The sequence below is a fragment of the Candoia aspera genome, chromosome 12 (genome assembly GCF_035149785.1).
Source record: "Candoia aspera isolate rCanAsp1 chromosome 12, rCanAsp1.hap2, whole genome shotgun sequence".
In the NCBI taxonomy this organism is placed as follows: domain Eukaryota; kingdom Metazoa; phylum Chordata; class Lepidosauria; order Squamata; family Boidae; genus Candoia; species Candoia aspera.
This window is the reverse complement of record NC_086164.1, coordinates 18,677,444-18,915,386: the sequence shown is the minus strand read 5'-3', so window position 1 is coordinate 18,915,386 and position 237,943 is coordinate 18,677,444. Positions and strand designations below refer to the sequence as shown.

Genomic DNA, 237,943 nt, shown 5'->3' with positions numbered 1-237,943 from the left:
CACGTCAGCTGTCTTTCGCAAAAACTGAAGCCTTTGAATAAGATTTGCTGCTCTAGAATTTGGAATGCCTTTTGCTTTTGGGGCAACGATTGTGGGAGTGATGAGGGTAGAGATATGATAGCTGCAGAAGTAGAATCTCTAGGGTTCTTTGGTTGGGAAGCAGAACAGGTCAATGTGCCCTTCAGGTTGCATCTTAGGGCTGCTGGGATCAAATCATTAGATCGGTGTTTCTCAACCGTGGCCATTTTAAGATGCGTGGACTTCAACTCCCAGAATTCCCCAGCCAGCACAGCTGGCTGGGGAATTCTGGGAGTTGAAGTCCACGCATCTTAAAATGGCCACGGTTGAGAAACACTGCATTAGATAGCAACTAAATGCTTTCCGACAAGACCAAGAAACTTCGCTAGAGGGGATTAGCTCCTGCCTCTGCGTCACTGGGACAGCAGTGTTCACGTGGGAATAAAACCATTGACAGAGGTGCCAGAAAGCAATTCTGGCAGTTGGAAGTAGCATTGGCTGCAGTGCAGTTTTCCTTTGATGTATTTAATTGTGCCTCATTGACTCGGCAGGCCAGAAGTCTCAGTCAAATTGCTGCATGTAAAAACTGGAACTTGCAACAATTAGAGAACTTTTCTGCAGTATGAGAAACTGGATCATGTGGCACGACGGTGGGAATGGCTTCAAGGAGACCAAGATACGTGTTGAAAAATGTCTATTTTGCACATATTGTTAGTTGCGTTTCTGGGGGCTTCAGCTGGGCTGATTATTAAGCAATGTGAGAAGTAGCCAGAACTTAATTAAAAAAATAAATAAATAAGGAAGTGTAGAACAATAGAAAAATGCTGTTGAAGCCCGAGAAAATGTTAAAAGAATATTAGAAGGCTGAATTCTGAAGTGTCTTTGAAATAGTTTTGTTGTTGTTTATTCGTTCAGTCGCTTCCGACTCTTCGTGACTTCATGGACCAGCCCACGCCAGAGCTTCCTGTCGGTCGTCAACACCCCCAGCTCCCCCAGGGACGAGTCCGTCACCTCTAGAATCTCATCCATCCACCTTGCCCTTGTAGAACTGTGGAAATAAACACCACAGATTTCCCTTTCTGGTGACTTCCAGATGTGTTGGACTACACCTGTCATCATTCTCAGCCAAGACAGGAATAATGAGAATTGTATCCAGGACCTCTGAAGGCTGCATTACATGCTGTGATTGGAACTGAAGCTCAGGATTTTGAAGGTTGGCAGAGTTGTGCACAATACATATTGCTTCTTTTCCAGATTCTGCAAGGTAGTGAGCCATTTTGGGAACTTAACCTTAGCAAGACTAGATAGCTATGGGTGTTTGGACTCTAGTTGTCTGGAGAGGTGGCATCTTTGACTCTGAACAGGATAACAGAGTTGGTGCGAAATGTGGAGCTGCACTTGGACTTGAAGCTCCTGTTTGAGGTTGGCAGAGGCAGCCAGGGCCAGGGGGGCCTTTGCACAGATTCATCTTGTGTGCCAATTGTGCCCATTCTTGACCAGAAAGCCTTGCTCATAGTCATTCACACCTTGGTTATTCCTTGATTGGATTAATGCAACACACTTTACATGGGACTGCCCTTGAAGACTATCTGGAAGCTGCAGCTGGCCCAGTTTTGCAGTTTGCCCATGTTATACCATTGTTGCATGAGCTACACTGGCTTTCAGTTGCTTTCTGGGTGCAATTTAAGGGGCTGGTTATCACCTTTAAAGCCCTACGTGGCACAGGGCCAGGTTATTTGTGGGACTGGCTCTCTCTGAGGGTATCTGCCTGTCCCACCAGATTGGACATACTATAAATACCTTCCCTCAAATCCTGTCATCTGCTGAAATCTCAGAAGTGTGTCTTCTCTGTAGCTGCCCCAACTCTTTAAAATAGCCTCCCACCTAAGATACAAGGGCCCCTACTCTTTTAGCCTTCCAGAAGGCCATGAAGACCTGGGTCTTCCCCCAGGCATGGAGCTATAGGATGGGATTGAGTCAGTGAGTATGGAGTAGGGGTTATCATAATGCTGTGGTTGGAAGGATATTAAGTGTTTTTATGTTGTGGTTTTACTGGTTTTGTTGTGAGCCACCTAGGATTATTGTATAAGATAGGCATCCATATACAATGAGGGGAAGGAAAGGAAGGAAGTCCTCTGTTGTCCCTGGTATCCCATTTCTCCTCATGTGTCAAAACACAGAAGGAAAGGTACAGGGCTCAGGAGAAGCAACACCAGAATCCTAGCAGTTAAATTCCTTCCTACTTTCTACATTCTTGAAAAGCCATCTTCCAAGGAAGAAACTGGTGGTGTTGGATTTCTAGCTATCAGAACACCTCACATTTATACAGTTATTCTGTACCTTTTGGGGGGGGGAATCTCTTTTCCAATGGGTAGAACAGTGGTGCTAAGGGCATCTAAACTTGTGAATGATACCTGACTCTGCTTTTCAAAGAAGGTAGACTTTTCGAGGAAAAGGGAAAAAACGCATGTGGTCTTGAGAATATAGGACAGTCTTACAAATGGAGGATACTCTACCTAGTAAACTAAACTGTGTTCTGTTTGTTCTCTGTCCTCCTTTTTGTTGATTGTCTTCCAAAACAGAGGAAAGGAAGACCATCTGGTGATTTGAATTCCAGTTGTGTGTGTGCCAGTGTGATGTGCAAATGTATGTTGGTGACATGATTCTTTCCTGATTAGTTTATTGCTTCTTCCAGAACGGGGGTGGGTGGGCAGTCTGCAGGTGACCTCCCCTGTGCAGTCCTTAGTGATGGGCATTTGGGCTTGTTTGCTAGAAACATTCATCACTTTGTGTTTTCAGATTGTGTATTTTTCCCTTTCACAATTCCCAGGATGAGATGATGGGCTTCTTTCTCCTGTCGTGCCCTTCCATCATCCAGGAGCAGCCTCTGATTACTCCACAGCACAAATGCACCATCTGTGGCCCAAGACGCACACATAGACATCAACCCACAATTTGGGTACAGCCCCAAAAATCCCTTCCAGAGTTGCCACTGCACTGCATTGTTTACTATGGTTGAAGGGAGAATCAATAAAATCTATGGAACATAAACACATGAATCTTTTTTTAAGTTACTGTCGTGTAAATAAATTAATTCAAATGAATGTGTTGATTTAGTGCTGCCACTTTTAACTATGCAATTCCCCAGGATGCTGTCTAAAGCCCTAATGTGGCCTTTGGCCCAAACCAGGGTGCATCTCAGTCCTAAAGAACTTCCTGTTTCCCAACAGTACCAGAGAAAGAAACTTAATAAGACAGAGAAATTTAGGACTTGGGACAAGACTAAAAGTTAAAATTGAGAGGCAATGCATCCTGAAAGAACTTCCTTACAAAAAATTTGCATTTATTTCTGAACATGTTACCCACTAAAATGATAAATATATAGGAATATGATAGTGCAAGGCATGACACACACCAACAGCAGCCTGCTGAAATGATATTTTATGATCATAATTACTTTGACAAAAATAAATCCCTTCCTTCTTGCTGCAGTTATATTGAATATGTATGTAATCTATACTGTACATAAAAGCTGTCCAAAATGGCTGTGTGCTTTACTTAAGAATAAAAACAGCTGAATATGACATTTCCAAAAATCTGCAATCTGGAAGAGGCTTTAGTACAATGGGACCCCATCTCTTAGGGCCCCATTTGCCGCCGCCCCCCCCATCTTTTGAGCAATGTTAAGTCCTCTTGCCATCCCAGATCACACTGGGAATTCACAGTGTGGTTATCAAAGTGCCTGCATACCTTTCTTCGAGCATCCATCCTCCCTGCTTGACTTTATTTTTCCCAACAGTCTGTCAATTAAAAAGAAACAATATGGGAGAATCACCTCTGGGCCCCACATGGATTCTATGGATGTGCTAAAAAAATAAACAAGATGGGCAATGCCATCCTGTACTTTGCTTGGAAACCTGACCAGTAAAAGAGACCAAGGGTGAGTTGGGGTACTAACAGGAAAAATGGGGTGGTAAAGGACAACCTCACAGGTTTGTCTTCTACTAAATGTATGTTTTGTGAGTGGCAGACATTTTGTGAGTGTGCCCACGACATGCTCTCAGAACTCCAAATGTGCTACTGACCCACAAAGTCCGTATTTCCAAGAGATGCTTTGCTCAGTAACCAATCCAGGACTAGGTTTGGTGCTGGCATCATTTTATCTGTTGCCACTCTCTGAAGCAAAGTCTCCGTGTCATCAGTTTTTAGGTAGTGATTCATAGCAGGCGGAATCCCAGATAGTCAAGTACACTGGAGAGATTTCCAGTCGTTCTGCAGACCTGTGAAAAGGCACAGACCGTCGCCCTCTGGCAGGAATGAAGCCTTTCCAGCAGCAGCAAGAGACCCATCCAGTCTCAGTCAGTAGCCATGATCTGCAGGATTTCAAGAGGCTGCAATCCGCTAACTGGATGTGTGGCTGAGAATACAGAGGCAGGGAGTTCCGTGGGGCCAGCAGAACTCGACTCGCTTTGTGCAGAGCCTCCGCTTCCATCGAACTGAGAGATTTTCTTCTTGAACAACTTCCTCTCCTTAGCACGGCGATTCTGGAACCAAATCTTGATCTGAAAGGTTGAAAGTGAACTTGATGGAGAGACGTCCTGAGAGAGCGCATATCAGCCTTCCCCAAACTGGCACCCCCCAACCCAAGATTTCCAGCCCTTGGGTCTGCCCAGTTGTGCCCCCTTTCCTCATCTGCAGGATAGGGCTCCACTGGCTAGGAATTTGGGATGTTGCAGCCCCAGCCCATCTGGAGGGTGCCAAGTTAGGAAGGATGCAGTGTGCCAAATCTAGTCTTTGCACATAAAAACAAATGGAAGCATGTGTTCACTTATGTTTGTTTGTTTGTTTGTTTACTTATCGTATTTCTTCACCGCCCATCTCGTGACCCAGAGAGGCATTCTCTCATTGTCCTCCATTTCTCATCCCTTAGTAGGTAATGTGAAAGAAGGATATTAGTATTTCAGTTTCAGAAATATAACAGGACCAGGGATGTGCCTTGTCCAGACAGAAGTGCTTTTTGCCCAGAGATTTTTTTGCTTTTCTAATGCCACCATGGCACTGGAAGCAAAGTGTTAAACATCTTTAGACTGGCAAACTTCCTTGCTTGATTGCCTAGAATTGATTGCACAGCAGTGAGCCACAGGCCAGTTAATATCCTACAAGGCACGCTTTGGCCCCAAGGATTTCTCTCTCTTCACTGGATCAATTTGCTATCTTGCCCCAAACTGTGGCCCCCCTGCCACCAAGGGTGGTGAAAGGGTGAGTGGACCAAACAGACACTGGTCCTTCACCAGAAATAAAACTTGTTATCATAAAGGTAGTGGGCTCCCAAGCTTTTCCGGATTTGAGGGTTTATTTTGTTTTGTCTTTGGGAAGCAAAATATTTGGGTATTGACTCCTGAACTTCCTGACACTGGCATCTGATGAAATGCATTGCAGCTCACAAAAGCTTCTGCCTTTTTTTGTGTCTCAGAAAAGGTGCCACCAGGCTCCTGTTTTGTTGCCCTCTTGGACTAACCCAGCTCTCCTCCTACAAATACTTTCTCAGGTAACCCTTTCTAGTTTTAAACAAAACTAGAAAGTATCCAAAAATATTAAGTCAGGGCAAACCTGATTACTATCTGGAGGGGAGACCATGAGGAAGTCCCAAGGCCATAGGTTAGCTCAGTGTTCCTCAACCTCGGCCACTTGAAGATGTGTGGACTTCAACTCCCAGAATTCCCCAGCCAGCAATTCCCCACCCACCTTAAAGCATGCTGGCTGGGGAATTCTGGGAGTTGAAGTCCACACATCTTCAAGTGACCGAGGTTGAGGAACACTGGCTTAAAGTAATGTATGAACCCTGCTAAAGACTTAAATCAGTAACTCATAACATTTGAAAGTCAGTGGTTTTTTAAAAAATCAGTGAGAAAGTCATTTTTACTAAATTGCATCTCTTCCAGTGTCAGCTGACATGCAGGTTCATAACTGCACTAAGTCATGGATTAGTTGAAGTATGCTGTGTTGTAGCTTCACGCATCGTGTTAGACAACCAGGGTTCGCACCTCATGCTAAGGCAGCACCCCCAAAATGCACGATGGCTTTGGGCAATGCTTAATCCCACCCCAGGAGATGATGCTCTAATCCGATATTAAAGGAAGTACCTGTCTCTCGGATAGTCCCAGGTAAGCTGCAAGTTCAGACTTCCTTCTCAACGTTACGTATCTGTTGCAGTGAAATTCTTTTTCTAGTTCTAGTCTCTGCTGATCGGTGTAAACCACCCGGTACTTTTCTTTCGTTCTTGTTTTTCCTAGGAGGCAAAACACGCATGGAACATGTCTCAAGCTGTTTCCAAGAGCCCTTACCTAGTACCAGCACCTACACCCTGGCTTTTGGGTGAAGACTTCAGCCTCCTTGTCTCTTGATCCTGTTCTCTTGCCAGGCCTAAGCTAGGCTTGACCCAGAAAGACTTTCTTGCATTTGTTCTTACTGGGACACTTACCCAGAGTGCCGATCGAACTTGGTGCCAGATGTACAAATAGAATGATGCATGGGGGAAATCTTGCTCTCAAATTAAGATTAAATAGAAATCTGTTTTCTAAGATTACCTGCGAAGTAGAAGTCATCATTTAAAAGAACCTCTGATCAGTTGCTAAACAAGTTAGCCACAAACCTTTGATTGTTGGGCTAGAGAATCTACCTTCCAACATCTTAAGCAAGACAAGATCCTTATGCTGTTCCTGATAGGTTCATATTCTCCTTTAGCACCACCACCTCCAATCTACTGGCTCCCAGGCTGGCAAGCCAGGTGGACTGTTTCTGTTCATGATAAATACCTCAAATCAAAATGTCTTTAGAATTAGATACTACAGTTAGGCTAGAGTTTAAACATTGTAGGAAAAAAGCTGTGTTAATCAGTGGTAGCCAAAAATCAGAAGGAGCTTGATAGCATTTTTTCTAACCAATTTTATTAATAGCCATAAGCTTTCAACTTCAATTTGGTACTCAGAAAATGTGCTACCAGACGCCTTCTGATGTTTGGCTAAATGTTAAGTGTGGTGGCAACAAACGCACATGTAGATTGACTTGCCTCACACATCATGCTAAGCCATGTTTCAATTAGCTGTAGTTGATTGAATAAGCCACAATTGGCTGGGCTCTCACTATATCCTTAGGCCTTAAACCTTGGTTCATGGCTACTGGGTTCACAGAATACACTAAAGCAAAGCCATACCAACCACATTATGGCTTAATATGATGAACACTACAGCAACCACGTTTCACTTCAGTTGGCCGTAGATATTCTGTCTGGATTGCCTGATCCCTGTGGATGTTTTCCTCCAGTGGATGAGTACCCATCTCCATCCCGCCTCCTTTCAGCCTCTCTAAGCAGGATGACAAGGGCCATCTCTCTGGGCATCATCGCTTTGGATGGAGGCAATGGAAAACTCTTCCTTAGGAGAGAGGATTGCGGGCGATCAATGATTAACCCTTCTTTGGGCATCAGGAGGGCGCTCCTTGTCTAACGTCATTGTTGCTTTATCACTTCCCAGCCTTCATTTGGGGTTTCAAATAAGCCTTCTGATCTTCCCAGGCTGTTTTTGATGTGAAGGCTTTGGAACAAACTGCAAGACAAAGACTCTTTTAAAGTGGCTCCCTAAACTCCAGGGAGGTGTTAAGAATGAAGCACCCTCTCACAAAGGGGCAGCAGGCTGATCTTATCAAAGCTTCCTTTCACATTCAGATACACAAGCCAACTGGTTTGGAATTTACAAGCCCTAAACAAATGTCAGCCCCTCTTTCATCTCCCGAAGAACAAGGGGGCAGCCGTATTTGGAACGCCCCTCCTGTTTCCTTCTCTGGATGAGGAAGCTCTGCTCCAATGGAGGAAAAGGAATCTTTCCACAGGGCCACACTTCAGTGTTAACCCTTCAGCTGAGTTTATGCTTCTCTTACTGCGATTTATTTATTCGATTTGCAGACCATCTGCATGGTTCAGCAGGCTGGTAGTGCCTTTTCCAACTGACACATTTCATTAAAAGGCAGAAGCTTTCCTGAGCATCTGCTCATTTCATCAGATGTATCACAGACTCACCCAGCCCTCTTCCTGCAACTGCATGGATGCTTACTTTCCAATGCTCAGTGGAAGCTCAGAGATTTAACCATTGTACAAAGCCATGATTTGTTTTAGCTATGTTTCATTGTCCTAGGTGGTAAACCATGGTTTCCAGCCCCAGAAGTTTGGGTTCCTTAAGCCACTTTTTGGCTTAGCAGGTAGTATAACCTCAGTGATCCTACATGATTTACTTGGGAGGAGAATGTATAGAGCAGGGTTCCTCAACCTTGGCAGCTCTAAGCTGTGCAGACTTCAACTCCCAGAATTCCCCAGCCAGCTTTGCTTTTATCCTGCCAAGCTGGGTTGTGGTTTGTTATGCTCTGATGTAATATGTGATGGGAATCCAGCCATTGTGATAGGACTTAGCCTGATTTGGGAACTCAGAGACCTATGCTGGAAGTATCTTATTGAAAAGAACTCACAAGAGGTAACAGTAATTCCCTGGCCCATACATGGGGTGGGGTGGCATCCATGGGCATCCTGTGCAAGCCACAGTGATGTCAAGGGCATCATGAAGTCACTGCACAAATGTCTTGAAATAAATCATTGGAGACATTTGCATGACATCGTGATGTGTCCCCTTCCCCTCTCCACTAAGGAGGTCCATATTAGCATCCCAAATATGGTTTGGTATTTCAGATGATGAAGTAGATGGGTATTTTTCATTCAAGGCAGAAAAAAAACCATCTAAATATAAATCCAAGAGATAACTCAGTATTCTGAGGCTCCATATTCCTCTTTCCTGGGCCACTCACTTTACCACTTTGGAAAAAAACAAATATAGGTTGCAGAGAGAAGAAATAAAGATTTCAAATGAATCTTCGGTCCCCTCCTGTCTCAAAATCTTAAAAGTGCCTCAGCAAGAAAATGAAGCAAGTTAACATAGTGCATGAAATCAACCAGTTAGCAATAGTATTGCCATAATACATTTGCAGGGAAGGAAGCTTTGTAAATCTTACTGCCATTTTACACACGGAGTTGTCATTCATTAGTTAAAATCCTATATGCAGTTCATATGCATTGCATACGACTTGACATGTGCATGACATAGGACCTACATTTTTTAAATTATGCCACATTTTTGGTGAATGCTTGTTGTATTTCTCATTCTAGAGCCGGCGGGCATCACTTTGCAACATACTCTAGTTGAGCAAGTAAGTGTAATTGGGTTGGAAACTGGGGGTGGGGGCTGGGAACCCTCTATAGGATTCCCCTGGGCCATAAAATTCACTGAACTTTTCTTCTGAAGACAATAAAGCAGAGGAAAGCTTCTTTCTTAAAAATTGTTTGCTGTGAAAATCGACACCCTTTCCGGCCATATAACTTGCTGAAGAAAAGAGAAGGAAAGGACAGTTCTGCATATCAAAGCTGAAGAAGTGTCAAAAGAGATTGTGTTGGGCTTCATGGCAGATATCTCAAAACCAACGGAACATAGGGATGGCATTCCTGTTGGCAAAGGGAAACCCGCCATGGTCAGGGACTTGTTTCTGGGGGCAGGAATCCCAACTCCCAGGCTGGGTTCATAGAACACCCTAAAGCCATAATACACCTTGTCTGGTTTTGGTGTTACGCTATGTTATGTGAACAACACCAGGTTTTGCTTCAGGTTGGGTATTAAATCTAACCTATAATTAGGGTAATTCATTATGTTTAGATAATGCCCAAATTAAGCCATTGGCTTGGTTAATTCTAAACCATAGCATGGGCTGGGTTTTATGTAGGGCGGTGTGTGAACCAACGTATTACGGCTAATTCAACAAGCCATAAACATCCTGGTTTAGCATGATTTGCAAATCCAGCCAATGTGTAAAGCTAAATAATGGCCCAAAAGGCAACTGTTCTGGTAGATTTCTCCCATGGTCTAAAATATATGTTATGATGGGTTGGGGGCAGCAGGAAAAGAGTCCCCTCTTTAAATGTCCGTGCTGAGAGCTCCTGCCTTGGATACAGACATGTGTGCTGAAACGGTCTTAGTGAAAAGAATGGCTTGACGTAGGATCCCAGGTGGGGAATGAGATCCTTTGCTCAGATGGTGGAATGTTCTTTGATCAAAATGGTGCTGTAAGTGGCAGAGCAGCCTTCCCCAGCTGGGGATAATGGAGCTTGTAGTCCAACACATCTGGGGGAACACCAGTTTCAGGAAGGCTGCAGCCAATAAAATGTAGTACTTCATCTTGTGTATCCTGCATAAAAATTTGGGTGCCCCAATGTTATGTCTGGTGGTTGGGGAAATCTTGGCAGCCTTCAGACAGAAGGGAAGTGGCAAGGAGGCAGACCGCTGAAAGCCACCAGGTGAGTTCTGAAGATCAAGAGGATGCCCATCAAATGCAAGCAGGAAAGGAGTGTTTGGGCTTACGAGAAAAAAATGGGGCACAGGGAACTTCAAGTCTCTGCCCCCATCTTGACTACTGCAATGTGCCTCATATGGTCTGCCTTTGAAAAATGTCCAGAAATTGCAATTGCTGCAAAATTGGCTGTACAATCTCCCCTTATTTATTCGACCTATATGCTGAATATGTATTGAGGGAAACTGGGTTGGAAGAAGAGGAGCTTGGGTTTAAAATTGGAGGAAGAAACATCAATAACCTTTGCTATGCTGATTTCACTACCCTGACAGCTGAGAATGCAAAGGAGTACTAGTACTGAAGCCCTAGTACTAAAAGTCAAGGAGCAGAGCGAAAAAATGGCACTAAAATTAATTATAAGAAGACCAAACTGATGACAACAGGTACAACAATCAGCCTCAGAATTAACAGTGAAGATACTGACGTGGTAGATAGCTTCTGCTTTTAGGATCAACCATCAGCAGTAAAAGAACAAGCAGTCAAGGAATATGCCACAGACCAGCACTTGGTGGAGCAGCCATGAAGGCCTTGGAAAAGACATTCAGATGTTGTGATGTGTCTATACCTACAAAAAGCAGAATAGTACAGGCAATTATGTTCCCTGTGACAGTCCCTGGAAGCTAAATTTGGACTCAGAAGCTGGATAGAAAGAGTATTGATGCTTTTGAACACTGCTGTTGGAGAAGACACTCAAGAATACCATGGACAACCAAGAAAGCAAACCAATGGATCATCGAACAAATCAAGCCAGAGTTCTCACTCAAGGCACAAAGGACCAGGCTCAAATTATCCTACTTTGGACACATTACAGTTTGTGGAGAGCTAGCTCTGTAGAGAAGACTCTAATGCTGGGAAAGGTGGAAGGAAGGAGAGAGGAAGACCAGCAGAAAGGTGGATGGACAGTGGCAATGAGTGCACCATTGAAAGACTTAAAATCCAGGTTAGGGACAGATGAGAATGGACAAAATCTATCTATGTGGTTGCTAATAGTTGACACTCACTTGATGGCATATAATTAATCAAAAATCTACTCTGGCTGTCAGTTGCCTACTATGCATTACTCAGTGTGTTGGTACAGACCTTTGAGGTCCTAAATGGCTTAGGGCCTGATCAGATGTGAGACTAGTCCTCCCTCTGTGAAGTGGTCCGTTGACTATGGTCAGCAGGAAAATCCTCTCTGAAGGTGCCCTGGTGCCAGAAAACGGATTACCCTGTACGCAGGAAAGGATCTTCTGCTGTGGGACTCCCAGGACATGGAATGCACTCAATCAGAGGTGTCTCTGCCTGGCCACTATTCTGTAGGAAGTTGACAAAAATTAGTCTCTTCCTTGAAGTGTTTAACATTTGCTTAATCTGGACTGTAGGGGTTAAGGTTAGGGTTAATTCAGTTTTAGTTTATATGTTGCATTTTATTTACTGCTGTATCCTGCCTTGATTGTCAAATAGATGGCAAGGAAGGGTAAACGCCCAATAATAAATGAAAAAAAATAAAACAAAATAAAATTCTCAAGGAAGCAGTGACTGAAATGAAATTTCAGTTCTTTCTTCATTTTGTAAGTGGCTACCCAGGCCTGGACTATACATTTCCAAAGCAACAAAATAATGCTATGATAGCTATTTAAAAAGGTGGGAAACACACCATCTAGTCAAGGTTATGGAATGTACTTCCCAAGGAGATGCATTTGGGCTCCCATTTTCCCAGTATTCAGGAAAATGACAAAACTGATCTCACTGACTTTCTAATTGTTCATTATGCCAATAAATGATTTAATGTAGGTGTTTATTTTGATTGCATTCATTTTATTACATTTTATTCTCCAGATGTTTTAAATTGTTTAAATGGCTTAGAATATTGGAAAGGCAGGCTATAAAGTCAATATGATTGCAAGGAGATTGGAAGGTTTTGCTTCTGTTTTAGATTAATCTCAATTTAGGATTTTGTCCAAACCCTCAACTTTGCTTAACATCAATGGTCATTTGCTGAAAGCTAATTCCTGCAGATAGCCTGTTTTAACGAAGTATAATTAAGATCAATTGGAATGTGCTCTGTTTCCTGTTGCCCTCCCAGTCTACAATGACAGCAAAGTCTCTTGAATGCTTTGGGGGGAATTTGGCAGAGCATCTAAGCTAAAGTTCAAGGCAGTTCATAGTTATGTCAGCAGTTATATCTTCCCTCCAGCAATGCAGAGGCAAGACATTAAGGTGGGCTAAAGAGAAAGCTCTACAGCAGCGTTTCTCAACTTTTTGACCCTGGAGGAACCCCTGAAATATTTTTCAGGGCTTGGGGAACCCCTGCACAGTCAGGCTCAGGCCAGAAGTTACAAAATGATTATATTTGTTTCATGGGTAGGCCTGTATATATGCATTAACAGTGTTCTTAAACTGAAAATAAAGAATGAAGCCTACCTCTTTAATGTGAAGTTGCCCAAATTTGAAATAATTTTTAAAATAAATCATGATCTCCCAGGGAACCCCTGGTGACCTTTCGCGGAACCCGCAGGTGCCACGGAACCCTGGTGGAGAAACCCTGCTCTGCAGTGTGGTGGGCAGGTGACACTGAATACATAGTGTGCTGGTGCGGAAGGTCTCCTGTTTATCTTCTGCCAATTAATGCCTAAAAGAGGCCTGGGAAGAATGTCAATTTTCATGAGAGAACTGATTCAAAGAAGCTCTCCCAGATGCAAGACCAATCACCGTCACGTATTATTTTTCTTTTATTTTTCAGCCATGTTAATTCACCTTTGAAGGAAGGGAGCCTTTGGAAGCAGACTTGTTTTACAAGCTTAAATTGATGGGTTTAACATCTTCTAAGAGCACCCTACTATTCTCATAGCTACGTGTCCCAAACTTCAAACACCAACTGAAACTGAGCACCTTAGAAGTCTAAGTGGTTGTAAAAGAACAGGAGACATTTAAGCATGTGCTGAGCTCTTCCACTGAACTTGTGTGTTTGCATGTAAACTAAGATGCAATTTGCCACAAAAACTCAGAGCCATATTTCAGAAAAAATTTTTCTATTTTTTTTTCTGAAACAGGTGAAAAATATCTCGTGTAAAACGTGAAAATGTTCATTTTCCTACAGCACTTTAGTTTGGGAAAATATTACATAATCATGTAAATTATTTTTATAATGCACATGGTCTGTGTGTATGCGTGTGTGCATTATTACGTTCATTAATGGGAGGCAAAAACCTGATAATTAGAACATTAGAAAACATCTAAAAATGTTGGGACAGCAAAACGTTCCCCTTGCATATTAATACATAATTTATTATGGGGAAAAAACTTGAGTGATTTATAATTAGGGAGAGATGAAGTTGTAATCTAACATTGTTAGGTATTTAATTTAGATGTTTAAGAATGAACACAGAATGGTGTTTCTTTGAAAGAATATTTTCCGTATCACGGGAAAGGTCAGCAGATTCAAACTGTCTAACGGAATGGAATCTGGACATAGATTCATTTTCAACCAGCAGTGCTACCAGGGTCAACTCAGCTCAAAATGCTGAGATGGTTTAATTTAACCAACTTGAGCATCATATCTCTGGACAGATAGGGGACAAAGCCATGCAGTCAAGACATTTTAGAAGTCCCATTTATTTCAGTAGGAACTTAAGCATGGTTTCTTTCCTTAAGGACAAATGACTTCCTTTCCCATACTTAGAATCCCTAATAAAATCAGTGGGATTTAGAGATCCACCTAACTTAAGTTTGCACAGTTCTTAAAATCTCCTCTAGGAGAAGTCAAAAGGAGGGAAGCCCTTGAGGGTGGGAATATACCTGCGTTGCTTGATGACATGTTCTTCCTCATCCATTCATAGGAGCCCGGCCGTTGACTGAGGGGACGAGAGCTCACCTCTGAATTCATTGTGTCTAGAGAAGGTAAAGCCACAGGACCAGCAGGATGGAAAGTGTTGTAATTGGCAGAAGTGAAGGAGATCTTTCCAGGAGAAGACCTGTTGATCTGGGTGAGGGTCCCCGTGCTGGAGGGTCCTGGGCCACCAGCATTCCAGTCTTCCCCATGAAGGCCATAGTAACTCTCCCAGCCTCTGAAAGATTGGTTTTCCATACTTGTTAACTGTTGAGAATGGTAACTCATGTAATCTGGGCAAGGTGCTGAGGAGTCAAGGTTCTGAGCTGCTGGCTGGTTCCTGCCTAGCCTTTTCAGTCCTGGATACATGCTGGCTTCTTTTTCCAAAATGTGGTTCACATACATCTCCACTTGGACAGGCAAAACCTCTTTGCCATCTTCCCTTGGTTTTCCCCTCTGCTTCTTTAAAGGGAATGGCCATTTAAGCCAAGTCTTACAGATTCTTCCCAGTCTCCCACATCATTTTCAGCTTATCAGCCCCTGTGCTATCAAACCATCATGGTTTTGCCCAAGCCAGGTCTGCCCTCTGCCTCTATTGCTTGCTTTCGAACTGAATTTGCATTCAGAGGATGGTTCCACAGCCGAGCCTCCCTATCTTGGCACCGCTTCCTTTTTTCGCATTCTTTAAAACCCAAGATCCAAGACAGCCGCCCTGAGCTGTTTTGTCAAAGAATGCATTCACAAAAGAGGTGTGAAGCACTGCAAGGGCCCTCCCTATTCAGAGATGGGGATGGGGAGGTCCTTCCACGCTTTTTACACTGACACCATCCCAACTAACACTTCCCTACTAATTCCAGGAAAGGAAGAGGCCATAGGATCAGGGGACAGTGGGTGGGTGGGAAGAAAGTTTCTTGAGGACAGCCTTTCCATCTGGGTGCCCCACAGCTTCCATCATTCCCAGCTAACCAAGGCTCCCTTGGCTGGGTGTGATGGGAACAGGAGCCTAACGTGGTTGATGAGGGGCATCCCAACATATCATGAGGGCACCACGTTGGAGAAGGTTGCAATGAGGAGCAGAAAAACCAAGGATCCCCAACTTATTTATTATTTGAAATATTTCTCACCTACCCACTATCCTATGACTCTCGGGGAATTTATGATCCCTAAAACATGTAAGATGAGACAATACAAGGGGTACTTTAAAATAAAATATACTTTAAAAATGGTGTTGGCTTTGAGTTGGGCAGCCTTCTACATTGAAATGATAAATAAATAAATAGCCATCTGACAGCCTGGTTGGGATTACTGGATCCTGAACTTCAGTGGGAAAAAAGGCAGATTTTCCCCAGGCGCAGAAAAGCAGATCATCATTTTTTATTTATAATTCAAAAGTCGCCTTTGAAAACAGTGTGGGTGCCAGCTTGAGTTCCAGGGCAAGGGCGCTCCAAAGGCGGGGTGCCCTAAAGAGAAGTTGCCCATTTCCACAAAACAAATTTCTCTTTAAGCGAGAGGCCCCTCCCTGGCAGATCTTAATGGGAATGTTCCTCTTTCTTTTTCTTTTTCATTTTTTGGTATTTTAGGAAGGTTTTCATAACCTCGAGCTGCTCGATAGATTATTGACTTACTAGATTTTTATCCCTTGATTTAGTGCCACTCAAGACGGCATACATATTTTCTTATTTTCCCTATTACAACATGGGGCTAAGATGGAAGGACTGGCCTGAAGCCCCCCAGCCAGTGTTCATGCTTAAGAGAAGACCAGAATTCACTGTCTCCTAACTTCTAGTCCAGTGCCTTAATCGGTACCCCCACATTGGCTCTCAGATTCTCTCAAAAATGGAGACCAAAGCTGTGGGCCCAGAAAGAATAAGAGAATGGCACGTAATCCATTCAGAGAAATAAATAAATATGTGTTGCCACAAGGGCTGAGCTAGAAATCTCAGTCAGGTCTGGACCGGCTTGTCCTTGGATGGGGGAACCCCCTGGGAACCCCAGGCCTGTAGTCGAGCCTGGGGAATCAAACAACTACAACAGCAACAACCCATCCCAGAAGTTGGACATGCCAAACCATTTCTGTATTATTGCCCGGAAAAATACACCAATGAACTTGTCAATGTAAGTCACCTGGAGATCAGTTTAGTCCAAAGGCAATTGTGTTTATTTATTTTTTTCCTGGACAGTCAACCTCCTGGTGGATTGGGCCACCTGAACTAGTGGGAAGGGTTATTCATTAATACTAAGGAGGTGGACAGCTCTAAAAATGTTGATCACAGACTTGCTGGGGTTGGATCCTGCCTTAGTCAGGCCAGGATGGAAGAGAGAACCTCGTCCCACCAACTAAGGGCGAAGGGACTAGAAGAGAGGGCTTCCATTTCGCCCTGGTGTTTGTGTGTTTCTATACTGTTTATTTTTGTTGGCAGAAGGAAAAAGCCTGGTCACACACTCTCGCACCGCTTGTGCCTGGGCCAAGGGTGTGAATCTCCTGCATTTTTTCCTGCTTTCTGCAAAGTGTGGAGAGAAAAACAGCTGACTTGGTTTTCTTTTCACCCTCAGCCTTTCTGGGAGACCGCAAGAGAAGGTTGGTGATTGGTGAGGAGGGGAGCTGGGGATCCCTGCTGATGAGGCTTCTGTCAGCTCTCTGAGAAACTACAGCTGCAAAATGAACCAATTAAGGCCCATTTACAAAAAGCCGACAGGTAGGTTGACTTCTGCCCTCCTCCAAGGGGCAGGTGCATGTTCTGCCTCACAGAAGGACGACAGATGCAACATGGCCCCAGATGCTGGGTGGTGGTGGTAGGGAGCTCCCTGACAATGGCGCATTTAGGGCTGGACCCACAAGGCATGGTCTTGTGAAAGCAAGATGGCTCTAGCCTGCCCCCCATCCCGCTTTTTAAAAAAGCGTCTCACAAAGGAAGCAATGTGGCTGCAGCGGAAAGCTCTGGGGAGCTGTAGAGTCACCTCCTTCATTTGCTAAACTGCAACAGGATGCGGAAGGAAGGCAGGAACGCAGGAAGGCAGGAGAGAGGGAGGGAGGGAAGGAAGGAAGGAAGGAAGGAAGGAAGGAAGGAAGGGAGGGAGGGAGGGAGGGAGGGACGAAGGAAGGAAGGAAGGAAGGAGAGAGAAGGAAGGAAGGAAAGAAAGAAGGGGAGGGAAGGAAGGAAGGAGAGAGAAGGAAGGAAGGAAAGAAGGGGAGGGAAGGAAGGAAGGAGAGAGAAGGAAGGAAAGGAAAGAAGGAAGGAAGGGGGGAGGGAAGGAGGGAAGGAAGGAAAGAAGGGAGGGAAGGAAGGAAAGAAACAAAGAGTGAGGGAGAGGGAAAGGGAAAAGACATGAATAAATTAGAACAGAAGAGAACCATTCTATTCGGGCAGATGCTGGGGCTGAACCCTCCTGTGTTGTGGTTACTTTAATTTGGATTCCTTTACTGAGCAGATTGACAGCCCTGAAGTCTGCTTCCAACTTCTTGATTCAAGGATTCTTTTGTTCATTAATTATGTAATATATGGACATGGGGAAAAGAGATCTCTTTTTACTATCTTTATAATAAAAATATTTATTATATTTATCTTTTATTATCTTTTACCCCTCTCTAGCACTTCAGTAAGAAATATCAGGCAATGCCTTGCCAGAATCAAACCTGCTTGGTTAGGGTCTTTGTATTTCTCTTTTTCTGTTTGATATGCAAACTGATCATTGACCACAATAAATAATATTACGATCAATAATAAAATGAAAAGGAAACAGCATGTTAGGCAATGCATCCTTGGAAATAACTAAGGTAAAATCTCCAGCAAAAATACAAAACCATAGATGCAAAGCAGACTTAACCCTTTATGTAAAACAAATTAACATCTTGCACACAACTGTCCTGGACCTCTGTGGCTGCTGAAACTCCAGCCTGCAACTTGGGCAGATGCAGAACTCCATTTTAGCCAAAAGACAGGCTCTCTCATCCTCCTGAAAAAGGAGAAATCTTGTGAATGCATCTTGGTCCATGTTGATTCTTCTTGCTTTCCCAGGCTAACTTGAAGGATGCAAAGGGTGCAAATCAACAGAACACCACCAAATGCATAATATTAAAGTTGAAGCCATGTTACCTGAACACAGCTGGGCTTTGCAAGGTTTGACCATCTGCATAAGCCACACAGAGCTAGCTTGCACTTAGAAATGGTTTTTATAGTCTGTGTGAGCTGTTGAGAGTCTTTGGATTGCAGTGGGACAGAAATGTGAAAAACAAGCAAGCAAGCAACTAAGGCTGGGGGAAGTCCAGAAGGGAGCCTATGCATAGAAGGATTTCTTGTCTACCAAAGATGCCATTAGATCAACTCCAGGCTAGCCTATCTGTGATTAACTTCGATCCTGGTCTTTTGCTGGATCTCTCCACAACCTCTGTTAGAACCCAAAGTCAGATAGCATATGTTTATCACTTCTGCTTTGTTGTTTTATCTGTGAAACAGGAGATAAAGCTCTTTTCCTGAGCTGCCTGTACCTTGAAGAGATTGCATTCTCTGGGCAGCAGCTGGAAGGGCAGATGTGAGGAGGACTCTCAGACAGAGCCTTAGATAAGGCATTTGGTTTAAGGCAAGAGTACAGAAGATTTCCTTACATTCATAAGGTTGGGATGAGATGAAGATAATCGAAAATCAGAAGAGCTGCATATCAGGGCTTGATGCATGCTTTTTTCCATGTTCTCTAAGGATTAAGAAGGTCTTGATGGGAAGGTGTGAAAATAAATACCCTAACTTCTTGCTCTTTCTAATTCAACAGATGCAAAAGCAATACAGCAAAGAGAAGGCATTCTCCTCCCCCTCCCCCTTCTCTTTCTTGCATTTATTTCCCTCCAAATTGAACTGATGCAAAAGCAATGCAGCTAAGAAAATGCATTTATTATGGCATAAGCCATCCTCTGCCAATCTAGTGCCTTCCATAGGTATTGTGCTGCAAAGCGTGGCTAATGGACATATGGTTCAGAATGATGGGAACGGTAGCTTAGCACACCTGGAAAGTTCCAGGGGGAGGAAAGTTGGCATCAGTCCACTTTGCCAGAAGTAAAGAGATCCTAGAGATCCACCAAGAGGTCACACCATAATAACAAGTATTTGAAGCATTACAGACTGTGTGCTGCTCAAGGAGGTGGCAGCATGTACCAGACCTTTGTTGATCTCAGAAAGCCTGGCTAGTATTTGAATGCCAGGGTGTCAGCAGGGCATGGCAAAAAAAAGTCAAAATGGCAGCTGCAATGGTGGGATCAAAGCTTTGCCTATGCAGGGACTTCCAGGGGAGATACGGTGCACTGAAGAAGTCTCTGCGAAAACTTACATTACTTACGAGGTCTCCTCACCTCACAGAGGGACTATCAGTAAAAGACCCCCCAGATCCCCACCTTTGCACCCTGTGAGATAAATTGGATTCTGAAGGGAAAGCAGTGTAAGTTGCTGAGATTTCTGCAACCTTTTCCTACCCCCTTTAAATAAATCTTGTTAAAATAGACCCTGGGAAACTGTTCCTTTTAGTTGAAGTGAGTGGCCAAGAATTTGACACCAATATGGCCCAGTTATAGGAGAACAAGTAAAGACAAGGGAGAAGATGACTCTGTATAATCTAGAGTCTAGACTGGTGTTTCTCAGCCATGCTGGCCAGGGGATTCTGGGAGTTGAAGTCTATACAGCTTAAAGTTGCCAAGGTTGAGAAACCCTGGTCTAGAAGAAGCATTCCTCATGGGAAGGGGTTCTTGGCTTTCTTTGGGATGGAGTTTATGCTTAAAGGTGCTTTACCTTGCAGTCTGCTAGCTTCTCATTTTTGACCATTTTTGTACACTCTTAGAGCTATCAAGGAGGACAGGAGCCTAAGGGTTTAATTAAGAGCAATAATTAAATTCTGGGTTTCTTCATTGGTTTCTTTGAATGCCACATTGGGGGTTCATCATATGGAATGTACACTATGGAATATGTTGCTCTAGGATGGCCACATCTTAGATGGTTTTCTAAGAGGACTAGTCAAATTCATGGAGGAGAAGGCTATTTTTATGTTGCACGGAAAAAAAGTGCGGAGCTTCAATTGCATCACGGTGGCTGCCATCTTAACGCTTTTGACCAAACCCTGTGATTTTCTCTGAATTTACAGACTTCCACGGTGGAGGAAAATTATTTATTTATTTATTTTGCACATTTTATTACCGCCCGTCTCCCACAAAAGAGGGACACTGGGCGGCATTAGATATTAGATATTTAGCGCTTTGCATTTCAGCACATACATAACCTTTCTTCGGGGGACAATCTAATTCACTATTCTGAAACCCAGAATTTAATTATTTCACTTCAAATACATGCTTAGATTTTCCTCTTCTCTTCTCTTCTCTTCTCTTCTCTTCTCTTCTCTTCTCTTCTCTTCTCTTCTCTTCTCTTCTCTTCTCTTCTCTTCCATGCTGAGCTTTCACTCACAATTTCTTCCTCCGTACTCAGGTTGCAAAACTACTTAACCTCAGCTCCTGTTTGTGCTGAGAAATGCCTTAGAGTTTGGAGGCTGGGAAGCTGAATCTTCTTTAGCTCAGTGGGGCTTCTTTCCAAACAGACCCAATCAGGATGGCAATTTCCTGCCATACAGATGTGACCTTTGGATGGACATCCTTTCTTTGTAGTACCGTGAACCACTCAAGGCAGTTATCTCCATCCTGATGGTCTCCAAATGTACTGGTCTACAATTCCTATCATTCCCAACCAGTATAGCCATACTTGTCACCATTCCTGAGATGGTTTGAACCTAGATAATATTGTAAGGAGACCATGATACAGCATAAGAAGCTTTGGGAATTGCAAGATCAATAGCTGAGCTTAGCTGCTGTTGGGTTCCTTGATTTTTTCATACTCACACCAAAAGATTTGTACTGATTGTCAGCTGCTGAAGACGTATAAGATGTTTTTAACTTTCAAAGCACTGAACAATTTGGGCCCAGGCTATCTAATCTTGTCTTGAATCTGCCCTGATTATTTTCTTTACATCTACAAGAAAACAGTTCAGTGACAAATCTGGAGTTAAAGTTACAAAGAGAATGCCTTCGTTCCTGAGTTTCTGTAGCCAACAGATGGATTGATCAGGAATACTGATGGGTGTGCCCTTTTGTGTTTTGCAATAAAAGTTGTGAATTTAGGTATCTTTTCTAATTCCCCAAGAATTGTTCCTTCATTCTTTAAGGGAGGAAAAGCTTTCAAACACTGATTTACTTTAAAACATGTATTTCAGTATCCTTTCTGGTTCTTTGTTTTGTGTCTGTTTTTTTGAGGAGGAATGTGAAAGTGAGTAGGTCAAATTCCATGTATTGTCAGGGGATAGTGGGGTAAAATTAGCGTTGTTTCCTCCAGATGACCAGCCATAAATAATTATTAGCAGCAGACTTCTGGCTCTGTATTATTGTAATGGTCTGAACAGATCCTGAGGAACAAATCACATTTTGGGATGAGGGCATGGGGTGACTCAAGGAATACAATGAGGCTGATTGACATAAACACCCATAAATAGACTATTTTCTGGAAATACATTAACTTTTTTGCATTCAAGGTCTGGAAATCTGCCTAGGAAAAATCCATCACCCCTGATGTTAGAACTTGAGGTAATCTACTGAAACTGAATATGAAGACAGTTCAGGACCAATTAAAAAAAACAGCTTCTTTTCACAGTACAGAGTCAACAGAGGTGTCTGCAGCCACCAGGGGTGGTGATGACCACACATTTAGATGGTTTTCAAAAGGGACTGGATAAATCTATAGAAGAGAAGGTTATTAATGGATGGTTTTTTGCTACTTTTGGAATCAGGGGTGGTACCTCTTAGGGCTAGCTCCCTAGAGTGGCCCTGTTTTACTTGCAGGTTTATAGAGAACTTTTAGCCATTGGGTTCCCACCATATTTATATTTTATTATGTATTATATTTATTCTATAGTTTTATATAGCATGTTTAATTGTGTTTTATTGTAAACTGCCCAGAGTCCCTCCTCGGGGGGAGATGGGCGGTGATAAATGTGATTAATAAATAAATAAATAAATAAATAAATACCAGCTTTTGAGAGAAACCATGGAGAAAGGCTATTACACATTCTGCTGTGCATAGTTAAACTGTGGAATCTGCTTCCATCAGAGGTAGTGATAGCCACCAATTTAGGTGGTTTAAAAAGGATTGGACAACTTCATAGAGGATTGGACTATCACTGCTCCTGGTCCCAAAAGCTATTTACTGACTCTGGAATTACAGATAATAAACCCTGAATACCAGCTAGAAGGGAGCAACAGTGAAGGGGACAATTATCTCCCTGTCCATATCTGAGCTTCCTAAATGTATCTGGTTGGTCATGATGTGTCAGAGAATGCTAAACTAGGTAAGCCACTGGCTTCTCCAACAGGGATATTCTTATTTAGATTTCTCAGAAGACAGAAGCAACTCAACAATTCCATAATAACAAAGAAATTGGCCCTGTATCAGAGGATTGGCAGGAGAAGAACGCATGCTAAAGCCAACCTTATTCAAAGGACTGTGTGCTCTTGAGATGTTTTCACTTTTGACTGACGTTACTTACAACTGAATACCATATTCCAGTACTTCAGGTTCTTCATCTCTTCTATGAAGGATGTCATCCCACCCAAGAACATTTTTTTTTTTAAATTTGGAAGGTTGATATTCTTTGCTACTTGTTATTATGATATGTGAGTTCATTCTTTCATTATGCTGTTGTCTTTTTTCCCTAGTGATAAGGTTATAAAATGTATGGTTATTCCAAGGGAAGTTTTGGGCGATGGTAGAACATTCTTGTTATCTTCCAGATCACAAGATGCTTCACAAAGGCAAATCAAAGAATGGTTATAATGTGGCTCTTGGGAAAGAAGAAGAGAATGGTGCCTGAAACACTAGCAGAAGTAAACTTTACGAGTAATACTGTCCCCAGACACAGACTGGAAAAAAAATGCGCACCTTTGATTTAATGATCTGGAAATATCATGTCTCCTGTGCTTACTCTCCCAAATCCATCCCGTTTCCCAGGAAGAAAAGGAAAAAGTCTACTGTCCATTTTTACTGAACATATTTCTCCTTATGTATACTATGATTTGATCCTATTTTATTGCAGTTAATAAGAATTAGTTTGTCTATAATGGGAAACAATTTGGGTCAAAAATGAGAGCAGACACATCCATACTGTAAGAGACATGGGAAGATAAAAGGGAAAAAAATTCATGCAGTCTTCTGAATCTGGTCATTGTGGCTACAGAGTGACACTGCAGGAATTGACCTTCTCAACCATCTTGTGATGCCACCAGGAATGACCTACCACCATCTGCTCTCTGGACAGAAGAGGTGCAGATGTGCAGCTTCCTACTATACATGGCTCTCTAGCTCAGCCTTCCTCAACCTTTTGACCCTGGAGGAACCCTTGAAATATGGTTCAGGCCTCAGGGAACCCCTGCACATTCAGGCTCGAATATAGGCCAGAAGTTACCAAATTACTATATTCATTTCATGGCTAGGCCTGTATCTATGAATTAACAGTGTTCTTAAACTAAAAATAAAGAATGAAACTTATGTCTTTAATGTGAAGTTGCCCAAATTGGAAATAATTTTTAAAATAAATTGTGATCTCCCAGGGAAGCCCTAGTGACCTCTCGCAGAACCTTAGAATTCCATGGAAACCTGGTTGAGAAACCCTGGTCTAGTTCTTGGGCCTGTTATGTGAAACTTAGAAACCATTTTATTAAAATGATAATTTAAAACCCATATCTCAAATAGTACCCCTTTTCTATGAAAAACCTGCAACCCTGATGTATGAATTTTATTGAGAAGATCAAGAAATACTGTAAATCCATATGTTTCTTTCCAAATATAACTCTTTGGAATGTTGTTCTTTACCCAGAATAATTAACTGTAAAATTTCCCGAGAGAAAGTTTGACATGGTGTAACATCAGCAGTGATATCCACGGTATATGGTAAAATCACACCATTGTGGCTGCCATTTTGACTTTTTTTATTATACCCTGAAGACATCCTGAATATTAGTAACTTGGAATCACAAAATGGGTAAGGTGTATTTTCAAAGACCATATTAGTACAAAATTCACACAACTGAACTTCCAAGATGCTCCTTTGAATTAGATCTGAAGTCCAACTATAGAAGATGGAAGCCTTGTTTGTGTTCTGCCAATGAGGCTTAATCTTTTATTGCATTGGCCAATAACTACCAATCATTAAACAGCCCCTGACTTCAAACAAAATCAAAATAGTAGTCCTCACATTTACCCAATCTTCCTGATGTGGGAAGAAGCTAAAAAGGACTTGGCAGGAATTTGGGTATCTTTAGAAAACCTGAAGGAAGAATTGGGGGGTGATGCTGTCCCTTTCTGAACAAAGTCTTTCGGAGAGATTCCTTGCGTAATCTTAAACTCTCTAATTTCTGTTACTTTATACTTCTGACATAGACCAGAAAACTGCTCACCATCTTGGCCAGAGGTGTACAACCTCTGGCCTGTCAGCCCCATGTGGTCTCCCCGAAAGATTTGTTTAGCTCTTGGGATGGCCCTGAAACTCGGCCCATTTGCTGTTAAAATTGGGCAATGTTTGAAAAACATACTACTCTTAGAGTCAAGGGTGAATCAGTCTCTGGAAAACATCTGGGGGAAGACATTTTGGATTAGGAATCTCAAATTAACAATGTGATTTTCAAGAAGCCATAGAATAATAACTCAGCAAATTTGTTTAATGGTGTCAGATGTGTGTGTACTGAGCGCTAAAATTCAGCATTCGGATGAGCCAGCCACACCAAGACAAACTGAATAACACGATTGATAAAAATAGTGCAAATTGGCCACATTTGCATCAGGTTCTTAATTTGTATAGTTTATATGGTTTTGTTAGTCATGGTGAAAGCAAGATGCTCTAAAGGGTGCCAGAACTTCATCTCCGCCTCCTCAATGCCTAGAAACCTGGATTAAGATTTTTTAAAAACAAACATCACTCCTTCCAAACATATTTCTTTGCGATACAGACTGAAATCTTAGAGTTTTTTAAAAAAAAAAAATAGGAAAGCTATGATTCACAACAAGTTGTACTTTGTGCCTTCTTCCACATCTAGCACTTTTTCTCTTACGTCTGCAAAACGGGAGTCGTAGGCCCAGCCCTGACAGTAAGTTATACTAGTGTGGTATTTCTTCTGACGTCATGTCTTCACCCTGTGAACCAGGAAAAATACAAAACTTATGGTTGAAGTTGCCGTGTATGGAATCTTCCGGTCTCCAGTCAAACAAAGTGCAGGACCACCGGTGCAGAAGCAGGATGATTGTTCTGCTCCAGCCATTCCCACTGCCTCCAACCAGCACAACTTTGCAACCGAGCGCTCACGGTTTACCCCCCAGGTATCACGGGACCTCTTGTCCAAAACTGTTGTGTGGCCACCAAGCCTTGATCTTTGGTGGAAAGTCCTCTGTCCTTTGCAAACTGCCATGGGGATGCCAGGTGTGGGAACTGTATTGCCAACAGCTCTGTTGGCTCTGCTGTGCTGCAAAGACCTTGTGTTGTTGTGTTCTTGGCAGAAAGCCTTCACTGAGATGCCACAACTTGTGGAAGGGTTGTGCTGTGCTGGAGGCCATTCATGGAAAGAGGCGGCGGGGGAGGGGGTGGTGGTGGAAACAAAGTGCCAGCCATTTCTGAGTGAGTCTGTGGGTCACGAATTGGGATAGGACTCATGGAACCAGAGTCACTCTGGATGGAGCCCAGGCTGCTGCCATCAAAACTGGTCATTTTCTTCTTCATTAATTTCCTTTCTTTGGCTCTGCGATTTTGGAACCAGATTTTCACCTGCAGGAGCAAAGTGGGGCGGGGGGGGGGCAAAGAGAGATTCCATTACTTAGCATTGGGAGCCTTAGAGATGAGGGAAGCCCACAGGAATCATTTCTTCTTGACCCAACAGCCCTTAATTAAACTAGCCTTCAGGAAGTAAGTCAAGGGCTGTGTTATGGAGCCAACGGTAAAGATCACCCAAAGAGATCCCTGCAGAGAGAGGTACTTGACTGAGGCACCTTGCTTTGGGCTGCCCTGGATGAAGTCCACCATTCATCCTGTGCTGATGGATCCTTCCAGAGAAAGGAAACTCATTGCTCCCTCTAGGAAGGCCTTGCAAAAGTATTGCACCTTTTCTTACCTAGCCTTTTGAATGAATGAATGAATGAATGAACGAACGAACCCATAGTGAAACACAGGAACGTTATGAAAGAAAAGAGAGTTAAGATCTACTCTATAATTCCATGAACCTTGACTGAATGCCTGCAGATGACATCTTCCACAGTTGGACTGTTTTGACGAGCAACACTGATGCTATTGTCATTGTTAGTGAGATTTCATTGGCACTTAATTTTAGGCAAGGGCTCAGAGAGCTGAGTGATTTCTCTGCTGTGGTGCAGAAGCACATAATGGTTCCAGTGGTGTCTGCAGGCTTATTGCACCAGGAAAAAACCTTCAGTCTAAATGCTTAGATTCGTCTGTATCTTAGTCTGGAGAGTGGCAAGGATGTCTGACTTCCATAACAAATAGAACAGCAAGCGTTCTCATTTGTAAAATATGAAAATTGTCTGCCCAATAAGAGGAGGGATTGCTTTGAATAATTCTGTAAAGGCCCTCTGGAATATTCTCTCCTTGTTTTCCCACCCACTCGCGTGGTTCTCTGCTCTGAACTAGACCGGAACCCTGCCACACGCAGGTAGCTGATGCTCTACCTGTCTCTCAGAAAGTCTCAGGTTTGCAGCAAGTTCAGACTTCCTTCGAATGGTGATATATCTGTTGTAATGAAACTCCTTCTCCAGTTCTAATCGCTGATGATCTGTGTAAACCACACGGTACTTCTCTCTTGTTCTTGTTTTACCTGTTGGAAAAAGAAAGAAATAAAAGAATTAGAAGTTTGCATTTGCTTCTGAAATCTTGGGCCTGCCTAATCTGGGCTTTGGCCAAGCCAAATAAAGAAGGTGCACATATGCTGAAAAATACTAACACACCTGCTTTTGCTTAGTCTCTTTACTAAATAATCGTATAAATAATACGATTTGCATAGCATTCTTATGCTTCAAAAGTGATTTGGAAGAAGTACTTCAGACTTCGTGTGAACCCAGCACCTTGTTGCTCTTCATTAAAGCAGTCCTTCTGTTTTAGGCTTCTGTGCAAGCTAGCAAAAACATGGTGTTGCTTCAAAAGTGACATTTATTGAATGAGTTGATTCCTTAAAACAGTGGCAGCTACTTTCCAGGCCCATGTGGAATTCTGAGAAAAGTTAGGCGGCTTTAAGATATAGCAGAGAGATACTACAGTTGCAAGAGAATCAAAAGTTTTCATCAATCATTTTCAAAGCGCGCACATGCTCACATTGGCTGGATCAGGGTTGAGAAGGCATATTCAAGCATACTTTGGCTTGTTCTTCCTTACCCAAAACTTCCAAAACTGTTAAAAGCTTGCAAAAACATTTGCTAGATCAGCTGCACTTTGGGTTGGATACCAGTTGTGGTGGGCTTCTGCAGACAAGGAAGTAATAGGGTGTGGCCAACAGCAATTTTCACAAGGGCAGCAGAATTTGGGTGGGCAGTCATTTTGGGCTGGAAATATGCGGTGTAACTAGCTATGGATGGATCTGTTCCTTGCATCCTGGCTTGCAAACGTGTTGTATTCTACTCTAATGGTACCTCTGCCTCTTGACTTAACAGTAGTCTTTCTCACACTGATAATCTTCAGATGTGTTAGAGCCCATCTCCAACACATCAGCCAGTATGGTGTCTGGGAATGATGGAGATAGTCCAAAACACCTGAAGGGTCCACCCAAAAATGTGTAATGCGACAAAGCACAACAGGCCAGCTGACCAAAGCCCATTTGGGCACTCATTGAACTTGCCAGACACACTGAATCTTCGTAGGAATTATGCTTGTGTTTCTGAGATTTCCCTTGAATTGCTTGCAGATGGTCCTTGTTGAGTTCAAATTCCATACACACACACAGAGTATATATTTTAAAAGGGCAAGTTGCTGTCCAGTTGAGCTTGTCTCTGATGACTTGATGGAAATACCAATGTCTTTTTCTTGGCAATAATAGGGATGTGACTTTTTATTGTCTTCTTCCAGATTTTTTTTAACTTCTCCATTAGGTTATAGACCCAGGATTTTCTAGTGATCTCTCATCCAAGTCTGAGCCTGCTTAGCTTTTTGAGATCAAAGAGTATGGCCGGGTGCTGGAACCTTGGGACTGAGAATGGAATTCTTCTCCTTAGAATGGTGTTTCTCAACCTCAGTAACTTTCCAGATTCTGGGAGTTGAAGTCCACACATCTTAAGGTTGCTAAGGTTGAGAAACACTGCCTTAGGATAATTGCTGTAACTTGCTACCATGTAACTACTGGACTTACTTTTCATGCTTGCTGCAGTTGTACATTGGAGGAGTGATCTAAACAAATAGGGACCAAGAGATAAATATTGTAAGAGGAGAGAAGATACGTCATTAGTTGGGGTCTCTTGCTTGAAGAACTTGGCAAAATTTCATACCTTTTGAAAGTGACAATAGATGTGAACCTCAGTCTGAAGGACTGCATTAAAGGAATTCCTCGTGGTTCCTATGTCAAAATTACAGGTATCTTTGAGGAAGAGAAACATACTTTGGGAAAAATGGCTGAACCAATAACATCTTAAGGACTTGATTTTGATGTCAGTAATCTTCACAAAGTAGACACAAATATTTTGCCGCTCAGATAGCCTTCTTCTGTTTGGTGTTCTACAGACATAGGCAACTGGTAGAAGCCATGATGATATCATGTATATCATGCCAACATTGCACAAATGACATGATTATGTCTCTTACCCTGAACCAGGGACATTCAGACCTCCAGATCTGGTAGAACTTCAGCTTTTAAAGTCCCAACTGGCTGGAAATTTGCAGAAAATGCCAAGTTGAGGAATGCCCTATTTTGAATCCTAGGATCTATGTTCTCTATACTCGGCACATTTCAGAGAACTTGGTTGGAATTCCACCAAAAAGATATAATTTAAGGAACTGAGGTTTTACTCTGGAAAAAGTAAAGGGCTTACAGTTCTCACTGAAGAATTATGAGTTTCCCAAAAGTCTATATTGCAATTGTTTGCATATTTTTTAGAAAGTCTTATGTTTTGAAAAAAGAGTGTTTTTTCTAAAATCTTCCATCATCTGTGCCATTACTGTATAATAACTCACCACATGTTAAAATTTTGCTGCTGTTTAGAACAGTTATGATCAGGGACGTAGCAATCAGGCGTGTGACTGCTTTACAGTTTGCAAAGGATCAAGTCAGATTTGAAAGGGTTTGACTTGCTGCTTGTCAAAGTACACACAATTACATTCCCGAACACTTCACCCATGAAGTGGATCAGCATCTCTGGTTTTTCTCCTTTCCTCTCTTAAAGTTCTTCATTTTAAAAGCAGATGAACCAGACAGCCATGGAAATAGAGGCTGTGAAATAGGATCTGAGGGTATATTAATGCTAAAAAAAAAACGTTTTTAAAAATGAGATGTTAGAGGTAAGTAGGCAAAGAGAGGGGGCGCCCTGTGCTGGAATGTATAATTGGGATGTGCCAAAGGAGTGGTGGAAGTTCCATTTAAAGAAGTACTTTGTAATCTGTGAGAATCAGGTTGTTGACTCTGAACAAAACAACTCACCAGGTGTTTTAAAACCAGGACCTGTTTTAGGGACACTCAAGTCATTCTAGCTTCACTCTGCTCTTGGGGGAGGGGTGGGGGGATGAGAGCAGGTTTCCCCTTGGCCATAAAATTCACAGAGCATTTTTTTGGAACACAATAAAAGCCAAGTGAGGGGCCTCTTTATTTGCTGTGAAAATCATCAGTCTTTCCGGCAATATAACTGCTAAAGAAACGGAGCAGAAGCCAGGATGCATATCAAAGCCCCCACCCCCCCCAAAGTGTTAAAAGAAGGCCTGTTGCTTGATATGGCAAATCAGCCTCTGGACTCAAGACAATGGAATCAAGGGACAAGGCGGAGCAGGATGAGGGCCCTGGACCTCACAACTAGTTTATAAAGAAAATAAATTAGCATCCAAATTGCCCCTGGTTTTCCCTGTCTTCTCTGCTTGAGCCTAGCTCCTGTTTTACATCAGCCAACATCTTCCTGATCACAGGAATTTGTGAATTTGTCCATGTCTGCAAATCCAGCAGGACAATAAAGAAAGCCGGGTTGTCTTCCCATTTGGGAATTCAACTCTGTTCCAGTTGTGCCCAGGCCAAGGAGCTTCAAAGGATCTTAGGAGAGGCTCACCAACAGCCTTCCCGGTCTGGTGGGCTCCACCAGGATGAGGGAGTAGATTTATATCTCCACCTCTCTGGAGAACCCTAAGTGGAAAGATGAAGCCAAATGGGACAAGGTCTTGAAGGCTGGGGGTGGGGGCATTGTGATCCTAACATCTGGAGGGTGCTAAGTTGGGGAAGGCTAAGCTAAAGGTAGACAAGATTTTGAAAGGAACTGAGAATAATTTTCCTATACCTCCAGAAGGTACAAGTTTTAAGAAGGCTGTTTGGGCATCTTGTATCCATCTCTTTGTCAACATTAATAAAATGATTACGCTGGAAACATTCAAATCTAGCTATGCTTCCTTTTAACCTCCTACTCCAAATGTGATTTAGGCTTCATGTCTTTATTCTCCTGAAACAAAGCTTACTTACATGGGACTCAGCATTTTTGCTTCATAGCTAGATCTCCTTAATCCTTCCCTCAGCTGATTATTCTCAACATTTTTGATGGGTCTCCATCCTGAAAGTGCAGCGTTGTTTTGCTTGTGCCATTTCTTAAAGCATCATATGCATTTGTGATGTTAAATAGTAAACTGGATGTTTTCTCTCTTATTCCTGAGTTGAAGTAACATACTCATGGGGCGCCAACTCCATTCCAATCCATAGAAGCCATGCAAGAGGAGGTGTCCTGAAGAATTGTGTCCTTGATGTGGTATCTTGGTTTTAAAAGGACAGTCCATGAACATTACTATTGTCTCATCTAGCAGCTATTATGCGTTGACTAGTACAGCAAAGCGGAAATGTCTTGCCTGTTGAGCAAGGCCACTGGTTGTCTACCTGTTGCTAAAAGCAACCAGGAAGGCAGTGTGGAGTAGCAGTGAAGACGCTGGGCCCGGTCTGGGTGGAGACTTCCACCCTCAACGGTGAAAACTTACTGGGTGACTTTTGAGCAAGTCAGCCCAAAATGCCTCTCAGAATTGTTGTTATGGGGATAGAAATGAAGGGAAATTCCCCTGTAGGCTACCTTGAGTCACTGGAGGAAAAGCAGAGTAGAAATATAAGAAATGGATGAAGAAATGGATGAAGGATCCTTGGTGCTCTCTGAGCTCGGTGCTCTGCTTGGAGACGTTTCATTACCCAACTAGGGAACAACATCAGTGCTCTGATGATGCATGATGATGATGATGATGATGGATGCACTGATGATGTTCCTTAGTTGGGTAATGAAACATCTCCAAGCAGAGCACCGAGCTCAGAGAGCACCTAGGACTCCACAGTTCAACCCTGAGCTACAGAGATTCTCTTCTGTTGGAAGGGATGAAGACTTGTATGGCATGGAGGTTTCTCAAGGGTGGCCTATTTTTTCTCCTGTCTGAAACTGGACATCTTCAAAGCAGCTTCAGAAGCAAGATAGGTAGAGACTGGATTAAGGGCCTTTGCAGCAGGAGCAACTAAAAAAAAATCAGGATAGCAGCTAAAACTGCACAATCATAGCCCAACCCCTTTTTTACGCAGTCTGTAAAAGGGGCAGGGCTTCTATAGTGAGGCCACAGCAACCATCTTGACCTTTAAAACTTCCCACTCCCCTTCAGATGCCCCTGCTTTTCAGTTATGGCTCTTTTGCTCTGGAATTTGCTTGGCAGAGACATTTAACTGGTTGAGTCATATCTTTTAATTACCAGACACTTTTTAATGCAGCTTTTAATTGCTGCCCTTTAGATGCCTTTTAATGTTTTTGTACACCTGACTGCAGATGATGGTTCTTAGTTTGCGCTGATTTCCTTGGTAATTGTGATTATTTTTATTGTGTTTTATGAATAGTATGATGTCTTGGAAATTTTATCTTAAACTGAAGAATATTTTAAAGTATTTAAAATAAACCAGTCAAAATTAACTTAGATGGGTATTTCCTTCTCTCTCTTGTTTTTATTTCTCAGTCTTAGATAATTCGTAATATTATATTCATATAATTTTAGTATTAATATTTTATCCATGACTTTTTAAACTGAGTGTGGTGGCTAAGATTGCATGGCATTCAAAAAGTGTCAGGCATTTTGGTGCTTGTTGTTTTAGATACATTATCTCAAGATCTGACAACAACCCTATAAGGTAGGGCAGTGCTGAATTTTAAACCCCATTTTGCATGGGTTTTATTCATTTAGAGAATTCTAGAAGCAACTAGAGTAAGACCTGAAAGTGGATTTTTTAGAGCATACTGTTCATTTTTATTTTTTCATCTTTTATCCCACCTTCTGCCTAGTGGGTACATAAGATGACTAACCCCCCCAAATTAAAAAGTGTCACAAACTTTCAGATATATATTTCCCAGGATTATGTCAGATGAAATACAGACACAAGCATTATTGGCTAAGATTATGAACTCCAAAGTGTAAATAATGAGTTTGGCATTTATTTTTTACACATAAATATCTCCATCAACAAGTCATGCAGATATAAGCAATGTATACTGAAGCATTAATGTGTGACTGTTATGGGTATTTTTAGAGAGATCATGGACTGCAATAAAGTCTGTTCTACTCTCTTCTCCTCTCTCATTTTGAGTCATGACTGGGTTTACACATCATGAGGTTTGCTTGGCTTTGGCTTAGTGTGTTGTGTGATTCCAGTTTTGGTGGGTTGAAGGTTCTTAAACAAACCAGCAGCTCAGGTTTATTTAAGAAATCACAATGAGACAAGTCATGTCTGTCAAATCATATCTATTCTATCACACATGCTAAATCTAGAAGCTCTCTTTTAATGCTATGACTTACTCTTTGGCAGGAAAAGGTTCCTGTTGAACTAGAATCAGGCAGGCATCTTTGGCTTGTTCCTTTGCTACACACACGAGAAAAACTTCCTACTCAAAAGATTTACTAGTTGGTATTGTTCACCTGGCCAGTTCCAGAGCTCTTGAGTGAATTATGATGAACAGAAATCAAATCACCATCTGGGCTGGAGGACTGACCCATATGTAGGATCCCAGGCCAGAGAAGATGGGTTTAATTTGTGAAGGTGCTGTTGCTAAAAGCTGGCTACCCATCTTTCTCTTCTAATGTCTTTAAATACTTTTTGTGCATTACAGTCTGCTTTGTGAAGAGGTAATTTGCACTGGACTGGCAGAGAAACTTCCAAAACGGTGGATCCACAATGTTGGATTTGGTGATGGTGTAGGAAAAATTTCAGCAGGCTCACAGAGGTTCCCCAGCCTAGTGTCTTCCAAGAGTCGGACTATAATGCTCAGAATTCACAGAACTGCAATGCTGACTGAGACTGCTGGGAGTTGTAGTCCAACACACCTGGAAGATACCAGTTCAGAGAAGTCTGGTTTAATACTCCAGTGTGGTATAATGGTTCAGGTGTTGGGCCAGGGCTCAAGTTATGGGAACTCACTGGGTGATGCTGAGGCAGCCTCTCTCAGTTGAATCTACCTCACAGGGCTATTTTTACAGAGGTAAAATGGAGATTCCCATTAAGCTGTCTTGAGCTCTTGGTGAAAATATACAAATGGATCATAGAACCATGTCTGAGCTGTAGCCAACCATTAAGCTTATTGGTTTTACCCTCCCAGGGCAATTCAATCCCTAATTCACATTTCTCCAGTTAGACAGGAAACCTTGTCCACCTTCAGCCAACCATCTTCTCAATCCATAATGTGTCAGTGAAATGAATGAATCTCTTTATTCTGGTCTATGATTTGTATGAGTCTCCGTTTCCTCAATTACTATTTCATACTCCTCCATAACTGTGCAAACAGATATCCCACGAATATTAATATTAGTGGGTGATTTACCTGCAAGTACAGAACATTGCTGTTGGCCAACATCATCTCCTACGCCTGCAAATAAACAAATGAGCTACTTCTTGGCCTAGAAATTCCATGCCTGATTCAAGATGGATTTGGGATGAGCTCTGCACCAAAACATATAGTTCAGAGAATGTCTTGGTTTTACCAATCCAGATTCATCTACTCAGGAGCAAGCCTTTAGCCATCTTTCTGCAGCATTGGACGCACCTGGCTCTATTGAGAAAAGACAACCAAGGTGAAAACAGAGCTCAGTGGGAACAATCCAAAGGCAAATCAGAACAAGATGTAGTGGCATCATGAAGTTGTTGTGGGGTTTTTTTATTTAAATGTGTATGCCTCCTGATGAATTTGAGAGCGGGGGAGAGCAAGCAAAGGATTTGAGGAAACGCTTGGCTTTATTGCTCAAGTCCTCTGCCTATACCTAACCCTAACTCTAACCCTACACTTACCCCAGGTTAACAGTGAGCAAAACCTTCTCATCCTATGCCACTGCCTTGTCATTCTTGCTACCTGTCTTTTGTTACCCCACCTCACCCCCCCAATGTGAGTTCTAGAGTTGTGATCCCACCATAGCGGTACCAGTGACAATATGTTAAATTCTCCAGTCTAGCATGGATAAGAAACCAATAGTCTTTACAGATATTCTCCAGATGTGTGGGATTCTCAGTATCCTTAGTTAGCACATCTGAAACACACCAGATTAGGGGAGGTAGAATAAATGAAGTAAGTCCTGGGTTCCAGACAATTTTCTTGGAAGGTGACCAGGAGTGCTTCTCTTCAGTTAGAAATTAGGAATGCCAGGGAGCTTTATGAAGAGACAGCTGGTCCATCCTTAAAAGTTCTCCTGAAATCCACAGCCACTAGGAAAGCTGAGGATGTATTTTCAATCCCTGTCTAGCAGTATTCCCCAGCCTAGTTCCTGACAGAGGAGTTGGGCTGCAAAGTGGCTTTGCAGGGATTTGTAATTCAACATCTGTGGATTGTACCAGGCAACGGAAGACTGACATAGTGCAGTGGTGAAGCCTGAAGAGCATTATTCAGTGGATCATTTGAGCTGATAAAGTTCTCTAGAAGATCCTCCTATGCCACATTCCAGATACGCAGAAACATCTAGGCAGGTGAAACAACAATATATTTACATTTGTTCTGGGAACTCAAGAACTTTACATGAGGAAACGTATACCTATCCTTTTACACTCTCATAATGACCCTGTGAGCTGGCTTGACCTAAGGGTGGAGGAGCAGTTGGCCCACAGTCACTCTGTGAGCTTCATAGTGATAGGGAAACCTGGGTCATAGTTATAGGGAGAGTTGGGTTCTCCCAAGTCCAAATCCAACACCTTAATTCCTGTCACTACTTTGTGGATAAGGCTTCCCTGAAGGAAAAAAAATGGAAAACTTCCAGAAATAATAATTGCATCTCTACTTTCTTTTTAAAAATTGTGATGCAGCCAGCTGGGAATTTGGGAAGTTGTAGTGCCAACATATGTAGAAGCCAACCAGCCAACGGATAAGGCTTCCAGGCTGATGAAGAAAGTGTGAAGGAGCAACTTCTCTGTATGTACATTGGAAGAGTTTGCCTTTCTTTTCTCTTGCTCATAGAAATCATTCCAGATAAGATCTCCAGAAGATCCCGTCTAAGTTTCCCCTGTTGGCATTGGCTTGTCTTTCTGGCAGGTGGGAAAGAGCTTTCTCCTGTGTTGCAGCCTGGCTGAGGAATGCTGTTCCACAGGAATTGGTTTCTCCCCTCTCCCTTCTCTTGCACCCCTAACCAACCTTGGATGATCTTGGAGGAAGCTAAGCATGGCTGGACTGGTTAGTTCTTGGGATCACCAGGAACCAGGCCTTGGCTGGGGAGGCAAAAGCAGAAGGAATGGAAATTGCAGTCCCCCCAGCCCCATGGTTATGTGCTGCAGGAGAAATGCCACAGAAAGGTGGTACATGAACACTTTTGAAGAGAAGCTATCCATTTGAATCCCATCCTTCTCCTCATAGCATCCTGTATCCATATCTTCTTGGTCCACAATAGCCAAAACTCATGATAACCGATTCATTTTACTGCCTTGAATGACAAATACTGTCCATCTAATCATTTGAAATATGGAAGTGGGTCTTGGATGGGACCCTCCTTTTGGGGGGCTGGGAGCAATTGGTTCTCACTGTTCCCACTGAAGTGGCCCTGGCAAAATATGATGGCAAAAGGAAGAGAAAAAAATACTACTAAGCTAATATTTGTGATGGCACTTCACTGTTTCTTAGCTGTTTCTCTGCAGAAATATTTTTTTGTTTCAAGAAAAGTCTGTGGAGTAGGTCAACAGTGTTTGGTAATGGTCACCCTGCCTCAGTAGTCCTGGAAGTCAGTCTGAAACTCTTGAGTCTAACATCTGTCCTCTCACAGTGGAGCAGCTGGCACTGTGGGTGCTAAAAAACCTTCAGAAGCAACTAAGTGACTCAACAAAGCTTGGCCATCTGCCACGTAAGCAACAGGTACTTTAACACACGTCTCCAAACAAGTTATTTTCAAGAAGGTGTTTTGTCATCTTTGAAAAGTCTGCATTTACATCAAAACAATACCTTATGAATGTCCTTGTAGGTCATCATGAGAACTGCCATAATCAACTGCACATTTTTATCATGGCTTGTTGAATAAACCACAGCTCTTTAGCAACACACAATTCACTCTATGCACAGCCCAAACCAAGCAAATCGTATTCTTGCTTAGTGGGTGCATGAATGTTATGCCAAAATGTGCATCCTTCCTCTCTCCAGAAAGATGTGGCACACTTAGAGAAGCGCAGTGGAATGATCCCAGATAATGAATCAGCCCCTCTTCTCCAAAAAGGTGGCTGAGCACTTTTTCTTTTTTAGTTTAGAAAAAAAAGACCCCAAGCCCAGGCTATGACAGAGGTCCATAAAAAGTTGTCTTGCTCCTCCCCATATTAAGACTGGGACGAATTGTCAAAGCAATTTATTGGCAGCTGGGATGAGGACCTGCACAAGAAAGCCCATGTCCCCAGCCTTTGGACCTCATTCCCACCCTACCTCATTTAGGAAGGCTTTGGAAAGAACATTCTGTGTATTCATGGAGGGTAGATAGGTGAGTGGGTCTGAAGAATGGTAAAGCAAGCAGAGCATCCGCAGTTGGAAATGGCAGAGTTCAGATTACTAGGGGAAAGAAGCAGACCATGTTCTAGCTGAGAATCCACCAGCCCTGGCTGAAGAAAGGCAGAGCTTGAAGAGAAAGCATCTAGTCCAAGCAGGTTAGATGCTAAGAGCTTCACTAGAAGTAGCTCTGAGGCCAAAACATGACTACTAATTCCCTGGATTTCCTATTATGAAACAGGGCCCTGTTGTGCATTTATCTGGGTCTGTCCTGAGGAAATTTTCCAGTATTCCAGAGATGAATGGAGGAACAACTCCCTCTCTGGGCTTGTAACCTTCTTATTCAAAGCTCTTTTCTGTCTGCTACAGCACAAAGGTTGGGTCTGGTCAGATGCACAAGGAAATAACCAAATTCTTGTTTATTTGGTTAGATCTACTAGAACAGCCTTCTTCCATCCAGGGCCTTTCAGAGGTCTGGCCCACCAACCTCACCAGCCAGCAATGGGAGCTGTAGTCTCACACTTCTAGAATGCACGAGAGGGAGGAGGCTCTATAAGTCAAACCCTTCTTTTGATGCATCCACACCATGCTAAATGCCGGTTAACAAAACACGACTGCCCTCTTCACATCGTGTGGGCCCAGCCAAACAAACCATCCTTTCCCTTCAAGGAAACGGACTGATGCAAACAAGATGCCAACACAAGGGCCGAACTCCCACAACATAGTGAACCACAAACGATCCAACCCCATTTGAGATTAGCCTAGCATCGTGTGAATCCAGATGTTCTATTGCAGCCTCCTCTGGATGCAATTCCCAGAAACACAAAACCCATACTAGCTGGGAATTCTTGGAGCTGCAGTCTCAAAGAGGCCAGGGAATGCCAAGTCAAGGAAAGGAATTCAGTTATATGGGCAGGCTATGGACTAGACACTGCGCCCTCTCTCTCTCCATCCATCCACCCACCCACCCTTGAGACTATCAATATGGAAAGAGGGCTAAATATATTAGGGATTTCTATATGCCTTTTTTGATAACTTAATTTAAACCAGAGGTTTACTCCTCCTTATCTGCAGATCTCACCATCTTATCCTGTTTGATTAATACAATAGGCTGCAGAGCCACTCTTAAGCACAGGGTGTTCTCTGAAGTAAGACTTGTTTTTCTATTCAGAAGCTCGAGGGGTATGTTTAAATATTCATTTATAAAAGGTTAGGTAAAAACTAAATTGCCTTGAAAATGAGGTCTACCAGTTTTGGTTCATAATCCTGACATAATTGATTGCTTTACAGCTGTGTTTTTCAAATTTGGCCACTTTAAGATGTGTGGACTTCAACTCCCAGTATTCCGCAGCCCCACCAAGTCCACCCATCTTAAAGTTTCCAAGTTTGAAAAATATTGCTTTACAGCAAGGTGACCAGATTGGAAGCTTTGTGGATCTTTTTAAGAACAAAATGAGAAGCTAGGAATGAGAGAAAGATCCAGGTAAAACAGCCTTTGCTAACCTCTTTCTCCCACTCAAATTCCTTCAAATTTCTCTAGAATACCTGCAGATCACTGTGGCCAGAGTTTCCAAACAGGGTAGCTGTGAATTTTGGATATTGTAGTCCAATGCATCTGGAAGGCATCAGTTTGGGAATACCTTTTCAATTGTCAGCCCAGGAATTTGTTTTGAGTACCAGATCTGATCAGAAGTCATTTCCTCTCTCATACCCATACAACCCATTATTTTTAAGCCCAAGCTTTTGATTTCAGCAAAATAATTGAGGGCTGAACGGAAAACTTAAAAAATATATTTTAATAACAGTGACATTTTTGTTATGCAACTGTTAAACAGTTGGGAGCTGAAAAGACTTGAATGTTTTCTAATAATCATGCTGAGGTTCTAATAATCATCCTGAGAGGTCTAGATAAAACAATGGAAACTGGCTCCACCATCTCTTAAGAAGAATAATAGGAAAGTCTTTTTAGCATTCCTAGTCAACATCTGGGAATTCACAAAGCATACTTTGTGCTGAATCAACAGCTATGATTAAATCTTACCTAGTATAGCATGTTATATGAAGACTTGCTGCTAGATGTGTAGAGAGTAATGGAGACATATTAACTTATTTAAATATACTAATATGAAGATATTTAACACCAGATGATGTTACCTACCTTAGCTGGGTCATGAAATGTCTGCAAGAAAACAACCGGGCTCAGAGAGCACCAAGAACTCCACAGCTCATCCCTGAGCTACAGATATTCTCTTCTACTAGTATTTAATGTGTTAATACCAGTATTAATGCAACAGTAACTAATTTTCTCATACCTCTGTTCTAGTTTAGCATCGAGCAAGGTAATTTGCCAGAATGTCTGAGATGCATTTTGTAAAGTCATGTGCAATCTCTTTTTCCTGTCATCTTCGTTAAATCAACTTGTTATTAACGTTCCAGAGGACACTCTGCCAAGAGATCAAAAGTATTTTCTGTGACTCGCATTCTCAGAGGGCGTCTAGCATTCTAAGCCACAGCCCCTTTTATCCCCAGCACCTATTTGAAATGTTAATGGAGGTTGCCCTGAAAGTGAACCTAGGTGATCAGAATCCGCACTGCCCCTGTCCCTCTCCAGATGGGAATCTTTCAACGCATACATTGCCCCTTAAATGCTAGTTTGGTTCTGCTGTCATGCAAATAAATAAAAAAAAAGTGTAAAGTTCACCATTCTGGGGTGATTTCAAGTGCAATGGGCTGATACAGATTCACGGGTATTTAGAGGAAGCAGCATTGAAATAAATGGGATTTCAATGAGGATTTCAGTGTGCCTGTGAGGTAGGAAGAAATAGCGCAAAATCAGACTCCGGAAGCCCCTTTTACGAGTAACAGATTTTATCAAAAAGCATACGCTTTTGAGAGCCACAGCGCACTTCATCAGATGCCTGCTGTAAGTATTATTTAGCTGGTTTGCATTCAAGTCTCAAGCCAACCCAACATTAATAATCAGCATGTCCAAGGCCCTAACTATGCCAACTCTTTCAGGAGTAGACCCCACTCAGTTTGATGGGAATTCTATCCCTTATATTATAAGAGGAGCTGAGGCTGTTTTTTAAATCAACGTCTTCCTCTTTCAGCCCATTTCTCCTTACTTGCCCTTCTTTTTAAATAGAAATATATCATGTGATCATTCGCCAGAAGGACCAGATTGATGTCAGCTGGGACGATAAATCAACGTTGTGGTTCGAAAGCCTGATCAGAAGATGAGAAAAACCCTTTCCAGTTTGGGATAATGTATCCCATTGTTTTCAGAAAGTGGTCAATGTGGGAAAAGGTTACTTGTAACCAGTCACAGATTTCTTGGAGGGGGAGGGAATTTAGGTTGCCAACGTACCTGTTGAAGTAGATTGGACTGTTTTCCTCATCCATTCATAGGAGCCATGCCGCTGACTGAGGGGAGGAGAGCTTGGCTCTGAATTAATTGTGTCTAGAGAGGGTAAAGCCATGGAACCAGCAGGATTCAGGGAACTGTAATCAGCAGAAGTGAAGGAGACCTGTCCAGGAGAAGACCTGTTGATTTGGGTGGAGGTTGCAGTGCTGGAAGGTCCTGGGCCGTAAGCACTCCAGTCCTCCCTTGGCAGCCCGTAATGTGTTCCCCAAGTCCCTGAAGGCTGTCCACGATTATCCATACTTTGGACATGATGGTATCCTATGTAATCTGCGTAGGGTGTGGCAGAAGGAAAATTTTGTGCTGGTAGGTTGCTGCTGCTGCTGCTGCATCGTACAGAACCTGGATACATCCTTGCTTCGTTTTCCAAAATATAACTCACGTAGATGAAGTTCATCCCCTAGCTTTCTCCTGGCCAGGCATCCTGCTCCTTGGGGAGGGGGAGATTTCACACGTCCTCTTCTTTCTCACAATCTCTTTTTCCAGCCCAAGCTTAGACTGGATTTGCAGATGACTCAGGAGGTCTCTTTACAACACATCCTTGACAATAGGATCCCAGGTGCTGGGGTAGCAGTTGACTAAGGTTCTGCCTAATGTCAAAGATAACTGGCTACTCGGAAACGGAAACGACATTTGCATTCAAATGAAGGGTTGGCCATCCTGCAACTCCACCTTACTGTTGGCTCGCAGATTTCTAACAGACCCTTCCCATCCTGGGCCAGGCACGCATTCAGTCTGTTTGTTTTGTGAGTCTTGGAAAAGCCAAAGTACAACTACACACTAAGTCATCATTTCCTTGATTTGGGATTAGCACTGTGTATGAATCCAGCCAATGTGGTTTAATAACCATCGTTTATGGCTTACATTGTAGGAGAGCATCTTCTTTTAAACTTATTCAATAAACCATTATTCATCTCATGGGTGAAGCCAACATTAGTTCCAGTGTATGATAGATATTTACATTAACAAAGAGTAAGGATATTTAATTTTGGATGGATGATGCCCGATGGGGGTTCCTAAGTTGAACTACAATTAATGGAACAGCTAAGCAGTTGAATGAATCCTTTTATGGAAGGCATTTATCTCCAATTTCATGAAAAGATCTCATAAAATTATTTTTTAATGAATGAAATAGGGGAGAATTTAATGTACATGTGGTCGACAAAACATGCGATTAACAAAAACAGAACGAAGTTTTAACATAAAACATTTCATTCTTCAGCTGTTCTGATGTGAATGAATGAATGAATGGCTATAGTAGCTGATTTGTATTTCTCCATGTAGATGAAGAAAAAAATTGCTGGGGTGTAAACTGTTTTGACACTGTTTCTTGATGAGCAACCAAAACATAGTAAGGAGAGATGGAAAAAAATAATAACATCCCTTAAGGATGTGCTATTTAATCAACCTTTGTGAATGACCTGACACTTTTGAGGGAACTCTCTCTTAAAGAGGTGAAAAGTGTTTGAAGATTGCTTTTCTTTAAGCGCCACTCTCAAAGAGCATGTTTGTCTTCTGAATTTAGAGGCACCTCCTTAACTGTGTGGAGGGAATGGATTTGCTGTCTTTTTTTTTTTTTTTTTTAAGAATTCTTACATCAGCTGGTGAAAGCATTTGAATGATTTTAAAGCTGTAGTTTCTAGAATAACCTCCCTGTGTGCAGAATTAATTTGTAGTCTGTACAGGCAGGTCCATTTAAAGTCTCCAAGAAACCAGAAATAAAATGTTTATTCTTCATTCATGTGTGTTATTCCCCCTCTGTCCTTTTTAGTCCATTGAAGTCCAGTAATTGTGAAACCTAAGCTATGGTTTTGCTGTGCTGAATGCAAGACAATGATCCATCTGATCATTTCAAATAACAAATTATACTTTGGGCATTTGTGGGATTTAGTACATCCCCCCTAAAATGTCTCTGTGTGCAGAATAAAGGAATAACTTTCTGGATAGAGTTTCATATTTTGCAGTATAAGCTGTGCTCTTTCATACTGATGTCCTGATCATTTAGATAGAGCATTTTCCTGTCTTTACCAGAAGCTGCCACTGATGTGGATGAGGGATAGGAAAAGTACTTGCTGGATTCACACATTGTATTTAGCTATGGTTTGTTCAATAAGCCACAAAGGAGCTAGGTTCATAAAGCTAAGCCATAAATCCTGATATGTCAGTCACAATGAGTTTGCACAAAATTAAAACTAAACAAACCACATTTTGCCTTACTACAAGGGTGCTGTGTAAATCTAGCCAGTACGTATCAGGACACAAATTACTACACAGTGGAAATGCCAGCTTGGAAGTAGAAATTGAACTGGGAGCTTAATCTGTTTTGTTTAATGTACTTCTCCATCTCTAACCTTGAGTTAACACAAAGTGGATCACCATTTCAGTGCTAGCTTACTCAACTAGGTTGAAATGAGATTTAATAGTTTGTGGCTGGATATGTTGTGGGAACTGTTTAACAGCAGATGGCAATACTTAGCCAAGCAAAGCCATCTTGGTGAGCTGGAGAAATGTGTTGGAAGTTAGCAGTTAGGAAACCAAAATCAGATGGACAGGAATAGAAGGGGGGATGCTTGGTTTGGTAATGGTACTTCTGAAAAAGAGGTTAGAAATGTAGATGTAGTAGTACAAACAGTATCAGTTAGCAGTAATGATGCGGCTGCAAAAAATGGTACGGTAAATGTAATTTGAGGGGACGCGGTGGCGCTGCGGGTTAAACCGCTGAGCTGCTGAACTTGCTGATCGGAAGGTTGGAAAGTCGGCGGTTCGAATCCGCGTGACGGGGTGAGCTCCCGTTGCTAGTCCCAGCTCCTGCCAACGTAGCAGTTCGAAAACATGCACTTGTGAGTCAATTAATAGGTACCGCTTTGGTGGGCAGGTAACGGCATTCCGTTCAGTCATGCTGGCCACATGACCACGGAAGTGTCTACGGACAAACGCCGGCTCTTCGGCTTTGAAACGGAGATGAGCACTGCCCCCTAGAGCCGGACACGACTGGACTTAATGTCAAGGGAAACCTTTACCTTTACCTTAAATGTAATTTGAGACTCTATCAGATGGAGGAGATGCTGATGCTGGTTAGAGTGGAAAGCAAAAGGAAGAGGGGCCGACCAAGGGCAAGGTGGATGGATGACCTTCTACAGCTGACGGACTCGTCCCTGGGGGAGCTGGGGGTGTTGACGGCCGACAGGAAGCTCTGGCGTGGGCTGGTCCATGAAGTCACGAAGAGTCGGAAGCGACTGAACGAATAAACAACAAAATCAACAGAAGTGTAATTTCCAATTTACAGGGATTTCTTATTCCATGTTGTTTTGCCTTGGCCCACACCATCTTGGGTACGCTGTCCATTTCCAGGACCACATTTTAAGAATTCAGAGAATTTGGAACAGGTTTGGAGAAGAGCCATGAGAATGAGAAGGGACTAGAAACTAAGTCCTGCGATGTGAGGTTGGAAGATCAGGGCATGCTTAGCCCTGAGCAAAGATGGCTGAGGGGTCCTTCTCATTGAACATGTGCACAATGGCCACTGTGTAATGGTAACCCTGCTTAAGCCTTCTTGATTTTTGCAAGTCTTGGGGTGGGCAGGGAGAGGGAAAAGGTGTCCTCAGAACTGCATGGGACTGGTGGGCATCCCTTGCTTAAGCATATAGGTTGAACCCTTTATGACAAAATCATGGCGGGGCTTGCTTCATAGAAACTCTACAAACTCTCCACTTTTTTAGTGAAAGAGCTCCGTAGCTTCCTTGTTTGCTGTCATAAATCCACCCAGGTTTCCTTTTCTTTCACAGCCTCTTTGGTAACTAATTTGCTTTGGAAAAAATCCTTGAGAACAACACAATGACCTCTCTCCCTTCCCCCAGGCAGATGTGCCCATAAATCAGCAAAGGAAGAAAGCTGATTTTTTTTTCTTTTACCAGAGCATCAGTTCTGGCCTTCAAGGAACTGCTAGTTTCTAGGATGCTTGTTCAACTTGGGATTCTTTCTTGAACCTTTTCCTACCCCCCTCATTATTTAGACAGAACGAATCTAAAATTCTGTAGCATTGTGGCTTACCGGCTGCTTTTTGGGGTGGGGAGGTGAGAATGCAGCTGATTTGAAATGAATTTCAGCAGTATTTTGTTTCATCCATGGCACAGTCTGTGACCTTTAGGGCTTGGGTGAGGAGAGATTCAAGAAGGTCGCTCTGTGTGGTCATTACATTGTGCAACCAACATACACAACTTGAGTAGAACAGCTTTGGAATCAAACCATCCAGAACTCAAGGGAGATGAGTAGGTTCACCCACTGGCTAAGTCCTGGGTCCCCGTTGTGGCACCTGGGAGTGAAAAGTCTGCCAATGTTGGTTGATCACCACCAGGGTCCATGTCCACCTATTTTTATTTGTTTAAAGATTCTACTAATGAAAACATGAATGGGAAGACAGCAGGCTACCAAATAAAGCATTAGCCTCAACTTAGGCGTGAAAGCCGGCTGGGTGACTTTGGGCCAGTCCCTCTCTCTCAGCCCAACTCACCTCACAGGGTTGTTGTTGTGGGAAAAATAGGAGGAGGAAGAAGCATTAGGTATATTCGCCACCTTAAGTTATTTATAAAAAATAAAAAATAAAGGTGGGATAGAAAATAAAATAAATATTCCAACCATGGCTCTGGACCCCTCAAGTAGACCCCAGAATATAAGAGTTTGAAGGAAAATGCTTTGCTTGGAAACAGGGATAATTCAAGAAGGTAGAAAAACGTTCTGTTAGCTACCCAGAGTCATTGGTTTGAGATGGGTGGCTATATAAATTGAATAAATAAATAAATCCTAGCAGAAGATGGAGAGTAATTAACTGGGTTCCCTTCTGAGAAACACATATTTTGTAACTGGCTACATCCAATGTTGAAACCATTTTGTGAGACTGCCTAAAACATGCTCCCAATATTTCTAATGGACCAAAAAGTTTGAAGAACCTTAGATAAAGCCATATTTGAATTAAACCAGTTTTTGCAATTAAGCCATTTTTGTTGCAATGCTGATACTTCTGGCTAAGCCATACTTTTTAAATCCATGATTTCACAATTGGCTGGGTTCATGGAGGCTTTTCTTTTCTTTTTTCTTTTTCTTTTTGGTGCCTTCAGATCAGTGTTGACTCCTGGTGACTGCCTGGACAGGTCCTTGCAGTTTTCTTGGCAAGATTTCAGAAGTGGTTTGCCATTGCCTCCTTCCCAGGGCTGAGAGAGAGTGACTGGCCCAAGGTCATCCAGCTGCTTTGTGCCTCAGGTGGGACTAGAACTCACAGTCTCCCGGTTTCTAGCCTGATGCCTTAACCACTACCCCAAACTGGCTCTCATGGAGTATGCTAAGACAAAAAAAGAATCCATATTATGGCTTAATGAAATGTATGAATTCTGCCGAAGTGGCCCCAAAGAGAACAGGATATGTGCATAAGAGAAAGAGATAAATCGTGGCCTACAAGCCAGATCACCACTATTCTCAGATTGCATTAAGCACAGTCCTAATAAAATGACCCAATGGCGTGTGATTCCAGCCACTGAAATCAAAATATATTCAAAGGAAGCTTTCCTTGTTTGGGGTTAGACGTTTAAGAGATCTGCAGGAATCTGATTGCCGTTTATGTAACAAAAGCATCCCATTAGAAGCTTCACCCCTAATTTAGTCTGCATAAAGAAAAGCGGAAAAGAGAGGTGGGTAACCAGATAGAGATGTTTGTGTCTAAGGGCCGGGACGCCACAGCTGGGGCTAAACCAACAAAACCAGCAGTCTATCCACAGCTCCTTTAACCTCTGCAGTTGTTTGATCTTACAAATATTATGCATGGAGAACAATACGGTTGTCATAAATTCATGAGCTTATAATGCGGAAAGCGTTCTTCTGCTAGGAAACTTCACAAATCTCAGCAATTGTCGGCTGACCTTCTTTAATTGGCAAAAGCCAGAATGGTGGGTTCGAGAGAGAAGCTTCCTCTCCATTTCTTTCTCATCAGCTGCTCGAGTTAAGTTGTTTAAACAAGGCAACCCTTTAGTCAGTTGGCAACAAAAAATTCTTCAGAGAAACTTGTGGCAGCTTAAAGATAAACCAATTTCTTATCATGAAAGTTCTCCAGCGCCAGAATCCTCAAATGAAGCAAAACCCTGACGTATAACTGCTGATAGGATCCCAGACTTGTTAATCTTTACGTTACCCACACAAAATGCTTTGCTGTTTCTAGTTAAATAGCCATCATTTCTCTGCTCTAGACTGCTGTTTCTCAACCTTTTTTCACCAGTGGCCCCCTTCCAACCTCGTTTTTCTCCTGTGCCCCCCCTCCAGGTCCCATTACTGAATACAGACATGAGACAGTAACTGGTGCCTTTTCTGCTGTCAACAAGACAGTATTTTCAGTATAATACATTTTGCTCCTCTGTGGCCCCTTCAGCATCTGCTGTGGCCCCTCGTTACATGTCTGTGACCTGTGGCCCCCAGCTGGGAACTGCTGCTCTAGAGCAGCCTCTTTCAACTTTTTGACCCCAGAGGAGCCCGTGAAATATTTTCCAGGCCTCGGGGAACCCCAGCACATTCAGGCTCAAATAGAGGCCAGAAGTTACCAAATTATTGTATTTGTTTCATTGGTAGGCCTGTCTAGATGCATTCACAGTAAACTGAACTTAAAGAATGAAACTTACTTCTTCAATGTGAAATTGCTCGAATTTTAAATGACTTTTTAAAATAAATCTTGATCTCTCAGGGAACCCTCTCGCGGTACCCTAATGTTCCATGGAGCCCTGGTTGGGAATCCCTGGTCTAGTTGCTGTGGAAAACAAACAGATAAATATCAAGAATAAACGCACAGCACTGGACAAACAGGTCTGGCAATTGACAGGAGTGAAGTAGTCTTGCTAGGTGGGTTGGCCCACGACTGTGTAAACTTGTCATGTTAAGGCTGTAATGTGGTTGCTTCCGTTTGACTTGGTGGCACCATTTTTGGAAGTGGTCTTAAAACCACTCTTGATCTAGTCATTTTAGAGTTTTTAGAATTGTTTAGGCTACTGTTGGCATAATTTTAATGGTTGTGTTTGTATATAAGTATGTACATATTTTTTCTTTTGCTGTTTCTTTGCTGTAGTTAGTTGGACGATAACTTCAAGATCCCAACAAATCCTAGAAGGCCTTCAGCAAGTCTTAGACTCAATGACAGGTTAGCACAGCTTTACATTCCCATAGTGTTTTACAAATCCTATTATTTATGTCTTTTTATAGCATTCAGTGGACGTGGTGGCGCTGCAGGTTAAACCGCTGAGCTGCTGGGCTTGCCGATCGGAAAGTTGGCAGTTCGAATCCACGTGACGGGGTGAGCTTCCGTTGCTAGTCCCAGCTCCTGCCAACCTAGCAGTTCGAAAACATGCAAATGTGAGTCGATTAATAGGTACCGCTTCGGCGGGCAGGTAACGGCATTCCGTTCAGTCATGCTGGCCACATGACCACGGAGGAAGTGTCTACGGACATATGCCAGCTCTTTGGCTTTGAAACGGAGATGAGCACCGCCCCAGAGTCGGACACGACTGGACTTAATGTCAAGGGAAACCTTTACCTTTTATAGCATTCAGACTATATTGTAATTTTATAGGTCTCTCCTGGGTTTTAATCCCTGTACATTGTAATTTTATGTTAATAATTTTATTTTTACTTTATTTTATACTGTCAATTTGATTTTTTATTTTACTTCTGTTTTAGAGTGGCTTATGTCATTAGTTTTATGCTGGTCTATGACTAAAATAAACAAACAGAATATAAATATGTATTAGGGGTATGCAATTATCTGAGTTTGAGTCCAAAAATGTGTTAAGAAGCATCCTGGGAAAATCAGGACTGAATAGAAGCCATCTATGGCCATTCTGGAGTACATACATACATATATACATACATGTGTGTGTATGTAAATACGCTAGGTAGAAAATAAAAAATAAATATATTTTAAATTCCTTTGTCTATGAAGCCTCTTTTTTTTTAGGCGTCGAATTCTTATTATTCAGTGTGCAATACTCAGCACAACTGCCTTTTGTGTCCAATTCTCACAGGATTCTTTTTGTATTTTCCATCAGATAGTCTTATTTCATACTTATGCATAGATGGTACTAATTATTTTTTAGTACTGTAGTCTGGTATTCAACACTATAATTTTGCACCATTTGCACCTGCTGTTAGATGTGCGATGAGTAAAATCAGTTGTACCTTTCAGACCCCCCCACCCTTCTCCACCTGATTGCAATTGCTCCTTCCCAAAACATTCGCCCATGGAGTGGCCCTAAATAACTTTAATGGCCAGAGGAAGAGAAGAAATTGAATCCCTAGAGAGGTTTCCTAGGCTTTAGAGGTCTTCTACTTCCTTTGTGGCATCTGGCAACAGTTACTGATGGAGGCAGGGATGCAGTAGATGAGACCATTATGTGATTCAAGGAACAGGTCCACGTTAATAAGGCCACTTTCTTCAACGTGCCGCCCTGCAGGTGGGTTGGACCTTCCTGCCTCTCCCATCACCCCAGCCAGTCCAGCTCAATTGGAGAGGGCCAAGTTGGAGAAGACCAGATTAAGGTGACTCTACCCACTTGTCTTGGTTCTCCACTTGAGTTTCTTTCTTATGCCTGTTAGTTCTTTATTTTGCTAGGTCTCCTCAGGACAGGATGGTCCAGATAGGGAGTTTCAGCTGGAACGAACAACAGAAAGAGAGCCATTTTTAACCTCCCCCTGCAGTGCAGACCCTTTCTCCTGCAGCTTGGACTATGTCCAACTGACTCTGGGGTCAAACTGCGTTAATGTAAGTCATCGGTGCACAACTTATATTTTGAGGCTTCAGATGTCCCTTCCCAGATTTGAGTGCATTGAATTCAGTGGCAGCTGAGGGGTAATTTTAGCATGGGGCAAATGGGAAAATTTGGAAATATAAGGAGAAGAATAGCTCACTTTTTTGTCTTGGCCATCCCATTGTTTTAATCTTGCATACTATTCAAGGCCCAAATATAGTTCTTGGCCTAAAAAGGGTTATATACCTTGATGTAGAAGATATCGCTCGATTGATTGATTGATTGATTATGAAGTCGTTGTTGACTCCTAAACACATAGATAGATTTTCTCCATGATGATCTGTCCTTGACCTGGTCTTTCAGCTCTTCCAATGGTGCCCCCGTCACCACTGTATCTGACTCCATCCATCTTGCTGCTGGTTCTCCTATTCTCTTTCCTTCCACCTTTCCCAGCATCAGAGCCTCCTCCAGAGAGCTAGATCTTCACACGTGTCCAAAGTAGGATAATATGAGCCTGACATAGCCCCATTACATATATTGTAATAATATATAGCCTGATTATGCTATATTATTATATTAGGCCTTTTTCAATTCCCAATAGTTCTTCTTTGATTAGCTACAGCCATCCAGAGTCTCAGGCAGAGGTTTCTCCCCACCATCTCCAACCCAGGCACTGAAATGCCACCAGCAGAATACATTCATTTACAAACTGCATTAAATCATAGCTTCTTTAACCATGGTTTCCTGAATCACAATTCCCTAGGTTCATATCACACGCAAGGCTGTAACCCACTGCTTATAAACCCCCGTGGCTAGGCTCACACAATAAGCTAAACCAAGAACACCAGATGGTGTGATGTAGACACCAGACCTCTGTGCATCCCTGGTGAATGGGAGATAGAAACAATCAGGATGGTTCACAGATGCTAATACAGGCTTGGTTTGAGGATACTGTAGTGTGGATCTGTTTTTGAGACCACTCAGAAGCTTCGCTTGGTCCAGAAGACAGTGGCCTGGGGGTTGCTTGGTGCACATCACCATAAGCACACATCAAACGTGTGCCATGGCCCCTTCATTGGCTTCCTCTTGGCTTGCATTTTACAGGGATGCAGTGGCGCTGCGGGTTAAACCGCTGAGCTGCTGAGCTTGCCGATCGGAAGGTCGGCGGTTCGAATCCGCATGACGGGGTGAGCTCCCGTGTCTAGTCCCAGCTCCTGCCAACCTAGCGGTTCAAAAACATGCAAATGTGAGTTGATTAATAGGCACCGCTTCGGCGGGCAGGTAACGGCGTTCTGTGTAGTCATGCCGGCCACATGACCACGGAAGTGTCTTCGGACAAACGCCGGCTCTTCGGCTTTGAAACAGAGTTGAGCACCGCCCCCTAGAGTCGGACACGGCTGGACTTCATGTCAAGGGAAATCTTTACCTTTAACCTATAAAGCCATATATGGCTTGCATCAAGATATCTGCAGCACTACCTTCTCCTGCGGGAATTGACCAGCCCGATTCATGCGTCTTGGGAGGAGCCTTTCAGGGTCCCTCGCTCTTCCAAAGCGACAGGGCCTCAGGCTGTTTCCCAGTGGCCTCTCTAGGCTGGGGGACCCCGTGGAATTAATCCCTTATCCTGCATTGTGAAGCTTTCAAAAGTTGCTGAAGACTGAATTGTTTTGGAGGGCTTATGGCACTTAGGTTGACACCAGGGAATGCTGGCTTGATTAATGACGGTCATGGGTTTGGTTTTAGAATTCATCTAATGTGCTTTAAAAAAAAAGAACTGTGGACAGTTTATTACATGGGTTATATGCCTCTGTAAAGCGTCAAGAGTCTGGTTGATTGTGACAGGAATAAATGGGATAACTAAATAACAAACACGAACCCACTCAAAAACCCCAACTTACAGACTAGTGTCATGTGGGAATGGAATACTACGGCTTGTACAACCAACAGAGGTAAAACAAATGAAAGTTCAACACAACGTATAACAAATTCTGCGGAAGGCATGACCATTTCCATTTCTGAGCAGTCCTCTGCAAGCAGCAGCAATGTTACAGCTTTCAAGTATTTTACTTTTGATGAAGAAGGTTTTGCAGAAGAAGAAAAATACGGGTATCGTTCACCATCTTGAAAGAACCAGCGGGCATCGAAGTCCAAGCCTTTTTCCTGTAAACCCCTGATTTTTCCATGCTTTGCTTGGGTTCATCTTTCATGTTTGTGAAGCAATGGGGGCACCTAGTGGCCCCCCTGAGCATTGCAGGAGCCACACCCATGTATGTCTTAATCCTACTCAGCTTTGGGATCTGCGCTTGGCATTTCCAGCAGTTCGGACACAGTTCCTGGGATTTCCAACCAGTTGTGTGATGCACCTGGAAGGCACCAGATCGACTTCTTGAGGAATTTTATCTCTGTGAAACTTTCCAGTACAAGCTGACCTGCATCTTCTGCCCGCTTCTGCCTTTTAATAAAACTGTTTAGTTGGAAAAGGTGCTGCCGGACGCCTCCTAATTTTTTTCCCACCATAGACTAACACAGCTCCCCTCCTACAGTGCCACCGTAATGATTTAACACATCCACCAAAATGTATGTGCGTGTGTATGAAAACACTTTAAAATGTTTTTGTGCATTTTTACAATAACTTTATTAAATTTTAAACAAGAAAGGTTATCATGTCTATGCTGTAAACAGTACATTGTAATTTACCAATACAGTAAGATAGAAAATCAAGCACATGCATTTGGGTGTGCCTTTCATGCTTTGTCCCACATGAAAATGTTTTATCTTTGGGGAGGGAGGAACCACTGTGGAGAGTCATGGGCTGAGAAACCAGGCTGTGATTTCAAGCCCTAAGAGGAAGGACCAGTGAATCTGATGGTAGAAGAAGCAATCTTAGAAGTGCCAAAAGCTTCCATTCAACGTAGACTTGGGCACAAATGGCCTTTTCAAATTCTTCTCTAAATTTGTGGGCAGAGCAATGGCTGGGCAGAGTGGATGGTTTTGCAGACTTTATCCAGAGGAAGGAGACATTCTCCAGCAACTCTTTAATGATGACAGAAGCTCCACTACTATTGAAAACCTCTTCTAAGATCTTCCCTTGGGATATCATGGAAGTAGGGGAAGAAAAAGAATTTGTAGACCCTGGAGAGATGCTTGCAGAACAAAAAGCAGGGCGTTCATACCATCTGGTCAACTGGTGATGAAATAAATGGAGGGAACCATGCTATTGTCTGAATACCACACTCTGTTGTCAATAATGCAGGAGAAGTTATTGGCCTATCATTGCCATCGTCATCATCGCCATCATCATATTCAATAAATTTTATTAAAAGTCCCAGTTGCTTACAACAACACAGATTACAATAAAATATCTGAAGTCAAATAAAAACTACACTTAACCCGCAAAACAACAAAATATAATGCAATTTCATTAAAAAGAACAGCAATTACCATATATAGTAATATGTAACTATTTAGCAAAGCTCGTTCCAGATGGTGCACGATCACCCTTCATAGGTTGTGTAGAGTCTCACTGCCTTCTGGAAAGCCATCACCAACAGGGCCAGACTAGCTTCTAGTGGGAGGCCAAAGTACATGAAATAGTGGATCTCAAGACAGTGTTTCTATGTGTGGAAGGTGGAATGGAAAGTTCAGGATAGTAAGGGATCTTGCAGCACCAGACACAACCTCAGGAACCTCCACCCAAATATGGACTTTTCCAGACTAGATTGCTACGTTGCTCTGCTAACAGTGCTAAACTGCAAAACTCCCAGGTGTATGCAAGTTTCTTTCTTGGTTTTGTTTGCTGGCTGGTTCTAAATAGAAGTCTGACTTGTCCTGTTCTGTCCATTCCTCCCTCTTCCAGAGGGAGTCACGGATTACACGATCTGGTTCACTGCTGTGTTCACACAGGAGTGAGTTGCACACAGTGGTCATAAGCAAGAATGTGCAGTGTTTTGGAAGTATTTGGAAGTTTAGTATCTTGTCTTCTGTACTTTTTCCCACTAGATGGCACTTTTGGAACATGGGAGAAATCTATTTTGTCTCCTGATTACATCAGCAAATTACTGGACTTTGCCAGTAAATAATCAAAATAGGCTTCAATTTACTGGCCTCCTGCAGCTTCATCTTTTGTAAACTTAAACATGAATGATAGTTAATGGGTAAGCTATGTTTACTCCACTGAAATGAAAGTAGACAAAGAATCCTTTTGAAGAGAGTGAGTCCTTTCTTTCAAATAAAAAGTAATTTCTTCCTTACTTTTCCAGTACAGCCATCAGCAGACTGTCTGTGCAGACCATTGTATTTCCTGCTGTTATCAACACAACCAGCTGTTGTGAAACAGCACACTGGTAGAGCAAAAAGCAATACAATATCCATAAATACTGTATTGCATTTTTGTTGTAAACCACCCAGCGTCCCCCCTTTGGGGGGAAATGGGCGGTGGCTCAATCAATCAATCAAACAAACAAACAAACAAATAAAAGTTTCTGTGCAATTTACTTAAGTTGTTCAACTTACCCCAATATTGAAGAATATTATTTCTTAGATTGTCCCACTTCTGCATCCTAGCTCTGATCTTTCTGTGGCTTCTATCTTATCTTTGGGGGAGGATTCATCCATGGACTGGTGGAGTGACATTAAAAGGTAAAGGTTTCCCTTGACGTAAAGTCCAGTCGAATCCGACTCTAGGGGGTGGTGCTCATCTCCGTTTCTAAGCCTTGGAGCCGGCGTTGTCATAGACACTTCCGGGTCATGTGGCCAGCATGACGACTCGGAACGCCGTTACCTTCCCGCCGAAGCGGTACCTATTGATCTACTCACATTTGCATGTTTTCGAACTGCTAGGTGAGCAGGAGCTGGGATTAACAACGGGAGCTCACCCCACCGCGCGGTTTCGAACCGCCAACCTTCCGATCGACAGCTCAGCGGTTTAACCCGCAGCGCCACCGTGTCCCTATGGAGTGACATTACATCAGACTAAAAACGACATAAAGTAGATTGATCAGCTATCCCCCATTTTTTTTCTTCATCACAAGCAAATTCCACCCCCACTTCCTGAATGTGATCTCAGTTCTCAGAAAAGGCACTTACTGTCCTTATTGCCATTAAACAGACCACTAGAGGGCAACATCGCAACAAATAAGCTTTTGACTGCCTAGAACATGATCCATTCTCTTGCCGAATACAGGTAGTCCCCATTTAATGATCACAATAGGGACCGGGAAATTGGTTATTAAGTGGTGCAGTCATTAAGTGAGTTACCATGTGACTGGATCTGATTTTATGACCATTTTTATGATGGCCGTTAAGTGAATCACAGGTTGTTAAGCAAATCACAGCTGTTAAGCAAATCCAGCTTCCCCAATGGACATTTTTTGCTGGAAACCAGCAAAAAAGGTCACAAATTGTGATCAGGATGCCACAACTGGTCGTAAATGTGAGTCAGCTGCTAAGTGCCTGAATTGCGATCAAGTGACCATGGGGGTGGTGCGACAGTTTGCAATGGCCATAAGTGCGAGTACAGGTTGTAAAGCACTTTTTACGAGGCTGTCATAACTCTGGACCATTGTTAAACGAATGGTCATTAAGCAAGGACTACCTGTTAGATTTGAGGTCTGTGGGGGAGGGAATCATATTTTTATAATGTATTGTTGACAAATCTAGACTGGGGAGTGGCCACCTTGGCCCTGAGCGGGGGAAATCATTTGCTAAACTTCCACGGGTGTCAATCCCACTATACCTAAGATTAAGTTCACCTGACTTCTTGAGCCATAAACTAGCCACACACATCTGAACTTTGCATGTTTGTAAACCAAGCCGATATGGTTCATGTAGAGTAGTACAAACCCAGTTGGATTAAGTGTATAAACTGAATAAACACACATCATCCTTAGACACTGTTCCTGCGTTTCTTGATTTTTTTTGTGGTTGTGACTGTTATATTAATGTTTGGAAATTGCAGGGACTATGCAATTAAATGAACACTTCATTCGTATGTTTTTGTCTCAAAGAAGATGGGCGTTCAACTTTTCAGGGAATAAAAGTGATTGTAACTGTATCTGCCTTCCTACACCTTCAGTTTTAAAGTCTTTTCTATACCAATGTTTGTGCCAGGAAAATGTCATTCAGAATGAAGTATTTACCACTTGAATGGTAAATAACAACTCTTAACTTCATGGCATGAAGTTAAATTGAAAAAGTTTCATAATATAAACTCCTGATGAGTTGTCAGAGATGTACAAAGGGGTATCAAACATCTGCTGGAAATGCTCCCAAGGTGAAGGAACTTCTTACCATCTTTGGTGGGCTTGTGGGAAGGCTAAAAAATTCTGGGAGCAAATAAGTATTATCCTTAACGTGAATATACAATTGAAACCAGAACTGTTTCTTTTGGGCTTGATGGACCAACAACTGGAAACAAAACATGAGCCTTTGATCTTGTATATGATACCAGCAGCAAGACTTCTGTACGCACAAAGGAGGAAGGATGCACAAATCCCCACAGTGGAAGAACGGATGGTGAAGGTAATGGAATTGGCGCAGATGGCAAAACTGACAGCACTGATAAAAGGAAAAACTGTGACTGGGTTTGTTTCTACTTGGAAACCAATTCTGGACTATTTGTAACTGAAAATAAAATGTTTTGATTTTGGGCTTTGACGATTAAATTGTTAATGTTCTATAGAAATAATGTTAGTTAAGGTTTAACTAAGAACAAGAAATTAAGTTAGTAAATAAGCATTTAATATCTGTGTTGGAGAAGGTCAGAAGTCATTTTCTTTTTACTTTTTCTTGCTATTCTTGCCCTTTTTAGTTTTCCTTTTTTTCTTTTAGCTCTGTATTCAAGCTTTTCTATACTTTGTATTTTAACTGTACTTTGAAATTCTAATAAAGTTCTTATAAAAAAAGAAGAAAGAAGTTGCATAACACAGAACACACTGCAAGCTAGGGATAAATGAATGCCTGCCTAACGAAATCCCATTTTTAATATTCATCATCGTATTTCCTATTCGCTTCCTTTTCCTATTTCTTTGTAGGCTGCTTGTTTGAAACCCCTGTTCCTCTTAGCCCAGCTCACAGCTCGTCACTGCACCCCAGGCCTGTTCTCTGCTATCCCTGTTCCCAGTTTCAGGACCTGTATGATCCCTTGTATGTTTTAGTGAGCCACTTTTTAGTCACGAATCCATTTCTGGCAATCCAGTAACAATAAGTCACTGTAATAAGAAAGAACAAAACAAACAAAAAAACAGGAAAACTGAAAGCTGTGCAAACAGCAGCTGGCTTGCCACTTACAGAAAAGCAGACAAGGTGACAATAGGAATGATACTGCAATCTTCTAACTCCAGCCTGTTAGTGAGACTGTCTCAGAAGCTCCAGTATACCACCAGCAAAATATCTGATTGAGGGAGAGAGAGAGCCAGGTTGATGGAAATGGAGGGCCTAGACCACATCCAACGAACGATGGGTGGTGAATGAATGAATCAATTAATTTGTTTATATGATTTATACAGCCACCCATCTCACACAAGTGACTCTAGGCAGCTTACAAGATTAAAACAAAGAAACCCACGCTAGACACCCAAGCCCGGCACCCAAGGATAAACAGTTGATTTGACTCACCATCAATAGTAGCAGAGCTCATTGACCCAAATGCTTGGGGAAACAGACATGCCTTCAATGTCTTCTGAAAGGCTAACGGGGTTGGGAATGCAGGAAGGAAGGGGCAGAGGCAGTGAATATGCTCAAGTCTGGACAACTGTCAGCCCTTCAAGGTAGACCAGACTAGAAACCAAAGTTAGAGATGCTAATACTACTTTTATTATAAGGTTATAGTAACAGAATCTTGCAATACGCTTCCCTCCTTTCTCCATTTATCTTCGTGATGATGATGAGGGTCATATCTGAGATGCTTTCTCAGATTACCTTTCTGCCCTGGACTCAGATTTCTTTTATCTGACTGTTGTCTTAATTGTGGCTCTTCCTCCTGTTCCTCAAGAATACTCATTCATTTTTCCCATTATACCAACTGACTGATCGTGAAAGCTGTGGTCACCTTCACAGACTGTTGATGAATCACAGTGAGATTCACCAGCCTATTCTCTTGATGACCCTCTGTTTCCATTTTCCCAATAATTAAATGTGGGCTATCTCTATTTGGACCTTTTCTCATAGTTGCATTTTATAAACTAGTCTAAGCTAGGGCTACTGGATCTGGGCTGCAGAAATCCAGATGGCCACTAGATGGCTGGGTTAAAGTTTGTTATATCTCTTTGCTGCCCTCCAGTGGTCATTGAGATTTTAGCAGTTAGTTACAGCTGTTTATAATATGTGGAAGCAGGCCATCTTTATACATGGTATTTTACAAAGAACACAAGGCCAGGGTTTTGCTTCAAGGATCTTACCGTCTTCAGGTTTGACACAGGATAACCAACAGCCAGAGAGGAAGGAGTGGCAACTGAGGAAACATTATATAATTTCTGCCTCCCCCAGTCTAAAAAGATAAAATCTTCCTCAAATTGAGCTCAACTCCTAATGGCCCCACAGTCACTTCCATGCAGTTTTCTTGGCAATAATATGGAAGTGATTTGTTATTGTCTTCTTTTGAGTTGTTCGGCTTTGTACATCTCTGGATTTTCTGATAATCGCTCATCCAGGAACTCACCAAATCCCATCCAGCTCAGCTTTTTCAAGATTAGCCAAAGTCAGCTAGAAGCTACCAACTCAGCAAGAGAGCTAGAAAGTGGACGACTAATCCGAAAGTTTAGCACAAAGACAGGTTAAAACAAATCTCAGTTTGACGTGGGTCCCTGCACGACCTGACTCTTTGTGTACAGCTAAAATTAACAGACCGGAAGGGGAAAAGGGTTGGGAAACTCATGCATTATTTAAAGATCTTTGGCCGTGTGCCAGGTTATTGCTTGGACTGCAGCACAAGCTGACCCTGGCATGTCTCCTGGGGGAGATCAGCCCCAAATCCTGCCCCAACCCTTTCTAGTAAGTCATGACATAGAAGAAAAAGAAGTCTGCAAGCGGAGTCTGGGTAGCTTCTAGATCTGGTCTGAGGGTAGTCAGGAAAGGTCTTCTCTGGGCTGATTGTCAAATGTGCACAGCTGCCATTCTAGGCACGCGGCTTCTGTAGAATGTTTAAAGATAGAACAGGGTGGGTAGGGAAGGGGGAAAAAAAGTAACAACTACAATAACAACAAGACTTCTGCCTAAGCCACAAACCAGTCAGCCTGTGATTTTTGCCCCCCGCCTCCCCCCCAGTAGTTGGATTTCAGCAAGGCAAGATTTGCAAGGTGATAATCTTCAAAGATAACACAACAAGGTTGACACATTCTGCCAAATGTCTTAATCAGGTGGTGGTGGTGGTGGTGGTGGTGAAGACATACTTAACTGTTTTATTATTTGTGTTGTTTATCTTATTTCTCTCCTTCCAGGATATGAAGGGCTCCAAGGCGGCTAAACATACAGAAGTAAAACCACAGGGACGGATACTTTTCAAAATGCATCCATGCATGTGAATCCATCCCACAGAGCAGTCTTGGGTAGAAAGTGGCATCTAAGGCAAACCTCACTGACTGTCCTCCCAGGGAGGTGGGGGGTGCAAAAAGGTCAAGATGGTGGCTGCAACTCTGCACTCAAACCCCCACCCCTTTTGTAAGTAAGTTATGACTACATTGCGCATGGAAACAGGAACAGGGTTTGATCACGCAGTCATGGCTACCATCTTGATTATGTTTTACACACCTCATCCTCCAGTTATGCCCCTCCTTCATTTCCCTGCTGTAATGGGCAGAAGGACTAACCTTGAGGAACAGGAGGAAGAGCCACCACCAAGACAAGGGTCAGATAAAAGAAATCTGAGTCTGGGCCAGAACTGTAACCTGAGAAAGCATCTCTGGCTAGACCCTCCCTTGTTCTCGGGAAGATAAAGGGAGGGAGGGAGGAAGCGCATTCAGACTTGCAAGATTCTGTTACTGTAAACTTATAATGAGAGCCAGCTTGGTGTAGTGGTTGAGGCACCAGGCTAGAAACTGGGAGACCGGGAGTTCTAGTCCTGCCTTAGGCACAAAGCCAGCTGGGTGACTCTGGGCCAGTCCCTCACTCTCAACCCTAGGAAGGAGGCAATGGCAAACCCCTTCTGAAAAACCTTGCCAAGAAAACTGCAGGGACTTGTCCAGGCAGTCTCCGAGAATTGGGCACGATTGAATGGATGAAAAGTCGGCTTGCCCTTGCTGCAGAAGCTGCAGCTGGTGTAGAGTGCAGCAGACACAGTGAGACCATCCCTGAAAATGGAAGCAGAATCACCACAGCTCAGTTCCCCCAAGAACATGATACCAGAAAATAACAGACTTGATGGTCTCAAAAGCTACTGAAAGATCAATGGAACTTCATACACTGCACAAATCCAGGGGCAAGGTTTTCAATATGATGTAAAGAAGAAGGGTGGAGGGGAGAAGAAAACCAGCAGCAAGGAGAACATGAGAAGATCAAAATAAAGGGGATGAGATGTAAATGGAGTCATCAGCATAGCCTGTGTACACTGAGAAGATCTGTTTTCGGAAACGTGTACTCCTCAGTCCCAGGGAAGATGCCCATCCTACAGCTTGGATTAGAGAGACTGAAATGTCACGTCACCCTTGATTTACACTGAGCGTTCCCAGCTTCACTTGCCTCTTGGATCATGTGCAAGAAGAAAAGCCTTAGACGGATCTGCATACATTAGAAACCCTCTTTTTCATCTGGACCCGGCACAGGCAAGAGGAGATTGGCAGCTTTGGAAGAGGCTGCTTAGTTTCTCTCTGAAAGGCTTTGGCAGAGTTTAGAAGCTAGTCCAGGCTGCATCAAAGTCCTCAGCACTATGTTGGCCCTGTTCATACTCCATACCAGACTCCAGCTGTCTGTAATAAAGACTTGACTTGACTTGACTTGACTTGACTTGACTTGACTTGACTTGACTTGACTTGACTTGACTTGACTTGACTTGATTTAGGTGTCAGCCCTTCAAGGCAGACCTGACTAGGAAACCTAAGTTATGAATGCTAATACTACTTTTATTATAATGGTGCTGTTTTTGTGTATATGTGTACGCATGTGTGCCTTCTAGTCAGTGTTGACTCCTGGTGACTGCCTGAACGAATCCCTGCAGTTTTCTTGGCAAGATTTCAGAAGTGGTTTGCCATTGCCTCCTTCCTAGGGCTGAGAGAGAGTGACTGGCCCAGGCTTCGGTCCTAAGGTGGGACTAGAATTCCCGGTCTCCCGGTTTCTAGCCTGGAGCCTTAATCACTGCACCAAACTTGCTCTCCATAGAGCACATCAAAGTAATCTAAATAAGAAGTTATCAGTTGATAAACAATGTAAGTCATGCTGTCTTATTCAGGAAAGGGTAGAGTTGGTATATCAACCAATGCTGGTAATAGGCCTGCCTGGCCTAGAGTTACGTGGGGTCTCCAGTGACAATTATGGAGCTGGGAACACTCCCAAACTACAGAACTGCTCTTTCTGAGAACAGGTAAACTTCCAGTTGCAATAGTCTCTTTCCTGTTGGAAACCACAAAGACTGACCAACTGGCAATCCTTCAAATTTGTCTGTGTGTCCTAATCAATGTGATTAAAAATGGTTCAGAGGGTTCTTGCATTGCTATCCCAACTCTCAAAATTCCCCCAGAATACAATATGGGATAGTGTGGGATAGTTCTAATGCATCCGGAAGCCTCTAGCTTAGGGAAAGTAGATGCTGTGGATGATGGTCAGAGCTGTGAGCTTGGAACTCTCAAATTCCAAGAATCTCTCAGCGATCTATTTGTTGATCTCAGCACTGCACACTTAAATCTGTGGGTTATAAATGTATTTATATTTTACCGCCTCTCTCTCTCAGGTTACATCATAATTTCCTTTTTCCAAAAGCTACCCTTTCTAATCTTCAAACTCATAAATCACAAGTTCACTTTTCTCTTTTTTCAGCAAGAAGTCCATAAGGGGTTTCCAGTCACTGATAAATGTAGTTGTTGAGCTTTCTCTAATCAAACAAGTCAATTTTGCCATCTCTGCTAATTCTGTCATCTTTACCAACCATTCCTCCATTCTGGGCATTTCAGAGTCTTTCCATTTTGGGGCATATAATATAGTCGGGAAGAAATTCACGACAACTCTTAATACTATTGCATTTAACGTTAACTGACAAATGTACTGTATTTAACATTCATTAGTTTTATTTCTTAATATTAATTGTATATTAATTATACAATTGTATTTATTAATTATCTAATAAATAATAAATAAATAAATTGACTAGTTTATTACATTTAAATGAAATGAAAATAAATTTGTTTTTATCCTGGCTCTATCCGCTTCACAGACCTGACTTTGGATGGATTTTTGGAGGGTAGCCTGGCCACTTACTTAAAGCTTAAAAAACAAATAAAGAAAGTTTACCATTCCTGGTTTAAACTGAGAGATTAGCCCAGAGATGTGAGCTAAAAATGTGTCCAGTGTCCTCCCCAATGGTTTGGCTTTCTAGAGATTCTGGGGTTGTAGCTAACTGGAGGATTGTCGTGCGTAGTATTTGCACAGTAGTATGTTTATGCAGTGAACAGAAATGTTGATAACCCATGTTATCAAAAATAAGGTGATTGGCATTTGACATGGTTACTGATCAGCATTTATTATACAACTATATCAAGGTTGTCTGCTCCCTACTTAAGTGGGCAGAACCTTGCATTCTGTCTGTAGCACTGTTCGAATAAATGTGGCTCAAACAGATTTGTGGTCTCCACTCATAAACAGGGTCATGGGGAATGCTCCCCTTCAGTGTCGGGGTTTAGCTCTGAGACTTAGCTAACATGGTTAAATGGTCCAGGAATATGGAAGAAGATTTCAAGCAAAGTGTTTGCTGATTGACAAACAGCAAAGGAATTTGCGGCCAGTCGTGATTGCCGCAACAGAAAATATAGTGGGTAAATGGAATCCTTAGTCTAAGTTGAGGGCCAAGTCAAGTAAGTGTTCATTTCAACCCAGGAATAAACAGGAACGTGCAGCATCAGACACTGAAATCAGCAGGAAGTTCCAGGCTTCTGGGTTGGCCACTCTACTGCTACCTCATCAGAGTACCAGGATCTTTTGCTTGCTAGGCTGTATTGAAATTGGCTGAAGTGTGTATGCACATGCATACCTCCAAACACCCACTCTGCACATCTGGTTCCACACGCAGTTCCTACTCAGTTCCAGCAACATTGCTGGATTGTGAAGTCACTGTCTACCGCCTCATCTTTATGGCGTTCAGTGCAGTAGGTCAACCATGTAGGCAGAACAGCTCACGAACTTTTCTAATTCGGTATTTCTCGGAACAATAGCTTTTGGGCCGAGAGGGAGGAGGAGAAAAAGGTGGATTCCCTTAATTGCTGGCATGGGTTTATTGCTTTTTATCTGTCTAAAAATAAATAACCCTCTATGTGTGGGATAATGGGAGAACCCACTGAAGGACCAGATTTTGAAAAGAAGGGGGAGGGTTGTAACTCGTGAGCCGAATGCATAGTTGGGATCAGTTTTCTTCTTTTAAAACAAGGAGGGAAGAAAGGGGGCAGAGATATTCCCTGCACAGTTTCCTAAAGGAAGAATCAGTAGGATTTGCTCAGGTCTTGGAGCACGATAAAAATATATCTGTACCCATCTTAACAATCCTTCACTTTGTCAGGTCATGTCCTTGTTTTACAGGCATCACACACACTGCAATCAGCAGGCAGGCGGAACACACAAATACTTCTGAAGGACGTGCGGCATGGTGTAGATGTCCCTGCAGTGTGTGTACTTGTCCCTTTCATCTCATGGCCATGGAAGAGATGGGGGGCAGGCAGGAAAGAGAATGAAGGGAATATTGACATCCTGTCTTGTATGTGAACTTCACAGGGGCTGTCTTCTGTTGGAAACAACCACCTTTGGTCTAATCTGGCAAGATTCCCCCTCTGTTCTATGGTGTGTTTACCAATGGAGCTAAGCTTAGCTGGTCCTCCCGGCTCACACAGCTGACTGCCACTGGTTTTAAATCTGCCTTCCCAAACCTGGAGCCCTCCAGATGTGCTGGGACTGCTGTTCTCAGAATTTCCATCCCACATGCCTTGGACAAGAGTCCACACTGAGCCCACACTGGCAGCGGATAATGGATGGTGCTGTTTGCATTAAATAAATTGAGTTATCACCTTGGCATGGCAGGTTGAACCTGGACCATAAAAGAACGAAGTATTTAGTTGTTGCCTTCTTCTCCAAAGGCTGGAAGACATCCACAGGTGTAAGACTGCAAATCTTCAGGAATCCTCAGGAAGTCTCAGTAACCATTGAAGAAATCCTCAGGAATTCTTGAAATTCTTAGACATCCTCAGAAATCATTGAAGATATCAGTTGTACTAATTCCTGCTCTAGTGGTTATTCTCTGAGGGCTTCCTACCTTGTTGTTTCTACTTCCCATTAGAATTACCAATCTGTGAGAAATACATTGAACAGAGGTGGGTTGTCTCTTTCGGGTCCTCCATAATTTTTAAAAGTGGGAGGGGGTCTTGAGAGCAACAACTTTAAGAAACACTGGTCTAAGTTGTATAAACATCAGAGTGTTAATAATCTCTAGTCAACACTGTATAAATACCGTTGTACTGAAACAATATAATATATTATGTATGTCTTATAACAATACAATAAAATAAATTAATTAAAAAAATTATATAGCCATCCATCTCCATACAAGACTCCGGGCAGCTCACAACAATTAAAAAGCAATATAAAAGCAACAAACAGTACAACAATAAAAGACATAAAAATTCATAGCCGAGGTAATCATATCCATCCATAATAGTCAGTACAGCCACTGCACCAGTTCTACCATACTCCTGGGTCTCCCTGCCTGGGATTAATTGATTAAATAATTGAATGATCCCAAGATTTGGGGGACATACAGCATTTGTTTCTTCCTCCTCCTCCTCCTCCTCCTCCTCCTCCTCTCCTCCTCCTCCTCCTCCTCCTCCTCCTTCTTCTTCTTCTTCTTCTTCTTCTTCTTCTTCCTATGGCATAGCAGTTCGGTGCTGGGAAATCCTTGTGAGGTCCAGCAGCCAGATGTGTAGATTATTTAGCTGTGACAAGTCATGTTGCCCGGGGTGCACCATGTGGAGGCTAGTCTACATTGCACCAAGTTGGGCTGAGAGAGAGTGACTGGCTCAAGGTCACCCAGCTGGCTTTCGTGCCCAAGGCGGGACTAGAACTCACAGACTCCTGGTTTCTAGCCCAGAACCTTAGCCACTAGACCAAACTGGCTTTCTTTGTTTCTTGTCATCAGAAGTTCATGTGTGTTAGAATCTGTGTGCTTGTTACGTCAGCCCCCTTGAGCCTTTGGAGAAAAATATGGGATGTAATTCTATAGGCTTAAATCTTTTTTTCTTCCATCTGACCTCTAGAAGGAGCTCCTGTTGCATCCTTGCAGGGCATCTTCCCTTCCAAGGTGAGATGATTCATTCTCAAGTGAATCCTTTGTCCCTTGGGGAACTTCAGGTAAAGAAGAACTCTGGACTTTGGGGCTGTCTGATTTATCAACTTGGCCAACAACTTTTCTGACAGGGTTGTCCCTAGGGTCAAAGAAGTCAAGGTGATGACCACAGTGTTATGATTGAAGCTCTGCCCATTATTTGCATTGCATGTATGATACACATAAAAAATGGGCACAGCGTTGATGCCACCATCTAACTTGCCATCTTCCCTTTTTTGGCCATACCCAGAGGACACCCTGCTTTCTAATATCTGGTTCTTTTCAGATATTTAGTGAAGCATCCATGATGCCATGGATAAAATATGATAGATGGAAGAAAACCTACAGGAATTTTCCATCGTTTTCTGCTTTCTGAGTGGAGTAACCTAGCTGCTGTTAGGCTGGTACCCTCCAATTTTTTTGGAGTACAACTCCTATAATCTAAACCAGAGTTTCTCAACCTTGACAACTTTAAAATGTGTGGGCTTCAACTCCCAGAATTCGCCAGCCTACATGTGTGGACTTCAACTCCAGAATTCTGGGAGTTGAAGTCAACACATCTTAACATTGTCAAGGTTGAGCAACATTGATCTACATCAACAGTCATGCCTGCTACAGATGGATGGCAGTTGTGGGGAAAATAGGAGGAGGAAGGAGTATTTGGTATGTTCACCGCCTTGAGTTATTTATAAAAATAATAAAGGTGGGATAGAAAACAAACAAACAAACAAACAAACAAACAAACTTCTGGAAACCAGTCATGCTGGATTAGGCTGGATTAGCCATTTAGACTGAGATGGATGCAAAAAATTGGAAGTACATCACACTAACCTGACCAGAAATAACATTTCCAACACTCCTCCGGGCTGTTGGTTTTTGTAATTTTTTTCGTCATTCACGGTCATGATAGAAAAGTTCCTTGGACAGCGAGATGTAATTGGTTTTGATACTTGTGCAGGTAACAAGGTTGTTTGGTGCCTAGAGGGGCAGCACAACAAGAAAATGGAAGGATTTCAACCCTTCAGTAGATTTAGGTCTGTGTTTTGCTTCCAGCAGGAAGCGAGGCAGGTTTGCGACTCCACATGAAGCATGGTAGCGGGGGAACAGCCCGTGTGTTAGGAAATGCCATGTTTATTTTGTTTAGTTATTTCTCCTGAGAACTAATACTCATTGAAGGGTCTGTGAAGGGGCAGGCTAGCAAAATCTGCAAGATGGTGGGCATAGCATTGTAAGTGATGCCCCACTCCTTATAGATGGGCACGTGCACTGCACAAAAGAGATTGCAACATTGTGCCCACCACTTTACAGATTTTAACCCCTGTCTGTGGCTGTCCCTGCCTCACACACATGTAAAAAGGTGGGTGTGTGTCTTCAATCATCCAGCTGTGCCCCCCATTTCGATATCACTGATTCCCTTAGGGACACCCCTGAGCACTACCATCTCTGCCAAGTGGGGTCCTGCTCTACCACCCCTGGAAAAGGTGTCATTCATTCCCTCAAATGTCTCTGTCTGGAGCTTGGCTGGAAAGTTTTGTAAAGCTGTTTGTACTCCAGCTTTTGTCATGGACCAGTGTTTCTCAACCTTGGCAACTTGAAGATGTGTGGACTTCAACTCCCAGAATTCCCCAGCCAGCCAATTCTGGGAGTTGAAGTCCACACATCTTCAAGTTGCCAAGGTTGAGAAACATTGCCCCAGACGCTACCTTGCTCACAAACTCATTGTGAGTCTGATGTGGCCAAATGCTTTTTTTGTGATCCTTAAGAATAGGGTATCTGGAAAGCAAAATGTCCTGGCTAAGCAAAGACCATGCCAAGATGAGAAGAAAGTCTCTAGTGTTTTATTACTGCTATTGTAGACAGAAAATCCTACCAAACTGAAGAAGCGTGGGAAAACCCAGACAGATAAACCCCAAAAGTCAAGGTGGGTCTGTTCTGGGCTTCTTTGAATGACAGCTCAAAGTCTCTAAACTGCGCATGCGTTTTCCCTCCTGGATAGGGGCCTCCTCCTGCTCACCATCAGTGCTCCTGACAGAAACTTGGAATTTAATAGAGTGTTAATTTTCTTTGGTGCTTTATTATCTCAGAATTGCTACATTAGATTTTACTGACTACTTTCTCCAGCTTTGTATTGCTTCTCTGCTGTTAGACGAAATATGAGCTTTCCATGCTTCCCCTTCCACTCTTTCACTAATAAAACATCATCAAAAACTATCTCTGGGAAATATGGTGGCTAATTTTTTTTTACAGTTTTTATTGTTTTGTGAGTTACCCAAGATGGCGGTTCAAAATACGGGTGACTATGTAAGTCCATTACAAATAATGAACTAACTAAATACAATTTTGATTCCATCTTTTCAAAGTGAAAATATTATTTCCTCAGCTGCCACTTAGCCGCAGTCAGCCACAGCTGCTTTTTGAGATGTTCGTGGTGGAATAAATTCTGAATTCTAATAAATTCTTAAAAGTCCCCCTTCAAATAGTTAATTCTAAGGGGAAGGAAAGACGGTCTCTTGCCCACTCGGTGGCTTCTCATTGCCTTCATGCTAATTCAAGAAGTGGGACAACAGAGAAAGTTTGCAAGCCCTAGCTGAGTCATCTGCCACCTTTCAGAGAGGTGATACTAGTTGGAGTTCACTGCTTCCTCATCTCCACCTTTGAAAAGAAATAAAGAAAATGAATGAGGTTGGTGTCCCCTGATCTGACCCTTTTTAGTTTGCATCTGAGACCAAATGTCTCTATCCAGGGACATCTTCAGGGCGTGTCAAAAAGTCAAAATGGGCCTGTAACCATGTGATTAACCCCCTGCTCATTTTTTATGGGCACTTCAATCATGCAACTGCTGTCACCATGTTGACTTTTGCTTCCCCTCTGCGGATGCCCCTGTCTCTGAGTGTGGAATGAAATGATGCTGTTTTGAATAATGCTAGATGTGGGTCTGTGCAATCAGCAGGAGTTGACTTGAGGCCACGTTTGCTCATCAAAGTCAGCAAGCACCAAAGAGACCGTGATTTAATTTGTACATTTAAAAAAACCCCAACCCACTGGAATTCAATACATTATAATGTCCTGTTCTTTTAGAGGCAGACTTCTGGTGTGCTAGATTCCTGATTAGACTCTAGGCTTGATGTCTGAATTATCACACAGCATTTCCCGGAATGTTCCTCTTTAATGTGCTGTTGGCATCGTCTAATTTCCTACAGCCTTCAAGTGAACAGTGGGATAGCCAAAGCAGAGGCCTGCAACAAATACCACTAGGGCAGTGTTTCTCAACCTTGGCAACTTTGAGCATGGCTGCCCGGGAGATTCCGGGAGTTGAAGTCCACACATCTTAAAGTTGCCAAGGTTGAGAAACACTGCACTAGGACATAAGCTTTTATCCAGAGAGCAAGTCCTTGCTTTCTCCCACTCTGCCATTTAGTCCCCTTTCCTCACTCCATGCTTTAATGTTGGTTGCACTATTGTGAAGATGATTTGTGACACCCTTGCCTGGGGCATCAACAGCGCGGAGCAAAGTTGGCCAACAGATTTGAGAAAAAGGTCAAAATTCTTTTCAGGGTGGTGGGGTGGAAACCAGGGGACAATTTAGAAGTGTGTGTTTTATGAAGAGGCAAATTAACCTTCGGGGACTCAAGAAATTTATTCTGACGAAAGTTTTGCTTCAGCACAGACGCTGCAGCCTTTAGAATAGGATGGGAGAAGGCAGTTTTCCTGGGCCCCGCTTGCCCCGGAACATCAGAGGCGGTGACTTTATTTTGCAGAAGAGAGGCTGCCCGAGGTTGCTTTGTGGGTCTCAGAGAACTCAAAGTCAGCTCCAATGTCCAAGGCAAAAGGTAGAACCTTGTGTGTGTGTGTGTGTGTGTGAGAGAGAGAGAGAGAGAGAGAGAGAAATCTGTTTTATCTGACCATGAAAGCTTTCCCTTGTGGTCTTATGAAAGAGAGAGGAATTAATGCATGCACCTGATGTATCACAGAATGGCAGCTGTGTTTCTAAAAATACCTGGACAGACAGCACTGAACCTGTCTTCAATGGTGGACAATTTGCAACATTCCTATTATTGCTGCTGTGCCATGGCTACAACTTCATTTAAGGCCAGCCCTGGTGTTAGACAGAGCGAGAGGAGTGCCTCAGGTGGCCTCCTGCTTGTTCATGATGACCTCTCCAGTTCTTCCCTTTTTCGAAGGACAGCTCTCTATGCAAAGCCACTTGCTGAACCCTCTCAAGATACTTGCTTCCTTAGGTATGATGGAGATTTCTCATAGTTTATGAAAAAGCATAATGCATAACCATGGTTGGGGCAGGAAAGATGGAATTGGCAATCCAGTCAGCCCATGATACATCTGGGAAGGGACACCATGATATTAGGCAGTCTCTGGCAGCCTATTTCATTGGCTTTCAATATATTTTGTCTTGTTTTTGCTACACCTATTTTTAAGAATGAACACATACCACATGTTATATTAGGTCTGAAGTAGCATGGATCAATTATTTGAGGAATTGCCTACTCCCATAAAGACCTACCTGGCTCTTGCATTTTGAAGAGTATCTGCTACTGGCTGAACTACAGGCTGTCAATATACATTTAATGATGACTGTAATGGGAATCCATCATGCTAGAAGAAATTCCTCCCAAGCCTGTTGGATCTCTCGCTGTGGATGGTTTTGCCTGAAGTCAAAAATGTATTTGCTTGCCCCAACAGATAGATAAAGTGCATATTTTTTCACATAAATCCTTGACATTTCTACAGTGTTACTAAGAAGTTATGAATTAATCAGTCAACCAACCAACCAACCAACCAATCGGTCAACCAATCAAATATAAATAGTAGCCATCTGTGAGTTGTTGTTAGATTTGTAATACCGTCCGTGTTTTCCATCCAGGAAGTCAGAAGTTGAAAAAGAGCAAGAGAAAGGATGGGGCAAAGTGGAGGAATTACATTGTTGAACGTAGTGGCGCACCCAGCTTTGCAGTAAACCAGTACAGAAACAAGCGATATTTCAGAGTTCGACCTTGGGAGACATTTCTTCCTTCCTTTCCTTTCCTTTCCTTCCTTCCTTCCTTCCTTCCTTCCTTCCTTCCTTCCTTCCTTCCTTCCTTCCTTCCTTCCTTTCCTTCTTTCTTTCTTTCCTTCCTTCCTTCTTTCCTTCCTTCCTTCCTTCCTTCCTTCCTTCCTTTCCTTCCTTCTTTCTTCCTTTCTTTCTTTCTTTCTTCCTTTCTTTCTTTCTTCCTTTCCTTCCTTCTTTCTTTCTTTCTTTCTTTCTTTCTTTCTTTCTTTCTTTCTTTCTTTCTTTCTTTCTTTCTTTCTTTCTTTCTCAAATTTCTAACACCGCCCATCTCTGCCCAAAAGTGGGACACGCTGGACTTAGGGGCAGAAATGTGGCTCAGAACATCTGCCTGCCCAGGTGGAGGCCCTTAGCCTGTTTTGAAGGGGGTAAATGACCAAGGATGGAGTTTGGGGCTGTTCCTCCCATGTATGGTGAAATATTGAATGCTTAAATTGTCAGGTGACATCTCATTCCATAAAGCAGCACAATCCTATAGCCAAGGAGGCAATCTGGGCAGTGAATGCTATCTGCTGACTATGAATTAATCCTTCCTTTGCTTTAAAAAACAAAGTCATTTTATTTTATTTTATTTTATTATTTTATTTTATTTTATTGATGTGATGTGATGTGATTTATTTGATTTTATTATTTGATTTGATCTGATTTATTTTATTTATCTTATCACCTTATTTTATTTTTTATTCTTTATTATGTCCACCTATTTGTGTGTATGTTCCCATTTACTGTAGCCCTGTGCTATTGGAAGATTCTTTACTAAGGATGCATCCGATATTCACACTGTTCCCCTCATTAAGGAGTCGCTCTGGGGTTTTGTTTTGTTTTTTGCAAAATCTTTCTTCCCCAGCATGTTTTCTGGTGCTGTATCAGCCCAATCAATTCCCCCCACCTTGGTTGATGTGACTGATCGGATCTTCGTCCCAGAAACAACGTATGACGTTCTCAGCAGAAGCTCCATCTGAAGCGTTTCCTTAGTTTTTGAACACAGTTTTGCTGCTTTCCCCTCACCCTTCTTCCTTCCTTCTGTGGACTTTCCGCTGACACCAATCAACAGCAGTGCAAAGCTGTGTCATGGCATCTATTCTGGCCAGCTTTCTCCTCCACCCAGCTTTAATGCTTGAGCTAAATTTGGGGATTGTGCCAGGGTTAGGGTTCAGTTCAAAATATTTGTTAAGCCTCCTGCACAAATGATTTTGGATTCTCTGTCCCAGGAAGTGACCTTAAACCAGGAGAGAAGGTTTGCCCACCTAAATCAGGGTGACCTCCTTGGCTTATGTTCCTGTGCAAAAAATCCAAGATCCTGTGACTCTTCAAAGCTTTTGGATGTAGTCTCCTAATGCTCTAGAAAAGTTGCCTCCCAACTGCAATTTTTAATAAGGGAGAAGAGGAAAAATACGAAATTTATGGGGATTAATTGTATTAGGGTGATTGATTTTGATGACATGGAAGTAGATGCTAGTTTTCCCTCAGATATTGTCAACTGATTTTTTCTCTCCACGCACTTTTTGGAATAAGTCCTGTGATGCCACTCAAAAATCAAAGGCAGCTCTCCAATGGGCCTCAATACAGGGCCACAATACTGGGGCTGCAGCAATTCAGATGACCACTAGATGGCAACAAACGGTTGGATTTATGTATTGCTTTGGTGCCATCTAGTGGTCATCTAGTTTTTGCAGGCCAGATCTTCAAGCTTTAGTCCAAAGCAAAGCACGTTCCCTGCAACTGCGCCGTCCTCCACCACTTTCTACCAGACCCTCTTAACAGGAAAGGGTAGGGATAGAAGTTGGGATCTTTGCTTTGAAAAGAGTCTGCTATCCCACATTACTCAGTCCATCCTGGAGTGAGGGTGATTTTGGATCTCCTCATGATTCAGAATCCTCATTCAGCAAGATTTCCAGTCAGGGCATTGCCTGGGAGTGTTTTCAGCTTAACATGCTCACAAAGCCTTCTAAATCTTAGATCTCTTGTACATGCTAACCCTGAGATCCCAAACTGGTTCAGGCTAGTGGGCGCATTCAGAATTTGGAGAACCTGTTGTGAGCACTTTCTCAAAATGTCAAATAGGAGGGCTTTTCCATTTGTCCAATGGCTACCCATTCCAAATCATTAGTCAACTAGATGGTTCCCTGCCATCTGCTGTAGCTCATTGATATGAAGAATGCTTCCTATGCTTCTTGCTTATATTTTGCTCCTTCTCTAGGTTCATTTCCAAAGAGCATGTTTATTTTCTAAGAAAGTTTATGAGACCCATCAGATATCCAGAGGACCTCTCCAAAGTAAAACCAGCCCTGCAGAAGATTGCATGCTTGCATGACCTTGCAGCGTACATACCTGCTTACTTGCATCTACATACATGTCTACAAATGCATACACATATGTAAAAAGCAGGTGGAGTAAAAGTTATAGGTGGGTGTCAACAAAGATGTTGCAGGGCATGTTCATGTCTCATGGGCCCTGTGATGCAATGGGAGGGTGACCTTGGAAGAGATGCCGCCTGGGAAATGATCGGATAAAAGAGAAAGGAGGCCACAACAGAGTAACGGCTAGAGAAAGAAACTCACAAAGGACCCGCCCTAACTACTCAGGTGGTAAATATGCACTTAGAGACTTGCAAGATTGATGTCAGCTCTCCCAGGTAAACCAGACAGGAAACACGATGAGATGGGCTAATTCTACTTTATTGTAAGGCTACGTTAACCGAATCTTGCAAGTCTGAAAGGACAAGTACAGTCTGATAAGCTAGGGTGGATCCTTCCTAAGTTTCTTTTTCTGTCCGTTATGTAGCTGAGGGCTCCTTCCCCTTTTATCTGACCGTTCCCTAGGCGGCATCTCTTCCCCCGTCCGCCAAAGTCACCCTCACATTCCGTCACAGCTCCTTACTGAGGATCCCAGCGCTAAAAGGTGTGGCATGCCTTCTCTGCCATGGCTCCTGCCTTATGGAACATTCTCCCCCCACCCCTGAACTGAGGTCATCTCCATCCCTCCTTATTTTCTGGAAGTCCCTCAAGACCTGGCTATGTCATCAGGCCTGGGGTTCTCAGGGGACTGGTGAGATCTTGAGATGGTCCCCCTGCAGATCGAATCTCTTGTGTGTTATGCTTTTAAAACGTTTTAATATGACTGTTTTTTGACATGTTTATTGTTTTATATTTTTGCTGTACGCTGCTCAGAGTCGATCCTTGAGAGGTGGGCGGCCATATAAATTTGATAAATAATAAATAAATGCTCACTGTTACCAAGGACAGAATGTTGATGTTTTGCCTTAACCCTCCTCCTTTTCATCTTCATTTGTGCAGACTGAACACTTCTGAAAGCTTGGACATGGTGGAGCTTTGCTCCAGGAAGGAGAGTTTGATGGAGATAAGCAGTTCCAGAAGAGCACAGGATGGACCGGCAAGGATGCAGCAAGATGGCAATCAAATAGTAGTGCCTAATATCTATTCTCATGGAAATGTTTGAGAAAACGAAAGTGACTGATTTTTTAATGAACTGGGAAAGGGCTCCTTAGTTACAATGGATTTGTTTAAAGAAGGAGGGAGGGAGGGAGGGAGGGAGGGAGGAAGGAAGGAAGGAAGGAAGGAAGGTTAAAGTTAACCTTTACTTCCAGCTAGTGATAGCAAGCAGGCAAGCTAGGCCAGCTTGATTGATAACGTCTAATCCACTTGTATGTTTTCAAGCATAAATTAAGGTAGTGACCACGTTCACATGGCACACTAAGATGTAGTATGGATTGTTTGGCTATGAAGTCATTGTGGTGTGGTGTGTAAGCCAGGAATAATGGTTTAGCATCTTGGGTCAACCCAGCTATTGTGGCTTAGCCAGTCAACCCTAACTAAACATGCAGGCAAACTTGGGTGCTCATTGGGGCATTTCTAAAGATTGTCTCCCGTTTGAACCTACCCTGCAGTTTAGATCGTGCCAAAGTCTAGCCGTTCAGTGTCACTGTCCATTTCTTGCCTTTGACACTTTGCCCAAGAGTAGCCCAGAGGGTCCCTCCTCCCCCACCCAAGAACCTCCTAGTCCTAAGAGCGTTCCCCAGAAAAAGTTGGGAAGGCCTGAATATGGATGGATGTCTTTTGTTGTCTGCTGCCTCATATCTGAAAGCTAGGTTTGTACAAAATGTGAATCTAAACTAAAAAAGGGAAGGGGAATGCAGGTAATGTTTGATTCAGCATTTTCTGGGAAGTTCAGCTGTGGTCTTAGCAGCTCATGACAAAGTTGGCTATAAGCTAAAGACACGCTGTGATTTAAAGTCCAGCGTGGCTCAGGACCTGCATAGTTCTTTCTTCCAAGTTGAATCTACCCATCCAGTGCGATGTGGTAGAAAAGCCTTGGAGAAGATCCCTCTGCCAAGTGAATGTCCTCTTAAGGAACACCAGGCTCAGTCCCTTTCAGTGACAGATGCCATTTGGAACAGCTTAGCCCCAGCTATCCAGACCATCCCCTCATTACATTTTCAGACGGTTGTAAAAATATTGCTCTCCAGAAAGGCAACTGGGGATGAGTAAGATCCTGCTGAGATCCAGTCTGGTGTAGGCACCAGGCTGGAAAACAGGAGATCATGAGTTCTAGTCCTGCTTTACACACAAAACCAACTGGATGACTTTGGGCCAGTCATTCTCTCTCATTCCTAGGATGGGGCAAGGGCAAACCACTTCCAAAAAATGTTGCCAAGAAAATTGCAGGGACTTGTCTATGGAGTCATCAGGAGTCAAGACAGACTCAAAGGCATAAAAAAATGAAAGTTTCCCTGAATGGTGGCACATCAGATTGATTATTAATCAATTATTAATCAATTTTTACTTTTCATTGTCTTATATTAATACTGTGAACCACTCAAGTGTCTTCAGAAATGGAGGACCATAGAAATACCAGTAATAAATAATGAACTTGGGAAAACAGCACTTGCATTTCATTATAAATCCCAGCCTTAATGGGATTTATTGAGGTGCCCCGTGGGTCTCCAAAGTAAAAAATGCTTTGAACCTGCAGAAAAGGGAGTCCCAAGTCAGAGTTGCAGAAATCCACACAGGACATTCTATTCCAACCCTTGAATTGCAAGCCGAAACAGAACAGAGAACACAAAGGAGACTTAGGCTATATAAATATAGAGTCCTTTTAATTTATATTTGGTTAATAATTACAATACATTTTTGACTACATGAAGAGAGCAGGTTCTTTTCAGTGCATACATTCTTCAGAAAGACAGGGACTGGTTTCAGCAGATGCTCCATAGAATTGAAAGCAGAATGGGGTTCTTGCCTAGTTCATTTTTTTTTTCTGGAAGCCTTGAACTTACGGGCTTTGGCTGGTGATCCTGATTGCTGCAGTTCCCAAAATGCCCAACTGGCTTTCAGGGGCATCTGGGGTGGGGTGGGGAGGGGAGGCCAGAAAGGTAAATATAATGGCTATAACTGTGCATACAAGCTGACTTGTACCGGCTTGCGAGAGCCGATTGCTAATTTTTTTGCAATTTTGCGAGCTGGTTGGGAGCAGAGTTGAGCCCTGATGCCTAGTGCACCAACCAGCGGTTCAGTGGTTACTGGCACTGCAGCAGCAATAGCTGTTTGTTAAACATTTACCAGCATACCACTGGCCCTACCTCTTTCTGACGTGCAATGTGTGTCTGATGGGTGTAAAAAAGGGGCAGGGTTTCAGCTACACAGGCATGGCTGCCATCTTTATACCCACCCCTTGCGGGCACCCCTGCCAGTATGGACAATTCTGGGACTTGTAGTTCAACCATATTTGAAGGGCGCCAGCCTGGGGAAAGCTGGTATGTAAGGAAACAAAAGAATATGGATAGAACGGAGTTTCCTTGAATAATAATGCAGGATTAATTAATTATGCAAGGTAGTGTGTGTGGTGGGGAGTAAGAGTGCTTTGAAACAAATATAGGGCTGCTTGATCCATTCTGAATATATTTAAACAAGTTTCTAAAGGCCAGCAGCTGAGTGCCTTCTGAAGTCATAAAGAAATCCCTGAGTTGCATTTAATAACATCAAAATATACCTCTCTGGGCACCTGGTTCTTTTAGACCAGCAGTGACCATTCTCCAGTAAAATATAACCACAGATGCATCTTTTGTCCTTCAATCTGATTCCCAACCCAATATTCATGTGGCTCTTTTCACTGTTTTCAGAAAGTGCAGTAGCATTCAGACAGACCGAATTTCGACCACAAAAATTAAAACGTCCAAAGGCTTAGGGATAGGGAGGAGGGTGGGGGTGGCAGAAGTCCTTTTCATATAACACCCATCTGGGTGATACTTGTGAACTGGAGCCCGTCCTTCAAGCAGAGGTGACAGGTTCAGTAAAAGAGACCCTGGGATCAGAATTTCCTGCTCTTTTTTAGTTAAAAAAGGGATAAACATAGTTAAATAAATGCATATTTATACTAAATCGCTTCTACTGAATAAACCCTATGAACATATGTTAAAATCCAGCCAAAATTGAGTTTAGCAATCTTTTGTGGGAAGGGGTTGCAGAAATATTCATCTGTTCCAGTGGAAACCAAAGGACTTGCCCAGTGCTTACTCGGAAGTAAGCTCCAATGAGCTCAAAGGAATTGGCTTCCTTTAAAATTTGCAGAGGATTGCAGTCCAAAGGGCTTGATTTTGGCTGGATTTTATTATATCTAGAGATATTTCAACATTATTAGAAAAACACTGTAATTAAATTAAGGGGGGGGGAAGAAGGGGAGGAAGAAAGGGGAGGATAAAAAAGAAAATTAGTAAATAAAATAAGAGGAATACAGGTCCAATTCTGATGATTAAAAACAAAACAAAATTAGACTTATCCATGCTACTGAAAGAAAAACCACATCCTTGCAGAGATGCTTGGCAGTGAGTCTCTGAATGGGCCTTTGGCCCTCGGAGGAGGCACAGGGCGTCATTTTTCCCCCCCAAAGTCCAGTTCACTCAATAGAAAAAGCCTATTGAGTTATCTCTGAGCTTTAGATTCAGTGCTTGGAAGTCATCAAACGCCACCTGCCAACAAAGAGATTTTGTTACAGCCCAAGGACATATTTGGTATGGATTATGGAGTGCAATGAGCAAAGGGGCATGTTGGGAAGGGAGGAAATGCAGCATGTTGCATTCATACATTGTGGAGGACAGTGTCTTGTTGCCGGTGTTGAAGAAAGATTCAACTATCCCTTGGGTTCATGTTTGTGATGGCTAGAAGTGTCATTTATCTTCACTGAGAAATCACGCCAGACAAGAATAGGGATGCAAAAGTGCAGCCCAGGCTCTTCAACAGCCCATTGGCATCCATTTTGCATCAGGAGGGGTTAAGAAACCCTCCTTACTCCTCAAGATGCTTAGGACCCCATCCCTAGGAGACCTGACTCTGGTCCTATCCACTTCGGAAATGTGATCCTTGACATGATGGTTGAAACCTGATTTGGCTCTCAAGCTGATACAAGGAACAGACCCCTGGAGGAGATGATGCTCTAGTGGCAGGGTTTATGCAATTTCCTAAACCATAATGTGCTTTGGTTTTGCCTACATGTCATTTGTGAATCCGGCTAATAGATCACAAGTCACCTGTGTGTGGCTGGGATGCCAATGATCTTCCCAGGAATATGGAGATGACCACAAATGGCTTTCTTTTTCCAGACCAGAAAAACGTATCAGCAGCTGCACAACCATTTGGGGTCCTCCTGTTTCTTTAAGAGATCTGATCTTCTGAAATCTCTTCTTCAAGAGATCTGATCTTTTCAAAGCATGGAGCTAATCTTCTAGCTGCCATCTATCAGTTACTAACGCTGGAGTCCAACCACTAACGTAGTTTATTTCTAGAGAGACCAAGTCAAAAATAGACAACCATTCCTCTGTTTCTTTTCCTGTAGACCCTCTGAATTGTTTAGCTATGTATAAAAAACAAGGCACTTGACAAATTTGGGTGGTAGCAGTATTTCCCCTTCTGTTGGGTTATATGGATATAGCTTTCTACAATCAAAGTTTTTAAGGCACACTCCATCTACATTTTTTTTTTGTCCTAAGGACGTAGCATATATGAGCAAAGTTTTCCCATACTTACATTCCTGCGTTAGAGAATAAGGCACAGAATCAAGGGCATGGGTACGTGTGTGTGGTCAAAAATGTCAAGAAGATGGCCATGACTCCATGATCAAAGCCTCACTGTCCTGGCTTTTTTGAACACCCCCCCTGACATCCCTGCACAGGATCCAAATTAATTTGCACCCAGGTCAGCTTGGAACCCTGCAGCAGATGTGGGTTATACTTCCTTTTCCACTGATCCTATGACTAAATTATTGGCAAATTAAGTGCTTTCAGAGTAAGCCTGCTTTTACTCTAACTACATTGCTTATTATAACGGAGATTGGGAAACAGGCATCTTTCTCCATGCTTAACTGATGCTCACTGGACTTTAGGATTCCCCTTGCTGTGCATTAAGCAGAAATGATTCCCAGCTTTATCATAGCAGCTTTAGGGTCTAAAGAACAAGCAGTTCTTACACCTCCTTTAAAAAGCTTATCTGTTCACAGTTTCATGGGGTCTGACTTTCCTTGCTCACTAAGAACACCTGAGGCCTTTCCTTCTCCATACTATATATATATTTTCACTATTATTGCACCTAGCTAGTGCCTTTACACTGTTGCCAAATGAGCAAAATTATCCACACAGAATCCTTCTCAGCCTCCTTTTGCAAGTTGGTTGTGGCTACGTATCAATTGCAATTTGAGGGTGTGTCTCTGTGTGTCTCTCTGCACGTGTGTTCTGGCAGATTCCTTTGGGTTCAGCGATAAATCTGATTTTCAGAGCCCAGGCTAAGTTGTAAGCTATATACCTAAAATATTGAGGATCATTATCCTTGGACAACAAGCCTTGGTATTTAGAGCTACATTTTCATAGCAACTGCTTATAAGTGAGAAAAAAGGGAAAAAATGGTAGGCAGCCCAGAGCTTTAAGAGAGCAAACCGCAATGAATAAAAGATGGTCTGAACAACCGTGGCATGAAAAAAAAACAAAACCCTGTGGGGAAGGTTAGGAAATAAAAGCCAGAGAGGTTGAGAGTCAGCCTTCAGAACTGCTCCTGAGAGAATTCCCACATGCACTGTGCACAGTGGGGTCGATGTGCGTTTGACTCTAAGGGCAAATCAGCCATGGTCTGGCTTCTCTGCTTGGGACAGGAGTTCTGTTAAGCAAGAAGAAAACCAGGAAGCTGGCTTAGAATACTGCATGGTCAGAGATGCAAAACATGGTGGTCACTCCAGGGCTGGCTGGCTACACTGGAGGAGCTGAGTACTGGATCACAGAGTTATAATCAGGAGGTGGGCTATGGCATTCCAGGCTGGCATCCATTGGCAGGAGAATGGAGTCTTCCATTAGGTCATCATCCATTGGAACAGTTGGGCGGTACTTCACAGATTCACGCTCGTTCTCGTTGAACACGGATTCTTTACTTTTGTTGATTGCTTTTCTCCTGCAAGAAGATCCAGAACAAAATACCTAAAGGCTGGGTCCAAACCCCACAGTAAGTCACAATGTGGTTTGCTTGAGGTTAGCTGTGTGTCATATGAATCTGATCACTGTGGTACATAAATCATGGTTTATAGCTTAATGTTGCGTGAATTCAGTCCACGCTGAATCATTCAATCAACTAGAGCTTAGTGCAAAATGCAAACCCAGGAACAACAAGCAGCTTTTAGCTGCTTATAGCCTTGGGTGACCACAAGGTTACACGCCTTTCCTTAGCGAGAGCTCTCCAGAAGTGTTCAGATACAGTGTCTATCATCACCATGCAGGCTGAGGACAATAGATACTGCTGTCTAACATATCTGCAGGCTGACAGCTTGGAGAAGGCTTGGTTGACCATGCTGTTGGGAATTAATCCAATTCATATGGAAGATGAAGAGGGAAATTTCCCATTCTGTGGAAAAGTCACTTTAGCTCTTCTACCCCACCTCAAGGGACTGATTCTTGTCAATGGACTTGAAGCTCTGTGGGCTGTTTAATTTATGGGGTGTTACACTGGTCAACGGAGAAAGGGAAATGCATGAAAATATCTGTGTAATTTGGCCATCAGGATGTGAAAAGTTTGCCGTGCCAAATAAAAGAACTGTTATTAAAGTCTAGTCTGGCCTTGCGGCGAGACCTCTATATCATGTAGCTTCTTCATAGGTCTAAAGAGGCTCGCCTATATTTATGCCATCTTCAGCTACCACCTTGCATCTGGGCATGACAGCATCTGTCAGTTCATGTTTAAAGAGAGCCTTTTAAACAAAGGCATTTAATATTTACTCTCCAGTCAAAGGGATGACAAGTTTGATCAAAAGCAAGTCCTGTGATTAACTAACTCTGGCAGACATGAAATGCAACTAGTTCCTATAAAATATTCTTTTCTCCAAAGATGCATCCTCTGAAATTAAAACCATCCAGAAACCTTTGGTTTCCTAGCCTTCTAACATTCTGTATTTACTGACATTTCATTAGATTCTCGCCTTGCTTAGCAGATGACCCCAACATTGAATTCCTCAATGTTTTTTCCATGGCATCAAGCATTTTCCTCTGGAGTTCTCACTCTTCTGATTGAGAATTGCATTTACAGACATGCCTTAAATGTTATGACCGAAGAAGTGACTGATTTCAGTGAGGCCTAAAAGAAATTCTGCAAGAATCCTGAGCATCGTCATTCCAACACATCTGGAAGAGACTAGATTAGGGAAAGCTGCCAATTGTTTTATTTTAGTAATTGACCTCAGTTAGTTTTTTGTTTCCTAACGTTGGTGAAGAATAAAGGAGTAGAGGGGTGGGGGAATCCTTCAGCCTCCTCAATTTTCAGCTGCACTGTATATACCTGATTTCACTGTGCTCTTTTCTCACATTTCTGTAAGCAACAGGTAAGTGGATGAATTGCTCCTGAATAGTTCTTAAGATCAATCCCTTACTCATATGACACAAGAGGAAGATAAGGACATATGTACAGTAGGTAGCATCCCTTGGATTTCATGTATGAATGAGTGAAGAATATTCTCTTCATTATATTTGACTGACTGGGTAGTTTGCTGCTATAACATGCAAACCTATGGCGGAAGTTTTATAGTTGGTTAACTCAGTCTCCTTCCAAGTTTTAGAGCAGGCCATTTGCAAAATGAGTTCTCAGAGTTTAGATAAGCTGATAGATAAAGGATAGTGTAGCGAGGTTGAACTTTCACTCCTATCAGCAATTCTTTCCATTTTCATGGTTGGCATTGCCATCCTACCAGCATTGCAAACCACAGCTGGTTTTATCTCTCCAAGAGTGGGTTCCCCATGTGTAGATAAAAAGAGTGCATCTATAAATGCACACCATTCTATGAACACCCTTGCAGGAAATTACTTAATTTGATTGACTGAGTAACCGCCCAATCATTACAGGGAGCCCCGTGCAGACAAAACCGAACCCCGGGTTGCTGTGAACGTATGAAATTACCGTTCAAGGAAAGAAAAACTCCAAAACTTTTAGCTGCTTCATACACCTTGAATGTACAGTAGATTGAATGTAAGTTCAGTCTGCCTCTCTACTCCTCAATGGTCCACAGGAGAAAGAGCTAAATTGGAAATCTGCCTGCAAAGGTGACAGCCAAGGGTATCCTTAAAGTTTGGTCAAAAAAAGTCAACATAAAAATGAGGCGCACATAAAAAAACAGGCAGAGCTTTGATTGCCCCATTGTGGCTGCCATCTTGACCACAGCCTGCAGATACCCCTGGTGGCAGCCGAACAGACAAGGTTTACATCAACTTGCAAATCTCCGTCTCTAATAATTGCTCAGTTTGTAATGCAAAGAAGGCAGATGTGTTAATTAGGGGGCTGCAATATTTTAACCTCAAATTAAATGTGGCAGAGGGTGCTACTATTCCAGAATACAAAGACAGCTCAATCTTGTATGTGCGTTCTTAAGAGTAAGGTCCATCTTGTTCGGGGAAACTTGCTCCAAAAGGAGGGTGTATTTAATAGATTTCTTCAACCTTAAGAAATCCCATAGAAAAGGAACCATAATTTTTGCAAGAAGCCAGATGGATCCATTTGTTCTTTGCAGCAGAAGTTATACCTTGTACTGGAATTAGTGTAATAATAATTGCAATAATTGAGCTGTTGAGGCTTATAAAGCTTATTACAGGTGTTTAACGAGGATTTTGGGGGAGTTTTCTTTGCGAGATAAAAGGGTTTAAAGCCATTGATCATGCTAATAGCAGTTATGAGTCTGAACTGGAATTTGCAAAAGTGAATGGGGCTGTTGAAGTCACTGCCGCCCCCACCGTCATCTGCATCTTGGAACAAAGAATAGGATAAAGGGCTGGGATGACTTCCTAGCTTCTACATGTTTCTAAAAGTAGTGTGATTACGTAAAACGATCAGGATGTTGTATGGTAGTTGGCTAAGTTTTTATCTGCTAATTTCAGCTTTCTTCCAGGTTGAGATTATGTGATTAAAGCTGAGCATTCATTAAGTACATTGTTTGGAGGTAGGCAACTGGGTTCCTATCAGAATCTTCCTGGGTTCCCACCAGATTTCCACCTGACATAATATTTAAAGTCTTCTTTTAATTAAAAATGGATAGATAGGAAGTCAGCTTAGAAGTCCTTGATCTGGGCTGCAGATCATTTGGGGGCAGCAAATCAGAGGATGTCCTCTGATGGCTGCCTCTTGGATTGTAGCTCAGACATGGCAGCCCAGTGTTGTCTTCATGCTGCAATGAAAACAATCTGCCTTCAGGATCTGTTCCACCCAGAGCCCATAACTGCTCTTAGGGGAAAAGTGATTGATGACTGTTGCCCACAGGGCTTTTTCCCCCCAGCGATCTGAGTGGAGATAAAGCTAAAATGAAGTATTATTAAGCATCCTGGGAGGTGAGACAGTTGGCTGATCAGGGTGCTTCTAGAAATGGATTGCTTTTTGACTGTCCAAGCCAAGGAACGTGCAAAGCCCCACTCTCACAAAATGCAGCTCAGCGGTGTCCGCAGGGCGTGGTCGAAACTGTCAAGATGGTGGCTGCAACGGTGCCACCAAAGCATTGATCTTGGCTGTTTTGACCACGCCCTGTGAATATCCCTGATGCAGCTACTCAAACAATTTAATTAACTTGCTCTGCGGAATCAAGGGACTATACGGATGATGGCTGAGAGCCCCAGCCTAAGCAGTTAGCGGTGACAATTGGAATCCCTAGGATTTTAACCAGGAATGGGGAAGTCTGCCTATCTTGCACGTGAGTGGATTTTAATAGAAGAAATTGCTGGCTAAATGGAGTGGTTTCCTGGACGTAGCTAAACGGTGTTTAAAGGTTACAAGTTCAGTCCTCAGCACTTCCAGGTAGAAACTCTTCCCTGAATTTTGATTTCCTGCTACTTAGCATGATAATACTGGGCCAAAGGGACTGGCAATCCCTTTCTGGTAAAAGCACCATTCTGTGTTCTTATATTTTTAGCTCTAATTATTTCTGAGCTTAGAGCAATACCTTTTCTAGACAGCACAAAAGCCAAGTGGCACTTCCATGCTACCCCGCACAACCCAAGGCTAATCTCCAAAGCTCTGTCTCGTCTCTTACTACGAATGTATGGCCTTGCATTCACAGTGCCCTTGTTCATTCAGTGGAAAACTTCATCTGCCACAGACAAAGATTCAGCTTGCCTCCCCATGGGTTTAGCAACCGAGAGGAGGGAAGACCTGAGCAGGGTCCCTTGTCCTCCTAAATCCAGCATGCTTGCTCCAAACCTGTCCAGCCACACTTCGCTCTTGGTCTTCCTAATCTCTGACATGATTCCCAGCATCAGAGTTTTCTGCCTATCTTCCTTGAACCCTTGATGTGAGCAGTCTACACTTGTGCATGCCAATTCCCACCCCCAATCCAAGGAAGAAAACAAACACAAGGCAAATAAAGGGAGAGGGAGAAGTCTCAGAAGTTCAAAAACCACCCAGATTTGGAAGAGGTACTAAGCCTACCAGGAGTTTTATAGAAGCGGATTATTTGTAATGAGTCCAGAATAAATATTTTCAATCGAGAGAGATGTATCATTAACAACCTTGATATGTCCCTTTCTCCTGCCTCTCAGCAACTGACTTGGAGAAGAACTGACTATTTTCCAAAGACTGTGGGGAGATGCAAAGTTTCATTTGTGCCAGGGCTTAACTAGACATCTGTTTCACAGCCAGACTATCCTACATGAAGTAAAATAAAGCAAGAAAAAGTAGAGATGCAATGTTTGATTTAACTGGCTTGTTGAATCATTTATGGCGTTAACCTATACATACTGGCACAACAGAATATGGTTATATTGATGATTGCATATCATACTGATGATATATCACTTCCAGGAATGGTAGCGCTATGCCTCTGAATTCTAGTTGATGGGGAAACATAGGGTGGCAACTGACTTCTGTGGACTTCCCCAGGATGTTTCCCCACTTGGCGCAGTCTAGATATGTTGGGGTTGCAAATTCAAGGAGGTCATGCTAGCTGAGAATTCTGGGTCTCAGAGTCTCAACACATTGAGCTGCTTTAAAGAGGTGACTTATTTTAGCAGTCAACTTTCAGGGTAGGGTGGGGTGGGGACCTGTTCTTAATCTTCTGAAGCATGCACATTCCTAATACTTGGAAAGCTGGTGATTAAGGTGCTGGAATACAAACAGGAAAACCAGATTCAAATCCTTGCTTAGCCATGGAGGGTCATAGAATGACTTTTGGCCAGTGGGAAGTTGCCTGATTTAGGAAGAACCGAGAAAACTTGTAAGATGTTTCTGCAGGACTATCAGATCTGAATAGTCCGTAAAAATTCAGACACATTTGTACAGTATCGCTTAAAGATGATTAACACACTAATGTTTAGATAACTTGGTCCCCTGAAGATTAAAAGAAAGAAATATTAAATCCATATTATGATTTTAAATGTCAGTGTCAATGAGCATAAGATAATTTAGCTTCTTCATCCAGAACTGAATATAGCATTAAAAAACTACTGCCGGTTGCATCAAAGTATGTCTTGTACAGTAAAGGTTTTGGTTTCACGGTGATTACTTAGTATTAAAGTCTCCGCTGTACTGTTACTTAATATTACTTGTGCATGTTGACAAAAAAAAAAGAAAAAAAGAAAGAAAAAAAGATGATGAACCAAGGAAATCTGACAATGATTAAAACACAAAAAAATTAAGGAAGAGAAAGAGGAACGGCCCTGGTAATCTAAACTGTATGATGCTTTCACGCATTCTGATTTATTACTGTTTGTGTCCTTTCTAGGCACAAAGGGTATAGACAAGGAAGCGAAAAAGAAGTGAGTGAGTATCAATACTTACGCAAGAGCCATGATTCCATATGGCCAGGAGCGGATCTCCAGCCTCTTCCGACTCTTGACTTCATCCAGGGTCAACACCATCCCACTGTCTGACTCACATTCCTACAGAAGAGGAGGAAGAAGAGACTCAATACGTACTTCTGAAGGCTTCTCATTCAAAGCAGAGGCTGGACCACACGAGCATCATTTCGGCCCCAGGAGAAGACCTCTCTATCTTCCCAGGCCCTTAACTGGCTTTTCGCTGCATTTTAACTGTATTTTCAATCACATTGTTCTAGTCTTTGAAAACCTGCCTTGCCGCTGCCTAGTTTATATGGTGTCTTTTATTTTGCACGTTATTGTATATATTTTTATTCAAAGTATTAAAGTGTGTTTTATTGCAAACCAGTCAGAGAGCGTTGGGTACTGAGGGGTTTAAAAAACGTAAATAAGAAATAAGTAAAATAAAATAAAATGGAGCATCAAATGGACCAGGCATTTTGTGCATCAACTTGAGCCTTGGGTACATTAAAAGTGGCCAGCAAGATTGCCACTAAATATAGTATTTTTAGCAGTGGGGTTATTTTGGGGGGTTGGTGAGAAAATCAAGAGCCTGCACATGGTCAGCGAACCTATCTCTATAATTTGTCCCTGACTTATACAGAGATCTTTTTTTTTTACAGAGGTAGCACTTTACAGGGATCATGAGAGGTTTAATCTGGTAGGAATCATACTCAATTTTCTGCTTTAAATTCGGAGATATTCTAGGCAGAGAAATGGCCTAATCTCTCCCCCAACCCCAGCCATCTGGCTTGCAGCTGGCTACTGTTTCATTTAATTACACTTATGCTTTACGCTTAGCTTGTAAATTACCTCTTCAGTTTTATGAGGAGGGTGCTTTAAAAGATAAAAATGGATAAAGTTTAGAAATCCATATAACATGAATGAACCCAGATGGTATGGTGTGGGTGAGTTATGAAAAGGAAGGAGAAGGAGGAGAAAGGGCAGGGAAGGGGAAGGGGAAGGGGAAGGGAGATAAATAGATAAGACAGGGCAGTTATTACTTTTCTTCCTTTAAATTTTCCATACTTTAAGTTCTAGATATGCAAAATTACAAGGTAAGAACTCTGGGAACAGAAATAGCCCTTTTTTCTCCTAAGCTGGAGCAATGGTCCATCTAAGTAAGATTGGTTGCAACTTCCTTCAAATTTTTCAGCAGGAGGTTTCCCAGTCTACCTGGAGATGTAAGGGATTAACTAAGGGCCTCCTGCATTCAGAATGCATCTTTACCACTGAACGATGGCCCTCCCAATGTCTTGAAGCTGCACTGTGGAAAATTACATCTACTAAATGATTAAACCCAATGGACAAATGTTGATTTGAGATTTTCCTTACCTTTCCCTGATATCCAAACTCACTATTAGACAATGCATCAACCTCAATGAACAGCCCCAAACCTGGACATTTGGCAAAAAATCATTATCATATTATATGCCTATTAAATATGACATGCTTTGAAATTCATCAGTAGCTGGCACAAATGTGACAGGCTTCTGACACATTTTTTTTGCATTTCAAGACTTTGCCTCTTTTTTTGTATTTGCCAATATCCAAGGAAGAGTTGGTTGGGGCAAGAAAATAGATAGAGCCTTCCAGACTAACCAACTTTATCTGGGAATAAACATCTATGAGCAGAAACTCCTCAGATGCATCAGGGCAAAACCTGCAGCTGCTCATGAAGAAGTTAATTAGCCTTGAAGGTGCTACCATACTCTGTGTTTATCTAGGATAATAGTGGCCAATATTTTCTTCTCTTCTTCCATCTCCTGAGATTTGCCTACCTGGCTGGCAAATTTACCAACCTACTATATCTTATTGCAGGATGATTCCATAAATGATAGTGCAAACTGTCTGAAAAAAATGGGGTGTATTCTGTGCCTATTGGTAATCCATATCTGTCAGCCTTCCCAGGTAGACCAGACAGGAGACATGACCAGATGAGCTAATTCTACTTTATTGTAAGGCTGCATTAACAGAATCTTGCAAGTCTAAAAGTACAATTCTCCTCCTGTCTCCTTTACAGCCAGAGAAACTAGGGAGGGTCCCTTCTGAGCCTCTTGCCCCGCCCATTATCCAGCTGTGGGCTGTGCTGTCTCTTATCTGACTGTTCCCTTGGTAGCATCTCTTCGCCCAGTCTCCCAAGGTCTTTCCCACATACCATTACAATATCACCGGATGACTCCAATAATTTTTCCTTTTCAAGTAATTCATTTATGTACATACAGGGATGGATCTCCTAGCTGAGATCCAAGCTCCTGATTGCAGGTCTTCCCCTTTATGAGTGTCTGTGGGCTTCCAAGTGTGCACTGACAAACACAAGTTTGGCCTCAAGCTCACCTCATGTATCATCTTCTCTTTCTCTACAGGCACCTCATCAAACGTCTTTACACTGAGTGGCCGGTTCTTGGAGTTAATGCTGAAAATAAAGGGTAGGTAAGGTTCTGGGTTGCCCACATACAGCCTTCAAGTGTTTATTGGGAGGGGCAGTTGGTGCAGGGAAACATTTCTCTCTAGCTTTTCTGTCCATGTGTGTGAAAGGAAGATACCAGAAAAAGCATTGCGGTTGAATCAGGTCACAATCAACATTCATCAAAGTGAGATTGCATCAGGCATTAAATCCACATCCTATTTGAGGGAACCATATCTGAACTAATTTATGGTGGCCCCACACTTTATGAATTATCATAAGGCTCTCACAATTGGTTCTGTGAACAGTTTTGGTCCATAAAGCAACAAATTGGCCAAAATGTCTCACACCATTGATTCTCCAATATTCTTTCTAGAAAGCTTGTATGTGACTAGAACTATATTGTCTTTCCACCAAGGACCTTAGAAAGCTTTGGATGGATGTGACTGATTTCAGTGCCACTGTGTTCCATTTTAAGAAAAAAAGACTCCATTAGAAACATGTATTCCTGCTATATCAGAATGCCAGGCAGTGCCATAAAATCCGGATTTCTTTTTCTCATCCAAGCACCCATATGCCATCAAGAAAATGGTTCTAGTGCCTGGTTTTTCAAAGGGGAATAAGAGACCCTAGTCAAAAAATTAGTTAAGAAAATGGGGGATACAAACAAAGTAACGATACTGCCCATCCATTCCCTCATTTTAGCATTTTGTCACACTGTGATGTGACCCAAACCAGAGACAGAGTTGAGAAGAAGTAGGTGGACCAACTATGGATAGTGAAGAAGGGCCAACTCTTAGCACTATGTTCTTGGGGATAAAGGAAATAGCTCATAGGAGGCCAGACTGTTGGGGATGCTGCAAAAACACAATGGACGGACAATCTGGCCTCCACTCTACTTGCACTGTAGTCCTTCCAGGTATTTACTTTGCTCTATAAAAAACATTAGTTGCCATTAATTCCCTTGGGGATGCTGCAAAAAGAGACAAATTGATACTTCTATCACTTCCAGAACTTTCAGGGCTTCTCTGATCCCTTGTTACAACAATGCGGTCAATGGATGTGCTTCAGTCCTGATTAAACAAGGCAGCCTAGTGACAATTTTGAGATTTTTTCAGGCTATCCTAGACTTTCTAGTAGACATATTTTCACAACCTGCAAACCTGGGCTTTCTCATCTAGTAGTACCAGTCAAGGAACAATAACAGACTCTTTCAAAACATAAGAAAGAGAGGGAGGAAACAAACAAAGAACAGAATTGATCAATAAGGCAGTCATTTCTGGTCTGGGGAAAGGTTTGTCATTGTCTGAAGTTGCTTTCTTACCTTGCTTCCACGGCACTCCAGCGATGGATGAAGTTGCTCACGTTCTCCTCCAAGATGCAGATCTTGGGGTTGGACTCTCCATCAGGACACAGGGTGATGTTTAGTGGGATATAGTCTTTCCCATCCTTTGTATTTCATAAGCGAAAAGAAAATAGGAGAAGCTAAGGCTCATTTTTCTTACTTGCCTTCAGAAATCATTAACTGTCAGATTCCGCTAATTCTCCTTTTACAAGATCACTTTCACCTGAAGCCCTTAGGAGATTCACCTTTTCATTTTATCTCCCTGGGACACAGCTGTAACATTTTGGCAATGCACCAGTAATGATGCTTTGTCCAACACCCTCTTGTCTCTGAGTGTTTCTAAGGTTACCAAGAAAGTTCCCAACTGAGCTGAAGTTTGATATTTGGAGCCCTAATCCAGATGTTCTAGATTTCAGCTGTCATCATCTGCAACCAGAGATAATGAGAGCTATAACCCAGGAACATCTGGAGGGCCACAGCTTCTGTATGCTGCCTAAACTCCTAAACTTCTTGGGTTCCTTTAATTGTGGTTGCTTTGTCCAACACTTATCAATGTATCAAAATCCATATCTTCCAAGAAGTTGTATGTAGTGAAGTAAAGCTTAGACCAGTAGGCATCTTATCAACAAGCCTGAGAAGTAGATCAGACTTAAGAAGTACAAGAGCATCATGTTCAAATGGTGACACTGATATTGAGGCACATCTTAGCATGTACATTTTTTTTTATCCATTCAATCATGTCTGATTCTCGGCGACTGCCTGGACAAGTCCCTGCAGTTTCCTTGGCAAGGTTTTTTGGAAGTGGTTTGCCGTTGCCTCTTTCCTAGAGCTGAGAGAAAGTAACTGGCCCAGGGTCACCCAACAGGCTTTGTGCCTAAGGCAGGACTAGAACTCCTGGTCTCCCAGTTTCTAGCCTGGTGCCTTAACCATGACACCAAACTGGCTCTCTTGCATGTACATAGCTAATCTCTATGTTAGTCCATTGGGGAGGACATCTAGAACATCAGGTCACAAACTGATTATTCTTTACTATGTCTCTTCCACATTACTTGGATACTGGGATTTCTTCAGCAACGTGCAACACTCTCAAAAAAACCACATATGGTCCTCCATATTTTGGTTCTGGGGCTAACAACAAATCACTAAGTGAAATATGGGATAATTAATCCTTTTATTCCCTGCACTTATCCTCAAAATCCTCAATAATAGGTAGAAAGAGCATTTGGTTTTTGACTTAAGTCTAACCTTAACTCTTTTCCTGCCTGTGCTTAGTGTGATCCTGATCTTTGCCCATATTTTTCCTTTCTTTATGTTACTTCCGATTTCCCTTCATGCCCATCTCCTTCAACCGAGCTTCACTGCTAGAAGGAACAGGAGGAGGAACCTAGATGCTGTACTTAGAGAACTGGCCTGCCCTAAAAATTGAGAGAAAAGTAGATAAAATCCATGGACTTGGGAATTAATAATTTCTATGGTGAGAAATCCTCTGAGTTGGGAAGGTTGGGTGTTTGTGCATCTTCAAGCTAAGAGTAAGAAAGATATCAGACACCATTCCTTTTCTGGGTGCTGAAAACCATTTAAAACCATTAGAATAATAACATACCAGCTTCTTCAGGAGGAAACAGAACTTTCAAATATCTTTCACTGTTTTCTGTTTGTCACAGATGTATACAACTGGGAAATATGATCCTTTCTGAGCCAAAGACACCCACCTGGATTTCGTTCCTTTCACATAATTATAAAACTTGTTAGTTTAAAATTTAACTTGCAGAAAGAGCTTTTGCATGCATTTAGTTGAAAAGTTTTCTACTCAAATGGGACAAATCTCCTGAATTTTACCTGCTGCACATTTGCCTGGAGCAGATCCCCTAAACGCTCCACCAGGTTGGTAAAAGTGGGTCTCTCTGTTGGGACACTGTGCCAGCAATCCAACATGGTCTGGTAGCTACAGGGGATTAAAAAAATGGTGATTGAATTTTAATGTTGACAAAGAGCTATTGATTCATTATATTATGTTTGATATCCCAGAATCTGTTTTTAAGCTGATGGAGATGGTTTTTTGGAGGACTAGCTCATATGGTTTGGTCTTGTCCTATTGCTGTCACATTTTGGATTGGGAATAACAGGATTATTAATAGGTTTCTCAATTGTTCATTTTGTGTTAAAGATGCATATGCTTTTCTTGGCTATGACTCCTGTATCTGAAATCATTTAAGACATCAGTAAGTGTAAATTATTCAGGGAAGTGGGATGGCCAAAGTATTATTGTACAAAAGAACAAGGAGAAATCTACCATCGATTTTTACCAATAGATCACTGATATATACTGGTTGTCAACATTTCAAATTTGACAAAAGGACAGTGAAGACTTTTGAGCCTCATGATCAATTTTGGGGGGAGCTGTTACGTTTAAAATGATTCTTCTTAATTAATGTTAATTCAGTAAAATGTATCTATATTTTTTCTTCTGTTGATTAGTTGGCATAATAGGTATTTCTTAACAAAAGACTTTTTCTGAAAACAGCTGCTGTGAATGGTTCACATCATTCTAGATCAATGTTTCTCAACCTTGGGAACTTTAAGATATGTGGACTTGAACTCCCAGAATTCCCCAGCCAGCATGCTGGCTGGGGAATTCTGAGGGTTGAAGTCCACTCATACTGGCTGGGGAATTCTGAGAGTTGAAGTCCACACAAACTGGCTGGGGAGTTCTGGGAATTGAAGTCCACACATCTTCAAGTTCCCAAGGTTGAGAAACACTGTTGTAGATAGTTTACAAACTGCAGGATTGTCAGAAAATGTAAGTCTGCCTTAGCACCAAAATTCATATTTGGCTACAATGACTACGTTCCTACTGAAACATAGATAATACATGCCTCAAAAATCATTGCTTTTTCTTCTTTTAGATTGTCCCAAGGCTGTCTGCAGGGCATGGTCCAAAAAGTCAAGATGGGGGCTGTGCTGGTGCGATCCAAGCTCCACCCATTTTTCAATGCGTGTTGTCCATGTGATGGGCATCAAAAACACCCAAAGCTTTGATCGCACCACCACAGACCCCGTCTTGACTTTTTGGACCATGCCCTGTGGACACCGCTGGGTTGTCCCATCTCTTCTGAAAAGCTACCTGATCTCTTTGCTTTCCCACTGACTTCCTGGAAAATAATAATAATAATAATAATAATAATAATAATAATAATAATAATAATAATTCTCTGTTTGCATGGTTCAAAGATGGTAAGGACAGGTCCTCCTTGAACCATTTCCACCCTCAAAATTACTCAACAGAGAAAGGAGAGAGAAATGGTAATAAACCAGGATATAAATCTCTTTCTCTTGACCCGCTGTGTTGGGTGGTTAAAGATATTTAAGACCAATCCAGAATTAAAATGATGTGAAAACAAAAACAATGCTATCAATCTAATAATTTTTTTTAAAAGATCAAGCAGAGGCAGCAGATAACATTTTAGTCAAAAACTAAATTTGTGTGTGGCACAAATGCCCTTCTTAACAAGGTGGCCTTGACAAATTGCCACTGAGGCAAGCAGTTCTGTAGTTCAGGTGTGGCCACTGGGAAGGCCCACTGCCATTAAAGAGGACTACATTATATTTAATTTAATTTAATATCAGCTACCCAACTCCCCAACATCACTGGGTGGGCTATACATTAAATATAGAGGAAATAGTATTAGTTTGAATGAAATTTCCATCCAGTATATTCAAATGTTTTCAGGGAATTATTTAAAAGAAAAAAGCCATTGTGTCTGACTTGGACTGAGAAATCCAAAAGCTTTCCAAAATGATGCTAGGGGAGGGCTAGGTTTGGGAGAATGAATGGTAAAGAATGGGCATTAGTTCCTGACCACAGATTCTGGAGTTGTTTCATGCAAACAGCATTTTGAGGGTGTCTAGGAAGAGATTCACCTTGTTCTTGAAGAAGAATGAGAAGTGAGAGGGAAGTAAGATATCAGACATAAAGAGAGAGAAATAGAGGGCCTTGAAGAAGTAAAGGCACTATTCTGGACTTGGGGGAATAATGGAGGAACAGAGCAAGACTCTTGTCACAATATAAAAACATCTAAAAACGGATGGGAAAGCTTACATTTCTGGAGTGGAATATTCTGGAGACCTCATCCGTGTTCCTTCTTTGAGACGTCGGCAAAAGTCCTCATCAATCTGGACCCCTGGGTACGGAGAAGCCCCTGTGTGGATAAATGTGAAGCTATGAGGACTATTCCAAATCAAAGTTTTTTTGTGTCTCTTCCTGAAGTTCTACAAGCATAAGGAAAAGGTGTGTGCGTGTTTGTGTGTGTGCACACACAATGCAGTCCATGGATTGCCCACTCCTGATCTAGCCCAATATTCTGCTCAGTTGGCTGCTTATATCTAATTCAAATCAAATATAGTTACTAGGCTTACTCTGAAGTCATATCTAATACCATCACTTCTTTTGGTCTCATTAAAATGACTACTTGTTAACTTTGGGGGCTTCTGACATTTACCCCCAAGATTTTGAGGAGTTGTAGTCAGCTCTAGAGTCTCATATGTACAAGCTGACGATGCATTTACGAGAAGCCAATATAGATATCTGTTTGCAACGAGCAAGCAAAATGGTCAACTCATTCCCTAGCTCTTGAGGGTACATGCTCAGGAGCAAAACTCCAACATAGATTCGCCCAGAAGCTTGCGAAATGCCAAATCAATAAATGCCAAATCAATAAGATGGGCCAGATAGAAAAGCTGTAGCAAGATAAGCCCCGTGTTGGCTGTCAGCACCTTGTTCTTTGAAGCCTTGCAGAAGAGGAATTCTTCCCATTATGATATTGAAGAAGTATGACAAGAAAATGGAAAAGCATATTGACATATTAGCCTTACAAATGTCAACGAGAGAAAGTAGGCTTTCAAGGAGCTGAGCAAATTTCAATCCAGCCTGACGACTTCCTTGAAAAGGAGGAGGAGGAGGAGGTTAATTCAGATCTCAATTTGGGTGGCAATGTCATGGCTGAAACAATTTCCATAGGAATCTTGTTGTTGGCTTTATTGTCCACTTTATATATCACTTCTAAATTGATGTTGCTGACATGTCTCAACTCTGCTCTTGCTAGATTCTTATCAAAGTTTCTGTGGCCATCAGCAAATATTTCATTAAAAATGCAGACAGATCTGCAGCAGCAATATTGTAGGCATTTGTTAATAACATGTACATTTTAATATGCATTTTACACTTTTTTGGGAGAAGTGCAAACATTGGGGGGGGGGGGAAAGGCCTTCTGAGTGATGTTATTACTTTGGGAAATATGGATTAGGTTGACTTACCAAACAGGTTAGTTGACTTACCAAACAGGGTGTACAAAACGGTTAAATATCTTTATTTGGATTTCTAATTGGAGAGGGACAATTGATGGGGGAAAAGGTGCATTCATCTCCTGCTAGTTCACTTTCTAAATGCACATGGCTGTCCTCAGTGGCAACACATTGTTGGCCTAGAGGGACTCTTTGGATGTTTTCTCCTACAACATCCATATGGCTTGATTATCAGCCCCATAGGTAGTGGAATCCTCTGTCTCTGTAAGGAGACGGTTGTGGAAAGACGTCTCTTTCACTTCTCTTTGCATCCAACTCAAGTCAGGATCCCTAATCTTGGAGACTTTTCCAATTTGCTCCCAGGCTTCTGTTCAATTGTGTCCAATTCTCAGAGACTGCCTGGACAAGTCCCTGCAGTTTTCTTGGCAAGATTTCAGAAGTGGTTTGCCATTGCCTCCTTCCTGGGGCTGAGAGGAAGTGACTGGCCCAAGGTCACTCAGCTGACTCTGTGCCCAAAGCAGGACTAGAACTCACAGCCTCCCAGTTTCTAGTCTGGTGCTTTAACCACTATCCCAAATTGGCTCTCACAAAATATACATGGGGACATATATTATCTGAAATTTGCAACTTTTTTTCTGTAATCAAGATACCCACAAACACACACAAACATACATGTGTATATGTAAGTTTTGACACTGTAATACTTTAAAGCATCATTTATTTTTCCATTTTGAGAACTTACAGTGGCTATTTTAAGAATGAGGAATATAGAGCACAAAAGAATCCCCCTCTGGATTGCAACCATTCTATATGACATCAGCTCTTGGTATGCCTGGCTTATATTTTTTGAAAAGGTCAAAGACTCTGGTAAATCTGGCTTTATCCCTGGTGAATTTTCCATCAGCCAAAGAGCTCAAGAAGTTGGTCACTCCAATTGACTTTTGGACCCACAAAAGAGCTGATTATAATACAGTAGACGAGCAGATGTAGCCTGTTTAATTGCCTGACTGCATCAATGCAAGCAATACTACCCAAAACCTCAATCCCAAATGCTTTGTGGGATAGCAAAATAATGATAAAATAACTGACAATTTACGGAAGCAAAAGCTACTTCACTTTTCTGTTTCACAGCTGGAAATCTGTCCCCTGATAGCTAGCTTTCTCATCAAAAGTTCATAACTAGCTGATTAAGCTATAGTGCTGCAATTGTTTCAATTCCTCCACATCCCCAAGGTGCTGCAGAATGTCATTCTTTCATAATCCTGGCCTTCCTGAAGCCAAGAAAGAAACTGGAAGAAGATTTAATCTGGTTTGAATGCAAATGGAATCTATATGTGAGACTCTGTTTCAAGGAATCCCAATTCATATTACTTCACCATAAGTTTCTACTGAATTTTCTGTTTACTTTACCTTGAGCCATCTAGCATCCAGGAGTGTCCACAAAGGGAGTCAAAAAAGTCAATAAGGTGACCACGACCGTGTTATCAAAGCCCTATTTTTTTTATTATGCAGGCAAAAAAGGCTGGGACTTTGATCACATAATTGTGACTGCCATCTTGGCTTTCTTGACCCACCCACAGCTGCCCTGTCCATCCACTGTTTGATTGACAGCAGAATTGTCACCTTAGAAGCCGAAAGTAAAGCAATGGAGGATAAATTCTTTTCTGAAACTATGGGGCTAAAACAGACGTGGGTTATTAGACATGATATATTAAGTAATTATGTGCAAATGTATTTATGTATAAATTACATCATCTGTATCATTTGCATGATGGCAAATGGGACATCACTTGCCGACCAACATCCATGTCGACCAGTGTTTTTCAACCTTGTCAACTTTAAGATGTATGGACTTCAACTCCCCAAATTCCCCATGTTGACTATCTTGGTTTGTGGTTTGAACTGCAAGACCCATTTTTTTTTCCAATTAATAAGGAAGTTTGAATAAAAATCATATCTGCAGAAGCTGCAATATTCTTTTGGGGGTGTTACATCATTCTAAATACAACTGTAATCATGAATGGAGTATATGAATTATTTATATGCATTGGGATCTTGCTTCCCTCTTATTTTCTGAGTTGCTTTTTCTGAAGAAAATACTCCTGTCGTGGGTTACTGAAACAGCTGGGCATCTTAGTTAATGCTTTCTGGCATTCCCATGTAACCCATCTACAGCAGGCCTACTAACTGAGTTTCCCTGGTTAAGAAGAAAGCTGATGAATGCCAATTCATGCCGAGGAAAAAAATTATCCCATGTTTCTTTTTCTACCAGTTCTCATTTAATGTGATGAAAGAGAAAGAGAAGAAAGTTTCAGAGAAATGTGCACAGGTTGTGACAGCCTTGTACTTGTAGAGGGACCGGTGCACCGCATTTTGGTCTACTGCTGGATAATTGTCAGTCTCCCACCTTCTTCTTTTTCCCCACTTCCATTCAACTCCAAATTGTTCATTTTGGAAAGTGGGGGCAGTGCTGTAGAGGGATGAAAAGATGTGTTGCGGGCAAGAACCACCACAGGAGAAATAACTGCTACGGAATTGTCTTCTCACCAATACTGCCAAGAGAAATTCAGAAGAAATTCTCAGGCATCCCAAGGATGAACTCAAAATACAGAATCTTCTTTTGAGGAGGAAGAAAATTCCCCAGAAATTGCATGGCAAATTTGGGCCAAGCATTAGTGTTACTCATGATGAGAAGATCATTAGTCATGGTGAGAAGATCATGGTGAGAAGATCAAATGCCAAAATACTCCTACATCCAACTGAGGCAGAAGAGGAAGATAGGGATTTGAGGACAAGGAAAAGCAAGAAGATCAAGGGGGAGGCTAACTCCCAATCTGCACCCCATAATTTGTAGGGAGGTAAACATTTTCTCCCACAACAGACTTCGATGGGAAGGGCCCTTAACTCTGTGATGGTACATTTGGTTCTCAAAAGATCCCAGTTAAGAGACTAGGCTGACTCAGCTAGGCTGATGAGTGAGGTCCCCCTCACTGAATTAGGTAGTGCTGAGCTCCTATAGGAGTGAAGAAGCTGTAACCATCCAGCTGGTGCTTAAAACTCCCAGAAGCTGTAGCCAGCAGGGCCAATGGTGAGGGCTGCTAGTAGTTGTACTTGGATGTACAGTTTGATTACTTTATTTATCTGATCTTGTTGCTTTGAAAAAATTCCCAGCTGATCCAGAGAAAGGCCACCTTTCTTATACAGCCCCATCTGCTAGGCACAGGTCAGTAGTTGAATAGGGTCAGTGGCCATTGCCACATCCATCGCCTCAACACTCAAACCAAGGCATGGAATAATCCAGTGAAAAATTTTTGGGAAAACAAGTGGGGCCTTTCCCCAGTGAAAATCTCTCTTTTGTTAAGAGAGTGGATTGAAGGAAACTTTGCATGGAGGGTGGAGGAGGCTGAACACTGCAAGTGGCCCCAAGAATATAGGAATGCTTTAGAAGCCATGACGACATCATTGTGCAAATGACACAGCTACACTCGTATCGGTTGCATCGTGCGATTTCTACAAATTGCATAATCATGTAGTTCCTGCATTGATGCCATGGTGCAGATGACACCGAATCTCTTCCTTTGCTCCCCTTCCCCATGAATCTCTCTGCCCCAAATCCCCATTTTGCAGCCTTGGGAGACCCTGAGTGAGTGGAGCCAAAATGTCCAAAACTTGTTGTTTGGGGGAATTAAGAGGAAAATGGCTGCTTTATAATACTTAAGACACCCATTTTGCCCCTTAAAAATGTTCCTATTTTTTTTTTACTTTGGGGGGAAGTTAAAAAACAAAACTTAAGGTCCCCAGTTTCTCCTCAACCCCCCTTCCCCATTCCTACAGAAACACAAAGGGTCCAAACCAGCTTCCACAGGCCAGGTTTTCACTATTGAGAAAACTCTTTTTCCCACAAGCTTCCTTGCTGACCCAATTCCTCAATTAAATATTTGCTGTGGGAGTTGGAAGGCACCAATCCAAGGACATGCCTGGATGATCTTCACAAAGTCACTTGTTTGGAAGAACAATTTGCTTTTTTGAATCTGTGCCTCAAAGAGAAAAATGGGGTCCCTGATCTATGTCACCGCCGGGGCAATGGAAGACATCCTGGGCCCGATCCAGTGCTTTTCTCAGCTGAAAAAACAGCCTGCTGCTTCAGTTAAGCTCTTTGGTTGGAGAAGAGTTTTCTTAGGATGAAAGCAATCCCAGGTAAGCAGTTGCTCAGGAAGAGGTCTGTTTGCCTGGCACGTAATCTTTTCACTGAAGCTACTACGCGAAGAGGTCAGAGACCTGATTTGTTCCAGAACTATTATGTGCCTGAATAGATTAAGACAAACGTAAAAATGTTGCCTTAATTAAGTCATTTGTCTCCAGAATATTCTTCTAAGTCTTTGTTGGTCTCCAGATGTGGAGTGAACATCTAGGTGGCATTGGCTGATCTTGACAGGTAAACAGAGTTAATCCTTGGAAGGGGGCAGATTAGGATTTGGATGGGAAACCACTGGCAAATCCAAGGAATGCAGGCTGGATTGCAAAGTGAAAAAAACAGCTTGGAAGAAGGCAATGGCAAAACTCTTCCAGACTGTTGCCATGGAAACTACAATGGCTATAGCTATGAATTCACAGGAATTGACCTTGACTGGAAGAAGACCTTATCTTTCAATGAGGAGAAAATGTGGCCAAACAGCTCCTTGCTCTGGGCTTTTAATTCCATGATTTCCCATCTGGGAACACTTTCTACACTTAAGTTTACTGAGGAAGGGGGCTCTGGAAATTTTAGGGCAGCCTTCTTTAGATGGCGTTCTCCAGAAAACCTTGCTAAGAATTCTGGGAGTTAAGAATTAGGAAGTACAATCCTCAAAGATCTACAAATTACTACATTGAGGAAGGGTGTCCTAAGGTCTTCCTGCAAATGGGTAACCTACTCTGGAGAGATTCCCATGTTGAAAAACACAAGCCCACCTTATTAGAGGGACCCTCCACAAGGGCATTAACAGCAGATCAGGGATGTGAAAAGGAGCAGGACTTTGACTACATGGTCACAGCAGCCATCTTGATGTTTTTGACCCCCCACAGGTGCCCCTGCGGCAGATCTCCCCCTCAGCTAGAGTACAGAATTGGCCCCACTCTCCATTTGCTCAAGGAAACGAGGCCAAGAAGCCGAGCCAGCGCCTTGTGCAAGCAGGCGGCGCACTTCCGAACCCACCGCTGTTGGCCAACATGCACATTAGTCTAAAGATGTGGAAAGTTTTCCCTAAAGGCGGAAAGTTCCAAAGGGCACAAGCAATTTCCTTACGCCTGGGTCAAAAAATACAGAAGCTCTTTTGTTAGGGCTTTTAAAAAGGGATTGCTGTGCAGAAATAACATTTCTCCAGCTAATGTTTGCCGATGCTCCTTCCCCGCCTTCCTTTTATCAAGCAGAGCAGGGCTCTTCTGAAACCCCTTTCCTTCCTTTCCATTCTGCACTTGAGCCTTGAACTCCCTTCCGTTTCTTCCCCCTTCCCCATCAGTGGTTGCATGGCATAGCTTAGGATCAACTGAAGACAACAAGGCTTTATCACAGAGCTCTTACCCTACCATACAGGTAGTCCTCAACTTATGACCATTTGTTTAGCGACCGTTCGAGTTATGACAGGGCTGAAAAAGGAACTTACAACTAGTCCTCGCACTTACGACCATCACAGCATCCCTGTGGTCACGTGATCAAAATACAGGTGCTTGGCAACCAGCATGTATTTATGACGGTTGCAGCATCCCAAGGTCATGTGATCACCATTTGTGACCTTCCCAGCAGGCTTCCGACAAGCAAAGTCAATGGGGGAAGCTGGATTCACTTAACAACCATGGCAAAAAAGGTCATAAAATCAGGCGCAACTCACTTAATGACCACCTTGCTTAGCAATGGGAATTCCAGTCCCAATTGTGGTCATAAGTCAAGGACTACCTGTACTCATGTTAGATGCAAAGTTAACTGCAAGAGGCAGACAGAAAGGAAAAAAATGAAGCTGGACAAGGAATATCTGCTGTTGGTGTTAAAACATTACAGGGAGGAGAAGAGGGGCTTGTTTTGGTACTTTCAGAGAAAATTCAGGGAAAATAGATGTCCATTGCGCTCCATCACTGTAGCTTTGTGGGTCTCCTGAGACCTTTTTTCTCTTGAGCAAAAAGCTAATCTCTCAAACTCCACGCAAGCCTTTCTCCATTCTCTTTTAAGATTAGGGCACAGCCCCTGCCTGTCAGTTTCTGAAACAGAAGGAATCTGGCGCCTTTCCCAGCAAATAGATTTTATTAGAAGGCAGAAGCTTTCAGGAGCTGCAGCTTGTTTGATCAGAGTATCGTGGCAATGACAAACATCAAGCGTAGCATGATCTAGAACAGTGTTCCTCAACCTTGGGAACTTGAAGATGGGCAGACTTCAATTCCCAGAATTCCCCAGCCAGCATTCTGGGAGTTGAAGTCCACCCATCTTAAAGTTGCCATGGTTGAGAAACACTGCTAGAAGAATATTAAGGTGGAAGAGTCTAGTAGCACCCTTTCCAGCTAATGAATTTTATTAATTGCTGCAGCTCAGGAATGCTTCTCCCTCTTAATATACTTGGTTAGCTGAAGAAGGGGTTACCAGATTCCTGATTTTCTGCCACCATTGATCAACATGGGTCTCCACTTACAAAGCTGAAACATAGGTAACCACAACCGTCACATATCCCTTTCCTGTTTGTTCTGCCACCTTCCCCTCCCTTCCTCTGTTTTTTCCCCTATTTTTAGACTGTGACCCTCATGGGGGCAGGAAGCCTAGCTTCATATTTATTTATTGAATTCCCTTCCTGGATCTGCTCAAGCTTGTATATCGACTCCCTTCTAGATTATTATCACCTCCAGTCTGAATACATTTGATTGATGAATTGTAATAGACTGGCTTCATTACTTCCAGTCTGTTGAAGGATTTAAATCCACAGCTCTGACTTGCTTGATATTTGCAAATTCTTTCGAACAGGACTCATATAAATTTATTTGTTTCATTCATTTTCCCCAACTTGCTTCTGGGAAATGTTAAATAAGGGAGTCTACGGGGAGGGCACAAAAAGGTAAAGATGGCGCCTGTGACCTCATGACTGAAGCTTCACCCCTTTCCTATTACACCAAAACATGTAAAGAGGGCGGGACTTCGATTGTGCAGTCACAGCTGCAATCTCTACTTTTACTTTTGGGGGGTGGGGCCCTGCAGATGTTTCTGATGCCCCTTTGGGCTAGGGAGAGAATTGTCAAATTTCTTTAGCAGCAATCAGTCTAGAGAAGAACAGCCAAAGACTAATTCTCTCTGAACTCTCATTAATAAGGCTTACTAGGGAAAAAGGATGAAAGGAACATGCAAGAATTCTGGCAAGCAATGTGGAACTTATATATAGGCAATTCCAAGCTGTTAGGTTCCTCCTTGTCATGAGTACTGATGGTGAGCATGCGTTTTCCCCCCTGGATAGGGGCCCCCTCCTGCTCACCATCAGTACTCATGACAATCCTCTTGCACAACTGTGTAATGGTAGGACTGCCAAAATGTTCTGGGAAGACAGGCCAGTCTGCACCTGGGCTTCATTAGTTAAGCGTCACCAGCCGCGTTATCAGTGTGAGAATCCTCCTTGGCCCCAAATCAGCTGGTGACCTCCAGGTCAACATCAATACGTGAACCACAAAAGTACCTTGGAATTGGTGGGATGCAACATTCTGCATACAGAAAACTCAATCTCTTTGCGGCCATCTTGAGGCCACCTAGATCCTTGCAGCTCAGATCCGGTAGGCAATTCCTACCAGATTCCAGGCAGTTCCTACCAGGCAATTGCAGTTGTAAAAGATTGACCTAAGAAAGCCTTCAGAGCAGTGCAGGTAGTCCTCAACTTACGACCATTCATTTAACAACCATCTGAAGTTATGATGGCCTTGGAATGCTTGCTTTACAGCCCATAAAGCACTTCTGAGTGTCGCAAAATGTCACAACCCCCCCCCCCCATGGTCACATGATCGCATTTTGGGTGCTTGGCACCCAGCTCTCATTTACGACTGGTTGCAGCATCCCGCGGTCACGTTTTGTGACACTTCTTGCCATTTTCCGGCAAAAAACGCCCATTGGGGAAGCTGGATTCACTTAACGATCGCCATAAAAATGGTTATAAAATCAGGTCTGGTCACGTGATGATTCAATTTATGACCGCAACAACTTATGATGGAAATTCCGGTCCCAATTGTGGGTCGTAAGTTGAGGACTATCTGTGTTTCTCAACCTTGGCATCATTAAGAGGTCTGGACTTCAACTCCCAGACTTACCCAGCCAGCTTTGCTGGGAACTGAAGTCCAGATCTTTTAAAGTTGCCAAGGTTGAGAAACACTGCTTCCGGCTAACATGACCAAAAAGTGACCATTTATGTTTTTAAAAAAACATCCTGAAAGCTTCCACCTTTCAGAAGGGTCTGGCACCTTAGAACTGCCCACAGATGCGAGAAGGGCAGAAGTCTCCGTTCCAAGCATTCTGTGGCTTGCAAGTTTTCTCCCTCCCCTCCTTCGATCTGTGTTCTGCCAAGAGAATATGCAAAGCTTGGCCTGAGTTCCCACATTTCCACGATGGAGCACCAGCCAGCATCATGTGGTCTTGGGGGTGTTTCATTTTTCGGAGGGTAAGCATTTTGGGAGGAATTGTTGGAGGAAAAAGGACACCACAAAGATTAGCATAAGTGCAGAATTCTCTCTCCTCCCTCCCTCTGCCTTTCTCTAGGAGAGCTTTTATCTTCTCAAAAGGCACGCAGGAAAGCCTTTGGGAACGAGATCCATGGCAAACCATGAGCCAGGGAGGTCTCTTGCGTGGGAGATGTTTTCTCCCATTAAAAAGTCAGAGAAGCTATGGTTAAAGCTGCCAACATAAAAGTGAGTTTTCCCTCTATAAAAAGGTCTTCAAGACAGAGAAACTTGGTTAAATTTCTCACTCTAACCCAGATTTCCAAGATCAGCTTTGGAAACTGTTATGGTCCAAAATGTCAGCCACTACTGGAAAGCAGGTTGCTCAAACAGCATCCTTCCTGATTTACCTTTGAGAGGAAAAAGACATTTCTTTTTAGATTTAACCCAGCTCAGAAATGGTTAGGCTGTATGGATTCATGCATTGTTGGCTGATTGTACGGAATAGAATAGAACCTTTATTGCAGTCAGTGATCACAGCAAAACAGCAAAATGTGATTCTGGATGTAGGTATATTAGACGTTTATCCTACCTCTGAGGTAGGATGGGCTGAGAGAACATGCCTGGCTCACATACACTGTGATCGGCTGACACACACTGCGCTTCCACGGTTAAGGGTCCACCTTGAGTCATGTTCTGGGAAACCTAGTCCTTGTCTCAGCTGGCTGTGTGAACAGGCCATCTCTTTGACAGAAAGCTAATATCTTATGTGACAACAAACTGTGTTTTGTTAGCCAAGAATTAGGACTGAACATGTGAGAGACCAGCCACCAAGCTCTTGAGCTTGACCAGAATGTTGGTTCATAAAACTTGGTAGTAGGTCCTCAGGACATTCCTAGACTTTCCATCTCATGCTGAAAGATAGATTTGGGAAATGCCTCCTAAAGCATGGAGCCAACAGGATGGGCAGCTGCTGCATTTTATCACATAATTTACCTCTAACCTACATGGTGGGTGGTCCTGGCAGGAAATGGGTAGAATGTCTCTCGGCGACTTGGATGAAAATGCCAGTGCTGGGTCTGGTCCTAGGGCGGCAGAACCCCCTACAATTGCTGTTCTCATCCGCATCTATTGATCTGAGTTATGTCCTTTTCTCCACCCTTTTCCTCCACAGCCATTCCCACCCTCATGGCCTTTGGGGTCTTTACAAGCACCAGCCTCTTCCAGACGGTCTTAGGACTCGATTGCTGCACAGCTGTTGGCGCCAGAGGCAATGGTTAATACAAGGCTGTGTCTTGGTTTTTTCTGTATTTGACTGCATTGTTTGCATTGGTTGTGCTGCTATGGTTCCATATACAGTAATCAGGGCCCTTTGCCTGAAGTGGTCTATACATTTCCTAAATAAATAACAATTGTTTGGTTGAAAGATACCCCATGACCCCAAGTCACCTCCATAGGTGAGGCTGGACTTGATCCAGATCTCCCTGCTCCTAGTCCAGCACCTTCACCACCATGCCACACTGGCACTGCAATGGGTGGGATGTCCACAGCAGTTCACACTCATCAAATGCTCCAGGCTAGGAATGAACGGGGTGAATGAAAGAGGCTCTTTACAGCAGGCCGGCTGGAACACAAATTTGGCCGCATTTCTAAGGAAAAGATGCTTTCCTTCTAGAACAGGACCCCCTCAAATAACAAAATGTGGCTTTGCTTGGTTAATTTCCAGTAGCAAATGTCCCACTCTGATTCTACTTTTATAACACTGAGGGCAAGTACTTCTTCTACCTAAAATCAAACCAAGGAAAGGCAATCTTACCTAGGGAAAATATTTCCCACAGCAGCACGCCGAAAGACCAGACATCACTCTGAGTTGTGTAAATTTTGTCAAAAATTGCTTCTGGAGCCATCCATTTTAGGGGAAGCCTGGCCTGGGAAAGGAAGGAGGTACAAGGTTACTGTGTTATCACAGGCATCCAAGATGGAAGGCTGGACAAATGTACGTTGTGGTGTGTTGCTGTGCAAACTTAACCCCTTTTGTACTTGCTTGTGACATTGGGATGTAAGTAGAAAAAGGTGGAGCTGCAATGCCATGATGCACATTTTATCATTTTACAGGTAGTCCTCGCTTAATGACCACAAATGAGATTGGAATTTCAGTTGCTAAGTGAAGCAGTCATTAAGCAAATCTGACCCGATTTTATGACTTTTTTTGTGGTGGTCATTAAGCAAATCACTGCAGTTGTTAAGCAGACCACGTGGTTGTTAAGCGAATCACATGGTTCCCCATTGATTTTGCTTGCCAGAAGCCAGCCAGAAAGGTTGAAAATGACAATTAGATGACCACAGGATGCTGCGATGGTCAGAAATGCGAACCGGTTGCCAAGTGCCCAAATCGTGATCATGTGGCCGCAGGGATGCTGTGACAGTCATAAGTGTGAGCACTGGCTGTAAGTTGGTTCTTTCAGCACTGTCATAAGTCTGAGCCATCATTAAACAAATGGTCATTAAGTGAGGACTACTTGTAGAAGGTATCCTCATGGTTAGGAAAAAATACCTGGTTGTGGTATCAATTTTTAATCGGGTATTAAATACATTGATCAAAGCTTAGGTATCCTATTCAATATCATGGGGGTGGGGGTGGGGAGCAGGGATGAATAATAGTCACGATTCATGCCCCAAAAGGAGGTCAAGGACACAACTGGGAAATGTCCATCTCTGGGTCTTCCGGCACCCTGCGCCGTACTTACATCGCCTTTCCGCACATAATCAGGATCTTTGTATATATCTCTGGCCAATCCAAAATCGCAAATCTTCACCACGTTGTTTTGAGAAAGAAGAATGTTCCTGGCTGCCAAATCTCTATGTATGCACTGGAATGAAAAAAGAAATACAATGAAATCAAGAAAAAAAAAGTCAATGATTTTCATCTGTTACCAAGAGGGCCTGAAAACACTCAAGAGGGTCTCTGTGACTGTTTGATTGGAGCCCTGCCCGTTTTCACATGTGCCACAGATGCAACCTGCGTAAAACGGGATGTGCTGTGATCACAGAGTTGTGGACATCATCTTGACTCTTTTGACCCCCACCTCCATGGATGTCCCTGTTTGTTTCTGCAGTTTAAAGTAGTCCAGCATCTTATGACATCTTAGAGAACTTAAGGAGAACTTAAGGAGGGCCATAAGGAAAACTGTGACTATGGGTTTGTGGAAGACAACCACGTGATGTGCATGCGAAACATCCCAAGTTTAGTGCTTGTGGAACACCTTGACTCTTAATGGGTTGGTTGTATTACTCTGGAACAAGTTGGTTAGGAGCAGGTCTAGCTACATTTGGGTGCTATTTTTCATGTGCTTTTTAGTGGTTCTTTACTTTCTGAACCCCTGTGAAACATTAAACCTTCCCAAACAGAGAATACTTTCAAAGGGCTCCTTTGATACCCCCACATATAAAACGGGACTGCATTTTGCTAATGAAATTATTATCATAACTTCTGAATCTCATTCCACCACACCCAGCTGGTGGTTATACAAATATGTTTTCCCAAAGCTTATTTGTTCTTGTCTGAATTCGAAGAATAGAACTCCATCAGCTCTACTGCTGCATGGTTGAAATGTTGGATGACATTAAAAAAAAGTTTACTCATAATGATAAAGCATTAGAAATAAAAAAGAGGAAAATCAGGATCACGCCCCAAATTGTTCTGGATGATGACTGGCTGGGTTAATGTGTAATATCCCAATAAATGACTATATACAGGTAGTCCTTGACTTATGACCACAATTGGGACTGAAACTTCTGTTGCTAAGCAAGGCAGTTGTTAAGTGAGTCATGCCCAATTTTATGACCTTTTTTGCCATGTTCGTTAAGTGAATCTGGTTTTCCCCATTGACTTTGTTTGTAGGAAGCTGGCTGGGAAGGTTGCAAATGGTGATCACGTGACCCTTGAACACTGCAACCATCATAAGTGCAAGCCAGTTGCCAAGCGCCTGAATTTTGATCATGTGACTGCAGGGATGTTGCGGTGGTCCTAAGTGCATGAACTGGTCATAGGTCACTTTTTTCAGCACCGCCGTAACTTCCAACAGTTGCTAAACAAATGGTCGTAAGTCGAGGACTACCTGTAATGATCGATTGCATTGAAGTCAGCATTCCTATTGCTTTGAATTCTGAGAGTTGAGATCCATACACCTGGAATTTTGTGAAGTTTGGGAAATACTAGTCTGGCTTGTTATGCTATGCCTAGCTTCACAGTTTTTGACAACTCTTGGGCAAGACTTACTTTTCTTGAGGCCAGGAACTCCATGCCTTTAGCTACCTGGAAGCTGTAGCAAATCAGGTCCTCCAAAGTCAGAGGTCGCTTATAAAGATCCTCAGCATCTAGGAGAAAGCAAGGGATGATCTGAGCCAGGCATGCAAAGGGACATTTCTGCAGTAAAGACTCACCTACATAGGATGGCAGGAGATCTGTATTAAAAAAAAAAAATCCAAGTAATCATGTGGAGTTAGTTCTTAGATGATGGCTAAAATAATATTCTAGCCTTACTGGACCCCATTTTGTTTATAAAGAAAAGGAATGAGAATGTTGGAAGAGCAATAAAAACAGCACTTCACTAAAACATGGTTTGCAAAGCCCTAAACTTGTTACATTCTGGGAAGAAGTACTGTAATTATACATATTATTTTTTCTTTAACAACTTGTGGACATCCATAGAATGAAGCCATATATACACAGAAGATTTTCCACATGCAGCACATAGAAGGTAAAGCTGTACATAGGTCTGTACTCGAGGGTTTGCATTTTGGCTTCCTTCTCCCACTTTTCCGAGTCAGTGGATACCAGGCTGTCCTGATTAATGCTGACGTAACAATTCTTTCTGGCCTGTGAACGGTCGAGTTCCTGAGACAACAGCTTCATTCCTCATACCCCAAAATAGGCAGGGACCAACATTCCCAGATTTTTTAAAAACTTTGGGGAATGACCACGCTGTTAAGGAATGAGAGGCAAGGCTCAATGTACCCATTTTACCCCTTAAACCCTTAAATTCCGACTCTCCCCAAATAGGCGGACCTTTTGGGTTTTGCTCGTTCTACTGACAGCGCCAGGTCCACAGACAGGCCAACAGAGCAAGACCCAAAGCTACAAAATCAGAAAAGGTGGCCCAGCTTTGCTAAGGACATCACTAAGAAGAAGGGAGAGTGTTTCTGCTTTTCCCCAGCCTGCTCCATTTGCAGACGGAGTAACCCAGGTGTAGACCGGAAGGGGCTACAGCTCCAAAATTAGAAATCCAGAGAGACCAGAAAGTGAGCTGGTGGGTGTTCACCGACCTTCCTCTTCTTCCTCCGAATCTGTGTAGCTCTTGTCTTCGATGAACCCAGAGCTGGCAGAACTTCCGGTGCTGGCCACACTTTCAAGACGCCTCTTAATCAGCTCTGTTAAGTCACTGATAGACGCCCTCAACCCTTTCTCCGAGCAATCTGAATTTTCCGGTGGCTAGGGGGAAAAAAGACCTCATAAAGAAGCCCGTCATGTCCTCACAGTCAGGAACCACGCTGAGACAAGGAATAGGTCTCTAGTGCTTTATTACTGCTACATTAGACAGAAAATCCTAACAAACGGAAGTAGCGTGGGAAAAACCCAGAAAGATAAACCCCAAAAGTCAAGGCGGGTCTGATCTGTGTCTCTTTGAATGGCTGCTTAATTCCTCAGTACTACGCATGCGTTTTCCCCCCTGGATAGGGGCCCCCTCCTGCTCACCATCCTTACTCATGACACATTATCACCCTTCGGTCAGGTACAAACAACATGCTGAACATGAGGCCTGGGTTAACAAAAGGGACTGGCTGTTTTTGCGTAACACGCTGTGTCCGTTTAAGTGAATCACGGTACGCTTGTAGCTCACATACCAAGCTAGGATCACAATCTTCAAACTACACCATCCGTTTTAGCTGACATAAGTGTTTTCATTTGTTAGCAACAACTCAGTTATTAGTGCAAAGTCCAAAAAAGGAGTAATCTTGAACGGCCCAGAGTCCCCCGTATGAGGGAGATGGGCGGAGATAAAAATATGATCAATCAATCAATCAATCTTCCATTCTGAATAAAAGTCTCCCTAACGTCTAAGGGATGACATACATGATTGAATTTACTCAAACCCAATTCTCACTTGGACAAGAAATGAAACCCTTTTCCGTTTGATGTTTTCAAAGGACTGACACACCCGGGGCACGTATTTTACCTTGCATACAATGAAATCACCTCGTTTTCCTCGCAGGTAATTAGACAGATTTCCATACTTGCAATATTCTACAATGACCATCAAAGGACCTGCAGACATGATCAAAACAAAGTTTATAAAATGATAACACATGGGAACTTCACAGGAATGAGCAAAAGTAAGTAAACATCGCTATTGCAAGCACAGAAGAAAATGGGCAACAGATAAAAGAAGTCTGAATCCAGGGTCAAGCAGAGAATTGGGGCCAGGAAGTGAGAAATGAAAACTGGCGACTGGCCATATTTTCTGTTTAATGGGACTGACACCAGCTTTTACTTGCTGATGGGTGTTTGTGCCGATGTTACACTGCTCCCTGCTACCCTGTTAGCACTCAAAGGCCGCCCCTGTCTGCCCGTCCTTCTAAACATGCCTCCTTGCTCCCTGAACAGCAATTATGCCACTAATTAGCACCATTAGTTGCCACCAAAGGAAATCACCATTTCCCTTAACCAAGAGACTAAGATCATAGCTTGGTCTTGACATGACGGCTATTTAGCTTTGGCCATTACTGACTTGGCTGCCCCCAAAGGACTTCCCCACATCGAACAACACGGGGTAAATCTGAAGAACCAGCACAACGGAATGTTATGCAGAAAGTTGTATAGATTAAGGATCATGGATGTCTCCAAGCTCCAGATGATTTGGGGCACGTCCATCTCATCATCAGGAGTCAAGCTCAACCTCAGAGAATCTTTTAATTGTTTATTTACGAAGTCTGCAGCCTGCCCGAATCCCATCGAGTTGTTTCTTTTTGATAGCATGCCGTGAGTACGTGTCCCTATCAATGTCATATCTAATCAATATTTCAAAGGGGGATCTGGAGCCAGACTGTAGTTACGAGGGGGAAAGGATTAACTCCCAGTCTGTCCCAAAGCCTAGTTTTCTTCTCTGTTTTCTTCACAGAGGAGAACCAAGCGCAGTTTCCTTAAGTCAGATGAATTTTTTGCTTTTTTGTTTTTGCCATTAGCAGGTTGTCCATCATCATGGACATCAGGGGTGTCCAGCCTGAGCCTCAAGGCTGCGTGTGAACCCTGAATCCCCCAAAGTCTGTTACCAAATTAAATGCAAAAGAAAGGAAAATGATTAAACGCGTGCCTGGAGAATTATTTCCACGTAACCATCAAATCTAGTTAATGTTCTTTTCCTACTGACTACTGCAGAATGCATTCTGCATCTCATAAGCCAAGTGCTGCCTAAGGCATGGAAAAATCCTACACGCTCCTTACCTTAACTGGCTCATAGTTTGATCTTTGTTTCTTTGGTTTACTCTACTTTCCCTCTTGCATTTACCAGGTAGTCCTTGACTTATGACCACAATTGGGACTGGACCTTCCGTCGCTAGGCAATGCGGTCATTAAGTGAGTTGCATCTGATTTTACAACCTTTTTTGCCATGCTCGTTAAGCGGATCACCATGGTCATTAAGCAAATCACATGGACATGAAGTGAATCCAGCTTCCCCCATTGATTTTGCCTGTCAGAAGCCCCCTGGGAAGGTCGCAAATGGTGATCACGTGACCCCAGGATGCTGCAACTGTCATAAATACATGCCAGTTTCCAAGTGCCTGAATTTTGATTACGTGACCGTGGGGAAGATGCAACAGTCGTAAGTGCAAGGATCAGTCGTAAGTCACTTTTCCCAGTACCATTGTAACTTCGAATGGTCGCTAAACGAATGATCGCAAGTCGAGGACTACCTGTATTTTGCTTTTTGAATGTAACTTTGATAAAACTCAGTGCCAATGATTGTTTAATGTTGTGATTTCAGTACAACTCCACCGAATACAGATCTTCAATGCTTACTTTCCCCTATTTTTGCTAATCAAATTCTGTGAGTATTACTGCTTTATTTCCCTGTCTCTCCAGTTGGTTTGCGTGATACATTAAGGTAATTTTTCTACAATCTAAATAATCGGTGAGTGAAACTCTAGGAATGGAGGTTCTCTCCAAAGAGCCTCATTTAAATCAGAATCACCTTCCAGCTTCTCTCTCTCGTATTTGGGAGAACCAAAGACACCTGGCTTCATTTTCTCGAACTGAGGTTGGTTTTGAAAAAATAAAAAGGCAGCATTTCCGAGCACGTCCTGTATTTTGGGGGCGGGGGGACCAACCCATTTTGTGGTTGAGGCAGAAACAGAGTGATGGAAATGCAGTAGAATAGCAGCTGATGGGTTCAGACCAGTGTTTTTCCAACTAGGCAACTTTAAGATGTGTGGACCTCCCAGAATTCTGGGAATATAAAATAAAGCTTTCACGGGTAAGATCAGATTCCTTTATCTCTGAAACGCCAATTGCTTGAAATAGCTACTATGAGCTATTTCTGGATAATCTAACCCAGTGTTTTTCAAACTTGGCAACTCTAAGGAAGTAACTCATATTAGCTATTTCAAGCAATCGGCGTTTCAGAGATAAAAGGAATCTGATCTTACCCGTGAAGCTTTATTTTGTATTTGTGCTTTGTGCTTTCAAATGACGGCCAACGCAGCAAGTTACATGTTGGTAGGAACCCGCCCCCCCAGTAAAGTCTCATTCAACTTGATCTTTATTCCTGAGCATGCTGTGCATGATCTTGGCAAGATACAGCAGCCTTTTTTCAGGATGTTGATTTGATTTCTCAGCCTACAGGACAACCGTGGGGTATTCTGGTCGCCCCTCCATCAGGCACTAACCAGATTAATTTCTCCCCCATGGCAGAGCCCATCCAGCTCAGGTACCTGCTGGCTTTATCTGTTTTGTAAACTGGAACACTCAGAGTTGTCTGCAGGGCATGGTAAAAAGAATCAAGATGGTGACCATGATCTTGCAGTTGAAGCTCCAGAATATACATAAAAACCAGCAGAGTTTCAATCTCATCATTGCAGCCACCAAATATTATTAATATTGACAATAGAAATACTATTGGGGGTGTATTAAAAAAGAAAATTATAGATTAAAGGTTTATAAAGTGAGGCATTTCTTGTTGTTTTTTAAGAATGTTAAGAACTACTGGGAAAAGATATGTATTGTGATCCTAAAGGTTTTTAAACTGAATGGATTACAGAATTTATCCCCTGTATGTTTGTTAATTATTTAGTTTGAAATAACAGCTTGATTTGTATTTTTTTTAATATAATAAGAGTAAGATAGTTTATGTACAGTGGTGGAAGGTAATATTAGGGGAACAATAAGATAAACTTAATAGTTTTGGCAGAGAAGGCGAAACTGACTATAGATATGTGTGATAATATTTAGTTTAAACTTGCTTCTGGTAGAGAGTTGCTTTTGGGTTTTCTTGTTGGTGACTGAAAAAAATGAAGTTATAGTTTTGAATCTTGATTATTAAGTTGACATGGATTATAGAAATAATGCTTCTTAAAATTGGAGTAAGAGATTAATGTATTCCTTATTATATCTTTGCTGTAAAGAGTCGGAAGTCATTTTTTGTATCTCTTTCTATTTGTTTCTGCGCTTTTTAGTCCTTCTCTTTTCTCTTTAGTTTTCTTTCAACCTATTTCTATATTTTCATGTTTTATCTTTATTTTGAAATTAATGAAGTTGCTTAGAAAAAAACAAGTTCTTTAATCTGTGTTTAAGCTATTTAATATGCCCTTATTGAGGCAGCTGGTTTAGAAGCTCTAGAAGATAGACATCAGGGCAGCTACCCCAGTGTGATTCATATGTCCCTGGTCCTAATAATAATGACATCGTGGTAGATGCTAGACTCAGACAAAGTATCCAACAGGCGCTGTCTGCCAAGTACATGAGCACAAATGAAGCAGTAAAGTTGTAAACCACCCAGGGTCCCTCCTTGTGGGGGGAGATGGGCAGTGATAAAAATTTGATAAATAAACCAATAAATCTCTCCTTTGGAAGATGTGAATGGCTGCTTTGCAAGATAGTTTTGTTTCTGTTCCTTTGTGCCTGCATGTGTGTACACAGATAATCCTTCTACTGTAGCCACTAGTGATGCAGAGCAGCTATGCATGTACACATTGCTTCAGAGAGCCAGTGGCAGCCTTTGAAGCATGCTCAAGAACTTTTCCAAGGGCACAGCTGCTTTAGCATGTCAAGTAAGGGTGCTGCAGTCATGTTGTCATGCTTTCTGAAATGCCCCTTTCCATTCCTTTGCACACATATTAGAACTTTTTTTTCCCTATGATGTAAATAACATGGATTTAGATGCAGATGGCTTGCTTGCCTTCTTCTGGCCTCACCAGCCATAACTGATTTGAAAAAAAGATCTTTGCTGTGAGTGCAGTGGCATTCAACCTGTGCATCAAGATCATGGAGGATCAACCAGGACATCCCAGATGCCTTAAAAGATCTTCTACAACATTATGCCCAATCAGTGGTACAATTCTCAGCCTTGCCATTACTTACTCACTCACAATCCCAAATTCTACTCTTGCATAAGACAGGCCTGTCAGGAAAAAAGGTTTAGCTCAGCCTTCTGACTTTGCATAGATAGGCCACCTTGTACTTTCCATACCTTCTGGACTTCAACTTTCATCTGCTGGAGGCATTGTGGGAGTTGCAGTCCAGAACAAATGGATGGCAGCAAATTGCTTCCCTGCCCTGTATTACAAGCAGGAAACCTTTCATGTGCAGCTGGGGGTGGTCACACATCACCTTAATGTGGTTTAATTCACCACCTAGAAGAAGAATCCTCCTTTCGGGACTGATTCATTTTAATATGGAAGTTTTTGTTTTTGTTTAAAGTTACGGACCCAAGGAATCAGCTAATACTCACCTCCAGGCTTGGTACAAGCCCCCAGTAGGTTAACCACATTTAGATGGTGTCCAATATGGATCAGGATCTTCAGTTCTGACATCAGAGCCTTGCATTCATTGGTCATTGCACACTCTGCTTGAGAAAGAGGACACAAGCATCTTTACACAACAGGGTATCATCCACGGGAAGAGTCTAATTCCTGTTTATGTTTGAAAGGGAAGCAAACACCACCATGGGAAAAAACAAAGTGTGTCCTGATCTCTTTTAGGGTTTCTGCATATTAATCTTCTCATCAGATAAGGCACCATTTCCTGCCTTGACCTTCTCAAAGCCTCTTATCTTCAAGGAGAGGTTGAGTTGTTCTTGAAAACCCTTTCTGCTCCCAGTTTCCTGCTAGAATAACAGAGTAGAATGTTGGCCACCGGACAACAATGGAAGTTCTAAGAGTTGTGGCAATTTTTTGTCCTGTTTTTGTCTACGTTCCATTGGGAATAATCTGGAGGGATGGAGCTACCCAAAATGTTTAGACCAAAGGACACACCTGATTTTGGAGGTTGCCCTGGAGAGCAAACATTCATAAGGTGGATTGAGCTAAGGTCAGGAAGGATGGGAGGGGACACCAACTTCATTCATTGCTTGAATTTCATTTATTATTACTACTACAGTCCCGTGATGGTTTACACTACAATTTGGCTTCTCTTCATTTCAATTCAAATAAAATTAAATTTAAACCTCTTTCATTACATTCCATTGATATGATTACTACCCATGTTAGCTAGCTTTCCTTTCTTTCTTTCTTTCTTTCTTTCTTTCTTTCTTTCTTTCTTTCTTTCTTTCTTTCTTTCTTTCTTTCTTTCTATCCCATTCAAGTTTACAATTCAGTGCCACCTTTTAGAAGAACTTTGGATTCCCACCCAAGGCTTTGAAAGCCTAAATGCCTTCAGACCTAAGAGCTGAAATTGGGCATGTCTACTAGCAGGGAATGGCCATAATAGTGGGTGGAACTTAAGCAAGCAGTGGGAGAAGTCCATTTCAAAATGGAAGCAAATATCTCCTCTCTGGATTTCTGGCATTTTTTATTTCTCTGTCTCTCATCCTCTTTCTCTCTTTCTACATCTAGATGCTTTGTCTTGCCTGTCTCCTTCTCTCCATGCAGGAGGCTTGAACAAATGGTTCCTTTTTTTTACTTGTAGAGAAAATTGCTTACTTGGAGACAGCCTTTGAAATTAGACCAAAAGCAGGCTGAACTCAGGCTAAGGATTGCAAATTATACACCTGTTCTTGGATTTAAAATATTGGCATTTAATAATTCCAGCAACGTAGACTATCATCTTGCAGCAGCTCAGCCTCTTACAAGGAGGATTGTTTACTTCAGTGGCTTTCAGGAAAGAACTGTGGACAATGGTTGCCAAGGACCACTGTTCTCCTTGGAAACATTTCTCAAATAATCCATATGGTTGGCAAGTTGTAGGATGATATTTTCCACTGCGTTCTTCTACGCGGGATTATTCCAAAGCATGGAGAACAATGTGTGGAGGGACCTTTGAAAATATTACTAAATAGAGAATAGTGGCTATTCTTGATGGTCTTGGAAGGAAGGCTGGGTGTTCCAAGAAATTGGGTTCTTATGGAAAAGGATGAGGAGGTGACTGACCAAAAGTTGTGCTAAGAGATAGGAGAAGGTTTTGTGTTGCGAAGCAAAAGAGGCACTAAGCTTAACCAGCAATAAGCTTTGGCAGTGAAGAAAGAAACCGGTCTATCCGTCTCGTGGTGAGACAAAAATCCATCGTATATTCTAAAAACTACTATTCCAAGCAATTAATATGCTAAATGATGTATTTATTCATCAAGTATCTGCGAGAACTGGTATGTAAAGGTCATTAGGGGATACCAGATGGCTCAAATCTTCTCACTGAAAGAAAATACATCCCTTTACGTTGAGAAAGTTTGTGCCCTTCATCTGCTTCCTCGGCACAACTCCTTTCTAATTCTTTAAATACCCAGATGTCAAGGTATTTCGATGACTAGAAATTCATACAGCTGAGCTGAGTAGAAAAGATACAAATCTTTGATTGCATCATCTCCCACTCACTGTACGGACTGCTAACACTCTAACCCAGATTCCTTTCTTCCTCGCCACTAATCGGAGGCCAGATGAATTGCAAATTGCGGTGCTCCCTTGTTAATCTCTCTGACAATGAACCCTCTCCAAGTATTGGGAAACAAGAGGTTACTTATTCCAACTTCACCCCAATCTCTCTGTACGTTGATGGAGCATGCCTGAAATGAGGGCATAACGCTGGTTGGTTGAACATCTTTATAACCTCTAACCTCTGACATGCCAGTAACTGAACCTGGATCTTCTGCACACAGAGCCTGCCCACTTCCACTAGGCCAGGCCCACACTCAGGTGGTTTTGGCAGGGAAAGTTCTTGTGTGCCTTCTGGAGGAGCTCTAAGCATAGGTGTGCCTGGTGGCCAACTCAGCAAGGTCCTCCACACTGTCCTATTGGAGGTTGACCTGTGCATCTTTGACAAGGGTCCATGGCAATGCTGTTTTATCATGTCAGAAATTCAAAGCTAGAGGTTGCAGAGTCAGTCACTGTTGGACTCAGGACCAGTTTCAACACAGATACTCTGGAAGTTCAAGAAACTGCCTAAGAGCGCTAAAATCAACCTTGATCCCAAGCCCGGGTGGATGCCATTACCTTGCACCATCTCATCTGCCATCACTTATAATTCACACATTGAGATGGAAAGAAGCAAAATGGAGCAATTTGGGCAATAGAAGGTGATAACTGTACCAGTGGGTGCTCTTGAGATGAGAGCATGTTTAGGATGATTTCTCACCATGGTTGCCATGGTGAGGAGGCTTGGCTATTTCTAGGAAGGTCACAGGGTAGATGTGTCCAATCTCCAAATATCTAACCTGAAAGCAAACCATCTTTTCTATCTCCCTGGAATGATGTCTCCCTGGCCCACCCTCTTTCTGTGTGCACCCATTCAGTTGAAGCATTGACCTTCAGCCACCCAACATCTTTATTTATGAGGAACTCTTGCCTAGTTCCAAAACCATACCTGTAAACTAAAAACCAATGCATCCTACTTTTTTTTCCTACTGAAAGCAACTGAAAAACAATATAGCCCAATCAGGCAGGATTGCTCAAAGACGCAAAGCTAAGCACAAAAGTGCCAAAGGCTTGGCGCCATGTTGCCCACCCCACTCCAGAGGCACTGTAAGGAGGAGAGGGAAGAGTAATTTAAAAAAATTGCCATCCTTATTCTATTTTTAACTGCAGTGTTTCTGATCATATGGAAACCTTCTCCAGGGAGACAAATGGCTTTGCATTTTGGAAGGAGCTTTTGAGGAGTCTGAGAGAGGTGTACCTTTAAGCATTTTAACAGCCACTGTTTTGCAGGTTGAAGATTTATCTATGCCAAAAGCAGATGCTTCCACCACTTTCCCAAAAGCACCATGACCCAGCGTTTTACCTAGAGAAGCAAGAGGAAAGAGTGAGCCAGACAGCATCCACCACGCTAGGCAATGAAAAGAAGCAGGGTTGGGTGCAGTAAGACCAACAGAGAAACCTGCTTTGCAGCACTCAAATTCTACTGCAAGATAAGCTTGTTCTGCAAAAACAGATCTGCAAAACGAAGGAATTTCTGTAATTCCTCTAGTTTTGCACAATTTATTGCTCCCCCCCTCTTTTGCAAGACGGACTCTTGCTTTTGCAGAAATAACCTCTGACATTTTTCTGAAGAAGTATTACTTACAAATATAAATTTCTAACCATAATGGGGAAAAGAAAATCATCATCGTTTTTTCAGAGAAGGAAGAAAGGAAACATGATGACATACTGTAAACATCTCTGTTTATATCATAAGGTCCAGGCATTACTTTCCTTTGTTCCTTTTTCTTATTTTTTTTATTACTCTAATTTTTAATTTTGAGATTGTCTTGATCATTTCCTGCTGTTATATGCATTTTTATTAGTTTGCATAATAAAATATAATATTTAAAAAATTGGAGGTGATTATTAGATTGTAGAGGCCAACGAGACTGTAGGACGTTTTCCCCAAATTTCTTAGCCAAAGAACCCTTTGAACATTTCTTTTTGTGGGTTCATCAGTATAATTTTGTAACCAAACAGAGAAAACTTTTTTTGCCAAAAAAGGAAGGAAGGAAGGAAGGAAGGAAGGAAGGAAGGAAGGAAGGAAGAAGGAAGGAAGGAAGGAAGGAAGGTCTCAGAAGCACAGATTCTGCTCCCAAGAGCATATCCTGTGTTTTCTTTGAATTTGCAAAGAATTGCCGTATTCACATAAAAAGTGCATGTAAGAGAAACATCCACTTCCTTTTTTGCAAAATGTCAGAGTTCCAGTAACATGCAGCAGAAAGTCTGCATCACATGCTTGAACATATGTATAAACTGAACAGAGTTTATAAACATATGAAAATAATACAAGATTAAAACACACAAACACATAGAATTGACAGGTCATACATTTCAGGGAACAGACAGAACAGTTAAGAATCATTTCCAGATTTCAGAAAAGCTTGTAAAATTGTGCATTGCTAAAAAGCTTTGCATGCTTCCATCAACCTTCATTATTCAGTGAAATAATTTTGCTTTAGTCCTCCTCTTCCTCCTCCTCCAAGTAATAGTAGAAAAAGATTGGTAATTGTGTAGATCTATCTTGTTTTCACATCGAGTGGGAATAGGTAGGAAAGATTTGTGGGCAAAACATTAAAACATTAAGGAAGGCTTAAAAAGTGGGAAAGGATTGTAGCAAGCTGACATTTCACTGAGAAAGTAGTGGATTTTCTAACAACAGAGGCTGTTGGGTTGGATAAAATCCCAAGATCGATCGTTGTGGTCCAATTAGTAACCACAAATGATTGAAAAATGATTATCTGCCCGTTGCACTTGTAGAATTGCCACTTTTTCTTCTGCAGAATATTCTGGGATTTGAAGACACTTCATAAAAACTTATGGCCCATATAAAATTCACTCAGGTTGGCAATTTGTCTTCAAGTTTATAAACCCATGAATTGTTCACCAAGATAACAGACTGAATTTGGGGTTGAAACAAGAAACGAATTGGACAGACTAAAATTTCATTAAAAAAAGAAAAGTGGGCGATGGGACCAATCTTTCACAGTACGAAAGAGACATCTTGCCTACCTCTATCCAACCAGCTTTTGCAATGTTTAGCTCTAGCAGAGCAGTATGAAAAACAATTCTCTTCCATTTCCTTCAAAGCAGTGATGAAGTCTAACAAATCTACTGTAGTCTATATTCTGTATGAAGCTCCAGACATCCATTAGACATCATCAGAGACAGATGGCCCAGTCTCTTTCAGATGTTTTCGACTACAAGTCCCATCATCATTCATGCAAAACATCTGGAATTCACTTGGCTGACCACCCCTCCCTTAAACAATGGATCAGAATCTTTATCATCTTACTTATGACATACAAATGGACTATTAGCTGTCAAATCCATCCCAGCTTGATGTTCTCCAGATGTATTCAGCTACAGCTTTGCAAATTGCCAGCCAGCATAGTCATTAGGAATTCTTGGAAGGGTGACTTAGGCAATATTCCCAGAATATTCAAGGCCACCCACCCCCACAGAATCTTGCCTAGGTCCCACATACCCAGCCGCAATCTGTCCCTCGGGAATTCCCATTTGTTGCTATCGTAAGGAAGACGTTCACACTGCTCATCAAGAGGCATCTCCTCAGGATCCATTATGATGGACAAATATCCAGTTTTAATATCTGTGGCATCCGGCTGAAAGAAAAAAGAAACTTCCTAACATGAGAATTGGAAGAAGATGGATGGAGCCTCTGAACACAGAGCGAGGTGAGAAGACAGAAGCTTCATCCATGCAAAGGTCTGAACAAAGGTGACACTTCTTTCTCCTAAGGAACATGAAAACCACCTTCTCCTCTTTTTTATTCACCAGCCTGTATTCTTTCTACATTTGCATGGATGTAAAAATATGGGCTTGCTTAGTCATCTATAGCAAGTTAAATGGATTTCCAGACAACTGGAAATGTTGGTGTTCTGCTCCAGCCTTCGCTTGGTGTTTCACTTTGCCTGCTGGTGACCCAGCCCAGCATTTATTTATTTATTTATCGTATTTTTTTCACTGCCCATCTCAAAAACGACTCCGGGTGGCTTACAAACAATTAAAACAGTGAAAATTAAATATCAATTAAAAGATACATTATAAAAACATAAATATACAAATATAATTGATCATACCATTGAATAATGATTAGGGAAATGATGGGTTAGGTAAATGAGTCCTGGCCATCTAGTAACCAAGTAGTGATCATAAGTGATAGCGATGCAGAATTCACATTTGGAAGACAATTCTTTTCCCACCACCTACCCCTTGTATCCCCATGGTATTAGGGCTGGGCAAATCTTTCTAAAGTGGTGCCTTCAGAAATGTGAGAGATGTACAAACTAACTCTTTTTGAATCATTGAAGCAGCCATGTCTTTTTCCAGAATCATATGGCTGTTTTAGAAGCTGCCTCCGGCTGACTCTGCAGGGCTAAATAGCTGTGGGTTCATGAATACTTTTCTCTGCCTTTCCTGGCACTACAGAAATTGAGTACTGTTCCTTCAGCATCTAAATTGATTCATTTCTAAGCCTAAAACATGATGAAGATCATCTTACTTTTCTGAGTTTCCGTATGAAGAGGGTCAGAAGGAGCCAAAAGAGAGTGGCAGCTAAACCAGTGCAAACCAGGATGATAACTTCTATGTTGGACTTTTCTTCAGAGCCTGAAAAAGACACACATGTGAAGATTTCAGCTCAAGATCCATTGCTCCACCACTCCACCAAGCTTCACTTGCCATAAACCATGGATGTATTTGAAAGCAATAGACCTTGGTTCTTTAACAGCAGTTAAAGGAACTTCTGGAGAGATGGGTCCTATTTTGACCTCTTCACAGAGTGGCCAGATAGAAAAAGGGCGGGTACCTTCCATCTTCCACCTTTAATAATAATTGTGATGACAAGGGAACTTTGGCAACTGGATTTGAAGTTTGACTCCTGCTGGTGACACGAACACATTGTGTTCTTGACAATAATGCAGAAGCCATTTCCAGAATGCTGGAATAGATACCCCAGTCTAGTCCATAGCCTGAGAATTCCCTGATACTCTCGCAGCCAAGTACGAACCAAATCTGAGCCTGCTTAGCTGTGTTCAGGGTCAACCAAGGCTGAATAAATGATGCCACTGCAGCTGACAATCCCTGTTAAAATGCCCTCTTTGACACAACTGCTAAAGACGAAGGAGGGCTGTGTGCTTTTTCTCTTTTTAACTAGCATCTCTGTGCTTGATTCAAGGGAACGACGTAAGAGGCCTGAATTTAGAGTTGGGCACTTTCATTTTTCTCTTTCCTGTCTCACCACTGCTCTGTGCAATTTTTTTTTTTTTAAGTGTGCGGCTATATAAAATACGTGTGACTTTTTCCCTTATGCCAATGTTTCTCATAGGGCTGTGAGTTGGAGGAGAAAGCAAGATACTTCTGAATATATTAAAAAAAAAATTACTTGCAGATGAAGATCCTAAAATTACAGTGGCAACAGCCAGATTTTTAACTATGGCTATAAAAACAAGGTTTTTAGTAACAAATCAATGAGTTGGGGTTTTAAGTGTATTCTGTAATATTTATTAAATATCTTATTTGCTAAACTGTCCTATCTAACGCCAAGTTCAGATTGTATTTCTAACTTGCTTTTGGGCCTTTGGGCCATGAATCGAATTGATTGAAGATGAATCAAGTGTGAAACAAGCAGACAAAATTGTTCCATTGAAATGAACTAATCTGGGCTCTTTCTCTGCTACTTGAACTACTGTAATAGAAATTGCTTGCTTGTGCGTTCCCATCTTTGATATATTTATAATAACATCTCAGATGCCTTCTCTGAGGCCTCTCCCATCTAGTGTTCTCCAGAAGTGTTCAGGCGGCCTGGGAATGATGGGAGTTATAGTCCCAGGGTAACTTGTTGGAGAGAAACCATTTCCCACTGGTATCTCTCACCTTCTATCTTAATAAATGCCCGGGTACTGTCTTGACCCATCTCGTTGATAGCTTGGCATTCATATTGACCCTCATCATCCTTTTTCACTCGTTCAATCACCAAAGTATTGTTTTCCATGGAAATTCCTGGAAGAAGAAAGGGGATGGATGAAAAAGAGGGAGAAAGGAACATTATTTTAAATGCATCAAGCACTAGGGAGTCTTTTTCCCAGGGAAATTGGTGCTGGAATTGCATAGCCCCCTTATGTAGCATCAGGCTAGAAATAGAAAGAAGGAATACATGTGTATGTGTGTGTGCGTGTAAAAAGTCAACATGGTGGCCAAAACCACCACCTTGGTGGCCACAGCCATGAACTTGAGTTTTTTATCCCCTCAGTGGATGCCTCAGAGAGGAAGGTATCCAAGAACAGGTGGAGTTCATCTGAAGCTAATCATCAGCCCATCAGGTCCAATTTTATTTATGCTGAAAGCAGAGTCTTTGCAAGACTTCAGGGAGAGACCCTCTTCTGCATTTTGACATTTTCGAAAGTGGATTTTCTAGCAACCTCATACTCACTGGCACTGATGATGTTACCTGGTTGGGTAATGAAACATCTGCAAGCAAACCACCAAGCTCAGAGAGCACCAAGGATTCTCAGTTCAACCCTGAGCTACAGGTATTTTCTTCTATTGAAATGTCTTTGTTACCATAGATGTTGGTCTGTTAACTCCAACCCATACATTTAACGTAAGTTTTGGGACTGAACTGCAATTTGTGTCTGTGTGTGTGAGGGTTGTGAGGGATCCCTTCACAATGGACACCGTGGATTGTATTGATGAGAAATTCTTTTACATTTGTGTAAGCAAAGATCGGTTCTTTGAACTCCAATAAACTCTGTCTTATCTCTCCATCCATCCATCCATCCATCCATCCCCTTCTGTGATTGTCTTACATCTGCATTATATAGCAACTGAGAGCCGGTTTGATGCAGTGACGAAGGTGCTGGCCTAGAAACCAGGAGATGGTCAGTTCTAGTCCTCCCTTAGGCACAGAAGCTGGCTGGGTGATTTTGGGCCAGTCACTCTCTCTCTTTCTCTCTGCCCAACTCACCTCACAGGGTTGTTGTTGTGGGGAAATAGAAGGTGGGAGCATTACATACTGTATGTCACTGTGAGTTGTACAAAATAAAGGCAGGATTTCAGTCTAATAATAATAACTGTGCCATCCTATACAACTCCAGGCATCCAAACATATCCTCTCCAAAAGGTCTATTAAGAGTCTGTTTTGTACAAAATGTTGTTAAGCTACAGTATATCAGTACCATAAATTGTAAAGCTACGTTGAAACTGAAGTGTAACCATCCCCACTTGTGGTCTTCCTAACCTCAACTTTTTGAGAATTCATTCTAACACTCTGGTGTTATCAGGTTGAGAAAAACTGTTATACATACTGTATATTAACCTGGTTCATACTGTATACAGTAGCTTGCTAAATCATGGTTGGTTTCCCACATCAAGCAAAGCCATAAGCCATGTTTTGCAAATGCATGGGCTGGATTCACACAACATGCCAAGCTGAAGTCAAGCAAACCAATTATGCCTTACAGTAGTGCAATACAGTATGTGAACCCAATCATTATCTGGGAGCATGTCCCATTGAGAGCAACGGACTTTGCTTTCTAAAATTGTGAAATATTCAGCTTGTTCCAATGGGCAGCTCCACAAAGGAAGACTTTCCCTCACTCTGCCATTATATATCACAAATTTGACTGAAAGAAATGTGAAAGAATTTCAAACACATCCTGCAAACCAAGTAGGAAAAAAAAGATACCTCTTTTGCAAGGGGAAAACAGTTCTGGAAAACAAGAGGAGAAATTTTGGCAGAGTATTTATATGGCCTTCCTGAAAATCCATAGCAACAGACAGTGTATTGTCTGCATTGACTGGAATCAATTCTGCAAGAATTTGTTCTAGCAGGAGATGGCAATTGGCACCGGAATTTCCATCGCTAAGGGATGCGGTTGTAAAGCGCAACACATCGCTTAGTGACTGCAATCCCTGCAGTCCCAGTTGCTGTTGTCAACTGAATCCCATGGCCGTTAGGCAACACAACTTCCTGTCAGCTTCCCACAACCAAAGTCAGTGGGGAAACTGGCAGGGAGTTGCAAGTCCCAAGCTGGCAGACAGGTAAGTGGCTGCTGCTGGGTGAGGGAGGGAGCAAGGGGAGCGCCCGGGTGGGTGAAGGTGTGAGGGGGTGCACAAGAGGCACAGCATGGCTCAGGGAGGATGTACACATGTGGCCAGTGCAGCACGAGTACAGAGGGGCTGGGGAGGGTGCGCGGGTGGGGGAGACATACCCCAGTGACTTGCGACCTTCCCTGCCAGCTTCTCCATTGACTTTCTGGGGAGGTCGGCAGGGAAGGTTGCAAATGGTGATCGTGTGATCATGGGGCACTGCAACAGGTCATAACTGTGCGCGGTTGCCAAGCACCCAGATCACGATCACATGACTGTGGAGGTGCTGGGATGGCCAGAACTCCAAGGACCAGTCATAACCACCATTTGTTCAGAGCCGTCATAATTTCGAATGGTTGCTGAACAAATGGTCGTAGGTCGAGGACTACCTGTAGTTCATCCTGGACCTGCTAGGATGGGAACTGAACCTGAGACCTTGGAGATGGAAAGTGTGCATTTTCCTCCTGACCCACGATTCCCCCTTCCCCAGTGGGTCACCTCTGCTCTTATCAGAAAGAAGGCAACGGCAGCCCCAGATGTCTCAGAAGGCTCACCTGAGGCAGGGGCAATGCGGTGCCCATTTTTCAGCCAGGCAATAGCAGGTTCGGGGGTCCCGTTGACTTTGCACTCCAGAACGATGGTCCCGCTCACATTGACCTCCAAGTCGGTGAAGTTCTCCATAATGTAAGGCACCGTCTTAACTGCAAACAAAGAAAAAAATGACATATTTTCCACCAAAGGTTTTGCATTTCTGTGGTTACAGAGACAACCTTTTCCCCAAGCAAAAGTAAATAAGAAAGTTGTAAAGATCAAATCAACACAGCTTGGAAGCCACAGAGATTTAAAAATAAATGTTTCCTAAAACAAAGATTTAATTTTTAATATGAACAAGATCCTCCTCTTCCCCCTTCCCCTTCCAGAAAATGTCCTGCAGGTTACTACTTCTCATGATTCCAAAGCTAAATGCCAACTAAATGTAGCAATACCTGCTAAACAGTTATGCTCAGGCATTTCTTCACATCAAGAAATGATGGGACCCAATTCCACCCCAACCTTTCAGAAGACAGTGCTGAGCCCAAAAGGAGTATGTGGCAAGTTAAAATGGTGGTGGTTGTTATTTTGTAAAATGACTCATCTCAGATTATTTATGACCCATTTAGAATAAAAGCAAGTTTACAAGGCATGTTTTGCCTCTCCCAATAGTATTTGATTTTCTCCTCAAACATCCTTTGTTCCCTGGGCTTTCTGATGTGCTGTTTTGTTCCCTGAATTAGTCCTGGTTCATCTGATTTTTAAAAACTAACTTACTTTGATCACTGCATTCTATCTTCTGGTAGAACAGCAAAAAGTAGAAACTTTCCTTTTTTGTTTCTTTGTTCTCCCCAGGCTGAAGAAATTATATCATTTTTACTGATTTGACTCCATCTCTAGTACTAATTGCATATGACTTCCTACCAGAAATTAATGATGGAGAATTTGGAAAGGCCGTTTGTATGCAACTCTGCTTGATTAGTATGTTTCCACATAATTATCCGAAAACATATAGATGCTGGAGATGGGTTGCATTTCAGGGTCAATTTGCAAAGGCTGCACCTGTGCGTAAATTGGAATATTGCCAAAATTGCCTTGTTTGGAATTTTACAACACAGCAATTCAAAACCGCATGTAAATAAGTCTGTATTTGGGAAAAGTAAGGGAAAAAAGAGCATTCTATTAGAGAAATGTATAGGGCTCACGCTGGCTAGGAATGCCACGAATTGTGGCCCAAAGACCATCTCCCCACCAATCTTAAGGAAGTCAATTTAATAAAACCCAGGATTCCTGATGAAGGTTCCGGAGAGATAAAGAGATACGCTTCTCAACACAGTTCATAACTAAGGTATGGGGACAATGGATGAGGAGTCCCCAAACTTTTTGGCCTGGTGGGCACATTTGGAATCTTGAGAACATGTGGGCATTTTCACACAATGGCTCCCGTGGGAGATGGCCAGGTTGAAGAAACTGATTTACCAAAATGCCCTTCTCTGAACAGTAGGCACATTTCTAAGCTAAGCACCGAACTAAAACATTCTATCCTTTTTATAGTTTAGGAAGCCTATGAAGCCTGTTTATCACCCATACTGGGAGACCACTAGTTTTGCTAGATAGATAGATGATATAGATATGGATATAGATGTGGATAGAATTAAATGCTGATTACTGGGAGCTGTTGCCTTCAGAGCCTGTGGCCTCCCATTAGCACCTCTAAGTATGGGTGTCTGCAAGGAGACCAGAGAGGGAATTGATCCAGCTATGACCAATAGAAGTTACATCAGCTCTGTAATTCAAAGAATGATGTCATGATGCATGTGACATCCCTCTGGCTTCTAACAGATGCTTTTGCATCTAGATATCCACAGAAATGTCAATTTGGCCATTGTACTAGACTAAAATCTTGGTCTGATCAGTTAGAGATCTTCTTAGGTTCTTACATTCTTACAAATTCCCACTCTTAAATCCAGAACTGCATAAGGTAAGGCCACCAAGCTGAGCACAATCTACCAGAACTGTTGTAGACCACCAGAAACTCAACAAAACTGCCTAACCCCCCCCCCCAACTTTTTATGATATGGCAGAAAAAGGAACACTATGTGGCAGATGTTAATGCACAATGGGTCTTCTTACACATTGTTTCTTTCTGCAATATTCCTGAGGAAATGCTCCACCATATTCCTGTAAGAACCTGATGCTGCTGCCAGCCACCCCACTTACATTTAATGCTGAGCAAAGTGCTTTTCTCCAGCTGCTTGGTGTTGTTCTGGTAGCTCGAAGCTCGGCACCTGTAAAGCCCTGCATGAGCCTGGGAGACATTATGGATGTCCACCACCAAGGAGATGGAATAGTTGTCCACCTTTTTCTGGGTGAGAACTTTTGGGACTTCCTGCATGGTGGGGTCATACCAGGTGAGGTGATCATAAAGGTACTTGGAGCACTTGCAGGTCATCTGCACATGGCTGGTCACAATTGCCGTCTTTTGTGAATCTACCTCTAGACTGGACTGCATGTCTGCAAGAAACACAAAATGCAGCTGAGTAGATGGAGGACTTCCTTATTTCTACCAAGTTCCCTTCAGAGGAAGGCCCATCTTGCTTCTACATAACTTTCTAGAAGATGATGAGACTTTCCTTTTAGAAGGCCTTCACCATCAACTCCTGCTTGCTGTTTTTTTTAATTGTTGCGTTCTCATACTTTAATTCCTTTTTCGACAGCAGCTGCTGCTGACTTTCCTTAGCTGCTGACTTCTGATTTACATTTGCCTTTTAGAGAAGGATGTCATGGTTATTTGGTGTGAGCTGCCTAGAACTTCACGTAGGAAATGTATAATCTCCCCTTATGAGGATTAGAAAAAGAGACAACTCTTCATTTTAATGTGACAGAAGGGGAAAAGGGTTGAATACAGGGAAGTAGTCGGATTAACTACATTTGATCAATTTAACCTGAATGAAATTTATGGGTTAAATTAACTTCAGCCACATTTGGGTATCACCCTAAGGGTGGCTGCTGACCTGAAAAAATCTGTGCTTCTGCCAGATAATTTTGGGGCTGTGGATGTTGTGCATATTTTTACCTGTGATATAGAATCTGATGCTCCTCTCCTCTTTTCCCACCTTGTTGGAAGCCACACAGTAATAGATGCCTGAAATGTTGCTTGCTGTTGTGGTCAGAGTGCTTAAGACCTGTCCAAACGAAAACGAGAAAGTGGTTGCTTTCTGCTGAAACACCTCTCGTTACCCACAAACAGCTACAGGGACGTTGCTCAGAGACTTAGAATAAAACAGACTTGGCATGTCAGTTTGTTTACAGACTAGGACTGATCATAAAAAATATATGGAATACTGCAGATTATTCATGAATGAAAAGTATAGGACGGGCCTGAAACAGTTGATGGTATCAAGAAGGCATCAAACGACTTGTATAAACCTTAGCGATTGATAAAAAAACTTGCAACTTCCTTGGAGGTACCTGGAAATTGGTCCTACTGGAAGAGAGCGGTGATCCTAAAGGCAGTTAAATTTTCTAAGAACTGCTAATATAAAATCCATTCACCGTTGGCCAAGGATGCTCCAGTGCTGCTTTTGGATCTTTCAATCCATTGTGAAATCTGCCCAAGCATTACCACTTGGAGATTTTACTCAAGCCAAAAAAAAAAAAAAAGACTTGGAGGGATAAAAGATAGTTTTCCTTGTAGGACAAGTAGATTTCCTTGTAGGACATGTGCAAGAATTTTCACAACTCAAAATCCTGTACTATAATTGGGCTGTAGGCATGGAGAGACGTAATTAGGGAGAAACCAATTATGTCACTAAGATGGCACAACACAGTACCCAGAAGTCAATCAATGTGACCTTATTTTTGAACAGATGTGTGCATGATAAAGTTAGTGTAGAGGCAATGCAGAAGACCATGGTATTTCGAGGCGTTTAAGTGACACATTTTGATTTCTCCTTTATATTAAAAAAAAGTATAGAAGTTTAGAGTTTATTCCGAGCTATGTTTAACCTGCTTATTTTTCACTTTTACTTAGAAGTTGGGGGGTGGGGGGGAGAAAAGAAAACCCCAAGATTGTTAGGGCCAGACTTTGATGAAAACCTCAGGATTGCCTCTTGAGTTTGGAGCTTGGCCACGGACCTAGCTGGGTGCTGGGTGCTGGGTGCAAAATAGGACTGGGGACTCTCTGAGAGCTGATGTCAGGATTGGACATACTGTATATAGACAGGTTTGCAGATGTACAGTATATGGAGGCATGCACACATGCCCACCACAACCCAATCTGATATCAGAAAGATGCATAGCCAATAGGCAGTGGGCACTGGGCAAGTCATTTCCCCAGAAGAAGAAAGCTTGAGTAACAAAATTGCTGCCTAATTATTCCAAGGGATTCTTCTTATTAAAAGAGAAATTCATTGTCTATGAACTTCAGAGCCTTTGCAGATTAAAGATATGCAACCAAAGCTTGATGCCCTTACTGAGCCAACACGGCATCTGCATTTCCCATCACAGTCATAGAACCAGGGAAGACTGTGCATGTAGTGCTGAGTCCTGGGAACCCATACTCTCTTCCCAAACAAAACAAGGATGGAAGGGTGTAAAGAAGTGCATGTCTGCATGGGCAACTTGCACACTTCATCTACCACATATGCAAATCACATGAAGAGTAGAGGTGCTGCAAGACAGCTTTTGCAGACCCACCAACCCATCAAGGTTCCAACAGAAGAGAATATCTGTAGCTCAGGGTTGAGCTGTGGAGTCCTTGGTGCTCTCTGAGCCTTGTTGTTTTCTTGCAGACATTTCATTGCCAGGCTGGGCAACGTCTTCAGTGCAAAAAGCCAGCAATCAACACCAGATATGCAAAGATTAACACTAGGATTAACACCAGATGAACAATCAAACAGTACATTATACCTTAATCAAGGAACTATTAACTCAGTCGATCAACCAAGCAGCGAACAACAGCCCAGTCAAAGAACTCCCAAGGAGAGAACAACACCCCCACCAACACAAGCAGGGCAAGCCACCGTATATAAACAGAGAGCAAGGCCCACTCCCTCTTCGCACTGAAGATGTTGCCTAGTCTGGCAATGAAACGTCTGCAAGAAAACAATTCTCAGAGAGCACCAAGGACTCCACAGTTTTGTCACTTCTGGCCTCTATCTGAGCCTGAATGCGCAGAGGCTTGTTGAATATTTCAAGGGTTCCTCCAGGGTCAAAAGGTTGAGAAAGGCTGGAGTAGCATATGTATGATGTAAACCCTGCAGTGGTGCAGTACTTGGGAATCATTCACACCAAATTGCTTTTGTATATGAGGGTCATAGCACCTCCCTGCACATCTGACAGCAGCTGTGGCTTTTCTGGGGTTGTATAATCCTGGAGAGAGACACAGCTGCTTTGAGGTGTGCTACATTTGCACACCCGCATGCACAGAAGAACTATTTTGAAGATCCAGTTCAAAGAGCTGCAGAGCCCTAGTAAGTACATATATAAAAATTTTGACTCATGTCACAGTGAAAAAATTCCCAGGAGATCAATTACTCCACAGCTCTTAAATCTGTACAGATAAGGGGTTTGAAAGCGTGCAGTCTAAATAAGAAATGTCTTAGCAGTACCTCCGTTTACTCCCAGGGTGACTTTGTGATTAAAAAGGGAATAATTTATTATTGAAACGAGGGAGTAGGACAGTGTTATTTAATTCTGGATCAGATTATTAGTTCCTTGCAACTACTTGCAGATAAATAATGGAAAAGAAGCTACCTGATTATGGATTTATTAAGGCTACAGAAATGTAGTTTGGTCTAGTGGTTAAGGCAACGGGCTAGAAACCAGGAGACTGAGAGTTCTAGTCCCGCCTTAGGCATGAAGCCAGCTGGGTGACCCTGGGCCAGTCCCTCTCTCTCAGCCCAACCCACCTCACAGGGTTGTTGTTGTGGGGAAAACAGGAGGAGGAAGGAGAATTAGGTTTGTTCGCTGCCTTGAGTTATTTATAAAAATAATAAAGGCAGGATTAAAAATATCAAAAAAAATCTTATTTAAAATTTATCTAGACCCTTAGTCTGTTTGTAACTCTCTAAAATCAACGTTTTAATCCCCCTTTTGCTGTTTATTAAAAAAAATTATCCTCTTGCACAGGTAAAGGTGGGCAAAAACACCACTTTAAAACCTTGGGAGCAGAAGTAATACCTGTTTCAGAAGTTAGAGGATTGAGATCCTAGAAAGAATTAGAACCTTATCCAGAAAACGTCATCCACGTTGAAAAAGAACAGGTCCACAGATTTTGTCAAGATGACAAGGGAAAATCTCTAGCCCAAGTGTACAATGATGCATGTGTTGTGGTGTTGTGATCTTGCATTGATCTTATTATAATATCATGCAGCTTTCGGCCCATGTTCAGGATACCATGAACTGGAGTCTCCATAAAACCTTGTCCTGCTTCCACCACATTAGTCTGCAGAAAGGGTCAGGTGCAGGGTCTACAGAATGCCCTACCAGTAGGAACATTGGTGATGCAGGTCCTCTATGGATGGGTGTGTAGAAATGCAAGGTATTTCCGGAAATTTTAAAGCATTAGGGAGAGATTTGCTGTTCTACTCCCTGTTTAATTGGCAAGGGGAAAAAAAAAACTGTCAACAACTGAGGGAAATTTGAAATACAGTATAGGCAATAGCATCCGTCAGCCTTCCATCCTCCCAGGTCGGTGAAATGAGCACCTGGCTTGCTGGGGAAGGTGACGACGGGGGAAGGCAATGGCGAACCACCCCGCTCTATAGTCTGCCAAGAAAACGTCGCAAAAGTGGCATCCCCCCAGACTGTCAGACATGACTTGGTGCCTGCACAGAGGACCTTTCACCATAGGCACTAGCAATTTTTATCACCCTTTACAGACATGGCATCACTGAGTTACTGTCATGTTCATCGTTCCAATGGTTTGCATACATCGTAACGTTTCGCATGTCATGTTTCTGATCCATGTCTATCACCTGCGGGGTGGGGAATTCCAGCCCTGCCGGGCTGTTATCTTTGTGTTACCCTGAAGGAATGTGTGTTTGGGTTATGACATGTATTCAAGGTTACTTTCCCAGGCAGATGTGTGACGCTTGCCAATGCTGGGAGGGGGTGGTGGCGATGCTGGGGTGAGGGGCGGGATCGGGTTAGAGGCGAGGGTTTTTAGTTTGTATTTGGCGCGCTTTTGCTTATTCTCAGCTTTCTTCGTATTTGCATACTATCCTTTCAATAAATCAGTTTTATTCACTAAACTCTGGTGAGACTGACTTCGTTGGGATAAGGCAATCATTACAGTTACTTTATAAAAAGTGTTACACATAACTTGATTTGGTCATAGAACTCTATGTGATGTATAAGATTGGAAAGTATAACCTATTTAGGCAAACATTAGAAATGTCCTGGTGAACATTCCTGGTACGTTTTGCTGTAAATGGTGCCACAAACTCCTGAAACAGAAGCAGTCTGCAAACAGAACTTTGTAGGAGCTTTTACAAATCATTTTGGGCCATAAAGGTTTCTATCAAAACGTAAGAGAAGCAACACTGTTCTTAGCCATTTTGCATATCGTTTTGAAAAGAAAATATTAGGAAATATTTCGCAGTTCATGTTCCTGTTGTTTAAAGCCTGGGGGGGAAAGGAGACCCCCTCCTTTTCAAATTCCCAGTTTCTTTCCCTGCATTTTCATATTTCCAGTCAGAGCCACCCATGAGTTGGACTGAACTGACTGAACACAGACATGTTTGCTTTTCCTTTCCCTCTTGGTCAGGTGGGCATTCTTCCAAATAAAGTCTTATGCTACAGCTACATTTTATTTTTTAAGAAAGTTGATAGGAGCTATGTGGGACCCAGAGGCATTTTTGTAAATGAAGTTATTTCTAGGGCCTTGTGTTTGTGCTGTGGAATGAGCCAGTTTCCCATGGACTATTGGTTTTAATTAAGAAAGTCAAACTAAATTCAAGTAGGCAGATGGCCTGGCCATCAAGGGCAGTTCCCCTTGGAGAGTCACAGTCAATCGCTACAGACAGAATTGTGAGAAAGCCACTGAGATCATGGCTCAGGGAGAGCGTTCAGACCCAACTCTTTTCTGGGAGCCAAAGCTGAGAATCCCCTTGGCTCTTTTGGGTCCCGGTATCAACCTCAAGTACCAGATACCAAACCTGAAAGTGCTTTTGAAGGACAATCTGCATCATAGGGCCTAATTTACAAGGTACTGAACTGCTGTTTAGCATTGCTTTATTCTCAGCTGTTTTAGAGGATCTGCTACCTGCAAAGTGGAGTCCTAGTCAGGGACAAAAATCGGGGAGTTTTAGGAGCAGCAGGAGAGGCCCACCTAAAGATTCGTCCCTCCTTGTCATGGATGAATATGTTGGCCACTGGAGAAACAGCTTTTGCATCTGTTACTCCCAACTATAGAAGTTGCGATCTGCTCCCCAAATCGTACTGCTTTTAATAAAGGACTCAGAGTGTAGCTTGGCCTTTTAAATGTGAGTTAGTTCTTATAGGGGTTTGAACTGTTTTATTGAGATGATGATGAAGGTGATGATGGGCTGCCTATGGTCAGAAAGGTGGGATATAATTTGCACCACCAACAATAATGATGATGACCTCAAGAGCAACATTACAACGTGGCAGGGGTATGCATCTTGTCCTTCCTATGGCTGTGTTCCCACAGCATGTTAAAACTAAGCAGTGGAAGGGTTAGCACGTCATGAGAACTCTAAAGAGGTCAACTGACCCTGTCAGTTGACTCTTAAAGTGGCAGATTTAACATCTCATGGCCAACTAGTTTTTTGATTTTGCAGACCAGATCTGATAAGTCCCAGATGAATGTCTGAAGTGGACCTACAAGGATGGTGTACTTTGGCTACCAGCAACACATTCCTTAGGAGCTGCTTTTTGTTTTGCTTCTGAAATATCTACATTGCATTACAGAGACCAGCTTCTCTGTCTCTGAAATGCAATGAAACCAATCAACATAAATGGTACACTGGGAATTTCTCTCCAGCAAGAGGACGGGGCAGTTCAAGGAACACAAGGCACGTGAGAAAGTGGATCCAGTCTGAGCTAATTCCAACACCATGCCCCACTCAATTAAAGACAGGCTGTCAGAGCCTCTGACATTTTTACTATTTTATCTGGCTAACCAAACACCAATAAAAGTACTTTCTAGGATAGGGTGGGAAACAAATGGGTCTGTTTGCTGAAAGATCTGTTTCTGATGGGAATGAGTACTGCAGATGATAAGCTTATGTTGCCTCTCTCATTGCTGAGTTGTTTATAAAGTTCTGGGATGTCATCAGAAAGATTTCCTTTCTCCAGATATCCACCAACTTGATTATAGCTTTATTGAAAGACTGGCTTCCCTAATGAGCCTTGATAGGAAGAAATTTGGAATTCAGGCCGATGATAATTTGGCTTCATTAATCTTCACTGAGATCAGCAGCGTTCACGTGGTGGTCAAAATTTGCAAGATGGTGGGTGCAGCTTTGCAACTGAAGTTCTTCCTCTTTTGTACTTCCGTGCCAAAGAAGAGGGTCTCAGTTATGATGCTGTGCCCACCATCTTGCAGACCCTGACATGCACACACCATCCCTGCCGATGTTCATGGATACAATGGTCAAAAAACCATTTAAAAGCCAACAGGAGAGGAATAAAACAAAACCTTAAATTCTAAAAGGGTGCAATTGGTTAACTCACTAAATAGGAGCTGAAAAAGAATATAGCAGTATTAAAACCTGAATCATGGCAAAGACATGATGAATGATTCTCACCTGTTGGCATTTGTAATCTAATTTGCATCTTGGCTTTAGCCATGGATGTCTGAATGTGATGTCTGAATTTCACCGCCTTGTTTTTGGCCTGAGTGCATGAAAACTCTTGTGCGTAGGCTGTTTGTAGAAAGATGCTGTTCTGCACATGCAAAACATTTCACAGCATCTCTGTGTCATCATTCAAAAGCATTCACACAGAATAGCAGTACGTACGTGAATACCTGTGCCTGTCTACAAATAATAACACTGGAGTTTCAGAGTAAAGGGAAATCAAAAATAAGAGGATCAAGGCCTGGTCTTCACTGCGTACATTATAATAGGCCTGATTTCATTTTTACTGTGGGTGGGGTATCGCCCCAAAACACAAGCCTAATTTGTTTTGTGGCTGAGAGGATTGCACGCTTGTGAATTTCATAATTGGGTATCCTTTGCAAGTTTGAATTAGCGGCATACTGTAGGTCTTCGGCCCCTAAGCGATTTTGGATGAGATAGAAACAAAAGAAGAATTAAAGATATCCCAGAAAACTATTTCACAACAAATTAAACAAATTAAACTTCCTCTTCCATTTTCAAGGAATTTCTTTGTTTATCCTGAACCAGGTATACAGCTCTATTTTTATGGAAACACAGAATATCGGTGCTGCCTACCATTGGGAAGCAATCTTTTTGGACCAGGGGAAAAAAATAGGAATTTTAACATTGCTTTCCCCCACAGCTTTTCAGGATGCTTCCTACCACCCCAGCGCATTGCCTTGGAGCGGGGCATGTCCAAAGAAAGAACTTGGGGCTGCAGAAAACTTTTCAGTTTGTTTTTTATAAGACAGCTAGTTCTGCCTAGGCGGGGTCTTAGAAATAAAGGAAGTGCTGGGGATTGGCACTTTGCTTTCCAGAGCAAAGCAACATTTTTTCCTTATTTTTCATTTTACAGGTAGTCCTCACTTAACGATCACAATTGGGACCGGAATTTTGGTTGCTAAGTGAAGCAGTCATTAAGCAAATCTGACCCAATTTTACAACCATTTTTGCAGTGGCCGTTAAGTGAATCTCTGTGGCCATTATGTGAACTACATGGTTGTTAAGTGAATCACATGGTTCCCCATTGATTTTGCTTGCCAGAAGCTGGCTGGGAAGGTCGAAAAGGGTGATCACATGACCACAGGGTGCTGCAATGGTCATAAATGCAAACTGGTTGCCAAGCACCCAAATAGTGATCATGTGACCGTGGGGATGCTGTAACGGTCATAAGTGTGAGGACTAGTCATAAGTAGTTTTTTCAGTGCCGTTGTAAGTCTGAACCATCACTAAACAAATGGTTGTTAATTGAGGACTGTATTTTCATCAGGTGCGACTAGGAGACCTCACTTAAAAGTATTTGGAGTAAAATGAATGGATTAAAAATTAAACTTTGGCCACTGGTAATTCAGACCTTATGTGGCATCCCTGTTTCTTTTGCCTTACAATGTGTTTTGGAGAATCTAATGCCATTTCAGGGCAGGGTCATCTGCATGGGGGGGTGTCAAAAATGTCAAGATGATGGTGTGATACTGTGATTGAAGCCCCTCCCTTTTTTATGTGCATCACTGTCAGAGAAGGAAATTTTCACTTTTCAGTTTTAAGTTTAGGTGACAAGATGTATTTTCTTTCTCAGGTTCATAAATGGTGATGTGGCCAACTGAAAATGTACCTTCATAGGCAGACCTGGTTGCTCTTTACAAACCGCAGGTGTTAAGGAAATTTTATGTTCCTATATCTTTTCTCTATTAATTTTCTGACTTCTATATTACTGTGGCTTTAAGAAGAAAATCACCTTCCGATTTTCCCTTGTTTTAGTCGTGGCCATTTTGGGCTTAGAAAAGGGCAGGCTGACCACCACCCGTTCTCCATTCTTGTTCCTCTGCCCATGAAGTCCCCTCCCAGCTCTTCCACTGTTTTTCCAATGCATCTTCAGCATTGCTGGGTCTTTCCCCCACCAGTGAAGAGAACAAGTCTCTCAGGTGGAGCTCAGCTAAGACGGGCCTTCACCTGACCATGAGTGTACATCGTTCCAAATTCTCCATGTTGATAATCCTCAAGGCTTTTCTTAAGTGTCTATATCTCAGTAAGTCCTGTGAATCATTCTCTCCGGCCCTGTTCCTGATGGCTGTTAATAGTTCAATCTCTTGACCTAAAATCCTGTCAAGCTATTCCTTCTATCATTATTTCTATAAATTCCTCTCCTTTTTTTGCATTGTCCTATTGATTGAAAGTTTACCTCTGTACAAGAAATGTCTAAAAACCTGCATCTTTAACCTGTAGTGGAAAATGCTACTTTTCTCCAGTCCTGGTGATTTAATAGACCTGATCATGTTGTTTTCTTGGCAGTAAATACCAAACTGGTTTGCCCTGGCCTTCTTCTGACAAACTTTTCATCTCTCAGTCTAGCCAAAGCCTTGGGTTGGTCATTCATTCATTCATTCATTCATTCATTCATTCATTGTATATGCCACCCAGCAACTCTATATTGGGTGGTTCCTAATGGTCTCCCATCCAATGTACTATCCAGGCCTCAACTGCTTAGCTTTCAGTGCAGATCAGATCAGATCAGCCGGATGCTAAATAAAATGGTTTAAGTGTTAACAATTTGATTTTATACGTAAAAGTAGTTCTGTTTAATACATGAGGAATGCATACTTTTATGGGGTCGTTCTTCCTCCCCCTCATCTTTTACTGTTGAAGAAAATAAAAAAGAAAAGAGTAAAAAGTTGCTAGGAAAATGGAAAATAATGGAACAGTCATTCCTATTTTAATCAGGATAACCCTTAACATTATTTGGAAGGGAGGGAGGGAGGGATGGAGGGAAAGAAGAATGAAAGATGGAAGGAAGGAAGGGAGGGATTCTTAAAACCAGTTTGCATTCTTCACTCCTTCCCTAAAAAGGACATTTTCCCAAATTGGAGAAAGTGAGCTTTTGTTTAGTATTTGTTGAACCCTGTGTTGTCTGGGGCTGTGCCACATACAGAACACGGAACATGGCTGGGGCAGTGGTTCGAGGGAAGATCAGAGGCTGGGAAGCGAAAGGCGCTTTCAAACATTCAGATGCCGCATGGAGGCTCTTTCACTGTGAGAAAGCTCATGGCAAAAGCGTCCCTTGCACGTTCTCAGGCTGGAGGCCAAAAGGTTTGAGGAGTGAGTCATGCATTTTTGGAGAGTTCTTTGGAGAGGGAGGGGGGAGTGAGTGATGTCATGGTCAGTCCAGCATTCCAAAAACAGAAGAGAGCTGCAACTGATCCCAGGGTGGAAAAATCCCAGGCACGTCAAGAATTGGGTACTAGGAATGCTTTAGTCCCTGGGAAATTCAAGGAAAGAGAACTGAGCACATCCCACATGCTTCAGTTTTACCTTTAACATATTGCCATGTGTAAACTGCATATTTTTGATGTCCTTGATCCTGTTGGCTAAATATGGAGTTTCATGGTTGATGTTTTTCTGCACCTTGATTTTTTCCCCACGTTGGTTGCATCTAGGAGGAGGGGGAAAAAAAGAAAATTGAAATGGCTGCATCTATTCTGCCCATTCCTGGCTTGTAGAATGATTTCAGGAAACTTAAGGAGCCTTCCCCAACCCCACATCTTCCAGCTGTGGGATTACAACTCCCATGATCCTTGGCCATCGGTTATACTGGCTGAAGACGTTAGCAGTCATAGTCCTTCATCGCAAGGACATCAGACTGGAAAAGCTTGCTTTGAGGTAATGTTTCTCAACCTTGGCAACTTTAAGATGTGTGGACTTCAATTCCCAGAATTCCCCAGTCAGCCAAGGTTGAGAAACATTGCTCTAAGGGATTTTTCCCCCCCAGACTTACTATTAGTCCATTTTAGCATCAGGATTAAGAACTTCCTACAAATGCAGAAGTGGCCAGATAGGCAAACCAAGAATTCACTCAGCTGCTTCAGCTCTCTTTGAAAGTGCCTTAAGAAGGAGAAATGATACTTTTGGTGGTCATGAGGGCTCTAAGAAAGAATACAAGCCAGGGTACGACTTCGCTAAGAGTCAGCATCATTGAGCCTCTTCCAAGGCCATTGTTCCAGCAAGAGGCTCTCAGCCAACCCCCCATGTCTCCTGGCCAGTTTTTGGGGTCTTTGCTGTCTCAGCTGTTCTGGTGGATTCTCTTTCTTCAAGAAAGGTGGAAAAAGCCAAGAAATAGACGGTGGGGGCCTCTGTGGGCTGGGCCAGGAGGGACTTGCAAGCCAGCGGGCACCAGAAACAGAGCCAGGGTGTTTTGGGCCTTGGAACACGGAAGCAAATTATAAGGCCCCCTTCCCCCAGAAATGTGTCAGTCCCACGCTGCAAGTTCAGAAAGTTCACAAATGCTGTTACACTCAAAGTGAAAATATACGGAGCCAGGTAGCTGTGGGAAACCACACATGTGCAACATGCCTTTTATAGTTGAAAAATATACCAGCTATTCCTGCCATCCCCGAACCATGCCCTTTCCTCCACCTTATGTGCATCCTGGCATTGTATTCTGCAAGAGTCTCATTGCTTCTAAAACAATCACAGTCCAAAGCAAATTCTTTTTTGAGTTGGGCTTGACTCCTGATGGTTTCAGGTGCACACCTCTATTGTGTTCTTGGCAGCCAAACTGAAGGCATTTGCTTTCTTCCAGGAAGCGTTTTCAATTTAGCTTGCAGCCGTGGCCCCCCTATAGAAGTCCTGCATCCCAGCACTAACCAGGTTGACCTTGCTTAGCTTCCCGACTCAGGCAAAATCAGCCCGCAATTGCCCCCTGCTGAATTCCTAACAATTAAAAGGACCTAACAATGCATGAGGCTAAAAAGCAGAAAGGTGAAAAGTCCCCTTTTCGGGGGAGATGGGCGGTGATGGAAATTTGAAATATAAATAAATAAATAAAATTGTAAACTATCAACAAGGGGGCAGATGAAGGCGAATTGTTCACATGAGCCCAATGCACAGTAAGGCGTTTGTTCCATCTGAACTGCAAATTACATTCAACAGGAAGCATGGGACATGGAAATTTACCTATTGGTGTTCTTAAATACCTAATGCTGTTGCCATAGAATACATGAATGGCATGAAAGCTGCACCTTGGAAATCAAGTCTTAAATACAGCCAGAGGGAATCAGGTTAGGGAGGTGTGTACTCAAAATTGAGAAGAAGACATTGGAAACACTCCTGTCTGTCTGTATCTCTCTATCTCTATCATCTCTATCTACTATCTATCTATCTATCTATCTATCTATCTATCTATCTATCTATCTATCTATCTATCTATCTATCTATCTATCTACAGTATCATCTCTATCTATCTATCTATCTATCTATCTATCTATCTATCTATCTATCTATCTATCTATCTACAGTATCTATCATCCACCCACCCACCCACCCACCCAACCATCCATCCTATCATCTCTCTCTATCTATCCATCTAACCTACCTATAAAATCTCTCTCTCTCTCCCCCTCCCCATCTATATTTTTGGACAATTCATCAATTTCAGTTTGGCCCGTTTCTCATTTTTCCAATCTTAGCTTTACTTAGTTGTGTTTCTATATTAGTTTTCACCCTTGTTCCTTTTTTGCCCGCTACTCATGTTAACATCTCATGTCAAAAAGTTTTTGCCTGCTGTGGACACAATCAGTTGGTGCAATATCCTTGATTATGGTGTGGGTACGTGCATTTGCAGAGGTAACTGTCAATCATTGATCAATAACCCCAATCCACTTGGGGGGGGGGGAGATGAAGCATGAGATCGCCTAAGTAAGAGGACATGATTGATTGGTGTACAAAACTCGCTGGTGGGCAATAAAGGAACAAGACCGTTTGTATTTTTTTAAAATAAAAAGACTCCAAACAGTGGTGTCCACATGGTTGTGTGCATCAAGATCGGCAAGATGGCAGATGGAGCAAAGCAATGGAAGCCCGGCCCCTTTTGGATGTGAGTGCCGTGTTGACACACATTCAAAAGCAGTGGCACTTCCATCAGAACCCTCCGTCCACCCCCTTGCTGATTTTGACCGCTCCTGCACATTCTACTGATTCCAAATTCCTATCTGTACATTTTGGCAAGCAATTAGATTGAATAAAAATAATTTTTGAACATTATCTTCACAAATATAAGCTTTTTTTGTCCATGCTTCTTCTTACAATACACTTTTTTTTCCCAGTCTTTTCAGAATCAGGAACTGTCCTGGAAAATTCAGAACAGCACAATTATAGTTTGTTTTGTTTTATCCATTGCCTCTGGGATGGCAGATCAGGTCAGCTTGCATTAAAATGCAGCCTGAATATCTCCCCAAGACCAACTGCACATGCAAATGACTGACACCATTTTAAAATGATACCAGTGGCAACTCTCCAAAAGAGAAATGTTATCAGGGTCAGGCAAAAATGGAGCATTTCTCAGAAAGAGAGGATGTAGGAACATGTGATGGTAGAGTTTCCCAAGAGTGGAATTTTATATGGGTTGCTCAGCCTATGTATAATGCAAAGCACCCATTGTACATTGTCCCCTTGATTTTCATGCTACAGCTCAAGCTTTTTTCAGATCATGGATTTGCCGATTACATTGAAATAAAATCACCAGCCCTACAGAACGGAGTTTTGCTGCAGTGTGTTCAGAGATTTCCCATGGTGTGAAAATTTTCTGGGGACCAGACATCTTGCACTACTGAAAACAAAGAGGAAAGGGGAGACATAGTCCAGAACATCTCAGAGGGGAGATTTTCATCTCCTCTGTGACTTTGAGGAAACTTATTTGGCTACTTATCCAAAGAACTGTCAGTGGGTGTGTCCTTGAGCCACTGAAGAAGCTGCAACCCCAACTTCAGACATTTTTCTACAGATGTTCTTCCCATGACAGTAACTCCCTACTCTCAAGAAAAACTTGAAAGGGAGGGGAGAGAGAACATAGTTTAGTTCTTTAATGTTCCTCCATCCGTGCTTTACTGTTGTGTGTGGAAAACCTGACTCCCTCCAACTTTCTTCCTACAGCAGAGAAGGGTTAAAGTGCATGTGGATTGTTACCTTTGGCTCCAATGGCATTCACCAAGAGAAGTATTTTCCATTCAGGCCTGAGCCAAGGGTCTCCTGTGGGTTGCTCTGCTAATATTCCAACAGGAACAAAGGAAATTGTCTGTTTGTCTACAGGCATTGGGCAGCATCACATGTTTAACTCAACAAAATCCCTGTTTAACACATTTGAGCGTCACTACCCACCCCTCCTAGAATCTCACAAAATAAGAAAGAAAGGCAGTTGTGAGGTTCTCTCTTCTTAGAATCTTACCAACTTATCATTATGAATGTGTGTTGAAATGTAGGGTGAACCTAAAGATAGGGGGCTGCTCTGAACATCAGATAGACATTTTGGGCATCAGTGAACTGAAATGGACTGGAATGGGCCACTTCACATCAAATAACCACCAGATCTACTATTGTGGACAAGAGGACCACAGAAGAAATGGAGTAGCCTTCATAATTAATAGTAAAGTGGCTAAAGCAGTGCTTGGATACAATCCAAAAAATGATAGAATGATCTCAATTCGAATTCAGGGCAAGCCATCTAACATCACAGTGATCCAAATATACGCCCCAACCACAGATGCTGAAGAAGCTGAAGTAGAGCAGTTCTATGAGGATCTGCAGCACCTACTGGACAACACGCCTAAAAGAGATGTTATTTTCATCACGGGAGACTGGAATGCTAAGGTGGGCAGTCAAATGACACCTGGAATTACAGGTAAGTATGGCCTGGGAGAACAAAACGAAGCAGGACATAGGCTGATAGAATTTTGCCAAGACAATTCACTCTGCATAACAAACACTCTCTTCCAACAACCTAAGAGACGGCTTTATACGTGGACTTCACCAGATGGACAACACCAAAATCAGATTGACTACATCCTTTGCAGCCAAAGGTGGCGGACATCTATACAGTCGGTAAAAACAAGGCCTGGAGCTGACTGTAGTTCAGATCACGAACTTCTTCTTGCACAATTTAGGATCAGACTAAAGAGATTAGGGAAGACCCACAGATCAGCTAGATATGAGCTCACTAATATCCCTAAGGAATATGCAGTGGAGATGAAGAATAGATTTAAGGGACTGGACTTAGTAGATAGGGTCCCGGAAGAACTCTGGACAGAAGTTCACAACATTGTTCAGGAGGCGGCAACAAAATACATGCCAAAGAAAGAGAAAACCAAGAAGGCAAAATGGCTGTCTGCTGAGACACTAGAAGCAGCCCAAGAAAGAAGGAAAGCAAAAGGCAACAGCGATAGGGGGAGATATGCCCAATTAAATGCAAAATTCCAGAGGTTAGCCAGAAGAGACAAGGAATTATTTTTAAACAAGCAATGCGCGGAAGTGGAAGACGACAATAAAATAGGAAGGACAAGAGACCTCCTCCAGAAAATTAGAAACATCGGAGGTAAATTCCAGGCCAAAATGGGTATGATCAAAAACAAAGATGGCAAGGACCTAACAGAAGAAGAAGAGATCAAGAAAAGGTGGCAAGAATATACGGAAGACCTGTATAGGAAGGATAACAATATCGGGGATAGCTTTGACGGTGTGGTCAGTGAGCTAGAGCCAGACATCCTGAAGAGTGAGGTTGAATGGGCCTTAAGAAGCATTGCTAATAACAAGGCAGCAGGAGATGACGGCATCCCAGATGAACTGTTCAAAATCTTGCGAGATGATGCTGTCAAGGTAATGCATGCTATATGCCAGCAAATTTGGAAAACACAGGAATGGCCATCAGATTGGAAAAAATCAACTTATATCCCCATGCCAAAAAAGGGAAACACTAAAGAATGTTCAAACTATTGAACAGTGGCACTCATTTCACATGCCAGTAAGGTAATGCTCAAGATCCTGCAAGGTAGACTTCAGCAATTCATGGACCGAGAATTGCCAGATGCACAAGCTGGGTTTAGAAAAGGCAGAGGAACTAGGGACCAAATTGCCAATATCCGATGGATAATGGAAAAAGCCAGGGAGTTTCAGAAAAACATCTATTTCTGTTTTATTGACTATTCTAAAGCCTTTGACTGTGTGGACCATAACAAATTGTGGCAAGTTCTTAGCAGTATGGGGATACCAAGTCATCTTGTCTGCCTCCTGAAGAATCTGTATAACGACCAAGTAGCAACAGTAAGAACAGACCACGGAACAACGGACTGGTTTAAGATTGGGAAAGGAGTATGGCAGGGCTGTATACTCTCACCCTACCTATTCAACTTGTATGCAGAACACATCATGTGACATGCTGGGCTTGAGGAATCCAAGGCTGGAGTTAAAATCGCTGGAAGAAACATTAACAATCTCAGATATGCAGATGATACCACTTTGATGGCTGAAAGCGAAGAGGAACTGAGGAGCCTTATGATGAAGGTGAAAGAAGAAAGTGCAAAAGCTGGCTTGCAGCTCAACCTCAAAAAAACCAAGATTATGGCAACCAGCTTGATTGATAACTGGCAAATAGAGGGAGAAAATGTAGAAGCAGTGAAAGACTTTGTATTTCTAGGTGCAAAGATTACTGCAGATGCTGACTGCAGTCAGGAAATCAGAAGACGCTTAATCCTTGGGAGAAGAGCAATGACAAATCTCGATAAAATAGTTAAGAGCAGAGACATCACACTGACAACAAAGGTCCGCATAGTTAAAGCAACAGTGTTCCCCCTAGTAACATATGGCTGCGAGAGCTGGACCATAAGGAAGGCTGAGAGAAGGAAGATCGATGCTTTGGAACTGGGGTGTTGGAGGAAAATTCTGAGAGTGCCTTGGACTGCAGGAAGATCAAACCAGTCCATACTCCAGGAAATAAAGCCAGACTGCTCACTTGAGGGAATGATATTAAAGGCAAAACTGAAATACTTTGGCCACATAGTGAGAAGACAGGACACCCTGGAGAAGATGCTGATGCTGGGGAGAGTGGAGGGCAAAAGGAAGAGGGGCTGACCAAGGGCAAGATGGATGGATGATATTCTAGAGGTGACAGACTCATCCCTGGGGGAGCTGGGGGTGTTGACGACCGACAGGAAGCTCTGCCGTGGGCTGGTCCGTGAAGTCACAAAGAGTCAGAAGCAACTAAATGAATAAACAACAACAACAATATGTTACATGCAGAAGGTCAGCCCCAGCATCTTCAGTTAAAAGTATCTCAGATAAGAGTCCTGCCTGAGATATAGGAAGATGGAAACAGCCAACATGCCTTCTAGTCCAGCATCACAATACCCACAGGGGCAACTAGATGCCTCTGAGAAGTCCCAAGTAGGGCCTGAAACCAATAGCTTGCTCTTAAATTTAATTGGAAGTAATAGGTGTTCAGAGAAAACTATGCCTGCATCTGAAGGCTACTAGTACTGTTGTGACTATTATCCATCGATAGACTTCTCCTTCATGAATTTGTCTCATCAGAAGTTGTCTAAAGAAGATGGCCACCACCACATCTTGCTTATATTCCCAAATCCCATAAGTCAATTGTGCATTGTGGGGCTATGGGCTTGTCCAGTTTCGTCCAAGTCAATATTTGTAGCCTTGGGTTGGCCTCCATATTAGATATTTCTATATTTTATAATGGTGCCCCATTCTTGAAGGTCCTGGAGCAACTACACCTTGGAGGAATCTTCGTCTCCATGTTTCCTGACTCTGTGGGTTGCTAAGTACTGACAGGGCCTCCGCCAGACTTGATTTTCACCATACCTCCTCTCCTCTTTCTGAGTCAATAAATCCTATGATCTGCCCTTTCCCCAGTGGAAATAATTAAACTCTGGAATTCTCATCTGTTTTCCCTTCCCTTCATACAGCACAGGCTTTGTTCACACTCACAAAGTATAACAGCGTAACGGTGCCTAGGTTGCTAAACTTTGTAATCACAGAGTTACAAGCTTCATAATACATACAATACATAATACATGGAGTATATCTCTTTAGAGCAGAGGGGAAAATGTGGATGATTACTCTGGGTTTACAGGTGTGTGTGGAGGGGTCATTCCAAAAGACATTTCACTATCTGAACTAAATTCACTAGTTCACCATCTGAACTAGAACTATCTGAACTAGATAAAACTAGAAAGGTTTATATTCATGGCACCACAGCTAACAAACTAGATCCCTACATCTTGTTTTAGCATGTTTGGAGAGAACAAAAAATGCATTGACTTGGATAGAGTGAGAAGAAAGGACATATGAAGTCAGGGGTCTTCCCCAATTTTCTGCCCATAATCCTCTGGGCCACAGGTGTCTATGGGTGGGTGGGATCAAAAAAAGTCAAGAGGCATATTAAACAGGGATGGGGTTCCAACCATGTGGTCACAGCCACCATCTTGACTGCAGATCACCCTGGATTGGGCCAAGAGAGAAAGTAACTATCTCAAAAGCCTCCCAGCTAGCTCAGCGGTTGCACGAGGTGTTCATACTTTGGTCTCCCTAATCCAAATCCAACATATGAACTTGCTACACTATTCTAAAATTCTCATTTTAGACTGAATTCCCAGCTTCAGCTCTGTCACAAGCAGGGCTTAACAACTCAGGGATCAAATCTGTTCTCAAAATACCACTCACTGTCTGCTGTTTGGACCCTGGTTCTCCCCCCTTTGCTTCTCATCTCAGAGTGGACAAAGCCAACTTGGTTTCTGAATTGGCCTGAGGACTCCATGAGATACATTCAGCAGGGGACCATTTATTTCCTTTGAAGCAGCTGTTTCAGTTGGAATCTCTAAAGAACTTCAAAACTTCCCACTGGGCTGTCAATGTTTTTTGGTAGTTGTTTATGTGGAAGAAGTTTAACCCTTTGCAGTCAAATTGGCTGGGGTAATGCCTGTTTCAAATCTGGCTGCCGTTCTCAGATTTTGGTCCACCAATTTGAGACTAGGGCATTGTGAACCTCTGACATTTAATGAGTAGAGCTCAGGAGTTGGTGGGGGCTAATGAAGGGGTTGGGTTTTCCGTCACCTGATAACGTCCCTTTGATGCTGAATTACTTCTCCTAGATGCAGTTATCACATTTTACAATGTGACTGAGGGGACGAAAAGAAGCCTTTGAGAAGTTTTTAGTTTCCTACCTAGAGGATATTCATTAGGTTTACAGTCAACGTTTCATCCAAGGCATAATAGCAGCTTGAGGCCTTGGAAGATGGTGACTGGGCCCACGGATCTAGAGACTAGCCACGTACTCTGCCATTAGTGGACTTTCTAGAACTAGATGGCTGTGGAAGGAAACAAGAATGTCCCAACAACTTAATGACTCTGACATATAAGTTTTGTGCATCCATTGGACCCAGCACAAAGTTACATCAGGGGAAGATACTCAGAGCTGTTTTGATCCATTCTGACAAATGCATTAAGGCAAATAACCTACAAGTGGTGATCAAACATAGATAGAGCTGAGGGTACCCCGTGTGGTTTCCTTTCTTCTGCTTCTTTGCCCACCCATCCTGCCTTTAAAAAGTGCATTTTCAACATGCCCAGTGAAGAATTTACTTATTTCAAGAAGTTTGAAAAAAGTAAGAGAAACCCATACGGGAAATGTACTTCATTATTTCCATATCTAAATGAAACCTTCATGTTTGACACCAAATGCTGGGAAGAAACCATAACAATGGGATGTTTTTTCATGCTGTGCTTATGGATACATTTCTGCAGTGGAAGACAAGCATCCATCTAGATGGATCTCTGGGGTAATGAAGGATTGTTCTTATCCTTTTGACCCAAACTTAGTCTTTTACAACTTCTTCCATAGCTTAAGAATTGCAGGAGCATTATCACACATTAAAGCCCAGAGCCTTTGACCATCAACCAATGCCTGGCTCACTTCTACAAAACTCCAACCCCAGCACATAGAAAACAGTATTTCTTACACAGTTTTCTATATCTCAAGAAGCCCATAAGTATTGTTTTTGAGTAAAAGAGGACATGGGCAACTCTGAAGGTGACAACATCATCAGACAATGATTCAGTCTATATAATTCACTCTACTGGTGCAATCGTGTTATGATACATATGACACTTTTGTGGCTTCTGCTGGAGGCCAGGGATGGCGGAGATAAATGCACTGTATATTTCTGATTACTTACTGGTTATCTGTGTGGTTACATGGCTCCCATTCCCAGTGTATGGAGGGAAGAGGCCATCCACTTGCGGTGCACTGAAGGCTGTGCTCTCTTCCTTTAGTGACCAGCTCGGTATTGGAAAAATCAGTCTCCTTTTCATAAATGCGGGGTCTCTCTGAAGTGGAAGGAGACAAAACAGTTAGGAGGGCTTTCTCAAGGAAGAACTAATAAGCATACCTGAAGCAATAGAAGACCGGGGTCTTTAAGAATATGCAGTCTCTAAAGAGAGATTCGTTGTAGCATTTGAATACGGTAAACGCAGCTGAGAACCTGGCGGTCCCATAAGGAGCAATGCTGCTTAGAAACCAGCACCTAGGATTAATCCCAGCTGATGAGTTTGGCCTAAAATTTTGCACGTTCTAGATTAGTGTTTCTCATCCTTGGCAACTGCAAGCTGTATGGACTTCAACTCCCAGAATTCCCCAGCCAACATGGCTGGCTGGGGAATTCTGGAAGTTGAAGTCTGCACAGCTTGAAGTTGCCAAGGTCGAGAAACACTGTTCTAGATCATAGGATGGTCCTTTCCATGTAAGATCTTTGATCCATCTAGTTCAGTATTTCTTTCTCCACGTGGGCACAACCTGCATCTTGCCTCCCCCAAATTTAAGGACTGATTACAGCCCTCTTTTCAGCTGCCACTGATGTGGAATAAAATCATCATCATTGTCGTCGTCATCATCATCATCATCATCTAGATTTAATGTACCCGCCCACCCACATAGACTCTGGCCAGCTTACAAAATATAATACTAACTTAAAACAATTAAAAACCTAAACAAGATGAAAACAAGACAGCTCAGACTAAACACCCATTAAAATAAAGCACAACACACAGCCCCTCCCAAACAATGCAAATGCAAAACAGTGTTAGCCCTCCAGATGAGCTGAATTATAAGCATAGATGCGCAGATCAGAACAGACCTGGTTTGCACTAAAATTTGCTCAGTGTCTTTTGTGTGTGTTACTGATTCCATTATATAGAGAGTTGAAAAAAAAATCTGCATTCATTTTTGTTTGTGATTTGCATATGCTTTCCCCAAATCTGTGCTGTATTAACATAAGTGCCTCGAAAGCCTTTTTGCAATGTTTCTGCAGGGTCATTCTTTTTAACGTAAACTTTCCTGCAACAGGCTTTTTGCTTTTCTTTTATTAAAAGAACGGATAATAACCACTTTAGTATGCCGTTTTCAAAAATACACTCCTATTTTTTTTTTATTTTATTATATTCATTCTTACTTATTTTTAGATCCTATTATACTCATTGTTTTCTTGTTATATATCTAGAGGTATATAACAGTTCTACTGTTGGATATTTTACTGGATCTGGCCATATGGCTGTAATAAACTGATTTGATTTGAACACAGAACATAGGAACTTTATTTCGGTCATTGACCAATAAAATACATCCTATAAAACAAGCAAAGCTATCCCCTAATATCAATAACTGTTCTATGTTCTATGATTTGATGCATCCTTTGGGAATGCATCTTTCACAAACAGTGTTGGGGTAGATTTCCCCAGGAGCCTAGTGTAAAGTAAGTAAACCAACAAGCAATTTGCTTATAAACTGTTATCACAAATTAACTTATGGTCAGGTTTCAAAAGACATACTAGGTCTGGCAGCCAGTTGGCTTGGTGGACCCTGTGAACACAGCCAGAGTCACAAGGGAATCTGGGGTGTGTGCATGTCAAAAGAGTCAAGATGGAAGCCCTGACCATGTGACCACAGTGCCACCCCTTCCTAACATACGTTGCCAAGGAGGACTCACGTGGTTGTAGCCACCATCAGCTCCCTATGTCACTAACATTACATAGCCATGATTCCATGAGTGTATGAATTCTCTGATTAAACAGCTCAGGATCTTCCATCCTTTCTGGTGACTCTAAACAAGCTCTGAATGATTGTGTTCTGTAGTGGGGGCAATGGCTCATTCAGCTGCAGTTCTTTTGCAGATGCTAGTAATAAGGAAAAGGATGAATTTGGGAGAGTGAGCCCCGAAAATGCTGAACATGCTCCAAGTTGCATTTTCTGTGTGCAGAGTATGTGCTCCTTGACTGAGCAGTAGACATTCTTGATCATCACCTGAAGCAGTCTCAAAAATGCTGAACATGGTGATGATCAAGAATGTCCACTGCTCAGTCAAGGAGCACATGCTCTGCACACAGAAAATGCAGCTTGGAGCATCCTTGCCTAAAAGGTCATGGAGGAAGGACATGTAAGACACCAGAGGTGCCCTGCAGGATAAAGATGAAGAGTTTGATTTTGAATGAAGCCATTTCTGTGCTCTAATATCTCAACTTCCTTAGCCAGGGATGCGAAGGCATTTGTCAAGATAATCTCATTCCAATCACTCAGCGCTGTTTGCTTAGGAGCAGTGATTAAACCTATCTAGCAAGCAGATAGAATCTTTCTGTTTTCTATTTGGTGGCAGGAGTGAAGAGATGAATGCTTGAATTCTCTGATGGTAATATGCATTTTTCCATTTAGCACTTAATGAAAATAATGGCTTCTAGGAGTTGCAGATGAACTTTTCATTACCCAATTAATTTTTTAAAAGTACATCACATTATTAAATATTATGTGAAACCTGAAATCAGACATAATGAATCAGGGAATAAAGTAATCACTGCAGGAGAAACAAAAGACCAATTATTTACTTTAAACTGGAAAGATAAAACTATTGAGCGCCCTGTTCTCTTTAAACATACACACACATTTACACACATACTGGTACAACTACATGATGATGGACGAAGTTATAAAGACAGTGTACGGACTCGCGATGAAAGCAAGGGCTTTGGGTCAGGAAAATAAAGTTCTGTTTGGTTGATTGTTATTGAGAATGGATTGTTGGCAATAAATCTGCAAGAAGAAGAGGCAGTTTTGTAACTGCTTAGGGTCCAGTGTTTAATTTAATGGTCCAGTTGTGGCTGCCACGAAAAGGATCATTTTGAAAGTTCTCCGGCCCCTGCATATTTTAGTACAAGAAATATGAAGTGACACTATCTAGGATAGCTCAACCATATGTTTAAGACAGAATTCTGCTGCTCCCTCTGATGCGCTCCTTCAAACATAGCTGTTCATCACCACCACTCACTAGCCAGCCTGTCAGCTGGTTATCCTACAACATAGTTCCTATGGCCATCTCATTCTAGTGAGGGTGTCCCAGCAGCCTTAAGCACCACAAAGCAGCTATTTTGCATGAAAAGCCAGAAGGACAATTCACTGCCCTTCTAGGCCCACCTCCCAAAGTTGTTGCTTTCTTCTGTTTAATGGCCCTGAATGAAACAGATCATCATCTTTCCTTCCTTCACCTGGTACAGCCAATAAAGAGAGAACATGGTGTGGAAACTCAAGTGTGAAGAACACTTCCCAATTCAGCCTTTCCCAGCTGAAGGCCCTCTGTATATATTCCCAGTCAACATGCTTATGAACATGGGGGTTTTGCTGTTCCAACATATCTTAGGGACACCCATTTGAAGAAGTTGGCTTAGATGTTTACCAGGATGAGGAGTAAAGACTGAGTTGCTTGATGACTCACATCTCATGAGATATCTACTTCTACCCTAAGTCAAAACTTTTTATGCACTCAAAGCTTTTGCGGTCTCACTTAGCTAGGTCTCCTCCACCTATAATTACAAATGTGTACGTTGGCGTAAATCTGATCTGTTTTACTGATTGCTTCTTCAGAACGGTACACTTCCATTGCAGCAGATTTATATCTGAAATGTTCTGAAAGAGCAATCTAAATTTTCCAGCCCATTGAGAGGAAGAGGGAAATTCTATTTTAGAAGATGCACCATGGGTTGAGATTCTTGGATTCCTCTTTCTTTTCATAGGAAAAATGTCCTATGCAGGGCTATCAGCAGACTCTGCCTCTTATCTGCAGTAATTCCTGGACTGACCATGGGATGGCATATGGTCAGATGGTCATTCCAAGAAATGCTGCAAATTAACATTAGCCTCTTCTGACAGCCTTGTCCTCCCATGAGGACAGTGGGCAATTTTGCTGTAGGAAGACAAAAAAGGAAGCCAAGAACATCACACACCTCATATATATTCAAAAGTGGATCACCAGGGCAAATGCTTGTTGGGTTTCCTTCCCATCAGCATTCATCAAGCCCTAAATCTGTACAGCAAAACCTGAGACCTGCTCCATGCTGAATACATAGCAAATTACTGTACAGTCCTCTATAGGCTTTGCTTTTACATTTATTTTCCCCATGCACATCACCTGCCACTCAAGGAATAGTCAGCTTTTTATTTGAAAATTGCCAGCCCACTTTTGCTGCTGGGTCTGCAGAGTGTCCAACCGTAATGCAGAACACGGATGTTGGAATTTTAACATCTGACTTTTGACGAGAGGAGAATGAGGACGGGCAGCACTATGGAAGGGAAAGAGGACCTTGCTAAGGCCCCATTTCAAACTTTTCTCCCTGAAACCGCTACTAACTATAGAATAGAAAAAGTGGATGATGGTCAGTTGTCCTTCTGTGGCTTCCAAGCCTGAGTTGAATCGATGCGTTCCACAAGAGTAGGAATGCAAAGGGTTAGGGGGGGAAGTTGCTGTCTTGATCCACTTTGGGGCAATTTGCCTAAGCAGATTTTTATGTTCTTAGCATTTGTCCTATTTTGTTGCAGGATCCACTTGTTTTGCACTATGCTCACCTAGTCCTTTCCGCAAAACTCATTGATGCGTGATGTGACAAGGAGTTTGGTTTTTCAGCCAGCTTGTCGCAGAGCCTGATGCTGATTTGGGCTAAGAGGGAGTGCCTGGCCCAAGGTCACCCAGCTGCTTTCTGGGTCTGAGGCCTAGATCCTGGATCTCCCTGCTTCTAATCCAGCCCCTTAACCACTACACCACACTGACTCTCTGCAAAGCATCTTCCAATCATCGGAAGTTTGATCCGGAGGCTTCTGCTAAATACATCCTTGTTGCAAGAAATAATAGGATGTCTCTTGTCTCCCTTTTCAGCCTCCACTTTTTCCTGGGAGCAAGACTTTTGCCAGGCAGAGAAATTCTCCCCTATTTCTAACCATTCTCATTCCACTCAATAATAGAGAACTTGTTCTTGAAAATTCTTTTAAAATGTCCTTCAAAGGAGGAGAGGATTTCTCTTCTCGTAACAAATCTGTGCAAAGTTTCAAAAAACTGTTCTGCCCTGCTCTGAGTCAGACCTGCGGGTGACCTGCACCGAGCTGTTCCGGTTTTCTCTTTTCTTTCCAGCTCATTCATTGCCTTTGCATAAAGAAAAAGGAAACTGGGTTTTTAAGCAGCCTCTTTTCTGCATGAACATGTGTCAACAAGCTATGCCAAAATCTATATATAACTTGAGTCACACTTGAAATCGTGCATCTCATGATGAATTTAATAAGACAAGAACTGCAAAACAAAGTTGTTTTTAGAAAAAATAAAAGCTTCTGTCTCTCGCACACAAACATTCCTACCTAATTGGTAGGAACTGGAACTTACTAAAATGACACCTTTGTAAAAAACTAATGAGAGATGAACTGGCAGGGAAGCTTCTGTTGACACCAGAGTAACACATTGCGACAAATAACCGGCTTTGTTTACAGATGCACAAGTTTAATTGCTGTGAATTCTCACACAGCCATTCAGTTCAACCCCAATTCCTGAATTCCAAACTAATAGAGCAAATTTCAGAGTCATCTGACAAAATTCTGTTGGCAGGAACAAACTGTTGACTTGTTCCAATTCAATGGTTCAAATTGATTCAGAAAGGCAAGCTGATTATATATGTTAGTTCAGCACTGAATTGACTTGACAAAATGACTTTTGCCTTCCAAATTGCACTGTCAATTTGATGCATCCAATTCAGTAATTGATATGAAACATCTATCTGATTCAGAAAGATGATCTGATCTGATTAAATCACTTTGGAAACTTTGACCAGTTTGACTATCAGATTGACCTCCATTGTGGTAAAAATACAGAACTTGTTTTTTAGATGTGTGTCATCTGATAACTGCAATATTAGTGGATTTACGTGTGGAAAAGAATGGCCATGGGAAAAACATTGTAGTTTGGAGAGGGGTAGAATAGGGTTTCAGTGATTTCCATGGCAGAGGCATAATTGAAAACCTTCTCCAACATTGCAAGTCTGCGTGGCTCAGTTTCCCCAGCCCTACATCTTGGTACCACCCATGCAAACTTTTATTAAATACATACATGCAACATGCACAGCCCATGTTCACACAGTACACCAACCCTAAACCTGTTCCTTTCCAAAAACAAATAAAGCATATGTTGGTTTAATGAAAAGGCCTGGTTCTGGTTGTTAAGGCAATGGTTGGGTTTCCCACAATCCATGTGCACTGAAAACTACACAACCAATTTTGTATAGTTTAAAGCCCTGGGTGCAGATTGCCTCAAAGTCTGATGTCATGAATTGGCCTTCAGATGATTATATAATTTACATAATCATTGTACATAAATTTAATCAATAAAAAGACTAGTATGACACTGAAACTCTGACCGATTTAACTAAAAATTAACTAAATTAAATTAAATTATTAAATTAAATTAAATTAAATTAATTGATGGTTTTCTCATTGACTTCCCCTAACCCAACATACTTTCACTTCTCCCTAGTTTTACCTTTCCTTTTACTTTCAGAATCACCATTTGGAGCAAAGAGCAAAGACTCATATCATCAAAAGGCCACTTGAAAACACAGGGAAAATGGAAGAGCTAATATTAAGTCCATGCCACTTTCATTTTTTAAAAGAATGCAATGACCACTTTCATTTTTGTCCCATTTCTTTAAGTCTCTTTACAACAATTGATATCATGAACACAATGAATCAAACAAGGAGCACTTTCAAATCTCTTTTGTCATTTCCAGTCTGTCTTGAGGAACAGCTGATTGATTACAAACACACATGGCCAGGTGTTCACCTGTCTAAAGGATGGTGTGTAAAAAAGACCAGTACAACACCTACTGCATTTTCCAACACACCTTTGTCATTTCAGTGTGGCTTGAGCTGATAAGATTTAAAGATGGCCAGGGGTGCCCATTGACTCAAAAAAGTCAAGATGGTGTCCACAACAATGAGACTGAAGTTCCACTTGTTTTTCATGGGTGTCACTCATGCTCACACAAAGCACATAAAAATGGTAGCTGCTTTGACCACACTGCCATGGTTACCATCTTTGACCATACTCTGCAGCCAGCCCTGAACATGACTATGATCATTTTAATATTCTTTCCCCCCTTCCCCTCTAAAAGGTATGCTTTGCCTTGTTGTAAAAAAAAAAGTTTATTAAAACATATTTAAAGCCTGGAGAATGGCCAAATTTCACTGGCTGGATAACGTGCAGAGTTAAAGCAGATTTGAATGGCATTTCCTAACTCTGGTTAAGCAGAGCATCATTGACAAGAATACACACCACTGTTTTAGGAGAGTTTTTTAGTTTAATCCTAAAATGACCATTAGGAGCCTAAATTCTTCCTGCCCTGATACCACTTTGTTTTGGCACCCAGATCTCAGCCAATCCTGTTATTCCAAGGCAAGTCCTAACTATAACAGCAATTAATATTGTCTGAATATTAGCACTTCACAGTGCTACACATTCTGAGTGCTAACATAGATAAGAACTAAACCTTTACAATTCTGATGATAAAAGGAAGGGGAAAAATAATAAAGGAAAAAAGACAGCTCCAAAATAGAGATGCCAGATTCCAAACGCCGGCTCTTCGGCTTTGAAACGGAGATGAGCACCGCCCCCTAGAGTCGGACACAACTGGACTTAACGTCAAGGGAAACCTTTACCTTTACCTATAGAATCCTATAAAAATTATACAACAGACTACAGTTTCATCTAGCATAACTTCATATGCTATGGCACCCTTCCTCAACCTTCTGACCCCAGAGGAACCCTTAAATATTTTCCAGCCCTCAGGGAACCCCAGCACATTCAGGCTCAAATAGAGGCCAGAAGTGACCAAATTATTATATTTGTTTCATGGGTAGGCCTGTAGATATGCATTAATGGTATTCTTAAACAGAAAATAAAGAATGAAACTTGCCTCTTTAATGTGAAGTTGCCCGAATCTGGAATAATTTGTTAAATAAATCCTGATCTCCCAGGGAACCCCTAGTGACCTCTTGTGGAACCCAAGGGTGCCACGGAGCCCTGGCTGAGAAACCCTGGGCTATGGTATCTGAGCACTCTTCTATGTAACCATAAGATGGCATCCTAGTGGTTTTATGTCACTTTATCTGTACCTGTGTTAGGAAATAGTTTGTAAGGTAGGATAAATATTATACATTTTTATAAGAGTCTGCTCAGAAGTAAGTTCTGTTAAATGAAAGTAAATCTGTACCTCTTTCCTCCGTCTTTTACTTTTAGGGGAAAATAATTACTAGGAAAATTTGAATATCAGCATTCCTGCTGTTCACCCAGAGATTTTTTATTCTTTGCCCTCTTAGCATATCAGATGTAACTGAAATTCAGCAAATAAAGTATCTTGGATGACCATTAGAGGAATTCCAATGGGAGAAAGTAAGAATTGCACAATGAAAACATAATTTTAAAAATCTTATAGAGAAACATGCTAAACTTAAGTAAGGAGTAAATTAGAGCTAGGGAAAATTTAAGGAAAAAATTAAAATTCATTTGGCCATTTATATATCATGGTTTGGATATTAATGGTGTACTGTCTCCTCACTCAGTCTAATGTCTAAACCTTGGAGTTAAATCTAAGACCAATTTTTAAAAACAAAATTCAGGCTGGGTTCTATACCTCTTCAAGGGAGTGTTTCGGGGCTGGTGAATGAATGCATCACTGCAATTACCAAATTTTATCACATCAGCTGTCAAATGCTGTGAAATGCCGTCACACGCTAGCTGTTGCATGTTCACTGCCTCATATTGGAAGACAAGGTTTCCCATGTTTAGGGCAAATATTTCATTAGAGCCAATTCTAGGAATTGGAAAAGGCCACAGAATGGCTAAAGCCCGTTTGTGTCATTTCATAAAACGGCCTAATAAATTTTCCAGATAGCTTGGTCGGAAATGCTGTTGTTGCATAAAAGTCCCTGGAAAGACCCTGTAAAATTCAGTTTATTTGTTTTAGGGTGAGAACAAAAAATCTCCTTACTTCACCATAAGTCGTCTTTAAGTCCCCTCTACTTGCTTTGTACTCTGGCCCGGAAAAACTACTTTCTCCCACGTTTCTCATTCTTGGCTCACCAGGAAGTCGCCAGCTGTTTGTTAAGATCACCTTTTGCTCTCTCCCCACCCATCTCAAATGCTTCAAGACATTTGCTTCATGGATCTCTGGCTCTCAACAGAAATTTCCTCCAACAAAACACAAACATTGCAAACCACCAACTTCTTGGAAGCTCTTGATGTGCAAATATGTAAAGGAAGAATATTTTTTTTTAAGTGATGGACCACCTCCTGGAGATTCATGAGGTCTGCACAGAAAACCAACAGGAGAGTTGCTTTTGCCAGATTAAATACCATCTGTCTCCAGAGCAGGCTGGGAACATGGGTGGCCCAAGCAGAATGCTTCTACGTGCAGTGAATAATCCTTGCAACTTTAATGTCTGCAGCGGCCTGGAGGTTAAGGAGAAAGGGGATTGCTAGAATCCTTCCATAGCAAGATGCTCACCAGGGATCTGCTCCTGGATCCCCTGGAAGTCTGATCAAGTATGAACAGGGCAGTACTCTCTGGAATTCCAGCCCTAAATGCTCTTCCTTATACTTACCTCTTCTCTTTCACTAGCAAACATGTGATTGTCTCTAATCCTAGCCTATCCATAACCTTAACTCTTGCTTTTGTGGTTCAGGAGTGGTCAAAATGGTTGGGGATGTCCTGTAATTCTGCGATGATGATGATGAGGAGGAGGAGGAGGAGGAGCTTCTGAGTCAGTGTTGACTCCTGGCGACTGTCTGGACAAGTCCCTGCAGTTTACTTGGCAACATTTCAGAAGTGGTTGGCCATTGCCTCCTTCCCAGGGCTGAGAGAGAGGGACTAGCCCAAGGTCACCCAGCTGGCTTTGTGCCTAAGGCAGGACTAGAAGTCACAGTCTCCCAGTTTCTAGCCTGATGCTGTCACCACTGCACCAAAGTGGCTCACTCATATTATTCTTTCTTGCCCCTGTTGGCAACTTTTCCTGGACACCCTGATGAGTTCTTGCTCATCTTGTTATGTGGGAACCGGTAGCCTGCTGCAATTTTTAAGTCAGCAAGTTTTTGCATAACCACCTGTCGGGTGCAGGAACAGATAAGAAGGATTCACCCGCAAAACCGGTAGCTGATAGTCTCGTGCTGCTTCTCTGTTATCCATTTCATCGAGCATTGTTTATTGTCTGGACATTTCAACACTTGCATGGTATTTCAAGCTGATCGCCTCTGGCCACGATCAAGTAGGAACGAAACTGTTCCTGACAGCTAGCATAAAGAGCCAATTAGTATCCAGTTTACTGATCTGCAACAGCAATCAGTATATGTCAGTCTGTACTACGGAAGATCATGACGAGGCTTTAGATAGTGATCAGACTGTCATTATGGTGATAAGGGGTCACCTAACGAAGCTGGCTGGGAGGAGATTTAGAACAGAAGCTCTTCCCAAAGCACATAATTGGCCGGTGGAGTTCATTGCCACTAGATGCTGTGTTGGCTTCTGACTTTTGATGGCTTTAAAGAGGATTGGATAATGCTGGCCGGGGAATTCTGGGAGTTGAAGTCCACATGTCCTGACTCCCAGGAAACACTCTGAGACAGGGAACTGTTCTCTAATGTTTTATTGCTAATACGTAACAGTAATCCTAACAAACTGAACAAGCGTGGGAAAAACCCAGCCATATAAACCCCGCAGGTTAAGGCGGTCCCAATCTGTGCCTCTTGGAATGGCTCACCAATTCCTCAGTGCTACGCATGCGCTTAACAGTCTGGAAAGGAGCCCCCTGCTCGCCATCCTTACTCATGACACCACACATCTCAAAGCTGCTGAGGTTGAGAAACACTGGGTTAAGGCACCAGGCTAGAAACTGGGAGACCGGGAGTTCTAGTCCCGCCTTAGGCACAAAGCCAGCTGGGGGACCTTGGGCCAGTCCCTCTCTCTCAGCCCTAGGAAGGAGGCAAGGGCAATAACTAGGTGGCATATACATTTTAATAATAGTGCAGAGCTCGCTTTCATCTTTTTTGATGAATGCCTCCAATCCTACAGATGCCTCTGTATGGGGATGGTGGCAAGGGGGTGGGGGTGGGGGTGGGGGTGGGGTGAGGGTCCAAAAAGTCAAGATGGTTTCTAGCCTGATGCCTTAACCCAGCCTTTCTCAACCTCAGCAGCTTTGAGATGTGTGGACTTCAACTCCCAGAATTTGATTACGTAGCTGTGGCATCCATCTTGACTTTTGTGGCCCCCAGATGCCCCCAATTATCATAGATTTGTATCAGTGCATTAATGAATTGGCAGTTTGGTTTTTAGTCCCTTCCTAATTATTCCTAACACAGAATTCACTTTTGTTTTACAGGAGGGAAAGCTAAACGTATGGCAGTTGTTGAAATACAGCCATGTACTGACCATTAATAATAATAATCCTGATAAATAATCAGTGAATGAAACTGATTTTCTATCACTCCAGCGCAGAACTAGTTATCTCCGTATTCATTTATATTAAAGCCAGTCCAATCTTTGGCAGAAAAACAAGTGATTTCTGGCCATCTCCTTTTTTTTTGCCAGCAGGAAGGGGGGTCGGAATAATCTGCTACCAAAAATGAAACATCTGCTCTTTATTATCTCTCATGTACCCTCTTTGCAGAGCAACTTTTCTCCACAGCGCACATTATCAGCATTCCTTGAGCTGGTCATGTTTTCGATAAGTGACATCTTTACAATAATTGCAATAATGGTCCCCAATTAATTCACCCTGCCAGGCTGAGGCATGACAGAAGAACAATGGGGAGTACTTGTGTGTGAAATTGCACACAAATTTGGAAATGGCAAGCTGACAAAATCATTAAGGCCACTGGGCTGGCAGGACTTGAGGCAACACACAACCATTGCTTGCATTAGCAGCTGCAGTTTCTGGCCAGCCCTGTTTTGTTGGTCCTGTTATTTAGGAACAGTCTTTTCTCATGCTAAAACAAACAAACAATGGTTCTGACACACACACAAGGGCACCTGTTTGCATAAGAGGGGATCCATTGGCCATACTTCATATGCCACTGATCCAAGCAACTGTTATGTTGCATAAAAATGTCCATGCAGCCAAATCAAATGGGTTTCCTTGTCTACCAGCTGGTCACATTTAATGATTAAATCACAAACACACGCATGTATGCATAGACATAAGAACATTGTAGAAAAAGCTGCTGGTGTTGGGCACAGAATTTTACATTTATCAATTGATGAATTGCCTCCCTCCCTCTCTCTTTCCTCACAAGCATGTGAAGGCACACCCAAAGACTTTTTTTAATGATTATTATTTCTTCAATTCTTTGTTAATGGTCAATTGCTTTGTGTCTTTGCTTGATTAATTTGCATCTGGGGCATCTGCAAAAAAGCCAAGATGTCCGCTATGCCCTTGTGATCGAAACCTAGCCCCCTTTTTAATTGCATTTGCAGGGCTTCAATCCCAAGGGTGTGGGTGCCATCTTAACTTTCTTGTTAAGATGGCACCCATTTGCCCTAGGCAGATGCTCCTGGTTCCACCTGCACATTCTGGTGGGAAATTGAAACAGAACCGAAACAGAATTGGACTGATTTATCATCTCTTCCCTGGCTAACCAAACTGATAAAATCAGGGTGAAGGGACAACACTCCACAAGACCAAAGAGAGTTCTTCTAAAAGGCAGAAATTATTAGCCTCTCTGTTGCTACCATGGAAAGGCTGCTAATATTAGTTGGGCTCTTGGCTTTTCAAACCAAAGAGAAGAAAGTCCAAGTGTACTGCAACTACCAGCAGTCAACAATGGCCTAGAATAGTGTTTCTCAGCCTTGGCCACCTGAAGATCTGTGGACTTCAACTCCCAGAATTTCCCAGCTATCAACTGGCTGCCATTTTTGCAGTGACTTGTCCATTCTGAATTTTTGTTGATGATCCAACATGGCACTGGAATAGTGACAGTAGGAGTAGCAATCGTGGTAGAAATAGTGATAGTAGTCATATCATGATAGTACTAACCATAATAGTATCATCCTATTTGCTCTACGTCCATAGGCCAACTGAATGTGTGTTCCTTCTGCTTCATACTTTTGTCTGGCCTTGCACACTGGAAGAAAAGGAATAAGCTAGAGACTTACCAAGGACAACAAGTTGGATGGTGAGATTTTTATAGAGACCATGCTTCGGGTTGCTCAAATACAGGGTAAAGTTCCCAGCATGCTTTGGTCTCACATCCCTGATGATTATCCTGTACCTCACAGGGTCTAATTCACAATAGTCACTGGCTTTGATCAGACTGCCATCTTTGTACCTATTTGGACCAGAAAGGATGGGAATGAAGAACAGCTTAGACAAAGGAACAGAGGACATCACATTTCAGAGCAAATTTAATTTTTTAATTTTAATTTAGCCCTAGATGTTCTGGATATTCAGGCCAGTTCTCTCTCCTCCCTGCACAAGTGGGATGCTCACCACTCTGCCATGAATCAGACCAATCACCCACTAATTCCCAGTTATCAGTGACCGATTTCTCTTTGCACTGGAGATCAAACTAGCTTTTCTCAACCTGGTGAACTTCAGAGGTTCGGGAACCACCCTCTGGTGGTGATAGTGGAGAATTCTGGCAGTTTTGCCCCAGCCAATCCAGAGGGAGTCACACTGAAGAGAGCTAATTCAGATATGGCAATAGAGTTTGGTTAGATGATTAAATGGGTTGTGAGCTTTCAAAGTCATTCATTTCACAGAGTTGGATTCTTATCTCCCTGGTCAGGTTTCATTGTAGGGGCACAGGGAACAAAACTTTAAAGCTCTGTTGTTTGAATGCTCTGTTTCAGTATAATATTATAGTAAAAGGCCTGGGAAGCTGTGGTCCCAAAAATCAAGATGGTGACTATGATGGTGCCATTGAAGCTGTTTCTTACGTATGATGCAGCTGCCATCTTGACTTTTTCGACTATACACTATGGACACACCTGAAGACTATCCACCCAAGAATCAGGCCATAGGCCACAAGAACTGAGACTGGAAGAAATCTATGAAGCATTAAACTGCCATGTTATTTGCAGCAGGGGAAGGACAGGGAAGAGAAACACACCAGTGTTTACAGCATCATCCATTTTTCTCTCTGCTCCTATTGGCAAGGAACTGAAAACTGTGCTGGCAAATTTAGGAGAAAAGAGGCTTTTAAAAACTGTTTTTCCACCCTTTTGAGTTAGAGAGTTGGGGAGTGGGAGGCAATGATTGGTGTCAGCTGCAGGGCTGGAGAGGCGTTGCCATTTTGTGGGTGTGCTGGGGCCGTGGAAGAGCTGTGGCCCAACAGCTGTTCCTGCAAAACCTAAATCCTGGTTTCTCAGCCACCTTCCTTGTTGGTTCAATCAAAGCCAGAACTCTATTCTTAGGGAGATAAGGTCTGGATTTGGTATGTTGTTGTTGTTAATTTCTTTTCTTTCTTTCTCTGAAGTACATAAACTGGGTAACTGATTGAATTAAAAACTCCAGCCATTAAAGTGACTGCTGATCATACTCAATCTGGCTTTGTTAGTTCCTGAAAATTGCTTTCTAAGCAGTGAAGAGTTTTCATGCAGAGTAGCCCAGTCTGCCAAAAAATTTCTTCCATGCTGTGGCCCTGCACATTTCATGTGATGTAAGAGAAACTGCTTTTAAAATGTTTTGCAAAGGAGAAGAACATTTTGTGAAATGGCTGTGATGAGTCATTGGGTACCTGCGCTGCATAGTTCTAAGCAATCCAAGACAAAGGAGGTTACATGAATATCCTGTCTTCTGCTGATCCATGATCTGCAAGTTCCCCATTCAATTCCAAGGGAAGATGTCAGGAGGCAAGTCCTCCAGAAGAACCATCTCAGCCAGGGAGAAAGGGTTGCAAGGGAATCGGATGAAAAGAGGTGGAAAGAGATGTAAGGCAACAAACAAAACCCATAAGCCTAGCCTCATGAAACAATAAACTAAACTCAAGGACAATTTACAGGAATCCTGTAGCACCCTAAATGTGAGAAGAGAAAGAGTCTTCTAGTCTTGCAAGGCTAGAAAAATCTTGGTAGATAGATTTTGGTAAGAATGCACACAAGGGGAGGCCTCATCGAACAGCACAGTGTATCGGCTAAGGGTTGGGCTTGAACCAAGGACGTCCAGGTTGAAACCTTCATTTAATTATCAAACTCTCTCAGTGCAAACTTCCTCATAGATAAAATTAGAGGAAAGTATTGGGTACAGTGTCTTGATAGGGAAGAGGAGGAGGAGGAGGAGGAGATGTAAACAATTGCAATTATACTGTTGCCCCAAATATGAATTTTGCTGCAATTTAGGAGCCCTGTCTTAGTCCTTACCAAGTCACATCAGGAGGAGGGAAAGCATCAGCTTTCCAAACCAGCTTCAGTACTTTTTGCCCTTCATTGGCCTCATAATATAGTTGTTGTTTCCTTTTGACAAAGTTCATGAAAGGTTGTTCTTTGAGAAACAAGAAAGAGAGTAAGAGTTAATTCCAAGTTTGCCTTGCAAAACTGTCAGATATTTTTTGCTGGGCATCAAAATACAATTGTGCAAAAGATAGCAGGTGAGAAGAAGGGACCACTGGGCAGGTGTGATATAAGAAAAAGCAAGAAATGGGGTGGCCATTGTTACCCCTTTTAAAGCATGTTGTATTTATTTTTCATGTGGTTAGTGACATGTTATTAATTTAACTTCAAGGGATAGTTTGATCTGTAAGTAATTGTGAAGAACATTCAATGTATGAAACCAACAGGGACATTTTAAAAACACCCATTCTAAGTGAAGGCTGGCGAAGGAAACAACATACAGACACTATCTTTTGTGGACAGTATTTCTTTTAACGCTTGAATTTATGGTTTTCTCGTAGCATACATTTTCCTGACCCACAATTGGGGAATTATTAAAATATATCAACAGCACACAGCAGCAGATGGTCCATGCCACCGAAGGGTGATTTTGTTTGGTTTCAGCTGTGAACATGATATTTTTCAAAGTGACAATACATTATGAAATATTTCTGGAATTTCTTGGAGGTAGCTACAAAAATGAAATGATATATCATTCCCTGGGATACGCCTTCAAGATATACAGAGTTGCAAATTTAGAATATCGTGTGAGATTTTGCCTGGATGGACCCTTTGACCAGCTTGGAGTCTAAAAATGATGGTGGCATGATGGATGCTTAGGATAGATGCTGGATCCAAACCACAGAGAATGTGATCTAAGCAACTGGGAAGTTGATGGAGCAGAGGAAATTACTTATTTTTAACTGCCAATGTTGACAAGAGTTAAAAAAAAATGACACAGGCCCCCTGAAGCAAGGCAACTTTGGGGTAAATTAACTCAGCTGGGGGAAGTTGGAAATGCTGAGACTGCTGGCTTGGGTGATGAATGAGGCTATTTTAAGTCAACATAGAGGTTGGGAGGTATTAAGCTTTCTCAAAAGATGGTGGAAGGAGCTGTGTTGGTCCTGGAGGGGCCTTATCAGCAAGGGAGGGAATCATATAATGTTGGTACTGGCAGCCTGTAACATATCAGCTGGCACAAAAGTGTCATTTCCTGACCACACCTCTTTTGACGCCCGTTTCTATTTGGTCATCCCATTTTGAGGTCATTCTTACTGAATACTGTGACTGTAGTGTTGACTTCCACAGCTCCTTCAGATGTACTGGCTGCTTGGCATATATAAAGCCCTTTATCCTCCATTGTAACATTCCTGATAGTCACATTACTAGAGACTTTGAACACATCGTTGTCCCTGAAAAAATTCTTTATCGGCTTCGGTTCCTAGAAGGGAACAAGAGAGAGGCACAGAAAAGCTTGCACAGAGCTCAGTTCAAAACCCCCAAAATAAAAAGCCGTAAAAGGGTAATATCATTATATCCTTTGCCAGATGTGTGCATGGTAGGATGGATGGGAGGAAATGAGACCAAGAAGATGACCAAGAGGTCCCTTCTTCCTTTAAAAGGCTATGCTACCAGGCACTTCAAGGAACGATTTTCTTTTCTGGGGTTTTATGGATCAGACAACACTGAGAAATCCCATGGACAGTCCAGGAAGTGCTTAAAAAAGAGGTCCCTGTCCTTTAAAGAGTCTTGCACCACCACAAACATTCTGATTTGTTTTTCTAACTTTAAGAGGTAGGGTTTATGCTCCATGCTTGTTTAGTGGTGCAGACATGATTAATCATTCTTTCCATGCTTATTTGTATGGACCCAAGGATTTCCAGTGGTCCTCCACTGATACAGTTTAAGCCCCTTGGTCAAGAATGGGCAACTGAATGTTTATTTAGGAAAGCTAACAAACATGCAGCAGATCCATTTCTGAAGAACCAGGGCCACCGATCTCCAGAAAAGAGACACACTTTAAGGAGGTGAAGGACGTCCCCCAGCTAAGGGACAGATTGGAATGACTCACTCTCTTTCCTGGAAGTTTCCATATAAATGTTATCCGTCCATTCCAGGATGTCTCTGCTTTGCATAGCAAGTTAAGGGTTTCTCCAACCAGGAGTTTTTTGGGACTTGATCTCACAGTCAGGTTCCAAATCCTCTTCTCTAGAAGAAATAAGAAAGTCAATGATCAAACATCTACTCCAACAACATTGAGTGCCACATGCAGAATCTGTGTATTTGATGACCCTTTAGCTATATCCATTCCATTGAGAACATCTGATGCGAGCATTGGTAGACTGTGAAGGGTGTTTATGGAGGCAAATCCATTTGATTTCCATAATTGAAATCAGGTCTAGTGCAGATTATAGTCCAGCAATGGAAAATCATGTCCAAAAAGGAAGTTGGGATATTTTTATCATATAGAGCAAAGGCAGTAAGCCACTCACCCACTTTCACTGGAATGTAGTAAGTTACATATTGCTCCCTGTTGATTGTAGCCACACACTTGAGCATGCCACTAAAGAACTCAGAGGAGGGTGAAATGAGAAGGAATCCTTTCTTTGGGTCCCATTCCTTCTTCTCATAGGTGAAAGAGCTGGAGGAAGGATGCTAAAGAAGAAAAGCAGGCATAAAGATGCTGTTCTTTTTGTCTGAGATAAAGCTACAGTAGATGTATTTAAGAAGCAATGAACCTGTTTTGAACTTGAAAGGTCCCAAACTTGAGATGTCCTGCTCTGATCTTGAGACAGGTATTCTAAGACCCATTCCAAATTTACTGGAAGTGTTCTGACATCAGACGTGCCTCTCACAGACTTACTAGAAGCGGCCCACTCTCAAAATGGGCAATTTCAAACTCCATTCAGCAGTTGGAATGGGATGTTCTGAGGGTGGACCTCTTCTGGCAAGGTCAGAACATCACCTTTCCAAAGATGGAATATTAAAAAACATTTTGTACATCTCCAGTTCAGTTCTGCCCAGACTCATCTCTCGTCTCCCTTTCTTCCCTTGAGGAGCATAGATCATTCATTGTACTTCCCCAGTTCAGTCACTGAAATCTCCGAATACGACTACAGAAATTCTGCCTGAGACTCTGGATTGCTGCCAGACAGGGTCAAGAATACGGAGTTAGGCCGATCAATGGATCAAATCAGTGGCTGTTTGCCCAGTACACCCTAACCGTAAACTAACTGATCCCATTTTAGTTCAACGTTGCACAAATCCAACCATGTGGCTAGTTTGTGGATCAATGTCTCACAACCCCCAGAAATTGGGGATAATTAAGTGAGTCATGATTCTGTTAATGTTAAGTGTGGTGCGCAATACAGTTATTATAAGTTAGCTTTCTATGATCTGAACTTGTATTACTTATTTTTGTACATCATGCCATATTTCAGGAGAGGGTTTTAAAGGAGTAGGCAGAATAGTTAAGTAAAAAGATAACTGTCAGCAGGCAAGCTGTACTGTAAATGTGATAGGTTTTTGTTAACACCAAAAAAGGAGGAGAGAGGGAACTTCTTGGTGAGCCGGTACAGTAGATTTGTGACCCACTGTCATCATCCCCATTGATTTTGGTTGGTGGCATGGTGAACAGACACTAGTTAGTCTCCACATTAATCATTAGACCCCAGCCACTATGGTTTGTAAACCATGATTTTTAGCTTAGTGTAATGATTGTTATTTCCTTTTCCAGGATGACAGTCCACCATGAAATACTGGTACCTTGGGTTGGGTGTGTATCTGGTTCTTGTGCAGAGCCTCTCAACTGCATCTCACAAGATTTTGCCTAGATAGCTAAGCATCCTATGTTCCTGGAACAAAAAGTAGGTCATCAGCTCCTCCTCAACAGGAAGAGCTATCAGTTTCCTGTCCCAGCTGATTTATGGTAGAACAACAAGGACATCTGGAATCCCGCCATGTCCCTCTATAGTTTGGTGTCCTTCAGTTCTCACTTCCAGGGTCCTCCTCAGTCCTGACTTTGTCCTTCATGCCCTACTATGAACTTTATCTCCCATGCCTACAAGTTCCAATCATGCTGAAATGCTGCCCAAAGCCTATGGATGTCACCATCACTGGCCACTGAGACTTGTTCATCCAACTTGTCTCCTATATAATCCCCTGCTCTCACCCTGGAAAACAGAACATGGGACAGTGCTTCATGCTAAGTCAGGCCATTCGTCCTCCTATGTCAGCTGCGGCTTGAAGAGGACCTTGGATTAGAAATCAGGGCCTTGAGGCTGCAGAGGAACAAGCGTCTAACCAGAATGAGCCAGAATGAGATATCAAGAAGCACTACCCACGAAGCACGTATTTTAAAAGCATTGCATAGCAACAAAAATTTAATTTGTAGCTTTACAAATGTTTTCTTTTCCATGCCAAACAATAGTGCTTATTGTTCACTATAGTTCATTATTCTCAAGTGAATGTGCTTTATAATAAGGGCAGAACTCCTTTTTCATTCCTTTTGTGGGGGGCAGGGGTGGTGGGGGCGGTGGGGGTGCATGCTACACTTTATCCAAGTTTGAAATGGAAACCCATCGGCCTTTCTGGTCTCCCTCCCTTCATATTCTTCTTTTGTCATAAAAAAATTATAGTCTGGAAACATTTTTCCTTTCAGATGTTAATTTCATTTATTTACTGAATAATGGACTTGCCACTTCATGAGGCTACAATTGTAAAATGCAAAGGGAAAGTTTAATTGGCTGCATCTCCATTCTAGGTTGAAGGTTATCCCTGGTTTTCAGTCAGAAGGAACATCCAGGGGATGATGTTAAAAAGGGTCAGTAAGGCAAACCAGAGGTTGAAGTTTGGCAGCATTAAAATGGAAGAAAATGAAAAAATCCATGATCATGTGATGGAAGCTCCACCCTTTCTATATGCCACCCATGTAAAAAAGGGGGTGTGGCTTTGATCTTGTGATCCTTCTTGATTTTTTTGACTCTTCCCCCACAGATAACCCTGCACCAATGGACCCTTTTTCTGCATTAATAGCATTTCTGGGCAAAATGTCCTGGCAGATTAGAGCAAAGTTAGGTGATTCTGAGGAATCATCATTTCCTTTCTGAGGTTTTCTCAGGCAATAAATCAGGCCCTACGGGAGGAGTGGCCCACATGACTTTGTCCTGCATTCATTTTATATTTTGTGTGTGTGTGTGTGTGTATCAAAAAGCTTGAATTTCAAGTCCCCCTCTAGAACTAAACAATCAGCTAACACAACGAACGAGCTTCTTTCTAGCATCAGCAACCCGTCGAATTTCCCATAAATATTTAAGGAGGATAGAGTGCAGTCATTTTAAAATATAATGGAGACATCAGAAATGTAATTTAGTAGGGGGAAAGTGTATTGTTTCAGGAATCATGAAAGAGAATGGTGTTGAATATTACAACTCTGCATTGGAGGATCCCCTGATGGTCGGATTAAAAAATATATATACAGAAATATTGTAGATAGATATGATAGAGATACATACATCCATATTCCACATATTAAATGAAGCCCTTCATGCAATATAAAAAAGTTGTATTGTTATGAACAAAGAAGAAGAACCACAGATGATTTTACCCCAACACTTAAAGGGCCCTAGTGCTATTTTTCTCCCCCTCTTTCCTGCAGCTTTATCACTGAGCAGTTATTAAATTTGGAGGAGGATGTTCTAAATTTGTCAAATCATCCGGCTCCTTCCTTCCCTCCCCCCTCAGCTTCCTGTGAGTAAAGGAAGCCGCCAACACGGCTCCACACATCGTATTTCTAGACAAGGCCAAAATAACAAGCTTTCCATAAATGGGAACAGAAATATGGGTGCCCACGGTAAACACACCTCTACAGAATGGTTTATCCGTTCTTCTGGAGACGTCTTTCAAGCCAGGGGAAGAGACACCTTCCTTTTTGGGTCTGAATGCCAGCCCTCCTCCCCTTCTGTCTCTTTCAAAGGAGGAAGAACAAAGCCTTTGGCCCGAAATGGAAATGTCTGCCCACCCCTCTAAAGGTCTAGGACGAGATCCTCCAGTTCAGGACTGAGAAACAAGTGGAAAAGTTTTGATTCAGCTCCAGAGATGGGAAAGATCAAAAATAAGGCATCTGAACCCTTGCTCTTTCCTCAAGGAGATGTTATCTTCAGGTTTCAGAGCGGCTGCTAGGCTGATATTAATTCTCCATATAGTTCGACAAAAGTCAACAGAGATGTTAAGTCAACATTTACAGAAAGCCAACACTGTTGCTACACCAGCCAAGGAGAGAGAGGGAGAAAAAAAAGCCAAGAATGGGTTTCATTTCAAGATTATGAAAATAAGTGTCTGTGTGTGTGTGTGTGTGTGTGTGCTGGACAGAGTATTTTATGAAGGGAAATTGCTCTCTCCTGAAGAAAGTACTGTTTCACCTCAACATTGAAATGGGAGCACTTTCATTCTTGATATTTTTTAATTGCTTTGGCAGGCATCAAACATTATCAGTAAGATGCCACCACTGTTACCCATCCAATACTTTCCCCACTACCAAAGCCCATTGCCTGTCTAGCCTCAGTTCTACTATAGCATCAAATATCTTTCCATAGCAGCTCTGAAACTCATGCTGAATACCGACAACCAAACACTGAGATAAAATGCACATTATTTGTCTGTATTCAAGACTTTGAGATGGTCTGAAGAGCATTCAACATCAAAAACAGCTTCTAAGAAACCAGAGGTGAATTCTGGAAAAATGTTTGCCCCACCAGAAGACTAAGAGGCAACTTAATACACATAACTGTGCTCTTTGAAGTAAAGTGGTATTCCACTTATGTATCAGTTACTTTTCTTCAGAGGAAGAGTAGCCTTTGAGTTAAAACTACATGAGAGCAAACTCAGCTACTGTAGGACAAGTTTTATTGGTGGTATTCTTGAGCCTGCTTCATTGCTGGAGGTAGAGAAGGTGCCAGTCTGTAGCAACTTCACTTTGAAACTTCCCAGGCTGCCCACAAGCTCAATCTGAGAAAGTCTCATGAGGTCTTCTCTTGAGACTGGAGAAAAGATGGGAAGCCAGGGAGGCTGCAGGCCACTGAGATGAGGACAGTACAACAAAAGGCAGGACAGTCACACACAACCCTTAGTTGGCTTATAACAAAGAAATGGAACAATATTATTCTCCACCTATGACAATGTCACCCAAATCCTCTCCTTCTTTAAAAGAAACTTTGAAAGCAAGTTCTACTGAATGATAACCGATAGGGAAAAAAGCAGAAGAGTTTTCCCCCATGGCATAAATATAAGGCTCTCTCTTCCCAGGGGTGGTGCCCTATATTATCTTGAAATAAAATAATTCTCCTTCTCCTTCTGTCCTCCAGCAGGCCCAGCTCAGGAAACAAGAACCATACTTCCTCTGCTGATTTTCAAGGGCACCCAGAAAATTAATTAATTATTCAAAATTCTATCACCACCCATCTCCCCCCGAACAGGGGGACTCTGTTAACCAAAGCCACCTCAAAATTCTGATGGGAGCAAAATTAGGATTTCACTTCTACCAGGATTCTGGGTAGGAGGATCCTATCTGGAACGAATTCCAGCAAGTATTCTTCCACATGGCAAAAAAATCCACTGTGGGGAACAAATAGGAATTGCACTTATGTTAGAAACTCTTTTTAAGAGATGCCCCAAATATACAAATCTTCCTTTTTCTATCATGCTTAAAAAGCCTGGTTCTCATATAGCAGATGTGGGTTCCTTAAAGAGTATAGATTTCTTTTCCCGTGCTTCCCGAAATTTTCTGGACCAGAATGGAAACTTGCCAGAGTGGAAATCTATCACTAAAAGTGGCCCATCAAACTGAGCAAATTAATCCTCATTTACCTATTTATCAATCATCACCCTTGAAAGCTAACATATTTGTTGAGGGTTGCAAGAAGACTCAGAAATGGCAAAGCTAACACCAGGTGATGCTCACCACCAGCAGCTGCGGCTTGATCTCTGGCGAGGTGACACGGCATGGCACAATGATCACATCTGTACTATTGTGCACATAGATGACATCTGGATGTGTTGGGTGGGGCTGCACAAAAGGCTGGGACTGATCTGCAGGACACAAAAATGAAACATCACAACTGTGCAGAGAAGCAAGCCTGTTTGGCTGCTTGATAGAAATGACCTGCCATTCATCCTTAATTTTTAGACCAACGATGCTGCAAAGTAGCCTAGACTAACAGACTGTGATTCTGACTTACAGCAGCTGATGAAGCTGGGTTAATCCTTGCATTTGAATCTTGCTGCTTATCCAACCCCTTGGCAGTGGCAACCTGAATCTAGACCTCACCAGCCAGAGTCTTCCTTAGAAGAAGCCCCACCACCCCAGATTTTTTTTTCTTTTATTAGAATGAGTCTATGAAGCAAGAGACATGGCATGCAGGTTGATCATTTTAGATTCAGACACCCTAGGTGTTGAATTCGTAGGTATCTTTCTCCCCCCCACCATGCAATTTAAATAACAGCAGGTTGGCCCAGATGCAGACATACTTAAATCTGTTGCAATCAGTAAGAATTATGTTGCTGAAAAATTCCGCTGCAATTTTCCCCTACCAGTTCTCATTTGGTTTTATGAGAGACAATTTATCTTTCAAGCCTCCAAGAGAATTTTCAAGCACCCAAAGAGTGAGACAGAGAAATAGAAGCTACGGAAGAAAACCTCTGAGAAACTGCAAGACCGAACTCCCACGGATTTTAGTGGCCAAACCCTAAACAGGACAGCACCTGGATCTAACCCACTGGGCACTAATTTACTGACAGGCAGTCCTCAACTTATGACCATTCATTTAATGATGGTCCAAAGTGACGACGGCCTAGGAATGGGTACTTTATGGCCTGTAAAGCACTTATGAGTATTGCAAAATGTTGCAACTCCACCAACTTCGGGTGCTTGGCAGCCAGCCCGCATTCACAATCAGTTGCAGCATCCCACAGTCACAAGTTCACGTTTTGTGAGGGTTTTTTTTTTTTTGCTGTTTTCCATCAAAAAACTCCCACTGGGGAAGCTGAGTTCGATTAACGACCCATGATTTACTTAACAGCTGCTGTAAAAATGGTCATAAAATTGGGTCCAGTCACGTGGTGACTTGACTTACGACTGCAATGACTTAGGATGGAAATTCCAGTCCCAATTGTGGTCGTAAATCGAGGACTACCTGTATTCAACAAGGTCGGAGAAGAACGGCTTCTGGAAATCTCACTAACCTCTTTACTACAAGTGGCTATAGGAGATTCTGCATTTTCTTTAATGTAAAACTGCCCTGTGGAACACTCTTCCTCCTGGGTTCTAGCAGGCCCCCACCCTTTTAGCCTTCTGGAAGGCCATACAGAGCTAGTTCTTCCCCCAAGTGCCAGGACAGGGTCAGATGGGAGCCTGTGGATGGTTCTGTTGGATGCATCTAAGGAGGATGGGATCTGAGGTGCCAAGTTTTTGGTCTTGGTTTTATTGTTTTAATTGTTTTCTGGTTTTTACTGTTGTTGTTTTGAGCTGTCCAGAGTTACAGTCATAAAAGTAAAATAAAATAAAATAAAATAAAATTCCATATTTATTTCTGCTCTCCTATCATGTTGCCTCTCTCTGTGTTTGTGTGCATGCCTACAGTCTGCCCTGAGTCGCATGACCAGGTGGGGATGAATTTAGAATGGAGCAGTCACCAGCATTTTGAGCCACTGCCCAATTGCTTATCCCATAGGAATGATGCACTGGGGATTTTTTCTCGATTATTTTTTCCTCTACAGCCTCTGATATTGTGGAGGAAAGAAGGAATGGCCTTGAAGGACAGGAGGAAGAGCTGCCACCAAGGCAGCAGGGAGATAAGAGGGGCTTGAGCCCGGGTTAAGAAAGTAACTTGGGAACATGTCCCTCCCTAGTTCACATAAAGAAAAAGTGAAGGAGGAGGAAGGAGATTCAGATTTGCAAGATGCTGTTACTATAGCTGTAACTATAAAAGTAAGCTTGACCTTTCTTAGTCTGGTCTATAGTTTTGGGCCAACAGATATGATCTGCCTTTTGGAACTTTAATTTTCTTTTGCTGGCATCCCTCTCTCTCTCTCTCTCTCTCTCTCTCTCTCTCTCTCTCTCTCTCTCTCTCTCAAAGAGTTGTGCTGATAGATGGACAGAGTCCAGACCTGCTTCACAGACCTCCTTTACAAAAATTCTTTCCAGTGTCCTTGAGTTTGGAAAAAATAACAAGGTAGGGAAAAAGTGTGGAAAGAGCTCCTGGATTCTTTCAAACCCCTTAAAAGTAGTTGCCCTCTACCGACCTCTACTGACCAAGAATGGGGATGGAAATGTGCTAAGAATGGAGGGGTCAGCAGCTTTCTGGGCCACTACCCAACCACCTCTCCCACAGAGGGATTTTTTTTCCTGGATTTTTTTTTTTATGCAGACCCTAATCAGAACCAGAGAGCCAGTTTGGTGTAGTGGTTAAGACATCAGGCTAGAAACCGGGAGACAGTGAGTTCTAGTCCTGCCTTAGGCACAAAGCCAGCTGTGTGACCTTGGGCCAGTCACTTTCTCTCAGCCCTAGGAAGGAGGCAATGGCAAACCACTTCTGAAATCTTGCCAAGAAAACTGCAGGGACTTGCCCAGGCAGCCTCCAGGAGTCAAGACTGACTTGAAGGCAACCACCTACCCAGCAAAATCAGAACCGGAGCATTTTTAAAACTCTTTCTGCTGTTGCTTCTCCCCCACACTAAATGTGACCTCATTCTGCCCAGTTTTGAGAGAGTTATCATGCTGGCAGAGTCCTGAGCACTTCACATTATTTCTTTCCAATAGGAGGCAGGAGTATTTGGTATGTTCACCACCTTGAGTTATTTATAAAAATCATAAAGGCAGGATAGTAAGTAAGTAAGTAAGTAAGTAAATAAATAAATAAATAAATAAATAAATTCCATTGGGTGGGAAAGAATAAAAACAGGATAAATGAAATGCTGCTGGATTTGTGAGTTCTCTTGCTCATTCTGCTACACACAAACCTAGACTTCTTCCAGGAAATCCTGCCCTGCAGTGAGACGGTGAAGATAATATTAAGACCAGCCTTAAAGAAAACCCAAAGAAGAAAAAATGGGGCTTCTTAGATTCAGAAATATCTGCCTTTTCAGCCTTTTGAACACTGCCTGACACTTGACCTTTGTATCTAAAGGCAACCATTAATCCAAACAGCATTTCCCTATCTGGTGCTTTCCAGATGTGTTGGACTACAGATACCATTATCCCTAGGCAGTGAGAGTGATTGGAGTTGTGCCTCAATGTATTTGGAGGCCATCTGGTCGGGGAAGGCAGATCCTACCAAGGGGTGGATAAGAAATTTGCTTTTTCTAAACCTGCAGGTATACAAGACGGCAAGTAGCCCCAAAATTCCACATTTCCTAAAGTCTGAGAATCTCATTTGCAACACAAAACCAGACAAAATGCATATTTTAAGAAAACATGGTACTTTCAAGAATACATTAGGATAAAGTTAAGCAAACACAAACTATCACTTTTGGGAAGAAAACGTTTGCAAAGCCAGATTCACTCTTTCCTGACCCAAATATAACATTCTACCCTACCTTTCCCAACTACAAACAGCATCTGACAATGTAGGGTTACATATGCTAGGAGATTTATAAATGCAACCAGTTTACAGCTGAGGTCATTAGTGAATGTTACTTCCCTTGGTTACTTCCAATTTGTCTTGGAGACGAGAATGGCAGAATGGCCCTCTGTTTACAGGCATATGGAGCTTTTCCCCAACTTCCAGGGGGGAAAAAAATGAACAGTGATGGAACCAGCAAATCAGCACAATGGGAAGACTTGTTTTTCACAGAGGTGTGGTTATTGCAATGAAGACCCAACAATGTTTTCAGCATCTACTTTGCTGGACAGTTCCCCAGTGCAACTCTGCAGAAAGCCTTGTCTGTTAGGGCAGAAATTAATTCCATCCCAGCTTCCCTCAACTTGGTGCCTTCCAGATATGTGGGCATCCAACTCCCATCAGCCCCAGCCAGCACAGCCAAGCTGAGAAATACCTGTTTGGTTTGGGGTTTTTTTTTTTGGGGGGGGTGGTGGTTAGCCAGTTTAATGTCTTGCAATTTTTCCCTGTGTTTTCCTCCTTAAACTGGTGAGTGCTAGAGGTCTTTGGCAATCACAGCAGTGAATTCATGGTGCAGTCAAAGGGGCTTGTGGGGCTAAAAAAAAGGTTGTTCGTGCCTTGACTGTACAGTTCTCCAGTCTGGCTTTCTCCCTAGCAAGAAAATCCATCATTATGGGTTGGTAAGACAGGAGCTCCTTCTGCTGAATGTCAGTTACTCTAGGCATTTTGTTTGCCATTCCCATATGAGACTCCTTGGAAGTAGCATGCAGTGATACGGCTTTGCTGAATTTTATACTTTTAAAGCTGCTCCTTGATGGTGGAAGAGAGATAGCAAACAAACAAACAAACAAACGGGGACAAGTCTTTGAGGCTGGTCCAGCATCCTGAAAATTCCAGTTCTCACCACTTGAGGGTGCAGTTAAGGTGACTTTACAACATCCAAGTATTTCCCTTGATAACTTAACTCTACAAATGGTCAGCTTACTTTTACATTCAGGCTTGGGAAATGGAGGTTGGGGGGTGGGGGTGGGGTGAGAGAAAACAGGAGATCAAAAACAACCTCCATTACCATTACTGAAAAAGGTGGAGCCACCATCCCCACCTACTCCTTTTCATAGATAATCTGTCCTTCAGGAAAGAGAGGGGAGGGGAGGGGGAGGGGGAGGGGGAGGGGGGGAGGAGGAGGAGGAGAATTCTACATGAAGGAAAGCTGAGTTTTGAAATCTGAATAAACAATGCAATTTTTACAATGCCTTCCTTCCTGATGTTGTGATGCACATGAAATAATTTGCTTTCCCTTGTGGGCACTATGAAGGTTTCTCATAGAAATAAGGTCTAACATTGTTTTTGTGCCCTCAGCCTTAAGAGATACTAACAGGAAGGGGTCCAGATTGCTGCAAGGTTGAAGGCCCAAGCTGATTTTTACAGATGTAGCCCATTTTTTAAATTAACCAAGACTTAAGCCATTGTTTTTAGCTGGGGGTAGAATAGGCAGGATATCTGAGTGGAAGAAGGAGAGATAAGGAGAGGCTGCTTACTGGTTTCCTGACATTTTCAGCTCAAAATTACCCTCTCCCTGCTGATTTCTCACAGCAATGGAGGTGGGTGACAAATGGTCCAGGTTTATCTGGGCACTACATAAAGCAAAACATAGAAAAGCAAATAATCTGGTTGATTGTATTTCTTCAGAATGACTTTCTCACACCCTGTTTCCTATGGGAAGCTTATCAAATCCTTCATGGAATCCATATAGCGATTCACAAAACTGAAATTTTAGTCTAGAAACAAAATGTTTTGTTTCTGGATCTAGAGCTGGGTTTTGTTAGCTACTCACATTGCTGAACTGCACTCTTCTGAAAGGATTGTGATGGCTTCAAAACACTCTAGCTTTGTTTGTATGACACAAAAACTCTCTTGATGAGCACATAAGCCACCATTTTCTTCTCCCGGACTGGCACGTCGTTTTAGCCATGCTTGTGATTTGTCATATAAGCCAAACCACCAAGGAGTTCCAAGGCTATTGTATTTGGACTGCAAAACTCCAGATGATCATTAGATGGTAGCCGAGCCAGTTTCCTGTACCTATTTGCAGCCATCAGGATTTTTGTAATCCAGAGATGACAGCTCTCACTTTGGGATTTTCACTGATCGGGGGCACACAGCACACCAAGTTATAGCCTATAGTTGCCAACAACTGGGGTCTTTCATCTTGGCAAAAGTCTGGTACCAAATCATGGTTTTTGGAAACCCCAAATGGGGGCCATTTCAGTTTCAGGGTGATATAGCGAGCCACACAACTCACAATAGGCAGAAGATGGTGTGCAGTGTCGCCCTTGGCACCTAGCAGTTTCATCCAGGTGAAGAAATGGGCATTGCTACACTGGTTATATGATGTGTACAGTGTCAAGATTCACACACAAAAGGGGCGGAGTTTGCTTTAGACATCACAATGCCTGCCGTATCATTTGCCCTCCCCTACCCCCCTCCCACAGTGTGCACATTTGGCCTTTTGTTCATAAGACCTTGAAGACCTGGTTATGTGCCTGGGCCTGGGGCCCCCAGTCTGTTAAGGGCCCTATTCCCTGGTTATACTGACATCTATGGTTACAATTTGTCACGGTGGCTATATATATTTATTTTTGTATTGTGTTTGTACTTGGTTTTAATTGATTTTATGTTTGTTCTCCACCCAAAATCACTTGTCTGAGATGGGCAGCCATAGAAATTGAACAAACAAACAAACAATTGTCGCTGCCTATTTTAACTTAAGATGTCATGCAGGGGTGTCCGCAGGGGACGGTCAAAAAAGTCAACACACGACACATTAAAAACAGGCAGAGCTTCAATCATACCATCATGGCCACCTTCTCGTCTCCTTTAACCATACTCTGTGGGCACCCCAGATGTCACACAAATGCACCCTGTGCCAAGCAAAGTGAAGTAAGCCTCTAGCAGTAGCAAATGGAGAAAAACAAAAATGGCTTCTGGTATATTTCTTTGCCCAGGAGCTGGAGAAAAAGTGTCCTGAATTCTTCACAACCTTTGATGAGTCATAAGCAATACTGTCCAGCTGCCACTTGCATTGGATGAGGAAGCCCTGATGATTCACGCTCACTTCCTACTCATTAAATTGTGATTCATCCACCCATTGGCTCCTGCAATACAGTCACTTTCCTCTTAGGGGGCTTCATCCTGCAGTTGTCCCTTCCCTGGGGCATCTTTCAAAATTTCCCACCAAAGATGGAGGAGAAACTCAATAATTGGTGAGTGAAATTTTCAGGAGGAAAAGTTACTGGAGGATCTGTATCCTGCTTCATGTGCCACTCGATCATAAGACTCAGTTAACGCATAATACTTAACCATGGTTTATTGATTAAGCCACAATGGGTGGGCTGCAAATCCAGCTAAAGCATCAAGTTTATATGCTAGAATGGACAGATGAAGGGGAGGACGGTGTGGATGATGATTTGGGTTTCTCAAGGCTGTCCAACTCTCAAAAGACACCAAGCAGCTTATAGGGTGTGCCCTACATAAGCAAAAAACATAGCTAAAAACCACAGAACAGCCTGGACTAAAACAACTCTCCCCAACATGCAAGAAAGATTCATGTGATATGCTCAGCAACAATCAGATTAATCCCACTGTGGTTTAATGGGATGTCCGAATCCTGCCTACATAGCATATACAGGTATGTATGTATGTATGTATGTATGTGTGTATGTATATATATTCCAGTGCTAAGTTTAATTATGTCATCTTTCCATGTTTGAAAGCTCTCCACATCTGGACAGATAGCATCAGATATCATTTGCAAAGAAGTATGCAAAGAAGTCAGGATGGCTGCAGAAACCTCTTGACTGAAGCCCCTCCCCCTTTCACACACAAGTTAAAAAGGGGTGGGGCTTTGATGGTGCCACCATGGCCAATATCTTGACTTTTTAAAATCCCCCAAGCACCTTTGCCTTGCAGCTTCCCCCACCCCTGCCAATCAATGCTCTGGAAGTTCTGCTCAGTGGAATTTTATCATGTTCTGGTTCTCTCTCCCGCTGCCGGCTTTTATCAGCCCACGGAAAGGAATTCGAGTCTATCTGGTATTCCTGTTTCGGGAATGGCTTCATGGGAGTCTGCTTATTTATGGGCCTCGAACAGGTGGGGTGAGAAAAAAATGCTTTCCCATGAGAGTCCCAGGCCTTTCTTCCCAGAATGTGAGAACAACGACAAGGTCTATTCCATCCCCCCACTTCATTTTCAGCCTGATGCTGAAATCCCTTGGCGTGCTTCGGACGGAAGCCGAACTGCTCCATCACAATGTCCTGATCTTGCTTTTGTTTCCTTGGCTTCCCCTGTGTCGTTTTGCTGCTCCACCCAGGGCTCAGAGTGCGGCAAGAATAGGGAACCAGCACAGAATAGGGCATTTTATTTTCCACCTCTCACATTGCCCCAATTCATAAATATCCCAGCAATTTTTCTTTGAGAAACTGCATGCTCCTGTTTTTTATCTGACTGGTTGCAGATGTAAGTAATTGTTTGGATGGTTTGTTCTGAAAACAAATTGTGGCTGGAGGCAACCAAAGTCACACAAAGGAAGGAAAGCTACGTGCATGAATACATAACTGAGGGGCTGTGCTTTTGCATCACCCTTCACTTTGTTCTTGAGTTAACACACTTTTGCACCATGCAAGAAAATGAAACGAGTTTGCACAACTCACCACAGGCATCTGCAGGGCAGCAAAGAGGAGAGTGACTCCACATGCGCCATGATGCCATTGTGCAACTCACGCAAGTTATGTCATTTGAGCAATGACACTGTGATATGTGCAACATCACAGTGGGGTCCACTGGGTGCCTATGCATTGAACTCAGCTCCAAAACCTCCTCCTCAGACAATCAAGGCAGAACCTGATGAAGATTAGCATGTTGTGCCAATTTAGCAACAAGATCAAAGATTTCTGTCTTTTCTAATTGATTTGAAAAAGGTCAATTTTCAAACAAATTCCCTGTTGAATCTTTGGAGCAGGAGATACTCAACTTGCAGCATCCAAAACTGGCACCCAATTGCCATCTGAAATCAGTAAACACACAAGGCATAATTGCATTGCCTTTACATAATTAGGTTAGTTTGGAATACATTTAAATTAAACCAATTTGAGGTTTTGCTGTGAACATTTCCACTTTTTCAAAGGAATCCCCCTGCTGGGGTTGGTTCTCTTTGGGAGAACACATTTGACTGTTGACTGTCTCTAGATTTTGACTGTTGGTTATTTCTCATCTCAGGAGTCTGGTAGCACCTTTTCCAACTAACACACATTATTAAAAGGCAGAAGATCCTCCTATATTTTTTTCCTTATTTTTAATCTTGCTTACCAAGGTGGAGTGTTTGACACCCAGAGCTGGCTACAGTTGAATGGGCCTGTACAAGCCAAATAATAATTAAATAATAAATGAATGACTCAATCAATCAATTAGTCCAAGGGCCAATATGGCTTCTGACCCAGGAGATATTGCATAATCCTGACACAGTATGATAGCAAGCATTTCCTTCTCCAGATGTTTGTGGAATACAATTGCTAGAATTGGCCTGGGGATTCTTGAAGTTGCAATCCCCACCTATTTGGAGTGCTTCTAGCTGGGGAAAAGAAGGACAAATCTGCAGGAACGTTGCAGTGGGAAGAAGAAAGATGGCTTCCCTAAGCCACAAGGGTTCAGCCCTTTCTTGACTGAGAGGATGAGCTTTCTTTCCCATCAGTAGGGAAGGACCATGACTGAAAAAGGAACAGACCCTTCCCAATTCTATGTTTATGGAGTGGTAATTTCATGATCTGACTGCATGGATGTGTTGCTTTTCAAAGTCAGGTGCTTCCATTCCTGATGCGGAATTAGTCTGGATACTTGTATTCGGCCCAAATTCACCACCTGCATTTGTAGATCATGGTCTACACAAGCTTCAGCCAGGATGACACACAAATCTCAGCCCCCCCATATTCTTCTTTTGTTTTTCTTTGCCTATGAACTACAGACCAGGTTGGTTTCATTTCTCCAGCTCTGCTCGACCAAATGACAACAAAGATGGCCTTGCTCCGGCTTCTGACCCCTGCAGTTTCTGCTTCTTCAGCACTTCCACTTGACCCAACCTCCTTGACCTGTGCTGGGTTTTAAGCTGGGGAAGCTCCACCCTGCCTGCCTTCCTGCAAACTCCCCTTGACCTGCTGAGCCAGACAGTCTGTCTGCAAAGACTCCAAAAAGAAGCCCGTCTCCATCTCCTTGGACTTTCCTGACAGCTGATAAGCCACTAACATTCCACAGTGCCTGTCCGTCCCTGCCTGCAACGTGCAGTCTGGCTTGCCGTGGTTTTCTTTCCTTGAAGGAGCTGTGGGTGGCTTGAAGGAGGCTTGAAGAGGAAGGACGTAGGTTGCCTTCACAACTTAAGTATCACTTCCTGCCTTGGCAATCTCCTGTTTTACAAACTGAACGTGCTGAATTGCCTGTATCCAGGTTGCAGGGCCTCCAACAGACCTCTTGATCTCTTGCTCTGCAGTGGTGGTTCCCTGACTGGCATGATCATCAGGCAGATGTTACTTCAACAAGAGAACTATTCAGGGCTTCAGATTCAAAGGCCAGTAGGGGATCTGGAGCATCCAGCGATGCAAAGGTAGCACCTGTCTGCACCTGAGGGTACCAGGACCAGTTTTTGATTGTCTGTTACTCTTTTGCTGCGGTTATGCTCACGTTGTCATTCACTGCCCTGTGTCCCAATGGATTGGCGCAGTCTGCAAATACCCTTAATAAAGTAAATATAGTAGACTCTCAGTTAACTGGCACCCATGCGGATTGGTAGATGCCGGATAAATGTAGTTTCTGGTTGCTTGAGAGTTACTATTAAACCCTAATATCCACTAGATGGCAGCAGAGAGATACAGATTTTTTTGCTGGTTGCTTGAGAGTGCCAGTTTTTTTTTTCTGGTTGCTTGAGAGTGCTGGTTTTTTTCCAGTTCAATTTTTGTGCCAGTTGCTTGAGTTCCAGTTAACTGAGAGTCTACTGTAAATGTGGATTTTAAAAAGCAGCTTTCACTTTACCAGGACGAGAGAAACATTTTAAGAGTTTGAGATTTTATGATTTCTGCTTCAAGAGTTTCTTTTCTTCTAGCCTCTGGCTAGATGGTCCCATAAAAATGGCTGATTGAGGGGAGTTCCTGGTATAAAAAGGAATAATTACAACACAGCTGCAGTTCTGTGTGCCAGGTTTGGAAGGATTACGTATGTTGTTTTGTCTTTTAATTTTATCCATTAAATCCAAGGACAAGATATTTACTGTATGAGTATGGAAGAAGGACTTACATAAGAAGATCAGCACAGCTTTATTCTTCAGATGCCACCAGAACTAATTGGAATGGACAATGATTGCCAGGGAATTTGACCCCAATTCTTTGTTCCTGAGCCCTACCATTCTCCATAACTCAGTCTTTCCTGTTTGCTGCTTTCTTCTTCCTGATGTCTCTTCTGACCACATTAGTGAGATGCCCAACGTAATCAGCAAACCTTCATTGTTTTGTACTCCAGACAAGATAGCTCACATGCCCACTTTCATTCCTGATTCAGGAAGTCTCTGCCCCACCCGGTTTGAGGTGTGAGTGAGTGTAATGCAGGGGTAGGCAATGTGGCAACACTCCAGATGCTGGGTGTGAGGGCTGACCCCAACAAGGTTGGAAGTAAAGAGGCTGAGATGGAGCAAGAACATTATCAAAACACCCTGCAGGTGCTCTCAGAAACCATGGCTGAGTTTACCCTCTAAGGGCAGGAGAAAAGGATGCAGGGTTTAAACCCTGGAATAGATATATAAGCATGACTAGAGTGTTGGATTCTGCAATAGCTGAGCAATGTCATTTTAAGAGCATCTGCAACTGAAGCTACTTATCTGAGTCTGGCCCATGAAATTTCCACTGCTAAGCTCATCAGTGCATGCTGGGGTTTCAAGACTGCTGTCCTTGGATGGAGTTCTGAAACTTTGGATTTCAACTTTCACAGCCTTTGCCATTGGCCAGGGCAACCGAGGGGTGGGGGGTGGGGACACAAACATTCAAGATAGAAGTTACAGTGGTCCAATTGAAGCCCTGATCTCTTCTTTACATGTGATGCATGTAAAAAAGGCACGGGCTTCAATGCGGCTGCCATCTTCAATTTTTTTTCACCCAGATGTCTCTGTCCTTGACTTTGCTACTGACTAGGACTGATTGGAACTGGATATATGCCCTGGATATGGTCCCCAGTGTGGTACCCATACGTACCTGGAGATACCTTCACACCAAGCTCCATACCCCACCTGATTTTACTTCATTTGGGCTCCAAATCTTACTACATTTCATTTCTTTTCTTTCTCCTGTGCCATCTTTCCTATAGCAACACAATCAATCAATCAATCAATCAATCAATCAATCTTACCTTTAACGAAGACATATAACTTGGCTTTCAGTTCCTCAGCGAAGGGGAGGTGGACGTAAGAGCAGGTGAAGTAGCCTGTGTCGTTGGTGACAGCCCGGTTGACTCCAAGAGTGCTGGAGGAATGCCATGGCTTGTCCAAATAGTTCTGCTCATGAATATACCAGCGCTTGCTGTGGGTGTTCTGGTCATTTTCAGCTACCCACCTCAAGCCAAGGGAGCCCCTAGCAACAGAAAGTACCTTTCCATCAGTTTCAGGCATAATGTTAAAAGCCAGTTTGGTGCAGTGGTTTAGGTGCTGGACTAGGAACCAGGAGATGGTGAATTCTAGTCCTCCCTTAGGCACAGAAGCTGGCTGGGTGAATTCAAATTCAAATATCTTTATTATGGTCTTTGACCAGCCTCGCTGGCTGGGTGACTTGGGGCCAGTCCCTCTCTCTCAGCCCAACCCACCTCACAAGGTTGATGTGGTGGGGAAAGTCGGAAGAGGGAGCATTATGTATGCCACCTTGCATTGTACATAATAAAGTCAGGACATGAAAAAAAAAAGCAGGCGGGGTATATATGTGCCGGACTCACATTTAATCCACCTGGGCTATTCAGATAGGATGGATGACCAAACCTCACAGAGTGTCATTCTGCCATGGGAGTTCAAGTCCCACATTAAAGGAAGTCTGATTAAGCCTAGATGTCAGCACTGGAGTAAATTGCATGACATCAATTTGTGTTTGACCATGCTTCATACTGATGTGTTTTCTATGCCCAGTGAAGGTTTTCTGGCAACAATAGGGCATGTGCTCCCATATATATATATATGTAATAAACATTAGGTATTAGGTATTAGGGCTGTAATAAACACACACACACACACACACACACACACATATATATATGTGTGTGTGTGTGTGTGTGTTTATTACAGCCCTAATACCCAACACAATAAAACTATACAATAGCAACAGTCTTAGATTTAAACATATATATAAAACAAAAACAATTAGTATACTACAGTCTAAAATTAATTAAGAATGAAGATACTAAAATAAATTGAAATAAAATACTGTGTTAAGAAATTCTAAATCTAATTGATGGTGCGGTGTATTGTGCAGATGGAAGCACAAAACTGGGCAACCTGGGAGGATATTTTTGGGTCCTTGTCCAAAAGAACTCTCAAATATAACATTGCCTGGTCCAGTGATCTGATCTGTCTTTTCAGTGTTACCTCTTCTTCTTGTAGCCCCCAGGAATCAAAAAAGAGAAGAAATTGTAAGGCAAGGGGGCAGGCTATTAGGGCTGTGCAACCCTTTGGAAATAATTATGAGATGGTAATCTGGAACACAAATGTAGTACCTGTCTGCTATGCTTTAAAGCAGCTGCTTTGTTTGTTTTGGCCAATATTTAAACACTACCTCCTTGTATGACTCTAGGATTTTCCCCAGGGTGGACCAGCTGTCCTCTGTCCTTGTTATTTGATCCCTGGAAAAGACATGGCTGCTTTAAAGAGCTAAAAACAAGTGCCACGTTTGCACATCTGGATGCTCTGAAACACTTCGGGGGGAATCAAATCTGAAGTGCTGCACATCCCTACAGAATACTTCAGGAAGTTCTCCCATTCATCCTGTCCCTCTTCCGAGGTCCGTCAGGAGATATGGTTGCTATTAGCTCTTCTGCAAACCAGCTAGGAGCCATTTCCAGGCTCCCCTGGCCTGCTAACTCTAATCTCTAAGCTTTCCATAAAAATAATAAGGGCAGGATAGGAAATAATATAAATATAAATATAAATATAAATATAAATATAAATATAAATATAAATATAAATATAAATATAAATATATATAGATAGATAGATAGATAGATATAATTACTTCTGGCTACACAACTGCAAAAGGACAATTCACTCCATACTTGAAATCTAAGGGTAGATACTGTCCTTGAGGAACAAGGCTTTTTCTGTCTTGGCCCTGACCATGGCAGAATTTACTTCCCAATAGAAGCCAAATCCTCCCCCTCCCCTCCTCCTTCTTCCTCCTCCTCCTCCTCCTCCTCTTCTCCTTCTCCCTCCTCCTCCTCTTCTCTCACATATCAGAAATAATTTTCTTATGGTCTAAGAACAATTGGCCAAGAGGGTGCTGGATACTACCTGCTGCTCCTCTTTCACGGAATTTTGAACATAAAGAGTTTGCAGAACCCTCATGACTCATATTGATTGCAAAATTGATTTCCGTGGCATTCAGTTGCATAATTGTATTAACTGCTATCATGAGCTCCTTCATGTTGAAGAGGATCCTGTAAAGTATCTCTTTTGCCTGCCCTAAATCCTGCGATCTTGTCTTCTTTCAGCAAGGCTGTCACAGGTCAGCAACTTCTGAAGCTGCTTTGGGAGATAAATTAATGTTGTTCAAAGGTTCTGGGAGATTAAAATGAACACGGGCTGGCTTGCTTTTCTGAAATGCACACCGGCTGTTGGTCAAGATAACAATAGCAAGCAACGTGTATGGTGTTCTGGGGGTGTGTGTAAAAAAAGTCAGGATGCACTATAGTGGTTGTAAAAAGAATTTAAGATACACAAAGAAGAATTTGGTTAAAACAGCAACAGAAGTAACCATTGAATGGCTTCCTAAAAAGGCTTTTTAACCTACTTAAAGGCTGTTAATGAAGAAGTAACTAAGATGGGTCATCAAAAGGACTCTGTAGGCCAGAACTTGTTGGGACTTACAAGAAGGACTCCCAAGATGAACATTAGATTCACACAGAAGAAGACAGTATTTCTAATATCCTGGTCCTATACTGTTCAGGGCTTTATTTTTTGAACTAAAGCTGGACGCATTTTTTTCTCCAAATCCTTTAATCCTTTTCCAAATCCGTATGGGCAAAAAAAAAAAAAAAGAGGTGAATGATTTCTCCAAATTTCCAAATTTCTCCAGAGCAAAGGACATTTTCAAACAATATCTCCCAGGATGGACCTTCCCCCTCAATCAGTGGTAGTAGCACCCTAACTGTACTGAAAAAAACCTCCTGAGGGGGAATCTCATCCTGAAGTCTTTCCTTGTGATGGAATGGAAAGATGGAAAACCAGAGAGACCACAGACCAACACACAGAGAGAACTGGACAATGAAAGGTGAGATGGTTACGAACACTCCACAACCACGTCATCGCAAAAGGATTGTGACACTACTTCTTTCCACATGGGAATTTTTCCAAAATTCTCTGTTTCTTTGAAAGAAGTTCTAAAATAAACCCTCTCTTTTTAGATAGAATAAGAAATGATTGCTCTAGAACTTGCTTGTTTTAGCCCAGCCTTCTCCAGATTTCCCCCTGACATGTCCTTTTCAAAACATCCTTTCCCAAACACCTATCTTGCAGGAATTTTCTTTTACAGATTTTGAACTAGGGAAGGACAGATACTGTGAGCTCTGTTTAATTTGGTTTTGGGGGGGAGAGGGGATGCCTTTGAGTCAGGGTTTTTGTTTTGTTTTGTTTTGTTTTACTCCTGGCAACTTCCTGGACAAGCCCCTGCAGTTTTCTTGACAGGATTTTTAGAAGTGCTTTGCCATTGCTTCCTTCCCAGGGCTGAGAGAGAGGGACTGGCCCAAGGTCACCCAGCTGGGTTCATGCCCAAGGCAGGACTAGAACTCACGGTTTCCTGGTTTCTAGCCTGGTGCCTTCACCACAACACCAAAATGGCTGTCATAATGTTGTATCTAACCTACCCCAAAGTCTGTTTCAACAGTACTTGCAAATCCACACCCCACAAGACATTCTTCATGGACTATTTTTTGCATCTCTGTATGGAACCACATTTAATTTTCCCTCTGACCTGAGTTGTTTAGGGAAAACTGATAGGTTTAGGCTGCTTCCTTATATCTCAGGCTCTAGAAGGTATTTCAGGGCAAACATCTCCTGGAAGTCTAAATTCCCATTTTGTTTGGGATTCCCAGGACACCAGTTAATTACCTGCAAGTGATGCTGAACGAATCTCCAGCTTCAACTATAACATAGTCACGATTGATGTTCAGTTCAGGTTTCATAAGACTTTCTTGCTTTGCAAGAGCTGAGCCATGGAGGGAGGGGGAGGAGAGAGAGAAAAAAAGAGAAAGAGAGAGGGATCAGTTGAGAACACTGCAATCTCGTTTATTTCCGTTCCTTGCTTTTCTTGCAAAGAGGAGAAGAATAACAATAACTGCACAGTCATGTGGCTTGGTGGTTTTCTGCAATGATCATAAAATAGAAAGTTACCCTATTCTTTTGCTTGTCTTGGAAAACAGAAGTAACTTCTGATATTGCTTAGTCATTCCATCCTAATTCACGGTGTGTTTCACCAAGATGCACATCTGAAGGGGCGGAATGAAAATAGTTCATTGGAAAACGCATGGCATATTCTGAAATGTCCCATCTCAGCACTGGAATAGGAATTTGCCTTTTATGTAAATACGTAAATTTTGGATTAGGGATACTGTTCTTGGTTTGTAACTATGGATACATTTTAAGCAATCCTCCATCAGATGTCCTAAATGTCATTTCACATCCCCTGACAAAAAGTAGTAGGTGTACAACTATTAAAAAAAAACATCAAAATTAAAAACAAAAGAAATAAAACAACCTATTCTTTGTCCATCTTGGATGTATTCATTTAGTCAATTTTGACCCCAGCTTTCGATTTATAGAGCATTCAAGGGGGCTAAGATTTAAAACATAAAGAATGACAAAAACGGGGATATAGAATGGGAAAGCCTGACAATTAACTATGCAGATACAAAAGGTCATTGACGGGGGAACAGTATTGAAAACTGTAAACTGTTTGCATCCACTGTCCTCGGCTGGAGAGTTGCCATGCCAAATAAATCTGTGAACTAAAATGAATTACATTATATTTATTTATGTGTTCAACTTACATCCCATCTTTTCATTCAGAAGCTCAAAGTGGCACATGTAATGCTACCCCCTCCTATACTGTCCCACAACAGCAACCCTGAGGTTGGGCTGAGAGACAGAGAGAGAGGTTGGTTCAGTGTCCCCCATGGAGCTTCTGTGGTGGGGGTGGGACTCGAACATGGGTCTCCCTCCTGTTGGTGCAACATCTTCACCGCTACACCACTGAATCTCTTCTATATCAAAGCTACAGAGATTGTCTGATTTATAGATCTGTTCTTTAGGGGTACTGACTCACATCCAAGCTGTGTACAACTAGAAATATTAATTGGACAACAATGTTCATAAAATAATAATTCAAATAAGGTTGCACGATTCTACCTTAAAATCAAAGGGAAGGGACTGTGACATCAGTGGCAATTAATCAAACCAACAGCAGTGAATAAGTAAAATAGGTTACAGTAACTCTCAATTGGTAACCCTAACACTGCACCAATGGTTGGAAAGAAAAGCTTGGCAACATTCATGGATTTAATGTGGCTTGAATGACCACCAACAATGATGGACAAAGCTCATTCCATACCATTCTCAGGAATTTGAACTAAAAACAATTGTTGCAGCAAATCACATTTACACTATGACATCTCCAAAAGGCACAAATAAGAGAAATAAAGAGAATTCTTTATCAGAAACCTGGAACAGCTGGTATGTAGAAGTTAAAGAAAGCTGTACAAATCTGGAGCTAAGTCAGATAAGACTCATAGGTGAAAGGAGTAGGACTTGGCCTGCATGACGTAAAATGTACTAAATTTCCCACATTACATTTCCATCAAATATCCAACTTAAAGGCTTTCAAGACATTGGAGACAAGGTAACAAAGGTCCTGGACAATCACCTACCTCTCAGGCATTTAAAAAATGTTTTGCTTGATTAAACATTCTTTGGCAGTGCTGAGAAGCCAGCAAGTTGATGTCATTTGCATGGCAGCAAGAACATGAATCTCTAATTGTCCTGAGTCCCTTTTTTAAGACTTGTTTCTGCAGGATTATATAGGTTAGATATAAAAGAAAGAAAGAAAGTGAGAGAGGGAGGCAGCAGGGGTGTTTGCAGGGTGTCGTTCAAAAAAGTCAAGATGGCAACTGCAATGGTATGACTGAAGATCTGCTTGCAATGCAAAGATAGATAGATTAGATAGATAGATAGATAGATAGATAGATAGATAGATAGAGATAGACAGATACAGATATAGATATAGATATAGACAGAGATAGATAGATGATAGATGACAGATGATACAGACAGACAGATAGATATAGGTAGATGATAGATGACAGATAGAGCTTTGATCTTACCACTGCAGCTGCCATCTTGACTTGTTTGACCATATCCAGCAGACACCCCTGAATGGAAGGAGAAGCAGAATCACTCACACCTCTGAAAGTATGTGTCTGTTCTGCCAAGCAACAGAAAAGGACACTTTGACATCTGCATCAAAAAACCTCATACTCCTTCAATGTCGCAGTGCAGGAACAGAAGACAAAGGCGCCGTGTGATAGGCAATGGACCAATGCAAAGCCAGGGGGCCAAGTCAGCTAGATAAGCTGGGCTTCTCAAAACCTCTTTTGAATAGATGGTGAGATTTATCAAGCAGGGACTCATTTGGAGCAGCTGGGGTGAAAGAGAAACGTGTCCCAAATTTCTGCTTTAGGATTCACTCTGTGTCAGGACCATTAAAAGGGTAAGTTTGGCTCATCTTAGATTTCTCTCACTTGGTGCCCCTCATTGGCATTGCACTCATGGTGGGGTTAAGATCATTTTCATCAACAAAAGCAACTTGGGGCCAAGAGAGCTTGCCTCTTCCTCCTTTTCTGTCGTCCTGCATGAGACTCAGATTGGGAATGGAAAAGGAATGAATAAAGATGGTCTGTCTTTCTAACACAAATGGAAAAGGTTTTGTTTAAACTTGCAGAGAGGGCCAAATTGTCAGCCTTAATTAGGGATAAGACATTGTCTAAGTTTAATGCTGATTGGAAACCCTTTATTGACTTTTTGCATGAGACAGAAAAAAATGAAATTATGAAGTCTGGGTTTGATGACTAGGAAAAAAGATAGATTATAGAAAAAATGTCAGCAATGTTGTAACCATAGAGCAAGAGGTTAATTTACATTTATACTTATAACTGCTGTAAAAGAAAATTGGAAGTCATTTCTTTATGTTCTTTTTTTTTCCTCTTTGTTTTCTGCACTTTTGTCTTTGTTCTTTTCTTTGTTCTTTCTATTTCTTTTCTTTATTCTAACTATTAGTTCTTGTCAGTTTTCATCTTCTATCTTAAAATATTAATAAAGTTATACAAAAAGAAAACAAATAAAAGGTCGTTTGAAGGAGTGAAGGGTCATCCATGGGGGGGCTGTCAAAAAGTCAAAATGGCAGCCTTGACCATGTGACCAAATTCCCCTAGTTTTTCCTTGGGTCACAGATGTGATGCAAGTAGAAAGGGGTTGGGGTTTTGATTATGCGGCCATTGCCACCATCTTGACTCTTTTGACCCTCCCTGCAGATATCCCTGATAGGAATGGATGTCTGTTTATCATTTTCATCCATGGCTGGGCTCATTTTTTGTGCCAAAGAGAAATATTGTTCTGGCATTGTATATTGTATAATCCCAGCCTTCTTATATGCTATCAGGCCTTCGAGGTAGGCCTGGTCAGGAAACAGACCCCATAAAGTATACTAGAACTCTACTCCATTGATGTAGGCTGTAGTAACAGAATCATGACAGCCTGATGGAGTTTTCTCCTCCCTCCTTCTTATATCAAAATTAGTCAAGGCAGAGCCACTTCACATTTCTTTCTAACACCTTCCTTTTGTGGGCCTAATTCATGTTTGGCTAACTGTTGCATTCCTTCTCCAAAGTCTGTCCCCGGGGTTGAGACAGGCCCATTCGGTCCTGGACTTCCAGAAGAACCTAAAAACCTGGTTCTTCCGCCTCGCTTGGGGTGGGAGGGCCGCCAGTTCATCTTAGGGGTGGCTGTTATAGATCTCTCCCCAATAAACAAGATCTATGCTGCTGGATTTTATATTTTTTACTCTGTATTTATTCTATTTTTATAGAGTATTTATATTGTAATTCTGTGTTTTAATTTTGATTGTAAACCGCCCAGAGTCCCCTTCTCAGGGGAGATGAATGGTGATGGAAATTTGAAATATAAAATAAAATAAACAAAAATAAATAAAGTCATTTTTGTGGTTTTCTACATTTACAGTATAAACCATGACGAATGGTTTAGCATTATGTGAGAATCCAACCACATTGGCTTATTCAGTGAACCACGATTCAGCAACCTATGGCTTAGGGTTATGGATGAACCCCGAATCTCAATAAAACTGACCACATTTGGCGCAATATAGAAATCGAAACAGAACGAATGGGTTAAAAAACCAGTGGTAAATTGTCTCAAATGCTTTGAAATGAGTTTCTGACCATGCACACCAGGACATCATCAAATGCAAATGATGTGATTTGCATCACTTGCCAGTGATGTCATGATGTCATGACAGGTGTGAAATGGTGGCTTTTACTGGGTGCTGGAGAAAATGCAAATTTAAGTTGGCATTAAACTGCTGTCCAAACATGTAATTTGGGCAGATTCTTTTTTTAATTAACCTGTAAAAGTGAAATGGATTGGAAAATACAGTAAGTTCATCTGTCCTAGGGTAGTTGAGATATCTGTGAGCCAAACCCATATTTTTTTAGCAATAAAATTAGCCACTCACCCAGAAAGAGCAGGGTGATTGCACAGTTTGAATTCTGGAAGAATCTTTTTCTATGGCTGAACCTTCTTCATCCTAACACCTCCGCCTAGAAGGGCTTCACCTTCCAGAATTCCCCTGCTTGTATGACCATTATCAAGAGTTCTGGGACTTCAATTCCACACATCTGGAGGGAGTGTAAGTTAGGGAAGGCTGATGTAGCTCAACATAATTGTTTGGAAGGATCAGATGCCAAGACTTCCAAGAAACTCTCTCTCCAAGAATCTATAATCGTAGGCACCACCTCACTTTTAACAGCAAATGTGGCAAGATCTGTGACTGTAATAAACTTGCTTGCTTTATGCACACACAGTGAGCATCTGCAGGGGCTGCCAAGCAGTACTAAAATGGGGGGCAGGACTGTTTATCAAAACTCTGCCCCTTTTAAACATGCATTGCATATATGTAAAAAGGTGGGGGGTGTTGATTGCCCTGGTTGTTCCCACCATGTTGACTTGGTTGACCTCCCACATGGATGCCCCTAATATCTAGGTTTGTATCCACCCATCTGAGAGCCAGTTTGGTGTAGTGGTTAAGGCAGTGTTTCTCAACCTTGACAACTTGAAGACGTGTGGACTTCAGCCTTGCTGGCTGGGGAATTCTGAGAGTTGAAGTCCACACATCTTCAAGTTGTCAAGGTTGAGAAACACTGGGTTAAGGCACTGGGCTAGAAACCGGGAGACTGTGAGTTCTAGTCCCGCCTTAGGCACAAAACCAGCTGGCTGACCTTGGGCCAGTCCCTCTCTCTCAGCCCTGGGAAGGAAGCAATGGCAAACCACTTCCGAAAAACCTTGCCAAGAAAACTGTGGGGACTTGTCCAGGCTGTCTCCAAGGATCAGACATGACTGAATGGATAAATAAAATAAAAAATAAAAAAATCCACCCATAAATGCATCTGAAAACCCTGCTGAGCTTGATTTCCTTCCACATGGTCAGCCAACAGTCCTTCTCTACCTTACCCAAGATCTGCAGTTTACTTCCAACTAAACATACTCATGGTCATGCTATAAAAACATATCCGTGTCTCATGCTCCCCTGATATGGAAATGCCCCTCTTGTGTGGCTTGTCCTTCACAATTAGATTTGCTCTACAGAGTCCCCAGAGATGGGGATGGGAACTATGCTTTCAAAATATTTTCTTTTAGTAGAATTATTATATGGCAGCGCCTCCATGTCCCACCCTGCGCTCTTGCTGCAGTCCTAACAACCCAACGGACCTATTGAAATGAGGCCAGTCTGGACCAGAAATATGCTTTGTTCCCCCAGTGACTTTGAAACTGCCATTACAGGAGATGTAAAAATCATTTTACTTGTTATGTCTCATCCAGAATAATTATGACCAGTAATAAAGACTCAGCTGTACAAATGCAAGTAATAATTCTGTTGGCATGGAGGAAAAACAGATCAGAACTTCAGTGCGCCGATGAGTCTGTGCACACATGCCTAAATGCATAGCTGACTGTGCTGTGGAAGGAAGGAAGGAAGGAAGGAAGGAAGGAAGGAAGGAAGGAAGGAAGGAAGGAAGGAAGGAAGGAAGGAAGGAAGGACTGACTTTGAGTTGTCCTGAGTTCCTGGTGACTACATGGGTGCAACCATGCAGTGTCCTGGCAACAGGGGTGTCCACAGCTGACTGAGTGACAAAATGTGCACTGCAACATTACAACACAGGCTCTGCATCCACACTCTGATCCAAGTACAAAAGGGATGGGGTTTGCATCGCAACTCAGTGCATGCTTTGTCACTGCCCTTCCCGCATGGATTCCTGTAACTTCCCAGCCTGGTCTAAGGCTCTGAGGTTTAGATTTATAGGCCTCCTGACTCTCTCATGAGTGTCCAAGTGGTTCTGCATCCAAGTACTAACCAAGCCTGATCTGCTTAGCTCCCATGCCCACACGAGGTCAGCCAGGGGCTGGTGCCTGCTGCAACCTAAATTTGTGAGCTATAATCTCCATTTCTGTGTGTCATCCAAAAGGCACTTTGGATTCACAGCCCCCTCCAGACCAATCCTGGCTAGTGAGAACATCGAGCTAATGTTCTTCAGAAAGTCTGTGCCAACAGATTCATTGCTGTGGGACTCTGTGATCTACCAGCAGTGTGGAGACAGGATCAGTACGGATGAACAAATCCCACTATAAATTTTCTTAAGCCTGAGAATTGCTCTGGTGCTGTCCTCACCAAAGTTAATTTCCCCCTTGCAAACTGAGCTCGGTCTTGTAATCTCAGACTTCATCCAAGCACGTTAAAAAAAAAAGGACTTTCACGTTGACATGATAATTAAACAAAGACAGCTCTTTTGAGAGCCTGTTAGCGCCATCCACCTAAGCCATAAGTCTACAGGAGATATTTCCAGCACATGTGTTTCTCAGACTGTAACTTTAAACAGCTGCCTGATGCCAAGCACAACACAGGCAAGGCAGATGTTTATTCCTCCTCCCCAAACTGCTGGATTGCAAACAGTAAGTTGTGGAGAAAGCAGCCCAGGAACACATGTGCCATTTGTGGAAAAATGGCAACGGTGGCTCAGCCTGGAACCACCTCAGCTGAGCCTGGTCGATGAATGACCTGGGGTGGTGGACATTCAACCTCAGGGATGAATGCAACAGGATTAAAAAAAAGGGCCTGTGACATGGACCATTGGGCTTTGGTGGTGAGTATCTGACTTCTTGGTACTCATTGAGCTTGGTTGTTGACTTGCAGATGTTTCATTATCCAACCAGGTAACATCGTTGGTGCAATGATGTCATCTAATTGGATAATGAAACATCTGCAAGCTCAGAGACCACCCAGAGCTCTACAGTTCAACCCTGAGCTACAAATATTCTCTTCTACTGAAAAGCTGTATCTCACATCTTGCAGAAAGCAATAGGATCTGTGGGAGATCAGCACCATGAGGGGTTGTAAGCTCTGGTTGATCTCTGGATGTGTGCAAGCCCAGCCAACTCTGGCTTGTTCAATAATCAAGGCTGCAATATATTATGGCAGGACATGACGTGTGGAGACAGGCTTACATCACTTGGTCCAAAGAGCAGTACTTTTTGCTCCCGTTTTCAGTTCCCCAGGTTTAAACTTCCACCTTCTTTAACTCTGATGGTTGGACTCCTTTTCAGAGATGGATGTTTCCTGTCTAGGTTAATGGAAGCACCACAAGAGAGCTTCCATTCATCCATTCACAGTGAGGGTGAGGACAGCCTTGTGACAAAAATTCCATCCGCTAGATGGCCCTTCGAATTGACTTCTGAATGAAAAGGGGGGCAGGGCTTTGATCACAGGGTCCCAGCCACCAACTTACTTACTTACTTACTTCCATTCACCAACTTATTTATTTATTTATTTATTTATTTATTGTATTTTGATCACCGCCCATCTCCCTCATACGTATCATTAATCCATAAATATCAACTTAACTTTTTTGATACCCCCCACTCATCCAGTTGCCCTTGGTCATGATTAAGAGGCTGTTTAATTGGCTGCTGCACAAGTTAGATGGTCAGCGGCTAGACTGGACAGGGTGGGGGTGGTTCCCTGTTGCCTGTTATTTTCCCTACACTGGAATCTGGAATGCCTTCTGCTCCTTTGTCAAATGCTACGCACATCTTGTTATCCCTTATAAATTTTAATGATGACAGCTAGGCACTTGTAAATAGGCAGCACAGTATTTAAATATTTATGTTCAAACATATTAGAGCCTCTTAATTTGCATCTTGCAATCAGGAAAAGATACACTGCCATTACAGGTTTGCCTCCCTCTTTTTCCACCTGTTCCATTCTAAACAAAGCTGTAAAGCAAAGACATTCAAACCACTAAGTTTAATAGTTCCTCTGCTTTCCATGCGCATTTGTTTTCTATTATCCCTGACTTTCTTTGCTGTGTTTGCAAGACTTAATTGTCTGTGAGAATTTAGTCTGGCTCCAAACAACCCCAGTGGTTTTTGAGGACTAAAAGTAACCCTTTCTAATTCTGCATTGCCTGGCTTATGGTGTCCAGACATCATTTGCTATAGTATAAGACAGGGTTTCTCATCCTTGGCAACTTTAAGATGTGTGGACTTCAACTCCCAGAATTCTCTAGCACCCTGGTACTAAGACCGGAAAATAGAAGCCCTTTTCAAGGTAGAAGAAAAAGCCTGAGAAATTTCCAGACTTCAGCCCCGCACTACACCTTGACAACTTTAAGAAAAGGAGATGGAATTTCTCCTTGGACAAATGTTTCTTCCATCAGAGTCTTTTGACCATACCTGGTTTAGCACAGTGGTTCTCAACCTTGGGAGCTTTAAGATGTGTGGACTTCAACTCCCAGGATTCTGGGAGTTGAAGTCCACACATCTTAAAAGTTGCCAAGGTTGAGAAATACTGGTATAAGAGCTCCATGCTAAACCATGCAAGACAGATGACCATGTAAAAATGGTGTCTGGAGTCCTATATAGATCTGGACTGAGATGGTCTTTTGAAATTCCTTCCCAAATGCATAAGCAGAGAACTGGATTAACCAGCTTTCTAACTTCTGCAGGAGGAAAAGAAATCCTCCAGCCATGCCTGGATCCCTGATTAACAAGGGTAGCATCACTGTGGGAAACTGTTTTTAAAAAATCCCCATAGAAAAGACCCGATTTCCATATTCTATTAAAGGCAAATGTTAATGCTGCTTCTCCTGGGTTCCCTTTTTCTACTATGCAGAAAGTGGCATAGCTGTACTCCTAGCACAGACAAGTGAATCAGAGCCTCACCCCACTAGGACCGACTCCAAAAAGCTGGTCATCAATTTTGACACTTTCTGAGGCTTTGCATTCCTCTAAATGCATTGGGCTGCAACACTTCCAGGCCATTTCCAGACCATGTGATGGGGGCTGTGATCCCAAAAACATGGCAGGGAAGCAAGTCAGGAAAAGCAGTCGAACCTTTTGGAGAGATTTTTCCCTTCCCTAAATCAAACAGTCCCTTGAGACTGCTTTCCTGTTGGTCTGTTGATCTCATTTCTAGCCCTGCTTTCATTTCTTCTTTCCCTGAGAAAAGGCCTGAAGCTGAATCAGAGCCGGCCCTACCATTGGCTAGCCCAGGGTTTCTCAACCTTAGCAGCTTTCAGATATACGGACTTCAACTCCCAGAATTCCCCAGCCAGCACAGCCATCGTGAAGAATTGTAGGAGTTGAAGTCCACACATCTGAAAGCTGCTAAGGTTGAGAAACCCTGGGCTAGAGTGAGGGTGCTACCTTGTGAAACATTTTGGGAATCACAAAGGGGCAGCAGATCATAAACTGCTAACCTTATGGTTTTCCTGCCACCATGGGAAGAGATGATGGGGGATTTAGTACTGCGGGTGTCAAAACATGTTGGCTTGGTTGGAACATTTCCCCCTCAATGGGATTCCAAAGGAGGCCCCATTTTGAGATGGGACCTCTACAATCACTAAGTTCAGATCCTGCTTGACACTCTTACAGAGGTGCGGATAACAATAAAACGAAAACTGTATTTGAGGCATTTCTTTTGCCAAGAATTCCCCTGTAATTGGATCTTCTAACATAGTAACCCCCATCAGCAAGGGATAATTCTGTAACTCTTGCAAGGTTACTTTGGACATTTCCGAATATCAAAAAGCGAGTCCAAAATATGCCCAGACAAAAGGAATGGACTTGTTGAAGTTGTCATCTTCTTGCAAACACCTAATACTTTCACCAGGAAGTGACATGGAAAGCAGAATCATCAGCTCTGCATGTTGGCAAGTTCATGTCGACAGCCCTCAGCCCCAGGCACTGTGTTTGCTCACACATCATGAGGATTAAATCTGGCCTCCTCCCCAATTTTTGCACCCGTTTGTTTTGTGCAGCTGTGGGTAAAAGGAGACATCTTTGCCCCTGCTTCTGATCCTGGCAGGCTTCTGCAGGAGACTGGTATGTCTCAGAAGAAACGCTGATTATGGATCTTGAACATAAGGCAAGCTGCGGGCCTCGTATGCAGCCGAGCCAGCAGTGTTCCTCTGTCTGCCAACAGCGTGATTTGTTACCCATTTCCCAACTCTTTTTTAAAATGGTCTATTGGACTTTTCACCTTAAACAGAGACGTGGTTTTAGGCAGGTCAAAGAACAGCCACTGCTACAAAAAAAAAAGTTTTCTCTGGTGAATAACACTCAGTGCAAACATCTTCCTCAACCTGGGGCTCTCCAGATGTGCTTGAGTTAAAAGCTTCATCCTCTCCAACCAAGGATGGGGAGGATGATAAGAGCTATAATCCAACAATCTGGAGGCCAGTGTGGATTAAGAAAGATGGGTTTATGGAAAGGTTTGGTTTTCCCAACTTTGCCTTGAGTACAGAGAGAAACCAGATGCCTGGAAAAATAAAGCAATGATTCCCAACTAGAGTAATAGGTGTGGTAAGCCTGTGTCTGTAGTTTTTGCATGGAGAATGGAGATGTTTACTAGAATTGTCAGCTTCCCCTTGAGCAGGTCCATCAGATAGCAGAAGACACTGTTAGTAGACCCTCACTGAGGTGTGTGGTGATGTCTGTTTCATTTCCAAATGCTTCCCTATATAATATTCTCTCACCCCCTCCCTCCCTCCCTCTCTCTCATACACACACGTTTTCAAAAAAAATCAAGAGTGTGGTAGCACCTTATCTGATCAACAGATGTTATTAAAAGGCATAAGCAAAAGCTGCAGGCAACTTTTGCCTTTTAGTAAAATGTGTTGGTTGGAAAAGAGGACACCAGACCCCTCCTTAATATTCCTGTAGCCCATGATTCTTAATGTTCATCTAATGTTCATGTACTTCATGGCACTCTGATGAAGAGTGTTGCAGTTCCCCAAAGCTTCTGCCTTTTAATAAAATCTGATAGTCAGAAAAGGTGCTACTAGACTTCTTCTGATTTTTGGCTACCATCAACCCAACGTGACTCTCCTCCTCCAGACATTTTCAGTCTCTTTCTCTCTCCTGCACAGTAGGCAGAAGGCCAAGGAAAAACAGCTCTTTCTTCTCTGGACTACCTTTCTTCCAGGAGAAGAATGTCAATGCTTCTGGAAGGACTTTAATGAGTAACAATTGCCCAAAAATGTCTATCTGAAGTTTGGGAGATCCCCCCCTCTGTCCCACACATGATTCATCCGTAACTCAAGTGTGCAAGACTTATCTGTACACTAGGTGAGGGGAGAAAGGAGAAGGTGCATTCCAATGTGTGGTTTTGCATATTTCCTGTTAATTATATATTACATACATATGTGCTTGTACGTACACAGTTCAGCTCAAATCTCATTGGGGAAAAAAACTGCTATGCGTCCCCAAGGGGGAAAATAATAATTATAATCATAATAAATCTGTCAAATAGAAAAGGCCACACTGCCTGGATCTGCAAATACTGTGCCAATACATTACGACATCCCAGGTTCTTGGGAAGAACTCGATGCGAACGAAGGCCAACACCAGCTAAAGAACTGGCAGCTGTGGTTTCACGCTGTTGTGTATGTAATAATAATACATTATATGTTTTAGAGAGACTAAAAACAGTTCACGGTGGATGTATAGAAGAGACAGACCATTGGGAGCACTGTGCAGTTGTGTTATTCATGTCACTGTGCAATAATGTGTTATTCAACTAATAGTTGTTAATATGACAACAATTAGTAGTTCAATAACACATCATTGATGCCTTTTGATCAACGATGATGACAAGAATCTTGAGTCCCTTTGCATATGGGCTTTAAAAATGCTATTTAGAGCTGCATCTGTCCATTGAGTTTGGAGGCACCTCTTTGATCTAACAATCTGGCTAGAATAGAAGGGACCATCTCCTTGAGCCAAATCTGGGCTTGCTTTTCAATCAAGCTCTCCAGTTCAGAAAATCAAGAAAACAAATTACATTCCTGAAGAATTTTATGGCCCAGATGTGCCCACAATTGGTTTTGGAACTGAGTTGTCAGGATTTTTTTTTCCCTTGCCATTTGTGGGGGAGGCATTAGAATAGAAATCAAGGCAAACGAGTTAAATCATTCATGGATCGGGCCAATTAAATACTTCCTTTAGGATTGGCTTCTTCTTTGAAGAATCTGGTTTTAATATAATAATTAGAGCATTGCATAGAACTTCTCCTAATAAAAAGCACCAGAGCATCTCGTGATACCTTCAAAGGTAACATCGCCCCTAATTTGAAGAGTACCATACAGTAATTCATTCTAAATTCATCCGATGAAGGAAGTGTTGATAAGAAATAGGAGGCAAACACAAATGGCTAATTTATCATAAGATACCAGAATTTTGTCAAGGAGAAAACAAAATAAAATCAAGATAACAATTGGTGGCAGAGGGATATAATTGCCAATGGTTCTCTTATTTACAGTTACCAGAAAGATTTAAAGTAGACAAAATAGTTTATGGTATTGAACAGTGTACGACTGATTTTCAAATAGAATTGTATACAAGTGATGAACATGTGATTTCTAAAATGTATAAACTTTTACTGAAATTTGAAACAGAAGAACAAGTGAAAGAATGTATGATAAAGTGGGCTAAATTTTTTGGTTATAATATACAGATGGAGCACTGGGAAAATATGTGGTTGAAAGGATTGAAATTTACCCTATGTTATAATCTTAAGGAGAATTTTTATAAAATGATGTACCGTTGGTATATGTCACCAGAGAACTTGTCTAGAACGTACAAAGGCACTTTACATTTATGCTGGAAATGTGAACAACAAGAAGGGACATTTTATCTTGCTTGGTGGACACATAAAAAAGCTAGAAAATTCTGGATTCAAATACATACACTGATTCAGAGGATTTTAAAGATTAATGTACAACTGAGATCAGAAGTTTTCTTTTGGGACTGATGGATAAACAGTTGGAAAAAAGTCATGGAACTTTGTTTTCGTACATGACAACTGCAGCGAGATTATTGTTTGCACAAAGATGGAAAGATTCAGCACAAGGGAGGAATGGTTGGTGAAGATGATGGAACTTGCTGAGGTGGCTAAATTGACTTCTTTGATCAGAGAAAAGCCAATATCTACGTTTCTTGCTGACTGGAATAATTATGGACTTCTTGCGTGAAACAAACAAAAAAAGAACTTATGATGAATGTTTTTGATGATTAGACAGGATAGATTATAGAAAGAAGAGAGTCATGATGTAACAAGGGAATCCCATGATGTTGTTGCTGAGGTCACAAATATCTGGACATCAGTTAAGCCCACTGATATATGTTATCTCATGCCAAGAAGTCTGTTTTTCAGGCAATTTGCCTTATATTATTGCCATTCCATGCACTTTTCATAGGGAAGGTACCCAAGTATTTCTGCTGGATCTACATACAGAACTGTTGGAAATATTCCAGAAATGGCAAAATATTAGTGGTGGGTTGGGCTTGAGCAAGCAGTTGGTGGGGCCAGGGCCAAAAGTAGGTGGGGTAACCCATTCTCTTTCCCTTTCTAAAAGTTTGTATAGGCATACCTTGGAGATATCGCAGGTTCGGTCCCAGACCACTGCCATAAAGTGAATAGCGTCATAAAGTGAGACACATGAATTTTTTGGCTTCCCAGTGCATATAAAAGTTATGTTCACACTATACAGTAGTCCAGTGTTTCTCAACCTTGGCAACTTTAAAACGTGTGGACTTCAACTCCCAGAATTCCCCATGTCTTGTAAAAAAAAAAAAGCAGTATCCGCGAAGTGTAATAAAACGAAGTGCAATAAAATGAGGTATGCCTGTATTTCTTCTCTCTGTCATCACTTCTCTTGTTTCTGTCCTCTTCTCAACATCACCTTTGGAGCTCCCAAACTGCAGGTGAAGATAGACTGATTTGGCTAGGAATTTAGAATGACTGATTGCAGAGACCTTTTATAAGTAGGCAAGGGCTACAGGTTGCCTGCGTATATAGCTCAGATTCGGCCAAATCCCAATTCCAATCCCAAATCAAGCTGGTCTGGAAAGTTTTCAGAGATGTACAAACTGCAACTCCTCTGATGCCAGCAGAATCTGGATCTGAACTTCTCCAAAGCTTTCCGAGATTCAGAGTGTTGCCAAACTTCATAGGTGTTCCAATGCTCTGTACCAGCTCTCTGTTCCCCAGGTGGAGGAAGGCTGGAAGTGCAAATGGTGTGCAAATGTTTGGAAGGCTCTTTCACTCCAGGGTTCACGCACACAGCATCTCCTCAAAGCTGTGTGGACCTCTGGCTTTAAAGAGCAAAGACAACCACGTTATGTTGCTTTGTAGAATCTGCCCAGCATTCTCTAGCACTGAAAAAACTTGGAAGGGGCTTCTGCAGGCTGGAGAGGTTAAAAGACACAGGGAGGCTCTGAGATGATGCCAAGTGGTTTGTCAAAGCAAACTCCATGGCCTTTTTGCTTCAAAGAGGGGAATTACTTTTCCTTAGCACTATGAAGCTCTTCACTGAGGAGAATTAAAATCACCTTGCCCAACCTAGTTAAAAGACCACTAACAGAGCCCTCACAGCATGCTTCCTATCCCTCTCTTGGGTCACAACTGAAGAATGTGCACCTGCCCCCAGCTTCAAGCATCACGAGCATCAAAGTTTGGTGCATTTGAGATTTGCAAAGGAGATAAACTCGACTCTAGTTTGCCTTCTGCTTTTTACAAAAATTGTCCACAAAATGGCTCAAGGCATACGAACCATGCAGAAGAGCAAAACACAGCAATACTGTGGTGGCGTAGGCCTGTTTTGAAGAGCGGAGTCAAGGTTTAGAAGCCTATTGGCAACACTTAGATTAAGTGCTAAGACGAGCTGTGCTCTGTTGGGTTTTGACATAGCGCATAGCGCAAGTCCAGCCACTGGGCTTTGCACGGGCTGCAGGGGTCTACCCCACTTAGCTTGCTATGCAGACCTAAGGATCAGGCCGGTGTTCCAACACGCTCAGGCTTGAAATGCTGAAAACTGGCAGGCACCCGTCAGGCTTCCAGACCAAAGCATTTCCAAATGTTCTTTGGGAATGCCAATATATTCTGTGCCAAGCATGTCCTCCAGCTTGGGCCTCAGGGTGCTGAATTCAGCTCCACGGTGTGTGGATTCCACTGGCACTTTCAACAAAAGGATCCCAGCTTTAAGAACCCAGTGAACAGCATGGGTGGGGCAGTGCCAGTAGTCCAGCAAAGGAGATTTTTCTCTGCTGCACATGGGCTAGTTACTGCTCAATAAATAAGTGGTGTGTGTGGTTAATGCAAAACAGATTTTCCTCCCCAGCATGGCCACAAGTGGAATTCTTCCCGAGCCTATTATCAAAAAATTATGTCACAGCTGCAGAGGAGCTGAACAAACAGGGGAGAAAGTGGGGTTGTATAAGGAGATTGCAGAAAAGCTAATTTTGCGTGGGGGTGGGATGGAAATTGCTACCAAATCCAATTTCCTCAAGTATTTGCCTTGCGTGTGCATCCAACTGTCTTGCTTGGGAGGCCTTTTGAGGACAGATCATCCAGGCAACCTGCAGTGTGAGAGAGAGCCGTGCTCATCAACCACCAACAGCTTCTATTTTCTTTTTCTTTAAAAGTCCAGCTACAGCAATCACTTTAGCAGGCTTAAGAGTTATTCTTCTTTCAACTAGGATTCTATCGGTGCATAAAATGGGTGCATAAAAGAGAGCAGTTACAAGTGGAGGATATATTGCCTATCACAAGACTGTAATGTTCAAATGCACCAAATTCTGATGCTCAGGATACTTAGAGCTGGGGGCACATTCTTTAGTTAGGACTACGGTGGCCATATTTTCTTGGGAAAAATAAAGGACCAACCTGAAAAAGGGGCAAAGCTAAAGAGGTTCATAAGGATAAAAAAAAATTAATTGTTGATATTTATAACTTTGCTTTACAAGGGAACATTCAAGAGCAAAACCAAGAAAAACTTTACAAAAATGCATGTTCTAATAAAAATATCTAAAATCAAACCATATATGTAGATTTATTTTAAGAAGACCATACAATTTTCATATTTTTCGCATGAACATGGAAGACTATGCATTGTGGTATGGTATTTGTATGGTAAAAGTTTAAATGGCCAAAATAAAGGACTTATGACCATTCGTTTAGTGACTGTTTGACGCTACGATGGCACTGAAAAAAGTGATTTATGATCAGTCCTTGCACTTACAACCTTCGCAGCATTCCCACGGTCACATGACCAAAATTCAGGCACCTGGCAACCAGCATATATTTACAATGGTCGCAGCATTCCAGGGTCACATTTGTGACCTTCCCAGCCAGTTTCCAACAAGCAAAATCAATGGGGAACTTATGGTCAGAAACACCTCTGCCATCAATGTGGCCCAGCATTGGGCTAGAGCTATATAAATTTTATGTTTTTATTAAATGTTTTTAACTTTTTAAATTTTAATTAACATTTTCCCCCTTTCTATTTCCTGCATTTCTGACGTGAAATGAGACATGAATGGGGAACTGCATGTTTCACTTAACAACCACATGGTTCACTTAATGAACATGATTCACTTAAAAACTGCTGCACACATGTTGTAAAATTGGGTGCAGTCATGTTATGCATTGGTTAATGACCGCACTGCTTAACAATGAATTTTCTGGTCCCTATTGTGGTCATAAGTCAAGGACTACCTGTATAATCTACCCTGTTCCTGAAGGACTCTGGGCAGTGTAGAGAGAGCATCTAAGCATGTGGGGCATGACTTCCAAAGAAGCTTCCCAAATCTTTTCTTTTCTTTTTTTTAGTGAAGCATGGAAGTGAAGAATGGTAGATAAGGATTCCATCAGAGTCTTTTCAGGTTTCTGCAAAAGGAATATATTGAAGAACAATTCAGAAAACGATGCCTTTAATAGCCAACTCAATTGCTGAGTGATCCCAGGACCAGACCCCAAAAGACGATAGGGGAGAGATTTCAATTTCTTCACAATCCTATTCTCTGTATTAGACAATCCTACTGTCCCATCCTTTTTAAAAATGCTTGTTTTATTTTTAGGAGCAAGTTTGTGGTAAAGAATTTATGCGTGGTTTGAAGAAATACTTTGCTATAACTGCTTACCAAAGCAAAGTGTTGGGTTTGTTTAGGGATGTGGAAAGAGATTGGGAGACACACAGACTTTTAAAGAAGCATCTAGTCCTACTCCCCAAATATTCATTCATTCATTCATTCAGCAAATTTTATCACCGCCCATCTCCACCCCAAAGGAGGGACTCTGGGCAGTTTACAGTAAAAACAGAGTTAAAATTCAAGACAATTATAAATATAATCAATGCAATAAGAATAAAAATGAGATAGAATCTAGATGGCTGAGAGTTCTCTATCAGTCTGTGAATATAACGGGCCCTTCTACAATCATTCTAGGGAGCTAGCCATCCCCAGGAGTGGCTATTCCCCTTCCCGTTCCAGGCCTGCTGACAAAACCAGGTATATAGTTTTTTATGAAAGTCCAGGAGCAAGGTGGCCTGTCTCACCTCCGGAGGAAGAATGTTCCAAAGGGCAGGAGCTACTGAGAGAAGGCATGCTTCCGAGACCTTGCCAGATGGAATTCTTTTATGGATGGGTCTGTAACATGCCCTCTCTGTATGAACGGATGGGACAGGTCAATGTGATGGGGATGAGATGGTCCCTCAGGTAATCTGGACCCATGCCATGTAGTATCCATGAATATAAAATATCCATGAGTGGTTGCAAAAATCATCTGAAGGACTAATCCTGATAATTAAATCCAGAAGTGAGCCATGCTTCACACTGTACTCAAACCACTTGGCAAGTGATAGAAATATTAGACAAGGCTCTTGAGTTTATCCCACCAAAAAAAAATGTGTTTTTTTGCCTAGCCTTTGATTAATCAGTAACTCCCTTAATCTGGGAAAGGAGTCTTTTTAGTCAGACAAAAACTGTTTTTCTTATTTGAGGACATCACAAGCTCAACACTAAGTCTATGAACCAAGTGGAAAACAAAGATGTTCCTAGCTAATTTTTGCAGACAAAGGCTTTAAGAAATGTCAAAGAATGATTGGACGTACTATAGGTAGAATCATCAAGTTAAGGCCCAGAATAGAGGTCATGTGAGATCAATTGCTTCAGAAAAGGGACATACTGTAAATTGGGAGTGTTTCAGAATAACTGTTTCAAAAGCAACCTTAATAGAATAAATGTCCCCTTTTCAGTTTAGGACTGGGTAGAGATGGCTTATCAAAATTCTCTCTCAAATTTGTGGGCAGAAATGTTGGGTGGACAATTTTCCTGAATCTTTCCAAGAGAAAGAAAAGAAACTGTGGGTTATGCTTGTATGAATCCAACCAGTTATGGTGTATATCCAGTCAGTTGCAGTTAAGCCAATCATGGCTTAACACAAGGTACATCCCCGGTCTTGGAGCAAAAGTTGCCATGACCAACTTGTAGACAGTGCTCATGCAATGCATGTATGAATGGATCAGGGCTTTGCTCACATGGTTGCAGCCTCCATCTTGACTTCTTTGCACCCACTCCCTGCCAGAGTCCCCTGGTGCTGACCCTCAGATGATACCAAACCACCATGGAAGAAACACTGATTTGAGATATTTTCTTTCTTTCTGGTGGTCAAGTTCATTCTGGGTCTAATCCTTTTTTCTTGACCACCTGTCCAAAGCATTCTGTGTTTTATTGTCATTCTTTTACAAGAATATCAGAAAATGGAATTTCCAAACCAAAAAGCCTCTTAACGCAGATAAAGAAAATGCGATTTGATTCCACAAATTGCATGATGAAGATTTATTGATACCAGACAAACACACACAAATTCCTACTCTAAGGACTGTGCCTCGACAGCTGGCAACATTATTGGTCAGATTGTGATTTGAAATATCTCCTGCATTGCTCTATAGTTCAGTGAACTGTTAAAGGATTTCCTTCAGAAAACCAAGATTAGATGCTGGCCAAACTTTAATCTGCATTGGGTCAGCCCTGCCAAAATAAATTCAACTGCCAATCTCATTATTTTGGAATGGGACAGTGGTTCCTTTAAATGCATTCCTTCAGGCAAGAAAACACAGTATTTTTTGCAGATTCTGCCCACCCACCTACAGTTCTGGAATCTTTTTAAAAAGGTCATCCTCTTTCCTTCATTTCAACAGCTTCCTGATAATTTCCCCATGCAGGTCATGCTTGGAAATTGCAAAACTTCTCCTTATTGTTGTGTGCACTTTCACATACGCAACTTAAATGCAAGAAGCAAGGATGCGAGAATCAGCATCAGCCACCCTGCATGATTCCATCGTAACTCTAACTCACCCCTTCCCACCAATTTGACATGAAGCCATTCTGCTGGGGCAAGACACTGGGAGTGATGAATTTCACAATACCCTGGGATACAGATACACAGCAAAACACAACTTGCACAGAAAGGCAGAAGGTATGTTCAAAAAAAGGAGAAGAGGGGAAATTTCAATGCTTCCAAAATCCAGAGAGTTTTCCAAGTGTTCTGTTCAGTGTTTGATATTCAACTCCCAGAAGTGAAAGCCAACACTTTGATTCTTTGTAGAAAAGAAATTAAAGCAAGAACATGGTTTTTTGGTCTGCGGCTCGGATGTCCTTTTTATTACTCTTTTGCTATTTCTAATAATTTATCCTGGAGTTTTTTAAGATCAGCCAAGTTTGTTTTGGTGCTGCCATCTAACTGGGATCATTTCACGGCACAACAATGTCATCTTCTGGCCTACAATATTGAGGTGGGTTGACGTTGCCTTCTTTTGGAATTTTTTTTCCCCAACTTCCAAGTCTAAGCAGTAGCCCTAGGTTTCCTTGGGATCTCCTCTCTTCATATTAACCACGTCTGTCCCTGCTTAGCTTTCTGAGGTTAGCCAAAGTTGGCTAGATGTGAGGAGACAGAGATCATAGCGGTATCTCATGTGACAATTCATTGGTTCTGATTTAAGGTCCCATGTTGGCTTTGCTGCAAAAGGCTAAGGCAGTTACTTCTGGAAAAATTCTGCTTGAGATACCAATAGGTTGAGGCATACCTAAGCCTCCCTCTGGGAAGATTTGCAACTCAAATTTGCAAAGGAGATTTTTTTTTTGGGGGGGGGGGGAGCTGTTTTATGCAAAAAAGTTGGATTATTTGAAGATTGGGGTTTCTTTCAGTGAAAGCAGGATTTCTTCTACCCTTAGCCCCAGCACTGTCTTTTGCATAACAACACCAGGCCTATTCACTCCCTGGCAAAGGAAGTTTCATATCAAAAGGAATAATGGCCGGAATTCCTCTATCTGTGACACCTCCTGGGCTCTGGGCCCTTCCCATCTCATAGTGCTCACGCTGGGCCTCCCTTTCCTTTTGTTGAAGCAGCAATCCTAGCCTTTAAAGATGCAGAATTATTTCAGATCTTGCCAGGGCAGGATGCAAGTCAACCTTCCCTTTCTCCTGCTTTGCTTTCCAATTCTTTAGCAGTCAAGGAGAAAAGTTAACAATAAAGAATAAGGAAAATGCATCACAGGTCCTTGCCCTTCATAGTAAATTTGACCTCCACTTTTTTTAAAGAAAACAACACTCAGGTTTCTAATCTAAGAAGGGAAGTCCATCCATGAGTTGATTATTCCTCTGAGGTTAACCTCATATGGCTACTCTTTTGATGCTAGCTGGCTTCATTTCCCCCCCTTTCTTTAGATAGAAGAAAGGAAGAAAATACATTTTGAAATAAATTTAAATATAATTTTAAAATAAGGAGTGTTCAGTTTCTTCCTGGCAGGACGCAATTTGTGCTGTGGTAGAACCACATGACTTGGGTTACCTGTAGCTTGACACCTGGGAAGACTGAGAGATACTTCTCTCTGGTTGTCCATAGCAGGACATCACCACCCCAGTAAGAAGAGAAAAGGAAGGAAAGAGATGGATGGAGGGGTGGCAAATGAGTTCTTCATTCTGCATTCAAATATCAGTTGCTGAAGAATGGGAGGTGACATGGGCTGATGATGGGAATATTCAGTGGGTAGCTGAGTATGAGAGGGATGTGGTGGCGCTGCGGGTTAAACCGCTGAGCTGCTGAGCTTGCCGATCAGAAGGTCGGCGGTTCGAATCCGCCTGACGGGGTGAGCTCCCGTTGCTAGTCCCAGCTCCTGCCAACCTAGCAGTTCGAAAACATGCAAATGTGAGTCGATTAATAGGCACCGCTTCAGCAGGCAGGTAACGGCGTTCCGTGTAGTCATGCCGGCCACATGACCACGGAAGCGTCTTCGGACAAATGCCCCCTAGAGTCGGACACGGCTGGACTTAATGTCAAGGGAAACCATTACCTTTACCTAGCTGAGTCTGGCATTATGCATTCCCCAAAGCTATTCTCTCAGGCTCAGTGACACTGCAATTTTGAAATGCCACCGGCTTGTATTTTTTGTATCCTAACAAACACCAAAGCACTGCACAGCCAGTGGATGCTGTAGCTGTTGATGCATTTGATGTTCTCCAACAATCCAAAACAGCTTGGATTTCTTTGCAGAAAAAGGGTAGATGCTGTCAAGAAAGAAAAAGCAGGGGAATTTAGGAGGAACCCAAGGGGGAAGATGAGCATGGAGTAATAATTTTACTCCAAGCTATTGAAACTCCCCACATATTTTCCACTGAGGACTTCTAGTTAAGTGGTTTCCAAACTCCATATAACTGCAGCTTTGTGTTCTCTAAATCTCTTCTCTCTTACGCTCAATCTCACATGCAGAGATTTACACACTCTTTATCAGCTTCCAGAAAGTGGACTGGCTTCCTTTGTGTAACAGCTGGGTAGCTCTAATTTTTTTTCAATATCCTGAAAATCAGGCATCAGAAGCTGGCAGAGAGCCCACTGTCAAGGAGAGCCAACTTTCTAGTACTTCTGTTCTTCCTCCTCATTGTTTCCAATGCTTTGCTCATCTAACCTCCAGTAAATGGTGCTGGTATGGGTGAGGAATCAGCTTACTCTCCAATTTCCTCCTTGGCAAAAGAGCAGCTGGCAGGAATGGGTATGAGGAAGAAGATCTAGTGAGGAAAGAGGGTGGGACAGTGAAGGGATCTTGGCCAAGAACTTCTCAAACTTGGAGTTGACACAATTTCTAGCCAGGCAAATCCTTACTCTCATTTACTGGCAGAGAGGAGCATGATCAAGCCTTATCATGGTGGCTTAATTTTTCAAGAGGCGTTTGAGGCATCTCAGCTGCTATCAGAACCACATGTAAAAGTGCCTGAAAGAAGGGCTTTGAGGACATCCTCTTGCAAAGGGCTCCACCGCACAGGTTCGCCTGCCTAGCAACTCTGAGCCACTATTTTGAATTTCCAGAAGGCAAGATCCAGCATCACTCCAAGGCACTGTGGGATATTGACAATGGCAGCTCAAAAATGTCGAGTTCCAGTGAGCCCAAAGTACCAGGATCTGATGGGCAGCCTGCCCCTGAAATGGGATAATGATTTCCATTGGAGGGTTTCCTGGTAGGGAAGTCAGAAATCTTGTATGTCTTCTGGCAGTCCTCCCTGGGAAGAAACACTGGGGAGGAACAATCTCAGCGATAAGGAAGCAGGAGTGACAGTTCCAAAAACAAATGACTCGATACTCAAAAGTATTCTGAGATGCAGCATGATAACGACAGCACTGAGGCTGATTTGCAGTCTGGTCCAAAGTAGGTGTTTATAGATACAGTATGGGAAACAGAAGCAACTTGGTAGCAGAAGGAAGCTTGAGGAGTTGGCAGGAGCCGCTTACAGCTGGTGTTCACTCTCCCCTTTATTGCTGGCTCTGCTGTTCACACGCAAGGCCAGGTGCCCCACCCCAGCACTCTGCATACGGCAAGGCCACCTGACCCAGAAGTGGAGCCAATTGTGTGAGAAGGGGAGAGAACCAGAAGGACTGAAGTTGTATCTGATCCAGAACTGGAATTCCTCATTATATTAAGAATTGGTACTGAAAACAAGTAAACAGGACAGTTATGTTCCATATAGTAGTTAAAGCTGCCCATGATCTTCAAATATACACAGAGCTTGAAGAGCGGGGTCTACCACTTTTAAATTATTACAAAATTGCATTCAGGGATGTAGCTGAAATCAGAGTGGGTAGGCAGCTTAAGAATTTGAGTTAGACCAGGAATGGCTGTTACTCTAAGAAACATGAGCTAGATGTTAAGCACCTTTTTGAGGCCTTTATTCACTTGCAACTAATTGTAGCATAAATATACCCGGGAAATCCTTTTTTTCTTGAGTCCTTATGACATTGCCATCATCTGATCCCCAACCCACACCTGAGGCAGCCTTTAGTCATCCTTAACTGTACCAGGATCAGTCGCTCTTTGAGCCACTTATGAACACAGGTTGAGCACTCTTCTGGAACAGAGCTAAACCCATGTCCTGAAGGAGCCTGGCTAGTAGCTGAAATCAGCTTATAGTCAGTCTAGCCATTCTTCAGAATTCAGTAATGAAGACATTGGACGAGCACAAAGGAGATCAGGTTCTAGACACCCTCCTCCCACAGCCATGGAAATGCCTTCAGTGGCTTTGAGCCCACCACTGTCTCTCTCAGACCTACCTACTTCATAGTGATGTTGTTCCGGGGGAAATGGAATGAGAAGGAATTGTTTATACAGCCTTGAGCTCTTGAAGGAAAGGCAGAATATTAATCTAACAAACACATAACTACATCTTCCCTGGCTGGTGATGTTTGGTGGGAGGAGAGAGAAATGAAACCTGGAGACTCAATCCCTTTAACATACTATCTATGCTGTAAATAAGGACAGCAGCATTTCTGGAGTAGGATAGGGGTTGCCAGCAGGGACAGCCAATGTTATGCTGATGGAGTTTCTCTTGCTTGAAGGACAGATGGGCAGCACTTGAACTGGGCTTCGAAGAAGCGCCCTGAATGAAAACAGCTCTAGGCCGATTCTTGAGCTCAGTCTGTGCTACTGCTCAGGTGAGGGGACAAAATAACCAGAAACAGCTGCCCTTTGCTTTTGGACCAATCACAGACTGTTCGGAGAGACTAAGTGACAGCCAGGGTGTAATGGGCAGAAGGAATAACCATGAGGAACAGGGGAAAGCGCCTCAACCAAGATAAAAGACATCTGAGTCTAGGCCAGAGCAGTAATCTGAGGTCTCTCAGACTGGACCCTCCCTAGTTCTCATGAAGATAAAACGAGGGAAGCGGGGAAGCACATTCAGACTTGCGAGATTCCGATACTGTAACCTTATAATAAAAGTAGTATTAGCCTTCATGACTTTGGTTTCCTCATCTGGTCTACCTTGAAGGACTGACAAGTGGAGAGCTGCAGAACGGCTAATAAAGGCAAATTCTCCTTTGAGTTAGGGTGCTTTGGGATTTCCCCATCTAGCCTCCAGCCCGGATCTTCTCTTGTAGTCTTCCATCCAAATACTAACCAGACCTGAACCTCTGTAGTTTCCAAGTCCAGGCAAGGTTCACTAGTGTGGCCACCCCGTGAGCCAGGATGGTCAATCAATTGCAGAAATCAGCAGGGGCCATCTTAGCAGGTACCTCATATTCCCAACCCAGGAATTATTGCTGTAATTTTTTAGAACTGCCTTCAATACATGAACTAACAAATTATAATAGTTCTTAAGGGAAAAAGCTACTTAGTCTCCCCCTCAGTTTCCAAGTGGGATTCTAGAAAACTAGCTAAGTATTCTTGAGGTTATTCGTTGTACCTGACTAGCTAGATTCACACAACATGCAAGATCGTGCTCAGACAGGAGGGTTGAGTAATCTGTGGTTCAGTGTGTTACAGGAAACTATCTAGGTTGTATGAAAAAGGCCATCACTTTGATCTGTCATAAGAGGGAAAACTCCATGTGACTTTCAAAACAATAACTGGGAAGAGACAGGATGAAAGCTTTGGGCAACAGAAGTATGACCAAACACAGACTTTCAACATCAAGCAAAAAGGACAGGAAAGTTATCTCAAAATGAACAAGTCAGCAAAGAGAAAAATAACTACAAGAAAAGGAAAACAAGACCTTTTTGAGAGGATCAGAGAAATCACGGGAAAGTTTTCAGCTAAGATAGGTCTTTTCCATGGTTAAAAAATAATCATGGAAAAGAGGCAAAAGTGGTTAAAGGAAGACAGAAAGATCAACCACCATTTATAAATGGAATTATAGAAAGATAAAAACATTTGCCAGTGGAAACTATGCTCAGGAAAAGAGATAGGAAAGCAGTAGCTTCAGTTGAAATATTTCTTTCATTCTTTAAAGAGACAGGAGAAGTAGCAGTTAAAGGGTTAACAGTTCTACGCCAACAAATATGGCACAAGACTGTGTGGCCTGGAGATCAGAAAAGATTGGTGTAGATACACTATACCAAAGAAATGAGATGAAACAAGATGCACAGATTTTTTACTAAACATTGCATTAATTTCTCATCCAAGCAAAATGTAAAGGAGAGTTGATCCAAATGGGAACACTGAAATGCCAAACGAACAGGCAGGTTTCAGCAGAGGCAGATAGCTAAACTGAGATAGACGTTGAAGAGGACAAGAGAATACAAGGAGGAAGCCCATCTTTGCTCATTAACTATTGCAAAGCCTTTGACTATGTAGATCGTCCCAGAACATGGAATGCATGAAGGCTAATCAGTATACCCGAATGCCTAATTATTTTCCTGAAGAATAAACAAAACTTGCATTTGCAGAAGACCTTATTTGCATTGTAGGACCAGTTCTGACTTTGGGATCTGCAGGAGGAGGCTCCAGAAGGAGCGTGGTAGATTTATACGATCTGAAGAGAAACTAGAGGGCGATCTGGCTGCCACATCTGCCATCCCACTAATCAGTCAAGGAAGTAGGGTTGATTTGGCTGATCTGGCCGGCTAGGCGGATGTCCCCTTCTTCCCTCACTGCTCCATGTGCGTCCCTCCTGAAGCTGCGTGCTTGGTGGAAGAGGACAACCATCCCAGATAGAAGGAGTGTACCGATCTTCGGTCAAGGGAGTGTGGTAGAACAATATGAAGGCTTTGTTTCACTTTTGGAAATGGAGGGCATCGTTTTTTCTGCAGCTGCTTTCACAACATGCTTTGCTTAAACCAGCATCACAAAAATCAATCCTTCAAAGCTTCGACTAGATACAGGTTTCTTCTCACCACAGCCATGGCCAGCAACTGTTGCCCATCACAGGTACAGTGACATCACCATCTTGCATATTTTCCCTCTCTGACTGTGCTCTACTTCCTTGACTATTTTGAAGGTGCAGGTATTCTGAAGGTACAGATTTGCATACAAAATGCAAGAGATAAAATAATTCAGAAATCCATTGGGAAAAAAAAAATCCACCCAGCTTCAAATACCTGTTGCATCTGAAGATCCTCCTCCTCCTCTCCTTCTCCTTCTTCTCCTCCTCCCCCTCCTCTCCTTCTCCTCCTCCTCCTCTTCTTCTCCTCCTCCTCCCCCCTCCTCGCCTTCTCTCCTCCTCCTCCTCCTTCTCTTCTTCTCCTCCTCCTCCTCTCCTCCTCCTCCCCCCCCTCTCCTTCTCCTTCTTCTTTTTACAGTGTCTTCACCCCCCTGAAATATCTACAGTCAGAAAGTAGTCTTTGAAGAGACCCTCAAAATAAATCTTTACTTTTGTGAAGATGAATGAAGGCCAAGAAGTGCTATTTTCGAGCTGCCGTTCTAGTTTGGTGAAACAACCTCCCTGTAGAATTCAGACTCACTCCACCCCTTCTCACATTCCCCAGAGTGCTGAAAACCGACTCTCCCGGTGAGTGTTTTATGAATTGAAAGGTTGGGTCTCCAAACTGATTTTCTCACCTAACAGTTGATATTCTTGTTTTTTTACCTCACTGGGTTACTTACAGCTTGACTGTTTCAGGAAATACCTCAACTAGCTGACTAGAGATAGCTTTCACTAATACTTTTATGGCAAACTTGCAACTCCGCTGTAGTCTAGCTCTTTGTGATTACCATTCCAAAATACTATAAAGCCTTACACATACATGAGATTGCACTGATGTTGAAAAAGTTATTCCCTACCCCTCTTCCCTGCATCGTAGTGCATGAATGCAGCCATGCAATTAATTGATGAGCAGGGAATTCAGAGCAGACAGAAAGTATTTTTTCTTGTTTGCTAAACAATCACATATGTGAATCTAACAAAAGAAAATTCAAACGTTAAAACTTTTGCAAGTTTTAGTCCAATCTAGCCCCATAAGACTCACATTAGGTTAGAGTTTTGGCCCTGGAGGAACCCTTGAAATACTTTTCAGGCCTTGGGACACCCCTGCACATTCAGGCTTGCATTTAGGCCAGACGTTACAAAATTATTATTATTTCATGGGTAGGCCTGTATCTATGCATTAACAATGTTCTTAAACTAAAGAATGAAACTCTTTACTCTTTAATGTGAAGTTGCCCGAATTTGAAATAGTTTTTAAAATAAATTGTGATCTCCCAGGGAACCCCTGGTGACCTCTCACGGAACCCGAGGGTGCCACGGAACCCTGGAGGAGACACCCTGCATTAGGTAGAGGTCCAATTGCTATTGCTCAGCTGCAAAATTCCAGACAGCCATGAGATGACAGCAGTGAGATTCAGAAAATGTTTTGCTGCCATTTAATAGTCATCTGGATTTTTGCAGCCAGATCTGATAGCATTGAGTTGTGGGTATATATGCATCACTCTTCCTCAGTCTGGTGCCCTTCATTCGAGGTGGACCTCAGTGATCAAGAGCCAATCTTCAAGCTCTAGTGACCAAGTAATGATCTGGCTGATAAAAGGGCTGGAAGGGGAACAGCGATTCATTACAGATCCTGGAGGCAGATGAAGTCATGACTGTGGTCTCTGTTCCTGAACTGCAAATGAGACAGCTTTCAGAAGCCAAGCGTTTAGTTAAAGGACATTTTGGTCCTCAAGTCTATGACTCCTGAGGTTGCCATAATTCTACCCTTGCCTCTTTTCTGGTTGACAGAGTTCAGCCACAGGAATCAGACTGAAGCCTATAAGTTCTCGTCCTGGAAAGAAATCTTCTTTAAGGATTCAACTTTATATCCACTCTGCTGGAAGGAAGCCCTGCTGAACTCAGTAAGACTAACTTCTGAGTAGGCATGGTTAGGATTGCACTGTGAGGCTTTTCCTTTTGATCGCTACCCACTGATTCTGATTCTGATGGGTGATGGTTTGATCGTCTTTTCCTAGAAAAGCCAAAGTATCCTGCAAGTTAATGTGTACAAGGTTGAATTAAATTCCCAATCCTGAGAAACTCTTCTGCAGTAGGGTACCTTGGCTTCTACTGCTCCAGAGAAAACACTGGGGAAGATAGTTGGCCACATTTCCTCAGGAGCTACAGGGCAGCTGATTTCCCAATGGTGGGGACTCCTGTCCCATCCAGCCTGCTCCGATTCCTCATTCCATTTTTGCCTCTATTCCCCCACCCTCTGTGAGATATTCCTTCTTGCAGGGGGCAGATTTTCTCTTTCCCCATTGCAAAACAAACACATTATCCCACTGGCAAGTGGAAGGGAGGGTAACCAGTAGCCAGCATCGAAGATGTTCACGAGGTAGCAGATGTTCTAAGAAGTTGGGGAGCAAAATGGTGGCTGTGGGGAAGTGCCCTTTGGCTAGGCTGTGGCTGGTTTGTTGTATCAAAGGAGCCAAGCAAACTTGGGAGAGACCCCAAACCTCCTGACTCTTACTTGCAGGTCGTTTTCTGGTGGAAGATTTTAGCACTTGGGCCCCTTGCTCCTAAGCTATGCCCTGATGACTGAACATGCTCAGTTTCTGAAGGAGCATATTCACAGCTCTTGCAAAGACTTTTGTTAGAAGAATGTGGCCTGGCAGCTGATGCTACCAAGTCATCACATTCCCTTTGTACATTTGTGCCCTGCTTCTGCCTAGGGCCAGGTTGTTGGCCTACTTCACCCTTTCAGCCAGCTTCTACACATATTTACACAGAAATAAATCTGTCTGAGATCAGTAGGGTTTATTGGTCTGTAGGTATGTAATTAAACATTTGTTGGCTGATAGGTATTCTCTGCTCTGAAATAATTCCACAATCTGCAGACCCCTCCAGTTTGTGAGCCAAAGTCTCAATTGAAATGACTCTATGATAGAAGTGCGGGTTTATGGATTTTTTTACCCACCTAAGAATTTTGAGATAGGTGGTAAGTGATGCCTGTCCCTTCAATATTGATCATGACATGGTTGGTTCCTCTTCCTCCTCCCCATCCATCTTAAGGACAAGCATTATCCCTTTTAGCACTTGAGTGAAAACTCTATAGCTGGTTCTTTCACTTGCTGAATCTCAATGCTGAAAAGTTTCAGTGCACAATTATGATTTAGTCCAGGAAGCATCAGATGGTCCTGCCCATTTTTCAGCCAAGAACTCTAGAAAGACATGGGGCTATCCAAACTGGCCAGCTTTTGTTCAGTGGCAACATTTGCCAGACCAACATCTCTTAACATCCCTTAACAATATCCCTTATGTACCATCCTAGTTGGCCACCCAGACTTGTTGAAGGGCTAAGGCAGAATCATGATAAGTAATTATTTTGGAAGATCCCTCCACATCATTCCTTTCACTGAAAAAAAATATGAAGGAATGTTTTGATATCCCAAGCATGCTGATCACATATCTCCTGAGACTGCAGGGCATTCCAAATAAAAATAAATCATCTCCAGAAGTGATTCCTTTCAAAGCTATTCCTCCATCACCAAGCCTAGGTTGAAATCCAGAACTTTAGGCTTTCAAATAATCCTGAAAAGTAACATTTTTGGCCCTATCTCTGACCCATGTTAAACCACACACACATCTTCCTCTGATCTTAAACAGCCAATAGCCACAACATAAAAGCTATCATTTAGAAGGATTCAACCTATTAGTGGTACTGTGTACATCACAAATGCAGTGGTCCATTAATCTAGCTCTCTTCAGTCCAGATGTGTTGGATACTATAGGAGTGTGGCCACAATACAATAGGAGGGTGCCCGATTGCAGAAGATCTCTATAAAACTTCCCTTCAAATTTTGGCTGAGTTAAACATGATCACCCTACCACCACCAATTAGATCAGTGCTAATGAGCAATGGTGTGGATAGGGGGTGTGGATGGATGTTGAATAGGGTAGTCCTTGGTGGGGTCAAAAAAGTTAAGGTGGCAGCTGCAACCAGACAGTGGAAGACCTCCCCCTTTTTTACCTTTGTTGCATGTGCTACATGTCAAAAAGGAGTGGGGCTTCAACCATTTGTTTGTAGCCCTTATCTTGGTATTTTGACTCCTGCAGATGCCCTTGAGGCTGGATAGGTACCATCAGAGAGTTCATACGGTTGCTCTTCAGTCCGTTTCAGTCCACTTTGGATTGTGCCCTGAGCTCTCCGTAGTGCAAATGGATGGGAATGAGTCTACTGCAACATTCAGATTTTCCCAGGCTTCCAGCAGTCAAACGTAATGAAGCAACAGGACTCTGTTTTAAGACAAGAGTCCAACTGAAAGCTAAGTTTTTGGAATGCTCTTCTCACGTGGACCAAATGAACATGTCTCCTGCAGTTCTCATTCCCTTGCATGAAAGAGAATTTGTTTCCAAATATTATTTCACAATATATTCACAATATAAATATGGGTGAAATCCTCATGGGAAGGATATGATGTTCTTGCCCTGATTTAGTGATGAGGTCTCTCTTACGTAATTCTCTCTCCGGTACCTGCCACCTCCCTGCCTTCCTCCACATCCATTAAATCCCATGAGAAAGTCAAGCTCCTCCCAAGATGAAAAGTGCAGGCTGTCAGGGAGGCTTCAGAGTGATGGAAAGAGGTGCCCCCAGAAAATCTCTCCACTAGCAGGAGCTCCAGCACCTTTTCCATTGATGAAATCAGCTCCCAAAAGCCACCATGGGAAATCTGAAAGAAATTCTCAAGCATCTTGAGAAGAAGAGAGAACAGAAAATCTTTTGCTGAAAAAGAAGTTGCAAGGAGAGCAGATTTGGCAAAGCTTAAGTTCTACCCCAGGTTGTAGTTGGCTCCCAAAGATAATCCAAGCAATGAAGTATGGATTATGTATAATACCAGAGAACAAGTTTCAATGAGCTCAATAACTTCAAACTTGACTTCATTTTCTTCTTGCTAATGGGCTTGAAGATCTCAGTTCCCTGTAAAGCCTAAGCTTCATACTTCCATGTTGAGTCCAGGAGCTGTAGAATGAATTACATACTTCTTCTTGTAAACAGCAAGGGGGTGCCATGGGGGAATGGCAGAGAAGATGTCAGCCAGAGTAGCTGCAGGGAGACCCAAGTTTGGCCTCAACAATGTCTTAGGTGGCCTGGTAGGGCCTGGAGGTGTTGCCAGTTCCAAAAAGGGTTAATAAAAAAACTGAATTGATACATTTGAATGCCCAGCAGATGTCCTGAGATAAATTTATTTTAAATGGAATAATTCTTAATTAGATACAGGAGGAAAGGGTCTGCTACCAAATACCCAGTTTGATGCGACACTCTCCAGAATCAGATCATTTCAAATTAATGGTTCTTTCTGCATAATACTGCATGGAAATTGGCTCCATGGTTCAAAACTGGCCTGAAAGCTGCAAAAAGGTGAATTCTTCAAAACTAAGCAGATCTGAACCCAGGCAGGAAAGCTATCTGTTAACACCATGGGAAATAATTGCTTCACTCTGTTCTGATTAGACCTCAGCTAGAGTATCATGGTAAGTTGGCCACCTTTGGAGCAAGTTTAGGAGAGGTCTACAAAGATAGTAAAGGGACTGGAAACCAAACCATACGGGGTAAGTTAAAGGATCTGGGTAAGTTTAGCCTACATTAACAGACTGAGGGGTGACATGATAGCCCTGAAACATCTGGAGGACTGTCAGACAGATGAAGGAATGGACTTATTCTCTACTGCCCCAGAGGGCAGGGCCAGAACCAGTGGGTTAAAACTCTAATGTACGCTATGCAGTACATCGGGAGAACTTCTTAAGTATATGAGCTGTCAGCCAGTAGACCAAGTTGCCACATAAGTGGTGAATTCTCCCTCATGGAAGGTTTTCCAACAGAGGCTGGATGGTCTGCTCTCAGAGGTGCATCAATGAGAGGGTTGGCCTCTAATATCTCTTCCAACTATTTCTTCTCGCAACAACTTCGAAGAAGGCTGGGGTGTCAGTGTAACAGATGAATGTATCCCAATGTTCAAAAATACCATCTCCAAAATAGTTGCATCTGCTTATAAATGAAAAATATTCCAAGGGCCAAAAGGTTAGATGATTCTCTTGGATTCTTTTCATGAACAAGCTAAACACTATGTTTAAAATGAGAGCCCCAGGGAGGGTGGAGGGCAGTGGTGGTGGTGACATCATTGTTTGTGTTCCCCTTGATGCCTCCTGGTTGTAATAGGAGATTTTCTCAACTAGCCAAATCCCCTCTCTCTTTCCCTACCCATGTCATGTCCAGATAGCACTATTTAAGCCCCCAGCCTGTCAAAACTCAGAGAGACAATCAGACAAACAAGAAGGTGTTCTGGGTATCCAACCTCAGAAATCCACAGGCTTGAGAAATCCTTCCCTCCAATACAATTGCTGGAAAAATACTATGGTTGGGCTTACACAACATAATTGGCCAGGCTAAACAGGGGTTGGGCAGTTTGTAATTCTGTGAGTTGTGTGAACCCAGCCTGTTGTATGAATCAAGTCATCACATGAAACTGTAACATGCTTGTTTGTTTGTTTGTTTAACTATCCTGTGTCCTTTACACTGAACTGCATTACTTAAGTTTGCTGTGTGAATCCAGCCTAATAAATTGTAACATCTTAGAACAGGACTGGACATCTTTCTTTCTTTTTTTTTAAGGGTCTCTCCATCCATAGAAGGGACGCGGTGGCGCTGTGGGTTAAACCGCTGAGCTGCTGAGCTTGCCGATCGGAAGGTCAGTGGTTCGAATCCGCGTGACGGGGTGAGCTCCCGTTGCTAGTCCCAGCTCCTGCCAACCTAGCGGTTCGAAAACATGCAAATGTGAGTCGATTAATAGGCACCGCTTCGGCGGGCAGGTAACGGCATTCCGTTCAGTCATGCCGGCCACATGACCACGGAAGTGTCTACGGACAAACGCCGGCTCTTCGGCTTTGAAACGGAGATGAGCACCGCCCCCTAGAGTCGGACACAACTGGACTTAACGTCAAGGGAAACCTTTACCTTTTACTCCATCCATACAAGGTCTGATGGCAGAATGTGAAGCCACCAGAAAGAGGGGACTAAAATGTTCAGCCCTTTTCTTGGGTTGTGCATGAAAGTGAAGATGGATGCTTTTAAGTAAGTTAGATACATTTGGTGGAGATTCATGGTACCTGTTTAAGTTCTTTTTTGTTTTGCTCTTTTTAATGAAAAATTGCAACAGTGGATTTTGGCATGCAATCTTGGGGAGAGGACCCCAGGATTTGCAAAGGGGGCTAGACTACCTACCTCCATCCAACAATCAAATCTATTCATCTTGCACCTGCTTGTGGGAAGTGCAACCTGTTCAGGTTGTGCCTTGCTTGAAATATTCAAACCATTGCCTTGCTATATTATATTATATTATATTATATTATATTATATTATATTATATTATATTATATTATATTATATTATATTATATTATATTATATTATATTATATTATATTATATTATATTATATTATATTATATTATATTATATTATATTATATTATATTATATTATATTATATTATATTATAATATCAGATACTCTCTGATCAGTATATCATCAACTGCTTTTGCACCACCTGCTCCATCAGACTGAAATAGGCTTGGGTTGCATGATGTGTGAACCAAACCATCATGTTAAGCCACAAGAGGTTTATTCTTTCAAGCATTGCATGTTAGTTAATAGACAACAATTGTGGTATCTTAACCTGCATTTACAGCCAGTCTGCAGCACACCCTCCAGCCCTGGTCTATCAGAAGCCACCAGGTCAGACTGGAAGGTTATCATGTAGCCCTGCCCTGATGTGTTCTCTGTATAGGAGGTTCATCAGGCAGCTTTTCCAACAAATGATTTTCTCTGTACAAGTCCAGTCTAGAATCTGCCTGGTCACAAAGGTTACCTAATGGGGAAGGGGTATCACCCTCAGTAGGTTTGATGTGTAAGGAGGTTCTTGGTTCCAGGTATCGTTCTTGGCACCTCCAAACAAACCTGGAAAAGACATGCTTGAAATTCTGGAGCAAAGACTACCAGTGTAGACCAAGCTTTTTCAATCCAAGTGTCCTCCAAATATATAGACCTCAACTTCCAGAATTCCCCTGTGAGCATGGCCATGACCATGAAATCTGAGAGTTGAAGTCCAACATCTAGAGGTTACTAGAGACAATTCCGAGCAGAGATAGAGTAGGATTCCAAATATCATGGGTTGTTTTATCTGATCCTATTGAAAAGACGGAGGAGAATCATTTTCTCTTGTAACATCCAGACTGGAACAATCCATTGTGGGAAGTTCATTTTTCCAACACTCTGGCCTCACTTGAAGGTTCTTCTTTTCTGATGAGCTTTCAGCTTATCTCATGCAACCTTCCCGAGCCTGACACTGTGTGGACATGAGACAACCCAGCAAATTGCCAGTCATTCTGGCCAATGGGAATTCTGCAAACAGCAGTCCCACATACCTGGAAGGCATTAAGTTGGGGAAGGCAGATGGTGTGTATGCAATTTATTAACCCTTTCATGCCATTTCTAATTTGCTGCTTTTTGCAAATTTATAAAGGGATTGAGCTTTACTTCGGTGGTTTGATTGTTGCTTTTACCGCATAAGCTGCCTCAAGCGCTTTTCCTTTGCAAGTAGAAAAAGCTGTTGGTCTCCTAATAAACAAATTAACCAACAAGCAATGCATAGAGCACCTCTTTTAATCAGGCGGAGAGATGATTTCAAGCAAAACTAAACAATGCCTTGTATTTGCCTGAAAATGCCTTTTTATTCCAGCATAATACTGTTGTGGTTGGTTTTAAATCTGTTTCTTTTCTTTCTCCACTCAAGAAAACCAATTATTTTAAGCAAGGAAAAAAAAGTTACAAATACAAGCTAGAAATGTTAGGGATACCTCAGTCGTCTGAGACCAAACAAACTGAGCAGGTAGTAGTGGGTCAGATTTCCTTGACCTTTAAATCTAGAACAATTCTCGTTATCCTGCAAATCCTGCTCCCCACTTCCTTGGCAAGGTTGTTCCCACACTTAAGAAAAACACAGGAAGATCTAAGGAAACTTATGGGGAAACAGAGAAGACAAAGCACAGGATCTGAAAATAGAAGTGGAGCCCATACGTTTCCTTTACATATGGCAGCTGACTCCAGATTTCTGCAAAATCTTTGGGGCCATATGCTTTTTCCATTCCCTATACACCAAAAAAGGAAATGGAACTTGGGGCCACTTCATTATCAGCAAAGCTCTTCAACCCTCTTGTTTTCTTTTCCCCTTAACTAATGCTTGGAAAATACAAAAACCCATTTGCAAAGCTGAAAGCTCTGCCACTTTAGATCCACAACAAGGCTTCACATCCCTTTTGTCCCATTAAGGAATTGTGTGTTGTTTTGCACAGTGTAAGGGTCGGTAGAGGAATTAAAAACAAACAAACGAACAAAATAATTGTATTGTGTAAAGTGTTGAAGTGGAAGAAGGGGAACTCCATCAACTGTACAGAAGAATCAGGGGAACTCTGAGACAACCATCATTTTGACCTTCCATAACTCATTGTTTTGAACGATGTTTATGTTTTCCACCCCACTGCATGCTGAGAGCCATTCAAAGCCAATTCCCCCAAGGCTTTGAACGATACTTAGCAATTGTACGCTCAAAAGGGGCGTGGGACAGGACAAAAAGTAAAATCAATTCCGTTTCATGACCCTTTAAGCTTCATTAAAATAACACTGAATTAATTTAAGAGATTTAAGATTATTAATCCCTACATGTTTCTCTCACATTAAAGATTTCACTTTTGGAGGGGCCACTGGACTGAAGCCTGCACCCTGGGGAGATGAAGTTGTGTTGCTCAATCTGTAAAGCCACCATTTCCATTTGTGTCCAGAGCGAAGATGTTCTGTGTGTCTGTACAGTTCTCACATAGATCCTAACTCTGTTATAAAGAGTGTCTGATCTAGTAACGTAAAAAAATCGAATCAAGGTGAACTAGCAACTTGGTGGAACCATCCACGGAGTTTTCTTAACAACACCGTAGGAGTGAGTTTCTATTGCCTTCTCCTGAGGTGTTTTTTCAAAATTTTGGTCAAGCTCAGTCAGGATTCTCAAGATCAGTAAGTCTCCTTGAAGTTGAACTCAACGGACAGTGACTCCATGAGCACATTGAAGAAGTTCCCTTGGCAACAAGACAGAAGCAGTCTGCCATGGCCTTCTCCCAAGATGGAATCCCCTGATGGTCTCCTAACCCTGCTTAGCATCCAAGTCCAGACAAAATCAGCCAAGGTCTGCCCACTACTTAGATGTCTGCTTTAGGTGAATGTAAAGCCAAAAACCTTAAGAATCTGCCACGAGTACTTGGACAGCACTAGGATTGGATGCCAAGGTCTACAGGTGCTTCTAACTTATTTGACAGAAAAGAGCTCCGTCTCTTGTCTCTTCCCAACTCTCAAGTCAATGGGTGTTTGGCTCTAGTTCTGTTCAAAAGGTGGGCCCTCTTTTTCAAGGGTTTAGGATTAGGGAAATAGAAAATGCTTCAGACATTTATAGCCAAACACAACGCCTAGCTTTAGTCGGGTACAGTAGCTGTCCCACAAAGGCATATATTTTGCCATTCAACTGATGCAGAAAGCAGGCGTTTCCAGACAAGCAGAGTCAGTGGCATCCAAAGCCCCACATCTTCTTATGTGAGTTGCACAAGACACACAAAAGGGGCAGGGCTTCTATTATGCGTTCAGGGCCACCCCCTTGACTTTTTCTGATCCTCCCATGGTTGCCCCTGATTCATTTGGCGGCCTCCTCCTCCTAATCTAAATACAGAAAAAAATAAATAAGAAAGGGACTAAGAGTGACATGTATTCCTCGTATTTTCTTTGCAACTTCACTCAGCTTTACTTAGTCAATGTTCTGCTATGCCACAGAGATCTTCTGATCATTACCTGAAAGAATAGCCAGAATACTGGAAAAAGAAAAGTACAGTAAAAGAAGATTCAGAAGAAGCAAACGGCCAAACAGGATTAAGATGATTGGGGTTGGGGGGGGGATTAAGGTTCATATAATCCAATCCAATCCATCGTCTTTTATCCTACTTCTTCTGCAGGAGCACAAGGGGAGGGATACTAGATCTAATTCAATTTTGTCCCTGCAACACCAATCCAGCAGTTTAGGCTGAGCTGAAAGTGACAGGCCCAGAGTCACCCCATGAATTTCCCAGGCTGAGAGTGAATTTGGAAACAGTCAAGTGTGCACCCCCTATTCCTAAGTCAAATCCTCAGCTGTTCCACCAGCTCCAGCTGTCAGCACCATTCAATAAAATCTAAGTGCGGTTTAGAGAAAGTCTCTGCATCCCACCATTGATGTTGCAAGTTTCTCTCTCGGCGCTGAATAGCAAAAATAGTCATGTTGCACAACTCTACATCATAGCAAATGCAAGCAGCATATACTTGTTCCTAGAATCATGATGCCCATAAAACCCTCTTTAATGAATATCTCTGAAGCAAACACCTCACTTTATCTCCAATAGCTTGAAACACCAACTCCATTGGGGTCCCCCTTTTAATGAACGTAGGTTTCCAGCTGCCTATTACAGGAGCTATAATATTTAATTCTAACAACTGGCACTTTGGTTTGTTTGTCTTTCCTCCCTTTCCCCCCTCCATCCCTTCTTTATTTCATGTCAAGCATTTCACACTGTACGGCTGCCTTGGTTTTACAGATCATAGGCAAGTTACTGTGTGTGCCTTTGGGCAAAGAGTAGAGATTAAAATATTTTATGGAGTTTGAATCACAAAGCTTTGCCTGAGCTGACTCTGACACCTTGTCTCACCCGCTCTTCGCTGTAGTAAAAAAAAAGAAAAAAGCTCGACTGGAGATCTCATCCCACATGAAAATACCTCCTTATGATTCATTCTGTTGTTGCCTGATCCTGTTCTGGTTGGAACAGTCTCCTGCTTCAAGCAAATGCTTTCTCTGTCAAGATGGGCTTATGTGAAGTGACATTTGCAGATAATAATCTGGATTGGCAGATTGTTGACAAGCTTTGCTGTTTTCTCTGTCTGCCTGGCAGATGAATAAATAAGTAAGGATAATACAACCGGGTTGCACAAAGCATTGCAAAGCACATTAGCATGAGCAGGGTTTCTCTGCAAGTGTTGGCAAAGAGGTTCCAATATCATATGCACGACAAGAGATTGACGAGAACCATTTTAAATAAGAAGCACATCACCCTGAGCAAATCAGATGCGCTCCACACCCACAACAAAGTCAACTATGCATTTTGTTCTTCCAAAACTGGAGGTGAGCAACCAGAGTTTAGATAAGGCTGCACTAAGCTTTTAGTGGGAAACCATATCTGGAATTAACTGAATTCCTAGACTGCAAATTAACTAACTTCTGCTTGAATGTGAGAAGAGAACGTTTCACGTTATCTGTCCAAGCCCTTTGCTGAGGTCTTCTGCACTTGAAGTATTTTTCCCTCTAAATCAGGAAAGGCTTCAGAAACACAGTTCCTTGACTGCAATAAAAGTAAAACAATCCTTTGAAGATCACACCTCATCTGAATTCTGGGATTGTCCATTGATCCATGCAGATATGACAAGATGCTAAAAGCCAGGATTCAGTAATCAGCAAAAGAGCCAGTCTGGTCTATTGGTTAAGGTGCTGGGCTAGAAACTAGGAGGCTGTGAGTTCTAGTCCTGCCTTAGGCATGAAAGCCGGCTGGGTGACCTTGGGCCAGTCCCTCCCTCTCAGCCCAAGAGCCAATCAGGCATGGTAGGAGAGTTCTAGTCCCGCCTTAAGCGTGAAAGCTGGCTGGGTGACCTTGGGCCAGTCCCTCCCGCTCAGCCCAAGAGCCAATCAGGCATGGTATGAGAGTTCTAGTCCCGCCTTAGGCATGAAAGCCGGTTGGGTGACCTTGGGCCAGTCCCTCCCTCTCAGCCCAGCTCACCTCACAGGGTTGTTGTTGTGGGGAAAATAGGAGGAAGAAGGAGTACTAGGTATGTTCGCTGCCTTGAGTTATTTATAAAAACAATAAAGGCGGGAGAGAAAATATTTTTTTAAAAAATCCTCTGGTGGAGGCTCCGTGGAGGAAACCACTTCTGACCACTGGTTTTGGTGGGACTGTATCTTTGGATGCTACTCTTTCCTGGTAACTGTCATTTCTATGCACAAATTGTCACCACAGATGAACAGCCGTGTCTAACTTGCACCTTGTGCTCTGGATCTGGATGTAGAAATAACTGTTTTGCTCATCCTCCTGAAAATGTTTTCAAGTTTGAAGAAATAGAGGAACTACATTTTAGTTAGTCATTTAACTGATACCACAAAATTACACTGGGTTGGATCTGGTTAGCACTTGGAGGAGAGACTGCTCAGGACACCCAGAACTGCATGCTAAATATGGGTGATCAAACTAACATCCTGGAAGGAGGCTTCTATCTCATGTATCTAAGTTTAGAGGTGCATAACTTAAATCTCCAAGGCTATTTGTTAAGGCTACCAGAAACCTTCAAAAGAGAATCTATCTCAGCTCCTGTGCTGCATATTACTGGAATGGTTATTGCTAATGGTGTAAGTTTTGCAGAAAGTCCCGGGGTCAACCCCAGAGATCTCAAGTTCAAGAAGGGATTTATATTTCCCCCCTTCTTGCAGACTTCGCTAAGTTGTAGAAGACAAGAACAGGCTGGATCAGTGGGCCCCATTAGAAAGAGCTGGCCCTGAGATCCTTGGTGTTAATTAGCCAGTTCCCATGAAAAATATGGCAAATGGATCATTATTTTTAAAAGTTGGAATCCCTGCTATGCTAAGCAGAGTCAACTCATTGCTGGTCCCATGTGTCCTTCCAGACACCTGTCAGCATTGTGTATGAATCTTGTGGAAAGTGTGAAGTGTGTGTGGTGTCTGCTTACATTGCACCATGTTTGCTATTTTAATTTGCATTCCTCAATTTGGACATCTTCAACAGTGTTGAAAGGGGCCATTTAAGCCGGTGTTTCTGAACTTCTTTTTCACCCATGGCCCCCTTCCAACCCTGTTTTTCTCCTATGGCCCCCCTGTCCAGGTCCCATTACCACATACAGACATAGGACAGTAACTGTTGTGTTTTCTGGTGTCAACAAGTCAGTAGTTCCAGTATAATGCACTTGGCTTTTCTATGGCCCCCTTGGCACATGCCATGCCCACCCCCGTTACATATTTTTCATCTGTGGCCCCCTTGAAATATCCTAGGGCCCCCAGATGACAACCACTGATTTAAATCATCAAATCAACACCCTGCTTAGTGCAGGAATCCAAATTCAAGCATCCTAGAACCATCTCATTATGGATGTCTCTAACTACAGGTCATTTATGAGCAGGTTTAAATGTTTTGGACAATAACAGAAAAATGTACAACTCTGTGGCAATTTTTTTAAAATTAGATACTGGCTGATGTCTGGAAGGGGACAGATTGCATCCTGTATTCACAGCAGATTTCTATTGCTCCCCAGGAACAGATGCAGATTACGATTGTGAGAATCACTCAGGATCTATTTCAAATGCTTGATACTATTCAAGTGCTCCATCTAAAGAACTGAATCGACTGAATTCAAATACTGTTATTTAAATGATCAAATTAATTCAACCCCAAAGCTGATATTTTTTAAATTTTTTTTTTAAATCCCCTGAATCTTTGAACTGATTTGAGGACATCTGATTAACAGACTGCATTGATCGGGCAATTCGCTTTGAAAGGATGATTTCATCAAATCACCTTCAAAGCCAAACTTTGAATCAACGCTTCTCCTCCTCCTAATGGCCACACACAATTTTTTCCCCCTTAATCTTCATTCATTTCTATGGAGTCCCTGGTCTGTTTTGAAGCAGGAAAATCTAAGCTGTGCTTGCTGTTGGTCGAAAGGTTTAATCTATTCAGGGGCAAAAATAAACAGTAAAAAAAAAAAATCTGACCAGCACACAACATTAAAGATCCAATTCCATAACTGGAGCATCAGTGAGTTGCTGGAGAACTGAGGTCAATCTGTGGGATTCAAACGTCTGTGTGCGGGAACTCAGGAGAAGATAATCAAGGCAATAATGGACTAATATCAGAAAACTGGAGAAAGAAGGTCTTGCTATTCCCATTGGCAGGAAATGCTGCTATTTTCCTTTAGGATAATTGCTGTTCTAGCCCAGTGTTTCTCAACCTAGGCAACTTTGAGACGTGTGGACTTCAACTACCAGAATTCCCCAGCCAGCATGCTGTCTGAGGAATTCTGGGAGTTGAAGTCCACACATCTTAAAGTTGCCAAGGTTGAGAAACTGTTCTGGATGAAGGTTCAGCAAATGCCACTTCAGAAATAGAAAGGTGCTGGTACCTCAAACCTGAAGAGGCGTACTGTGCTCACATAGGTTAGGATTCTTGGCTTGTTCTGCCTCCTCCTCTGAGATCCCATGATAGCCATGTTCTCGCCCAAACAGATACCAGACCCCAAGTGCAAAATGGTCTGTGGGTCCCTAGTAGAGGTTTAGAAAGCAACAGAGGATTGCTTCTCAAATAAGCACAGAAGTACAGGGTGGAGCTTACAGTTCCTTCCCTGTTACTTTTGTGAAGAGGGAGAGAAGGTGTGGCTGAACCATCTGAGGTGACAGGGGGAGGCGTTTAAAGAGGTCTGGAGCATTCAGATGTCCAGAGAGATCTGGACATAATCAAAGTCCCATCCATTTCAGGTACATTTAAATTAGATTCAGGAGAGCTGGGAGTTGGGAGGGATGGTTACCTAGAAGTGCCCAGTTTTTCTGAGGTTTCCTGTGAAATCAGGCATTCTCATCTCTCATCTCTTTGCTATGCTTTTTCTCCCTGCTGTCCAAATTCTGGATTTTGAGCCTCTGCCCTCTTCTCCTCTGGAAATTCTTTCATTTGGGATCCCTCTCAAACACCAGACATTGCATCTGGTGCAAAGCAGGAAAGAGAATCCCAGGACTGCTCTTAAGGCAGGACTGATGCGCTTCTGAGAGCATGCCTCTGAGGGCCTTTTAATAAGCAGGCAGGTTCTTGCTATATCTTACCTGTTGAGGGGACAGCAGCCAGACCCAGCCGTGCTCATTTGTCTTGTTAACATTGATTCTGCTTTTGGCATGGAGGGGGTTGTCAACTGAGTGCTGGCTTAGCTTCACAGAGCAAGAGGCTAACAGGTGATTTTCTCCAGGGCATGAGCAACAATACCTCTGATTCCTGAAAGTCCAACCCTAATAAATGCAGGTAAGGGCCAGGTTGGGTTTAAGTTCATTGTTCATCCTAAGTAGGCTTAGTTATGCTGTGGTCAAGGAAATGGGAGAGAAATGTCTTCTTGATCTCTAACTCAACCCTAGAAAACCACAGATCTGAGGAACTAAGTTCAAGGAAACACAAAGCGGTGGAGCTAGAAGGGAGCACAAGGATATCTAGTGCAACTGTCTACAATGTGCAGCAAAATCAATTAAACTACAGGAGGTCCTCAACTTACAACCACAACAGAGACCAGAAAAATTGTCATTAAGCAGTGCAGCCATCAAGCGAGACATCACAGTGGTCGTAAGTGCGAGGACTGTTCGTAAGTCACTTTTTTCAGTGCTGTTGTAACTTTGAACAGTCACTAAACAAATGGTCGTAAGTTGAGGACTACCTGGGGTGGCTGTCCATCCTCTTCATAACATTTCCAGAGATGGAGAACCTATCTCCTACTATAGGTAGATTGTTGCTCTGTTATACACAGAATCATAGAGTTGGAAGGGACCTTGGAGGTCTTCTAGTCCAACCCCCACACTTGCATCTACCTTGTTCTGTACAGAATTCAGAATATCTACCCCTTTGCTCCGCGAGCTGCATTGGTTGCCAGGTTGCTTCCGGGTCCAGTTCAAGGTGTTGGTTATCACCTTTAAAGCCCTACATGGCACGGGTCCAGGTTACCTAAGGGACCATCTCCTCCCCATCACATCAGCCCGTCCCACCCGGTCGTGTAGAGAGGGCATGCTACGGACCCTGTCTGCAAGAGAATTCCATCTGGCGGGGTCCAGGAGGCGGGCCTTCTCTGCAATAGCACCTGCCCTTTGGAATATCCTTCCCCCGGAAGTGAGATTAGCTCCCTCCCTCCTCGACTTTTGGAAACAGCTCAAGACCTGGTTCTGTAATTATGCCTGAGGTGGGAGGGAGAGTAGCCATTCCTGGGGATGGTTAGTTTCTTAGAAGGACCCAGCTCTGCCTCCAAATCATAAAGAACTTCCAGCCTTCGAGGTTTTTATTATATTTATTTTATTATGTATTATAGTGTTTTATAGTTTTATATTTTTATTTAAGTTTTATTGTAAACCGCCCAGAGTCCCTTTTGGGAGATGGGCGGTGATAAATTTGATTAATAAATAAATAAAAATAAATAAATATCTAAGCTACCATGAGCCCCCTAAGGCATTTTGTGACTAAAGAAGAATCAATCATTGGCAAGTCCGCATTATTCTCTGATGAATTGCATCCAACAAATGATCTTTATATAAACAAAATTCCTTCACTGCTTTTGGTCACCGATGATGGGTTCCTTTTTTAGTGATGAGGCAAATTCTTTTTTTTTTTTTTGGCAAAATCTTCCCCCTGCCCCAACGAATTGCACAATTAAATTCCAGATGGACAAGCTGAAAATAACGGTTGTGTGAATTGATCACACATGTTGGAGAAGACTTATGGCTGATCTTCAAAGCAGATTTACTGACTTATTTCAAAATGGGGAAATGCCCAGCCAAGACTATCTGTTCCCCATCCTCAAATGCCCTCTGGACAGAAATATGGGATATAAATGGACTAAATCATAATAAAACCGTAAATAGCCATCTCACTGAATCCAAGCTGAATGCAAAGGGGAGTCAGGCTGCAGGAAAGGAAAACAAACAAATGAACAGTTTTTCCTCCACCTGAAACCCTGGAAAGTTTATATGCCAATGTGAAGGGCTGGCACTCAATTCCATAGGCCAATATACTCAATCAAGGAACCACCCATCAGAAAAAAATAAATAACTGTGATTCCAAGCTGGCTTGCTCAGGCAACCATCGCTAAAACTAACCACCATTTGATGGAATCAGAGCACGGCAATTAAAAGTAGGAAAACAAATGCTTTTGATCTGGCAGGAAAAGGGACTGGGGAGAAGGTAGAATTGAGCTTTAACCAAGAGACATTATTGGTGAACAAAACCACCATCTGATTGAGCAGAAGCCTGTCGTCTTTGGGTTCCCCTCCAACCCACCCCCTCATGGAACATCTGGAAAAAGGTTTCTAGGAGGAACTGCCATCTAGTGGTATTTTCAGGCATTGACTCATCTGTGGCCCATTCCATTCCCCTTGGCATCCAAGAACAGAGAGCAAAAAAATCATAATTGGAACCATCTCTAGGAAAATCCCACCCAATTAAGTTGACAGCATTTTTGAAATAGTTCTGTCTATAAAGGAAACCAAGCTGAACTCTGAAGCAGTTCAACTTTAGGCTGAATGTTTCCGATGCCACCACCCCCACCCACCCCACCCCAGCCAAGGGAAGCAGCTTTTCTGCTCTGGGTACATCAACTGCCCTGAAACATAAGCCAAGCAGCTACCCCCAGCCTTGCGCATCTCCCCAGCTCTCTGGCCTAGTGGGCAGCACGCATCCCTGTAGTCTGAGATACAGCCAGTCAGGCAGAGTGTCACCACCCCCTTAAACAAAGGCTGGCTTGGTTTTTAATCCATGTTTTTGAAGTGCATTCTGCGCCACTTAAGATTTATCTTCCTTTCAGAAACCAACATAAGCAAGAGCTGTTTAAGCACAATATAGGACAATTTCTTTCTAATCCTTGTTTTATCTCCAAGGATCCTTTGACAAACAATTTCCTCCCTCCCTCCCTCCCTTCTCCTTCCTAGATTTCTTAGACCTAAGGATGAGTCCAGAATCCTTGCTGCCTCTATGCTGCAACCAATTAATAAGGCTATTTTCTATTTCCCTGAAAAGGCCTCAGCAGATGATTGCAGAGTTTGCCCTGATTAGAACTTTGATGGGAGACCACTAGGAGAGCTCATGGCTATAACCTAGGTTAGGAAGGGGGAAAAAACCTAGCAAAGTAAATCAAGACTAGAGAGAGAAATGTGCTAGTGGGCTTGAGTTGCAAAAGATCCAAGTGGTATCTTCATCTGCTAGCATGACCAGCCTAAGGACAGCAGATGGTGCCACTGGAGAGGCACAATATTAGGAGAAGGAGACAAATAGTCTGACCTAGAACAAGGCAGTTATGATTTAAAAAGAGCAGAAATTCCAACTTCTATTTTAAGATTAACCATTCTGTTTGAGTGGCATGTATTTTTTTAAAAAATAAACTGTGACAGTCAACCCTAAACAAAACAGTCAACTCAACCTTCTTCAGGAACCAATGCAGGGAAGATGGCATAGGGTTGGTATCTTTTTTGGAGAGGGGAAAAAGGAAAGGAGGTTTTTTTTGGGGGGGGGGGGGACACAGTACAGGTCCTTACTTTCCTTTGCAGAATGTTAGAGAGAAAACTGCACCAACCAAGAGTGGAATTCATCCCAGCCAACATATCAATTGACAGCACCTTTTTAATTTTGAGGTTCACTGGATCAGTCTTGTATCAAGTCAAACCATGTCCTTCCAGCTTTGTCTTTACAGATGGCACAACTTTCAAACTCACAAGCAGAGTTTCAGCATCAGGGCCCAGGGGATGCCCCAAGCTGGACCTTGATTCCTCAACTCCTAACATGTCGAAACTACCTTCTATAGCAGATCCCTCATCCTCCTATTATAGGGGCCTCTTCTCACTCACAAACATCTCTCCAAGGTTCCAGGTAGAACTAGGTCCTAACAAGACTTCCAAAGTTCTCCACCAGATCTGTGGGCAGAGAAATTTGGGTGGATGGATTTCTCTAAATTTAATCAGGAGAAGGAAAAAATCGCCCAGAACTTCTCAAGAGCAAGATTCACCCATAGCACTATTCTGGTAGGGGAAAAGAAGTGGCAAATTCCTTCCTGAGATCTTCTCTTGGGATTGAATGGAAATAGGAGAAGACCACAAGCCTTGAGACCATCCCCAATACTCCTAAACAATGGTCCGATAAGCCCACTCCATACATTTTGGCTTTCTCCAAAACTCTGTTCTCCCCTGAGAGAAACTTTGAAAGCAAAGTCCTGTTGGTGAGATGGAATGAGAATTAGTACGGGGAAAATGCAGTGCCTTCTCATTCGCCTGTTCCCTGTTTTTTGAGCTTAAACAAGTATGCTAGAGATTACTTTGGACCCTTCTTTGAGGGCTGGCTGGGGAATTCTGGGAGTTGCAGTCCACACCTCTTCAAGAGGCCACGGTTGAGAAACAGTGGAATAGTTACTCCTTTTATCCAGTAAGCTCAGCCATGGTGTGTAGTTTGGCCCCTGGGCATGCTTTTAAGCCAAGCTAACACCCAGAGCTGGCAAACAAAGCCCATGGCTTGCCCCTGAGCAAAACCAGTCGGTGAGCAGCTGATGAGGTTTTGCATCCAGACCAGCTACCAAAATTTCTTGAAGTCCAAATCTTCCCCCGTCTCAGCTCCCGCCAGGACTAAGTTGGGGCTGGCCCGTTTGGAAAGACCTTCCTTCGCTTAGGAACGGCGTTCAGTCCCCACCCGAAAGGATGCTGAGCATCTCAGGGGGCGAACGGCCGAGAGGCGAAGCCAGAACCCTCCCGAGCTGCAGCGGAGACCCCGCCGCCCGGCGCAGTCTGGAAGGCGCCGAGCAAGCCGCGGGAGCGCGAGCGCGCGCGCCTACCTTGAAGCCCCAGCATTAGGCAAACGGCCACGGAAATCCTCATTTTCTGGCGTGAGACTGAGGCGGGTCCTTTGGCAGCAGAAGGCGCCCAGCCCAGGATGCCCTCGTGGGCACCGGACAAGCCGCGAAGCTTGCAGCCCCGGCGGCTGGGGAGGAAAGCGGCAAGGGGGCGTCGGAGCTCGCGGGGAAAAGTGATCTTCTCCCCCTGTCCCGCTCCTTCTTTCCTGATGCTGCAAAAGTCGGCGTGCCCTTCCTGCGCAGTCTCCTGCTTGCCTGGGGAGGGGGCCCAGGGTCAGCAAGGAGGGAGGGCGGCCCGGGCGAAGAATGCAAAGTTGGCAGGACCAGCGGGGCTCCCGCCGACGACGCAGCCGGAGGGCCACCGATCCACGTGGGCTCCGGGGCTCCTCCCGGTTAGCAGGTGTTCCTGGGGCCGGCGCAGGCAGCCTACCCCCGGGGTGGCGCTGGACGGGGACGGGGAGGCCGGGCGGTCGGCAGAAAGCGCCGGGGCTGCCGCATCAACTTCTCAGCAACTCGTGAAGCTCTCAGGATTGGGGTTTTTTGGGGGGGGCGGCAGCGGAGGAGCTCCGAGCCTGCCCGAGGCGACCAGGGTCTCCGGTGGCTTCCCAAGGTCTGGGGCTTGTCCAAGATAGACCGGGGACTGTAATTTGCCTCTTCCCCCCTCCCTCATGGAATTTGCTTTTCCCGGGATGTTGGGTACGCACTTCGAATTCTTTATAGGGAAAGAAAAGGAGGAAGGCGAGACGTCAGCAGCGGACGTCCCAGAGAGAGATCCCCCCACCCCCCGCCCGCTCCATCTCTGTAACTTTTCTTCAGGCTGCAGGGAAAGCCCGCGGCTGCTTCCGGTCGCTTCGCTTTGGGCCACTTTTGCCCACCCCTGCAGAGAAAGGCATTCACTTGCTTGCCGGCTGGCACCCACGCCCACCCGCCCGCGTGCAAGCCGGCTTGTGCGTTGGTTTGGCTTGCAACGCCTAAAGGGCGATTAGAAGCGGGGAGAAGAAGGAAGGAGGCCGTGTGGTCCAGTGGTTAGGGAGTTGGAGCAAAGGGTCAACGTCCCTTTTTAAAGACAGGGTTAGCAATCCTCTTGCTCGCCTCCCCTTCCCGCAAGGGGTTCATTCCAGAGCGTTTGGCCTGTTTGCTACAGACCCCAATATGGATGGAGGGTCCCCTGCTATTCATAATTTCTGCCGCCGCCGCCGCCACCACACATGCCCCCACCCCGCAGCCGAGAAGCTTCAGAACAAGATGTTAATCTATGTGCAGCCCTGAAACTTGCTGTCTGTTCTCTTTCTCTCTCAGCAAATCTCCCTCATCTGGTTGTTGTGAGGATAGGCCACCTAGGAGGACACTTGCACCCCCAGGCCTTGTCCATCAGTGAAAGCCAGCATCTCTCACTGGGGTGATGGGCAGGGCCACAACTAGGGTCTGTGTCACCGGGGCAAACATGGATTCTGCGCCCATTTTGGCACCCCCCCCCCAGTGAGGCGCCCAGGGCACATGCCCCAGTTGCCCCCCCCCCCCAGTTGCGGTCCTGGTGATGGGAATTGTAGTCCCAAGCACCTGCAGGGCACTGGATTGGGGTGGGGAGACAGGGCAAAGTTGACCAAACTTAGCAAAATGGACTGCAGCAGCCATGAAGGAGTGGGGTTATAATAAAAGTTATAAATATTTACAGACAAAACTTTAGAACAGATCTTTCTGTTCCAATTGCTCTGAACAATGTGTGTGTGTGTGTGAGTGTGTGAGAGAAAGCAGGAGTGTGTTTGGAGGGGATGAACTAGGAGCAATAAACAAGGGACTGAAGCCCCAACGGCCTGGCTTGAGTGGGATTTTCTCTGGGTATTTTCACACTGCCGCCACTCAGAGGTGTCCATGGGGAGGGAGTCAAAAAAAGTCAAGATGTCAACTGCAACCCAGCAATGGAAACCCCACCCCTTTTTACATCTGTTGTAGTCCACATAAACAGGTGTGGAGCTTCAATTGCACGGTAGTGCCCCCACATCCCTGCAGACACCCCTGCAGCTGCTGTTCTGGTTAGAATGCATGGTGTCACTCCAGATTTCAAAATTTAAATGAACATCTGAGCCACTCCCAAGTTTTTCACCGGCTGCCTTTTCCCCAAGGAACTCAAGATGGAGCCCACAGCTGCTTCATCAGATTTTATCCTCCTAAGAACCTTGGGGGGAGAGAGATTGAGAGAGAGAGAGAGAAAGAAGGAAGAAGGGAGGAGAAGGAGGAGGAGAAAGACAGAAGATATAGAAGATAGATGACAGATGATAGATGGATAGATGATGGATGGATATCGAAGAGATGATATAGATGATAGAGAGATAGAGAGATAGATAAGAGAGATGATAGATATAGATAGAAGATATAGAAGATGGATGGATGGATGGATGGATGGAATGCTGTTGTATCCCATCCTAAATTTTATTCTATAGGATAATGAATGAATGAGTGAATTTCATCAAAGCAAAACCAGAATAAAACAGGAAAACAATGGAAAAAGGAATTTTCTTAAATTTTATAAATGTAACATTCTACATTATATTGGCAAGTCAAGAAGATGTATAGATCTGGTGAGAAGCTCCTTCCCCTAAGGCAAAGTTTCCTGAATGCATATAACTGGGGACTTTTTCTTTTTCCATACCTTTTTTCCCTTTTGTGGCCCCCAAATATATAAATTATAACATCAGCCTTATTACAGGGCAGATTTACCAAAATTCCAGAAACAAGGAACCTATCCATGTCATTCTGGGAAAAGAGAAATTGCCCAACGTGTGTTATTTCACTTCCGCCTCTCTAAGGATCTGTACCAGGGTGATATATTACCTTTGCTGCAACACCTCCCAGGAAGGACAGGCAAATAGGATGCCAGTGTTCTGCTCTCAGACTCTAACTCTGCTTTCACAAACCTGGTTGCCAACATTAGTGCAGCTGCAGTGAAAACATGGCAACCATTATTTATTCATTGAGAAAACTTATATTG

At 42.6% G+C, this 237,943-nt stretch overlaps 3 protein-coding genes across 3 annotated transcripts; all 3 read right to left on the bottom strand.

The window, feature by feature from the left end:
* Window positions 1–4,373: 4,373 nt before the first annotated feature.
* On the bottom strand, window positions 4,374–14,674 carry LOC134504522 (homeobox protein CDX-4-like). The gene is made up of 3 exons (XM_063313771.1): window positions 14,239–14,674; window positions 6,162–6,307; window positions 4,374–4,580 (listed from the first exon to the last, which is right to left on the bottom strand). The coding sequence occupies exons 1-3, from the start codon at window positions 14,672–14,674 to the stop codon at window positions 4,374–4,376; spliced, it is 789 nt and encodes a 262-aa protein (XP_063169841.1).
* A 10,972-nt stretch (window positions 14,675–25,646) lies between these two features.
* Window positions 25,647–41,252, bottom strand: LOC134504297 (homeobox protein CDX-4-like). The gene is made up of 3 exons (XM_063313437.1): window positions 40,817–41,252; window positions 27,010–27,155; window positions 25,647–26,095 (listed from the first exon to the last, which is right to left on the bottom strand). Exons 1-3 carry the CDS (start codon window positions 41,220–41,222, stop codon window positions 25,838–25,840), a joined length of 810 nt encoding a protein of 269 aa, XP_063169507.1. The 5' UTR covers window positions 41,223–41,252; the 3' UTR covers window positions 25,647–25,837.
* Window positions 41,253–75,310: 34,058 nt separating this feature from the next.
* On the bottom strand, window positions 75,311–235,628 carry LOC134504543 (vascular endothelial growth factor receptor kdr-like). Its single transcript, XM_063313806.1, has 30 exons — window positions 234,937–235,628; window positions 187,421–187,517; window positions 183,469–183,689; window positions 171,378–171,505; window positions 165,913–166,075; window positions 165,492–165,628; window positions 164,696–164,861; window positions 163,412–163,532; window positions 161,207–161,379; window positions 147,889–148,039; window positions 138,191–138,311; window positions 128,113–128,221; window positions 127,257–127,550; window positions 125,060–125,206; window positions 122,292–122,417; window positions 120,919–121,025; window positions 119,884–120,019; window positions 117,613–117,717; window positions 114,245–114,358; window positions 109,478–109,566; window positions 108,567–108,732; window positions 107,521–107,618; window positions 105,989–106,111; window positions 105,058–105,169; window positions 93,391–93,490; window positions 91,131–91,236; window positions 89,271–89,395; window positions 87,877–87,955; window positions 85,502–85,602; window positions 75,311–79,657 (listed from the first exon to the last, which is right to left on the bottom strand). Exons 1-30 carry the CDS (start codon window positions 234,977–234,979, stop codon window positions 79,459–79,461), a joined length of 3,957 nt encoding a protein of 1,318 aa, XP_063169876.1. The 5' UTR covers window positions 234,980–235,628; the 3' UTR covers window positions 75,311–79,458.
* Window positions 235,629–237,943: the final 2,315 nt, after the last annotated feature.

Bases quoted from the DNA above. Each gene is read 5' to 3' on its own strand.
- LOC134504522 (XM_063313771.1), bottom strand. From the start codon at position 14,674: ATGTATGTGAACCACATTTTGGAAAAAGAAGCCAGCATGTATCCAGGA. The intron at 6,308-14,238 runs GTATATTCCCAC...TTTGCCTCCTAG, and splicing joins CATGTCATCAAGCAACGCAG to GAAAAACAAGAACGAAAGAA. The intron at 4,581-6,161 runs GTACTTCCTTTA...TCAACCTTTCAG, and splicing joins TGGGACTATCCGAGAGACAG to ATCAAGATTTGGTTCCAGAA.
- LOC134504543 (XM_063313806.1), bottom strand. From the start codon at position 234,979: ATGAGGATTTCCGTGGCCGTTTGCCTAATGCTGGGGCTTCAAG. The intron at 164,862-165,491 runs GTGAGTCATTCC...GTTCCCTTCTAG, and splicing joins GGAAACTTCCAGGAAAGAGA to GAACCGAAGCCGATAAAGAA. The intron at 91,237-93,390 runs GTAAGCTTTCCC...AATCCCCTGTAG, and splicing joins GAATATTCCACTCCAGAAAT to CTACCAGACCATGTTGGATT.
- LOC134504297 (XM_063313437.1), bottom strand. From the start codon at position 41,222: ATGTATCCAGGTTCTGTACGATGCAGCAGCAGCAGCAGCAACCTACCA. The intron at 27,156-40,816 runs GTACGTTGGCAA...TTTTTCCAACAG, and splicing joins AGTCCAATCTACTTCAACAG to GTAAAACAAGAACAAGAGAG. The intron at 26,096-27,009 runs GTAGAGCATCAG...TTGCTCCTGCAG, and splicing joins TGAGACTTTCTGAGAGACAG to GTGAAAATCTGGTTCCAAAA.